General features: G+C 43.1%; 1 protein-coding gene across 2 annotated transcripts; it reads left to right on the top strand.

Moving 5' to 3' along the window:
• Window positions 1-9,252: 9,252 nt before the first annotated feature.
• On the top strand, window positions 9,253-196,830 carry LOC118387883 (contactin-associated protein-like 4). 2 transcript variants are annotated; one of them, XM_035776693.2, is made up of 24 exons: window positions 9,253-9,513; window positions 41,028-41,138; window positions 65,304-65,497; window positions 68,636-68,783; window positions 96,055-96,264; window positions 111,910-112,091; window positions 113,117-113,257; window positions 117,442-117,742; window positions 117,977-118,126; window positions 119,295-119,466; window positions 138,044-138,150; window positions 142,695-142,814; window positions 148,948-149,145; window positions 150,137-150,293; window positions 152,827-152,954; window positions 153,914-154,084; window positions 157,270-157,491; window positions 175,843-176,082; window positions 177,188-177,418; window positions 182,929-183,062; window positions 186,782-186,869; window positions 191,781-191,999; window positions 192,487-192,558; window positions 194,851-196,830. In XM_035776693.2, the coding sequence occupies exons 1-24, from the start codon at window positions 9,429-9,431 to the stop codon at window positions 195,048-195,050; spliced, it is 3,981 nt and encodes a 1,326-aa protein (XP_035632586.1). In that variant the 5' UTR covers window positions 9,253-9,428; the 3' UTR covers window positions 195,051-196,830. The 2 variants fall into 2 exon arrangements, with proteins under 2 accessions (XP_035632586.1, XP_035632587.1); XM_035776694.2 differs by lacking the exon at window positions 192,487-192,558.
• The last annotated feature ends 51,531 nt before the right edge of the window (window positions 196,831-248,361 follow it).

Raw genomic sequence — 248,361 nt, 5'->3', positions numbered from 1 at the left:
TGTGATCCATGTTTATTTACACAACGTAACACAAATCCAAAACACAAACTCTACAAAACAATAAACGTAGTGAAAACCGAAACAGCCTTAACTGGTGCAAACTAACACAGACTAAGGACATCAAGACACTCAGGACAATCACCCACAATAAAACCAAAGAATATGGCTGCCTAAATATGGCTCCCAATCAGAGACAACGATAAACACCTGCCTCTGATTGAGAACCACTTCAGACAGCCATAGACTCTCCTAGAACACCCCACTAAGCTACAATCCCACTAAGCAACACACCACATACAAAAACCCATGTCACACCCTGGCCTGACCAAATACATAAAGAAAAACACAAAATACTTCGACCAGGGTGTGACAAGCTGTGCAACAACTACTTCAAACTCTCTCACTCTGACTCCGCAGGTCAAGGTCATGACCTTGGGAGAAACACATATTTAATGGGTTATAAAAGGTTAAGTAACTGTTGTGATTCTGTTTGAGGACTTCAGTAAGTCCTCTTGACTACCCAGGTTCACAATAAAATTGTATATTTTCATACACAGTAACGTACACAGAAATGCACTCGTGGCTAAAAGCTTTGAGAATGACACAAATATTAATTTTCACAACGTTTGCTGCTTCAGCGTCTTTAGATATTTCTGTCAGATGTTACAATGGAATAATGAAGTATAATTACAAGTATTTCATAAGTGTCAAAGGCTTTTATTGACAATTACATGAAGTTGATGAAAAGAGTCAATATTTTCAGTGTTGACCCTTCTTTTTCAAGACCTCTGCAATCTGCCCTGGCATGCTGTCAATTAACTTCTGGGCCACATCCTGACTGATGGCAGCCCATTCGTGCATAATCAATGCTTGGAGTTTGTCAGAATGTGTGAGTTTTTGTTTGTCCACCAGCCTCTTGAGGATTGACCACAAGTTTTTCAATGGGATTAAGGTCTGGGGAGTTTCCTGGCCATGGACCCAAAGTGCCAATGTTTTGTTCCCCAAGCCACTTAGTTATCACGTTTGCCTTATTGCAAGGTACTCCATCATGCTGGAAAAGGCATTGTTCATCACCAAACTGTTCCTGGATGGTTGGGAGAAGATGCTCTCGGAGGATGTGTTGGTACCATTCTTTATTCATGGCTGTGTTCTTACGCAAAATTGTGAGTGAGCCCACTCCCTTGTCTGAGAAGCAACCCAACACATGAATGGTCTCAGGATGCTTTACTGTTGGCAGGACACAGGACTGATAGTATGACACAGGACTAATGGTAGCGCTCACCTTGTCTTCTCCGGACATGCTTTTTTCCAGATGCCCCAAACAATTGGAAAGGGGATTCATCAGAGAAAATGACTTTACCCCAGTCCTCAGCAGTCCAATCCCTGTACCTATTGTAGAATATCTGTCTGTCCCTGATGTTTTTCCTGGAGAGAAGTGGCTTCTTTGCTGCCCTTCTTGACACCAGGCCATCCTCCAAAAGTCTTCACCTCACTGTAGGAGCAGATGCACTCACACCTGCCTGCTGTCATTCCTGAGCAAGCTCAGTACTGCTGGTGCCCTGATCCCACAGCTGAATCAACTTTAGGAGACGGCCCTGGTGCTTGCTGGACTTTCTTGGTTGCCCTGAAGCCTTCTTCACAACAATTGAACCGCTCTCCTTGAAGCTCTTGATGATCCGATAAATGGTTGATTTAGGTGCAATCTCCTTGCCTGTGAAGGCCTTTTGGTGCAACGCAATGATGACGGTACATGTTTCCTTGCAGGTAACCAAAGGTTGACAGAGGAAGAACAATGATTCACCACCCTCATTTTGAAGATTCCAGTCTGTTATTCGAACTCAATCAGCATGACAGAGTGATCTCCAGCCTTGTCCTTGTCAACACTCACACCTGTGTTAACGAGAGAATCACTGACATGATGTCAGCTAGTCCTTTTGTGGCAGGGCTGAAAAGCAGTGGAAATATTTGTGGGGGATTCAGTTAATTTGCATGGCAAAGAGGGACTTTTCTATTCATATTATTATATATTATCTGATCACTCTTCATAACGTTCTGGAGTATATGCAAATTGCCATCATACAAACTGAGGCAGCAGACTTTGTGAAAATGAATATTTGTGTCATTCTCAAAACGTTTGGCCACGACTGTAGAACCTAAAAGGGTTATTCAGTTGTCCCCATAGAAGAACCCTTTGAAGAACCATTTTTGGTTCTAGGTAGAACCTTTTTGTGTTACATGTAGATCCTTTTCCACGGAGAGATCTACATGGAACCAAAAAGGGTACTTTAGGAACTATTTTTTTCTAAGTGTACTGTATACTGTAACCATAGCTATTGAACTTCACTATAAACCATTTAGCCCACCATTTAGGTCGATCTTAGATAAGGAAAGTATATGAAAGTGAGTACATTTGAATATACAGCCTCATTTAGAGTGAGCCTTCTATAGAGTTTGAGGGGGAAGTTTGTCAGGGCTCGTTGCTGTAAACCGACTGGACCCCACTGCTCTAGCTAAGCATCAGCTGCTCAACTACCTAATCTCACACCACCCTCTCCTTGAACAGCAAAGTAGCGTCATAAATTACTGTACTAGATTCCTCTGGCTTTATTTCCTTTCCTTGTGTTCGCTGAATTGTGGTCCCATGAATTTATTAAGCCTGTAAAAGGCCACATTCAGTTAGTCTACAAATTGCAGACAGTCTCCTTCTCGCCATACATTTAGTGGTTCTCTGCCCCTGACTGTCTCTTATCAGGTCACATCACAATGACCTCCCCTGTTGAAATAAAGCAGTTAATTTACAGTACGTTCGGTAAAAACACAAGGACCTTCGCTTCCAAACCCATGATTTACTCCTTATTGTTTCTGAGTTCCGACATACCGAGTAGAGGTGCTAGAAACGCCTTGATCTCTGAAACGCTACGCTCTTACAGAAATGGATACTTTTCAGCTAACTGGCTAAGCACATTCTTCTATGTCAGTTCATAAATATACAACACAGTAACAACACAGGACAACTGCAAGTCTTTGCCAGGGTGATACAACAAAAACACAACACTACACAGCACAGCACAGACCAGCTGGTACAGAAAGGGGATGTGAAGCAGAATAAGTGTGCATCGATCGCCATCGATCATAGAGTGGTTCAATTTAGTATGCAAACAAAGACAAGGTTGAAACCAGTGGACTGCTTTAGAACAGCTGCCAAGCCAAATGACTCATTCACTAAAGGAAACAACTAACTAATGGCAAAACTAGCGTCTCTACACTCCCTTGAGCCTAATTTCCGCTTAATTATTCCATAACAAAGAACTCCTTCAAATTATTGTGCTGGAAAATGCTACAGCAGCACACTGGACAAGTTGTACCTTTGTTGATTTTCTTTCATATGTGAAAAGACCTTAGATCCGAAACATTTGAATTCATAACTTAAACCCGAATCCTAACATATTTAGACTTCTGATAGCACACGACATGAGGAAGGTGCCGATAGAAAGTTTTGCACTGAGGAAACGTCTGATTTGCATTATTGCACTCTGAGCAAGATGAGTATTTTTATGGTTATTCGCAAAAAAACTACCAGCATAATCAAGCAGGCGGGATTACTTCTAAATTTGTAAAGATTTGCAAGTACTGTATGCTATATTTGTTTGAGTTTGAAGGCATTTTGTCCAAATGGCTTAGCTGAAGAGCTTCTTTAACAATGTTCTATTGAAGAAGATTTTGAGGCACAAAACTACCAACAAATCCCGAGTAAATGTTTTCTGAATGAATATTGCATATTTCATCTGCAAACTGTTCCCAAGTTTACATTTATTCAACTTGTGTGAAATGTAAATGAGTAGAGATGATTGTAGGCATACCAAATGTAGATCAAAGACAACATTTGGATGTATACATATGCATTAGCTACAGTATGTTTTCTCAGAGATATCTCCAATGCAATTTTAGAGATATTTTCTGTCTTTGTTGTCTAACTTGTTTTACAGAGCAAAGCCGTTTCGTATAGCAACCAGTTTTCCTTCCATTCCACCGAGTTTAAACAACACTGCTCCCATACTCCTTGTTACGAAACCATTTAGCCTCAATTACTAACACTCCTAAAACTAAAGGTGTGTGTATATTGTCCACTATAACACTCCATCTTGCCCACTCTTAGGCAGAAAGCCCTTTACTAATTCACATTCTACTCGCATCTCTCTTTTTTTTAGGACCCTTTTCACCATCTCTGTTCTATGGGATGGGGAGTTACCATGTTAAATGGACATCTGAAGCTGAAAAAACAACAACCTTGATGCCAAAACAATGATAGGCAGCCCAGTAGGTATGCATTGTTATAGGACTCACTTATTTTAAATTCCACCAGTAACTCTGACTGTTTGAGTAGGAAACTCCTCCATTAACGCTTGTATGAGTGTGCATTGCAATTATACTCGGTGATACATTCACAGTTTGGCTTAAGGCATGCAAATAGATATCAATAAAGAGATTAGATACTGCCGTGTGTACAAATGAGCCTTGTTGTTCTCCCGAATCACCTTAGCATTTGTTGTAGTGATTCATTTATTACTAAATCAACTACAGGCAAACGATTAGGAAGTCAATGTAAATATCAAAATCAATGCAACAACACAATACCCAACAGGCTGAGACACAATATTTTAGAAATGTCCTGGATATTGTCGACACAGGAGGCTGGAATAGGTTTGGATTTAATCTTGTTGAAAAATAGAAAATTAAATGTGTATTGAGCTGTATATAAATATGTTATACATTCTACACATGAGTAGAGAGGCTTTCCCAAGCCAGCTACAATATCTTGCTGGAAAATCGAACCCTTTGGGCTTCCCAGTCTTAGATTAGAAATAGTGGGTGTGTCCAAAATGGCACCCTCTACCCTAAGAAGTGCACTACATTTGACCAGAGCCAATAGGGATGCATCCAGTGACTTGTACTCACACCCACAAACATATAGTCTACACAGATTCCTCGTACTAACCTATATTGCACATACGGCCAATGAGGTGCTGCTAGTCACATACAAGGTAATATGAAACGAGAAAAGGGAATATCCTCTACTTCCAAAGCTGATTTTATATCTCCCCAACATTCTTTCCCAGGTCATATAAAGGAAATCCTACATTGGGGAAACAAGATTTACACGGGGTTGAATCAAGAGAGTGGAATTTTTAAACATTTACGAGGCGTATTTATCCAAAGATGGACGTACTAGTACCAAATAGATAGACAGAGCTGCATCATGAAACAAGAGACACAAACATGAATCGTCAAGTGATTTCCCACACCATGGTCATAAAAGGAGAGTTCTGTCTTTGAATTGACAAAAGCTGGTCAGTATAAAGGCGTTTTGGTATTGTGGAGGCACGTCACTCAAACACAGTGATGCGTTTCCATTGACAGAATTCAGTCTTTAGTAAGTACAGCAAATGGCTGGAAGCTCAGGTTCTCCCTGTCCGTCAGTCAGAATCCCATGTATTGTACAAAAGCCTTTTACCTGCCAGGACATCCGATACGGCAATTAAATAGCCCAGTGATTCCTGTATGTAAGTGTAGTCTGTCAGCGGTGCAATGGGGTGTGATGATTAGGGCTGGTGCGTGCGTGTGTGTTTGAAACCCATCCCTCCTAGGCAGCGGCCTCAATACAAAAGGTACATCATTCCGTGTGGTCTTTGTCTCAGTGAGCTCTCAACATAACGGTTTATTGGCCTGTATTATAATTAGTTAGTCTATAAATACGTTATGAGTCTGTGTAACTCCTTTGTGTGTGACGAATTCTAATGTTTTGGATGCAAGCCCTTTCTGTCTTTTACCCTTTTAACATGAAATCATGTGAAGGAAACCTGGGGGAAGAAATGGTTCAATGGGGGAAGCAACAGGCTTGACCTTAAAGTACAATACTACAAATTGTCTTCATTCCAACAATAGTGTGATCTCTTTTATGTCTGTGGGTGTAAGGCGTATACCGTTTTGTAGGCTACTGTCTGTCTGTATGTGTCCATGTTGGGTTGGCTCGAAGGCACATTCGCACAGCTATATTCCATACGTCGTCTTTCAGTATATCATCTCCAAAACAATGTGCTGGAGGTCTTTCTCAGATGATGGATGAACTATGTGGCAGCAAAGCAGTGTCTTTACCATTATTACCATAGAAATGCTACATGATAGCATCTCTCCCACCAGTGGAATTGTTGTTTTTATGTTAGATGTAATATGACAGGGGTGGAGTTGTTGCTTTACGAAGAGATGGAATATATATTATAATCAAAGGCCGACATAAGTGCTATTGCTGTGTGTGTGTGTGTGTGTGTGTGTGTGTGTGTGTGTGTGTGTGTGTGTGTGTGTGTGTGTGTGTGTGTGTGTGTGTGTGTGTGTGTGTGTGTGTGTGTGTGTGTGTGTGTGTGTGTGTGTGTGTGTGTGTGTGCGTGTGTGCGTGTGCCTGTGTCAAGTTTTGGTGCAGGTGGCCAAAAAACGCATTAAAAGGTATTATGGATGACCCAGCTAGGACATTGTATTTTTGAGCTGGCTGCAGACAATGCATTATGTCACTGAACCACTGTCCATGTCCTACAAATTAACAGTAAAATTAAACAAAATAAATATAAATACTTACTTTGTTTGTCCTTACAGTTTTGGAAGTGTTCATGTTTCCTGGTTTAGTTGGAGAGTGAGGGGATTGGATTAAGCCGCTGGGTTATATTGTGTACAATGCAGCAGGGTGCATCGTTCAGAAACATACAACACATTTCCTTAAAACACACTGAACAAAATATACACTCAACATGAGAAGTGTTTGTCTCATGTTCCATGAGCTGAAATAAAAGATCCCACAAATGTTCCATGCACACAAAAAGCTCATTTCTCAAAAATGTGTTTACATCCCTGTTAGTGAGCATTTTAGAGAATTTGGCAGTATGTCCAACTGGCCTCACAACCGCAGACCACGTGTATCCACGCCAGCCAAGGATGTCAATGGTGTGAACGGACTGACCCATGGTGGCGGTGGGGTTACGGTATGGGCAGGCAAAAGCTAAGGACAATGAACACAATTGCATTTTATCGATGGCAATTTAAATGTACAGAGATACCGTGACGAGATCTTGAGGCCCATTGTCGTGCCATTCATCTGCCGCCAGCCATCACCTCATGTTTCAGCATGATCAGTGGTGTAAAGAACTTAAGTATAAATACTTTGAAGTACTACTTATGTACTATTTTGGGGTATCCATACAACTTTTACTTTAATGTACTTTTTACTCCATACATTTTCCCTGACACCCAAAAGTACTCATTACATTTTGAATGGCTAGCAGGCCAAGAAAATGGTCCAATTCATGCACTTATCAAGAGAACATCCCTGGTCATCCCTATTGCCTCTGATCTGGCGGACTCACTAAACACAAATGCTTCTTTTAGAAATTATGTCTGAGTGTTGGAGTGTGCCCCTGGTTATCTGTAAATAAATAAAAACTATAAAATGGTGCCATCTGGTTTGTTTAATTTAGGGAATTTGAAGTGATTTATACTTTTACTTTTACTTTCAATACTTAAGTATATTTTAGCAATCACAGTTACTTTTGATACTTAATTATATTTAAATCCAAATACTTTTAGATTTTTACTGAAGTAGTATTTTACTGGGTGACTTTCACTTTTACTTGAATAATTTTCTATTACGGTATCTTTACTTTTACTCAAGTATGACAATTGAATACTTTTTCCACCACTGAGGATGATAATGCATGGCCCCATGTCACAAAGATCTCTACACAGTTACTGGAAGCTGAACATATCCAGTTCTTCCATTAGCCTGCTTACTCACCAGACATGTCACCCATTGAGCATGTTTGGAATGCTCTGGATCGACATGTATGACACTGTGTTCCAGTTCCCGCCAATATCCAGCAACTTCGCACAACCATTGAAGAGGAGAGGGACAACATTCCACGGGCCACAATCAACAGCCTGATCAACTCTATGCCAAGGAGATGTTTTGCACTGCATGATACAAATGGTGATCACACCAGATACTGATCCACAAATACTGTTTTGATTTTAAGGTGTCTCTGACCAACAGATGCATATCTGTATGTCTAATCATATGAAATCCATAGATTACGACCTAAAGAATTAATTTCAGATTCAATCGACTGATTTCCATATATGAACTGTAACTCAGTAAAATCTTTGAAATTGCTGCATGTTGCGTTTATATTTTATTTTGTGTATATGTTTGAATTTTCTAACTAATTGTCATTGGGAAGGCAGATAAAGGGGTTTTATGAAAAGCAATCACTTTTGCATGTGAAAACACGGAATCTTACGTTACTCCACGCGCTTAACCCAACGTCGCCTTCCACCAGAACTGGGCACCCGGCTCACCCCCAGGAGGTAGCTTGAATGCATAATTTGTTTTAATGCCCGAGCTAAATAAGGCAATATCGGACCGCTAATACAGGACTAGTAAAGGCCCAATGCACTACTTTTGTTATAATATTTGTATTTATTTATTTTGATTTATTTTTTATTCTTACCAAGACAACATTGAATTTTCCTGAGTGGTCTAGTTACATTTTTGTCTTAAATCGGTTTGAGAAAAATCTATGGCAAGACTTGAAAATGGCTGGCTAGCGACGATCAACAACTAACTTGACAGAGGTTGAAGAATGTTTTGAAGGATGTGCAGATATTGTATAATCCAGGTGTGCAGAGCACTTTGAGACTTACCCAGAAAGACACACAGCAGTAATCGCTGACAAAGGTGATTCTACTGTAGCAGTATTGACTCAGGGGGGTGAATGCTTATCTAACAAAGATAGATTAGTGTGTTATTTTTCATATTTTTTTTCTGAGTATTTTGTGTGTTGTTGACAACAAAAAAAACCACAATTAAATCCATGCTAATCCCAATTTGTAACACAACAAAATTTGGAAAGAAGTAAAGGGGTGGGAAATGTATACAAAATGTATCCTCACAGCCACCTCCCACCTCTCATTAAAATAACAACTCATACAGTAGTTCAGGCTAAATGTTTGGCTAAATGATGTCACCATACCTGTAACTGAGACGCAGAAGTTAGTTAAATAGAAGACAAAATTCAGCCTAGGAATTTTTGGTCTTAAAGGCATTGCTTAGTGGACACTTTAAAAGCTGCTGACTTAACGCCAACAGAGACTGGGGCTGTAGAGGTGTGTCTCAGCCTGCTCTCTCACTCTCTCTGAGCACTCCACAAGGAATGCATTCAACTGTTCCTCCTCGAGTCGGACTCGGCAGCAGTTGGATGGCGTGAGCAGCAGAGCACTGCACAGGACAGAGCAGACGCACAGGCAGCACACAGAGGCGCGCGATTAATTGACGAATCTAGAGGACAGGACAGGGCTCTGTCCTCCAGTAGCATCCTTTCGTTTCGAACATGGATTTGGAGACCAGAAGACACACTGAAATGCTTTTACAGCTAGCAGTCATTTTCTGCTGTTCATATGGGGCAATTGGAAAAGGTGAGCACCGTGTGTTTTCTCCACACACGCACACACCGTTGCCGACCTGCTGCTTGAGTGCATGGAGAGGGATGGAGTGGAATTTGCAGTATTGACATTTTAAAGACTATACGTTTTTTTTCTCAGCTTTGTGTAGCCTACTTTGCTTGTATGTAGTCCGTGTGATTTAATATAGTGGCTTATGTTTTACTTTCATTGTGTCTACCTTGACGAGGGATATTCGCCAAGACTACTTTTTTTTGACAGATTGCCACTGTCAGCAGTGACATTATTGCTATTTATTCGTTTGGACACCCACAATCCTCTGTAGTTAATGTGTTAAACCTCTTTTGCTGAGTGCTTAAATATGTTTTCCAGAATCCTTTATTGCCCATCCTGTCATTGATTAAACTGAGCTTTCCCCTTAGCCATGTGTGTGGGATACCGGCGGTTGATGATGATGCTGCTTTCACTTGACAGAAATGCGCAGCAAGCACATCCCGTGTGTCAAAGCGAAACATGGACTGGACTATCCGAGTTTGCAGTGCAGGTCAGAGCAGTGTACTACAATGTAGCAGCTGTTGTTATTATTATATCCCTGTGGTTAAGTGGAATTATGGTATCAGTGCTTACTCCCGCAAATTGTACTTGCTACAACAAATACGCCAATGTAAACAACGGGTAGACTACATTTAGACAGTTCAAGATATACCATTCGATAAAGACTAATTTCACAAACATGGCAAATGCACATAATAGCCTATAGTTTGAGTTAACCAACATCCAGATGGGAAATTGATGTATTATTTTCGTCCACTTTATAGGCATACTGCGTAAAATGCACCGAAGAAGGTATTTTGAACGGGTTTCCACGGAACGGTGTGTGAATAAGAACGAACTGGTCTAGTAAGCTGGTGCGTAAACGAACCCGCTCTGTACATCAGTGCCGCGCACAGCACAATGTGATTCCTGCTGATTCCCTTCAAAGGTGGATGACTTCACTGAACCAGTGTGATCCACGAAATCTCTCTCTCTCTCTCTCTCTCTCTCTCTCTCTCTCTCTCTCTCTCTCTCTCTCTCTCTCTCTCTCTCTCTCTCTCTCTCTCTCTCTCTCTCTCTCTCTCTCTGAGGGAGACATGTTCATTGCATCAATCTTAATGCAATACAGGATGTAGGCAACTACAGATGTCAAGAAAACAGAATTTCAGAGGCAATGGAAGATACAAGAAAGATTTTTGTGTGTGCGAGCATGTGTGTCTGTGTGTTTATGTGCACACACGTGTATGTATATGAGAGAGAGAGAGAGAGAGAGAGAGGTTTGGTGGTTGGAACTGTAATGAGATGCATCTGTATTGTAATTGGAGCAGATGGTTGTAAACTTTGCAAGCCCCTGGCCCTCCACTTCACTGCCTGCACTGCTCTGCTAATCAGTGCCCTCATGTCCCAATGGCACCCTATTCCCTATATAGTGCACTACTTTTTACTAGGGCTCATAGAACTCTGGTCAAAAGTTGTGCAATATGTAGGAAATAGGTTGTCGTTGGGGACACAGAGTCTGCTGCTGTTTCACAGACACTGCCTGATTCTCCCCCCCCCCCCCCCCCACACACACACACACACACACACACACACACACACACACACACACACACACACACACACACACACACACACACACACACAGGCCTATTATAAGGGGTCAAACATAAATTACAGAAATATTAGTGACATTCTAATTTAACGGAAATACACTTTATAGTGATATGCAACTTTGTTCTGCCTGACAAGTGCATATGTTAATGCTAATTGCTCAAGTTTTCCTACAGTTAGGTTGGAGTCATTAAAACTCGTTTTTGAACCACTCCACAAATTTCTTGTTAACAAACTATGACACAAGTAATTTTTCCAACAATTGTTTACAGACAAATTATTTCACTTATAATTCACTGTATCACAAATCCAGTGGGTCAGAAGTTTACATACACTAGGTTGACTGTGCCTTTAAACAGCTTGTAAAATTCCAGAAAATTATGTCATGGCTTTAGAAGCTTCTGATAGGCTAATTGACATCATTTGAGTCAATTGGAGGTATACCTGTGGATATATTTCAAGGCCTACCTTCCAACTCAGTGCCTCTTTGCTTGACATTATGGGAAACTCAAAATAAATAAGCCAAGACCTCAGAAAGAAAATTGTAGACCTCCACAAATCTGGTTCATCCTTAGGAGCAATTTACTTATTTTCCACCATAATTTGCAAATAAATTCATTAAAAATCCTACAATGTGATTTTCTGGATTTTTTTTCTCATTTTGTCTGTCATAGTTGAAGTGTACCTATGATGAAAATTACAGGCCTCTCTCATCTTTTTAAGTGGGAGAACTTGCACAATTGGTGGCTGACTAAATACTTTTTTCCCCCAATATATATAATTCTCTCTAATGTTATTCACATTCTTAAAATAAAGTGGTGATCCTAACTGACCTAAGACAGGGAAGTTTTACTCAGATTAAATATCAGGAATTGTGAAAAATTAGTTTAAATGTACACTGCTCAAAAAAATAAAGGGAACACTAAAATAACACATCCTAGATCTGAATGAATGAAATATTCTTATTAAATACTTTTTTCTTTACATAGTTGAATGTGCTGACAACAAAATCACACAAAAATTATCAATGGAAATCAAATTTATCAACCCATGGAGGTCTGGATTTGGAGTCACACTCAAAATTAAAGTGGAAAACAACACTACAGGCTGATCCAACTTTGATGTAATGTCCTTAAAACAAGTCAAAATTAGGCTCAGTAGTGTGTGTGGCCTCTACGTGCCTGTATGACCTCCCTACAATGCCTGGGCATGCTCCTGATGAGGTGGCGGATGGTCTCCTGAGGGATCTCCTCCCAGACCTGGACTAAAGCATGTGCTAACTCCTGGACAGTCTGTGGTGGATGGAGCGAGACATGATGTCCCAAATGTGCTCAATTGGATTCAGGTCTGGGGAACGGGTGGGCCAGTCCATAGCATCAATGCCTTCCTCTTGCAGGAACCGCTGACACACTCCAGCCACATGAGGTCTAGCATTGTCTTGCATTAGGAGGAACCCATGGCCAACCGCACCAGCATATGGTCTCACAAGGGGTCTGAGGATCTGATCTCGGTACCTAATGGCAGTCAGGCTACCTCTGGCGAGCACATGGAGGGCTGTGCGACCCCCCAAAGAAATGCCACCCCACACCATGACTGATCCACCGTCAAACCGGTCATGCTGGAGGATGATGCAGGCAGCAGAACGTTCTCCACAATCTTGTGTGCTTTCATCTGGCATATGCCTGGCATAAACGTCCTGCACGGTGTTGGGCTGTAAGCACAACCCCCACCTGTGGACGTCGGGCCCTCATACCACCCTCATGGAGTCTGTTTCTGACCATTTGAGCAGACACATGCACATTTGTGGCCTGCTGGAAGTAATTTTGCAGGGCTCTGGCAGTGCTCCTCCTGCTCCTTCTTGCACAAAGGCGGAGGTAGCGGTCCTGCTGCTGGGTTGTTGCCCTCCTACGGCCTCCTCCACATCTCCTGATGTACTGGCCTGTCTCCTGGTAGCGCCTCCATGCTCTGGACACATTACGTTGACAGACACAGCAAACCTTCTTGCCACAGCTCGCATTGATGTGCCATCCTGGATGAGCTGCACTACCTGAGTCACTTGTGCGGGTTGTAGACTCCATCTCATGCTACCACTAGAGTGAAAGCACCGCCAGCATTCAAAAGTGACCAAAACATCAGCCAGGAAGCATAGAAACTGAAAAGTGGTGTGTGGTCACCACCTGCAGAACCACTCCTTTATTGGGGGTGTCTTGCTAATTGCCTATAATTTCCACCTGTTGTCTATTCCATTTGCACAACAGCATGTGAAATGTATTGTCATTCAGTGTTGCTTCCTAAGTGGACAGTTTGATTTCACAGAAGTGTGATTGACTTGGAGTTACATTGTGTTGTTTAAGTGTTCCCTTTATTTTTTTGAGCATTATATTTGGCAAAGGTATATGTAAAACTTCCAACTTCAACTGTATCTTGTTAGCTGTATTCTAAACGTATCACCTGGCTGCTATCACCAGTCCATGGCCATCTGCAGATGGAGAAGACGTTTGCGTCACAAGGGCACCCTGTAGTGCACTGCCTTTGACCAAGGCCCATTGGGTTCCGGTCAAAAATAGTGCACTATGTAGGGAATATAGTGCCATTTGGGACGTAGCCCAGGACTTTGATGTTTGATGCATATTGACAGGATGTATCATCAAACAACTTGCTGGCTCATCATACACTGCCTGCACATGGCTGAGTAGTCCGTTCAGTAGTCTGTCGTTTTCATGAGAGGGCCGGCCCTCCACTGTGAATTTCAGGCCCTGTGTGGCTCAGTTGGGAAGAGTGGGTTGCTAGCAAATGCAAATGTTTTGGATTAAATTCTCGTAGCGATCACATACACATATTGCATGAGTAGCTGTTCATTTCATCAGAGGGTCTGTATACTGTACTGCCTGTTGTGTAAGGATGCATATCCCTAATATATTCTGAGGTTATTTCATGAGAGCATCTGCCCTTGCCCTCCACTGTCAGGTTAAGGTCTACTATATGCGGTTTGTGAGGTTGTCCATATTATACTGTATGCTGTAGAAGATGCGTATCTCTAAAATATTCTGAGGCTATTTCACGAGAGCATCTGCACTCGACCTCCACTATCAGGTGAAGGTCTCCCTGGCTGGTTATGCTGTTTATAGGGAAGATGGGGGGGGGACTTGAGTATCCCTAAATTATTTCTGAGGCTACCCTCTTATCTATGGGAGTATCAGGCTTAATCAGAGCTCTGAGTATTTTGATAGAAACCCCAAGACGAGAGAGAACACCACAGAAGCAGGGCTGTAGCCCCTGTAGCCAGGGGTAGAACCTCAGTAGTTCTCAGCTGGGGACCCACAGTTGACTGTTTATAGTTCACTCGTTCGAGTGACCCATTTTCACCCAGATTTTTTTTGTAATGCATCTACCCAGCGTCCTTTACAATTAAGAGCCCAAAACACAGCTATGTGAATCACTTCTATTCCATATGGGATGAATAATTAATGAAGTTGATGCACAACTCAAGTTTTTTTTTATATGACCCAATATATAATACGGTAAACATGAGACAAGTTTATATAATCACAATAATGAGTTGAGAAGGTGGACTTCTCTGCATTGCCCTGGTGATAAACCATGCAAAGAGCCTCTCGTAGAAGCATTGCTCTGTTAGCAGTGATGGTACAGTACATTAGTTTACCATCTGTGTGTGTATGTGTGAGAGACAGAGACATAGAGACAGAAAGAGAGAGATGGGGAGAGAGAGAGATGGAGAGAAAGAAAGACAGGGTGGGAGGGAGGGACAGAAAAGGAAGTAGGGAGAGAGAGAGAGAGAGAGAGAGAGAGAGAGAGAGAGAGAGAGAGACAGAGGACAATATCTCCTAATCTCTTTAACAGCTCACAGTAAACAGACAGAAAGTGATTGAGAGTTGATAATCCTGCATCTCTCAACTCTCGTTAACACAAAACTCACATGAGCACCATCATTTTTTCATGGACAGATATAAAGGCTCCATCCATCGATAGTCCGTTCGCCCCCCCCTTCCCCTCCGTGGATCTGGAGTCAGTGGAGCACTCCTCCTAATCATGGCCTAATGGCAGATTACACCATCTCACTTGCCAGACTCATGTCGCTCCAGGGTCTTTATTAAGCTTCATAACTGTTATGTCGGTAGGCTTTTTCGTCAGACTATACAGGCAACATAATGAATTACAGTGGACCAGCGAGGGCAGGAGCATACCATTCGCGGAGATGCCCACTTTGGCTGTGAGTCAGCTGAATGTTTCCCCAAGGTGTTTAGGAACAAGCAGAGAGTTTGGCTTGTGATTGAGGCTGCAGGGAACGTTTTATTCCTCTAATTTAGACTGTTAGCATCCCAAATGCTACCCTATTCCCTATATTGCATTGCTTTTTACCAGGGCCCATAGGGCTCTAGTCAAAAGTAGTGCACTATGTAGGGAATAGGGTGCCATTTGCGACACAGCCTTAGATTTCAGGCAATGACACCCTCCTCATCCACTCTACCTCGACTATTTCCCACAGACAGGGGTTATTAATCAATTAAATAAATATGCCAGGACTGGAAATTATGTATATTTGGCCAGTAAACCGACCAACCGGGTGCTTCATAGCTTCAAATGCAGCACACAGCTCCCTGCCTCATCGGAATTTATTCACTTTTCAATGAGCTGGTTGTTTGTATTGTGAAGAACATAAAGCAGTGAATAAAAGCAATTTGGTGCAAATGTCTGTGTGACGTATGCATTTCCCTGAAAAGCCCATTGTCCATTATGATTCATGAGAGAGGTGGCGTCTTATAGAGGCTGAATGACAGAAGGGGGAAGTGGATAGCGAGGAGAGAATAAATGGGCCTCATATTTCTTCTTTACTGTAATTTATGAAAATGTGTGTTGGAGAAGTCGAGGCATGAATTGGTTCTTATGAAGTCAAGGTTGCACAATGGTAGCGGCGGGTAGCGCTGGTCGTTTTTACTGTGTGAACTTGAGGCTGGCTCTGGCAGTCATGAATCTAGGTTATTAACGGCGAGAGCAGTGTTTAAGCAAGGAAATTGACATAAAACGGCAGTCCATCTATCTTTGATTCTGACCCATGCAATTCTGTATTAGCTCAAGGCATCATTCTTCAAAAAACTGGAACCCTCAAAATGAACACATTCATCACACAGCCCTCGTCATCATCGTAGATGAGTTGGTACTGGACCAAATATCTGTCATGGTGGCACTGTTAGCACATGGTGTGTCCAACTGTGCTCTCAGCTTATGTTCTACTTTGCATTCATAACTAGAATATTCAACCTTGCTTCTACAGATTAGGCTGGATTTGTTTCACATTCATACAGTCATCATTCAACACCTGATTTGCTTAGGCTTATTTTCCATTTTCACTCATGTATGTTACCGCTGTGACATTTGACAGGGTAAGCTTTCTAAATGGCACCCTATTCCCTATTTAGTGCGCTATTTTTTAACCGGGCCCACGGGAATAGGGTGCTTTTTGGGATTGGGACACTGAGACAGGGATAAAGCACGGGTGTGCTACCTCCCATTTAGCCATTTGCTATCATTCACCTACCGTTCACCCAGCAGCTATCAGTACTACACTCCTGTATTTCCAGTTGAGCTAGGTGATGTAATTTGTGAAAGCGAACCACTGTAACTATAATGAACCTGTGGCCAGAAAAATCTTTCAATCATCTTGTGTTCAACAACAACAGGGCTATTTTTACATAGCTGATATTGTTGTTGTTTGCAATGATTAAAGCATTGACCTTAAATGTCATGTCCAAGTCACCTGGCAGAAAGACATAGAATCATCAAAGTAATGATCAGATTGACAGGAAAGTTCCTGACACAGTATCTGTTCTGTCATTTCTATTCATTATTGTAGATAATTCCCACTGGCAATGGTGCTGTTCCACTGTTATCACATCTCACACCTTACTCCACACATTCCCTGACATTGGCAGAGAGACTGAGAGATCATAAATAGTGTCCCCAAACTCCCAGTGACCTCTGTGACCTGGCCACTGATAGGTTGCTAGGGTCAGGTGGTTGCTGGGAGCCGGACAAACGACAGTACTCTGACCTGCTCAGGTGACACAGCCTCCTCAGTTTCTCTTCAAGTGGTCATGTGTGATGGAGTGTGTGGAGTGGACAGAAAGTGAGTTGGTGTAACTATTGTAACTTGTGCGTCTATTGTTTACTGTTGTAACTATTATTAGTTGGTCATAGTAGTTGTGCTTTGTGTTATACAGTCCTTGCTTATGCTATAGTTTTACACACTCCTTCATTTGTCAATACCATTATTGCTCGCATTGTGCTATCATATTGTGTACAGACTATTTATTGCATTCATGTCTGTTTACACAGAACCACATCCATTCTCATATGTCCTCTGGAAATAAAGTTCCTTAATGTGTGTAACTCTCTGCGAAGTCCCCTTATTCCTCTGACCGTGAAACGTGTCAGTGAGTCACAGACCAGACCAACTGGAGAGCCGCTCTCTTTCAATGATTTAGTTTAGTCATTCGAATTAAAGGCTACAGTCAGGAAGGAGGAGCCTTATGTAGAGAACAGAGTTTGACATCCGAGGAGGTGTCGCGGAATGACAATTTTTGCAGCTCTAGGAGGACAATGGAGGATAATAGGAATGCTTCTTTATTGTTAAAAGCATTGGTTTTAACATAAAATAAGCATTTTATGAAGTTCCACTGTTGGAAGAGTTGTTGAATTTCATAATATCATATATGCCATTTGGCAGGTGCTTTGTTCCAAAGCAAAGTGGCTTAAAGGCGCTGCATAGTCAATGCGTCGGCTGCATTGACCATGCAGCATTTGCGGTGATACGGCCTCTGCAGAAGTCAGGACAGAAGTTGAGCAGAGCTGTTGTGAAGGTATTTGTCAAGGAAGTGTATTTGTGTTTATGCAGGACCTCCCATGTCAATGCGGAGCTCTACGGAGCCCTCCACATTGTTACAAAATTTGTGAGGCGCACGGCGATGCGGTACAGAGCTCCATTTGTCTTCTGTCGCGCGCAACCCTTATGGCGCCTCCGACCATGTTTTCAGATCAAGCAGTCATGCGTGCAAACATTTTACGCTCAGGTGGTCTCAGGAATCAAACCTACTATCCTTGCGTTGCAAATGCAATGCCATTTGAAGTTGATAAAAATGTGTTTTTGGTAAAACCAACACGCTGCGGGTCCAAAGTAGCCCCCTCAATGAGAGATGAGCTTCCCTAAATGTAACAAAAATCTAACTTAGGGGGTGATCTCTAAATAATGTTATTATGTACCCTGTTTGTTAAAAATTCATATGAAAATAAAAGCTTTTTCCAAACTAAACGAAAACCACCCACCTCTGTGTCATGTGTCTGCACTTGTCATCTCCGAACAGTCCCATATTTCAGCTCCTTTTCAGGTGTCCGGACTTTTCCTTCTACAAAAAAAGGTCCCTTTGTCAGCAAGACGCATCTATTAATTCAGGCTACAAGAGTGCAGACCCAATGACAACTGCCAAATGTCATTACACTTTTTGGTGTTCTGTAACCGATTTCTCTTTCCATTCATCAAATGGTGTGAGTGCAAAGTGCACTGTCTGGATGCTGGAATTATTTTGGAGTGTACGAACAGGCTAATCCCCCCCCCAAAAATTAAGTGATTTGTTTGACAATAAGATGAAAACGTCATGACTGACAGTGTGGTCCTTCTGTAGCACAGTTGGTAGAGCATGGCGCTTGTAACGCCAGGGTAGTGTGTTTGATTCCCGGGACCACCCATACGTAGAATGTATGCACACATGACTGTAAGTCGCTTTGGATAAAAGTGTCTGCTAAATGGAATATATTATTATTATATATATTCATAACTGATTAAAAGGTAATGCATTTTTTTTTACCGGTTAATTGCATGTCTTTACTATACGGCCATCACCATAAATATAGTTAATTTGCACTCTGAGAATCGGTCGGCGCATCTTGCCTTGCCTGGTGGACACCCTCCGGCTCCCAGCCCTTCACTGACACATTCTGAGCTCGTACACCCATTTCACTCCCCAGTGGTTCCCTCGGGAAGCCCAGGCAGCAAGGCGGACCCAGTGCCAAATCTAGGTCAGAACTTTACAACAGGAACCCTCTTCTTCCAGCTCTGTTCTCTTCTCTTCTCTTGAGTGCTCTACAAGCTCCTGGTGCCAAAAAGGTCAGGGGACTTCCAGATACATGGGGCCCTGGCTACCAACAGTTGGTTAGGCCTGTCGATTCCGCTCATTGCCTGAAACCGTTCAGCGTGTATTCTCGGTCTACACTGATGTGATACCTTTACTGTCTTTGTTGGACCATCTGGGTGAGAGGTTGGGGGTTGGTCATGTGGTTTAGTAGAATGAGGTTGGCTCATTAAAGAGAGAGTCAAATATCCTCTCCCTCTCCCTCCCCTACTCTCATCTGCTCAATTCTGAGCATTCTGTAAACCGTACCTGAACACACCAAGCACAGGTGTACCACTGCTCCGTGTGGAGGGCAGGCACCTAAATATTTTATGAGTTACCTCAGGCTCCCCAAAAGACTTAATTTGTAAACATGACTGGGCGGTGAGTTAGTCTGACCTTCTGATGAGATTTCCGATCAGCATCATCATAGGCTCAAAGCTAAGCAGTGATCACGGCTACAGATAGAAGCAGGGTTGTGGTTCAACAAAGACTCTGTGAACCGGTACCTTCTCGATCCCCTGAATACAAAATAACCGAAGGTAAGGAGAAGAGGGCGTTCAGTACTCAGAGAGAACTATCACCCATTGACTGACAGTCAGCCACAGTCTGTGCACCCGTGAATTCATATGTGTGTGTATTTGAGTGTAGTCTAGAATTGCCCCATATAACCAAGTGATGGATCTAGAATTGGTTTCAGATTAATTAATTGAATACAGGGCATTACTCCCTGTATTCACTCCCGGGGTCTCCCAAACCCCTTCAACACATGCACTCTCCATTCCTCATTAGCTCTGTGCTAGTATATCAGTACAGTACAGTGGAGTGGAATAGCACATCCAGGGGACCTTCTGTTTTAATGAAAGGCTTGTTCTGGATTGGCAAATAAATAATAATGTCACGTTCTGACCTTTATTTTCTGTGTTTTGTGTTTAGTTAGTATGGTCAGGGCGTGAGTTGGGTGGGCAGTCTATGTTTGTTTTGTCTAGGTTTTGGGAATTTCTATGTTTCGGCCTAGTATGGTTCTCAATCAGAGGCAGGTGTCATTAGTTGTCTCTGATTGAGAATCATACTTAGGTGGCCTGTCTGTCTCTGTGTATGCACCAGATAGGACTGTAATTTGAGTTTTCACGTTTTCTTGTTTTGTTAGTTTGTTCATGTGTACCTTATCGCATTAAAAAGTACCATGGAAAATTACCACGCCGCGTATTGGTCCTCTGATCCGTTTCGCCTCTCCTCTTCGGAAGAAGAGGAGGAAACTCGTTACAGAATCACCCACCACTCGGACCAAGCGGCGTGGTCCAGCAGCAGCAGCAGCAACAACAGAGGCCACCATCACAGGACTCCTGGACATGGGAACAGATTCTGAACGGAGAGGGACCCTGGGCACGGGCTGGGGAAAATCGCAGCCCCAAAGCAGAGCTGGAGGCAGCGAAAGCTGATCGGCGGCAATATGAGGAGCCAGCACGGCAGTGCGACAGGTGAGAGGCAGCCCCAAAATTTTTTGGGGGCACACGAGGGGTGGAGCCAGGTAGCAGACCTGAGCTCACTCCTCGTGCTTATTATGAGCAGCGCATTACTGGTCAGGCACCGTGTTATGCGGTTGAAAGTGCGTGTCCATAGCCCGGTGCGCTATAGGGCAGCCCCCGAGAGTGCCATGCGAGTGTGGGCAAATGGTGCCTGGTCTGGAGGCCGGTACGCAGTCTGGGTCCAGGTTATCCTGCGCCGGCTCTCTGCTGTGTCTCCGGGGCGCTGGGAGGGTGCATTTCGTACCGGGCAACTGTGGGAGTGGAGCCTAGGGGGAGAGGTGCATCAGTAAGCACATGCTACCCACAGCCCGGTTCAACCTGTGCCTGCACTTTTGAGGGTCCGGGCTCAGTTGTCCAGCCTGGGGAAGTGGTGCCAAGGTTGCGCACCAGAGCTCCAGTGCTCCCCACAGCCCGGTCTTTCAGGCTCCTCCTAACACCAAGCCTCCTGAAAGTCTCCCCAGCCTGGTAGTTCCTGTGGCAGCCCCACGCACCAGGCTGTCTCTCAGTCTCCTCCCTGCAGGTGCTCCCGCCTGTCCGGCGCCGCTGCCGGAGCCTCCCGCCTGTCCGGCGCGCTGCCGGAGCCTCCCGCCTGTCCGGCGCCGCTGCCGGATGCCGGAACCGGAGCCTCCCGCCTGTCCGGCGCCGCTGCCGGAGCCTCCCGCCTGTCCGCGCCACTGCCGGAGCCGGAGCCTCCCGCCTGTCCGGCGCCACTGCCGGAGCCTCCCGCCTGTCCGGCGCCGCTGCCGGAGCGTCCCGCCTGTCCGGCGCCAGTCCTGTAGCAGCTCCACGCACCACTCTGCATCGGACCCTGTTGAGCTGCCTGTCCGGCGCCACAGTCTGTCCGGCGCGTGCCGGAGCTCCCGCCTGTCCGGAGCCTCCCGCCTGTATGTCGTGTGTATCCGGCGCTGCTGCCGGAGTGTAGTCCTAGCCAGAGCGTCCCGCCTGTCCGGCGCCCCGGAGCCCCTCAGCCCAGAGGCGCCAGATCAGCCCAGAGGCGCCAGAGCCCTGAGCCCTGGATCAGCCCAGAGGCGCCAGAGCCCCTCAGCCCAGAGGCGAAGCCCTCAGCCCAGAAGCGCCAGAGCCCCTGTCCCTCTGTCCAGAGCCCCTGTCCCTCTGTCCAGATTAGCTGCCCCTCTGTCCAGTGGGGTCATTGACAGGGGTTGCCATGGTACGGAGGCGGACAAAGACAATGGTGAAGTGGGGTCACGTCCCGCGCCAGAACCGTCTCCGCCCAAGACCCTCCCCTATAGGTCAACACACCTTGGGGGGCACTGTCACGTTCTCCATTCCTCATCTAGTTTGTGCTAGGTATATCAGTACAATCAGAGGCAGGTGGAGATTGAGAATCAGCACATCCTGTGTGTTTGGGACCTGTGTATGTTTTAATGAAAGTTTTGTTAGTTTGTTCTGGATTGTACCATGGAAAATTACCACGCCGCGTATTGGTCCTCTGATCCGTTTCGCCTCTCCTCTTCGGAAGAAGAGGAGGAAACTCGTTACAAATAATAATTACCTGAAGCGTATGGGCCTAATTACTCACTCCATGTGCCAAGTGGCTCCTTCTTAGCAGTAGAATAATATAGTACCTTTAGTGCACTACTTTGACAGGATCCCACAAGTAGTGATCTATATAGGGGAACGGGGTGCTATTTGGGACACATATAACTGTTTAATGGAGTGCAGGCTGCCACTGACTATCAAAGTGTCACGCCCTGACCTTAGAGAAACGTTTTATTTCTCTATTGGGTTAGGTCAGGGTGTGATGTGGGGTGGGCATTCTATGTTTTGTTTTCTGTTTCTTTATTTCTTCTGGAAGTGTGGCTGTATCGGTTTCAGGATTGGGCAATATGTTGTTTATACTGTATACCAGGTTATTTAGAAATGTAGTAGGATTTTACGGTATGATTTTAAATACCGTTTAATATTATAGTTAGTTATAAGCAGTGGCGGGGGTGCCTCCAACCATTAAAACACACACACACACACATATATATATACACACATATATATATATATATACACACATATATACACACACACACATATATATATATATATACATATATATGATATACATAATCATAGCCTCAAGCACATTACCATAACGCAACGTTTCCTATTCATGAAAATCGCAAATGAAATGAAATAAATACATTCAAACACAAGCTTAGCCTTTTGTTAACAACACTGTCATCTCTGATTTTCAAAATATGCGTTACAGCCAACGCTAGACAAGCATAATTTGGCATAATGCTATGCTAGGCTGTGCTGGCAGCAGGCAACATTTTCACAAAAATAAGAAAAGCAACCAAATTAAATAATTTACCTTTGAAGAACTTCAGATGCTTTCACTCAGGAGACTCCCAGTGATCCAAGATGGCGTAGCAATCGGACGTGTGTTTTGTCTTGTCCCGTCCTGTCTAGTGTAAATATAGTTTTCTTCGTTTTTTTCTTCTGTATATATTTCGTACATATTTTAATCTCACTTTCAAACTAGAGCTGAATATACTCTCCTGCAACCCGCATCACCCAATGTGGTGCTTTTTCTATACTTTACTTTAGAACCGGAACCACCATCAGAAGCTAGCCAGCTAACTAGCTACTAGCTCGTACTCAGTTAGCCATTGCTAGCGGTCTTCAAAGCTAACTAGGACACCAGCGCGACATCAACCCAGAGCATATCAGACTGCTCTTTCTCTACCACATCTCCGGATTCCTACCGCAAGCTCTGAACCTTTACACCGGATCATCGCAACTAGCTAGCTGCAATCCGAGTGGCTACTCCTGGCTAACGTCTCTGTCCCAAAACAAGCTACAGTTAGCCTTGAGCTAAGCCCATCTCCCGACTAGCCGAAGAGGCCCAACAATACCTCTTTTGCCAATTTGGCCTGGACCCTTTACTGCCGACACGGAGCCCCGCCGATCCATCACGACTGGTCCGCCGACATAATCGTCCGAGGTGGTTTCAACAGGCTTTTTCGTTGCGACATCGCCAAAGATCCATCTGCTGGCCAAGGCCCGCGAGCTTTCTGAAACGCTGTGTCTCCAGCTCACCCAGCGCACTAGAGCTCCTGTAGCATACTCCTGGGCTACAATTACCCGGGCCCACGACCGGTCTGTCGATGTCACCGCAAGAAGAGGAATAAACAGACTCACCCCATCGCGACGTCCCCAAAGACGCTAACCAGCTAACTAGCTACAAGCTATTTAGTCATTGTTATTTTATTTTATTATTATTTTTTTTTTATTTTATTTTTTTTTATAAACCTGGATAACACTCGCCAGCCCAGCTTCCCTGCCCATCCACCGCTGCCCCCTGGACACCGATCTCTTGGCTACATAGCTGACGCACGCTGGACTGTCCTTTAATCACGGTACTCCATTCTGCTTGTTTGTTTTATCTGTCGGCCCAGTTGCCTAGTCAACGCCATTTTAACCTGCTGTTTGTTGTGCTAGCTGATTAGCCTCGCCTACTGTTTTTAGCTAGCTTTCCCAATTCAACACCTGTGATTACTGTATGCCTCGCTGTATGTCTCTCCCAAATGTCAATATGCCTTGTATACTGTTGTTCAGGTTAGTTATCATTGTTTTAGTTCACAATGGAGCCCCTAGATCCACTCTGCATACCCCTGTTACCTCCTTTGTCCCACCCCCCACACATGCGGTGACCTCACCCATTACAACCAGCATGTCCAGAGATACAACCTCTCTCATCATCACCCAGTGCCTGGGCTTACCTCCGCTGTACCCGCACCCCACCATACCCCTGTCTGCGCATTATGCCCTGAATATATTCTACCATGCCCAGAAACCTGCTCCTCTTATCCTCTGCCCCCAACGCTCTAGGCGACCAGTTTTGATAGCCTTTAGCCGCACCCTCATACTACTCCTTCTCTGTTCTGCGGGTGATGTGGAGGTAAACCCAGGCCCTGCATGTCCCCAGGTACCCTCATTTGTTGACTTCTGTGATCGAAAAAGTATTGGTTTTATGCATGTCAACATCAGAAGCCTCCTCCCTAAGTTTGTTTTACTCACTGCTTTAGCACACTCTGCTAACCCTGATGTCCTTGCCGTGTCTGAATCCTGGCTCAGGAAGGCCACCAAAAATTCAGAGATTTCCATACCCAACTATAACATCTTCCGTCAAGATAGAACTGCCAAAGGGGGCGGAGTCGCAGTCTACTGCAGAGATAGCCTGCAAAGTAATGTCATACTTTCCAGGTCCATACCCAAACAGTTTGAACTACTAATTTTGAAAATTACTCTCTCCAGAAACAAGTCTCTCACTGTTGCCGCCTGCTACCGACCCCCGTCAGCTCCCAGCTGTGCCCTGGACACCATTTGTGAATTGATCGCCCCCATCTAGCTTCAGAGTTTGTTCTGTTAGGTGACCTAAACTGGGATATGCTTAACACCCCGGCAGTCCTACAATCTAAGCTAGATGCCCTCAATCTCACGCAAATCATCAAGGAACCCACCAGGTACAACCCTAACTCTGTAAACAAGGGCACCCTCATAGACGTCATCCTGACCAACTGGCCCTCCAAATATACCTCCGCTGTCTTCAACCAGGATCTCAGCGATCACTGCCTCATCGCCTGTATCCGCCACGGAGCCGCAGTCAAACGACCACCCCTCATCACTGTCAAACGCTCCCTAAAACACTTCTGTGAGCAGGCCTTTCTAATCGACCTGGCCCGTGTATCCTGGAAGGACATTGACCTCATCCCGTCAGTTGAGGATGCCTGGTCATTCTTTAAAAGTAACTTCCTCACCATTTTGGATAAGCATGCTCCGTTCAAAAATGCAGAACCAAGAACAGATACAGCCCTTGGTTCACTCCAGACCTGACTGCCCTCGACCAGCACAAAAACATCCTGTGGCGGACTGCAATAGCATCGAATAGCCCCGTGATATGCAACTGTTCAGGGAAGTCAGGAACCAATACACGCAGTCAGTCAGGAAAGCTAAGGCCAGCTTCTTCAGGCAAAAGTTTGCATCCTGTAGCTCCAACTCCAAAAAGTTCTGGGACACTGTGAAGTCCATGGAGAACAAGAGCACCTCCTCCCAGCTGCCCACTGCACTGAGGCTAGGAAACACGGTCTCCACCGATAAATCCATGATTATCGAAAACTTCAATAAGCACTTCTCAACAGCTGGCCATGCCTTCCGCCTGGCTACTCCAACCTCGGCCAACAGCTCCGCCCCCCCCGTAGTTCCTCACCCAAGCCTCTCCAGGTTCTCCTTCACCCAAATCCAGATAGCAGATGTTCTGAAAGAGCTGCAAAACCTGGACCCGTACAAATCAGCTGGGCTTGACAATCTGGACCCACTATTTCTGAAACTATCTGCCGCCATTGTCGCAACCCCTATTACCAGCCTGTTCAACCTCTCTTTCATATCGTCTGAGATCCCCAAGGATTGAAAGCTGCCGCAGTCATCCCCCTCTTCAAAGGAGGAGACACCCTGGACCCAAACTGCTATAGACCTATATCCATCCTGCCCTGCCTATCTAAGGTCTTCGAAAGCCAAGTCAACAAACAGGTCACTGACCATCTCGAATCCCACCGTACCTTCTCCGCTGTGCAATCTGGTTTCCGAGCCGGTCACGGGTGCACCTCAGCCACACTCAAGGTACTAAATGATATCATAACCGCCATCGATAAAAGACAGTACTGTGCAGCCGTCTTCATCGACCTCGCCAAGGCTTTCGACTCTGTCAATCACCAAATTCTTATCGGCAGACTCAACAGCCTCGGTTTTTCGGATGACTGCCTTGCCTGGTTCACCAATTACTTTGCAGACAGAGTTCAGTGTGTCAAATCAGAGGGCATGCTGTCCGGTCCTCTGGCAGTCTCTATGGGGGTGCCACAGGGTTCAATTCTCGGGCCGACTCTTTTCTCTGTATATATCAATGATGTTGCTCTTGCTGCGGGCGATTCCCTGATCCACCTCTACGCAGACGACACCATTCTATATACTTTCGGCCCGTCATTGGACACTGTGCTATCAAACCTCCAAACGAGCTTCAATGCCATACAGCACTCCTTCCGTGGCCTCCAACTGCTCTTAAACGCGAGTAAAACCAAATGCATGCTTTTCAACCGATCGCTGCCTGCACCCGCATGCCCGACTAGCATCACCACCCTGGATGGTTCCAACCTTGAATATGTGGACATCTATAAGTACCTAGGTGTCTGGCTAGACTGCAAACTCTCCTTCCAGACTCACATCAAACATCTCCAATCAAAAATCAAATCCAGAGTCGGCTTTCTATTCCGCAACAAAGCCTCCTTCACTCACGCTGCCAAGCTTACCCTAGTAAAACTGACTATCCTACCGATCCTCGACTTCGGCGATGTCATCTACAAAATGGCTTCCAACACTCTACTCAGCAAACTGGATGCAGTCTATCACAGTGCCATCCGTTTTGTCACTAAAGCACCTTATACCACCCACCACTGCGACTTGTATGCTCTAGTCGGCTGGCCCTCACTACATATTCGTCGCCAGACCCACTGGCTCCAGGTCATTTACAAGTCCATGCTAGGTAAAGCTCCGCCTTATCTCAGTTCACTGGTCACGATGGCAACACCCATCCGTAGCACGCGCTCCAGCAGGTGTATCTCACTGATCATCCCTAAAGCCAACACCTCATTTGGCCGCCTTTCGTTCCAGTACTCTGCTGCCTATGACTGGAACGAATTGCAAAATCGCTGAAGTTGGAGACTTTTATCTCCCTCACCAACTTCAAACATCAGCTATCCGAGCAGCTAACCGATCGCTGCAGCTGTACATAGTCTATAGGTAAATAGCTCACCCTTTTTCACCTACCTCATTCCCATACTGTTTTTATACTGTTTTTATTTATTTACTTTTCTGCTCTTTTGCACACCAATATCTCTACCTGTACATGCCCATCTGATCATTTATCACTCCAGTGTTAATCTGCAAAATTGTATTATTCGCCTACCTCCTCATGCCTTTTGCACACATTGTATATAGACTGCCCATTTTTTTTCTACTGTGTTATTGACTTGCTAATTGTTTACTCCATGTGTAACTCTGTGTTGTCTGTTCACACTGCTATGCTTTATCTTGGCCAGGTCGCAGTTGCAAATGAGAACTTGTTCTCAACTAGCCTACCTGGTTAAATAAAGGTGAAATAAAAAATAAATAAAAAAGATAGCAAATGTTCCTTTTTTCCAAAAATAATATTTTTGTAGGCCAAAAACGTCACGTTTTGTTCATCCTGCTTGGCTGAGAAATCGTCAGAAAAATAAAAAAATAATCATCCTCAAGGTGTTTTTCACATATCTATTCGATGATAAATCCTTTGTGGCAGTTGGGTTTCTCCTCAGTAGCAAACGGAAAAGTACTTGCAGCTGGAGATTACGCAATAATTGCAACGGAGGACACCAAGCGACCACCTGGTAAATGTAGTCTCTTAGGGTCAATCTTCCAATGATATGCCTACAAATATGTCACAATGCTGCAGACACCTTGGGGAAAACGTGGAAAAGGTAAGCTGACTCCTAGCTCCTCCACAGCCATATAAGGAGTCATTGCCATGAGGCGGTTTCAAAAAATGCGGCACTTCCTGATTGTATTTTTATCTGGGTTTTTTCTGTAACATCAGTTCTGTGGCACTCAGACAATATCTTTGCAGTTTTGGAAATGTCAGAGTGTTTTCTTTCCAAAGCTGTCAATTATATGCATAGTCGAGCATCTTTTCATGACAAAATATCTTGTTTAAAATGGGAACGTTTTTCATCCAAAAATTAAAAGAGCGCCCCCTATATCGAAGAAGTTAACTTGGCTTTCAAAGCCGTTAGAAAGGCAGGGTAGAATAGATATAGGTCTGTAGCAGTTTGTTCTAGAGTGTCTTCCCCTTTGAAGAGGGGGATGGCTGCGGCAGCTTTCCAATCTATGGGAATCTCATACGATACGAAAGAAGTTGAACTGGCTAGTAATAGGGGCCGCAACAATTTCATCAGATAATTTTAGAAAGAGATGGTCCAGATTGTCTAGCCCGGCTGATTTGTAGGGGTACAGATTTTGCAGCTCTCTCAGAACATCAGCTATCTGGATTTAGGTGAAGGAGAAGTGGGGGAGGTTTGGGTGAGTTGCTGTGGGGAGCGCAAGGCTGTTGACCGTGGGAGGGGTAGCCAGATGGAAAGCATGGCCAGCCGTAGAAAAATGCTTCTTGAAATTCTCGATTATTGTGGATTTATCGGTGGTGTCAGTGTTTCCTAGCCTCAGTGCAGTGGGCAGCTGGGAGGAGGTGCTCTTATTCTCCATGAACATTACAGTGTCCCAAAACTTTTGGGAATTTGTGCTATAGGATGCAAATTTCTGTTTGATAAAGCTAACCTTTGCTTTCCACATTGACTGTGTATATTGGTTCCTAACTTCCCTGAAAAGTTTAATGTCGCAGAGGCTATTTGATGCTAATGCAGTACGCCACAGGATGTTTTTGTGCTGGTCAAGGGCAGTCAAGTCTGGAGTGAACCAAGGGCTATATGTGTTCTTAGTTCTACATTTTTTGAATGGGGCATGCTTATTGAAGGTGGTGTGGAAAGCACTTTTAAAGAATAACCAGGCATCCTCTACTGATAGTATGAGGTCAATATCCTTCCATTATTTCTGCCTCATGCACCAATTCATGGTGTTACTCCTATGACGAGAGAAAGTTTAATTTTCCACAATATTAAAAAAGACACAAGTCAGTAATAATAACAATGCAAGCTTAACGAAAACTGCTGTACTCAGTCATTGAAGTATGAGTGGAAGTATGAAGAAGGTGCATTTTATGGCGTATAAAAGTGTTGATCAGTGTTGACAGTGCTGAATAACAAAAACACGAACGTACTAATAAAAACAGCATCTCTTTGGTCACGTTAGTTATAATGATGATACCAAGGCCCAGCGTGGTATACGTACATTCTTGAATCTAGGGGGCACTATTGGATTTTTTGGAAAAATAACGTCCCCAAAGTAAACAGACTATTTTGTCAGGACAAGATGCTAGAATATGCATATATTTTACAGCTTAGGATAGAAAACACTCTAAAGTGTCCAAAACTGTAAAAATATTGTCTGTGAGTATAACAGAACTGATATTGCATTCGAAAGCCTGAGAAAAATCTAATCAGGATTAGAAACCTCTGCGTTCCTATGCGTCCCTATTGAGCAGTGAAAGGGATATTAACCAGATTCCTTTTTCTATGGCTTCCCTAATGTGTCTAATGTCACAATACATAGTTTCAGGCTTTTATTTTGAAAAATGTAGTATTTATGTCCGTTGCGTTATGCTAATTAGTGTCAGTTGATGACAAAGCTCCTGGACCCGGGATGGGTAGTAATCAAGAGAATGAACACTGAACAAAATAACAAAACAAACCGTGAAGGTATCCGAACGAGTGCTGACAGGCAACTACACATAGACAAGATCCCACAAACACCAAGGGGAAATGGCTACCTAAATAATATATAATAATAATAGGGTTAGGGTAACCCTACCTAAATATGATCCCCAATCAGAGATAACGATAAACAGCTGTCTCTGATTGAGAACCATATCAGGCCAACATAGAAATACAAAAACCCCTAGACCTACAACAACTCTGGACATACAAAAACCCTAGACATTACAAAAACTAGCGTACCTACCCTAGTCACACCCTGACCTAACCAAAATATAAAGAAAACAGAGATATCTAAGGTCAGGTCTTCTTCATGTCTAAGCCAGGCTAAGAAGAGAGATTGTAAAACAAAGTATAAACCGAATTTGTGCTAGCAAACATACATACAAACATACATCTTTGCTGTATTCGTTGAGTCTCTCGCCTGTTACGATTTTAAAAGTTTTGAAATCTCACAATATCAACTATGCTGTGCATTCACAGTTTCTTTTGGTTTGGTTTCTTTTTACAGTCAACGGCTTGAGGAAACTGTGCACAGCGCTAAACAGCGCTAAATAATTAAATAATAAAAAATAAATAAATAGGAATGCAAGGCTTTATCGTTGTTTTTTTCACAGAAATGCTTGGTGATCGACTAGGAATGCCTTGGATCGACTGGTTGGTGACCACGGCTATAGTGTGTCCTGTGGAATAGACCTATACCTATCACCTGCATCACGGCTAGGTGGCTATAAAGGTGTCACTTCTTTTATGCTCACTCTGGAGAAAGTACACTGTTCACCCACACACCAGACCACAGTGCTGAGGATGGACATTGGAGGCTTATGCCAAATATAAGCGCTGTAGTGGGAGAATGATTATATATCACAAGACAGGTGTATCTTCATGTCTTCTTCATGTCTAAGCCAGGCCCATCACAGAGGAGTAGAGGTTAAGGGAGGGCAGGACCCAGCTGGCTGCAATAATGGTTGAAAACATCTTAGTATGTTTCCCAAGTGGCACCCTATTCTCTTAATAGTGCACTACTTTTGACCCGGGCCTAGGGCACTAAAGGGAAAAGGGTGTCATCTGGGCCAAATCCTTAGTCTCGTTGCTGGGTTATAGAGCATCTTAGTTTCTTTTTGATTACCCATTCTTGGTAACTATTAGCAGTGGTGTTTATTCATTGATGCTAAAATATCACCCCAAAAAAATGTTGTATTTCAAAAATTTGGACCTTTATGTTTTATAATTTTCCTTGAATTCCCAAGAGGCTTAATGTATCTCACAGGAGAAAGCATCTGAGTGAGCGAAACAGCACCCCTCTGTCTCTCTATGTATAGGCCATCTATCTGATGCTGTCTGGTCCAAATGAGTATGACATTGTTGCTTCCTGTAGCATTGAAGGCAAGGGAAGCCAGTGAATATTTGGCCTCCCTTGATAAAAAAAATAATGTGCCAATCACCATTGAGCTAAACTGAGCGAGCTTAACTGTGAATGGTCCTGGCGCACCAAAGGAAGTATCAAGCCAGCTTGCATTGTTGAATTGTTGTGTCTCGTTGTGTTGTTGTCCTCCGGTGTCTAGCTAGCGAGCTAGTTAAAATTATCCCTTTCCTAAATTAGCCATGGATTGAGATAGGGATTTGGACTTGTGGTTTTACTTAATTCTTCATACTGGCTAATGATTATAACGGTGATTCTGATCCAACCATTAATTCATACATTGGTGTGTCCCTGGCCTGAGAGAATGGAGTTTCAATATGTAGCTAGAGGTAGAAGGCTAATGTTAACTAGCTAACTTTGCCCATGAATCAAAGTTAGGCTAGGGAGAAAGCATTTCAGCCAACAACAAATAACATGTTTCGTTAACATGAAAGAGAGGAGGATGGCATTGGCATTTCTCTACAAGTAGGGTCAGTCAACATATTTTTCTACTTGCACGAACACGCACGCACGCACGCACACACACAGAAATCAGAACCATGGGCAGCCAGATCATATTTAGCTTACGTTGATTGGACTCAATTGTTTTTGGTATCTTTTAGTTGTCAATGTATTACACTAAGCAGAGGTGATTTGATGATGTTGAAGTTGAAATGGTGGTGGAATAGTGGAGGCTGCTCCTGATATCTTTTCGACTGGCAGTAACTCTCTGTGGTTCTAAATCAATAGTTGCTTAGTTGTTCAAAAATGTTGGAAACATTAACTTGCTTGACCATGCTGTGTCTGTTACACACAATATGCTTTGTGGACTTCACTGGACAGAGGTTGCTATACAGGTTTTGTGATAAAACAAAGGTTTAGTTGAATTTATTCTTATTGTCTCGGCTGCAAGGTATATGAATTAACAGGTTTTGTTTTAACGGGGGGGGAGGGCTTGGCTTTCCCAGTGATTTTACCTCCACACTGCTACTGACTATTAGTATAAGTGAAGTTACCTGAAGGATTTTTGCTGTAAACCTCATTAGCATGATAGCAAGGCAAAGTATTGCAGTCAGTGAATGTTCCTTGGTGTGGCTGTTCTCTAATAATACATGTGTTTGAACCCAATCACGTGAGTGACAGCCTTGCAGCTGCTGCCTGCTTGTTTCAACTCTGTGCCTGTGTGGTATTGTAAAGAGAGTTGAGACTGGCAGACTGACAGATTCAGGATAAAGAGTTTAAAAAGAAATCCTCCTCCCTTTGATCGTAGCCCTCTCTGATTACATTTATCTTAGCTGTGGTCAACCTTGGTGCTACAGTATGTTGTTATTATAAAGTACAAATTATTGTTTTCATATCATTTCAAAGATGAAGATTGTTTGTTTGTTTGGTGAACTGAGCATGGTTTATCCATGGATGTGGATAGCTATTGTCAGCTATTGTTAACTATTGTCTTGCTGCATTGTTTAACTGGATCATTTTGGTGGAAGCTGAAGTAAGGAGGCGTCACAAGGAGGCCAGGTGTGTTTGCTGGAGGCTACAGCGATGAGGATCAAACACCTCTCTCTTTGTGTTTGTTAGCGCATCAGTACACACACACACAGTTTGTTAGCGCATCAGTACACACACACACACACACACACACACACACACACACACAGTTTGTTAGCGCAGTAGCAGAGCTTCAGCTTGCCATTTGACAGCTTCCAGAGAGGAAAGGGAGAGAGGGGGGGAGAGAGAGACAGAGAGAGAGAGAGACTGCTGGGAGAGGTATCTGACTGAGCAGCAGTAAATGAGAAGTTAGAGGAGAGCCAGCGAACATTTCTGTCTATTAGTGCCAGTAACAACAACATCAGAGAGAGAGAGAGAGAGAGAGAGAGAGAGAGAGAGAGAGAGAGAGAGAGAGAGAGAGAGAGAGAGAGAGAGAGAGAGAGAGAGAGAGAGAGAGAGAGAGAGAGAGAGAGAAAATGACCTCTGAAACATAGCAGGGTTCCACTACAGATCGGAGAATTGGGGCTTGATAATGCCCCATTACAGGCTGCAGCTATCATAACATCTCAATGATTGGATAGTTTTGCTCTGGAGAGCCAGATCTTGCTTTTGTGTAATAGCAGTCAATGACAGTTCACAGATCACACTACAAGGCAGTTTGCAGGCCCATCAGTACATTATTTAATGCTCACTCGCCACTATTTCTGCAGAGCCATCCTGTGCTCATGTAACAGTATTAATTCTGTCCCTCTCCTCGCCCCAACCTGGGCTTGAAACGGGGGACCCATTTGCACAAATTGACAACAGTCACCCTATAAGCATTGTTACTTATCGCTCTACAAAAGCCACGGTCTTTGCAAAGCAAGGGAAACAACTGCAGTACTTCAAGGTCTCAGAGTGAGTGATGTCACCGACTTAAACGCTACTAGCGCGCTCCGCTAACTAGCTAGCTAGCCGTTTCAAACTGGTCACACACATGCTGCAGAGAAAGGTACTGATCACTCAGGTTTTTTTTCTTCAAAAGACACGCACACAAATCGTCTTCAAAAGCCATAGACGGGATTAAAGTTGATTATCCATGTTTTTGACTAACATGACTTTTGTGAACTTTTTCCCTTTGGAGAGCAGAGGTCATTCACAAACTTCCTCCATCGATTCCATATTCAGATGTATTTTGTTCGAAATTAACTTCCGGCATTTTGTAATTATTGTAGATGCACCAGTAGATGTGCAGAGTATCTTTTGGGGCCAATATGAAAAACAAGGTCTAATAAGTACATTTTAATATTTTGGACATTTCTTTCCCTGTGGAGGTTGGTTATGCATGTATTTCACTCGACAGAAGCTTCTAGCTGCTCTACTTCCTGTGGCAGTCGGTGCAAATGTTATAGGATGTGTCCCGAATGGCACTCTCTTCCCTATATAGTGCACTACTTTTGACAAGAGCCTATAGGGAATAGGGTGCCATTTGAGATGCAAGTACAGCTAACCACATTGTGCTAGCTGGCCACAAGCACAATCTGGCTTTCCCTCTCTCTCAATCTGGCCAATTAATTCCCTGCCAGAGAAACAAGCTAATTTACTGAAGCACCCCTGAAAAGTCACTACATTCAGTTAACAAAGGGGTCTGCAAACATTTTTTGCCCAGGGACCCCCACCCAGGTAAATCAGCGACCCTGTATATATATATATATATATATATTTTTTTTTTAAGTACTACAAGACATCTTATTACCTGATGAATGATAATGGAAAGGAGAATTAATCAACATTTGGTAGATAGTTTTTCAGAATTTTACCTCCCTATATAATAATTGAAAGAGGAAGTGTTAACTCTAACATAGCCTATTCGCTAGAAATGTAACTCCTTACACATTTTTGTTAATAACCGCTGTTTAGCTGGATAAACAAAGGTTAGCTGTCACACCCTGATCTGTTTCACCTGTCCTTGTTATTGTCTCCACCCCCTTCAGGTGTTGCTTGTTTTCCCCAGTGTATTTATCCCCGTGTTTTCTGTCTCTCTGTGCCAGTTCGTTTTGTATGTTTCCAAGTCAACCAGTGGTTTTTCCCCATTCTCCTGCTTTTGCTATTTCTCCTTTTTCTAGTCCTCCTGGTTTTGACCCTTGCCTGTTTCTGGACTCTGTACCTGCCTGCCTGACCATTCTGCCTGCCTTGGCCTCGAGCCTGCCTGCCACTCTGTACCTCCTGGACTCTGATCTGGTTTTGACCTTTTGCCTGTCCACGACCATTCTCTTGCCTACTCCTTTGGATTAATAAACACCTAAGACTCCAACCATCTATCTGCCCCCTGTGTCTGCATCTGGGTCTCACCTTGAGTTATGATAGTTAGCCAATTGTTGGGAAAATGTATGTCCATGTCAAGAAAGCTTAACAGCATCTAGTGGCACTTGAAGCAATTGGCAAAAATATAAACTTACAGTTCATATAAGAAAATCAATCAATTGAAATAAGTTTATTAGGCCCTTATCTATAGATTTCACAAGACTGGGAATACAGATCTGCATATGTTGGTCACAGATACCTTAAAAAAAAGGTAGGGGTGTGGATCAGAAAACCAGTCAGTATCTGGTGTGACCACCATTTGCCTCATGCAATGCGACACATGTCCTTCGCATAGAGTTGATCAAGCTGTTAATTGTGGCCTGTGGAATGTTGTCCCAGTCCTATCCAATGGCTGTGCAAAGTTGCTGGATATTCGCGGGACCTGGAACACACTGTTGTACGCGTCGATCCAGAGTATCCCAAACATTATTATTATTCTCAATGAGTGACACATCTGGCGAGTATGCAGGACATGGAAGAACTGGGACATTATCAGCTTCCAGGAATTTGTCTACAGAGCCTGCGAGATGGGGCCATAAAGGTGGCGGACGAATGGCACAACAATGGGCCTCAGGATCTCGTCATGGCATCTCTGTGCATTCAAATTGCCATCGATAAAAGGCAATTGTGTTTGTTGTCCGTAGCTTATGCCTGCCCATACCATAACCCCACCACCACCACGGGGCACTCTGTTCACAACTTTGACATCAGCAAACTGCTTGCACACACACCGCCATACACGTAGAGTTCTGTTTTTAGGCCAGTTGAACATATTCTCTAAAACAATGTTGGAGGTGACTTAAGGTAGAGGAATGAACAGAAAATTATCTGGCAACAACTCTGGTGGACATTCTTGCAGTCAGCATACCAATTTCACCCTCCCTCAAAACTTGAAACATCTGTGGCATTGTGTTGTGTGACAAAACTGCACATTTTAGAGTGGACTTGTATTGTTCCCAGCACAAGGTGCACCTGTGTAATGATCATGCTGTTTAATTGGCTTCTTCATATGCCACACCTGTCAGGTGGATAGATTAAAGAAAGTTGGGGGGAAAAAAACATTTTTCGTGTTTATGGATAATTTCTGGGATATTTTATTTCAGCCCATGAAGCATGGGACTAACACTTTACATGTTGCGTTTATATTTTTGGTCAGTGTAATTCAAAATTAATTTTCTGTTGTTGCTCGCGATATTTATAAAAACAATTTTGGGAAAAATTTACTTTTAGAGAAATAAAAAATAATAATTGCGGATCCCCTGCAGTAGGGGTCAGCGGACTCCAGGTTGAATACCCGTGAGATAGCACATTAGGTTGGGTGTGTAGTTATCGTTCTGCTCTTCAATCTGTCTGGAGACTGAGACTATAGGCCCCATGGGTCGAAATAGAGTGCATCCAAGTTGTACAGAATAGAACGGAAAAACAGAGTACTGCGCTTTAGTTTGAATTGTTAGTGTTCCATGACATAATTCCATTCCACAAACAAGCATTTTATTGGCCCTCATTAGGGTATATGTCTGTCAAATGCAGCATGGTCTGAATTCTTTTACATATCCAAAAGACACACAGTGAATATGACTGAACTCTTGGAGTCGTGGAGTTCAGTCCAGTGCCTTTCCAAGGGTATGGTTTCTAATCCATACTGTTTGTATATTTGTTGCTTGTGAAGGTGATGCATCATCTTCATCAGTAGTCACTCTCCACTTCCATCATCTTGACTGTGGGCAGATTGTTATTCCAGCAAAATGTGAAATGGGACACAGTAGATGTAGAGTAGCCTGTCTCACTCTATCGGCTGGAGCTCCTGCCAAGGATCAGTCCTTTATCAATAGTGATTTAAACACTTCTGGTGGGTTCTGACGCCACTGACACTCCCCGAGAAGTACTACTTTGAACGAGGTAATGACTGCATCGCAATTGGCACTCTATTCCCTATACGACTTTTGACCAGGGCCCATAGCGCACTATATAGGGAATAGGCCATAGTGGGACACATCCATTATCTAAGGTAGTAGTGTTATGTAGCGAAGCATTATAGAGAATCCAGCTAATTATGACATATATTGTGTTTCTAAGACAAAACAAAACATTACCTTGGTATTTAAGTGTTGTTTTGGGATAGAGCTAGCTGAAGGAATGAGGTGCAGTAGCTACAGTAAAGGCCTATTTTTGCGAAGGTGGCTCTTGCACAAGGGAAGGTGAGTTTTCCATCAAGGTTCGGTCCTTCTGTAGCTCAGTTGGTAGAGCATGGCGCGTGTAACGCCAGGGTAGTGGGTTCGATTCCCGGGACCACCCATACGTAGAATGTATGCACACATGACTGTAAGTCGCTTTGGATAAAAGCGTCTGCTAAATGGCATATATTATAATGCAAACAACCAGATATTCAGCATTTACCTCCAATTTCTGCCTCGGGACAACGGACGTCTGTGCACGACTGATCACAGAGTCAGTCAGAGACGTGGGTAACGTCACTGAAATGCCAAACTCTGGACGCCGATAAATGGCTCTTGTGTTTTCAAACGCTCTCTGCTCTTTCTGTCAAGTAGTTTTCAACGAGAACTCTCATTAGTGATTATCAACTTAGCTTTTACTCCTCTGCTCTGTTCTTTGGAGTGCACTTTCCCATTTCCCACTCTAAAACACCATAATTGAAAAGCTTTTCACACTGAATACTCAACAAACAACCCGAATCTAGTCATTGAGAGACAGGGAATGTAGTTTGGTCATGAGGAGAGTATGTGTGCACTTCTGATAAGAGGTTCGGCAAGCTGGTTTTTCTGGCATTATCTAGTTGAAATGTCATCATCTAAAATGCTATTTGGAGAACAGCAAAACAAGCAAAAAAACAAGCAAAACTTTCCTCAGCCATTATCACATTGTTTGAGGTGAGTAAAGCTACAGCAACCAATCTACAAAACATACACTATTAGCTGTACAATTAGCCGCTACACATTAACTCAGCATTGGGTTTGAAAAGTATCATTTAATAAGTACGTACATTAAGGTAAACAAATACGTTTGCTGTACATAACTTTTTTTTGTTGCAGTTTTATGTCTAATTCCCTGCAATTCTACATATTTGTGACCGACCGGCTCGAATCTGTCTTATGTAACAACATTTGAAATGGTGTTTTTTACATTGGATAAAAGTAGAGACCCAGAGCTAGGAAATGGTATATCATGCACTACAGTTGAGGAACAATGGGAAAGTAATTATTCTTTGAACGTTGATAAACTGTTTTCAGAAAATGGCCCTTGAATCTTTTGGTTCACCTACTGGAGAGCCCATCTTTGTCTACACCCATTCAACATTGTTCAAACCCTCTCACATGTGAGGCCATGTGCTAAACAGAGTGAGTACGATAGTGTACCACACAACCAGTTTTCAAGACTAAAGATTGATGTATACTACGTCTATCGACATGTCTGTATAAAGTTGTTGCAGTGACATCATTGTCGTTGTGAAGAAGTATAAACACAAAAACAACAGATTGCATGATATCAGCAGCCTGACAGTCCAAAATAGCATAACTGGTGTATTTGAACACCAATAAACCGTTTTAAAAATGAATTTAGTTTACGTCAATCTAGAAAACCAGGCAACTAAAAGCAACTTTCTAAACAAAGTTGTGGTTTGTTTCTGGCTTGTTAGCTAGCTAACGTTAAGTCCAAACACACCAAGACAGTTGCGAAGAGGGCACGACAAAACCTATTCCCCCTCAAGAGACTGAAAAGATTTGGCATGGGTCCTCAAAGGTTCTACAGCTGCAACATCGAGAGCATCCTGACGAGTTGCAACACTGCCTGGTATGGCATCTGCTCGGCCTCTGACCGCAAGGCACTACAGAAGGTAGTGAGTACGGCCCAGTATATCAGTAAATAGCCGGAAGTTAAGGCTATCTTTCAAACAAATGTAACAGTATTTATTCAACCTTCATGAGAAACACATCCGTGGCCACATGCTGAGGTTACTTTAAGTATACTGTAAATGTCTTATGTAATCGTAGAAAGTGTACATGTTCGAGAGAGCATGCAAAAGTTTGCAGGTCTGTGGAGATCTTCACAATTGCTATAATAATCTGTACAGAATCTCAAACAACGTTGATCACTTGCACTATGTACTTTTAATGTAATCTCAACTGCAATCCAGGTTTTTTTGTTGTACTGTTGGATGAAGCACAATGATAACACATTAAGTTGTTGTATAAATCCAACATATCTGGCATTGTATTCCCATTGGAACTTGTGCTTTTAAATGGTTGAAAGTGCAGTGGTAGCACATTTATATGAAAACTAAGGGCTCGATTCAATCCGTATCACCAAAGTTCAGCGCTATAGCGCGATTGAAATTTAAAGGCAACGTTCCCACATTTGTGGAGACTGCATTCATTGCAAACACTCCATATGTCAGCTCAATCGGATATTACCTTTACATTTCAGGCGCGCTATATTTTGGCGAATCGAGCCCTAAATCGCGAATCAGACATTGTTTTCCCATTTGGAATTTGGTTGTGCTTTTAGGTCGTTGAAAGCATAGTGATAACACATTGAGCATTCAACAAACATCTGGCTGTCTTTTTGAGTGGGTGAATAAAGGTTGAAATCTCATTGGTCAACATTTCAAACAAATATTACCCACCTTTCCACATAGCCAGCAGCAGACCACCCTGCATACCACTGCTGGCTTGCATGTGAAGCTAAGCAGGGTTGGTCCTGGTCAGTTCCTGGATGTGAGACCAGATGCTGCTGAAATTGGTGTTGGAGGGCCAGTAGGAGACACTCTTTCCTCTGGTCTAAAAAAAAAAATAACCCAATGCCCCAGGGCAGTGATTGACACTGCCCTGTGTAGGGTGCCATCTTTCGGAAGGGATGTTAAACGGGTGTCCCGACTCTCTGAGGTCATTAAAGACCCCATGGCACTTATTGTAGAGTAGGGGTGTTAACCCTGGAGTCCTGGCTAAATTCCCATTGTGGCCCTCAAACTATCACGGTCACCTAATAATCCCCAGTTTACAATTGGCTCATTCATGCCCCTCCTCTCTCCTGTAACTATTCCCCAGGTCGTTGCTGCAAATGAGAATGTGTTCTCAGTCAACTTACCTGGTAAAATAAATAAAAAATCAATTGAAATGACGTGGTGTGACCAGAGGGACGGGACTCATGCACAAATTTGTGAAGGTGTTGGAACATAACAATGTGATCTGCACTCTAGCGATTTTAGTTATTATTAGCATCACTTCAATGGTGTCATTGGTGCGTAGTATTGCTGCTGGCAGAGAGCCGTAACAGCGTGTGAAATGGTGGTCGACATGGTGATCAAATTGTGACAAAATGGAAAATAGTGTCTCTGAAATTGCTTTAAACATGGTTCCTCCCTGATGATGTTTTAGACTACACCTCTGAATAATTTGGAAATACTGTACTAATAATAACGTTACTAATAGTTCAGAGATCACCTGTGATTGTAAAACCTAACCCTGTCCTTTGTGTTTCCCTGTTTGCTTGACAGACAGCTGTGATGGCCCACTGGTGTCCAGCCTGCCCCAGTCCTCCTTCAGAAGCTCATCACAGTTATCCAACAGCCATGGACCCGGCTTTGCCAAAGTAAACAGGAGAGATGGTGAGTACTGGACTTTTGACACATTTGCCTGATATGGACACTGTATTGATTGTAGGATTCCTTAGTATCTCCACTGTTATTTCGAGCCTGTATTCCGGCCGTACACAGTGGGCTGCTGTGTTGTGGTGCTCAGATGCTCATTGCGGAGAGGGAGAGAGAGGGTTGGATTCCCCACAGGACTGTGCATAGAGAACATCAAAGGCAGGTTTCGTTTCAGCAGCAGCAGCAGTAGCGCAGGAACCAGATCCCTTTAAAAAAAAAACTGAATTCCCTTGCTGGTGACTTCAGTTTGATAAAGGAAGGAGAGAGAGAGACAGAGAGCTGCTGTTACCTCGTCCCCAGCGGGTCGCCTACAGTAGGTAGATATCGGAATACTACATTACAAGCCCCAGTGCAAGGTCACCCTTCTTTACCTTTGCAATGCATCTGAATTCATCCAGAAAAAAAATCAAAAGGGGATTGGTTGGTTTTGTTGGTTGGTTTAGATGCTGAATGCTGATAGAATGGTATCCTTGCATTGCTTAGATGGGAAAATGCTATCACGGCGGTTCTTTGTATGAATGTTTTAAAACTGGTAGGGTTGATCTATTTTGTGGTTTATCCAACCTTGAAAGCAGAAACTCAGATGGGAATAGGAGGGATTTTTACCAGCCACATAACAAGGATCTGTGCACATGATTTTCTTCGACTGTGAGACCAAAGCAATCTAAGCTTGTTGGATGCTTCTTCCAAGCTGTCTTTGATGGCTGTAGCAGTAAGCACACTGTTGGTTTTTCACTATTCCCATCTGAGTTGAGCTGAGTGAAGTGGATCAATAGGTGTCTAAAACTGTCTATGGTATTATCAGTTTGGTATACTGTATTTCACTGTGTTTGACCATGATGAAGTCGTATCAGTCAGGTTAACTGTTTTTATTCATATCTGATAATATATGCACCAGAGCAAAGCTGGATGAAATTACTATATGTTGCTACACAATAAAACATGTGGTTCTGTGCCAAATAAGGTTCTATAAGAGCTATGCTCATACAGTTTTAAACGGAGCCTTTATGGTGCTATAAAGAACCCTTTCCTAATCCCCTTAAGGATCCGACCCTTTTTTTCAATTTTCCTCTAAAATTACATACCTAAATCTAACTGCCTGTAGCTCAGGATCTGAAGCAAGGATATGCATATTATTGATACCATTCAAAAAAGTAACACTTTGAAGGTTGTGGAAATGTGAAAGTAATGTAGGAGAATATAACACATTAGATCTGGTAAAAGATAATACAATGAAAAAAAAACATGCTTTCTTTTGTAAATAAAATTGTACTATCTTTGAAATGCAAGATGGGGGCCATAATGTATTATTCTAGGACAGGAGCAATTTAGGTTTTGGCCACTAGATGGCACAAGTGTATTTGCAAAGTTTTAGACTGATCCAATGAACAATCGTATATCTTTTCAAAAGGCACATTTAGGCAAAAGACTACACAGATGTGCCCTTTTTAAAATGTATTTAACCATAATTTAACTAGGATGGTCAGTTAAGAACAAATTCTTATTTACAATGACGGCCTACCAAAAGGCAAAAGGCCTTCTGCGAGGACAGGGGCTGGGATTAACAAAAGAGACAACACAACACTACATAAAGAGAGACCTAAGATAACAACATAGCAAGGCGGCAACACAACATGACAACAACATGGTAGCAACACATGATAGCAGCACAAAACATGGTACAAACATTATTGGGCACAGACAACAGCACAAAGGGCAAGAAAGTAGAGACAACAATACATCACGCAAAGCAGCCACAACTGTCAGTAAGAGTGTCCATGATTGAGTCTTTGAATGAAGAGATTGATATAAAACTGTCCAGTTTGAGTGTTTGTTGCAGCTCGTTCCAGTCGCTAGCTGCAGCGAACTGAAAAGACGAGCGACCCAGGGATGTGTGTGCTTTGGGGCTCTTTAACAGAATGTGACTGGCAGAACGGATGTTGTATGTGGACGATGAGGGCTGCAGTAGATACCTCAGATGGGGGGAGTGAGCTCTAAGAGGGTTTTATAAATTAGCATCAACCAGTGGGTCTTGCGATGGGTATACAGAGATGGCCAGTTTACAGAGGAGTATAGAGTGCACTGGTGTATCCTATAAGGAGCATTGGTGGAAAATCTGATGGCCGAATGGTAAAGAACATCTAGCCGCTCGAGATCACCCTTACCTGTGATCTATAAAATGTAAATGATGTCTCCGTAATCTACCATGGGTAGGATGGTCATCCGAATCAGGGTTAGTTTGGTAGCTGGGGTGAAATAGGAGCGATTACGATAGAGGAAACCAAGTCGAGATTTAACATTAGCCTGCAGCTTTGATATGTGCTGAGAGAAGGACAGTGTACTGTCTAGCCATGCATAAGTACTTGTATGAGGTGACTACCTCAAGCTCTAAACTCTCAGAGGTAGTCATCACACCTGTGGGGAGAGGGGCATTCTTCTTACCAAACCACATGACCTTTGTTTTGGAGGTGTTCAGAACAAGGATAAGGGTGGAGGCAGCTTGTTGGACAATAAGAAAGCTTTGTTGTAGATATTACATTTACATTACATTTAAGTCATTTAGCAGACGCTCTTATCCAGAGCGACTTACAAATTGGTGCATTCACCTTATGACATCCAGTGGAACAGTCACTTTACAATAGTGCATCTAAATCTTAAAAGGGGGGGGTGAGAAGCATTACTTATCCTATCCTAGGTATTCCTTAAAGAGGTGGGGTTTCAGGTGTCTCCGGAAGGTGGTGATTGACTCCGCTGTCCTGGCGTCGTGAGGGAGTTTGTTCCACCATTGGGGGGCCAGAGCAGCGAACAGTTTTGACTGGGCTGAGCGGGAGCTGTACTTCCTCAGTGGTAGGGAGGCGAGCAGGCCAGAGGTGGATGAACGCAGTGCCCTTGTTTGGGTGTAGGGCCTGATCAGAGCCTGGAGGTACTGAGGTGCCGTTCCCCTCACAGCTCCGTAGGCAAGCACCATGGTCTTGTAGCGGATGAGCTTCAACTGGAAGCCAGTGGAGAGAGCGGAGGAGCGGGGTGACGTGAGAGAACTTGGGAAGGTTGAACACCAGACGGGCTGTGGCGTTCTGGATGAGTTGTAGGGGTTTAATGGCACAGGCAGGGAGCCCAGCCAACAGCGAGTTGCAGTAGTCCAGACGGGAGATGACAAGTGCCTGGATTAGGACCTCCGCCGCTTCCTGTGTGAGGCAGGGTCGTACTCTGCGGATGTTGTAGAGCATGAACCTACAGGAACGGGCCACTGCCTTGATGTTAGTTGAGAACGACAGGGTGTTGTCCAGGATCACGCCAAGGTTCTTAGCGCTCTGGGAGGAGGACACAGTGGAGTTGTCAGATATTTAACACAGGACAGCGATCCTGTAGAGGTTTTAAGAACTATTAAAAAAAGGCTCTGCAATGGTTACAACCTGGTGCTGTTTAGAACCCTTAATGGTTATTTATATAATTTTAGTGGATAATGGTTCTATAAAGAACCTTTCACAGTCTCAAAGATTCTACAAATAACTCTCTGGGTGTATCATGTTTCAGGTAAGACACAAGTGCAGACTGTGTAGAAGTAAAAATGTTTATTGTAACAACTGGGGCAGGCAAACGACAGGTCAAGGCAGGCAGGGGTTGATAATGCAGAGTAGTGGGTCAGGGTACAGGATGGCAGACAGGCCCAGGGGTCAGGTCAGGCAGAGTTCGGCATTCCAGAGTAGGGGCAAAGGTACAGGACGGCAGGCAGAGTGGTCAGGCAGGCGGGCTCGGAGTCAGCACAGGCAAGGGTCAAAACCAGGAGGGCGAAAAAAGAGAGACTGGAAAAAGCAGGCGCTGCGACAACCCGCTGGTAGGCTTGAACAAACAAGACGAATTGGCACAGACAGACAGAAAACACAGGTATAAATACCCAGAGTATCAGTTGGGAAGATGGGCGACACCTGGAGGGGGGTGGATGACAAGCACAAGGACAGGTGAAACAGCTCAGGGCGTGACAGGTTGAACATTTCTCCCTCTCATGTAATGTTGGAGTATGTAATCGGTTGTTTACATGGCAGAGGTTACATGGTTGTTTACTCGGTTGCCTCTCAACAACCACTTCTATTTGACCAATGACCACTTTTTAAGGTCACACTCTGTTCTTTATGTGACTGGCGGAGGATCTAGCATGGCATCGCAAAGGATTGAAACAGTGATGTTAATTACAAAATGCACTAGATGACATTATCCCAGTTGTTCTAAGAAGAAATCAATGAATCAATTAATGGATGCATCTAATTTACATCTCTGTCTGGAAAATGTAACACTCAGCATCCTCTAGTGTTTCTCAGAGGATATTCACATTACTGATTCAATTTGCTGACTAAATGAACAGTGGTAACTGTCAAAAGCTTCATAATTTTGCCCTCTGTTCAGTTCTACTGGTATAATATCTTCTCACCAGGCTTGTTAATTATTAAAAATGGTCTTTTGTGATCTGACAACTAAGTTGATTGAAATATTGAATGAAATACTTCCATTCACTAATTATAGTCAGAGAACAGCTACATGAGAACAGTGGTGATAGGATTGCATACAGTATATAGTCTGTAAGGTCATTGTGTATGAACATATCAAAATGGTCCATTGCCTGATCCATGCTAATTATATTGTTTGTCCTCAGACTGTCCTCAGAGTCGATTGGTTGGTTCCCCTCTCTAGTCAATAATATAATATAAAAATTAATTTAATTTAACAGACGCTTGTATTCAAAGCGACTTCCTGTCATGCGTGCCTACATTTTACATATGGGTGGTCTAGGAATCGAACGCACTACCCTGACATTACAAGCCACATGCTCTACCATCTGAGCTTCAAATTAGAATTAGAATTCTATTCAGGCCCACCATTCTGCACTTTCACTTACAAACACACACACCAACCCACCAACTATTCTACACATGCTGTGATCAGATATGTGCCATGTCCATGCAATCCAAGGTTGTGTAGAAACATCAAAAACCCATTGAGATCCAGTCAGGATCAGATCTGGTTAAACCCCCTCCCTAGGGGGACAAGAACACATTATGGCAGGCCAGGTTTTGATCTCCCTCTGACTTCTATTTTCTCCCTGTCACGCTCTCGTTCTCTCCTCCAATAAAACATCATTTGTTTACTTAGTTCAACCCAGTTTCTCTCTCGTTTTCCTCCCCCTCTCCCTCCATCTATCCCTCCCTCCCTCTCCCTTTCTCTCATTACCTTTCCATTCCCTCCCTCCTCTTCTCTCTTTCATACCTATTATGTTCTCTCTCCCTTTCCCCCCTTCTCTCTTTCTAATAACTTCTCTCTCCTTTTCCCTTTCTCATTCCCTCCCTCTCATCATCACTGCCCTGTCCCCTTGAATGCAGCAACGGTGTGTTTAATTCTAATTATGAGTTACTCTGTCTCCAGTTTAAAAGGGAAACTTCACCACTAGACACTATTTGGGGTGTTTTTCCAGTATTCCTACATAGTTATGACTGACGAGAGGTGTTTCAGACATAATTAGGTACCATAGAGGCATTCTTTTATTTATGCGGTGGGAGACCGCAAAATGAATGGAGTCCTGTTTTGTAGCAATTATTGTGGCCTTTGTGTTTCACCGATTGCACGATCACGCTAGAAGTGAGTAGATATGGTTGTCCTTGTTCAATAGAGCCATTGGACAATAGAGCCATGGTTGTCCTTGTTAAATGGAGCCATTGGACAGTAGAGCCATGGTTGTCCTTGTTCAATGGAGCCATTGGACAGTAGAGCCATGGTTGTCCTTGTTCAATGGAGCCATTGCTATGTGCCACGACATTGCAACGTATCTAGGTTGACTCATTTTCCCAGGCCTTGTAAAGACTACACACTGACGGGAGTCCTGCTTCCTTTTCCAATTGTGTTCCCACCCTCAGAGGCAGGCTTATCAAAACGGGGTCAGTATTAGTTTCACAGGTTCACGGGGAGCTATGTTACCGTGCACCGTCTCTCCGAGATTGCTAAATAATTACAACGGCTGCTAATGATTCCTCTTTCCAAGAAGAGCTGGACAAACGAAACCGTATGTCCCCATAGGGACATACAGCCCTATTCATTTCAGCCCGGAATACACTGAAGAGGACTTGAGACAGCGAGAACAAGACTAGCGAGACCTGCAAAGCAGCGTGGGGAGCCATGGTCAGACTCTGAATAGTGCTGCCTATGCGGGTGCTGTCCAGCAATGCCGACAGATGAGAAATGTCTGTGCTACAACACATTCAATCACGAAAAGTTCTTACAAGAGGTCAGTGCCGACGCCATGGATCGTGTGTGTGTGTGTGACAGATCATCAAAGTTTTGACGCACATATGGATAGAGGGGTGCTGGAGACGTTATTCAGAACCTCCAAGAACAACTGTCAGCGGAAGCTGAGACCAGCTGGACCAGGAGGGCAAATGACAAATGAGTAAGTTATTTTGCTGGCGGTAGCTAGTTAGCATTATAAGCTCTCTTTTTACACAACGCAGTGTTGTTCAATACAGTATCATTTTGTGATTGATTCGGCCATAACGGGGCTTGCTAGTACCACTAAAGGCCAAGCTAGCTAGCTTTGTTTGCTATACCCAAAGTGTACTGTAGCCTAAAGTTATGTACTGTAGCCTGCGGTTACAGCTAGCTAGTTAGCCTCAGTGCATCTCATTACGAGCAAAACTGAAGAACTGTTTTGACGATGGTTAACGAAGACTAAAGGAATAACTTTGGGTTTATGACTCATCCCACTGGGCACACACTCGTTGAATCAAGGTTGTTTCCACGTAATCTATTAAATGACGTGGAATAGATGTTGAATTGAAGTCTGTGCCCAGTGGGATATTAGTCTTTGAGTATCAATACCTGTGTGGTGTTGGGGCCATTCAAGCAATTTGTCTCAAGAGGAGATGTGAAAGGTTCCATACCAAACATCTCCCCTTGTATCAAAGTGAATGCACCTCACTGCACTCACCAAACACACCATATGCAAGTACTGTTTTCCTTTTGTAGAACTGTAGTATTTATTATAGTCATTAGCAGTATTTTTTTTTTTAGCAATGTCAAACATTTCCATAACTGCTCCTACATACTGCTGTGTAAGCTTACCTCTGTGAGTAAGATAGCTAGGTACTTCCAAATCCATTTCATAAATACCACGATGAATTGATCCAGAAGTTGAGATCGACACTTTATTGGTTTCTGATGCAGCTGGAATCATTTAGTCACTTGTCAATACAAAGAAAAGAAGATATTATTGTTCAAACTCCATTATATACATATGTACAAGAGCTAGCAATATCTATACCACAATGCAGTTCTGAGAATACTGGGCATTTTATACTATGCTACTGTAAGGACAGACGCAGGGAGACGAGAAGCAAGTACAAGGTATGAATATTTAATAAATACCCAACATGAAACAAAACAAGGACAGCGTCTGGACAGGGGGAACAAAAATGACATTAATGCTGACACGGAGATGAAACTGAGGAATAGAGAGATATAGGGGAGGCAATCAATAAGTGATGGAGTCCAGGTGAGTCCAAAGATACGCTGATATGTGTAACAATAGTAACAGGTGTGCGTAATGATGGGACGCCTGGCGTTCTTGAGCTACAGAGAGGAGGAGTGGGAGCAGGCGTGACAGAATCCCCGCCCCCTTAGGGGCACCACCCGGCGTCCCACCTGGGTGAGCCTGACGGGCCGGCCGAGGTGTGGGAGCTCGATAAGCCGGCCGAGGCGTGGGAGCCCGACGAGCCGGCCGACGCAAGAAAACCTCTCGAGCCAGCTGCGGCATGGAAGCCTGACGAGCCAGCTGTGGCACCCCCGGTTCTTTCGGCAGTGGCACCCGGACCCAACGTCACCAACAAAAAACAAAAAAACTCCCTGATGCTTCAAATTGGGGTGTCAGCATTCTGTAAGGACAGACACTGGGAGGCGAGAAGCAAGTACAGGGAGTGAATATTTAAAAAATAACAAAACAAGAACAGCGTCTGGACAGGGTGAACAAAATGACAATGCTAACATGGGGAGGAAACTGAGGAATAGACATTTGTAGGGGAGGCAATCAACAAGTGATGGAGTCCAGGTGAGTCCAATGATACGCTGATACGTGTAACAATGGTGACAGGTGTGTGTAATGATGGCTCTTGAGCGCCAGAGAGGGGGAGCGGGAGCAGGCGTGACACCTACAACATCAGTCTAACTGAATGTGGATATTATGTTGGCAGAATGTTTTAGGCAGGGTCCTGAATGTTCTTCAGCTGGTCTGGCAGAACTTCATGAGCTCCATTGACCTTGGACTCATAGACTATACACTTTGGCTCTTGCCAGCATTGTGCAGTCAAAGGTGATTTAGACTAGTTCCTGGTGCTGCATATGTTGATGGGATTGGACTCTGTAAATAGAACACACAGGCTAGTCACTTGCAGTTGTTCGCTAGTTGACCGTTAGATACGGTCCGGCTGGCTGTAGCTAACGAAATCTAACGTAGCTATCTTTAGCTTGCAAGGTAACCAATGGAATGTTACCTCAGCAGCCTGCTCTTGCTTGAGGTTTTCACCTCCAGGTACTGAACACAATACCATGAATAAACTTTACAGTTGTTTAATAGTTCTTCGCAAGCTGATGTTCTACTAACGAGTGGCTGGTCCCGTAAGGAACATTAGCTACCTGTTGACTCTCATTCTCAACTGGAACCATCTCGACAGGGGCTGTACTACATCCTGAAATCACTATGAATTCTGGATATTGTGGTTTGCTGACAAGCAGGAAATGTAGATGGTCCATTTTCTAACGGAAATGTAGATATTAATAACATATTAATGGAGATATACAGTGTCGATGAATTTCGGACAACTTCAGTTCATGCCCTCGCCAAATATCCCCACGCCAGGTAATCACTTTCTAAAAAGATCAAATTAGATTTTAAAGTGAAATTAAAATCCATTCATTGAAATTAACTAAGAAGTATTGGCTAATCACATATTGATCTATTTCCCACTCCTGTTTCATGGTCTGATGGTCTCTCCATGTATTTGGTCTGGTGAACATTTACCTTAACTGGCAGCTCAGCCAGATGCCAGCTTGGAAAGTCCTATCAGCATTGCATTGGCCTAATTATGTTGCAATTAAACCTCCCTAATTCCGCCCGGTGTTTTCCCTCTGACGATCTGCCATGCTATTCATATTGCCATTATTGGAGGCTTTATGTCACCCAAGACCCCGCACCCTAAACGGCTCTCTATTTCTCATTAATTTGCTAGCAGGTGGAAAAACAGTACATAATTGATGAGAGAGTCGCCCGTTCATTAGACACGCATCTGTTCTTCGCTAAAAAGCTGGTACAACTTGCCAAAGTCATGTCGGCCATGATTTCCCCATCTCTTCTCTCAAAGAGAGAGAGAGAGAGCAGCACAGACCAGGCCTGAAATAGGTTCTTAACAGAGCTGTGTGCATACCAAATGGTATCCTACTCCCTATACAGTGCCCTACTCCCTATACAGAAGTGTCCGGTGCGAGAGAGGCAGGTTGAGGTTACCATGGTCAGAGTTGTACAGAAGGTGTTGTATGCTTAGGCAGTGAAGAAAGTAGAGGATGGGTCAAGGGTGAGGGATCCTAAGAGGTTCCCGGTGAGTAGTAAAAGTATTTTGCCAGTACAAAGTGATAGGCCTACGAATGAAATGTGCTTCAGTAAGATTGGCTTTTTAGCATTCAATGCCATGGTTACCAACTGTACTGTAGAAATGGAACATAATTGACAGAAAAGGTGTTGTGATGGCAGCTGCAGAGAAGTACTTTGGTTTATGAGATTATACTGCAGACGAGTTACAGGGTGTGTTGAATGGTAGTGTCCCGTCCTCCCAGGCCGTTGACCTGGTGTGAGATCAGGTAAGGTCAAAGTAGTGGAATGGGGTGGTGAGTTTTTAATGAGTGTAGGGTTAGTTGGCAGGGCACTTTTCTTCATTTTCTCTTTTTACTGTTTTGTCATTTTCCTTTTGGGTTTTGTGGGATCTTGTTTTCTGTATAGTTTATTTTTCCTTACAGAATTGTGCGCTTTCGTCTTTGTTTGTTGCTTTAGGCATGACAAGCTTTACGTTCGGTTTATGTTCATTGTTTTTTCCCTGTGTTACGTTTTCAAATAAAAAGCTAATGTACGCCTACCACGCTGCACCTTGGTCCGATCATTTATCATCCGAAGTCGAGCGTAACAGATACCTGGTACAAGTACCCTGTTTATAGTCTCGCTATTGTTGTTTTACTGCTACACTTTAATTACGTGTTACTTTTGTCTCTTGTTATTCGTTTTTTTAAACTGCACTGTTGGTTGGGGGCTCGTAAGTAAGTATTTCATTGTAAGGTCTACTACACCTGTTGTATTAGGTGCATGTGACCAATAAAAATGTATTTTGGATTTGAGATTGACATTATAGATAGAAATGTTACACTGTTTGGCTACAGCAAGTGCTGATTTCATACAAGGGTAAAATATTACACTTGTCACATTTTTTTTGCTCACTGAAAACTTATGGTTAATTAAAGTGTTGATTTTAGAGAAAATATGATTTCCTACTGATATTGTTACTAATAACAGGAATATCATGTGTTGATGTAAATGGTCGGCAGCACAGCGGTGGTTTAATGCCCACGTCCATGACACTTCATTAACCCTAATAACCATGCACAGCAGTGGTGGCCAGTGCCGTTTAAGATGAGGGAGGACGATATATTTTTTGATGAGCATGGCCTTATTTCTACTACGACTGCCATTCATATTCCATTCACCCAGCTCAATGTAACATCAATAGGTTTAGGCTACTACATGACTCAAATTCTCCTTGTACCCATCATAAGATTGCTACAACCTAGCCTATGAATGAAAGTTTATAACTTAGGTGCAAATTTGAGTAATCAAGGTGACAGACATTGACATAATCTTGCCTGCATCTAGCTGATCTATGGTGTAATCATTAGTCCAACAGTTGCAAATGAGAGTTCTATTGGACAAATTCAGGTGTGTTTATCCCTGTTTCATTCTGTTTGCTTCCATTTAAGAAACTCTTTTCAATAGAATCAGCGGAAAGAATACACCCTTGTTCACCTGCAAACACAGGTCACTTTCATAACAGACAGCATGATCCGTTTAATCGCTTGATAATTCCATATCGCATCTATGCACTCATTTTCCCTTTGCTTGTGGATTTCAGTGCAGAACACATCAGCTGCCTGACCAGTCGAAAAAACCTTTCCAAGCTATACCTTCAGATCACAACCGCTAACCCTTACATACAGCCTACATAGTTGTCACCATGTTAGCTAACGTCAAGTCAACATAGCTACGAGAACTAATGCATTAGTAAACCCACGACAATCATGCAATACAGTGTACAGTTAGCAAGCAGTTTAGCAGTTACACCGGTAGGCCCTGGTGGCAATGAATTAATAAAACCAAAAGCTTACCTTGACCTGGAAGAGTTCCAGTGTTGGATAGCCATAGCCAGCTAGGTAACATAGCATCTCTCTCTGATTTGAGCTGGGTGTTTCAGTAGGCAAAGCTGCATTCGCTAGCTAAGTACACTACCGTTCAAAAGTTTGGGGTCACTTAGTGATGTCCTTGTTTTTGAAGGAAAAGCACATTTATTGTCCATAAAATAAAATAAAATAGATCAGAAATACAGTGTACACATTGTTAATGTTGTAAATGACGATTGTACCTGGAAGTGGCTGTTTTTTTAATGGAATATCTACATAGGCGTACAGAGGCCCATTATCAGCAACCATCACTCCTGTGTTCCAATGGCACACTGTCACGCCTTGGTCTTAGTATTTTGTGTTTTCTTGAATTATTTGTTCAGGCCAGGGTGTGACATGGGTTTATTGTATTGTCGTATTGGGGTTTTTGTAGGCATTGGGATTGTGGTTGATTAGGGGTGTGTCTAGTATAGGCTTGGCTGCCTGAGGCGGTTCTCAATCAGAGTCAGGTGATTCTTGTTGTCTCTGATAGGGAACCGTATTTAGGTAGCCTGGGTTTCACTGTGTATTTCGTGGGTGATTGTTCCTGTCTCTGTGTAGTTTCACCAGATAGGCTGTAATTAGGTTTAACGTTCCGTTTGTTGTTTTTGTATTTGTATAGTTATTTCTTGTGTCACTTTTTTCATTAAAGTCATGAGTAACCACCACGCTGCATTTCGGTCCGACTCTCTTTCTACAAACGAAGAACAACGTTACAGAATCACCCACCACACACGGACCGAGTGGCGTGGTTACAGGCAGCGACAGCAGGAGCAGAAAAAGGAGGACGTTATGGACAGCAGAGGCATGGAGTATACGACGTGGGAAGAAATAGACAGGTGGGCGGCCGACCCAGAGAGATTGCCGGAGCCCGCCTGGGATTCGCTGGAGCAGTGCGAAGAGGGCTATAGGCGAATGGAGTCAAAAAGAAAGACACGGCGGCGCAACGCGAAACCCGAAAGTCACCCCCAAATATTTATTGGGGAGGGCTCAGAGGGAGAGTGGCTGAGTCAGGAGTCAGACCTGAGCCAAATCTCCCTGTTAATCGTGAAGAGCAGTTGCAGTGGGAGAGGCTGCACCACTTGGAGAATTGGACCTGGGAGGAAGAACTGGACGGAAAAGGACCCTGGGCTCAGCCTGGTGAATATCGCCGCCCCAAGGAGGAAATAGAGGCGGAAAAGCGGAGAGGCGCTGGTATGAGGAGGCAGCACAGGGACGCGGATGGAAGACCGAAAAGCAGCCCCAAAAAATTATTGGGGGACTTAAAGGGAGTATGGCTATGCCAGGTAGGAGACCTGCGCAAACTCCCTGTGCTTACCAGTGAGCTAGAGAGACCGGGCAGACACCGTGTTATACTATGGAGCGCACAGTGTTTCCAGTGCGGGTGCATAGCCCGGTGCGGTTCATACCAGCCCTTCGTATTGGCCGGGCTAGAGTGGGCATCGAGCCAGGTAAGCTTTGGCAGGCTCGGTGCTCAAGAGCTCCAGTGCGCCTGCACGGTCCGGTCGATCCAGAGCCACCTCCACACACCAGTCCTCCGGTAGCAGCTCCCCGCACCAGGCTTCCTGTGCGTGTCCTCGCTCCAGTATCACCAGTGCCAGCACCACGCATCAGGCCTACAGTGCGCCTCGCCTCTCCAGCGCTGTCGGAGCCTTTCTCCTCTCCTGCGCTACCGGAGTCTCCTGTCTGTTCAGCGCTATCAGAGCCTTCCTTCCCTCCTGCGCTGTCGGAGTCTCCCGCCTGTTCAGCGCTATCAGAGCCTTCCTCCTCTATGAAGCAGCCAGAGCTGTCAGTCTGCATGAAGCAGCCAGAGCTGTCAGTCTGCATGAAGCAGCCAGAGCTGTCAGTCTGCAAAGAGCTGCCAGTCTGCAAGGAGCTGTCAGTCTGCAAGGAGTTGTCAGTCTGCAAGGAGCTGTCAGCCTGCATGGAGCAGCCAGAGCTGTCAGTCTGCAAGGAGCTGTCAGTCTGCATAGAGCATCTAGATCCGCCAGTCAGCCATGATCTTCTAGATCTGCCAGTCAACCAGATTCTTCCAGATCTGCCAGTCAACCAGTCTCTTCCAGATCTGCCAGTCAACCAGTCTCTTCCAGATCTGCCAGTCAACCAGTGTCTTCCAGATCTGCCAGTCAACCAGTCTCTTCCAGATCTGCCAGTCAACCAGTCTCTTCCAGATCTGCTAGTCAACCAGAATCTTCCAGATCCGCCAGCCAGCCAGGATCTACCGGAGCCTACTACCTGCCTGAGCTTCATCTCAGTACTGGGCTTCCTCTCAGTACTGGGCTTCCTCTCAGTACTGGGCTTTCTCTAAATGATAAATGGGCTTTATTCTCTCAGTACCGGGCTGCCCCTCAGTTCCGGGCTGCCCCTCAGTTCCGGGCTGCCCCTCAGTCCCGGGCTGCCCCTCAGTCCCGGGCTGCCCCTCAGTCCCGAGCTGCCCCTCAGTCCCGAGCTGCCCCTCAGTCCCGAGCTGCCCCTCCGTCCCGAGCTGCCTCAGTCCCGAGCTGCCCCTCAGTCACGAGCTGCTCCTCAGTTCAGTGGGGTTCTGGATGAGGACTATTAGGCCATGGTCGTCGGCGAGGGTGGATTATCCCAGGACGCGAAGGGGAGGAACTAGGACATTAATGGAGTGGGGTCCACGTCCCGAGCCGGAACCGCCACCATGGACAGACGCCCACCCGGACCCTCCCTATGGTTTTGAGGTGTGTCCGGGAGTCCGCACCTTAGGGGAGGGGGGTTCTGTCACGCCTTGGTCTTAGTATTTTGTGTTTTCTTTAATTATTTGTTCAGGCCAGGGTGTGACATGGGTTTATTGTATTGTCGTATTGGGGTTTTTGTAGGCATTGGGATTGTGGTTGATTAGGGGTGTGTCTCGTATAGGCTTGGCTGCCTGTTCCTGTCTCTGTGTAGTTTCACCAGATAGGCTGTAATTAGGTTTCACGTTCCGTTTGTTGTTTTTGTATTTGTATAGCTATTTCTTGTGTCACTTTTTTTATTAAAGTCATGAGTAACCACTACGCTGCATTTCGGTCCGACTCTCTTTCTACAAACGAAGAACGACGTTACACACACTCTGTTAGCTAATCCAAGTTTATAATTTTAAAAGGCTAATTGATCATTAGCAAACCATTTTGCAATTATGTTAGCACAGCTGAAAACTGTTGTCTGATTAAAGAAGCAATAAAACTGGTCTTCTTTAGACTAGTTGAGTATCTGGAGCATCAGCATTTGTGGGTTTGATTACAGGTTTAAATGGCCAGAAACAAATAACTTTCTTCTGAAACTCGTCAGTCTATTCTTGTTCTGAGAAATGAAATTGCCAAGAAACTGAAGATCTCGTACAACACTGTACACTACTCCCTTCACAGAACACTGCAATCTGGCTCTAACCCTAAATTTTATCAGCATATCGATTGCGCAACCAGGGCTGGAAAACCTTGGATCATTGCTATTCCAACTTCCGCGACGCATATAAGGCCCTGCCCCGCCCTCTTTTCGGAAAAGCTGACCACGACTCCATTTTGTTGATCCCTGCCTACAGACAGAAACTAAAACAAGAAGCTCCCGCGCTGAGGTCTGTTCAACGCTGGTCCGACCAATCTGATTCCACACTCCAAGACTGCTTCCATCACGTGGACTGGGATATGTTCTGTATTGCGTCAGACGACAACATTGACGAATACGCTGATTCGGTGTGCGAGTTCATTAGAACGTGCATTGAAGATGTCGTTCACATAGCAACGATTAAAACATTCCCAAACCAGAAACCGTGGATTGATGACAGCATTTGCGTGAAACTGAAAGTGAACCACTGCTTTTAATCAGGGCAAGGTGACCGGAAACATGACCGAATACAAACAGTGTAACTATTCCCTCCGCAAGGCAATCAAACAAGCTAAGCGTCAGTATAGAGGCAAAGTAGAATCTCAATTCAACGGCTCAGACACGAGGTACAGTATGTGGCAGGGTCTACAGTCAATCACGGATTACAAAAAGAAAACCAGCACCGTCACGGACCAGGATGTCTTGCTCCCAGGCAGACTAAGTAACTTTTTTGCCCGCTTTGAGGACAATACAGTGCCACTGACACGGCCTGCAACTAAAACATGCAGACTCTCCTTCACTGCAGCCGACGTGAGGAAAACATGTCTCGCAAGGCTGCAGGCCCAGACGGCATCCCCAGCCACGCCCTCCGAGCATGCGCAGACCAGCTGGCTGGTGTGTTTACGGACATATTCAATCAATCCTTATCCCAGTCTGTTGTTCCCACATGCTTCAAGAGGGCCACCATTGTTCCTGTTCCCAAGAAAGCTAAGGTAACTGAGCTAAACGACTACCGCCCGTAGCACTCACTTCCGTCATCATGAAGTGCTTTGAGAGACTAGTCAAGGACCATATCACCTCCACCCTACCTGACACCCTAGACCCACTCCAATTTGCTGACCGCCCAAATAGGTCCACAGACGATGCAATCTCAACCACACTGCACACTGCCATTGTGCCCTCCAAGCTCGTCATCAAGCTCGAGACCCTGGGTCTCGACCCCGCCCTGTGCAACTGGGTACTGGACTTCCTGACGGGCCGCCCCCAGGTGGTGAGGGTAGGCAACAACATCTCCACCCCGCTGATCCTCAACAATGGGGCCCCACAAGGGTGCGTTCTGAGCCCTCTTCTGTACTCGTGTTCACCCACGACTGCGTGGCCACGCACGCCTCCAACTCAATCATCAAGTTTGCGGACGACACAACAGTGGTCGGCTTGATTACCAACAACGACGAGACGGCCTACAGGGAGGAGGTGAGGGCCCTCGGAGTGTGGTGTCAGGAAAATAACCTCACACTCAACGTCAACAAAACTAAGGAGATGATTGTGGACTTCAGGAAACAGCAGAGGGAACACCCCCTTATCCACATCGATGGAACAGTAGTGGAGAGGGTAGTAAGTTTTATGTTCCTCGGCGTACACATCACAGACAAACTGAATTGTTCCACCCACACAGACAGCATCGTGAAGAAGGCGCAGCAGCGCCTCTTCAACCTCAGGAGGCTGAAGAAATTCGGCTTGTCACCAAAAGCACTCACAAACTTCTACAGATGCACAATCGAGAGCATCCTGTCGGCCTGTATCACCGCCTGGTACGGCTACTGCTCCGCCCACATCCGTAAGGCTCTCCAGAGGGTAGTGAGGTCTGTACAACGCATCACCGGGGGCAAACTACCTGCCCTCCAGGACACCTACACCACCCGATGTCACAGGAAGGCCATACAGATCATCAAGGACAGCAACCACCCGAGCCACTGCCTGTTCACCCCGCTATCATCCAGAAGGCGAGGTCAGTACAGGTGCATCAAAGCTGGGACCGAGAGACTGAAAAACAGCTTCTATCTCAAGGCCATCAGACTGTTAAACAGCCACCACTAAACTTGAGTGGCTGCTGCCAACACACTGACTCAACTCCAGCCACTTTAACAATGGGAATTGATGGGAAATGATGTAAAATATATCACTAGCCACTTTAAACAATGCTACCTAATATAATGTTTACATACCCTACATTATTCATCTCATATGTATACGTATATACTGTACTCTATATCATCTAATGCATCCTTATGTAATACATGTATCACTAGCCACTTTAACTATGCCACTTTGTTTACATACTCATCTCATATGTATATACTGCACTCAATACCATCTACTGTATCTTGCCTATGCCGCTCTGTACCACCACTCATTCATATATATTCTTTATCCCCTTACACTTGTGTCTATAAGGTAGTCGTTTTGGAATTGTTAGCCAGATTACTTGTTGGTTATTACTGCATTGTCAGAACTAGAAGCACAAGCATTTCGCTACACTCGCACTAACATCTGCTAACCATGTGTATGTGACAAATAAAATTGGATTTGATTTGATTTAACCAGAATAGAAAGAGGAGTGGGATGCCCCGTGAGCATCTGAGCAAGAGGACAAGTACATTCGAGTGTCTAGTTTAAGAAACAGACGCCTCACAAGTCCTCAATTGGCAGCTTCATTAAATAGTACCCGCAAAACACCAGTCTCAATGTCAGCAGTGAAGAGGCGACTCCGGTATGCTAGCCCTCTAGGCAGAGTTCCTCTGTCCAATGTCTGTGTTCTTTTTCCCATCTTAATCTTTTCTTGTAATTGGCCAGTCTGAGATGTGGCTTTTTCTTTGCAACTCTGCCTAGAAGGCCAGCATCCCGGAGTCGCCTCTTCACGGTTGACATTGAGACTGGTGTTTTGCGGGTACTATTTAATGAAGCTGCCAATTGAGGACTTGTGAGGCGTCTGTTTCTTAAACTAGACACTAGACACACAGTAACACTTGACATCAAGTTCCTATACATGTGTAGTAATGTTGATTATGACAATAGCAACATTGTTGTTACATAGGACTTTGGAAATTGCTTTATAATTGCATAATAATGGTAAATTACATAAGTGGAATAAGGAACAGTCACTATCAGCTCATTGCTTTGCAATTAAAATGCAATGACCAAAGTATTATGTAACAACATGCTAATAAACATTTTCTCAAAGTAATTATGGTTTTATATCACAGGCACAACCACAGTTTAATGTTAAGTATTGCTGAGAATACTAACAGTTACAAAATATGTCTATTAAGTGTCGACAGAAAACCAAATATCCCAAAACTGCCTTCTTGAATCAACTACAGCCAATGTAGGCGGAAAATCATGTTAGTTTTGTAATTCTGAGTAAAACAAGAGCACTTACCCTCAGATGGAGAAGATGTTCAAAGTTGTTTTTCTAAGCATCCAACTTGCCTGTTTTGTAATGTTTGCAAATGGCTTTGATTTACTCTGCAGTATGTTCAGGTATTGTAAAATGTATTGCAGCTTTTGACCTTTTCAATGGCGTGTTGAAAGTGTCATGCAGTCGTTGAGCATCAAAACGTATTTATATACTCTACTAAAATATCCATGCAACATGTGAAGTGTTGGTCCCATTTTTCATCAGCTGAAATTAAAGATCTCAGAAAAGTTCCATATGCACAAAAATATAATTTCTCAGATTCTGTGCACAAATTTGTTAACATCCTTATTATCATCCCTATTAGTGAGCATTTCTCATTTGCCAAGATAATCCATCCACCTGTCACGCCCTGGCCTTAAACACTTTTTATTCTCTAATTTGGTTACGTCAGGGTGTGATTTGAGTGGGCATTCTAGTTAGTCTGTTTCTTTGTTGGCTGGGTATGGTTCACAATCAGAGGCAGCTGTCTATCATTGTCTCTGATTGGGAATCATACTTAGGCAGCCTTTTTCCCCACCTGTGTTTGTGGGTAATTATTTATTTTCTGTGTGTGTTTGTGTGCGCAACAGTTGCGTCACGTTCGGTTTCTGTTTACCTGTTGTTTTGTGAAGGTTTCACTTTATTATGTAATGTAATTAAAGATGTGGAACTACATGTACGCTGCGCCTAGGCTCATTTATGACAGGGAGTTTGAAGACAGTGAACGTGACACCACCTGCCATGTGGCAAATCAAGAAGCTGATTTAACAGCATGATCATTACACAGTTGCCGCTTAATGCTGGGGACAATAAAAGGCCACTTAAAATGTGCAGTTTTGTTACACAACACAATGCCACGGATGTCTCAAGTTTTGAGGGAGCGTGCAATTGGCATGCTGACTTCAGAAATTTCCAACAGAGCTGTTGCCAGATAATTGTATGTTAATTTCTCTACCATAAGCCGCCTGCAATGTTGTTTTAGAGCGTTTGGCAGTACATCCAAATGTCCATACAGCCATAGACCACGTGTAACCAGGACATCCACATATGGCTTTTTCACCTGCGGGATCGTCTGAAGAGGGGGAGGGGGTGTTCTGAGGATTATTTCTGTCTGTAATAAAGCACTTTTGTGGAAAAAACATATTCTGATTGGCTGGGCCTCACTCCCCAGTGGGTGGGACTATGCCCTCCCAAGCCCACCCATGGCTGCGCCCTGCTCAGTCATGTGAAATCCATAGATTTGGCGCTAATGAATTTGACTGATTTCCTTCTATGAACTGTAACTCAGTAAAATCTTTGAAATTGTTGCATATTGAGTTTATATTTTTGTTCAGTATACTTATCTTTACAAAATATCATTGGCTAATTAGTTTAACTTAATTTTGTACACCTGGGGCAATGGACATTAAAACCTCGCATCCATCCCATTTTTCAATTTTTGCTAAATTTTTTCCTTCAGGACCTGAAGCAAGGATATGTAACGGCGTTCGTTTGTCGAAAGAGAGTCGGACCGAAATGCAGCGTGGTGGTTACTCATGTCTATAATGAAAATAATGACGATGCATGAAATAACGTAATATACAAAAAAACAACAAAACCTAATACAGCCTGTCTGGTGAACAACTACACATAGACAGGAACAATCACCCACGAAATACACTGTGAAACCCAGGCTACCTAAATATGGTTCCCAATCAGAGACAACGAGAATCACCTGACTCTGATTGAGAACCGCCTCAGGCAGCCAAGCCTATGCTATACCCCTACTCAGCCGCAATCCCAATGCCTACAAAACCCCAATACGAAACACAACATATAAACCCATGTCACACCCTGGCCTGAACAAATAATTAAGGAAAACACAAAATACTATGACCAAGGCGTGACAGGATATGCATATTCTTGATACCATTTGAAAGGAAACACTTTGAAGTTTGTGGAAATGTGAAATGAATGTTGGAGAAAATAACACATTTGATCTGGTAGAAGATAAAAACAAAGAGAAACCATGCGTTTTTTGTACCGTCTTTGAAATGCAAGAATTGAAGCTTTCTGCACATATTAGACATGTCTATGTCCTAGGAAATGTTCATGTTACTTACAACCTCATGGTAATGACATTAGCCTACGTTAGCTTAACCGTCCCTCGGGGGGGGACAGATCCTGTAGAGGTTGTTTAAGGACAATTTATAAAATGTACGGATTGAAATGTATTGTGTAGCTCAAATATGATTGTCAGATAGATTGTAAACGTTTAGGAGATTGTGTGTGCTCTATTTATTATATTTCTATCTTCAACATGACGTTCCAGATACAGCCCTGCCATTAATTGAAGGAAGCCAATCCAATAGTTTCAGAGAAGTAGTCACTTCCTGAGATATGTATTAAAATCCTTTTTTTAGTTGTTACTTTCTGAGATCTGTCTTCCAATAGTTTTAAAAAGTAGTAGTTTTTGGGGATCTGTATTTCAAAATTTGTTGTCACCTCCAAAATAACTATTTGTTCCCCTGCAAGTTTGTTTTACTTTTCAGAAAGTACAATTAAAACTATAGTTATCCCAGTTCTGCTTCCCAGCAGCCATGAATAGACATACGAGCCCTCCTGTTAAGAATTGCCCATTTTTAAGACAGAATAAAACACACAAATGTGTTAACTGCTTGTGAGAATGAGAGGTAAAAGCTGAGAAACGTGCTTCATTACAACCCATTTTCTGTATTTGAATGCGTCCCAAATTGCACTCTGTCCCCTATAGAATGCCCTACTGTTACCCTACTGGTACCCTATACACTACTCTTGACCTGGGCCAGCGCCCATTTGGGATGAATACTCTGTCTTTGTCTTCTGTATTTGTAGGTGGATTCCTTCCTGGTATTGTGTACTCTTCTCCTCTTTGTTCCCCCCTGCATGTTGTCTATTCCATCGCCAGTATTGAGCAAAGGTCAATGTGTTTGCTCTCTGCCTCTCATCGCTGTGTCAATGGCAGCATCTGTCTGCTACTAAAGTTAAGTACTTATTCAACCTGGCCTTTCGCTGCCTCTCGTCCTAAATGCCAACACATGCGGGCAGCGTGTTGTCTTGCCCCTGAACAGACCAGACAGTATGAGTGGAACCAATAGGCGGTCATATAAACAATAAAAGTAGGATAATGAATATAAATAACTACCAACTCATTCACTTCGCATTCATATAAGGAATGAAACATAGCTTAGTGTACAACATCTAAACATTTACATGTGTATGTAGTATGTCCTAGATTATCTTTATCCTCCTTATTTAGTTTGCTGCAGGTGTGAGGTGCTGAAGGATGTGATTCAATAGAACCTTACATGTTGTCTACATAGTATGGGTATTGTGCTGGTGCACACTTTGGGAGAAGTGTGGAAAATCAGGAGAATCTGGTCCCTATGTCTCTGTGGGATTCCTACCAGTTCGTGGAGAGTTTTTGCGTCAGCTTAGTTAGATGACATCGTCTTTGCAAATGTTTAGTGGCCTTTAACCTCTGTGTTTTTGTGTTGGTTACTTCAAAGGCTCTGTGTGTCTCTCTGTATAGAGTAAAGCCCACTGCAGGTTATTGGGACATTTCTATTCCCAGCTGCGGTGTGACTAGGTTCGGTCCTCTAGCTGTGTTGTGTCTTTGGGGCGGCCCTGCTGGAAGCCTGGGTACCTCCTCTAGACTCCTCTCTGCTCCCACTCCGTCCATCTGGTGTCCGGGGCCCTGAGGTGGTGCTTTTGCCCGACTCAGCATTTTGTACTTCCCCTCTGTCACAGACATTAGCACACCTCTCATCCTGTGGTCCCTTCTTTCTCACGATGGTGTCTCCATTCTACAGTGCTATTTCATCACTCCTCCTCCTCCTCCTCCTCCTCATGTCTCTCTTTGGCTACCCCCTCTCTCTCCCTCCTCCTGGCTCCTGCAGAAGCCAAAGACCCGTTCCTGTTCCACAGCCTGTTGTGTGGTTTCATGGAACAGGACACTTTGCTGATTCGATTGCTCTATTTTTTTCTATCTACATTTACATTTGGTCGTTCAGCAGACGCTCTTATCCAGAACGTGCGTTCAACTAAGGTAGGTAAGGTAAGACAACCATATATCACAGTCATTGCAAGTAGGGGATTGCCATTACATCTAGGGGATTGACTCTAAACCCCACTGCAGTCATATCCAGAGCTCCAGTTTGAGTGGTTACTTTGTTTTGAATCTGATGATGTGACTTGAAATGTCACAGAGGACTTTTCTGCACATTTAAACCAGTCTGCTGCATCATTGGAGCTGCTCTGCTTTGTCATATGAATATAATTGTATCATGTGTTTGCTACTGGCAAATGGAGAGTGACTGCTTGCTCATATATGAGCCTTGAATACCAAATGATACCCGAGGAGAATGTATCCCATGAGCACATCACCTGATGTTGGATCATTCTTCCTCGTTTTGCTACCAGCTCTGTAATGGATGTTGATGTGTTTCGGTTCAATTTCGTTGTGCAAGGCTGCTATATTCCCAGAGATGATATACAGTGCACTGTACAGAATCTGTTAATTGAATATGTACAGTGAGTATACAAAACATTCATTGACATGGACAGACCAGGTGAATCCAGGTGAAGGCTATGTTCCCTTATGAATGTCACTTGTTACATCCACGTCAATCAGTGTAGATGAAGGGTTAATTGGAAAATCCGGTGTTTCTATGTCAAAGGTTTTTGTTATATGTCAGTCTTCTGTGATGTGTATATAAAGTGTAATATTGGGATGCAAACTCAAAATGGAATACATTTCAACTCTGTATCTGACACATGGTACAAGTCTCTTCTTTTTTTTAAGCACATAACCACGTGTGTGAGGTGTATAGTTTTGTTTTAAAGAATGTTTGTTTAAGACTACCAAGAAACACTCTATGACCCCGATTTAGCACACTGCAGTAAAAGGTTATTAAAGTAGGATTTTTGAAGCCTTGAGACAAATGAGACATGGATTGTGTACGTGTGCCATTCAGAGGGTGAATGGGCAAGGCAAAAGATGTAAGTGCCGTTGAACGGGGTATGGTAGTAGGTGCCAGGCTCACGGGTGCATTTTAATATTAGGAATGTGTTCCTAATGTTTGGTTAATTCAGTGTATGTCATATGTGCTACAATACTATAGGATACTAGACTGCTACCAAACCGGAGTATGCGCAAGCTTATCGTATGCTGTTTGTGTTGACAGGTTTGTTAATCTAAAGCCCATTTGTTTCTTAAAAAAAAAAATGAAAGTCCATCCCCTGAACTGTAAGGTCACCCATATGTTAAAAACACACTTTCCCAAACGGTTTCCCTCAAAAGTGTATGTTTCCTCTCATAGAGTTGACAATATAATGATGGGCACCATCAACGCCTATTCTCAGAGGGTCCTTGGGAAGACTCATAAGAATATACGCCTAATGATCAGTTGCACATGAGGGGGTACTTCAAGCAGAGCAAAATGTGCTTGGGGTAAAATGACCAAAAAACGGATGAGAACCATTGAGTTATGTAATAAGTCACACGGGCTGCTCAACAAACCACCGATAGACTATCACTGACAATAGGTTACATGATGTTGGATGTGTAACTATGCCTGTGCGTGTTCCTTCTGTCATAAGGCCGGTTTCCCAGACAAAGATTACGCCTAGTCTTGGATTGAAAACCATTCTCAATGGAGAATCACCATTGGAAATGCTTTTAATGTCCAAGATTAGGCTTAAACTTTGTCCGGGAAACTGCCCCTTTCTGTCTGTGTGTGTCTGTTCCTCTTGTCATTGAGTTAGTTTATAATGTAAAGAGTTACCATATCTGGGATCCCTGTGTGTTTTTCCTTCAGGTGCCGGAGGCTGGGCTCCTGTAGAGTCTAATAAGTACCAGTGGTTGGAGGTGGACCTGGGGGAGCGGACGGAGATCACAGCCGTGGCCACGCAGGGTCGCTACGGCAGTTCAGACTGGGTCTCCTCCTTCCTCCTCATGTTCAGCGACACGGGACGCAACTGGAAACAGTACCGCCAGGAGGACAGCATCGGGGTAAGTCTCCATGGGCAACCTTAACTAGTGTACATCGTAGGTAATCATACCTGGAAGACAGTGTCAGGGTCAGGGGGCAACCTTGACTGGTTGTAGTCATTTAAACCTGCAAGACAGCATTGGGGTAAGTCACTGAGCAAAGACCATATGGCTGCATCTGAAATTGCACCCTGTGGCACCCTTGTGCTACGATTGACCAGGGCTCGCCTCTGCTCCTAGGCTTCGCTCACGTTGTGGTGAGGTGAAAGCCTGTAGCAGAGGCTAGACCAGGGCCCATGGACTATGGTCAAAAGTAGTGCACTATATAGGAATAGGGTGCCATTTCAGACGCTACCAAGTACACCATGTAACCAAACTCTCAAATAGCCTCATAAGCGTCCTTTCACTGTCAATGAATAATAGATGAATCACTGGAAGGCAGGAAAAGCCCAGCTTAGCTCTATACTGTTGGCTGGGAGAATTGTTGGATATAGCTGCATTTGAGTGTTTTGCCATCCTTGTTATTTGCTTTTCGTACTAAATAGCATTCTGTTAATTTTAGCTGACATGAGGAAGAGAGAATTAGAAAGATTGTCAATAAGAAAATTCTGATTTCACAACATATGTGCATACAGTCCTCTTCTGTACTCACAGTTTGACGACGTATATTTTGAAGTACTTGGCATCAAATTTCTGCACATTCTCATCAATCCTAAGAACCTCTTAGAGGGTTTTTAAACTCTAGTTGACAGCAGGAGTCTACTATCAGTACCAGTCCTGGTACGTGTTTTTTGTTTCCTCAGAACGGGCTTAATAAGTTTGAGTTTAAGGGATGAGTGTTGTTCTCTTTCTCTTCTATGAGCGAAGGCTTGTCAGACAGGGGGCAGGCGTTGGAGGGATTTGCACCTTGACTCAGGCATATTTCAAAGGGACACCTCCTTCCCGGAGCAAATGAGACGCACTTATGGGAACACACACACACACAAATAAGATGCAGCTTACTGAGCTTTCTTAGCAGAAAACAGTGGAATTTGTTGGGCTTAACATTTTGCTTCACCAGACGCACGGCTCATCCGCTCTCTTCAAAGACGATGATGATGCTGCTTCTCAGCCCTCCAAATTATGCAACGACACTAAGAAAGTCAATTTCAGTCTGGGACAGACATCAAATGTTATATTATAAACGCAGATTTTCAACACAAAACCAAGATGGAACACTTTGGCCTGAATGTCATGTGTCACGCCTGGAGGAAACCTGGCACCATCCATAAGGTTAAGCACGGTGGTGGAAGCATCATATTGTGGAGAGGTTTTTATGCCTCGGGGACTGGGAGACTAGATAGGATCGAGGGAAAGATGAACGGAGCAAAGTATAGAGAGATGAAAACCTTCTCCAGAGTTGAAACGGCTGTTGGTGGAAGAAGGTGAGGACCAAAGCGGAGCGTGGTACAAAGCTACCGAAGTATGGTTCTCAATCAGAGACAACGATAGACAGCTGCCTCTGATTGAGAACCACACCAGGCCAAACAACAAAGAAATACAAAACATAGAAAATGAACATAGAATGCCCACCCTAGTCACACCCTGGCCTAACCAAAATAGAGAATAAAAGCCTCTATGGCCAGGGCGTGACAAGAGGGCTCAGGACCTCAGACTGCAGCAAAGGTTAACCTTCCAACAGGACAACGACACTAAGCACACAGCCAAGATACCGCAGGAGTGGCTTTGGGACAGGCCTCCGATTGTCCTGGAGTGACCCAGCCAGAACCCGGACTTGAACCCGATCGAACATCTCTGGAAAGACCTGAAAATTGCTGTGCAGCGGCGCTCCCCATACAACCTGACAGAGCTTGAGAAGATCTGCAGTGAAGAACGGGAGAAACTTGTCACACCAAATACAGGTGTGAAAAGCTTGTAGCGTCATACCCAAGAACACTTGAGGCTGTAATCACTGCCAAAGGTGCTTCAAGAAAGTACTGAGTAAAGGGTCTGAATACTTATGTAAATGTGATATTTCAGTTTTCTAAAAACCTGTTTTTGCTTTGTCATTATGGGGTGTTCTGTGTCGATTGATGAGGGAAAAAAATGATTTAATACATTTTAGAATAAGACTGTTAACGTAACAAAATGTGGAAAACTTTCTGAATGCACTTTATCGTCTCCCCTAGCCAACATGAAAGGGAGCTACTGGCCCGGCTCTTGTCTATCTCACAATAATAGTTAGGACGTTAACAGTGTTAATTGGGTATTTCACCCTTATTTTAGCGTGTGAACCACCAATTAACTGGAGTGTCAACTTCAAAGGTAGGATGGAAAACTCCTAGGGGATGAACCCATTATTTATCCATCTTAATGAGAGACAGGGGCTGTGTCCCAAATGGTACCATGTTCCGTATTTAGTGCACTACTTTTGACCAGGGCCCATACACAGCACTAGTCAAAAGTAGTACACTAAATAGGTAATAGCATTCCAATTGGGACACAGCCAGGGAACAGGAGGAGAGGACAAATAATATAACACAATACTGCTATGTAATATGTGCATGTCTTATTAGAAACATAAGTTAGGATCAGAGAGGTTAACGACGCTCATTACTCAAATAGTAGACCTAAGTATTTGCCAGCAAACATGAGACGGAAAGAGCATCAGTATTACATTTCTTATTAATCTCATCAGTAACAAAACCCTTTCAGAACCCACTTTATCAATGTGGCCACATGCTCTTCTCAATAGGTGGAGGCAAAGCTATTGGGAGCATTCATCAGTGTGGGAGTATCTATTTTTATTTCATGAAAAAAAGTGGGTTTGCCAAAGCAGTGGAGGAGGGTGGAAGGAGCTGTAGGAGGACAGGATTATTGTAATGGCTGGAATGGAATGATATCAAACACGTCAAACATATGGAAACCACATGTCTGACTCAGTTCCATGAATTCCATTCCAGCCATTACAAGTTGCCTGTCCTCCTATAGCTCTTCCTACCAGCCTCCTCTGACCCAAAGAAGAAAAACAATCATATCATACAGTGGTAAATCAGGTAGTGCATATGGTAACTCCTTATTTGGATAGTCCCAAATAGACGGTTTGTAGATGTTCAACTAACTGTCCACAACATTTCAATGAACTATCCATTAACCCTAACCCTCTTTGTGTTTCTCCAGGCATTCACTGGAAACAGCAATGCAGACAGTGTGGTGCAGTTCAAACTGCAGCAGCCAGTCTTTGCCAGGTTCCTACGGTTACTTCCTCTAGACTGGAACCCTAACGGGAGGATAGGCCTGAGGCTGGAGGCCTATGGATGCCCTTACAGTAAGTACAACCAGGGGGGGTGGACAGGACATAATTTCCTTATTGCAATGAGATTACCCTAATCTGGTTGTATTGATGTCATTGCAACCAGTTTTGCCCCCAGGGTATTTTTTCCATTATTAAACTAGGACAGAAACTATTGTAGGTTTACATGTACTAACAGCTTTTTTCTTAAGATGAGCCAACAAACAATATGCGAAAGCTGAATCTATTTTATTTTCACTGTTGTCATTTCTGTCTCGCACAGACATATGTTGTATATTCTTTCTCATACTCTGGCAGCTCGGCCTCTGTTTCTCCCTCAGTCCAACAACCTATCCCTGGATAGTTTTTTTAATCAGTCCACCATGTAGAGTGATGATTTATGAGTTGTATTACATTAATATATGAATTGTTTTTTTTGTTCTTCTTGTAGGTGGCACTAGTGGGAGGAAATGTATTATGAGATAAATGAGAGAGGACAGAGTGGATGTGTTTTGATATGTTATATTTTTGTTTTGAATGATTATACGTGAGAACAGATGGTTTCACTCTCAAAACAATTCGTGTCCAGGGTTTGTTTATACTTATTGATAGTGAATTTATCTGACTTTTGGGTATGGAATTACAATCTGGAATTTTTTGTTTTAAACATTCAGTGAGTGCTACCAGTGCTATAATTGTTCTACAGCCCAATTCAAATAAATTGTTGTATTTGGTCATTTTTCTGTAATGACCATGAAATCAGTAAGCATGTAAAGTAAATGCCAGGGAAGTAGCCTTGTAAAACAGTGTTACACGAATTACAATATATTATACACAGAGTTTACCAAACATTAGGAACACCTTCCTATTGAGTTGCAACCCCCACTTTTGCCCTCAGAACATCCTCAATTTATCGGGGCATGGATTCTACAAGGTGTCGATAGCGTTCCACAGGGATGCTGGCCCATGTTGACTCCAATGCTTCCCCCAGTTGTGTCAAGTTGGTTGGATGTCCTTTTGGTGGTGGACCATTCTTGATACACACGGAAAACTGTTGAGCGAGAAAAACCCAGCAGCGTTGCAGTTGTTGACACAAACCTGTTTTGTCTTGCCCATCCATTTATCTCAAGGCTTAAAAATCATTCTTTAAACTGCCTCATCCCCTTCATCAACACTGACTGAAGTGGATTTAACAAGTGACATCAATAAGGGATTATAGATTTCATCTGGATTTATCTGGTCAGTCAATGACATGGAAAGATCAAGTGTTCGTATTGTTTACAGCAGTATACTCAGTGTATATTAAAGTATGTACGGCAGTGATTTGAACACCCCAGCCAGAGGCCATTCTGAACCCCCCCCCCCCCACCTCAAAATAATAGGGATTTATTTATAGTAAAGACATGTCATTGAACTGTAAAGTGCCATGAACATAACCAGTCATGATGTTCTCATCTGATTGTCAAACAAATCACTTCAGATCACTTCGCACGTTCATCCAAAATAATTCCAGCATCCAAACAGGACACCGGCAAACTTTCCTTCAATTTGCAAGTGGCTGAAAATATCTCACAGTAGAAAGCAACCAAGCAAGCGACACAGCGCCCCTCTGTTTTATTAAATGTAAACCATGTATCTGATGCTGGCTGGCCAAAAAAAGTATGACATGCATCATTTTTGGCCAGGCAGCATCCGATACATGGGCTATGCCAGAGTTCCCCAAACTCGGTCCCCGGGACCCGAAGTGCTTGAAGAATTTTAAAAATAATAATGTAAAAATATTGTACAATCCAGGTATGCAAAGCTCTTAGAGATTTACCAAGAAAGACTCACATATATAGTCACTGCCAACGGTAGCATATTATATTTGAAACATTGTTTTAAAAGAACAATCCTGTATATATTTCTTAACTTGTCTTGACTCATGGGGTTGAATACTTATCTAATCAACATATATTAGTTTTATTTTTCATTTATTTTTTTACAAAGGTTGTATTTTTCCCCCACTTTGACATTACAGCGTATTGTGTAGATCGTTGACAAAAAAATTAAGTCAATTTTAATCGCACGTTGTAACACAAAAAAAATGTGGAAAAAGTCCAGGGGTGTGTCACAGAAGATTTCATGACGAATTTTAATAAGAAAAGCCTGAACACTATGAAATACAAAACAATAAACGATAACATAAAATAAACCAAACCTAAACAGTCCCGTGTGGCACAAACACCCACAAACCAACTGTGAAACCCAGGCTACCTAAGACAACTAACGACACCTGCCTCTGATTGAGAACCATACTAGGCCGAAACAGAAACCCAAACATAGAAACACAAAACATAGACTGCCCACCCCAACTCACGCCCTGACCATGGCATCGCCTGGCTGACTGACTGCTCTGGCAGCTCCTGGCTGGCTGGCGGCTCTGGCAGCTCCTGGCTGGCTGGTGGTTCTGGCAGCTCCTGGCTGGCTGGCGGCTCTGGCAGCTCCTGGCTGACTGACGGCTGGCAGGTCCTGGCTGACTGACGTCTCTGGACAGACTGGCGGCTCTGACGGCTCAGGACAGACTGGCGGCTCTAGCAGCTCAGGACAAACGGGAGACTATAGCAGCTCAGGACAGACGGGAGACTCTAGCAGCTCAGGACAGACGGGAGACTCTAGCAGCTCAGGACAGACGGGAGACTCTAGCAGCTCAGGACAGACGGGAGACTCTAGCAGCTCAGGACAGACGGGAGACTCTAGCAGTTCTGGACAGACGGGAGACTCGAGCAGATCTGGACAGACGGGAGACTCTGGCAGCACTGGAGAGGAGGAAGGCTCTGGCAGCGCTGGACAGGCTGGAGACCCTGTAGGCAGAAGACGGAGAGTCAGCCTGGTGTGGGGGGCTGCCACCGGAGGGCTGGTGTGTGGAGCTGGTACTGGATAGACCGGACCATGCAGGCATACTGGAGCTCTTGAGCACCGAGCCTGCCCAACCTTACCTGGTTGAATGCTCCCCGTAGCCCGAAGGGCCGCACTGGGCTGTGCTGGCGAACCGGGGACACCATGCGTAAGGCTGGTGCCATGTACGCCGGCCCAAGGAGATACACTGGAGACCAGATGCGTAGAGCCGGCTTCATGGCACCTGGCTCGATGCCCACTCTAGCCCGGCCGATATGAGGAGCTGGAAAGTACCGCACCGGGCTATGCACCCGCACCGGGGACACAAAGCGCTCCACAGCATAACACGGTGCCTGCCCGGTCTCTCTCGCTCTCCGGTAAGCACAGGAAGTTGGCACAGGTCTCCTACCTGGCTTCGCCACACTCCCTGTGTGCCACCCCCCAAGACATTTTGGGGGCCGCCTCTCGGGCTTCCTTGCCAGCCATGTTCCCTCGTATCGCTGGCTCATCTCTCCGGCTGCCTCTGCTCTCCTAGCTGCCTCCACCTGTTCCCATGGGAGGTGATCCCTACCAGCCAGGATCTCCTCCCATGTGTAGCAACCTTTGTCGTCCAAAACGTCCTCCCATGTCCAGGAGTCCTGACATCGCTGTTGCTGCTGCCCATTACCACGCTGCTTGGTGCTCTGTTGGTGGGTTTTTCTGTAACGGCAGATTTCCTCCTCTTCGTCTGAAGAGGAGTAAGGATCGGACCAAGATGCGGCGTGGTAAGTGTTCATGACAAATCTTAATAAGAAAAGCCTGAACACTATGAAATACAAAACAATAAACGATAACATGAAATAAACCAAACCAAAACAGTCCTGTGTGGCACAAACACTGACACGGGAAACAAACACCCACATACCAACAGTGAAACCCAGGCGACCTAAGTATGATTCTCAGAGACAACTAACGACACCTGCCTCTGATTGAGAACCATACTAGGCCGAAACAGAAACCCAAACATAAAAACCCAAAACATAGACTGCCTACCCCAACTCACGCCCTGACCACACTAAATTAAGACAAAACAAAGGAAAATAAAGGTCAGAACGTGACGGGGTGTGAATACTTTCTGAAGTCACTTTGTCCTTTGCCTGTGCCTTGACAACGATGTCAGTATTATCAGCAGCACCTGTCTTTTTACTGAAGAAATGCGTATTCTATCCCCCTAAAGTCTAAGGGCCAAGGGCTGGGTTTCTAGTAAAACTAGCATAAGGAATTGTTTTAATATACTAAGGATCATTTAGCTATTGAATTTTGAATGTTGGACCCTGTAGGGTGAAGTGAAAAAAAGAACAGTGAATGTTACACTCACAAAAGTTCCAAAAGAATAAAGACATTTTAAATGTCATATTATGTCTATATACAGTTCTGTAAGGATGTACAAATAGTTAAAGTACAAAAGGGAAAATAAATACACATAAATATAGGATGTATTTACAATGGTGTTTGTTCTTCACTGGTCGCCCTTTTCTTGTGGCAACAGGTCACAAGTCTTGCTGCTGTGATTGCACAGTGTGGTATTTCACCCAGTAGATATGTCAGTTCATCAAAATTGGATTTGTTTTCAAATTCTTTTGTGGGTCTGTGTAATCTGAGGGAAATATGTGACCAACCTTGATTCGGTCTTATGAAAGTAACATTTGAAGTGGTGTTTTTGTTTTTACATTGGACGAAAGCAGAGACACAGAGCTACACAATGGTATATCATACACTGCATTTGAGGAACAGTGGGAAAGTAATTCTACTTTGAAAGTTGATAAACTTGTAACCTCACCTTTTGAGAAATTTGCCCTATAATGTTTTGAGAAATTTGCCTTATACTGGAGAGCTCTTCTTTGTCTACACCCATTCAGCATCATTCACACCCTCTTAAGCTTTAGCCCCCACCCAAACTTTGACCATTTTACTTGCCCTAGCAGAGCTGTTTAGGCTATTTTTATATTATCCAGAGCGTTGGTGACTGTAACTGTGCTGCTGGCAACAATTTAATTACGCTTTTTAGCCGACATTTACCGGCCACATTCAATGGGTGTTTAGCATTCATAAATGTATCAGTTAATCTGCACTCTGGCACACAGATGAGAGTGCTCTGAAATCGGAGTAGGTGAATTTACAACGCACCCAAAATGGTTACTTGCATAGTGGAGTCTTTTGTTAAGACATGTAGCTAGCTAGCTAGCTAAACAATGAACCATAACTCCAACTCATGACGTTACTACCCTGCATGAACTCTCAAGTAGCTAACCAACCAGTTTTAATGTTAGCTAGCTAACATTAGGCTATAATTAGCCAATCAAATGGCTCTGAGATACAAATAATAAGATCATACACGTAACGTTAGCTAGTGAGCCAGCCAGCTAGCTAACAGTCCACTTTAATGCAATCCGGAGATTAGTGTTTTCTCCATATTCTTAGCTATCATACTCAAATTCCACTTATTTCCACTTCCAGAAAGTGGAGAGCAACACAGCGATTCATAAAAAAAGCTGCGTTTTTACAGGATTACCAACACATACTGACCAGCTCAAATAGACAGAAGTGTGCTATATGGCCGACCAATCCAAACTCATCTCTCGGAATGTCCAGCCCACTCATTACCTCAGCCAATCATAGCTAGCGGGAAGGTTTCTGTCTTTTTCTGTGGCTAAACCAACTAGGCTCGTAATTTAACAATTTTATTTTTATTTACAGATGGCATACAAGTTTGTTATTAAGGCACATTAAGGCCCATGAAAGTTCACATGTTCGAGAAGGCATTTCTGCCAAAAAACGCATTTGTCACGTTCGTCGTAACAAGGAGACCAAGGCGCAGCGGGATTGGAATACATTCTCCTTTTATTAAAACGAAACACTTAAACAAACTAACAAAACAACAAAACGAACATGACACTATAAACAACTAGTGCTGACATGCAACTACACAGAGACAATAACCCATAAAACCAAAATGGAAAAAGGCAACCTAAATAGGATCCCCAATCAGAGACAAAGATAAACAGCTGTCTCTGATTGGGAACCAATTCAGGCCACCACAGACCTACATATACCTAGACATAACAAAACCCCATAGATATACAAAAAACCCTAGACAAGACTAAAACACACATACCACCCTCGTCATACCCTGACCTAACCAAAATAATAAAGAAAACAAAGATAACTAAGGTCAGGGCGTGACAGCATTTGGATTTTTAATAAATCTCCAGGTTCTTTTCTCTGTAGGTGATGGCTTTTGGGAATCGCTTCCTTTTAGGTACTTGTAGAATTATAAAGTCTATTTTCTGGATTTGTATCATTACCGGATATCGGCCTAATTCTACTCTGCATGAATTATTTTGTGTTTTACGTTGTACATGGAGGATATTTTTGCAGTCTCAATTTGGTGTTTGTCTCATTTTGTGAAATCTTGGTTGGTGAGTGGACCCCAGACCTCTCAACCATAAAGGGCAATGTGTTCTATAACTGATTCAAATATTTTTTTGTTTTGCCAGAATCCTAATTGGTATGTCAATTTTTTTTGATGGTATAGAAGGCCCTTCTTGTCTCTCAGATCGTTCACATCTGTGCGGAAGTTACCTGTGGCACTGATTTTTAGGCCGAGATAGGTATAGTTTTTTTGTGTGTTCTAGGGCAACTGTGTCTAGATGGAATTTGTATTCGTGGTCCTGGCAACTGGACCTTTTTTGGAACACCATTATTTTTGTCTTAATGAGATTTACTGTCAGGGCCCAGGTCTGACAGAATCTGTGGCGAAGATGCTGCTGTAGGCCCTTTTTGGTTGGGGACAGAAGCAACAGATCATCAGCAAACAGAAGACATTTGACTTTAGATTCTAGTAGGGTGAGGCTGGGTGCTGCAGACTGTTCTAGTGCCCTCGCCAATTATTTGATTTAAATGTTGAAGAGGTTGGAGCTTAAGCTGCATCCCTGTGTCACCCCCCAGCCCCGTGGAAAAAAATGTGTTTTTTGGTCATTTTAACTGCACACTTGTTTGTGTACATGTTTTCCCCCAATACCACTTTCCATCTATTTGTATAGCAGATCCTCATGCCAAATTGAGTTGAAAGCTTTTTTGAAATCAACAAAGCATGAGAAGACTTTGCCTTTGTTTTGGTTTGTTTGTTTGTCAATTCTAGTGTGCAAGGTGAAAATGTGGTCTGTCGTACAGTAATTTGTTAAAAAGCCAATTTGTCTCCACTTTTATGGATTGGGGTGATCAGTCCTTGGTCCCAAATAAGATGAAGAGGATGATGTTAAAGATAAAGTATAGCCAATTGGAATTTGTGGTCTATTTTTTTATAACTTCATTTAGGATACCATCAACCCCAAAGGCCTTTTTGGGTTGGAGGGTTTATATTTTGTCCTGCTGTTCATTCAATGAAATTGGAGAATCCACTGGGCTCTGGTAGTTTTTAATAGTTGATTCTAAGACTTGTATTTGCGAGTATTTGTATTTAGAGTTTTCAAATAAGTTGTTAGATTCTATGGATTCTTGAATTACATTGACCTGATTTCTGACGTGCTGTTCCTTCTTTTTCCATGGTGTATTTCTGTATTGTTTTAGTAGTTCACAATAGTGAAGGCATAGGCTCAGGTTTTCTGGGTCTCTATGTCAAATCATATCAAATTGTATTGGTCACATGCAGATGTTATTGCGAGTGTAGCGAAATGCTTGTGCTTCTAGTGCCGACAGTTCAGCAATATCTAACATGTAATCTAACAATTCCACAACAACTACCTAGTACACACAAATCTAAGTAAAATAATGGAATAAGAATATATACAAATGAATATATGGATAAGCAATGACAGAGCGGCATAGGCAAGATGCAATAGATGGTATATAAAATACATGGTATATAAAATACAGTACATACACTTCCACTCAAAAGTTGGGGGTGACTTAAAAATATCCTTGTTTTTGTAAAATAATGACATCAAATTAAACTGCATTCGCTAGCTAAGTGCACTACCGTTCAAAAGTTTGGGGTCACTTAGAGATGTCCTTGTTTTTGAAGGAAAAGCATTTATTGTCCATTAAATAACATCAAATTGGTCAGAAATAAGGTGTAGACATTGTTAATGTTGTAAATGACTATTGTAGCTGGAAATGGCAGATATTTTATGGAATGTCTACATAGGCGTAGATCAACATCACTCCTGTGTTCTAATGGCACGTTGTGTTAGCTAATCCAAGTTTTTAATGTTAAAAGGCTAATTGATCAATAGAAAACCCTGTTTGTAATTATGTTAGCACAGCTGGAAACTGTTGTCCTGCTTAAAGAAGCAATAAAACTGGCCTTTAGACTAGTTGTGTATCTGGAGCATCAGCATTTGTGGGTTCGATTACAGGCTCAAAATGGCTAGAAACAAAGTTATTTCTTCTGAAACTCGTCAGTCTATTCTTGTTCTGAGAAATGAAGGCTATTCCATGTGAGAAATTTCCAAGAAACGGAATATCTCGTACAACGCTGTGTACTATTCCCTCCACGGAACAGTGCAAACTGGCTCAAACCAGAATAGAAAGAGGAGTGGGATGCCCCGGTGCACAACTGAGCAAGAGAACAAGTACATTAGAGTATCTAGTTTGAGAAACAGATGCCTCACAAGTCCTCAACTGACAGCTTCATTAAATAGTACCCACAAAACACCAGTCTCAATGTCAACAGTGAAGAGGTGACTCCGGGATGGTGGCCTTCGAGGCGGAGTTCCTATACCCAGTGTTTGTGTTATTTTTCCCATCTTAATCTTTTTTTTGGCCAATCTGAGACATGGCTTTTTCTTTGCATCTCTGCCTAGAAAGTTGTCCTTGATGATCTTTTTGGCCTTTCTGTGACATTGGTGCTGTAGGTGTACTGGAGGCCAGATAGTTTGCCCCCGATGATGCGTTGTGCAGACCGCACCACCCTCTGGAGAGCCTTGCGGTTGTGGCCGGTGCAGTTGCCGTACCAGGCGGCGATATAGCCCGACAGGATGCTCTCAATTGTGAATCTGTAAAAGTTTGTGAGGGTATAGGTGACAAGCCAAATTTATTCAGCCTCCTGAGGTTCTCCACACTGTCTGTGTGGGTGGACCACTTAAGGACCACTTAATTTTCCCATGATGTGTACACTGAGAAACTTAACTTTCCACCTTCTCCACTGCTGTCCTGTTGTGGATAGGGGGGTGCTCCCTCTACTGTTTCCTGAAGTCCACAATCATCTCCTTTGTGTTGTTGACATTGAGTGAAAGGTTGTTTTCCTGACACCACACTCCGAGTGCCCTCACCTCCTCTCTGTAGGCTGTCTCGTCGTTGTTTGTAATCAAGCCTACTACTGTTGTGTTGTCTGCAAACTTGATGATTGAGTTGGAGGCGTGCATGGCCATGCAGTTACCCTTGTGGGCCCCCAGTGTTGAATATCAGGGAAGTGGAGATGTTGTTTCCTACCTTTACCACCTTGGGGCGGCCCTTCAGGAAGTCCAGGACCCAATTGCACTGGGTGGGGTCGAGTACCCAGGGCCTCAAGCTTAATGATGAGTTTGGAGGGTACTATGGTGTTGAATGCTAAGCTAAAGTCAAGGAACAGCGTTCTTAATAGGTATTCCTCTTGTCCAGATGGGATAGGGCAGTGTGCAGTGTGATGGTGATTGCATCGTCTTTGGGGGGGTAAGCAAATTGAAGTGGGTCTAGGGTGAAATGTAAGTTGGAGGTGATATGATCCTTTGCTAGTCTCTCAAAACACTTCATGATGACAGAAGTGAGTGCTATGTGGCGATAGTCATTTAGTTGTTGCCTTTTCCTTCTTGGGTACAGGAACAATGGTGGTCATCTTGAAGCATGTGGGAACAGCAGACTGGTATAGGGAGAGATTGAATATGGCCATAAACATACCAGCCAGCTGGTCTGCGCTTGCTTTGAGGACACGGCTAGGGATGCCGTCTGGGCAGCGGCCTTTTAAATATCTGCCACGGAGAAGGAGAGCCTACAGACCTTGGTAACCAGCCGCGCCTGTGGCACTGCATTATCCTCAAAATGGGAAAAGAAGGTGTTTAGTTTGTCTGGACGCAAGACGTCGGTGTCCGTGATGTGGCTGGTTTTCCTTTTTGTAGTCCGTGATTGTCTGTAGAACATGCCACATACGTTTCATGTCTGAGCCATTGAATTGCTACTCCACTTGGTTTATATACTGACATTTCACTTGTTTGTTTGCCTTGCGGAGGGAATAACTACACTGTTTGTATTCAGCCATATTCCCAATCACCTTTCCATTTTTAAATGCGATGGTTTGCTCTTGCAGTTTTGCATGAAGTCCGCCATCTATTCACGGTTTCTGGTTAGGGTATGTTTTAAAAGTCAGGGTAGGTACAACATTTCAAATACACTTCCTTATAAACTCACTCACCAAATCAGCGTATGCTTCAATATTATTCTCTGAGGCTTCCCGGAACATGTCCCAGTCCGTTTGATGAAAACAATCTTGAAGTGTGGATTCCGATTGGTCAGACCAGTGTTGAATTGTCCTTAGCATCCAGTTTGAGTTTCTGCCTATAGGAAGGGAGAAGCAAAGTGAAGTCATGGTTAGATTTTCCAAAAGGAGGGCGGGAGAAGGCCTTGTGTGCATCGCGGAAGTTAGAGTAGCAGTGATCCAGTGTTTTACCAGCACGAGTGTTAAAGACAATATGCTGACAGAATTTAGGTAGCCTTGTTTTCCTATTTGCTTTGTTAAAATCCCCAACTACAATAAATGCAGCTTCAGGATATATGGTTTCCAGTTTGCATAAGTCCAGTGAAGTTCCTTGAGGGCATGGTATCGGCTTGAGGGGGGATATACACGGCTGTGACAATAACCGAGGAGAATTCCCTTGGGAGATAATATGGTCGGCATTTGATTGTGAGGAATTCTATGTCAGGTGAACAAAAGGACTTGAGTTCCCGTATGTTGTTACAATTACACCATGAGACGTTAATCATGAAACATACACCCCCCATCCTTCTTCCCGAGAGATGATTATTCCTGTCGGCGTGTCGCACAAAGAATCCAGGTGGCTGTACCGACTCCGACAGAATATTCCGAGAGAGCCATGTTTCCGTGAAACAGAGTATGTTACAATCTATGATGTCTCTCTGGAATGCAACCTTTGTCCTAATTTCGTCTACCTTGTTATCTAGAGACTGAACAGCAACGAGTAATATACTCGTAAGAGGTGGGTGGTGTTCGGCGCATCTGAAGTCTGACCAGAAGACCGCTGCATCTACTTCTTCTCTGGCGGCGTTGTTTTGGGTCAGGTTCTGGAATCAGTTCAAATGTCCTAGGTGGTTCGGACAAAGGATCTTCTTCGGGAAAGTCGAATTCCTGGTTGTAGTGCTGGTAAGTTGACGTCACGATGATATCCAATAGTTCTTCCCGGCTGAATGCAATAACACTTAATATTTTCTGGGCTTAACAATGTAAGAAATAATACATTTAAAAAAACTAAATAGTGCAAAGTTTCCTAAAGGCTAGAAGTGAGGCAGCGCTCTCTGTTGGTGCCATCTTTTTGGTTGGATAGGTTTCTCAATTTCTTTCTCAGGTTTTTGCATTCTTCATCAAACCATTTGTCATTGTTGTTGATTTGCTCAGGTTGTCTGCTTGAACTTATGGGATTTGATAGGGAATCTGAGAGGTCAAATATGCTGTTTAGGTTTTCTACTGCCAAGTTTACAACTTCACTATTACTGTTAAAACCTTTGTCCAGGAAATTGTCAATTTGTTGCCTATTTGCCTATTTGTTTTTTGGTAGATTTCCACACTATTTTCCTTCCATCTATAGTCTGACAATTTTTAGGGCTTTCCTCTGACACCGCCTGGTATAGAGATCCTGGATGGCAGGAAGCTTGGTCCCAGGGATATACTGGGCCGTATGCTCTACCCTCTGTTGTGCCTTGCGGTTGGAGGCCGAGCAGTTGCCATACCAAGCAGTGATGCAACCCGTAAGGATGCTCTTGATGGTGCAGCTGTAAAACCTTTTGAGGATCTGAGGACCCATGCCAAATCTTTTCAGTCTATTGAGGGGGAATAGGTTTTGTCATGCCCTCTTTAGGACTGTCTTGGTGTGCTTGGACTATGTTAGTTTGTTGGTGATGTGAACACCAAGGAACTTGAAGTTCTCAACCTGCTCCACTACAGCCTTGCCGATGAGAATGGGGGCATGCTCGGTCCTCCTTTTCCTGTAGTCCACAATCATCTCCTTTGTCTTGATGACGTTGAGGGAGAAGTTGTTGTCCATGCACCACTTGATCAGGTCTCTGACCTCCTCCCTATAGACTGTCTCTGTTCTTGGGAACAGGTACTATGGTGGTCTGCTTGAAACATGTTGGTATTACAGACTCAGACAGGGAGAGGTTGAAAATGTCAGTGAAGACACTTGCCAGTTGGTCAGCGAATTGTGAATGCGGCTTGTGAATGTTGACCTGTTTAAAGGTCTTACTCACATCTGCTGCAGAGAGCGTGATCACACAGTCAATGCTCTCATGTATGTTTCAGTGTTACTTGCCTCAAAGCGAACAGTGACTGTGGGGATGACGTCCTCGATGCACTTATTGGTAAAACAAGTGACTGATGTGTTGTACTCCTCAATGCCATCAGAAGAATCCCGGGAACATATTCTAGTCTGTGCTAGAAAAACAGTCCCGTAGTTTAGCATTTGCTTCATCTGACCACTTTTTTATAGACTGGTCACTGGTGCTTCCTGCTTTAATATTTGCTTGTAAGCAGGAATCAGGAGGATAGAATTATGGGGGGAGAGGGAGAGCTCTCTGTGTGCGGAGTAATGGTGGTTGTCACGGTTTTCATATGGTGAAGGAGAGTCGGACCAAACTGCAGCATGTCGATTGTGATCCATGTTTATTTAAACAACGTAACACGAATCAATACATGCACTACAAAACAAATAAACGAAACGAAAACCGAAAACAGCCTATACTTGTGTCAACTAACATCGAACAAGGACATCAAGACACTCAGGACAATCACCCACAATTACAACCAAAGAATATGGCCGCCTAAATATGGTTCCCAATCAGAGACAACGATAAACACCTGCCTCTGATTGAGAACCACTTCAGACAGCCATAGACTCTCCTAGAACACCCCACTAAGCTACAATCCCACTTAGCTACACACCACATACAAAAACCCATGTCACACCCTGGCCTGACCAAATTCATAAAGAAAAACACAAAATACTTCGACCAGGGCGTGACAGTGGTCAAGAATTGTTTTCCCTCTGGATGCACATTTAACATGCTGTTTCTCTGCATTAAAGTCCCCGGCCACTAGGAGTGACGCCTCTGGATGAGTGTTTTCCTGTTTGCTTATGGCGGTATACATCTCATTGACTGTGGTTTTAGTGCCAGCATCAGTCTGTGGTGGTATGTAGACAGCTACGAAAAATACAGATGAAAACTCTCTAGGTAGATAGTGTGGTCTACAGCTTATCATGAGATACTCTACCTCAGGCGAACAAAACCTCAAGACTTCCTTAGGTATCATGCACCAGCTGTTGTTTACATAAATGCCTAGGCCCCCGCCCCGTGTCATACCAGAGGCTGCTGTTCTGTCCTACCGATAGAGTGTATAACCCGCCAGCTGTATGTTCTTAATGTCGTCGATCAACCATGACACAGTGAAACATAAGATATTACCGTTTTTAATGCACCATTGGTAGGATAAACGTGCTTTCAGTTCATCCCATTTATTTCCAGCGATTGAACGTTAGCTAGCAGGATGGAAGGCATGGGCAGATTAGCCACTCGTCGCCTGATCCTCACAAGGCACCCCGATCTCTTTCAGTGAAATTTCTGTTTCCTTCTCCAGTGAATAACAGGGATCTGGGCCTGGTCGGGTGTCTGTATTATATCCCTCCTGTCCGACTCATTGAAGAAGAACTCTTCGTCCAGTTTGAGGTGAGCAATCGTAGTTCTGTTGTCCAGAAGCTCTTTTCGGTCATAAGAGATGGTAACAGCAACATTATGTACAAAACAAGTTATGAACAACGCAAGAAAAAAAACTAAATAGCATGTTTGGTTAAGAGCCCCCTCCTGTACTCCCAGTACAACCACGACTGCGTGGCCATGCACGCCTCCAACTCAAACATCAAGTTTGCAGACAACACAACAGTAGTAGGCTTGATTACCAATAATGACGAGACAGCATACAGGGAGGATGTGAGGGCTCTCGGAGTGTGGTGTCAGGAAAATAACCTCTCACTCAACGTCAATAAAACAAAGGAGATGATCGTGGACTTCAGGAAACAGCTGAGGGAGCACCCCCCTATCCACATCGACGGGACAGCAGTGGAGAAGGTGGAAAGTTTTAAGTTCCTCGGCTCGTAATCATCCAGAAGGCGAGGTCAGTACAGGTGCATCAAAGCTGGGACCGAGAGACTGAAAAACAGCTTATATCTAAAGGCCATCAGACTGTTAACAGCCATCACTAGCACAGAGAGGCTGCTGCCTATATACAGACTTGAAATCATTGGTCACTTTAATAAATGGAACACTAGTCACTTTAATAATGACACTTTAACAATATTTACATATCTTGCATTACTCATCTCATGTGTATATACCGTATTCTATACTATATATTGCATCTTAGCCTATGCCACTCTGACATTGCTCATCCATATATTTATATATTATTTTTCCATTCCTTTACTTAGATGTGTGTGTATTAGGTTTTTGTTGTGGAACTGTTAAATATTACTTGATAGATATTGCTGCACTGTCTGAATTATCATCACAAACATTTAGCTACACTCGCAATAACATCTGCTAACCATGTTTATGTGACCAATCAAATTTGATTGGATATAGGTAGCATACATGAGGAATTTTTTCTCTGTTGAGATAATTTCCTTATTCATTTCTAGCCTGATGTAAAATGTTTTGCTCTATTCCAAATTAGCATACCCTCTGAGTCTCCTCTGTTTAACACCTGGTAGTTTGGTGGATGGGACTTCCAGCTCTCTGTAACTTAGAGGGCAACCAGTGGGTTTGTCTCCTTTAAACCATGTTTCTTGTAAGATAACAATGTCTGTATTTCAAATGTATTTGAGGAAGTCAGGGTTCCTGCTCTTTAGGCCAAAGGAAGATGACCTTGTATATTCCAGGACGAGATTGAAACACAAAGCTTTTACTTAGTGTCTGGTATTGCTTTTGGGTGGTTAGGCCTGGACCATCATAGTAGGTGTAAGCAGATTGTGTTGAGCATCTTAGGTCACAGGATGGGGCTTTGGCGGGAGTAATAGTGGGGGTTGGGCCTGTTGCTCTGCTTACGGCCTGGGCATATGTTCTGCTGTCATATTGAGGTCCTTGCTGCAGGGGCGGGGGTCATGGGGTGGGCAGAAGGGGCATTGGTCTGATATGGGTGCTTAGGGTTTGCTTGGGGTGGTCGTAGCTCGTTTTGGATGTGGCTGGTGATGCTGTGGTCTGGGTGTAGGTCCTCTTGGCGTGGGTTCTCTCGGTGCAGGTCCTTCAGGAGGGGGTCTGGCAGGTCTGGGGGGTGTCTCGCTGGTCTGAGCGGGGTGTCAGTTGCTCTGTTGCTCCAGCGTGTGGTGCTGGGGCTAGGGTTGAGGGTGACTTCCTTCAGGGTCCTGGCAAAAGTTGAGATTGCTGCTTTGCAGAGGTGGATTGGTCGTAAAGGCTGTTCAAGTCAAGGGTGGAGTGTTGGGCCAGGTAAGATTAGGTTTTGAGGCAGTCTCACAAAATGCTTGCATTCACTCGCTGTATGGCGGCAGGGTGAAAGTCTTTTTGTGGTAGCAGGGTGGAGATAACCACTTGTGCATTGGGGAAAGTGGAAGAAACCTTTTCAATCACTCCCTTGAGTGCTTTTGCCTCAATTTCCTGCTGGGCCCTCAAGTTATTTGTGCCCATGTGAATTATGATGTGGCTGGGGGATCCTAGTCTGTCCTCTGACAACAGCTCCAGGCCATGTCTAATGTTTGGGCACCAGAGTTTAGCCACTTTGTGTTTGGGAAAAAGAGTATCCTCTTGAATATATTTGCCTTTTGAATCCATAAGGAACACAATCTCTGGCTTTTGTGTGTCGTCAGTGGATTACATTTTTTAAATTTTTATTGAACCTTTATTTGACTAGACAAGTTAGTTAAGAACAAACCTTAACCCAGGTGATGCTGTACCAATTGTGCGCCGCCCTATGGGACTCCCAATCACATCCAGTTGTGATACAGCCTCGAATCAATCCAGGGTCTGTAGTGAAATCTCTAGCACTGAGAGGCAGTGTCTTAGACCGCTGCGCCATTCGGGAGCCCTATCAGGATGCGGGGGGTTGTCAGGAGGGCTATCGGGGGAGCTGACAGGAGGGCTGTTAGGAGGGGGTTCGGTCTGTTGGGTTGGTGGGTCCTATGTTGTCTGGTGTTGAGGCTGTGGTCCAGGTCTGAGGTGGGCTGTTCTGCTGGCTTGTCTGGGGGAAGTGTCCTGCTCTCTGTCATACCTCAGCTTTCTGATCTTGCCCTTCAGTGCCATTTGTCGCTCTTCAAGTTCTCTCACCTCAGTCCGTAGAGCAGCCATCTCTCTCAGACAGTCATCCATCTCCACCTTCTGCCCTCCTGGTCTTGTTGGGGGGTGTTGTTGTGCTGGTCTGTTTTGTGGGCTTGTCCTGTTTGTATTGTGTGGACTAGCTCTCTGAGCTCCACCATGTCTCTATCCAGCTCTGTGAATTTATCTCCTCAATGATGGAGGAGCAGTGCAGTTATGGGGCCTGGGTGTGTTCAGTGCTGGGAGGATGACAATCCTCGTCAGCAGGACAGTTTGAAGAGGTGTGATCAGACTCACTCAGGATGGAGGAGTCATCACAGAGAGAAAGCTTTTCCTGCTGTGCTCTCTCTTTAATCCCATAAAAGTTCTGCTGGAACTGCATGAGGATGCCCTGCACCATTAGTGTACCAGACTTGTACACGTGTCTGGATTGTCCTTGAAGAGCTTTTTTTTGCAGGGATATTTTTAATTTCCATGAGGTACTGCATTGTAATGACCTCTGGACATGGATAAGCCATTGGGGCTTCATAGGCCTCTACATTTGGTGCAGGGGAGGGGCTAAGAAACTCTCCTGCCATTGTGGGGCTCAAGAGTTTACACAACGGACTTCACACTTCAGTGCTAATTGAAATTTCTGCCGGGTCTGTTCTGGCCTAGCAGCTTGGTAGCTTAGTATACATATTTACTTAGCTTTATGTAACAAAATGACCTACTTTTTGGTTTCAGAAGTAGCTTCAGACTGAATATTACTCACTCAGTTTTGTGTTGGATGGTATTTCCAGGTACCGCTGTGTTTCTTCTGCAGTTTTTGGTTTGTTAGAAGATTTTTCTTGATAGTCCTTGGTAGTAATAATCCATTTAGCACATTTTTAAAAATTAAGGTTTTAGTAATGGAATTTTAATATGGATTAAAGGTTTTAATGTTGAGGTTAGTATCCTGTATAAATCCTTCCAAAAAAGGAAAGTTTATCTACATTTATCCAACTCTAAGCTCTCTTCCTCTCTCTCAATTCAATTTGCTTTATCGTTATTGTCTTTACCGGAGAAAAATACCAAAGAATGAGCTCTCTTCCACACGCTTGGAAACACTACACCCAAAATGGGAGCCATTTAGAAAACTACAATTTCTGGCTCATTTTTCCAAAAAACAGCCTGAAACTCTTTCTAAAGACTGTTGACATCTAGTGGAAGCCCTAGGAACTGAAATCTCGGAGGACTTGGCCTTATAATAAAAGTGGTAGCCATTGAAAATTGTGGAAGGCTGAATTTTCTTTTTGGGGGGGGGGGTTGGTTTGTCCTCGGGGTTTCGCTTGCCATATCAGTTCTGTTATACCCACATACATAATTGTAACAGTTTTAGAAACGTTTGAGTGTTTTCTATCTAAATCTATCAATTATATGCATATCCTAGCTTCTGGGCTTGAGTAACAGGAGTTTACTTTGGGCTCGCTTTTCATCCGGACGTCAAAATACTGCCCCCTACCCAAGAGAGGTTAAACCCTTTACTATGAAGATCTGTGAAGTTATTTGGATTTTTACTAATTATCTTTGAAAGACAGGGTCCTTGAAAAGGGATGTTTCTTTTATTGCTGAGATTACGATTGTTCATGCGATGTTTTAGTATAAATCCAATTTGGCTTATACTCAAGACATTGTGCTTATTAAACTCTCTGGGATATGTGGAACGCTAGCGTCCCACCTGGCCAAAAGCCAGTGAAAATGCAGAGCGCCAAATTCAAATAAATGACTAAAAATCAAACTTTCATGAAATCACACATGTAGATTCCAAATTAAAGCTACACGTATTGTGAATCCAGCCAACATGTCAGATTTCAAAAGGCTTTTCAGCAAAATCAAACTATGCTATTATCTGAGGGTAGCACCTCCATAGACAAAGAGAGAACATATTTCAACCCTGCAGGCGTGACACAAAACGCAGACATAAAAATATAAATCATGCCTTACCTTTGACAAGCTTCTTTTGTTGGCACTCCAATATGTCCCATAAACATCACAAATGGTCATTTTGTTAGGTTAATTCCGTCAATATATATCCAAAATGTCCATTTATTTGGCGCGTTGGATTCAGAAAAACACTGGTACCAACTTGCGCAACGTGACTACAAAATATCTAAAAACTTACCTGTAAACTTTGCCAAAACATCTCAAACTACTTTTGTAATACATTATTATAATACTACAGAAAACCTTGCCCAGGTTACTGTTCACACAAATGCCTCTGTAATTTTTAGGTTCAAATTTGTCTCCGTTCTTAAAGATTGGGTTTATGAGTACTTGATTCCAGATGTCAGGGAAATAACCTACACTCAGGATCAAATTAAACCGTTTTAAAATAGCCAATTGACATTTTACGCTAATGAATTTGAGCATCTCATTTAGGATGCCATCAGGTCCACATGCTTTTAAAAAACTTTTTTTTTAAAGCCTGTCACATCTGTGAATGTGTTTTGTTGGTTGATTGAAAAAACAAACTTAATAAAACTTTAAATTGAAAAAAAAGAAATTGAGGGCCTGAAGTTTCTTATAGAGCTCCTGGTCAGTCAGTATTGGGGAGATTTTGATAGGCCTTTATAGCTTTCCATTCAATTTCTAATGAATTTGGCATTTTTGTATCACTTTGTTGTAGTGTTTTAAAAAGGGTTGTCCATATGTCACTATTTTGTATCGCTAGTTCTTCTAGTTTTGATTTTTAGATTATTTTCAAATTTTGCCAGAAGTTGTTTGTTTATGGACTCCTCGGCTACTTGTACTGTGCTTTTTTTTTGTTATGAGTGTACATTTCTAGAGTTTTAAAGTCTCACAGTAATGAAGGCGTACTTCACCATTATTTGGGTCTCTGTACTTTTGGTTTGATAGTGTCCTAAATTCTTTCCTTATAGTTCAAACCAGTTGTCATCTGTGGTCTTTTTTGTTATCAATTTCAGTTGTGCTTCTTTTGCCTTTTGCCTGAATATATAGTTGATGTTTTCTACTGCTAGCCTTCTTTACTGTGAGTGGATGTGGTATCCAGAATGTTATCTAAGAGAGAGTTATCTCGTCTGAGTAATATGGGGATTCTGAGTGGGGATATATATTGCGCAAAGGAACACGTTTTTTTTCTGTCAGTACAAATTATTTTTTCAGTTTGATCCAGTTATGATATTTACCAATTTTGAGGGGATCAAATTAGATTTTGTAGTCAGATTTGTACCAAATGATCAATCCTCCAGAGTCTCTGCCTCTGTTGACAGAGCTGTGTTTCTATGACGACTAATTTACCTTTTATCCTGTGGGATAGTGAGTGACAACGTCTGTTTTACAGCATGTCTCCTGCAGAACGATGACGTCAACATCTTAAACATATTTTTGGAACTCCAATGCTAAACTCTTCAGTCCAAAGGTTGATGAGTTTAGGCCCTGAATGTTCCACATGCTAACTGATAGCGATTTCATGTTGCAAAAAGAAAGAATAGCACAGTCAGAAATACAGTATCTACTAAGTTGTTAAGAGTGTGATGAACAGGATAACAGCAAACAGTTCTGTTATATATATATATATATATATATATATATATATATATACAGTGGGGCAAAAAAGTATTTAGTCAGCCACCAATTGTGCAAGTTCTCCCACTTAAAAAGATGAGAGAGGCCTGTCATTTTCATCATAGGTACACTTCAACTATGACAGACAAAATGAGAAAAAAAATCCTGAAAATCACATTGTAGGATTTTTTTATGAATTTATTTGCAAATTATGGTGGAAAATAAGTATTCTGCCACACCCTCTGACGTCAGAGTTACGTTTCTGAATGGTATGGGAATTAAAGTCTTTGCGGGGTGGCAGAGTGTTGATGGTGATGTGGGAGTTGGGGTACCACTCAAAGGCCCTCTCTGTTACTCTGTTGACCAGGCTGCCTACTCTCTCCTGCTCCTCTCTCAGGTTGTTGGTGCCGGTGTGAATAATAATGTGGCCTGGTGTGCCAAAGTCAGGCTGGGTCCGGATGTGGAGTGCATCCTGTGCTTTTGGGCACCATATTTTGGACACCTTATGGTGCGGGAAGAGTTTGGCCACCTCAGTGGGTTTTACCAGAGTAGTGGGTTTACGGTGTGGGGCCAACCACCCTTTACTCACACCCCCAGTCAACAAGGAAGCGGGGACACCAACTACAGAGAAAAGCTTTCTCCTGTGTACGGGGGGGGCAGAAAGCTTCTCTCTGTAGTTGGTGTCCCCGCTTCCTAGTTGACTGGGGGTGTGAGTAAAGGGTGGTGTGTGGATGAGAGTGGGTCAGTGGGGGTGTTAGGGGTGGTGAAGGGCTGTAGCTTCTCTCTGCGTGTCATGGCCGTCAAAAGAAGTGGACCAAAGTACAGCGTTGTGAGCGTACAGTTTATTCTATTTTAAAAAGTCGCCAACAAAAACACTAACAAAAGAAATAACCGTGAAGCTTACAGGGCTAAGTGCCACAAACAAAGATAACTACCCACCCTGAAAGGAGGGAAAAAGGGCTACCTAAGTATGATTCCCAATCAGAGACAACGATAGACAGCTGTCCCTGATTGAGAACCATACCCGGCCAAAACATAGAAATAAAGAAACCTAGAAAACAAAAAATAGAATGTCCACCCCACATCACACCCTGACCTAACCAAATAGAGAAATAAAACGGCTCTCTAAGGTCAGGGCGTGACACTGGGAAGCCGTACAGTATGTTCTCTATGCTCTAAATCAAATCAAATTGATTTAAATAGCCCTTCGTACATCAGCTGATATCTCAAAGTGCTGTACAGAAACCCAGCCTAAAACCCCAAACAGCAAGCAATGCAGGTGTAGAAGCACGGTGGCTAGGAAAAACTCCCTAGAAAGGCCAAAACCTAGGAAGAAACCTAGAGAGTAACCAGGCTATGAGGGGTGGCCAGTCCTCTTCTGACTGTGCCGGGTGGAGATTATAACAGAACATGGCCAAGATGTCCAAATGTTCATAAATGACCAGCATGGTCAAATAATAATAATCACAGTAGTTGTCGAGGGTGCAGCAAGTCAGCACCTCAGGAGTAAATGTCAGTTGGCTTTTCATAGCCGATCATTAAGAGTATCTCTACCAATCCTGCTGTCTCTAGAGAGTTGAAAACATCAGGTCTGGGACAGGTAGTATGTCCGGTGAACAGGTCAGGATTCCATAGCCGCAGGCAGAACAGTTGAAACTGGAGCAGCAGCACGGCCAGGTGGACTGGGGACAGCAACGAGTCATCATGCCAGGTAGTCCTGAGGCATGGTCCTAGGGCTCGGGTCCTCCGAGAGAAAGAGAGAGAGAAAGAGAGAATTAGAGAGAGCATACTTAAATTCACATAGGACACCGGATAAGACAGGAGAAGTACTCCAGATATAACAAACTGACCCTAGCCCCCCGACACATAAACTACTGCAGCATAAATACTGGAGGCTGAGACAGGAGGGGTCAGGAGACACTGTGGCCTCCTTTGCCATCTCCTCCTTTACCTGCACTGGTTCTCTCCTCATGGTCTGTGGTAAGGCGCTTTCTCAGCTCCTGGACAGAGTTCTTCAGGTGGGTCCTGCACTGATTGATCTGGCCCTGAAGAAGCTCTGTGTCTGGGCTGGAGGTGGTGTAGCTGGGGGCCGCTCCTTCAGCACAGTAACCCACACCTCTAACAGAGCCAACCTGTCTCTCAGCAGGCTGATGGTGGTGTGATCTTGGCTCTGGTGGTCGTAGGCAGGCAGGGGGGAGGATAGACCTGTTGTGTGGGTCTGGGCTCCTGCTGCTGGAGAGCTTGAGGTGAGGGGAGAGGTCGTGGGTCATTTTTGGTTTCCGCTATCTTCCTTAGTGTGGAGAAGTCCTGCACAAAATAGCTAAGTGCAGCCTCACTGCCCTGGACCATGACAGTTCCGTTCTGGTACATGTTTACCATCAAACCTGTTTTCCCTGTCCTTCTTGCTGTCCTCAAAAATGTGGATTTGTCTTCTCTTGCAGATGCCTTTCTTTGTCTTGCAGCTGAAATGCCTGGTTACAGCTGTATGCCAGGCAGTAGGGTGGTCTGTGTAAAATAACAGGTTTGTAACAGTCCTGTAAAAGACAACATCCATGTTATGACAAGCTCAAATAAATATAGAGAAACGACAGTCCATCATTACTTTAAGACATGAAGGTCAGTCAATGGACTGCCCATTCCATGATCTCGCCATCACGGTTGACAACTCCATTGTGTCCTCCTCCCAGAGCGCTAAGAACCTTGGCGTGATCCTGGACAACACCCTGTCGTTCTCAACTAACATCAAGGCGGTGGCCCGTTCCTGTAGGTTCATGCTCTACAACATCCGCAGAGTACGACCCTGCCTCACACAGGAAGCGGCGCAGGTCCTAATCCAGGCACTTGTCATCTCCCGTCTGGATTACTGCAACTCGCTGTTGGCTGGGCTCCCTGCCTGTGCCATTAAACCCCTACAACTCATCCAGAACGCCGCAGCCCGTCTGGTGTTCAACCTTCCCAAGTTCTCTCACGTCACCCCGCTCCTCCGCTCTCTCCACTGGCTTCCAGTTGAAGCTCGCATCCGCTACAAGACCATGGTGTTTGCCTACGGAGCTGTGAGGGGAACGGCACCTCAGTACCTCCAGGCTCTGATCAGGCCCTACACCCAAACAAGGGCACTGCGTTCATCCACCTCTGGCCTGCTCGCCTCCCTACCACTGAGGAAGTACAGTTCCCGCTCAGCCCAGTCAAAACTGTTCGCTGCTCTGGCCCCCAATGGTGGAACAAACTCCCTCACGACGCCAGGACAGCGGAGTCAATCACCACCTTCCGGAGACACCTGAAACCCCACCTCTTTAAGGAATACCTAGGATAGGATAAAGTAATCCTTCTCACCCCCCTTAAAAGATTTAGATGCACTATTGTATGTATATATTTAGATGCACTATTGTATGTATACATATATATATATATATATATATATATATATATATATATATATATATATATATATATATATACATGTATCACTATCACTACATACACTGTCACTATCACTACATGTATCATCACATGGGGTCACTTAGAAATGTCCTTGTTTTTGAAAGAAAAGCATGGTGACGAGGCGACTCTGGGATGCTAGCCTTATAGGCAGAGTTGCAAAGAAAAAGCAATATCTCAGACTGGCCAAATGGGCAAAATAACACAGACACTGGACAGAGGAACTCTGCCTAGAAGGCCAGGATCCCGGAGTCGCCTCTTCTCTGTTGACGTTGAGACTGGTGTTTTGTGGGTACTATTTAGAGAAGCTGTCAGTTGAGGACTTGTGAGGCATCTCTTTCTCAAACTAGATACTCTAATGTACTTGTCCTCTTTCTCAGTTGTGCACCGGGGCATCCCACTCCTCTTTCTATTCTGGTTAGAGCCAGTTTAGGCTGTTCTGTGAAGGGAGTAGTACACAGCATTGTATGAGATCTTCAGTTTCTTGGAAATTTCTCGCATGGGAATAGCCTTCATTTCTCAGAACAAGAATAGACTGACGGGTTTCAGAAGAAAGTTATTTGTTGAGCCTGTAACCCACAAATGGTGATGCTCCAGATACTCAACTAGTCTAAATAAGGCCAACTTTATTGCTTCTTTAATTAGGACAACAGTTTTCAGCTGACATAATTGCAAAATGATTTTCTAACACAACGTTCCATTGGAACACATTGGTTGCTGATAATGGGCCTCTCTACGCCTACATAACTATTCCATCAAATATCTGCAGTTTCCAGCTACAATAGGCATTTACAACATTAACAATGTCTACACTGTATTTCTGATCAATTTGATGCTATGGACAAAGAAAATCGCTTTTCTTTCACAAGCAAGAACATTTCTTAGTGATCTTAAACTTTTGAACGGTAGTGTACATCTGATTAAACATTGAATTTGTCCTTAATCGTATTAGCCCACAGAAACACATTGAATAACAGATTCAAACATGAACAAATTGTCAAAGATGAAATTAAAAGGAAGTATGTTTTGATAATAAAAAAATTTAAAAGGAATTTATCGAGGAATTACCCGTATACCTCTTGATGTGGAAACGCCCAACTCATCATCGGTTTGTTTGCAGTGGTCGGCTGAGGCGGACAGGGCTTTTGTTCACCTGAGGGCTCTGTTTACCTCGGCTCCCGTGCTGGCCCATCTGGATCCCTATTTGGCATTCATAGTGGAGGTGGACGCATCCGAGGCTGGGATAGGAGCTGTGCTCTCTCAGGGCTCCGGTACGCCACTGAAGCTCCACCCCTGTGCCTTCTTCTCGAAGAAGCTCAGCCCGGTGGAGCGAAACTATTACGTGGGGGATCGGGAGCTGTTGGCTGTTGTCAAGGCAAAATTATTTTCGAAAATGAGTTTCTAACACAACGTTCCACTGTCCCAACGGTATGATATAGAGGAGCGGCCCATGGATCCCACTCCCATACTCCCGGCCTCCTGCCTGATGGTGGCGGTAGTGTGGGAGCTGGACATTGAGCAGGCGTTACCTGCAGAGCCCGATCCCCTCCAGTATCCTGCTGGTCGTCTGTACGTTCCGTCTACTGTCCGTGACTGGTTGATCTATTGGGCCCACATGTCAACCTCCTCTGGTCATCCTGCGATCGGTCGGACGGTGCACTGTTTGGTTGGGAAGCACTAGTGGCCTACCTTGGCCAAGGACGTGGGTTTATGTTTCCTCCTGCTCGGTGTGCGCCCAGTGTAAGGCTCCTAGGCACCTGCGCAGAGGGAAACTACCTTGGTCGGTGGACCCCCCTCCGCCCCACAGGGAAACACCACGATCCTGGTCATTGTGGATTGGTTCTCTAAGTCCTGCTGTCTCCTCCCTCTGAGTAATGGGCAGGTGGGGAAAGTGAACCAGGATGTGGGCAGGTTCCTGCAGTCGTATTGCCAGGATCGGCCAGGGGAGTGGGCAGCGTTCGTGGCCTGGGCCGAGATGGCTCAGAACTCGCTCCGCCACTCATCCACTAACCTCTCCCCCTTCCAGTGCGTACTGGGATACCAGCCGGTTCTGGTGCAGTGGCATCAGAGTCAGACCGAGGCTCCTGCGGTGGACGTCTGGTTCAGGCGTGTGGAGGAGAGATGGGACGCCGCCCATGTTCACCTCCAGCTGGCCGTGCTGCGCCAGAAAACCAGTGCAGACCGTCACCACAGTGAGGCCCCGGTGTTCGCACCGGGGGACCGGGTCTGGCTCTCGACCCGAAACCTGCCCCTCCACCTGCCCTGCCGGAAGCTGGGTCCGCGGTTTGTGGGGCCATTTAAAGTACTGAGGAGAGTGAACGAGGTTTGTTATAGGTTACAGCTCCCCCTGATTACTGTATTAAACCCTCGTTCCATGTGTCTCTCCTCAGGCCGGTGGTGGTTGGCCCGCTCCAGCAGTCTGAGGTGCGGGATGGGGCCCCGGCGTACTCTGTTCGCTCTATACTGGATTCAAGGCGTCGGGCGAGGGGCCTTCAGTACCTCGTGGAGTGGGAGGGGTACAGTCCTTAGGAGAGGTGCTGGGTTCCGGTGGAGGACGTGTTGAACCCTTCAATGCTGCGGGAGTTCCACCGTCTCTGTCTGGATCGCCCTGCGCCTCGCCTTCCGGGTCGTCCCCAAGGCCGACGTCGGTGCGCTGCTGGAACCGCGTGTCAAGGGGGGGTACTGTCACGACTTCCGCCGAAGTCAGGTCCTCTCCTTGTTCGGGCGGCGCTCGGCGGTCGGCCTTCTAGCCATCATCGATCCATTTTCCATGTGTTTTGTCTTTCTTTTCCTCACACCTGGTTTCAATTCCCTCAATTACTTGTTGTATATTTAACCCTCTGTTCCCCCCCATGTCTTTGTGTGGGATTGTTTATTGTAGTGCTTGTGCACGTACCCCATGAGCTCACGACGGGTTATTTTTGTGCCTATTTATCTTCTTGTTCTGGATGCCGGTTGCTTTTGCATTATAAATCTCCGGTTATCACCCAGTTCTGCTCTCCTGCCCCTGACTTCTCTGTCGCCAATTACGCACCCGCTGCAGTCATATTAGTGTGTAGCCCAAACCGCTATTATGCTACAGACATTTTTTGTATGTGTTCTTGTCTGACAAACACCACCGTAGCTCAGCCACCTTCTATCACAGATATGGAAGACCAACATTGGCGTATGCGTTGGATTTAGACGCAGCCTATACAAAAACAGATATCTCTAGCTTAAACAGACGTATTTCATTTTATGTTATTATGCCTCAAACGGAGAAATGATTTTTTTATACAAAAATATATATAATAATGAATTTGCCCAGCTCATGAGGCCCATTGATGATGTGAGGCCTCTTTTGCCTAATGGTATATCCCCCACTGTACCAACAATATAAATAAGATCAAATATAAGATAAATGATCAAATGTGTCAGTACCCTCATATTAAAGTGTTCTTAATCACAGGTCTTCAATCATTGAAGTGGTTTGATGTGTGAGGGACAAAGGCTACCCCGCTTCATTAGAAGCAGTTAAGTATGGAGAAATTAGCTTCTTATCTGAATCTCACTCAACCAGCACACACTGGAGTCTATAATGTCTAGCTAATAGCTAATGAAAATACTGAACACTCTGAATGACCACCACTTTGAGACTGAATCACCTCCTCATGCCTCACCTATTCTCTTAAGTGGTTTAAATTCAGTTATTCCAGTTGGTTTACAACTAGAACTGAAAATAATGTATGCGTTTGTCTTTCTGATGAATATATGTGGGTTGTGATATGCATTTCTACTCTCCTAGTGCAGAATCTTGCTGTAATGTAATTTCTTGTTTGCAGAGTCTGATTGTACTACATCCTACTGTAGAATCTTTACTTATGAATATGTTTTTTTTTTGCAGAGTCTGTTGTGGCAAGTTTTGACGGCAGCGGCTGCTTGCTCTACAGGTTCAGCCCCAACCCAACACCAATTCGAACAGCCAAAGACAGTATCTCTCTGAAGTTCAAAACCCTGCAGAACTCTGGGACACTGATACACACAGAGGGACAACACGATCGCAGCCTCACGCTGGAGTTGCACAAGGGAACACTTTTACTCCACCTCAGAAAAGGTACAGTACTAACCACACGACCATCCCATAATATCCTACAGCGTCTACTCTACTTTTTATGCGATGGATGGTTTTCACAGTTAGGCACGTGTTTAGTGCCGACTCAGCGGTTTCAGGAGATTAGCGTACTGTAGTAAAAAAGATACATTGACTACTTAGTACGTACAGTACAGCAGAGCCGGAAAAGAAAGTTTGAAGTGGGGCTGAACTTCAAGTGGGTACTGTGTTGTCTGGGAGCCAGCTTGTCGAAGACATCGACATATGCTACACCTCTTAGCAGGACCATCTGTCTATTGCATACTACACCTCCCAGCTTGCCCTCCTCCTGGCCCTCCTCCCAGCCTTGCTCAGTCTAGCGCTCCACTAGGATAGAAGGAGGGCAGGAGAGACACCTCTCTCTCTGTCTCTACAGGGAGGTTAGTGCTTAGTGCAGATCTACTTTACTAAGATTTTACGGAGCGTACAAGACACACACACACACACGCACACACAGAGCACATGGAGCACACAGAGCACATGCATGCGAGCACGCACACTGTAGTGCAGATGTACTGTCAGCACATTAAGCATGTCTAATACTCTGTTGGCCTACATAGGATTGTTGAGACAGTTAAGATAATTTAGGGGCATAACAATATACTTACTGAATTATTTAGGTCAGGATACTTTGTTGCTGGATATGGTAGTTTGCTGTATACTGTAGTTGGTTAGGATATCTAATCCCCAAACCCAATAAAGGGTCTTTACAATGATGCTCTGTTATTCATTAGTAGCGGTAGACCTAAAAATTGAACTGGACAATCTTTTTCTGGAAAGACATGATTTTCAAAATAGAAGGATGGGGAAAAGAGAGAGCAAGTGGATCTGTGCCAAAAAACAGAATAAAAGGTAAAAACCAATCATCGTATATCAAACTACTTGAGATTATCAAATTGCCTGCTGGACTAAATCAATCAAAATGGCCATAGGCTACAGTGTCTATCATCGTGATTTATTTTTTTCAAATTTCATGTTACAGTGCATTGATGACTGAGGCCTAACTGAAGACAGTTGTGAGACCACAATCTATTTGAGTGACAAAGATGTTTGAGCATTTCATTTCTGGTGGAAGTAGATACTTACACACCTGGATAGGCAGGCACTCTTGTCTGAGCATAGTGTGGACATTTCAAAAGTCTGTTTGTAGGAGTTTATACCCATTTGTGATTTAACATTTATTTGACCAGGTTTTCCCATTGAGGTCAAAATACCTCCTCCATATATCTCTTCCAACAATAGCTTATAGGCACTCCTTCTAGGCAGTTCTAGGTTAGGTTCACTCTCTAGAGCAGGGCAAAGGCCGGCGTCCTGATTCAAAAAGAATTTGCGATTAGTCAAGTTTTGAAAAATGTATTTTGTCATTCAAATGAAAAAGCTTTGATTTAACTCCCACCGCTTGTGGGACATTGATTTTGAAGGCCCGTAGAAATAACAACTGCACAAGGACAGACAGTGACTGACAGGCTGACGCACACGTCAACGTTACAAATGGCGGCTAGCTAGAACTTGTGCAAAGGATTTGAAAGAAAAGGAAAGTAGACAATGAATGTAGGGCGTCCCAGAAAGAGTGGACATCAAAATATTTATTCATTGAGGTATCAGGGAAAGCTGTGTGCCTAGTGTACAAAGAGAGCATTGCTGTCTTGAAAGACTACAACTTGTCAAGACACTTCCAGACGAAGCGTGCAGAGAGATATAGGAATATGTCTTCTAAGCAGGTGGATCGAAAGAGTTGCTTTCTCAGTTGCAAAAGCAGCAAGGACTTTTCAAAACTTCATTCAGCAAACAACGGAATTGCGAGAGCTCGCTATGTACCACAAATTTGCTAAACATAGCAAGCCATTCGATGAGGGTGAATTTATTAAAGAATGTTTAATTGACTCCGGAGCAATACTTTGCCCTGACATGAAAGAGCTGTTTGAAAATGTTTCCCTGTCAAGACTAACATTGAGGACATCGCAGAGAATATGGAACAACAGTTGAAAGACAAGATAAAGGATTTCACCTATTTCTCCTGGGCCCTGGATGAGAGCAGTGATGCACGTGACACGGTGCAGTTGTTGATATTATTACGAGGCATAACCCCAGACTTTGAAATTACAGAGGAGCTTTGTTGGAGGAGGTTAATAAGTGTGTGGCAAAGCTGGAACTGAGTTTTGAAAAATTATCCAGTGTGACCACTGATAGGTGCCTAACCTTGACAGGAAAAAACATTGGCTTTTTGAAAAGGATACAAGATCAAGTAGCTGAGTTGAACCCAGATCAGAAAATTATTTTCCTGCCATGCATTATTCATCAGGAGGTGCTCTGTAAATGTGTTCTGAAAATAAGCCATGTTGTGGATACAGTCACTAAAGTGATACACTTCATAAGAGCAAAATCTTTAAACCACATGCAGTTTGTCTCACTGTATGAAGAGACAGAGTCGGGTGATGCAGATCTCCCCTACCCCACAAACACGAGATGGCTGAGTTTGGGGAAGGTGCTTAAAAGGGTGTGGGACCTGAAGTCTGTGTTTTTGCAAATGAAAGGAAAATATGTGGATTTCCCTCAACTGTAAGATAAAGAATGGTTGGCTGATTTTGCCTTCTCCGTGGACATCATGGCCCTCATGAATGAACAGAATTCCAAACTACAAGTGAAGGGCCTTTTTGCACATCAGATGTACAGCCTTGTGAAAGCCTTCAAGGGAAATGGACCTGCAACTTGAGCTTATCGATCTTCAGTCTCATACAGCGATTGGAGAACTATTCAAAACAATGTCACTGACGAGGTTCTATGCGTCTCTCGATGACTTTCCAAAGATTAGGAGTCATGCTCAGAAGATGTTTGTACTGTTTGGGTCAACCTACGTATGTGAACAGACATGTTCAGTGATGAAATCTAACAAGTCAAGGCACAGATCATCTCTTACTGACTCTCACCTCTCAGCAATCCTGCGCATAGCGACGTCAGAAACTATACCTGACTTCACGGCTCTCGTCAATGCCCATCAGAGACTTCACTCCTCACACTGATTGAGAAGTTTAAATGTAATGTTGAGCTCTCTCTCTCTCTCTTGTGTTTTTGTGCATACCCGTTAACAAGGGTTCTGTCCGTGGTGCTGAATGCTTTTCCCTCCGTGTAGTTCATTGCATGTTTAATAATGAAAATACCTACCAAAAGGAGAACACCGATGTGGTTTATTTCTGTGCTTGTTAAAAAAAGTAAAATAAGTAGCCATCTGGATGTGATTTCCAGTAGATATATCTGTCAACACAGTCATACACATGATGTATACTCCTGTAATATGATTCTGGCCCGCGATGGGGAAAAAAAACATATTCTAATGTGGTCCTCCATGGAAAATAATTGCCCAGGCCTGCTCTAGAGCCTAGAGTCTACGTATCTTGCCTTTTCTGTTCTATCTTAGAGCCCTGCCACCTGCTCGCCCCCCCGACACCTCTCCAACAAACTGAATTCAAACGGAATTCCCTCAACAGCAGTTTCATTTCCCCTGCAATCGCTGTTTTCCTCTCCACCCTGTGATTGAATCGAGCTGATTGTCAACGTGCTGACAGTAAAACCGCAGTTCAGCTCTGTCATTTGAAAGGAAAGCTCAGAGGGAGAAAATTAAAACCATCCGTCGTTTATGACGGGACGAGAGATTACATGTTATTCTGCTTATCCTGACATGGACCGGCGCTGACAAAAGCAATGCGTCTCCAACTCAATCAAAGTGCTTGTCTGAAACGCACTCCATCTCCGTATTTGACGTCACTTCACTGTTTTCCCCTTTCCCTCTTGTCATTCATCAGGCTTTTTTTTTCACATTTTTATCCCAATCCTCACCCCTCTCTCCCTCCCCCTCTCTCTATTTTTCCAATTTGCTTCTCATGCAGTAATTTGACATTTGCAGTTGTATCCTCGCTGTCTGCTCTGTCTGTCTCTGCTACTCTTCCTCTCCGTGCCACCCCACCCCTGACATGAATGTAACGTTGCGTCTATTTCGTCCGTGTGCTGCTTCCTCTGCTTGATATCAATGCTGGGTCAAATTGGCACGATCTCTTGAAATACAGCATGATTTCATTTGACACAGGTGCTCTCTTCTGTTCTCTGTCTGTATCTCTGTCTCTGTCTGTCTGTCTGTCTGTCTGCCTGTCTCTCTCTGGGCCTTGCAGTTTGTAGACTGTGTAATTTAGGTCAGTACCTCTGACTGTGTGTTAGCCCTGAAGCTATGGTGCAAACAGCCATTTTACACGTGTTAAATCCTGAAATGAAACAGACCCAATACCGGAAAGCATTGAGATTGAGTCCTCTATACAGGATGGTAAAAGTGCCTTGAAAGCATCAGACATCCAATATGCCATTAGTAACTGGAGCATACTGTACCTCTCGTACCCACAACGTTGATGTATGTCACAATATTACAATAACAATGTAGAGGAGACGGAGATGGTTATCTGGGGGATTGTCCTCTCCTCTCTCTCTACTACTATAACGGGTGTCATTCCCCTGTCAAGACGCTTTCTCTGCACAGTTTCTGAAATCGTGATGGCTAGCTTGAAGTGAAACGCTATAGTCGCCTTGTGGTGTCCCCCAAATGGCACCCTATTCCCTATAGTGCACACTGCCCAAATGGGCGCTGGTCAAAAGTAGTGCACTATATAAGGGATAGGGTGCCATTTGAGACGCGCTGCCCCGTGTTCTTTCTCTTTGAGGTAATCAGCGAGTGCCGTTTGTCAGAGTAGTTTTCACCACAAAGGGCCTTGTCATGGCTGTGTGAGGTAGTGTGAGGAGGGATGGCAGGCCATTCTTTCTCCATCCACTCCTCAGTGGATTGAGAAAGGAGAGATTTACAGTGCTGTAGGGGCACACTGCACTTTAAAGCTGTTACTAAACTGGCTCTGGTAGAAACCCGCATAGAGGACTTGTAGAAAACATTTGCTACTACTATAGCACCAACTTCATCTGCTCTGTGAGTTACATTCAAACGCACGCTCAAACAAACACACATGTTCATACTGTACAGCTTCATTGTGAAATTCCATAAACCCCTACATACCAGTTGTTGAGGAAAACAACCAAACCACTCTCACGCCTTACATCATGCCCATACAGACATCAAAACACTCAAATACAGTATCCATGTACGAGCGCACACATACACACAGTGTCAACGAAGCTCTGGAAAAGGCTTTTCATGAGTCAACACTGTGCAGCCAACATGAACCAAGGCTGCAGTGCTCACATTGAAAAACATAGGCAGTTCCACGACCAAGGCACAGGCAGACAGTCACAGGCTGTTTGCAGCCACTTCGCAGCCCGTGCGTGAAAATGAATGAAACGAATGGGCTTGCCAAGATTTATGTCCAGTATCCAAAACCATTCCATTTCCTTTGTAGTTTACATTCATCAAAATGTCGGTTTATATTGTGCCCCACTGGCTCATATTTCATCCCAAAATCTTAACTGTCATCTGTAATATTTATTGGATGCAAATATACGAGGGTCATTGTGACCTGCTCCAGTGCATTCTGGATGTGGGGTGGTGATTGTATCCAACAGAGTTACAAATATGTCAGCCGTAAATATTGTAAGGGTACTGTAAATGCGTAGAGGTATATTAAGGGTTGTTTTGTGAACTAGAATCTAAAAGTGTTTTTGCTCTGGCCAATTTAAGGAGTCTTTGGTACATTATTGGACTAGCCTATACTCCAAAATGAAACACATTTGAGTAATCAATCAAATTTTATTTATATAGCCCTTCGTACATCAGCTGATATCTCAAAGTGCTGTACAGAAACCCAGCCTAAAACCCCAAACAGCAAGCAATGCAGGTGTAGAAGGTGTAGAATCCCCTTTGAGTGTGGACTGCCTTATTATGCATACTGGATAGATTGGTTACCTTATGTTATCTAAAAAAATTGTCTATCCACCAGTCTGGGACAGAATGTACAGCTCTAGGTCACGTGTCAAACTCATTCCACCGAGGGCCGGCAGGTTTTTGCTCCACACTTGATTGATTAATTAAGGTCACTAATTAGTGAGGAACTCCCCTCGCCAAGTTGTCTAGGTCTTAATTGAAAGGAAAAAGCAAAAACCTGCAGAAACTCAGCCCTCTGCGGAATGAGTTTGAGATTTCATGTATCCCAAATGAAGCACTGGGTAGCAGCAGGAACAGGGTTGGAGAGCCCATGGCACATGGAGTTTGAGCGGGAATATCACCTGTCGCTTAGCGAGAGCATGCTCCTCAAACAGTGGTTGATGCATGGAGTGAAATAAGTGTTTTTATATTCATTTCTCAGCTGCTCATATATCAAGCACATGCTCCGCTATAAAACCGAAGTAGCCTACCCGGCATCATTGAAAAACGGACAAATGACATGTCATTTTGTTCCCCCCTGCCTCTGTTCTTGCTCATTTGATAGTGAGACTTTCTAAATTTAAAATAATTTGACATATTACTAAAGACAATATTACTTTGAGAATAGTCTGAAGGATGAAAATATGTTCACTTGACGAGAGAACAGCCGTGCAGCCTGAGGCAAGGGACACAGTGCAAGCTTTTAAAAAAAAAAGTTTTTTGATTTTCTCAAATTATCAATAGCCTATAGTCGGATGATGCAGCCCATATATGTTTGGAATTCTAATGTTTGTATCAACTAAAGCTGCTAAATACCTCTAACTCTAGTATATATGACCTGTTTCAAATGATCACTTTTATGTTCAACATAGCCACTATATATGCAAACTCGCTCTGGAATGGGGAAAAATATCCTTTTTATTTTATTCAGCTATGTTAAATTATATTCTTCTTACTATAAAATCATATAATATAAAATAATGGCATGAGACTTATAAGCATATCTTGTCAGCTAAATTAACAAGCCTACATCCTATGGAACATAGCCAGATAACATACAGTAGGCCAACTCATATTTTGTTCATCTGAACAGGGGTGCAACTTTCACTGGGGATGGGGGGACATGTCCCCCCCACATTCTGAAATTGCATTTTTGTCCCCCCCAGTTTTATCATTGGAATCTGATACAAAACGAGGCAACTGTGTGCTTTAGGACCATGCGGATGCCTCTGAGTGGTCGGGTAGGCTGTCTGGAGTGTTTATCCTTCAACATTTTTTTTATATATCAATGTAATTGTCGGCATAATTTCCAATCCCACATATATGTCACGCCCTGATCTGTTTCACCTGTCCTTGTGATTGTCTCCACCCTCTCCAGGTGTTGCTTATTTTCCCCAGTGTATTTATCCCTGTGTTTCCTGTCTCTCTGTGCCAGTTCGTCTTGTATGTTTCCAAGTCAACCAGCATTTTTGCCGTTCTCTTGCTTTTGCATTCTCCTTTTCTAGTCCTCCCGGTTTTGACCCTTGCCTGTTTCTGGACATTGTACCCACCTGCCTGGGCATTCTGCCTGCCTTGACCACGAGCCTGACTGCCACTATGTATCTCCTGGACTCTGATCTGGTTTTGACCTTTTTGTCTGTCTACGACCATTCTCCTGCCTACGCCTTTGGATTAATAAACATTGTAAGACTCCAACCATCTGTCTTCTGTGCCTGCATTTGGGTCGCCCTTTTGTAAATCTATATATTATTTAAAATATATTTTCCTTAGTTATCTTCCCTAATCCTAGCTCAGTGTCTGCTGTAATGTAAATATATTTTAGTTTATTTCCCCTAACTCTACCACCCCTCCCTAACCCTACTACCCCTCCCCTCATTGGAGTAAATGAATGGATAAACAATTCTTAGTCTTCTACATCCAGCTTATACATAATCTATACATTTTACAGACAGGATATTTTATTTACTTTGTTTGTTTTTAGTCCCAGCCTTCATCTGGTTTAAACATCTCTAGAGACTATCTCTCTCATTACTCAATGCCTAGGTTTACCTCCAATGTACTCACATCCTACCTTACCTTTGTCTATACACTATGCCTTGAATCTATGCTATCATGCTCAGAAACCTGCTCCTTTTACACTCTGTTCGAACGTGCTAGACAGCCAGTTTGTATAGCCTTTAGCCGTACCCTTATCCTACTTCTCCTCTGTTCCTCTGTTGATGTAGAGGTTAATCCAGGTCCTGCAGTGCCTAACTCCACTCCCACCCCCAGGTGCTCTCATTTGTTGACTTCTGTAACCGTAAAAGCCTTGGTTTCATGCATGTTAACATTAGAAGCCTACTCCCTAAGTTTGTTTTACTCACTGCTTTAGCACACTCTGCCAACCCGGATGTCTTAGCCGTGTCTGAATCCTGTCTTCGGAAAACCACCAAAAACCCTGAAATCTTCACCGCCAAGATAGAACTGCCAAAGGGGGCGGTGTTGCAATCTACTGCAAAGATAGTAATACAGAACTCTGCAGGCTATCTAAGTCTGTACCCAAAAAATATGAGCTTCTACTTCTAAAAATGCACCTTTCCAGAACAAGTCTCTCACTGTTGCCGCTTGCTATAGACCTTCCTCTTCCCCCAGCTGTGCCCTCGATACCATATGTTTACCTTTCACTCCTACCTGGCACGCAGGCCTCCCATCTAGAGATCTGGAAATGCAAATGCACTACGCTAAATGCTAATAGTATTAGTTAAAACTCAAACGTTCATTAAAATACACATGCAGGGTATTGAATTAAAGCTACAATCGTTGTGAATCCAGGCAACAAGTCAGATTTTTAAAATGCTTTTCGGCGAAAGCATGAGAAGCTATTATCTGATAGCATGTAACACCCCAAAAGACAAACAACAAAATAATTAGCATAGTCGGCGCTACACAAACCGCACAATAAAATATAAAACATTCATTACCTTTGACCATCTTCTTTGTTGGCACTCCTAGATGTCCCATAATCATTATTGGGTCTTTTTTTCTTTCGATTAAATCGGTCCATATATAGCCTAGATATCGATCTATGAAGACTGTGTGATAAACGAAAAAAATAGCGTTTCATAACGTAACGTCATTTTTTAAAATTAAAAAAGTCGACGATAAACTTTCACAAAACACTTCTAAACTTTTGTAATGCAGATTTAGGTATTAGTACACGTTAATAAGCGATAAAATTCATCAGGAGGCGATGTAAATTCTATAGGTGTCCGTCTGGAAAAAATGTCAGGAGAAATCTCAACCAAAACATCCGGTCGGAGACCGGAGGGAATCGGTTCCCTTGATTCGGTTTGACCAAGAATCAAAGCCGAAGCAAATGACAAGACTCTAGACATCGTGTGGAAGCTGTAGGTACTGCAACCTCGGCCTCATTTAATTCGGTTCACCTTTAACAATTCCTGGAAGTGGTGCATGGATATTTATTTCCATTTTCAGTGATCAGATTTTCCTGCACTTTTCGATGAAACACACGTTCTGTTATAGTCACAGCAGTGATTTAACCAGTTTTATAAACGTCTGAGTGTTTTCTATTCACACATACTAATCATATGCATATACTATATTCCTGGCATGAGTAGCAGGGCGCTAAATGTTGCGCAATTTTTAACAGAATGTTCGAAAAAGTAGGGGGTAGGAGTAACAAGTTAATTGATTGCCCCCATCTATCTTCTGAGCTCGTGCTACTAGGTGACCTAAACTTGGACATGCTTAACATCCTACAATCTAAGCTTGATGCCCTCAATCTCACACAAATTATCAATGAACCTAACAGGTACAACCCCAAATCAGTAAACACGGGCACCCTCATAGATGTCATCCTAACTAACTCGCCCTCCAAATACACCTCTGCTGTTTTCATTCAAGATCTCAGTGATCACTGCCTCATTGCCTGCATCCGTAATGGGTCTGCAACTAAACTACCACCCCTCATCACTGTCAAATGCTCCCTGAAACACTTCTGCGAGCAGGCCTTTCTAATCGACCTGGCCGGGGTATCCTGGAATGACATTGACCTCATCCCGTCAGTAGATGATGCCTGGCTATTCTTTAAAAGTGCCTTCCTCACGATCTTAAATAAGCATGCCCCTCTCAATAAGCATGCCCCTCTCACTCCAGACCTGTCTGCCCTCATCGAATAGCCCCCGTGATGTGCAACTTTTCAGAGAAGTTAGGAACAAATATACACAGGCAGTTAGAAAAGCTAAGGCAAGCTTTTTCAAACAGAAATTTGCATCCTGTAGTACAAACTCAAAAAAATTCTGGGACAATGTAAAGTCCATGGAGAATATGAGCACCTCCTCCCAGCTGCCCACTGCTCTAAGGCTAGGAAACACTGTTACCACTGATAAATCCACTATAATTGAGAATTTCAATAAGCATTTCTCTATGGTTGGCCATGCTTTCCACATGGCTACCCCTACCCTGGTCAACTGCCCGGCACCCTCCACAGCAACTCGCCAAAGCCCCCACCATTTCTCCTTTACCCAAATCCAGATAGCTGATGTTCTGAAAGAGCTGCAAAATCAGAACCCCTACAAATCAGCCGGGCTAGACAATCTGGACCCTCTCTTTCTAAACTTATCTGCCGAAATTGTTGCAACCCCTATTACTAGCCTGTTCTACTCTCTTTCGTATCGTCTGAGATTCCCCAAAATTGCAAAGCTGCCACGGTCATCCCCCTCTTCAAAAGGGGTGACACTCTAGACCCAAACTGCTACAGACTTATATCTATCCTACCCTATCTTTCTAAGGTCTACAAAAGCCAAGTTAACAAACAGATTACTGACCATTTCGAATCCCACCATACCTTCTCCGCTATGCAATCTGGTTTCAGAGCTGGTCATGGGGACACCTCAGCCACGCTCAAGGTTCTAAACGACATCATAACCGCCATCGATAAGAGATATTACTGTGCAGCCGTAATCATCGACCTGGCCAAGGCTTTCGACTCTGTCAATCACAACATTCTTATTGGCAGACTCGAAAGCCTTGGTTTCTCAAATTATTTTCTCGCCTGGTTTACCAACTACTTCTCTGATAGAGTTCAGTGTGTCAAATCGGAGGGCCTGTTTGGACCTCTGACAGTGTCTATGGTTGTGCCACAGGGTTCAATTCTCGGGCCGACTCTCTTTCCTGTATACATCAATGATGTTGCTCTTGCTGCTGGTGATTCTCTGATCCACCTCTACGCAGACGACACCATTCTGTATCCTTCTGGCCCCTTCTTGGACACTGTGTTAACTAACCTCCAGACGAGCTTCAATGCCATACAACTCTCCTTCCGTGGCGTCCAACTGCTCTTAAACACAAGTAAAACTAAATGCATGCTATTCAATCGTTCACTGCCCGCACCTGCTCGCCCGTCCAGCATCACTACTCTGGACGGCTCTGATTTAGAATACGTGGACAACTACAAATAGCTGGGTGTCTGGTTAGACTGTAAACTCTCCTTCCAGACTCTCCAATACAAAATTAAATCTAGAATTGGCTTCCTATATCGCAACAAAGCATCCTTCACTCATGCTGCCAAACATACCCTCATAAAACTGACCATCCTACTGATAATAATAATAATCCTCGACTCTGGTGATGTCGTCTATAAAATAGCCTCCAACACTCTACTCAATAAACTGGATGCAGTCTATCACAGTGCCATCCGTTTTGACACAAAAGCCCCATACACTACCCACCATTGCAACCTGTACACTCTCGTTTGTTGGTCCTCGCTTCATACTCGTCGCCAAACCCACTGGTTACAGGTTATCTACAAGTCTCTGCTAGGTAAAGCCCCGCCTTATCTCAGCTCACTGGTCACCATAGCAGCACCCACTCGTAGCACGCGCTGCAGCAGGTATATCTCACTGGTCACCCCAAAAGCAAATTTCTCCTTTGGTCGCCTTTCCTCCCAGTTCTCTGCTGCCCAGGACTGGAACGAATTGCAAAAATCTCTGAAGCTGGAGACTCACATCTCTCTCACTAGCTTTAAGCACCAGCTGTCAGAGCAGCTTACAGATCACTGCACCTGTACATAGCCCATCTGTAAACAGCCCATCTATCTACCTACCTCATCCCCATACTGGTATCTATTTATTTATTTTGCTCCTTTGCACCCCAGTATCTCTACTTGCACATTCATCTTCTGCCGATCTACCATTCCAGTGTTTAATTGCTATATTGTAATGACTTCGCCACCATGGCCTATTTATTTCCTTAACTTACCTCATTTGCACTCACTGTATATATACTTTTTGTTTTCTTTTGTTCTGCTGTATTATTGACTGTATGTTTTGTTTTTTCCATGTGTAACTCTGTTGTTGTATGTGTCGAATTGCTACGCTTTATCTTGGGCAGGTCGCAGTTGCAAATGACAACTTGTTCTCAACTAGCCTACCTGGTATAATAAAGCTGAAATTAAAAAATACCCTCAACCCCTACCATCTATCTCTGAAGACCATCCAGTTTTGATTTCTATCTGCCATATATTTTTCCACTGTGTTGTGACGTGTCACAAAACTTCTGCACCTTTCTATTCTCATAGTTTCTACTGATTGTAAATTAAAGAGACAACATTTTGCTAAGAGTATTAAATTATTGATCGATTGACTTTGACTTTTCAAATCACCCAGCAGTGCCATTTGCTAAATTAGCTCCAAGTAAATGTTGCAGTTTTTCAGCCATTCCTGAACCTGCGACCAAAACCAAGTTTCATATGGGAAGTACCAAAAAAAGTGATCTAATGATTCTGCAGAGCTGCGATGGTTGTATCCTTCATGTATTCTATTGGTTGCAAGAATTTGCATAATTAAAGTGAAACATTCTAAGTTATGAATCCGGCGTGGTTTTGTGGTACATCGAAAATCTATTCCCAAACTATTTTGCAACCTGTATGGTGCAGCTGTCAATGTTTTGGTCCTTAGATAAAACTGGTATACTTTTTTATTTTTCACAATTTTCTATAGCCAATTTTTGTATTTAATACAGGGCTGACAGACAATTTCCTTACCTTTTTCCCCTTTCCACTTGCCTCCTCCATTTTTGTGGTAATGCTGCCATCGGTTGGTTGTAATTTTGAGACCCGGCAGTCTATAAACCTAAGTCAGAGCAATTATATGGCAACAAGCCTTGCCCTCATCATTCCTAATGACCTTAATGACCTTTAACCTTTCTGTCAATGATACATGTAGACCAGAGGAGGCTGGTGGGAGGAGCCCATCCTCCTATAGCTCCTTCCACCAGCATCTGATGTAGACCTGCAGGATTATTTTCCTGCTGTAGCAAACTGTATCTAATTAAGATCCTACATCTGAATTTGAGCCAATTTGCTACAGCAGGAACATAATCATGCAGCAACAGGAAATTTGAATTATTATGTGGATTATAATTAATGGACATTTATGTAGGTGTTGATACATTTTTAGTTGGGGCAAATCAAGTCTGACATTTCTAAGTGGAAATTACAAACTTTAGAAGCCTTTTTGAAACACAAACACACTACAAGTTTGCATTTCCTGCTTTGCAGGACCATTCTCAGCAACAAAATATCAAATTAAGATCCTACATCTCTAGATATGATTATTTATTGCCCTAATTGGTAATCTGATTTAAAGTTGCAGCAAACGACAGTAACATAATTGCATAAATACAATTACATGATGCTCTTTTCAGGCTGTCCCCCTGAGTATTCCAGTTTATTCTCCAGCAAATATAATGACATTAAATAAACCAGATCTTTCAGACACAAAGCATTCGCTACCCCATCAACGGAGAGTTATGGCTTTTATGGTTGCCTCTTTATATATGAGCTCTGCATTTCCTTGGTCAACAGCAGACATATACAGGTAACTGATAAAACAATGGAAACTATTGAGTAAATGAGGGATACAAAGTATATTGAATGCCTGTGCTTCCACACAGGTGTGGTTCCTGAGTTGATTAAGCAATTAACATCCCATTATGCTTAGGGTTATTATTTTGGCCATTATTTTGGCTACCATGGCTATGCCCCCATAGGATGTCAATGCCCCCATCCACAGGACACGAGTGGTACCAGAATGATTTGATGAGCCAGAAAACGATGTTAACCAATAAAACAAATGAACCCTTACGGGACATTCTGGAGCAGTGCCGGAGCAAGCGTTTTCCCATCAACAAAATGAATTCTGGAATTTCTCTTCGAAAAATGGTTTCTCATCCCCACAATAGAGTTCTAGGCACTTGTAGAATGTATGCCAAGGTGCATTTAAGCTTTTCTGGCTTGTGGGGGCCCAACACCCTATTAAGACACTTTATGTTTCCTTTATTTTGGCACCTGCCTGAACATAAAAAAAGGCTGTTTTCAGATGGCCGTCTCAACAAATGACTTTGTGTAGAATATATAATATGTAGAAAGATGCTGTACCTTGCTGTGTGCTCGTTGTCATCTATTTTTCTATTTCTATCCCCAAAATGTCTTCTTTAACATCACTGTACCCGAGCAGATGTTCACCAGCATGGTTTATTTAAATGTTGTGTCTCAAATGGGTCTTGGTCAAAAGGGTACCATTTGGGATGTATCCCGGGTTTTGGAAGCCCTGTTTATAACAGCACTGCTCTTAATTACAAAGTTATCCGTGCTTAGATCTTGACACAGTGAGATAGCGACAACCTCGTCCAATCTTACCCTCTGAAAGATTGATCACGAGGCGAGTTGTTAAAGTTTGACACCAGAGCAAAATAATGTGTTTTTAAGACTCTAAGTCTGCCACGAGACTCCTCCCTCACATCTGCTCATGGGGATTAGTTGTGGGCCTTAGAGCACCCTACTCCCTATGTACAGTAGTGTACTACTTTTGACCAGAGCTCTATTGGCCCTGGTCAAAAGTAATGCTCTAAATAGTGAATAGGGCTATTTGGGAGGCACCCTAGGTATAGGCCACACTGCCTTGGTGACGGAAGTTTGCAGCTCAGTTAATCAATACCAATAAACTGATATTTATTTGTTTGTGAGGCTCGCCCTCAAAACCTCTTCATCGTGCCCCATCCCCATCTCTTCTCAACTAATCTGACATCATACAAATAACATCTACATAATTAATGTGTTAAAGTGACACACATTCGTAATTTCCAGAGGTCCGTGCAGCATCCAATCTCTGTTAATGATGTTGTTGCCTCTGTTTGATTCTCAAATGCACCCTATTCCTTATGCAGAGCACGTGTTTTATGGGCTCTGGTCAAAATTAGTGCACTGTGTAGGGACTAGGGCGCACACAAATCTCCTGTCTGAGGTTCAATTAACTGTCTATTGTAGTTTAAAACATTGGAACAACTGAGCAGTCAAGATCTTTGCACTATTCAACTGTTTTTCCCTGAGTCACTTCGGTTGACTGCTTGGAAGTCATGTTGCTTGATAGATTGAGTAGTTGACTGGCGCCTCTCTTACTGCTATTTGTATCTCTTGAATATTTCAGTATGTGGTGACCTAAACACTGAAAACCAGTTGTTGCTTGTGGCACTTTACCTGGGAGGGCGAGCTCATATTAATAGCTGGAATGGTATCAAACACATCAAAAACATGGGTTCCATGTATACGATACCATTCTGTTTGTTGTTCCATTCCAGTCATAACTATGAACCATCCTCCCCTCACCAGCCTCCACTGCTGGAAACATTCCTTCTTCTATAGCATTGCTTGTCCTAGAAAGGAGAACACTTTCACTTCTACCAGACTCTGTGTTGTATTCTAGGTAAAGGTGCCTCTCCTGGTCCTGAGAGCCACACGGTCGTGTCACTGGGTAGTCTTCTAGATGACCTGCACTGGCACCATGTAGCCATCGAGCGTGTTAGCGGCCATGTCAACTTCACTGTGGATAAAAGCACTCAGCAGATCCAGGTCCCTGCAGAACTCAGTCCTTTTGAGATAAACGAGGTGTGTTGTATGTGACCTGTTCCTCAAACCATTACACACACACACACACACACACACACACACACACACACACACACACACATCCATTCCTGCATTCTCTCATGCTCTCCCAAATAACATGCTCCATTTGTCTCCAACAGATGTTCTCACAGATACTGTGCAACGTACACACAGGGGAGACACACACAAACAATAAAACCTATATGTTTTAGTAATAGAGTTATAGCTTTCTATAACGGATGTCTAATAGCCACTGAATTCCCTACAAGAGTGATTCATCCAAGGCTGTACAAAATAATATTCTAATCAATAACAGTCAAATTACCAAATTGCCCTCAGGTGGCCTCATGGGAGAAATGTTAAGATTTTTCATAATTTCATTAATACATTTGTATTTTATCTTTATGCCCAACATCCACTATTTCTATGTCAAACAGTTTTGTTATATTTGTCTTCTGTGATGTATATAAAGTGTAATATTGGGATTCAAACTCAAAGTTGAGTACATTTCAGCTCTATCTGACATGGTGCAGGTATCTTCCTTCTTTAAGCCCATAACCATGGGTGTGAGGTGTAGATTTTTGTTTCAAAGTAGATTGCCCCTGATTTAGTAGTGCCCCTGATTTAGCCCATTTCAGTTAAAGGTTAACCCGACCTCCATGTAATATTTCTAGACTGTTTTCAATAAATGGGAGTTAGAAATCATTTTCTATTGAAATTGAAACACAATTCACTTCTGGTCATAGTCTATGTAAGACCTACTGAGACAGTTATGTGTACAGTGCCATTGTTGACCCTACCTAAATACACAACATCTGATCATTACTTCACTTTACTTAAATGTGATAGTGACTTACTTTACTTAGCCTTTTATTACTTCCTAAATATCGGTCATTGATGAACCACCTCCAATCCTATTCTATCACCACTAGTTCAAGCATGTTCCTATGTCATAGTCGCTTGTCATGATAATGTAGGTAAGAACCTTTTAGAATGTTAACATTGGCTGGATGTTCTTTCACAAGATAAGCTTTGGTGGCGTCCAGTGCCATGGAACACAGATGGTTCTGTCCAGGAGGAACTTCCATGGGTGTCTTGAGAACCTTCTCTGGAATGAGGTGAACGTCAATGATCTGGCCAAGCAGCGCCAAAAGGTCTCCATCACGGTATGTTACCTCAGCCTTGGTCGTATAGTGCATTGTTTCCCAACTCCAGTCCTCCAGTACCCCCAACAGCACACATTTTTGTTATAGCCCCGGAGAAGCACACCTGATTCAATTTGTCAACTAATCATCAAGCTCTCATTGAGTTTGTCTGGGGCTACAATAACAATGTGTGCTGTTGGAGGTTCTGGTATAGTGCACATCGGAAAAAGTTTTCAGGTGTGCACTAGTTCAGATAGTTTAGAGAATACGACCCTGGGGAACTTTGGATGGTTTGTACGGTGCGTATCCTCTGACCTGGTTTCAAGTAGTATTTGTTTTCTTTCAAATACAGTAGTTGACCTTGATTGAGTTTGACTGGCTGTGACAATAGAACAAGTGGAATAGTCCAAAACTGCAAATGTATTTAAAAAAGAACAGATATTTGAACCCAGGTCAGTTTCTGTGTGGTGATGTGTATATTGAGCTGTATTTTTTGGAGTTGCATTGGAAACTAACAAACATCCTCAACTGTTTGAGGTTTGGAAGGTGTTTGCACCCTGCTTTATCCTGACAAAGAATTGTGTATATACGGGACAGCTGTTGTAGTCAACACTAGGGCTGGCACCCCCCAAGAAAGCTAACAGCTGACTGAAGACGGGACGGTCAGGCATTTTTGCGGTTGAGTCTATCTCTGCCATAACATGGACTCTTAACAACATGAAGAAACTTTGTTACTTACTTTCTGAAACAAGCAAACAAGTCTTTGGTTTCTCCCACAATGCAGTAGCGCACAGAAATAGAATTATTAAAACTGGCTTGGAACCTCTAACCCTGATAATTTGACTGGTAAACTCATGGGTAGTGCAATGGCTGCCTGGTATTGTGATGTAAAGATTGCCATGGTCATGTAGAATGTTTTTTTTCAAATGATGTTAACTGATGCTTTGAATTAGGATTTAGAATACTTACATTTTATTTCACCTTTATTTGATCTCATACTGAGACCAATGTTTATTTTAACAGGTGAGCCCTGAATGACATAAATGACCGAAATTAAACACATCACAAATCGCCCTAGAGGCACCAGAACATCAAGTTTAAGAACAGTTTGAAGATTGTTCCACAAATAAGGTGCAAAAAAAAAAAAGCTGATTTACCTAACTCAGTAGAGACAAAAGTAATTTCCAGAGTTAGCCGTCCATGAGACAGGGTGTGGTAACTTGTATGTCTAAAGTTTAGTAATGATATTATGGGACTATTTGTAAAAGGGCATTATTAAAAACGATAGTGTATCAAGCTACGTGACATCAAAGAGGGCTTTTTCTGATGTAGAATGCAGTGATGAGTACTACAAATGTTGGCGGTAATAAAGCGCTTTGATAAACGCCATCTAACGGCTTTCACGACGTGGCAGCTGCGTTCATATAGATGTGGCCACAGTCTAGGACCATCGATTGAATAATCTGCTTTCTGCTATTTAACAAGATTTCTATAAAAGCCCATTTTTATTCTCAGCTTCTTAACTAACTCGTCAAAATGCTTTTTAAAAGACAGCTTTTCATCTATCCAGACGCTCAGATATTTGTAAACAGGGACACACAATCAATATGTACACCATCCAAACTACATATGCTTAAATCATCTGACTTGTTTTTTATGTGCTCCTAGAGAATAACATATACTTTGTTTTACCGGCATCCAGTACTAATTTCAGGTCAATAAAGTTTTTCTGTAATACTATGAAGGCAGACTGATAGAGCCTAGTCAACCGTGGGGGCAATAGCATTCAAAACAGTATCATCGGCATACAACGCAGGTTACAATTTTTTTAGAGACAAGTCGATATTGTTAATGTAAATATTAAAAACTACAGGACTCGATCCCTACGGGACACCTTTCGTAATATTGAGGAAACCTGATTTAACACCTTCTGTAGATATACACTGAGTTCCTTCTGTCAAGTCATTTTTAAACCATTTATGTGCAGGCTGGTCGAGGCCAATTGAGGAAAGCCTCTGAATTAGCAGTGAGTGATCAACAGTATCGAAAGCCTTTGACAGGTCAATGAAGAGGGCAAAATGTTGCCTTTTATCCATACAGTTAACCACATCATTTGTAACTATGGATGCAGCAGTGATAGTGCTATGACCTGGTCTAAAACCCGACTGATATTCATTTTAGAATAGATTTCAAAGACATGAAAGTTCTTAGCTGAGAATTAATCAAGGATTCTAATAATTTAGCGAGGCAATAATGTTTAGAAATAGGCCAATAATTATTTAGTACCAGATATATTATAAAAAAATATGGGTTAATGATTCAGCAATCAGGGATGGATGGCAAAAATGGATCAAGCATATCCGCCCCAGCGGATTTTTCTTATTACCTCAATCTTAAGCACGGCATCTAACACATCACTGTAGTAAATTGTTGAAATTAAAATAAAGATTAACTATGAAGTTGACAGGTTAACCGTTGAGTCAGCTAGAGGCTGATTGACTGACCAGGGTCAATTAAACCACCGTTTAAAAAGCCTGCCGAGATAAAAATGATGATTAATAGCCCCACTTATCCCATTCTTCTCAGTTATGATACCAGAGTAAGACAGACTTTGCTTATGCAGGGACGAAGAGGAATTTGTAAACTTCAGTTAATTTGCTGAAATTTAGAACGATCACCAGCAGAGTGATTCAGAGATCATTCAGAGATGGAGCTGAAAAACCAGAGATGCCAAGAGTGTGCAAAGCTGTCATCAAGGCAAAGGATGGCTACTTTGAAGAATCTCAAATATAAAATATATTATATTATATATATAAAATATAATAGAACGCTTTTTTGGTTAATACATGATTCCATATGTTATTTAATAGTTTTGATCTCTTCCCTATTATTCTACAATTCTACAAAGCAGTAAAAATAAAGAAAAACAATTGAATGAGTTTGTGTGTCCAAACGTTTTCTTAAACGAGATCGTACATCTGTTTCTCAATTGTCTGAAAGATTGCCAGCACATGCAGTCAAGAGCGGAGTAAAGATTAAGTCATTAAAAATGAAAGAATGCTATTCAAAAAGTTATTACGGTGACATTGATAATTTGCTGGCCAAATACCGTCATCTAAAATGCTATGATCGTCACAGCCCTACTCAATACAAAAATGGGTTATTTTCATGTTGATTGGTCCATTAATTAATTCAACAAATCCATGATGAGAAGGGTATAGGGAGGGAGCAGAGAGTCTTCTTTTGTGGAGCTAAATCCCTCTAGATTCCATATCATTTGTAAATGATTACCTTAACCACTCCAACATGAAGTAGGGAGAAATGAGAAATCATCCGCATGGAAAAGATTTTTAGGTTTTGCACTGAAATCTAAAAAAAGAGATTATCAGTAGCCAGAGATGAGACATTACAACTTGTTTAAATGTAATAAGGATGTTAATGAGGGTAATGATTTCATTTTTTTAAAAACTAAAGAAAGACAGCCAGCCAAAGGATTAAACTTTAAGGACGTAGCATTTTCTTTGTCATTTTTCTGGGCCTGAAGTTTCTGTTCAGTACTGTAGCACACTGTAAGCACTTTACACTACATGTGTTGCTGCATATCACTTTGACTGCTACTGTTTCCCTCTTGCAGTTACTGAACAGCAAAGCCAAACTGCTATAAAGATACGTCCCTGATATCCCTTTGGGCAAGGCAGTACTGTAATACATCACTTTTGCTGCCTCAGCAAGGGACCATGAAACCTTCATTTCTACCAGTATCCAACAACAATGGCCAACACACTAGATGTCCAAACCGTACTCTCAGACACACAGACAGCCTGCAGTCATTACTTCAGAAATCTGCATTCAACTAACCTGTTTAAATCCTACCTGTGAACGCTGTGCTCACCGTTGTTTTAGCTGAGGCAAAACAATGGTTGAGCGCAGCGCTCAGTATGGTTTAGCCAGTTTAGCTTTTGACACCAGTCCTCTTTGTTTGCTCTGCTAATGTCCTGAGACCATGTCACTATAAGTTTGAGGACTCTCATTATGATAGTATGTATTATGAATGTCCTCCTTCAGGAAATGTAGCTGATTAGCTCGATCTCTTCTATTGCTATTCCCGATTTACTCAGGTCAGATGTCCCTTAGCTTTATTTCACCTTCTTGCTGAGGTCTAATTAATATTTCAATATTATTATCCTTTTTTTTTTCTTCTTTAGGGCAATGTGACCTTTACTTGTGCTGAGCCGGTCTCCGTCCCAGTGACGTTCACTGGCGCCCAGAGTTTCCTCCAGTTGCCGGGTGCAGCTCTACAGCAGAGAGACGCCGGTGGCGGCGGGGTTGCCTTGGTGGCGGTTGGTGTGGCGATCAGCCTGCAGTTCCGGACCTGGAACAGAGCGGGCCTTCTGTTAACCTTTGACCTCCAGCAGCAGGTGGGGAGCCTGTGGCTCTACCTGAGTGAGACCAGAGTCAGGCTGCAGATACACAAGGCTGGCAGGATCCTACTGGACGTTGTCACAGGTCAGATCAATAGTAACATCTGGTTGACGTTTTATTTTTTGTGTTCCATGTGCTGTTTTTATTTCAGGAAATAACACAGTCTTATTACCCTACATAGCTAATCACTGTAAAAGTAAAACGTCCTTGTTGCGCCCTAAGACTTTGTTATGCGGGAATATTGAGTTATCTGAGAGCAGCTTACTGTTGTGAAACGCTGACTCTTGCACATTGTTGTTGTGTATGTTCTGCCTATAGGGTTTGGTCTGAACGACGGCCAGTGGCATTCAGTAGACCTGACTGCAAGAAGAGGTCGTCTGACCATCACTGTGGATAAAGAGGAAAGCTCCACAGCTCATGCCAGCCCATCTTTCCCTGTGGTGTCAGGAAACAACCTCTTCTTTGGAGGTAAGAGAGAGCAACACACTTACATCAGACATTGGACCCCAAGTTTTTCCTGACTGTGTCACATGACCAGGAAAAACTCTGGGCCCTAAGTGTAAATTCTGTTTGGATTTCCAAGGACTAACCCTAATTGTAGTTAGAAAGGCAAATGTGACTTTGACTACTGTTGGTGCATAAATGTATCAAGATTTGAATTGGACCAGTAGCGTTTGATCTCAGGGCTTAGTGCAAAGAAGCATATAACTGCAGGATCTGTCCTCCTCCAATTTAGCTTCCTTTAGAGCAGTGTTTGTTCTGCTTCTGAGCTGCTCTCTCTGTCCCCCTCTTCTCTCTCCTCTCCTCCTCCTAATCCTCCTCTTCCATCTCTTTAGCTCTTCTCAGTTCTCTCTGTTCTGCTTCTGAGCTGCTCTCTCTGTCCCCCTCTCCTCTCTCCTCTCCTCCTCCTAATCCTCCTGTTCCATCTCTTTAGCTCTTCTCAGTTCTCTCTGTTCTGCTTCTGAGCTGCTCTCTCTGTCCCCCTCTCCTCTCTCCTCTCCTCCTCCTAATCCTCCTCTTCCATCTCTTTAGCTCTTCTCAGTTCTCTCTGTTCTGCTTCTGAGCTGCTCTCTCTGTCCCCCTCTCCTCTCTCCTCTCCTCCTCCCAATCCTCCTGTTCCATCTCTTTAGCTCTTCTCAGTTCTCTCCGTTCTGCTTCTGAGCTGCTCTCTCTGTCCTCCTCTCCTCCTCCTAATCCTCCTCTTCCATCTCTTTAGCTCTTCTCATTTCTCCATCAGTTCAGCTTCTGAGCTGGTCTTTCTGTCCCTCTCCTCGCCTCCTCTCAGCAAAGGCTCTTCAGCAGGCTTGTCATGCCATTTAATTACCTTTAGCCAGCAGTGTAACCAGAGAGCCAAGCAGGCAGGCGGCACCAGCTCAGTGTCCACGGTTTAAACACACTCGAAACTAGGCAGAATAACACTTATGTTCAACACTTGGCCTTGAGCTCGAGTTGCGCTATCTATATATGTTATTTTTTTCTAGACGATCATGAATATACTCTGCTTCGCTACTGTAAGAACAATGTACATTCATATTTGATAGCGCATATCTACGCAATTCTTTATCATGGGGTAATGGCCTTAATTGCCACCTGTCTACTAGGGAATGGCTATTGATTGATGTTTGGTCTAACACAGGTTGCCCGGAGAGCAAGAATAACCAGGAATGCAGAAACCCTTTCAACGTGTTCCAGGGTTGTATGAGACACATCCGTGTGGATAACAATGCTGTGGATCTGATCAAGGTGCAACAGATGCTGATAGGAAACTACAGCGACCTGCAGATTGACATGTGTGGAATCATCGACAGGTCAGTACAATAAACCACTCCCTGGTTGGATTGTTACTAGGGTTTCAAAACTTTCCCAGAAGTCCAGGTTTTCCTGAAAGTCTGGTGGAAGGATTCATAGATTTCCTGTTTATTCCCTGCTGATTGCAGGAATCTTCTAACCGAGATTCTGGAAAACCTAGGCATTTTGGGAAAAGTATCGGCATTTTGTAACCTTAAAAATACTTTTACCAATGCTTTATCTTCCTGGGTTCACACACATACACCCAAACTTGATACAACTTGTACAAGGTACACTGACAAACTGAGTGTGTGGACTATTTGTAGATACTGTATTTGCTAGATGTAGTTCTGTGTTGATTTGAAGATTTTTTTTTTCTTCAATTAAATGTTTAGGTTACAGGTTTGATTTTGCTAGACAGAGAACTCTGTGTGCATTGTGTGCTTGTCACTCGAACTCTTACCTATTAAATCCTAAGATCTTCTCCTCTGCTTCTTTTGATTGTTTTCTCACCTAACTTTAGAAGAAGTGGAACCTTTTTTGAGATGAGATGTGCTATTTTTGACAATACAATTTATTTACAATACAACAGTGGAAAGTGAAAGGGAGAGATTACACCACCATGTTGTGTCACACAGATGAGGAATCAGCAGAAGGTACAGGATGGGTCCCATATGAAATATGGAAATATGGAAATATAGACTTATTGTTCAGTGGAGGCCAGAGTTTGGAAATAAGCACTGTTACGTTCCCTGCAGAATACGATTTGTTACAATTATGTCATTGCTTCGGCTGCCCAGTCAACTTTAAGCTGTAGTTTAGTTTAGAGCGATTGGTTTGTTTCTTATTCCCGTCTCTTCGCTTGTCTTTCTTTGGCTTTACGTTGCTATCCGTTTGTTCAGTATCTCCCATCGCCTTCCTCTTATATTGTCATTGCCGTTATGGCCATTATCATCAAAGTCATCATCATCAATGTCATCATCATTTTTATCCCCCATTATCATTCTTATCATCACCAACCACCCTCATACAAGTCGTCACCATCACTGCAATCACCCCTCCACTATCACCATCTATCCGTATTGTTATTGTGTGCATCCCAAATGGCACCCTTTTCACTATATAGTGCACTACTTCTGACCATAGGCCCTGGCCTGGCCGCATAATAGGGAATAGGGTGGGTGCCATTTGGGATGCAGACATTGTTATCTTCATCTTTGCCAATAGTTCTTCCCGTTATCCACCATCTATTCCAGATCGCATTTGATATGAAAGAGACAGCGAGTCAAAGCCACCAAAGAGCAGAGCTAATGGATTACTGTCGGCTTCCTCCACGCCCAGATAGGAAAACAATTAATGGGACAATTATCTACTCTCCTTGTGGCCATACATACTCTCACACACAAACACACACACACACACAGTTTTAGCTATGTCTGTATGTACTGCTTCTACATAGTCATCAAATAGAGAGAGAAATATCTCCTGCTTCACTGATTTTAATTGAATATCTGCACGTTTGCAAATGTATCCTATTATTTCATTGTCCCCCACAATGAAATCAGGGAGGGGACTGTAAACTAGGGTGAATGATGTATCTTGCCATGGAGATCTGGCATTTACAAAATTTATCTGATCGGCCCAAAGTGTGTGTGTGTGTGTGGGGGGGGGCTGCACTTTTAAGGAATTTACTGTGCATTCAGAAAGTGTTCACACCCCTTGAATTTTTCCACATTTTGTTGTGTTACAGCCTGAATTTAAAATGGAGTAAATTAAGATTATCTCAGTTGCCTAGACACAATACTCGCTTATAAAACAATATACAGTATATTATAGGGATGTGGTAGCCTAGCCTACTGGTGATGTTAAACAGTTGAGATCTGATATGCTGCGTAACGCAAGACGAGACGTAGGCCAATGTCATAGGCCAGGGATGGGCAACTTTGATAGGGGTAGGGGCCACAACAAATCACAACTCATCAGGAGGGGCAGCAGTTGCTTACGTACTGCATACCCAACCAAGTATTCTAAGATTTTCATAAAACAGCCTCACGTATGTGATCTCTCATTTCTGCACCAGGCAAAAGAGTAGGTTTAGGTGTGCTTCAATTACTCATTCAGGGCAGCAGACTGCAGGCGTGTAGAGCTGCCTGAGCGCACCGGAGCTTCGCTCTGCCACTTCTCACCGCGGTGCTTGTTTACTAAAGTTAGATCAAAGCTGAATCAATGTCGTGGAAGATCACGTAACCAAATATACAGTGTTTTTGGAAAGTATTCAGACCCCTTGACTTTTTTCCACATTTTATGTTACAACCTTATTCTAAAATTTTAAGGATTAAAATTTAATTTAAAATGGATTAAACAATTTTCCCCCTCATCAATCTACACACAATAAATACCCCATAATGACAAAGCAAAAACAGGTTTTTAGAAATGTCAGCAAATGTTTAAAAAATATTGCATTTACATAGGTAATCAGACCCTTTACTCAGTACTTTGTTGAAGCACCTTTGTCAGCGATTACAGCCTCGAGTCTTCTTGGATACAGCTTGGCACACCTGTAGTTGGGGAGTTTCTCCCATTCTTCTCTGCAGATCCTCTCAAGCTCTCTCAGGTTGGATGGGGAGCATCACTGCACAGCTATTTTCAGGTCTCTCCAGAGATGTTAGATCGGGTTCAAGTCCGGGCTCTGTCTGGGCCACTCAAGGACATTCAGAGACTTATCCCGAAGCCACTCCTGCGTTGTCTTGCCTGTGTGCCAGTTTTCCTCCAGACCTCATGCTTGACATCCAGGCCAAAGAGCTCAATCTTGGTTTCATCCGACCAGATAATCTTATTTCTCATGTCTGAGAATCCTTTAGGTACCTTTTGGTAAACTCCAAGAGGCTTCCGTCTGGACACTCTACCATAAAGGCCTGATTGGTTGAGTGCTGCAGAGATGGTTGTCCTTCTGGAAGGTTCTCCCATTTCCATAGACAAACTTTGGAGCTCTGTCAGAGTGACCGTCGGGTTCTTGGTCATGTCCCTGACTAAGGCCCTTCTCCCCCGATTGCTCAGTGTGGCCGTGCGGCCAGCTCTAGGAAGAGTCTTGGTGTTTCCAAACTTCTTCCATTTAGAATGATGGAGTCAGTGTGTTCTTGGAGACCTTCAATGCTGCAGAAATCTTTTGGTACCGTTCCCCAGATCTGTGCCTCAACATAATCCTGTCTCGGAGCTCTACAGACAATTCCTTCGTCCTCATGGCTTGGTTTTTCCTCTGACAAGCACTGTAAACTGTGGGACCTTATATAGGCAGGTGTGAGCCTTTCCAAATCATATCCAATCAGTTGAATTTACCATAGGTGGACTCCAATCAAGTTGTAGAAACATCTCAAGGATGATCGATGGAAACAGGAGGCACCTGAGCTCAATTTCGAGTCACATAGCAAAGGGTCTGAATACTTATGTAAATGTAATATATCAGTGGGTTTTTTAAATACATTTGTAACATTTTCTAAAAACCTACTTTGATGTGGAAAATCATTTAACTCTGCAACGTAACGGGTTTAAATACTTTCTGAATGCACTGACAGTCCTTCAGATGATTGTTTACGGCTATTTCAGCCACACCCGTTGCTGACAGGTGTATACAATCGAGCACATAGCCTTGCAATCTCCACAGACAGACAATGGCAGTAGAATGGCCAGTACTGAAGAGCTCAGTGACTGTCAATGTGGCACCGTCATAGGATGCCACCATTCCAGCAAGTCAGTTTGTTAAATTTCTGCCCTGCAAGAGTTTCCCCGGTCAACTGTAAGTGCTGTTATTGTGAGGGGGAAATGTCTAGAAGCAACAACAGCTCAGCTGCGAAGTGGTAGGCCACACAAGCTCACAGAATGCTACCACCGAGTGGTGTAAAGCTCACCACCATTGGAATCTGGAGCAGTGGAAAAGCCTTCTCTGGAGTGATGAATCACGCTTCACCGTCTGGCAGTCTGACAGACGAATCTGAGTTTGAGGATATTAGGAGAGCGCTACCTGCCCCAATGCATAGTGCTAACTGTACAGTTTGGTGGAGGAAGATTACTGGTCTGGGGATGTTTTTCATGGTTCGGGCTAGGCCCCTTAATTCCAGGGAAGGGAAATCTTAACGCTACAACATAAAATGACATTTTAAATGATTCTGTGATTCCAACTTTGTGGCAATAGTTTGGGAAAGGCCCTTTCCTGTTTCAGCATGACAATGCCCCTGTTTACAAAGCGAGGTCCATATAGAAATGGTTTGTTGAGATTGGTGTACTTGACTGGCCTGCACAGAGCCCTGATCTCAATCCCATCGAACACCTTTGGGATGAATTGGAACGCCGACTGCGAGTCAGGCCTAATCGCCCAACATCAGTGCCCGGCCTAACGTATGCTCTTGTGGCTGAATGCAAGCAAGTCCCCGCAGCAATGTTCTTACATTTAGTGGAAAGGTTTCCCAGAGGAGTGGAGGCTGTTATAGCAGCAAAGGGGATACCAACTCCATATTAATGCCCATGATTTTGGAATGAGATGTTTGACGAGCAGGTGTTCACATACAATGGCAACCATGCACAACATACTTGTGTGACTGTGTCTTTTCATATACCACTCAGTGAAATACCTGTACGATAATTATAGTAAGTTGTACTTGGAGAAAATCGGAACTCACTAAAATGAAAAATGGATGGCCCTCCTTTCAGTAAAATATATTTTATCCGACCGTCCCCCAACACTTGAAAAAAAAACAAGTGACCCTCCCCTATACCCAAAGTAATAATTAAACCATAAAGTGGATTCCAGAGAACATGCCTACCATTAACCCTCACTTATAGGACAGACCAGAGCAATTTATATGCTGTTTTATAAATTACATGACAACGTGCAAACATTACATGGCAAAGTGACAATTTGTATAGGGCTTAGAGCCGCTGGCCAGATGGTTGTGGGTTTGCCGACCACCATGGATAAGGGTAGGGGTAAAAAATATCTCCTTTCAAAAAAGCATTGCATGAATCTATCATTGCATTTGTGGGTCTGAGAAGAAGTAGCCTTTTATAAACGCATTATATATCTCCTTGACTATAAAAGGTTGTAACTCAATCTCTGAATGTCATAGAGATGGCCCAAATATATCCCCATATGCATCAGAGTCACGTCTTTCTCGGGTACTTTGTTTACAGCTAAAAGCATTGCGGACTACAGCGCTGTTATAGTTTGCTTTGTATAATCTGCTCCTTTTTTATTCTCTTAAATGGTATACTTACAAGGGGTGCCATTTTGGCATTTTTTTTTTTTAAAAGGTATGGCGTACCCGCACATACCCCCTTCAATTTGAGCCCTGGCTTTAACTTGACACACCAAGCCCTTCACTGACACATAGATATTTAAAGAGTCCATGGGGGGGGTGGAGGAATTGGCTGACATATCTATGGATAGCAGCCTATACTTTTGTCTGTCAAACGGGTAGGCCTACCTCTTATTTCTTAAATAGGAAGAAATCGTCCTCTTGTTGTTAGCAGAGCCTAATTAAAATGAACACTCTTCAAATTAATTACGCCTCCTCTAATTAGCGTCCACGTTCTGTAAACTTCAAACCGTCCCTTATGTGTTAGTAAACAGGCAGTCAGAGAGGGGTTTGGGATTTTCTTTTTTCACTGGACAGAATCACATAGTAAAAACGTTTCCAGCCAGCAGAAATAAAGTTGTCATCTTCTAACTCCATTTAACAGACAATACTGTGGTGTAATGTTAGGGGGGGGGGGTGAAATCATTTATTGATATCCCCAACTTTCTTCTCATTTCAGTGGGACTTATTACATCTGCAGGCGCGTATGTGTGCGTGTTGGCACGTGCGAATGTGCGCATGTTTGTGTGTCAGCTGTAGAGAGACACCGACAACAGTCTAACAGATAGGTAGAAGAAAATGACAAAATGTAATGGTACCGTGCATATCCATCAAATTATATTCAACCATATCTAAATGAGTGCCACACATTTCAGTACTTTATATTAAACATTGTTAGATTCAAACACCAAGGACCGCTTTCCCAGACACAGACTACACTGACAGTGTTGCCTTAAAAGCATTTTCAATGGACCTTCTCAGCTGAGCATGCCTATCAGTCCAGGAAGAAAGCTTAGGCCTGGATTTAATCAGATCGAGCATTAACCAGCGTTGGCTGACATCCGCATAGCAGATGTTTGGCGGTGTTGGAGGTGCAACTGCTGTATGCACGAACATATCGGTGAGCGGCTGCTCTCCTGTGTCACAAACCGCTCCCTTTACTTATTATCCCTACTGCGTTAAAAAAAATATAATGTTTGACAAGCCTGCTGACTAGGTTATATTCTAGAAGTGAATTTCAGGGTGGTGGAAGGGGCAAATTCTGCATAGTCCACACTTTTTTTCTTTAAATCTTGATACATGTGTTCTTGGATCGCTCTACCCCAGTGGTGTCAAAAATACGTCATGCGAAGGGTTCCAATTTGGCCCGCAGGTGGTTTGAGTATTGTTGGGGGGAGGACAAACTCAATATGCTTTAAAATTACTAAAACCAAATCGAAAAAGTATCGAAATGATAATGGACCAGTGGAGGCTCCTCAGAGGAGGAAGGGGAGGACCATCCTCCTCAGTGAATTTCATAAAAATAAAAATAGTGAAACAATAAAAAAGGTAGCCTTTTTACATACAGTTATACTAAATATATTCACGTCACCAAATAATTGATTGATAATCCCCATCAAAAGCCATCATTTTAAGCTGGAGATGTCTGCATTGGATGTGTCTTCCGTCCATTGCATCCGCCGATGTCGCACTTCCGCATCTGCGGTGAAAGGTGACAGAGCTAGAGCAGTGTTTGTCAGAACATGAGATTCCCTGATCCACCTCTACGCAAACGACACCATTTTGTATACTTCTGGCCCTTCCTTGGACACTGTGCTAACTAACCTCCAATCCAAAATCAAATCTAGAATCGGCTTTCTATTTTGCAACAAAGCCTCCTTCACTCACGCCGCCAAACTTACCCTAGTAAAACTGACTATCCTACCGATCCTCGACTTTGGCGATGTCATCTACAAAATAGCTTCCAACACTCTACTCAGCAAACTGGATGCAGTCTATCACAGTGCCATCCGTTTTGTTACCAAATCACCTTATACCACTCACCATTGCGTCCTGTATGCTTTAGTCAGCTGGCCCTTGCTACATATTCGTCGCCAGACCCACTGGCTCCAGGGCATCTATAAGTCTATGCTAGGTAAAGCTCCACCTTATCTCAGTTCACTGGTCACGATAACAACACCCACCCGTAGTGCACGTTACAGCAGGTATATCTCACTGATCATCCCCAAAGCCAACACCCCATTTGGCCACCTTTCCTTCCAGTTCTCTGCTGCCAGTGACTGGAACGAATTGCAAAAATCTCTGAAGTTGGAGACTTTTATTTCCCTCACCAACTTTAAACATCAACTATCTGAGCAGCTAACCGATCACTGCAGCTGTACATAGTCCATCTGTAAATAGCCCACCAAATCTACCTTCCTCATCCCCATACTGTTTTTATTTTATTTACTTTTCTGCTTTTTTGCACACCAGTATCTCTACTTGCACATCATCATCTGCTCATTTATCACACCAGTTTTAATCTGCTAAATTGTAATTATTCGCTCCTATGGACTATTTATTGCCTACCTCCTCATGCCTTTTGCACACATTGTATTTAGACTTTCTTTTCTCTACTGTATCATTGACTTGTTTGTGTTATTGGCTTGTTTATTGTTTACTCCATGTGTAACTCTGTGTTGTTGTCTGTATCACACTGCTTTGCTATGTCTTGGCCAGGTTGCAGTTGCAAATGAGAACTTGTTCTAAACTAGCCTACCTGGTTAATTAAAGGTCAAATAAAATAAAATAAATAACGAAAATGTCTGTACTGTCCAAGCGGTTTGACCTACAAACTTATGACCGCTCTATGGAAAGGGGAGGCTCTCACGAACACGACGGTGGTCTCCATTTTGCTCTACGGCCCCCCACAAGTGTCAGAGGACTCGTCTGATGTCGGTATTGTTGATGTGCCAACTTCTGTTTTATAGCTCACAAACCATTGGGGCTACACGCTAATGTGACCCCACTATGAAAAGGGGATATTCTCACAAAAACGATCTTTTCACTTTTGCTCTATGACCCCCACAGAGAGGACTGATCTGAAGGAAACCAGTACCGGTTTAAAAAAATGAATGGATGTATGAAGGTAGTTTTGTGCCTAGCCATTAAAGGCGTTAAATATGTGTAAAGAAAAAATGTATACAGTACCAGTCAAAAGTTTGGACATACCTACTCATTCAAGGGTTTTTATTTCAATTATTTTATACATTGTAGATTAATTGTGAAGACATCAACACTACAAAATAACACATATGGAATCATGTTAAACAAATCAAAATATATTTGACATTTTTCAAAGTTGCCCCTTTGCCTTGATGACAGCTTTGCACACTCTTGTCATCTCTTAACCAGCTTCATGAGGAATGCTTTTCCAACAGTCTTAAAGGAGTTCCCACATATGCTGAGCACTTGTTGGTTGCTTTTCCTTCACTCTGCGGTCCAACTCATCCCAAACGATCTCAATTGGGTTGAGTTTGGGTGATTATGGAGGGCATCACTCTCCTTGGTCAAATAGCCCTTACACAGCCTGGAGGTCTGTTTTGAGTCCTTTTCCTGCTGAAAAACAAATGATACTCCCACTAAGTGCAAACCAGATGGGATGGCGTATCGTTTCAGAATGCTGTGGTAGCCATGCTGGTTAAGTGTGCCTTGAATTCTAAATAAATAACTGACAGTGTCACCAAAAAAGCACCATCACACCACCTCCATGCTTCACAGTGGGAACCACCCATGCAGAGATCATCCGTTCACCTACTCTGCGTCTCACAATGACAGAGGTTGCAACCAAAAATCTCAAATTTGGACTCATCAGACCAAAGGACAGACTTCCACCGGTCTAATGTCCAATGCTTGTGTTTCTTGGCCCAAGCAAGTCTCTTCTTGTTATTGGTGTCCTTTAGTAGTGATTTCTATACAGCAATTTTACCATGAAGGCCTGATTCACGTAGTCTCCTCTGAACAGTTGATGTTGAAATATGTCTGTTGTTTGAACTCTCTGAAGTATTTATTTGGGCTGCAATCTGAGGGGCAGTTAACCCTAACCTTAATAAACTTATCCTCTGCAGCAGAGGCAACTCTGGGTCTTCTTTTCCTGTGGCGGTCCTCATGAGAACCGGTTTCCCCATAGCTCTTGATGGTTTTTGCGACTGCACTTGAAGAAACTTTCAAAGTTCTTGACATTTTCCGGATTGACTGTAATTTCTCTTTGCTTATTTGAGCTGTTCTTGCCATAATATGGACTTGGTCTTTTACCAAATGTATATCACCGCTAGCTTGTCACAGCACAACTGATTGGCTCAAACGCATTAAGAAGGAAAGAAATTCCACAAATGGACTCTTAAGGAAGGAATTATACAATGATCAAATGGATCATGCTGTTTGTATGTGGCTGCTTTGAAAGTGAACTCTGTTTGCGTGTGATCAGGGGTGTATTCATTCTGCTGATTCTGTTGAAAAACGTTTCTTAAACGGAACGAAACAGGGATAAACATTCCCGAATTTGCCCAATAGAAACTCTCGCTTGCAACTTTTGGACTAATGATTACACCCTAGATCAGCTAGATGCAGGCAAGAGTGTGCATGACGGTAATGAATGTGTCACTGTCTGTCACCTTGATTACTCAAATTTTCTTATCGAACTGTGTCCCTACGTTGTTAACTTTCATTTGTAGGCTACGTTGAAGCAACCTCATCATGGGTATAGGGAAAATTTGAGTATCATGTAGTAGCCTAAACCTATCGAGGTTATATTGACCTTGGTAATTGAAATTTGAATGACAGCCACCCAATATGCTGTAATGGAAATAAGGCCATGCTCATCTTAAACAGCCCCGACCGCCACTGTAATGGGCCTATATTTATACCGTTTCTTGACTGTCCAGTTATCTAATAATCACTGGACAGTCAGGGAGCATAGAAAATTCCAAAGACAAGGAATAGAGGACACTTCTTTGCAAGGAAATATAAGCAATTGTCAGTTCGGCCCTCCCGGGACCTTATTGAAGACCGAATGCTGCTCCCAGGGCAAAATGAGTATGACACTCCTGCTCTACCCCCTACCGCTGTTACGTAATTTCAGTCTCTCCACAATGTAAATATGAATGCCTGTGTGATGCTGTTGCTCTGCTGCTTGTCAGGAAGGATGAAGAAATGAATACGAGAAAAGGGGAGTAGCGATAGTGTGTGTGTGTGTGTTTGTGTGAGAGAGGGGAAGGGGGAGAGGGAGAGGGAGTTAATTTGTGTGTGTGTGTGTGTGTGTGTGTGTGTGTGTGTGTGTGTGTGTGTGTGTGTGTGTGTGTGTGTGTGTGTGTGTGTGTGTGTGTGTGTGTGTGTGTGTGTGTGTGTGTGTGTGTGTGTGTGTGTGTGTGTGTGTGTGTCTGCAATTTATGCCTGCATGTGGAAGCTAGAGGGGGAGCGCTGTTTTTAGCTGACTCCATGTCCCTTTGGTCTGTGTGACACCTTTGCGTGTTGAAAGTGCTCCTTCGATAAATTAACAGGCATAAACAGAGCATAGAGTATATACTGAAATAATGGAGTCAATGTTGACATGTCAGGCAGGCATGCGGCACACACCATTACTTTAAGACACAGAGCGTGCGTGTGTGAGTGTGTGCGTGCGTGTGTGTGTGTGCATGACAAAGGGAATAAGGCAGTAGCACAAAGCTGGTAGCTAAGCCTGATGAGTGGATAGGGGAATTGAATAATTTATAATGCACAGATTTTAGTCTGCGCTCTCTCTAGGTTTGCAAGCTACCTAAATCTATAAAAAGATCCAGTTTCTCAGGAACAGAGAACAGGCACGATCGGGTCCATAGCCACCTCGCCTTATGCAGTAAGAATTGGAGATGTGTTGATGTCACTAATATACACTGCAAACATATATTTATCTGAAGATCTTAATCACCATAATGATTACCATTCTGGTAAATTTTCCAGATTTCCACCCCATCATTGTCTCACTTAATTGTATTTATTATGTAGTGAAAATTACTTCCACTCTTACCGATTACTAGTTAATTGCCTATAATTCCCCATAGCATTCGCTCGTATTGCCATTCATGTATATTACTTCACCCCCTGCAGAGCTGCTTTTGTTTTGTTTTCCCATTGGCTCCGCAGCAGAGGTTACTGCATTGTATAACCAGGTTATCTATGGCTGCTGTGGGTTTTGGATGAAATTTGCTGTATCCACACAGTGGTGGAAAAAGTTCCCAATTTTCATGCTTGAGTAAAAGTAAAGATAACTGAATAGAAAATGACTAAAGTAAAAGTGAAAGTCACCCAGTGAAATATTTATTGAGTAAAAGTCTAAAAGTAGTTGGTTTTAAATATACTTTAAGTATCAAAAGTAAATGTAATTGCTCAAATATAATATCAAAGTAAAAGTAAAAGTATAAATCACTCCACATTCCTTATATTAAACAAACCAGACGGGATAATTAAAAAATATATATTATTTAAGGATAGCCAGGGGCACACTCATACACTCAGACATAATTTACAAGCAAAGCATTTGTGTTTAGTCCGTCAGATCAGAGGCATTAGGGATGACTAGGGATATTCTCTTCAGAAGTGTGTGAATTTGACAATTTTCCTGTCCTGCTAAGCATTCGAAATGTAACGAGTACTTATGGGTGTCAGGGAAAATGTATGGAGTATAAAGTACATCATTTTCTTTTTGAATGTAGTGAAGTAAAAGTTGTCATAGATGTAAAGAACGGATACCCCAAAAACGATTTAAGTCTTTTTACTTAGGTGCTTTACACCACTGTCCTTACAACAAAAAGACATGAAAGAATCACATGAAAAAAACCACATGATTTTCGGACACAGCACAGATTGATGGGTACATTTCCTGTTTTGGTCCTATGAGAACACTCGCAATGGCCACAAGTCCACCCATTACCCCATCATTGACTTGAATAGGGACACCTGTTCTATTCATTCTATTTCTATGGCAGCACATGCAGTCAGGAACGAAAGAAAGGAAAAAATATTTGTCAAAACATAGATATCTTTTATTACGGAGACCGCAGCCATTTGGCTGTCAAATTATCGTCACCCCAATTTGAACTCAGGTCTGGCTGTATTTTGCCGCATCGAGGAGTGTTGGACCAGTGAGTTTGGCCTGTCAGCTTCCAGAGATCACACCCCAGGTTGCACCACGATCTCACCCTTAATATGCATTTACATTTTCTTGAATTAGCAAATTAGAGCAGATGGCGCTAACAAACTATATAGACTTCCTGTATTTTGTTTCAATCAAAGCACATTCTGCCTTGTGGTGCATGCTGTTTAGTTTTGGATGCATTATATAAAAATATTTGTTTACTTTTCAGCTAACCATCCTTAAATCTCATTAAATAAATGTTTTGGTGTAACAGTAACGTTATACTATCCTATTACAATGCATTCGGAAAGTATTCAAACCCCTTGACTTCTTCCACATTTTGTTACATTACCTTATTCTAAAATGTATTAAATAGTTTTGTTCCCCTCATGAATCTGCACACAATACCCCATAATGACGAAGCAAAAACAGGTTTGCAAAAACAAGCGTCACGTCTGGAGGAAACCTGGCACCATCCCAACGGTGAAGCATGGTGGTGGCAGCATCATGCTGTGGGGATGTTTTTCAGCGGCAGGGACTGGCAGACTACTCAGGATCTATAGAAAGATGAATGGAGCAAAGTACAGAGAGATACTTGATGAAAACCTGCTCCATAGCGCTCAGGACCTCAGACTAGAGTTCACCTTCCAACAGGACAATGACACTAAGCACACAGCCAAGACAATGCAGGATTGGCTTCGGGATAAGTCTCTGAATGTCCTTGAGTGGCCCTGCCAGAGCCCGGACTTGAACCCGATCAAACATCTCTGGAGAGACCTGAAAATAGCTGTGCAACGACGCTCCCCTTCCAATCTGACAGAGCTTCAGAGGATCTGCAGAGAAGAATGGGAGAAACTCCCCAAATACAGGTGTGCCAAGATTGTAGTGTCATACCCAAAAAGACTTGAGGCTGTAATCGCTGACGAAAACCTGTTTTTGCTCCTGTCATTATGGGGTATTTATTGTGTGTAGATTGATACATGGGGAAAAAATGGTTTCATCCATTTTAGATTAAGGCTGTAGCGGTACAAAATGTGGACAAAAGTCAACGCGTCTGAATACTTTCCGAAAGCACTGTATATTTGGTTATGTGATGTAGAATGCTAATTCATCCTTATTTGATCTTCCAAGACATTGATTCAGCTTTGATCTAACTTTCGTAAACAAGCACCATTGTGAGAAGTGGCAGAGCGAAGCTCCGGTGCGCTCAGGCAGCACTACACGCCTGCAGTTTGCTGCCCTTTAGGAGCAATTGAAACACATCTAGCCTACTCTTTTGCCTCATGCAAAATTTGGTGATGCAGAAATGAGAGACCACATACATCTGTGGATCTTTATGAAAATCTTGGAGTTTTGGGGTGGTTATGCAGACCCGGAAGCAACTGCTGCCCCTCATAATGAGTTCTGATTTATTTATTTATTTTCTATCAAAGTTGCCCATCCCTGGCCTATGACATTGGCCTACGTCTCATCTTGCGCTGCGCAGAATATCAGATCGCAACAACGATTGGAGTGTTTAACATCACCAGCAGGCTAGGGTGTCACAGTCATTAGCGCAAAATACAGGTCGGAATGTCTGACTTTAATACTGGGCAAATTAAATCAACCTTTTTTTTCTTATTTAGTGGTGTTTGAATGTGTTGATAAAGTGCTGGACATGATTGTTTGACTGGGACAAAGGGCCAATTTCGGGACTATCCCGCATAATCCTTGACATGGGCTCACTCTACCTGTCTCCTTCAGGGCCCTTGACAGGCTCAGCAGCCTCTTGAAGACAAACTACAGTTCAGACACCAGTGAATGATGACTAGGAAAACAACACGGTAGCCTACACTGTTGTTTCTCCCGGCCTGCTGTGCCTGTCTCTCAGCTGGTGACTTTTCCGCCCTGTGACACAACTCTATTTGTGACCTCTCTGTGATTGGGGTCACGATGCAAGAGGCTTAGCCTGCCGAGGGCTGGGCTGGAGGTGGCATCAGAGCCAGGGAGAGAGGGGGTTATAAGTAGCAGAGGGTGCCTAGCTGTGCCAACCTCCTGTCACCCTGTCTGTGAGCTACTGTGGCATACTGTCCTGGAGCAGGTTCTCTCTCTCTCCCACTTCCCAGAAGGGGATACAAATATATACTTTCTCGGTTCCCATCACACTGTTTAGGGGAATGAGGTTATTTACTTTGTAGCTCGTTGAAGTCCTTTGTAGGACATTCTAGCTAACTTTTCTCTTTAAGGTTCTTTACCATGGGGTTCAGTGACATGGCTGTGAACTGTAATGACTTGGAGTCACGTTGAGTACAGTTGGATGGACACAGCGCGTGATGATATACATTGCAACGATATACACCAGCCAAGTGTCTCTTTGTATTGGATAAATCAGCCAGACCCCGTTCTTTCAGCATCAGACCCCGCTCTTGTCTTGCAGATGAAGACAGACACCCCTAACCCCATTCCCACTTTCCAAATACATTTCAACAAACTCCTCAACCCCTGGCACCGTTCTATCATAGGGTGTTTTATCTGCTGTACCCATCACTCTTCACATTCCATACACGTTTAATTGCAACATTTAACAACACAACAGCGCCTCTTCAACCTCAGGAGGCTGAAGAAATTTGGCTTGGCCCCCTGAGCAACGGCCTGTTCACCCCGCTACCATCTAGAAGGCGGAGACAGTACAGGTGCATCATAGCTGGGACCAAGAGACTGATAAACAGGTTGTATCCCCAGGCAACAGCTGGCCTCCACCTGGTACCCTGCCCTGATCCTTACACACTGTCCCTAGCCGGTCACCACCCGGTACTCTACCCTGCACCTTAGAGATTGTTCGCCTAAGTTCATAGAGTCATTGAACACTTGTCATTTTAATAATGTTTACATACTGTTCTACCCTCTTCATATGTATAGTATATACTGTATTCTAACCATGGCTCATCCTACTACTACTATATACAGTATATATATTCCGGACTCTTTCTATTACGGCTCACTGATATTGCTTCATTTCTTGTATTTTTTTCTTCTTTTAACTTTTCGGATTATACTATATGTGTTTTGTTATTTTTAGGTATTACTGCACTGGTGGAGCATAAGCATCTGCAAATTGGTGTATGTGTAAGTCTATGTAAACTTTGATTTGAGTTTGATTTGTTTGTGAACCGGGCATTGTCAGCCCTGTGTTGTGACACCATTCCTTCATATGATTCTGACTTGACAGCTATCATTCAGTCAGTGATGGTTGGGACAGACAGGTGTATGCGCGTGTCTGTGTGTCTGACTGTCTCCAAGTCTCAGAGCTCCGAGCAGTTGACCACCTGAACCCACAATGTCATAAAGGGACTGTTATTAGCAAGAGAATGTTACCTGCCTGCAGGCATTTACATGTGTGCCTGAGAAGAAAGCTTGCCATGTGAACAGCAGGCTGCGGTGAGAGATAGTGTGTGTGTGTGTGTGTGTGTGTGTGTGTGTGTGTGTGTGTGTGTGTGTGTGTGTGTGTGTGTGTGTGTGTGTGTGTGTGTGTGTGTGTGTGTGTGTGTGTGTGTGTGTGTGTGTGTGTGTGCACGTTTGAGTGAGAGAAAGATAATGTGTGCATGAGGCAGCAGGCAGCAGTGAGAGCGTGAGGCAGCCTGTGAAATCCTGTGATTCAGCTCAGTGGCTGTCCTGGAATCAATTCCAGGCAGGCCAGGCAGACGAATGTGTCTCAGGCTGTGCTGCAGGGTTGAGGATGATGGGGATGGCTGGCAGGATGTCCTCCCTCCTTCACATGCCATTTTAAATCTTTATCTGAGAGAGAACAGTGTTAGAAGGCAACCGTTTCATTCTCAGGCTGAAATATGTTCTCTCATTCCGTTTTTGTCGGGAAGGGCTCAAAATCCGTACCCATGTGGCATTTAGAGCCTACAGCTACAAAATGCACACACATACGTTACTGTTCAAAAGTTTGGGGTCACTTAGAAATGTCCTTGTTTTCCATGAAAACATACATGAAATAATTTGCAAAATGTATAGGAAATATAATCAAGACGTTGACAATAAATAATGATTTTTAATTAAAATAATAATTGTGTCCTTCAAGCTTCGCTTTCGTCAAAGTATCCTCCATTTGCAGCAATTACAGCCTTGCAGACCTTTAGCATTCTAGTTGTAAATTTGTTGAGGTAATCTGAAGATATTTCACCCCCTGCTTCTTGAAGCACCTTCCACAAGTTGTTTTGGCTTGATGGGCAGTTCTTATGTACCATACGGTCAAGCAGCTCCCACTACAGCTCCAATAGGGTTGAGATCCGGTGACTGTGCTGGCCACTCCATTATAGACAGAATACCAGCTGACTGCTTCTTCCCTAAATAGTTGTTGCATAGTTTGGAGCTGTGCTTTGGGTCATTGTCCTGTTGTAGGATGAATTTGGCTCCAATTAAGCGTCATCCACAGTGTATGGCATTGCAAAATGAAGTGATAGCCTTCCTTCTTTAAAATCCCTTTTATCCTGTAAAAATCTCCCACTTTACCACCACCAAACCTCCCCCAGACCATCACATTGCCTCCACTATGATTGACAGATGGCGTCAAGCACTCCTCCAGCATCTTTTCATTTTTTTCTGCGTCTCACGAATGTTCTTATATGATCCGAACACCTCAAACTTAGATTCGTCTGTCCATAACACTTTTTTCCAATCTCCGTCTGTCCAGTGTCTGTGTTCTTTTGCACATCTTAATCTTTTATTTTTCTTGGCCAATCTGAGATATGGCTTTTTCTTTGCATCTCTGCCTAGAAGGCCAGCATCCCGGAGTCGCGCCTTCACCGTTGACGTTGAGACTGGTGTTTTGCGGGTACTATTTAATGAAGCTGCCAGTTGAGGATTTGTGAGGTGTCTGTTTCTCAAACTAGATACTCTAAAGTACTTGTCTTCATGCTCAGTTGTGTACCGGGGCACAACTGGTTAGGGCAAACTGGTTAGAGCTGTTTTGTGAAGGGAGTAGTACACAGCGTTGCATGAGATCTTCAGTTCCTTGGCAATTTCTTGCATGGAATAACCTTCCTTTCTCAGAACAAGAATAGACTGATGAGTTTCAGAAGAAATTACTTTGTTTCCGGCATTTTGAGCCTGTAATTGAACCCATAAATGCTGATGCTCCAGATATTCAACTAGTCTAAAGAATGCCAGTTTTATTGCTTCTTTAATTAGCACAGCAGTTTTCAGCTGTGCTAACATAATTGCAAAAGGGTTTTCTAATTATCAATTAGGCTTTTAAAATGATTAAATCGGATTGGCTAATGTGCCATTGGAACACAGGAGAGATGGTTGCTGACAATGGGCCTCTGTACGCCTATGTTAATATTCCATTAAAAAAATCTGCCGTTTCTAGCTACAATTGTCATTTACAACATTAACAATGTCTACACTGCATTTCTGATCAATTTGATGTTATTTGAATGGACAAAAAAAAAGTGCTTTTCTTTCAAAAACAAGGACATTTCTAAGTGACCCCAAACTTTTGAACGGCAGTGTACATGATAACGTAGGCTACGAAAAGGTATGCATCATGAAACACGTACATCTCCGCACGCGTGACTTTTTTTTATACTGTTTTCAGAGAATGGGAATGCAATTATAATGGTGCCCATTATTCATTTTCAGAACTGACCATTTGAAAGGAGAACATTCCCTTCATGTCAGGAATGGACATTATAATGTCCACCTGTGCTGAACAGTTCTTGAGGATACTTGAGGATAGAGAGGTGTAGATCAGCTCAAGTAAAAGGACACTGAACCAAAAGCTGAGGCACTTATCTTAAAGCACGGTATCATAAAGGACATAAAGACATATTTATTCCGGGACATTCACAGGACATTCACAGCACGTCAAACAACGGTTGTATCTAGTCAGATATGCCTTTCTGAGAAAGTAGTTTGCGGTGATCGTACAGCATTTCCTGTGATACGGCCTCTGCAGAAGTCAGGGCATTCATACTTCTTGCACTTTGCGGAGCAGAGCAGAGCTGTCATGAAGGAAGATGCCGAGGAAGTGAGTTTGTGTTTACTACAGGCCCTCCAGCCCCCACCTACCGTCAACCAATCATGTCAATACGGAGCAACACGGAGCCCTCCGCATTGTTACAAAATTTGGGAGGCACATGGCGATGCAGTACGGAGCTCGATTTGGCCTCTGCAAGCCTCCAGAGGCTCCGCAATTGCATCCACACCCTCCATAGCAAGCATAAATTGTCTTTAACTCTTGAAAGGGTACTTGAATCCTTCAAAATATACATGCAGATTTTTGACCTTTTGGAAATCTGTGGTGAATAAATATCTCTCTTCTCTTTTCAGATGCTCTCCAAGCCATTGTGAACACGGGGGAAGATGCACTCAGTCTTGGAGTACCTTCCATTGCAATTGCACTAACACAGGCTACAGTGGAGCAACATGTCACAGCTGTAAGAGGCCTTTTCTGTATCTTCTGTGTTGGTTTTTGTATCTGAAGAATATATGCAGTACATGCCTGTATGTGTCTGTATGACTGGACTGGACTAAGCAGAAACACTGTCAAGAGGATAATGTGTTTGTTCAGCATGTAACGTCGTTCTTCGTTTGTCGAAAGAGAGTCGGACCGAAATGCAGCGTGGTGGTTACTCATGTCTTTAATGAAGAAAGCGATACATGAAATAACTATGACAAAATACGAAACAACAAACGGAACGTGAAATCTAATTACAGCCTATCTGGTGAAACTACACAGAGACAGAAACAATCACCCACGAAATACACAGTGAAACCCAGGCTACCTAAATACGGTTCCCCATCAGAGACAACAAGAATCACCTGACTCTGATTGAGAACCGCCTCAGGCAGCCAAGCCTATACTAGACACACCCCTAATCAACCACAATCCCAATGCCTACAAAAAACCCAATAAGACATGCCCCATGTCACACCCTGGCCTGAACAAATAATGAAAGAAAACACAAAATACTAAGACCAAGGCGTGACACAGCATACATGCACAGTGAAACAGTCCGTTGAATTCAAGGTCAAATGCCTTATCTGTGATGCAGCAATAGCACGCAGCAACACCAGAACCTCTTGGCAAAGCCACACCATAGATAAGGAATAGGACAAAGCCTTTAATGATGCTTCTCTCTCTCTCTCGCTGCAACACGGGTCATCATAAATTGTGTGGAAGAAGATGAAAACTTGAAATGAAGCCATGTTGTCAGTCAAACACAATCACCTCACCGTTTAACACGTTCGCACTAGAGTTGCGCTGAAAGTGAGGTGGTGGTGGAGACAAATAAAGGACTAGCAACGATTGCCTCTGTATGTATAATTAGATTGGAGCAGAGACTCAGATCAAATCACAGGAAGTGTTTCAGGTGAGGAGGAAATAAGACATTTACGAGATTGGAGGTGTCATGTGTGACTGAACTGTTAAAAGGATGTTATTCAACAAATCACCTTGATTATCAAGCCCTTGATTAGCTGCAAGTGTGTGTGCTGGGCAAGAACAAAGGATCAACTAAGGAACCCAGCTGGTTAGTGTAACAGTGAAAGAGGGGGGGAATAGCAAATTCTTTAGTGAAGGGGAACACTCACCTGGATGCATCCTCCGGTTAACATTGTTATTATTATTATAGCCTTGTATTCATTATTTATCAGTCAGCCAGGCCCACTAGCCATTATCCAGGAGCTATTCAGAATTGTATGGATTGGGATACACAGTGTGTGTGTGTCTGAAATGGCATCCTATTCCCTATATAGTGCACTTCTTTTGAGCAGGATCCATAGGACTCTGTAACAAAAATAGTGCACTATACAGGAAAAAGGGTACCATTATGGACGCAATCAAGAGAAACAGCAACATCTGCAGTGATGGGGCCTGCGTTCCTTTGGGACACCAGCTAGCACCCTTTATTCTGGCATGCAATGGTTTTCTGTGCGTTTCCTTTCAAATAATGACGGTGAGCACATCAATAATGTAACAACATCCGCAACAACAGAACAGACAGCTGGCACACAAAGCTACTGTAGAGGGTAAAGCAGAGTGGAAAGAGAGATGGCCCAAGATAAAGAGCGCCTTTTTGCGGTTCTGTGTCTTTGGCAGCATTGTTGTTTGGCAAACACCAACATGCCTCAGCACAGTAGTGTCTTGGAATATAAAAGTTTGTCTTTGTGTATAAGTGTGTTGTGTTGGCACGCCCAACATGCCTAGGTGTCTTAGATTAGAATATGAAGAAAAATATATATAATAATGATTTGTGTACTATATGTGCCTGTTATGTATTCTGTGAGTTAGTTGTTCATTCACAAATGTGAATGCGTTATGGACCATCACTGGACAGTCCTTGCCACCCGAAAGCCTCAGCTGAAAACTGTGTCGAGGTTTTGATGTATGGTATGGTCCTATTTTCCTTTTCATGCCAAACCATGTCCAAATCACACTGAAGTATAAAAAAAATGACTAACTCAATTAAGTTACTTGAAAATGATTTGTACAGCATTCTCATATACAGTTGAAGTCGGAAGTTCACATACACTTAGGTTGGAGTCATTAAAACTTGTTTTTCAACCACTCCACAAATGTCCAAACTATAGTTTTGGCAAGTCGGTTAGGACATCTACTTTGTGCAGTACACAAGTAATTTTTTCCAACAATTGTTTACAGAAAGGTTATTTCACTTATAATTCACTGTTTCGCAAATTCAGTGCGTCAGAAGTTTACATACACTAAGTTGACTGTGCCTTTAAACAGCTCGGAAAATTCCAGAAAATTATGTCATGGCTTTAGAAGCTTCTGATAGGGTAATTGACATAATTTGAGTCAATTGGAGTTGTACCTGTGGATGTATTTCAAGGCCTACCTTCAAACTCAGTGCATCTTTGCTTGACATCATGGGAAAATCAAAAGAAATCAGCCAAGACCTCAGAAACAAATTGTAGACCTCCACAAGTCTGGTTCATCCTTGTGAGCAATTTCCAAACACCTGAAGGTACCACGTTCATCTGTACAAACAATAGTACGCAAGTATAAACACCATGGGACCACACAGTCGTCATACCGCTCAGGAAGGAGACGCATTCTGTCTCATAGAGATGAATGTACGTTGGTGCAAAAAGTGAAAATCAATCCCAGAACAATGGCAAATGACCTTGTGAAGATGCTGGAGGAAACAGGTACAAAACTATCTATTTCCACAGTAAAACAAGTCCTATAATGACAACCTGAAAGGCTGCTCAGCAAGGAAGAAGCCACTGCTCTAAAACTGCCATAAAAAAGACAGTCTATTGTTTGCAACTGTACATGGGAACAAAGATCCTACTTTTTGGAGAAATGTCTTCTGGTCTGATGAAACAAAAATAGAACTGTTTGGCTATAATGACCCTCGTTGTGTTTGGAGGAAAAAGGGGGAGGCCTGCAAGCCGAAGACACCATCCCAACCTTAAAGCAAGGGGGTGGCAGGATCATGTTGTGGGGGTGTTTTGGTCTGGAAGTTAAAGCTTGGTCGCAAATGGGACTTCCAAATGAACAGTGACCCCAAGCATACTTCCAAAGTTGCGGCAAAATGGCGCAACAAAGTTGCGGCAAAAAGGACAACAAAGTCAAGGTATTGGAGTGGCCATCACAAAGCCCTGACCTCAATCCTGTAGACGATTGTGGGCATAACTGAAAAAGCATGTGTGAGCAAGGAGGAATGGGCCAAAATTCACCCAACTTATTGTGGAATGCTTGTGCAAGGTGCCCTAAATGTTTGACCCAAGTTAAACAATTTAAAGGCAATGCTACCAAATACTAATTGAGTGTATGTAAACTTCTGACCCACTGAAATCAATCATTCTCTCTACTATTATTCTGACATTTTTTAAATAAAGTGGTGATCCTAACTGAACTAAGACAGGAAATTTGTACTCGGATTAAATGTCAGGAATTGTGAAAAAGTGAGCTGAAATGTATGTGTAAACTATGTAAACTTCTGACTTCAACTGTAGGTATTCCTCTTATCTAGGTGGGTGAGGGCAGTGTGGAGTGCAATTGAGATTGCGTTGTCTAAGAATATGTTGGGGCGGTATGCAAATTGAAGTGGGTCTTGAGTGTCTGGGAGGATAGAGTTGTGTGCCATAACCAGCCTTTCAAAGCACTTAATGATTACAGATGTGAGTGCTACAGGGCAGTAGACATTGTGGCATGAAGCATTGGAGATCTTGGGAACAGGAATAATGGTATTCATCTTAAGACGTGGGGATTAAAGACTGGGACAAGGAGAGGGTGAAAATAACCGTGAATGTGCCTTCCAGTTGATCTGCACATGCTCTGAGAATGCGCCCTGGAATACCGTCCAGCCCTGCTGCCGTGCAAGTAGCACCAGTCCTCTGGGTCGGTAGGTTCCCTCACGTACCTTACGGTGTTGTATTGTTGAAGTGTGCATAAAATATATGGAGTCTGGAAGAGAGGCATCGTTGGGCTGATTGTGGCTGGGTCTTCCTTTGTATTCCGTAATGGACTGTAGCCCCTGCCACACATGGCGGGCGTCAGGGCCTGTGTAGTATGATCCCGCCTTGCTCCTATATTGTCCTTTTGTTCGTTGGATGACTCTGAGGTTGTTGTCAGACTTATTGTTGCTGTCCTCTATTGGAGCCTCAGGTTTGTCTGCGATAACCCTGTGCGCGGTTGCCCTGTCTTTTAGTTTAGCGCCAACATCTGTGTTAACCCGGGGATTTTGATTGGGGAAGCAGCGAACTTTCACTGTGGGGGCAATGCTTTGAGCTTCTCCTTGTATACAGTAAGCAGGAGTACCAAGTCGTGATCTGATTTGCCAAATAGCGGACAAGGGAGGGCCTTGTATGCTTGCTGTGGGTAGTGTGTGTGTGTGTGTGTGTGTGTGTGTGTGTGTGTGTGTGTGTGTGTACACATTTTTGTTAATCATTTCAGTCAGTACTCATTTCAGTTAGCAGTAAGTAACCTGAGTATTTGTTTTCTCCTCCTCAGCCGTCTATGAGCAGTCATGTGAAGTGTACAAACAGAAGGGCAATACAACAGGGCTGTATTACATAGACGTGGATGGAAGCGGCATGATCAAGCCACAGCTGATTTACTGCAACATGACAGGTAAGCCACACACACACACATCAAACATTCCCACAAGGTGTGGGGGCCCATGGGCTATATCAACGCAGCAAAAAAATAAGCGTCTGTGTAAATAAACTGTGCTTATTTTCAGCGAACTTAACATGTGTAAGTATTTGTATGAACATAAGATTCAACAACTGAGACATAAACTGAACAAGTTCCAGACATGTGACTAACAGAAATGGAATAATGTGTCCCTAAAAAATGGGGGGTCCAAATCAAAAGTAACAGTCAGTATCTGGTGTGGCCACCAGCTGCATTAAGTACTGCAGTGCATCTCCTCCTCATGGACTGCACCAGATTTGCCAGTTCTTGCTGTGAGATGTTACCCCACTCTTCCACCAAGGCACCTGCAAGTTCCCGGACATTTCTGGGGGGAATAGCCCTAGCCCTCACTCTCCGATCCAACAGATTCCAAACGTGCTCAATGGGATTGAGATCCGGAGTCTTCGCTGGCCATGGCAGCACTGATATTCCTGTCTTGCAGGAAATCATGCAGAGAATGAGCAGTATGGCTGGGGGCATTGTCATGCTGGAGGGTCATGCCAGGATGAGCCTGCAGGAAGGGTATCACATGAGGGAGGAGGATGTCTTCCCTGTAATGCACAGCGTTGAGATAGGCTGCAATGACAACAAGCTCAGTCCGATGATGCTGTGACACACCACCCTAGACCATGACGGACCCTCCACCTCCAAATCGATCCCGCTGTAGAGTACAGGCCTCAGTGTATCTGTCATTCCTTTGACAATAAACGCGAATCCAACCATCACCCCTGGTGAGACAAAACTGCAACTCGTCAATGAAGAGCACTTTTTTTCAGTACTGTCTGGTCCAGCGACGGTGGGTTTGTGCCCATAGGCGACGTTGTTGTCGGTGATGTCTGGTGAGGACCTGCCTTGCAACAGGCCTACACGTCCTCAGTCCAGCCTCTCTCAGCCTATTGCGGACAGTCTGAGCACTGATGGAGGAATTGTGCGTTCCTGGTGTAACTCGGGCAGTTGTTGTTGCCATCCTTTGTTGCCATCCTGTCTCGCAGGTGTGATGTTCGGATGTACCGACCCTGTGCAGGTGTTGTTACACGTGGTCTGTCACTACGAGGACGATCAGCTGTCGGTCCTGTCTCCCTGTAGCGCTGTCTTAGGCGTCTCACAGTATGAACATTGTAAATTATTGCCCTGGCAACATCTGCAGTCCTCATGCCTCTTTGCAGCATTCCTAGGGCACATTCACATAGATGAGCAGGGACCCTGGTCATCTTTCTTTTGTGGTTTTCCTGAGTTAGCAGAAAAGCCTCTTTTAGTGTCCTAAGTTTTCATAACTCTGACCTTAATTGCCTACCGTCTGTAAGCTGTTAGTGTCTTAACGACCGTTCCACAAGTGCATGTTCTTTAATTGTTTATGGTTCATTGAACAAGCATGGGAAACAGTGTTTAAACCCAATAGAATGAAGATCTGTGAAGTTATTTGGATTTTTACAAATTATCTTTGATAGACAGCGTCCTGAAAAAGGGAAGTTTCTTTCTTTGCTGAGTGTATATACTATATATATATATATATACACACACACACACACACACACACACACACACACACACACACACACACACACACACACACACACACACACACACACACACAGTGGGGCAAAAAAGTATATTATTTTGGTTTCAGAGATTTGGGGTCCCCCTCGAGGCCCCCCTGCTCCAAATAGCATAAGACATGTTGTAGTTATGTGACTATCATTAATTAATGTGATGACTGCTATTTATCAAATATTACCTACTATGTTTAATTGATACTCAATTAAATGAATCATGTAACAATTAACTCATTAGGAATTTGGAGCACTACGGGAAAAGTTCTTTAACGAGTTACTATCTCCCAATTTAAACTCTGAAAATACAAAAATACCTCTTACGTCAATAACAGTACATTTTTTATTATTACCTCATCAGTCTCATTCTGAACATCGCGCAATTCTTGGATATCTGCACGAACCCTAACCTAAGTGATGAATCAGCAATACACAAATTGGCTTAATTATTTATTTACTAACTAAATCGTCACACAGAATACATAAACACTCACAGCATAGGTTATTGATTACATACATAATACAATGAAACCATTTCCCTGGTGGAATAAACAAAGCATGACTGTTTGGTTACACAATGGAAAGGGAGGGGTATGTAAGAAGACGGGGAGACAGAGTCTCAACTTATCATACATACACTTAGAAGCTATGCTCATGGGAATATGAATTCTTTGCACATGAACGACCACTCATTCAGAAAATAAATGCAATGTATATCAATGTATATATTTACACATGGATGTCTTCATCATCTCTCTGTTGATCTCGATGGTTCTATTGGAAGTGGTTTGATGTAAGTCTCTGGTTGTCCACCAAAAGTCACAATTTCCTTCTTAGTTGTAGGCTTCTTTTGTTCTTGAGTGTTCGTTAGAATAGATACTTCAGATGTACCACACGTTGGTGAGAGGGATCTGTCTTCCCTCTCGTCTTTGGTCAAATGTCCGAGACTACTTTACATGCACAGCTGCAGACTGTGAATGTTTGGTCTAGTCTTTTTAACCATTTCAACTTCTCTGGTCTCAATGGTTGATTAGTCAGGGTACAGCTAGGACCACTTTACACGCCGGCAGCAATCCGGCATGTATTGGTCTAATGTTAATTTCATTAGCGAGTCCTTTTAAGCACTCTGGTCTTAGGGGCGTTCCATCATGCCGACACAATGTCTGTGCTCACGTGGGCGTGGTTAATGACTGATTTATATGAAAAGCCATTATCCCATTTAGAAGGCTAAAATCACATTGTTATTAAGTATGACAAAAGTATTGTCATACTTAATCATATATTTTATAAAACATTTAGATGCAATCCTGACAACAAGAATGTGTACACCCTCAGAGATACAGTTATTTAGTTATACCATCCTTAATGATATCACAAAATAATAAACACTTTGACAGGATTGTTCTTTATCCCCACTGACCATTTCCCACATTCTTTATGTTAGAAATATTGTTTCATTATCGATTTTTGGATGTTGGAGTTTTGGTGGCAGTCTCAATTGGATTCAGGTCTGGGGAACGGGCGGGCCAGCCCATAGCATCAATGCCTTCCTCTTGCAGGAAATGCTGACACACTCCAGCCACATGAGGCCTAGCATTGTCTTGCATTAGGAGGAACCCAGGGCCAACCGCACCAGCATATGGTCTCACAAGGGGTCTGAGGATCTCATCTCGGTACCTAATGGCAGTCCGGCTACCTCTGGCGATCACATGGAGGGCTGTGAGGCCCCCCAAAGAAATGCCACCCCACACCATGACTGACCCACTGCCAAACCGGTCATGCTGGAGGATGTTGCAGACAGCAGAACATTCCCCAAGGCGTCTCCAGACTCTGTCACGTCTGTCACATGTGCTCAGTGTGAACAAGTTCTCTCACGTCACCCCGCTCCTCCGCTCTCTCCACTGGCTTCCAGTTGAAGCTCGCATCCGCTACAAGACCATGGTGCTTGCCTACGGAGCTGTGAGGGGAACGGCACCTCAGTACCTCCAGGCTCTGATCAGGCCCTACACCCAAACAAGGGCACTGCGTTCATCCACCTCTGGCCTGCTCGCCTCCCTACCACTGAGGAAGTACAGTTCCCGCTCAGCCCAGTCAAAACTGTTCGCTGCTCTGGCCCCCCAATGGTGGAACAAACTCCCTCACGACGCCAGGACAGCGGAGTCAATCACCACCTTCCGGAGACACCTGAAACCCCACCTCTTTAAGGAATACCTAGGATAGGATAAAGTAATCCTTCTCACCCCCCCCCCCTTAAAAGATTTAGATGCACTATTGTAAAGTAGCTGTTCCACTGGATGTCATAAGGTGAATGCACCAATTTGTAAGTCGCTCTGGATAAGATCGTCTGCTAAATGACTTAAATGTAAATGTAAATGTAACATGCTTTCATCTGTGAAGAGCACAGGCCGCCAGTGGCGAATTTGCCAATCTTGGTGTTCTCTGGAAAATGCCAAACGTCCTGCACAGTGTTGGGCTGTAAGCACAACCCCCACCTGTGGACGTTGGGCCCTCATACCACCCTCATGGAGTCTATTTCTGACCGTTTGAGCAGACACATGCACATTTGTGGCCTGCTGGAGGTAATTTTGCAGGGCTCTGACAGTGCTCTTCCTGCTCCTCCTTGCACAAAGGCGGAGGTAGCGGTCCTGCTGCTAGGTTGTTGCCCTCCTACGGCCTCCTCCACATCTCCTGATGTACTGGCCTGTCTCCTGGTAGAGCCTCCATGCTCTGGACACTATGCTGACAGACACAGCAAACCTTCTTGCCACAGCTCGCATTGATGTTCCATCCTGGATGAGCTGCACTACCTGAGCCACTTGTGTGGGTTGTAGACTCCGTCTCATGCTACCACTCGAGTGAAAGCACCGCCAGCATTCAAAAGTGACCAAAACATCAGCCAGGAAGCATAGGAACTGAGAAGTGGTCTGTGGTCACCACCTGCAGAACCACTCCTTTATTGGGGGTGTCTTGCTAATTGCCAATAATTTCCACCTGTCTATTCCATTTGCACAACAGCATGTGAAATGTATTGTCAATCAGTGTTGCTTCCTAAGTGGGCAGTTTGATTTCACAGAAGTTTGATTGACTTGGAGTTACATTGTGTTGTTTAAATGTTCTCTTATTTTTTTGAGCAGTGTACAAAACTATGTGGACACCCCTTCAAATCAGTGGTTTTGGCTATTTCAGTCACACCCATTGCTGACAGGTGTATACATTGGAGCACACGGCCACGCAATCTTCATAGACAAACATTGGCAGTAGAATAGCCTTACTGAAGAGAAGAATTTGACTTCACAGTGCCCAAACCTCAACCCCATCGAACACCTTTGGGGTGAATTGGAACGCCGACTGCTAGACTGGCCTAATTGGCCAACATCAGTTCCCGACCACAGTACTGCTAGTGGCTGAATAGAAGCAAGTCCCCGCAGCAATGTTCCAACATCTAGTACAACGCCTTCCCAGAAGAGTGTAGGCTGTTATAGCAGCAAAGTGGGGTACAACTAAATGGCCACCTACACTGGCGTATGGTACTGGCTTATTGCCCCCCAGTGGCACTTTAGCTATCTCTCTCACTGACGGAAAGAGATCGACATGTTTAGGGTGCAGTTGATGGCTCTCAGTAAGTAACTGAGCTGTGAGCTGTAGCTTCAGAGGGTGCGTGCCTGCCTTCCCTACAGGACACCTACACCAGGATGGCCAAAAAGATCATCAGGGACCCCAGTCACCCAATTCATGCTCTGTTCTCCTCGTTTCAATCACTGAGACGTGGGCAGTACAGGAGCATCATGGCAAAAACTTGAAGACCGACCAATAGTTTCTACCCTCAGACCATCAGGTTGCTGAATCCCACGCTACTACCCCGAGTTAAAACGTTTGGGAACCCCTGACTTACCTTACCTGCTGCTCCTCCTACGGACATCCTTCACCCCCCCACAGACTTTTACTGCCCCCACCCCAATTACATTAATCACTGATGAAGGTGTCAATATGTATAGTTTAGATTTATTTTTTTAAATTGTTATTGTTTTTATTTCACTTGGTCCCCACACCCCCTCAATGGTCATGCTGCTACCCCTATGGTAATTCCCCCCACACCCCTCAACAGTCTTTAATCTGCCTCCACCCCAATGGACATTTATTCATTCATCCCTGCTACAGTTGTTATGATGTATGTATATAGGGCTATTTCTATTATTGTTTTTTTTATGACTATATTCATTATTTTATTTCACTTAGTCCTGCATGTTGTACCCTGCAATCACACCTACAACCACTTCCATGTGACTATTAAACACTCTGAAACGGAATCTGAATCTTTGGGTGGGATCCCAGATCATCTGACAGAATTCCAATCCTTCAGGGCTGGCACCAGCAGCTATCGGAATGATCTCATCTTCCCACCCACCCCATCCCTATTTTTCAGAGTGTCTTTGTTATCATTAATATTTGCATAATGATGTAAAATGATCTTAGGGGTTCCCCTCCATTTCTCTCTCTCTCTCTCTATTCTCCTCCAGATGAAACGTGGATGGTGATCCAACACAATAACACGGAGCTAACCAAATTAAAGGCCACCTCTGGGATAAATCAGCATTTAGCCTATTTTAACTATTCGGCCGATGCGGAACAGCTCCAAGCCATAATTACTCAGGCGGAGCACTGCGAGCAGGAAGTCTTCTACCACTGTAGAAAGTCACGCCTCTTAAACACACCAGGTAAGCCCTTTTATTAACAGCATTGATCCCAGCCAGCCATAAAGGTCAGAATGATTAAAAAGCTGCTCACTCGGTCGGCTGTGAGTCGGCGCATGACTCCCTGTTCCTTATTTCCCTATCAGGGCCCATAGGTCTCTGGGCAAAAGTACTGCACTATATAGGAAACGGGGTGCCATTTGGGAGACACTCTGTGAAAGGGAGTGCTGCACGCCACACGCAGAGCTTAAGCAGACGTCACAATTGGATTATTATGCTCTTTGTTGCAAACTAATTTGGGGTTGGAGGGGAGATGTGTTTTCTTTGAGTAATGTATGTAGGCCTAACGCCATTGTGTTGTGATAGAATATTCACCATTTCTGGAAATGCTACATGTTCATGCACTGAGTGAGTTAGCTTTTAGCCTATTTTTTTTTTGTGTGTTTTTTGTTGGTGTGTCATTGGTGTTTGCCATGTGGTATTCATTTGTAGTTTTGTCAACCTTGTAATTACTATTTTAGACCTGCAAATGAACATGAAACGAGGCAACGCACAGCTTCACAGAGTAATTGCTGTCCATTAGCTGTCTCGTTACTGTAGAGGCTGACTGAGAGAAGAGGAAAACGATGTCAAAGCTAAATAAATCATGCTGAAAAATGTCAAATGAAGAATAATGAGGGGAGCGTGATCAGACAAGTTTTGGGAGCCCTTTGGAGTCTATACTGCTTTTTTTGTGGAGGTCCGAAACTGGTGACTTAACAATTCTCTATCAAACACTCTCGCTCTCCTCTTGTTCCAGTCTTTTTGTGGAAAGTGCATCTGTTATATATCATCAGGGTTGTCATTGCAAATAGCACTTATTGGTCTCTAGGTAAAACACACCTTGTTCGATCTGTTTAGAAGACATTTGTAATACCTTGAGCTTAATGTTTTTACATTAGAGCCCAACGAGTTTTGGAGTCTGTACGGTTTTTGAATAAGTGTGTGTGTGTGTGTGTGTGTGTGTGTGCCTCAGATGGATCTCCGTTCACTTGGTGGGTGGGACGTACAGACGAGCCCCAGACGTACTGGGGCGGGGCAGTACCAGGGAGCCAGCAGTGTGGCTGCGGTCTTCAGGGTAACTGCATCGACTCAGACCACTACTGCAATTGTGACGCTGACCGCAAAGAATGGTACAATACCATCACCAATTACGACTCTCATTCTGTATATTTTTCCATTGTTCCTTCGATCTCTCTTTTTTGCCCTCATTCTTTCCCCTATCTTCTTCTCTCTCGCACACTTTGTTTATTTCTTCTTCTGAATGGCAATCACCACTACTCTTCAGCTCCTTTACCTCATCCTATGTATTTTCCTCCCTTACCCTCTTTCCTATATACTGTTTTTGGTTCCTTATATATGTTTGGTACTCTATATGAACTCAACTGACTGAGATTCTCCATTCAATATTTAATCTTATTCAGAAAGGGCCTTGTTCTCTCGCCGGCGTTTATATTTTTAGATATAATTATAGTGTTATAAGCCTGCAAGAACTCAAACAGCATCTGAAAATAAAGATGAACATAATCTGGATGATGTTTGTTAGTATTTGCACAATTTCCTTTTCTATTTCCTATTCTAAAGTTGTTATGGACTGTAGACATGGGTTCAAATCAGTGGAGGCTGGTGAGGGGAGGACGGCTCATAATAATGGCTGGAACGAAGCAAATGGAATGGCATCAAACACGTGGTTTCCATGTGTAGCTTAGTATTTGATACCATTTGACTCTTTCCGCTCCAGCCATAACCACAAGCCCGCCCTCCCCAGTTCAGGTTCCACCAACCTCTTGTGGTTCAAATAATATTAGTTTTCTTTCAAATACTTTTGAGTGCTTGATTGAGCCTGCCTGGTGGTGCTAGATGTGCTAGGTTTGCACTTTTGGGACTATTTCATTGGTTCCCATAAACCAGGTTAATCAGTTGCATCTAAAGTATACTAAGAAGAATATAAACGCAACATGTAAAGTCTTGTTCTCGTGCTTCATGACGTGAAATAAACGATCCCAGAAATGTTCCATACACACAAAAAGCTTATTTCTCTCAAATATTGTGCATATTTGCTAGGCATATCAAGAAGCTGATTAAACAGCATGATCATTACAAAGGTGCGCCTTGTGTTGGGGACAATAAAAGGCCACTCTAAAATGTGCAGTTTTGTCACACAACACAATGCCACATGTGTCTGCAGTTTTGAGTGAGCATGCAATTGGCATGCTGACTACAGGAATGTTTACCAGAGCTGTTGCCCAAGAATTGAATGTTCATTTCTCTGCCATAAGCCGCTTCTAATGTCATTTTAGAGAATTTGTCAGTGTAACCACGCCAGCCCAGGACCTCCCTATCCGGCTTCTTCACCGGCGGGATGGTCTGAGACAAGGCACTCGGACAGCTGATTACACTGTAGGTTTGCACAACCGAAATATTTCTGCGCAAACTGTCAGAAACCGTCTCAGGGAAGCTCATCTGCATTCTCGTCATCCTCACCAGGGTCTTGACCTGACTGCAGTTTGGCGTCGTAACCGATTTAAGAAGACAAATGCCCAACTTTGATGGCCACTGGCACACTGGAGAAGTGTGCTCTTCATGAATGAATCCCGGTTTCAACTGTACCATGTAGATGGTAGACAACGTGTATGGCGTCGTGTGGGCGAGCGGTTTGCTGATGTCAACGTTGTGAACAGAGTGCCCCATGGTGGCGGTGGGATTATGGTAAAGTACAGACAAAGAACATAAATTGAATTTTATCGATGGCAATTTGAATGCACAGAGATACCGTGACAAGATCCTGAGGACCATTGTTGTGCCATCACCTCATGTTTCAGAATGATTATGCACAGCCCTATGTCACAAGGCTCTGCACACAATTCCTGGAAGCTGAACATTTCAGCATGCTCACCAGACGTCACCCATTGAGCATGTTTGGGATGCTCTGAATCGACATATACGACAGCGTGTTCCAGTTCCAGCCAATATCCAGCAACTTCGCACAGCTATTGAAGATGAGGCACAGGCAACAGTCAACAGGCTGATCAACTCTATGCAAAGGAGATGTGTCGCACTGCATGAGGCAAATCGTGGTCACACCAGATATTGACTGGTATTCTGATCCACGCCCCTACTTAAAAAAAAAAAAAAGGTATCTGTGACCAACAGATGCATATCTGTATTCCCAGTCATGTGAAATACATAGATTACGGCCTAATTTATTCATTTCAATTGACTGATTTCTTTATATGAACTGTAAAATCTTTGAAATTGTTGCATTTTGTGTTTATATTTTTGTTCAGTGTATTTAAAAGATACAAGATACAAGTACTATTTGAACACAGGTCTGATGGACTAAACTGTTTTTTTTTTTACGTTGTACGTTGTTACTATGTTGTTGTAACACCTACCACCTCTCTTATTTCGCAAGTTTACGTTTATTGTGCTGGAGGGTGAACTAAGCGATTTCCCCTTAGATAGGCCAGCTGCAAAGTCGAAATTGCCTATATTGTAAAAATGAAGGAAAACAAAAATGTGGTTAGTATTAGGGTTAGCAATGTGGGTATGGTTAGGTTTAAAATCAGATTTTACGACTTTGTGGTTGTGTCAGCTTAGTGACCACTCTACCTGCAGAACGAAGATTCATGATGAAAAACGCTAACCTGCCCTGATTTCCAACAGGGCTGCTGACTCTGGCCTGCTCATCCATAAGGAGAATCTACCAGTCAGATGGGTGGTGGTGGGGGATATACAGAGGCCTGAATCAGAGGCAGCCTATAGAGTCAGCCCACTTAGATGTCATGGCGACAGTAAGTACCAAATGATAAAATAGTAAAGATAGCCACACACTCGATCTATACTCCCAATGATTTATTGGACAGCACTAACAGTTTGGCACACAGTGCCTTCCTGTGTGTGGGTTAGATAGTAAATATTATATCAATCAGTCATTTTACTGTATCAGTCTATTATTTACTCCATTACTGACCCTCCCCAGATACATTGACTGGGTCATACTGAATACTGTATGCTTGCTTTTGATATGTCAGTTATCAGTTAATCTATCCGTCCATTATGTCCTATATGGAAATGGAGTATGTGCAGTACACACAGGCTGTGATTCAAACAAATGCAGAGAAACGACCTGCGCATAGCAATAGACTACCAGCTGCTTTACTCTGAGTTCTCAGCTCAGTCATTCGTTCCACACCTGTTTGATGGTAGTGCGACATTCTCTTCCTCTCGCACTCTGGTTATGCACGTCGTCTAATTATGTGTAGGGAAATACCACATTAGCAGAATTGTAACAAAAACAATAATGTTCTCTCTTCTATGTTGTTATGCTGATGGCAGTAGGTAGTCGTTGTTGTTAATCACGCAATAATGAAATAATCCCCATCTCTTTGTTATTCCTAATTGCAGCCTTGGTTACCTACAAATATTACTCTTAGTAAATTAGACGTAAATGGGGGAAACGATGGTGGAATATTATTAAGACTAATTAGTAGAAACGGTTGGCTTGTTTATGTGCCTGACAGTCTCAATGGCTCATTGTAATGGACTGAGTTGGGGACAGTATACTCTTATTTAATTCTCAGTCTATTTAGACCCTTTTTGCAATTAGCAACCTTTTTTGCTCAATGATTGGTGCATACAATATGTACAACAGCATAGAAGACAACAACAAAAAACATAACTGTATAAAAGTATAAACAGTATACATTTTAATTAATATATATTATTTGCCTCGTTTATTTTTTATTTTTAGAGAACTTCTGGAACGCAGCGTTCTTCAACAAAGAGACATCGTACCTGCACTTCCCCACGTTCCACGGAGAGCTCAGTGCAGACATCTCCTTCCTGTTCAAAACCACTGCCTCTTCAGGGGTCTTCCTGGAAAACCTGGGCATTAAAGACTTCATACGGGTTGAACTCAGCTGTAAGTAAAGTGAATGATACCACCGTGGAGAGAATGCTGGACTCTATGGTTCATGATCAAGTGTTTCGGTGCAGGGTTCAAAAAGGCATATAGACTGGGAAAGGAGAAGCTGCACTCACTAAAATTCACTGAACTTCTGCGGAGAGACCACGGCATTCATCTTGAATGTAATAGGTCCTGAATTTGGCTTACAATTGCTTGAGTGCAATACACATCTTCCAAAGGTGTTAGGCACAAGTTAGCTTGAATGCAATAAGGCCTTAACATCTTTGAATGGTGTTAGCTTGATTTAGTTTGAATGCAATGCACATCCTCTTCGACCATGATGTTAGAAAATGATTCAGCTCGAATGCAATACACATCTCCGAATAGTCTTATAACATTATTTGGCTTGAATGCATCACATCATCTTTCTTCGTGGCATTGAACATGATTTGGCTTATTAGGTCAGCTCATTGTCAGAGATATTTGCAGTTGCAGAGATTGTAAAGCTCTAATAACTCTGAGCGGTGCTTTCTATTGGTCTATTTGTGAAGCAGCGGTAAAGCGTGAAACTCCTTTTCTGAGACGACACATGATAGAGAGAGTCTGCGGCGCTACACAGACATCATGAGCATACTCTCCTTGGGGAAATTATGGGACTGCCATTGTTAAAGCGAAGCACAGACTTTGGAGCTGATATACTTCATTTATGTTGACTCTTGTTTAGATAGAACTGCATTATTATGGGTCCGGAGTAAGAAGTTTTGTCTCTAAATGATGGTCTGGCGCTGTGACTGTTATTGTTTCATATGCCTTCTCCTGGTCCCATGACAACTAATCCCCACTCTGGTAGAATCCCCATGAGCCTTTGCAATTGGAGGATGCTGATTTAGGAGGGAAGAAGCCTTTTCTATTCTGTATTGTCAGGACAGATTTTTTTGGGACATCTGTAGCGGAATGTTAACACTGTTGTCGCGGTGCTAGATGTTATTGTCTATAGAGACAATAGCCAGGGGTGATGGATGGGAGTCCTGCATAGAGAGACCTTCCAGGGTGCAGGGGTATGTTCCTGCTGTAATGACCCATTCTACAGATGTAGGATCTTAATTTGAGCCAGTTTTCTACAGCAGAATAATTATCCCGCAGAAGATGTTAATTATTATGTGGATTATAATTCATGTGGATTATTGATACATTCTTCGTAAGTGAAAATCAAGCCTGAAATTTCAATATGGCACTTAAACTTCAGAAGCCTTTTTAAACCTCAAATACACTACAAGTTTTACATGTCCTGCATTGCATGATTGTTTTCCTGCGACAGGGTGATCAAATTACGATCCAAATTACACATCACTGACATCACAGAGCTTGATTAAAGCCCCTGAATCGCACCATACTGAATTACTGGGGACACGGCATGACATGTACCTATTGTACAGAGAGACGTGTCTATTGTTGTGAGGTCACAGCCATACGATGTTATCGATTGAGCATCCATGTAGACTAGTAACGGTTGCACAGCTGACTCTTCAGGCTTAATCAAAGTATATCCTATGGAAATAGAACAATTTACATTCACCCCCTAATTTATTGAACTGTGAATGTGGTTGCTATTTTTTAACCTTACCATTGGCGTCACATTCCCTCAGACAAGGTGTGTGCTTGTGGGTGCGTTGGCATTGGTGTGTATGTGTGTGTGTGTCTTCTTAAGAGGCAGAAGGGGAAGCTAGCTGTGCAGTGAATACTAAAGAGATCAGCATAGATGATTAGCTTTTTCACTGAGTTTTTGTCGCCGCCATGCAGACCAGAGAAGTGTTTGATGACAAACTCTGGCCCTGGCCTCAGCTTCCTATGCACAGTGGTGTGTGTGTGTGTGTGTGTGTGTGTGTGTGTGTGTGTGTGTGTGTGTGTGTGTGTGTGTGTGTGTGTGTGTGTGTGTGTGTGTGTGTGTGTGTGTGTGTGTGTGTGTGTGTGTGTGTGTGTGTGTGTGTGTGTGTGTGTGTGTGCATGCGCGTTTGTGTGCTGCCCTGAGCTCTTCCAAAATCCTATTCATTAACATGATCCATTCAGATAAGATCCCATCATCCTACAGATGGGCAGGCAGGAGGAGCATCAATTACACAGCCCTGTATGAACATATGCGCTGAATGAATGAAAAATGCCTGACAAATGTTTTCAAGGGGGGAAAAAGACAGATAGCTACTGCATAGTGGAGCCAACTGCCAGGTCAGCAATGGATGTTTTTGTTGTAAATGATGATATGGATGTGCGTGTTGTACACAACATCAGGAACACCTGCTCTTTCCATGACTGACCAGGTGAATCCAGGTGAAAGCTATGATCCCTTATTGATGTCACGTGAAATCCACTTCAATCAGTGTAGATGAAGGGGAAGGAGATTGACACATGGATTGTGTATGTGTGCCATTCAGAGGGTGAATGGGCAAGACAAAAGATTTGTGTGGCTTTGAACGGGGTATGATAGTAGGTGCCAGACGCACCGGTTTAAGTGTGTCAAGAACTGTAGCGCTGCTGGGTATTTTACGCTCAATAGTTTTAGGTGTGTATCAAGAATGGTCCACTACCCAAAGAACATCCAACCATCTTGAGACAACTGTGGGAATTATCGGAGTCAACATGGGTCATCATCCCTGTGGAATGCTTTCGACACCTTGTAGTCCATGCTCCGATAAATTGAGGATGTTCTGAGGACATGTCCCTAATGTTTTGTACACTCAGTGTATACATGTGGTGATAGATCTCGGGGAGAATAGAACTGGAACACAATGTCGTAAGGCCACTTTGTACTGGTATTGGCATGACAACACCTAATATTTCTTTATTCTGTTGATACTCAAGGTCAAAGCAACCACCACATTCAATCAACAATGCTTCACAGAAAAGTGAAATAAAAGAAAGTCATATGATTTTGTCTGAGCAGTGAAAGTTATTATGTTGTCAGGTTTCGCTCGCAGGGGCCAGATGAGGATTTTTATAGACATCGGAAATAAAATGTCCGGAAAATATTGAGATGTCCAGGGGGTTTCATTCTGGTGTCATTTGATAGTTATTTGGCTGTAAAAAGCTCTGCTACTACTCTCTGCTAGTGGGTTATTTAACCACCCATCCAAATGCTACTCATCTGGTGTGTCTGACCATCTCTCCTTCTCTCCCCCATCCTCCTCTCTCCATCCCTCCCACAGCTCCGATGGAGGTCGTCTTCTCGTTTGACGTGGGCAATGGCCCCTTTGAGGTGCGTGTGGAGACGGGCGGCATGGCGCTAAACGACGACAGGTGGCACCGCGTTCGAGCGGAGCGGAACGTGAAAGAGGCTTCACTGTGTGTGGACTCTTTCCCGGGCACCACACAGAAGGCCCCCGCCGACGGTCACATCCATCTGCAACTCAACAGCCAATTATTTGTAGGTAGGAAAATCCAGCTGCTTCAGGCTGCTACATCTCCCTCATTGGAGGAACGGAAAAACACCAGACCTGGGTTCAAATGCTAGTCAAAATGTTTAAAATACTTTGAGTGTTTGCTCTCGCCTAATCTCTCGTGGACAGACTATGTAAACATAAATGTTACTGTGTATTTGTCATGATACAATGGAATGCGTGAGATAACGAGCAGCATTAGTTCCAGTGCTTTGGACAAATCACGATTTCGCAGATGTTAGTATCTTTGAATTCCAGAAGAGGAAGGGACATTTGGCTCATAGACTTACCCGTAACTTGAAAAAAATACTGAGGGTGGAGCTCTTCGTCCCGGTTCAGATCCTCCTTCTCTCTCTTCTCTTAACATGTATGGATCCAGAACTTAACCGAGATTATCTTTAGCCTGCCCTGGGAGTGCCAGATAGGTGGGGTTTACAGTTTTGAGGCTATTCAATTGGTCCATTAAATTGCAAGCTAAATCAAGCACATACAGTTCGGAAAGTATTCAGACCCCCTCACTTTTTCCACATTTTGTTACAGCTTTATTCAAAAATGAAATTGTTTTTTCCCCTCATCAATCTACACACAATACCCCAAAAACTGTTTCTTTTTTATTTTTACAATTTAATCAAAATAATTCAGACCCAGTATTTTGTTGAAGCACCTTTGCGATTACAGCCTTGAGTCTTCTTGAGTATGACGCTAACAAGCTTGGCACACCTGTATTTGTGGAGTTTCTCCCATTCTTCTCTGCAGATCCTCTCAAGCTCTCTCAGGTTGGATGGGGAGTGTCGCTGCACAGCTATTGTCAGGTCTTTCCAGAGATGTTCGATCAGGTTCAAGTCCAGGCTCTGGCTGACATTCAGAGACATGTCCTGAAGCCACTCCTGTGTTGTCTTGGCTGTGTGCTTAGGGTCGTTGTCCTTTTGGAAGTTGAGGTGAGTCTGAGGTCTTGAGCGCTCTGGAGCACGTTTTCATCAAGGATCTCTCTGTACTTTGCTCCGTTAATCTTTTCCTTGATCCTGACTAGTCTCCCAGTCCCTGCAGCTGAAAAACATCCCCACAGCATAATGCTGCCACCATCATGCTTCACCGTAGTGATGGTGCCAGGTTTACTCCAGATGTGACACTTGGCATTCAGGCCAAGGTGTTCAGTCTTGTTTTCATCATACCAGAGAACCAGAGAATCTTGTTTCTCATGGTCTGAGAGTCCTTTAGGTGCCTTTTGGCAAACTCCAAGCGGGCTATCATGTGGTTTTTACTGAGGAGTGGCTTCTGTCTGGCCACTGTACCATAAAGGCCTGATTTGTGGAGTGCTGGGATCTGCTCCCATCTCCACAGAGGAACTCTGGAATTGTGTCAGAGACCATCGGTTCTTGGTCACCTCCCTGTTTTGGTGGTTCCAAACTTCTTCCATTTAAGAATGATAGAAGCCACTGAGTTCTTGGGCACCTTCAATGCTTCAGACATTTGTTGGTATCCTTCCCCAGATCTGTGCCTCAACACAATCCTCTCGGAGCTGTACGGACAATTCCTTCCACCTCATGGTTTTTGCTCTGACATGCACTGTCAACAGTGGGACCTTATATAGACATGTGTGTGTCTTTCCAAAAGATTGTTCAATCAATTGAATTTACCACAAGTGGACTCCAATCAACTTGTAGAAACATTTCAAGGATGATCAATGGAAACTATATTTTGAGTCTCGTAGCAAAAGGTCTGAATATTTATGTAAACAAGGAATTTCAGTTTTATATTTAATAAATTAGCTAGTTTTTCTAAACTTGTTTTTGCTTTGCCATTATGCGGTATTGTGTGTAGATTGTAGAAGAATCAATAATCAATTGTTGAGTAAGGCTGTAACGTATCAAAATGTAACGTATCAAAATGTGGAATAAGTGTGGAAAAAAGTCAAAGGGTCTGAATACTTTCTGAATGCACTGTATAAAAGTATTTGAAATTATTTCAAATATAATTTGAATCCTGGTTCTACCAGAGAAAAATAACACCTTCCTAATATTGAGTATGTCGGGGCATGGACTCTACAAGGTGTTGAAAGCATTCCACAGAGATGCTGGCCCATGTTTACTCCAATGCTTCCCACAGTTGGCTGGATGTCCTTTGGATGGTGGACCATTCTTGATACACACAGAGCATGAGAAACCCAGCAGTGTTGCAGTTCTTTAAAACCAACCGATTCGCCTGGCACCTTCTACCATACCCTATTCAAAGGCACTTAAATCTTTGGTCTTGCCCATTCACCCTCTGAATGGCACACATACACAATACCTGTCTCAATTGTCTCAAGGTTTAAAAATCCTTCTCTAACGTGTCTCCTCTCCTCCCCTTCATCTACACTGATTGAAGTGTATTTAACAAGATACTCAATAAGAGATCATTGCTTTCACCTGGATTCACCTGGTCTGTCTATGCAATGGAGAGTGCAGGTGTTCACAATGTTTTCTACACTCTGTGTTAATGCCTCAGTCAGAGCTTACTAGCCTTTCCACATCCACCAGCCTTACCCACACTTACAATCAAAGGGAGGGGACGTCTGTCATTTGTAAGCCAATGGATTAACTTCTACTTTAGCGTTCTCCCAAATGGCACCCTATTCCCTAGTGTACCCACTGGCCTTGGTCAAAATAAGTGCACTACATAGGGAATAGGGTGTCATTTGGGACACAAACTTTGAGTTGGGGCACAATGTGATTTGGTTTGCTCTGCCAATGGTGAAAAAAAACTCTGAATCCATGGCTTCCAAATACAAGTAATGGTAATTACTTATTCCAGATTAAATTGGTGTGTGAAATATTGCGCAATTTCTCTTCCTTTTTCAAGTACTGTACAGCATAGTTCATATGTGAAGTAAGTACTTAGGAGAAGAAGGCCAAGCTTCTAACAGTAAGTTGCAGTGGATTTTTTAAATTTATTTAACCTTTATTTAACTAGGCAAGTCAGTTAAGAACAAATTCTTATTTACAATGATGGCCTAGGAACAGTGGGTTAACTGCTTTTTCCAGGGCAGAACGACAGATTTTTACCTTGTCAGCTCAGGGATTCGAACTAGAACACTTTCAGTTACTGGCCCAATGCTCTAACCACTAAGCTACCTGCCACCTATCGAGCAGCCTCCATCACATTATTGGCAAAATGCCATTCCTCTGTGGTTTCCTATTTGATGTGCAGGTGCTGAGCTGACTGTTTCCTGAACAATAATGACATTCAATAAATAACCATGAATCACGCTGCTGATGGGCTTTGGATCATGCGGTTCTACAGTAGGTGTGTGTGTGTGTGTGTGTGTGTGTGTGTGTGTGTGTGTGTGTGTGTGTGTGTGTGTGTGTGTGTGTGTGTGTGTGTGTGTGTGTGTGTGTGTGTGTGTGTGTGTGTGTGTGTGTGTGTGTGTGTGTGTGTGTGTGTGTGTGTGTGTGTGTGTGTGTGTGTGTGTGTGTGTGTGTGTGTGTGTGTGTGTGTGTGTGTGTGTGTGTGTGTGCAAGCCCTCCAATTATTTTTGCATATTTTTTTACACTAAACGTTATCAGATCTTCAACCAAAACCTAATATTAAATAAAGGGAACCTGAGTGAACAAATAACACAAATGTGGTACTTATTTCATTTATTTAATGAACAAAGTTATTCAATGCCCCTGTGTAAAAAGGTCCCCCTTACACTCGATAACTGGTTGTGCCATCTTTAGCTGTTATGACTACAACCAAATGCTTCCTGTAGTTGGCAGTGCCAGAGAAATGTCCTAAAAATTATCAAAGACTTCGGCCACCCAAGTCATAGACCGTTCTTGGCAAAAGGACACTTGACTAACCTCAACTAGAAACAATAATGTGTAGACTATCACATCAGAAGCTCTATTTTCCCAAAATGCTCCTGAATAACTTCTGCCCCTTCAAAGGCTGTTGAACAGTTTACCAAATGTCTAGCTGGACTATTTTCGTTGACCCACTTAATTTTTTTTTACACAGGCTCTGCACACTCACTGGACTCTACCCACACACATACTACACTGACTCTCCAACACACACACACACACACACACACACACACACACACACACACACACACACACACACACACACACACACACACACACACACACACACACACACACACACACACACACACACACACACACACCAGTCAAAAGTTTGGAAACACCTACTCATTCAAGGGATTTTCTTGATTTTCTTTTACTATTTTCTGGTAGAGTAATAGTGAAGCCATCAAAACTATAAAATAACACATATGTAATCATGTAGTAACCAACAAAAATGTTAAACAAATCCAAATATATGTGAGATTCTTGAAAGTAGCCACCCTTTGCCTTGATGACAGCTTTACACTATCACGTTTCAGGTAATGACCCAGATGCAGACAGTGTCGAATAAACAAAGTGTATTTCTAATACAGGGGCAGGCAAACAACGGTTCAAAGGCAGGCAAGGGTCAGTAATCCAAAGGGGGTTCAAAGGGTCCTGAACGGCAGGCAGGATTTTCACCAGAAGTTAATGGTTATCTGTAGGAGGAATGTATACGGTGGAGGAAATTAAGCTTGGAATGTATAGAGTAGGGCAACCACATGTGGCAGGCACTGATAAGGGTGGAGAGATGTGGTTTCGTGAGGAAGGGGGCCGAGGTCAGGTCAGGTCACATTAAGGGAGACGGAACAGTTTATTGCCCGCATCACTTAACTTCCTGCCTAGCAATAAACATGTTTAGAGAGGAGATTCCTCCCAAATTGGGGTATATAAACGTCCCTTTTTCTTTCAAAGATAATACGTAAAAATCCAAATAACTTCACAGATCGTCATTGTAAAGAGTTTAAACATTGTTTCCCATGCTTGTTAAATGAACCATAAACAATAAATGAACATGCGCCTGTGGAACGGTCATTTAGACACTAACATCTTACAGACGGTAGGCAATTAAGGTCATAGTTATGAAAACTTAGGACACTAAAGAGGCCTTTCTACTGACTCTGAAAAACACCAATATAAAGATGCCCAGGGTCCTTGCTCATCTGCGTGAATGTGCCTAAGGCATGCTGCAAGGAGGCATGAGGACTGCAGATGTGGCCAGGGCAATAAATTGCAATGTCCGTACTGTGAGATACCTAAGACAGGGCAACAGGGTGACAGGATGGACAGCTGATCATCCTCGTAGTGGCAGACCACATTTAACAACATTTGCACAGGACCAGTACATCCGAACATCACACCTGCGGAACAGGTACAGGATAGCAACAACAACTGCCCAAGATACACCAGGAACACACAATCCCTCCATCAGTGCTCAGACTGTCGGCAATAGGCTGAGAGAGGCTGGACTGAGGACTTGTAGGCCTGTTGTAAGGCTGGTCCTTACCAGACATCACCGGCAACAATGTCGCCTATGGGCACAAACCCACCGTCGCTGGACCAGACAGGACTGGCAAAAAGTGCTCTTCACTGACTAGTCGCGGTTTTGTCTCAACAGGGGTGATGGTCGGATTTGCATTTATCGTCAAAGGAATGAGCCTTATACCGAGGCCTGTACTCTGGAGTGGAATCGATTTGGAGGTGAAGGGTCCGTCATGGTCTGGGGTAGTGTGTCACAGCATCATCAGACTGAGCTTGTTGTCATTGCAGGCAATCTCAACGCTGTGTGTTACAGAGAACACATCCTACCCCCTCATGTGGTATCTTTCCTGTAGGCTCATCCTGACATGACACTCCAACATGACAATGCCACCAGCCATACTGCTCATTCTGTGTATGATTTAATGCAAGACAGGAATGTCAGCGTTTAGCCATGGCCAGTGAAGAGCCCGGATCTCAATCCCATTGAGCACGTCTGGGACCTGTTGGATCAGAGGGTGAGCGCTAGGGCCATTCCCCTCAGAAATGTCTGGGAACTTGCAGTTGCCTTGGTGGAAGAGTGGGGTGACATCTCACAGCAAGAACGGGCAAATCTGGTGCAGTCCATGAGGAGGAGATGCACTGCAGTACTCAATGCAGCTGGTGGCCACACCAGATACTGACTGTTACTTTTGATTTTGAACCCCCCCCTTTGTTCAGGGACACATTATTCCATTTATGTCAGTCACATCTCTGTGGAACTTGTTCAGTTTATGTCTCAGTTGTTGAATCTTGTTTTGTCCATACAAATATTTACACATGTTAATTAAGTTTGCTGAAAATAAACGCAGTTGACAGTGCAAGGATGTTTCTTTTTTTGCTGAGTTTGTATACTACCACTGGTGGGATACGTCTTTGCAGCATTGTGTTGTCTTCTTGGGTATGTCTGTAGCATATTGGCAGATCTGGATTTGAGGATTTCCGCCCATTTTTCCTTGCATATCTTCTCAAGCTTCTACAAAGTATTGACTTGGGAATATTTTTTTAAATTAGATGTTTTTGTATTTCATTTTCAATATATATATTTTTTAAATTCTAAAAACATATTTGCACTTTGTTATTATGGGGTATTGTGTGTAGATGGGTGAGAATCATTTTTTGTATCAATTTTGAATTCCGGCTGTAACAACGAAATGTGGAATAAGTCAAGGGGTATCAATATTTTCTGAAGTCACTGTATACGAAAGCATAACATATGTGATTTGAATATTTTGTAAAGTACATTTGACACTTCAACCTAAAACATTTGAATTGAACATGTCTTAATTACACATGACAGTAAGCCTATAAAAATGTGGTTGAACATTTGGTAAAGAACACTTGAAATCTGCGGTATACTCAAACATACAGGTAACTGCCAAAATAAAGGAAACACAAAGTGTATAAAACTGTATTGGAGGGATGCGACACCATTCTTCCACAAGAAATTGCATAATTTGCTGTTTTTTTGATGGTGGTGGAAAATGCTGTCACAGGCAACACTCCAGAATCTCCCAAAGTATTCAATTGGGTTGAGATCGAGTTACTTAAATGGCCATGGCATATGGTTTACATCGTTTTAACGTTTATAAACACATTTAGTGACCCCTCGTGCACTGTGTGTAATGTCGTTCTTCGTTTGTAGAAAGAGAGTCGGTCCGAAATGCAGCGTAGTGGTTACTCATGACTTTAATGAAAAAAGTGACATGAAATAACTATACAAAGACAAAAACAACAAACGGAACGAGAAACCAATTACAGCCTATCTGGTGAAACTACACAGAGACAGGAACAATCACCCACGAAATACAAAGCGAAACTCAGGCTACCTAAATACAGTTCCCAATCAGAGACAACGAGAATCACCTGACTCTGATTGAGAACCGCCTCAGGCAGCCAAGCCTATACAACACCCCTAATCAGCCGCGATCCCAAATACTACAAACCCCAATACGAAAATACAATAACATAAACCCATGTCACACCCTGGCCTGACCAAATATATAACGAAAACACAAAAATACAATGACCAAGGCGTGACACTGTGGATGTGGGCATGGCCATGGTAGCCAAAATCATGTGTAACTGGTTCTGCCCATAATTTTTATACATGACCCTAAGCATGATGTGATATTAATTGCTTAGAAATTGCTCAAGAACCACACCAGTGTGGAAGCACCTTCAATATATTTTGCATCTCTCATTTACTGAAGTGTTTTTGGCAATTACATGTTTTGGCAATTACATGTTTATGGTGTGTTCATAGTTATAGTGCCTTCAGAAAGTATTCATACCCCGTGACTTATTCCACATTTTGTTGTGTTACAGTCTGAATAAAAAATGTAAAAAAATCAACCATCTACACACAATACCCCATAATGACAAAACAACAGATATACATAAAGCAAATATCAAATGTCTTATCAAACACAAACTTGGTACATACGTGTCCAAAACTAGAAATAAGCTGAACTATTTACAAATGGCATTCGTGTTTTGTGCATGTCATGATAGTCTTTGAAGCAATAAATCCAAGATGGCGGAGCAGTCAGGCACCTTTTGTCTTCATCTTGTATCCTGTGTATATATCTTTTTACATATTTTTTAAATATTTTTCTTAACCCCAACGTCAACATACTCTCCTGCAACCCACCTCACCCAGTGTGGTATGGATCTGCTATTTTCTTTACTTTAGAACCAGAACCCCCAAAAGCAGCTCGCCAGCTAACTAGCTAGTAGTCAGCTAGCCACTGCTAGCGGTCATCAGCTAACATTTAGCCAGGACAACTCCTGCCAGTCTGTACAGCGTGTTTCAACCCAGAGCTTATCGGACTCTTTTTTTTCTCCATATCACCGGATTCCTACAGCAAGCTCTGAACCTCTTAATCTGGATCATCGCAGCTAGCAAGCTGCTTTCCGATTGGCTTCTCCTGGCTAACGTCTTTGTCCTGAAGCAAGCACCAATTAGCCTGGAGCTTGCCTATGCTAGGCCCATCTCCCTGCTAGCTGAAGATGTCCATCCAACTCCTTTTATTGCTGATACAGAGCCCCGCCGATCCATCACAACTAGACTACCAACGTAATCCACCCGAGGGGGGTTTTCAACAGGCTCCTTCATCGCGATATCCACTGAATGCCCAGCTGCTAGCCTGCTAACCGTGGCCCGTTAACTGTCTAGAGCATACCGGATTGTTAGTTGAAGTGGTCCATCAGTCAATTTCTTTGGCAATACTTATTTTGCCAATTGGCCTGGACCCTTTTACTTCACGGACCCCTGCTGATCCATCACAGCTGGTCTCCCAACGTAACCGCAGGAGGGAGCTACAACAACAGACTTCTTCCGTCGCGACCTCCCTCTAAGGCCCATCTGCCAGCCTGCTAGCCCCAGCCCGCTAGCTGTCTGAATCGCCGTGTCTCCAGCCCGTATAGCTACTTAGTGGACCATATGATCACTCGGCTACGCATGCCTCTCCCTAATGTCAACATGCCTTGTCCATTGCTGTTTTGGTTAATGATGATTGTCTCGTTTCACTCTACAGCCTCCAACCGTGCTCGATATGCCTCAGCTAACCCTCTTGTCCCACCTCCCACACATGCGGTGACCCTGCCTGGTTTAATTGATGTCCCTAGAGACAATACCTCTCTCATCGTCACTCAATGCCTAGGTTTACCTCAACTGTATTCACATCCTACCATACCATCGTCTGTACATTGAATCTATTCTTCCGTGCCCAGAAACCTGCTCCTTTTACTCTCTTTTCCGAATGTACTAGACGACCAGTTCTTTTAGCCTTTGGCCGTACCCTTATCCTACTCCTCCTCTGGTGATGTAGAGGTTAATCCAGGCCCAACAGTGCCTTGCTCCACTCCCATTCCCCAGGCCCTCTCATTTGTTGACTTTTGTAACTGTAAAAGCCTTGGTTTCATGCATGTTAAAATCAGAAGCCTCCTCCCTAAATTTGTTTTATTCACTGCTCTAGCACACTCTGCCAACACGGATGTCCTGGCTGGCTTAGGAAGGCCACCAAGAACCCTGAAATTTCCATCCCTAACTATAACATTTTCTGATAAGATAAAACTGCCAGAGTTGGCGGAGTTGCAATCTACTGCCGAGATAGCTTGCAGAGTTCTGTCTTAGTATCCAGGTCTGTGCCCAAACATTTTTTTAATTTTTTTTTATCTATCTTTCCTGAAACAAGTATCTTACCGTTGCTGCTTGCTATAGACGACCTTCTGCCCCCAGCTGTGCCCTGGACACCATATGTGAATCGATTGCCCCCCATCTATGTTCAGAGCTCATGCTGTTAGGTGACCTAAACTGGGATATGCTTAACAGCCATCCTACAATCCTAAACTTGATGCCCTCAATCTCACACAAATGATCAATGAACCTACCAGGTACAACCCCAAATCCGTAAACACAGGCACCCTCATAGATATCATCCTAACCAACCTGCCCTCCAAATACACCTCTGCTGTCTTCAACCAGGATCTCAGCGGTTTCTCAATCCACGGTTTCTGGTTGAGGAATGTTTTAACAGACGCTGTGGGTACAACATCACCGATGCACTTGCTAATAAACCCACTCACCGAATCAGCGTATTCATCAATGTTGTTGTTCGACGCTATGCGGAACATATCCCAGTCCACGTGATCGTTGCAATCTTGAAGCGTGTAATCCGATTGGTCGGACCAGCGTTGAACAGACCTGAGCGTGGGTGCTTTTTGTTTTAGTTTCTGTCTATAAACTGGGAGCAACAAAATGGAGCCGTGGTTAGCTTTTAAAAGAAGGGTGGGGGAGAGCCTTATATGCGTCGCGGAAGTTGTAATAACAATGATCTAGGGTTTTGCCAGCCCAGGTCACTCAATCAATATGCTGATATAATTTAGGGAGCCTTGTTTTCAATTTAGCCTTGTTAAAATCTCCAGCTACAATAAATGCAGCCTCAGGAGCCTTTCGAATCCCACCGTACCTTCTCCACTATGCAATCTGGTTTCCGAGCTGGTCATGGGTGCATCTCAGCCATGCTCAAAGTCCTAAACAATATCATAACCGCCATCGATAAGAGACAATACTGTGCAGCTGTATTCATCGACCTGGCCATGGCTTTCGACTCTGTCAATCACCACATTCTTATCTGCAGCCTTGGTTTCTTAAATGACTGCCACGCTTGGTTCACCAACTACTTCTCAGACAGAGTTTAGTGTGTCAAATCGCAAGGCCTGTTGTCCGGACGAGCTTCAATGCCATACAACTCTCTTTCCATAGGCCTCCAACTGCTCTTAAATGCAAGTAAAACTAAATGCATGCTCTTCAAGCAATCACTGCCCGCACCTGCCCGCCCGTCCAGCATCACCACTCTGGACGGTTCTGACTTAGAATATGTGGACATCTACAAATACCTAGGTTTCTGGTTAGACTGTAAACTCTCCTTCCAGACCCACATCAAACATCTCCAATCCAAAATTAAATCTAGAATCAGCTTCCTATTTCGCAACAAAGCATCCTTCACTCATGCTGCCAAACATGCCCTCGTAAAACGGACTATTCTGCCAATCCTTGACTTCGGCGATGTCATTTGCAAAATAGCCTCCAACACTCTACTCAGGAAACGGGATGCAGTCTATCACAGTGCCATCCGTTTTGTCACCAAAGCCCCATACACTACCCGCCACTGCCACCTGTATGCTCTCGTTGGCTGGCCCTTGCTACATATTCGTTGCCAAACCCACTGGCTTCAGGTCATCTATAAGTTTTTGCTAAGTAAAGCCCCACCTTATCTCAGCTCACTGGTCACCATAGCAGCACCCACCCGTAGCACGCACTGCAGCAGGTATATTTCACTGGTCACCACCAAAGCCAATTCCTACTTTGGCCACCTTTCCTTACAGTTCTCTGCTGCCAATGACTGGAACGAGTTACAAAAATCACTGAAGCTGGAGACCCATATCTCCCTCACTAACTTTAATTTCCAGCTGTCAGAGCAACTCACAGGTCACTGCACCTGTACATAGCCCATCTGTAAATAGCCCATCCAACTACCTCATCCCCATACTGTTATTTATTTATTTGCTCCTTTGCACCCAAGTGTTTCTCTACTTGCACATTCATCTTCTGCACATCTATCACTCCAGTGTTTAATTGCTAAATTGTAATTATTTCACCACTATGGCCTATTTATTGCCTTACCTCCCTAATCTTACCTCATTTACACACACTGTATATAGACTTTTTTACTCTATTGTGTTATTGACTGTATGTTTGTTTATTCCATGTGTAACTCTGTGTTGTTGTTTGTGTCGCACTGCTTTGCTTTACCTTGGCCAGGTCGCAGTTGTAAATGAGAATTTGTTCTCAACTAGCCTACCTGGTTAAATAAAGGTGAAATAATTTAATTAAATAAAAGTCCCTCTGTGCCAGGAAATAAAAAGCGACCTGGCATTTCGGACAGAAAATCTGTAATTTTTCCCTTTTTCCCCCTGTGTTTTGTGCAATGCTTACAGTTCCTCCTTTTGTCGTTTGGCATGTGTGTGTGTGTTGAGCATGGTTACTTCCCTAGTGTCATTCCATTTAACAAAAAGCAGCTTGTTAGTCCTGATCCAATGTAAGGTCCCCCTCTCCGCTGTCTTTGTCATGTCGTCTCCTTGGTCTTGGGGAAACCCAATTTTGTTTGGACGAATGGTGCCACAAGCACTATGATAAGCATGGGACACACCTACTCATTCAAGCGTTTTTTCCTTTTACTTTTTTCTACATTGTAGAATAATAATTAAGACATCAACACTATCTATTATGCACAAAGATAAAGTCACTCAGTGGGCATTCAATGTTTCCATCAAGTCATACCTCATCAAATAACATGGCAATATGCTAGATTTGTTCTTACCAACCTACGGATTCATTTGATACCACCCATGTAGCTATAGCTCAAACACAGACCAAATCGAAGTTTACCTTCTAAGATGTTTGGTGAAAACGTTGTGTAAAATAAAAATTTGGACTCTCGGGCTGGTGATCAATAACGGTAGGTCACAGCCATTTAGATAAGATTATCCTCATGATCTGCGGAGTCCCAGCTTCCGATGTGTATCAATGTATTCCGTGTTTATTTTGTTTATGCTTCACAACGTTAAACGGAATGTAGGGAGCAGACATCTTGAAATGAGATCATCGGCTCGGGCTGCCCTTATAAATGCCCATATATGGTAATAAGTCACCAAAGATTTGAAGGCACCGATCAATAGCCAACATACGCAGCGTTTAGGAAATGCCATGCTTTTACAGATAGGGGCTACCGTTCTCATACTATACTGAATTTAGAAAAAAATGTATCTAACAGAGTCCCTTAAATAGGGGAAATTTACATTTAAGATATTTTAAACTTCCTAGGAACCCCAGGAGGTTTTCTTCCCCATAGGGCATCTTGATATGGTCCCCCACTGGTAACCATTCTCTAGGATTACTGGCTAAAGACATTCCTCTCATCAATATTCATTCAAATACCCGGTCTCTGTTTCTTCCCCGAAGCCACTGTTTGTTTTTCCTCCAAAGTAGGTGTTTGCAGATATGACAAGAAAAAAGAAAACATATTTGCTTGGTGATAAAGTATTCTACTGCAGCCTGGTTTTCCTTGTTTCCTTTCTTTAATCATTAGAATATGGTCTCAGGCGAAAACAGACTGAAAGACCAGCACAATGACACTGATAGGCTCAATATGAGTTTGCGTAAAGGTTTATCAGAGCCTGTCAGAAGGCAATAGGACGTTATGAAATGAAATCATACATTTGCTTAGAAATAACAGTATGTTTATTATTTGCTCCTTTTCTGATTTTCTAAACGTTTGCATATTTTTTGACCAGGCTCTGGTACAAATCCCTTGGGCAGACATTTGATTTCCATAGGGGGCACTTTTTTTGTTTTACCTTTATTTGACAAGGCAAGTCAGATAAGAACAAATTCCTATTTACATGACGGCCTACTGGGGAACTGCCTTGTTCAGGGGCAGAATGACAGATTTTTACCTTGTCTTCTCGAGGATTCGATCCAGCAACCACTAGGCTACCTGCTGCCCCTTAAGGTACCTCCTATAGGCTATATAAAAACACAAATAATATTATTAAGTGTTTAATAAATTGTATTCGTGGAGTGCCTATGTTACAAATATGAAACAGAAAGCATTGGTGTTGGAACCTGGTAGGCTATACGCTTATTTTTATAAATAAAATACAAAATAAAACAAATAAAAATAAATACCCCAACCACTAAGATGCACGGTCAGCAAGATGCAAAGTCAAATGACGAAAACATCAGTAGCCTAAATATCATTACAAGCACCACGTGTGCTTGATAATAGTGAAAATAATCACAATATAAAGAATAGCATTATGAATATGTGTTAATATGATAGTCAAAAAGTACATTATAAGTTGGCGCATGTACATACATGTCACATAGCCTGAACAACGAAAGCCGATGAGTGCGTAGCTAATTTTATTTCTTGCTTGAGATGTAGGGACTGCTTATCAGTGATGACATTTGGTGCTGATAATAGTTCATAGAATACGATTTCATTTGGTGGTGACCTGGGCACCAACTCAGTGCGCACAGTTCTGTCTTTTTTTTTGTTGCAGTTAGGCCCCAGAGGTGTCGGTTCCGGTTGAGGCTCAGAATCAGAAGAATACTCATCAGAGATGTCATCGTGATTTATTTATTCCCCACCGTCAGAGTTGTTTTCATTCAGATTTTGTAGCAACGCTAACGAGTGCATCCATTTGTCTTGGTCTTCTTACCATTGTAAATTACGCACGCCCTCACTGTGTATTCCAATTAAGCTAGAGTAAGAGTAGACTGATTAGAATAGATGAATACTGTAGCGACCCGCACAGACAGCTGTGTGTTATGTGTTAGGCTAGGAGGTGGTTGTGTTGTACTGACCAGTACCCGGTGTTCGCGGGGTCCGACCTGTCAATCAACCTGCTATCTGCCAATCACGGGAATGCCTGGAATGTTCTGATGCCGGGCATCCTGGTGGTTGGCGGAGTGGCGTGGAGGGGGGTTGGGCAGGGGGGTGGAGCATTGGAAGTTAAGACCAGGTTCAGCCTTTGTTCTCTCTCTCTTACGTCTGGGTTTCACAAGAGAAGGTCACGATTGGCTTGTGGGTTATCTGTCATCTATTTGGCGTGTGCTACGGCCCAAACAGTAGCCTGTGTAAAGTTGGTGTAATAAACCGTCAATTCGTAAACTCAAGCCTCTGTCTGGACAATTGTTCATTTATGATCTAGTCAGGTCATTACAATACAATAGAATGGCCCGCCCTGTTCTTCATTCACAATTGGTGATTACATAATTATGAATCGTTCGCTCATCAACTCATCCCATTCTCCCCATCATACTTTAGCCTACTTCATTTATTTTATCTCTTTTTATAGGCCTATGTCTGAAATTAATCACTTTTGGTTCAACTTTGAGGCAATTATCGGAGTGATTTTCAACTGGACAGACATTTTTAACTCTCCGGAGAAAGAGGGATTTTCAACTGGACAGACATCTTTAACTCTCCGGAAAAAGAGGGAGCAGGCCCTACTTTCATGAGACAGAGGTGCAATGTGAAAAACCATGTAAAAAATGACATGCCCTCCTAAAACTGTGGATAACACCAGTTCTGTTTGTGATATTAAGATTCTAACAGAATGACAGAATTTACATAACCAGTCAAAAGTTTGGACACCTACTCCAGGGATTTTCTTTATTTTTACTATTTTCTACATTGTAGAATAATAGTGAAGACATCAAAACTATGAAATTACACATATGGAATCATGTAGTAACCAAAAACGTGTTAAACAAATCAAAATATATTTTATATTAGAGATTCTTCAAAGTAGCCACCCTTTGCCTTAAAGACAGCTTTGCACACTCTTGGCATTCTCTCAACCAGCTTCATGAGGTAGTCATCTGGAATGCATTTCAATTAAAAGGTGTGCCTTGTTGATTTGTGGAATTGATTTCCTTCTTAATGCGTTTCAGCCAAGTTGTGTTGTGACAAGGTAGGGGTGGTATACAGAAGATAACCCTATTTGCTAAAGTCTGTATTATGACAAGAACATCTCAAATAAGCAAAGAGAAATTACAGCCCATCCTTACTTTAAGACATGAAGGTCAGTCAGTCTGGGGAATTTCAAGAACTTTGAACGTTTCATCAAGTGCTATGATGAAACTGTCTCTCATGAGCACCGCCACAGGAAAGGAAGACCCAGAGTTACCTCTGCTGCAGAGGATAAGTTCATTAGAATAACTGCACCTCAGAAATTGCAGCCCAAATAAATGCATCACAGAGTTCAAGTAACAGACACATCTCAACATCAATTGTTCAGAATAGACTGCATGAATCAGGCCTTCATGTTTGATTTGCTGAAAATAAACCATTACTAAAGGACACCAATAAGAAAGAAGAGACTTGCTTTTGCTAAGAAACACGAGCAATGGACATTAGACCGGTGGAAATCTGCCCTTTGGTCTGATTAGTCCAAATTTGAGATTTTTGGTTCCAACCACCATATCTGTGCGACGTAGAGTAGGTGAACGGATCATCTCCACATGCATGGTTCCCACCGTGAAGCATGGAGGAAGAGGTGCGGGGGTGATTTGCTGGTGACACTGTCAGTGATTTATTTAGAATTCAAGGCACACTTAACCAGCATGACTACCACAACATTCTGTAACGATACGCCATCCCATCTGGTTTGTGCTTAGTGGGACTATTGTTTGTGTTTCAAAATGACAATTACCCCACACACCTCCAGGCTGTGTAAGGGCTATTTGACCAAGAAGGAGAGTTATGGAGTGCTGCATCAGATGATCTAGCCTCCACAATCAACCGACCTCAACCCAACTGGGATGAGTTGGAGTGCTCAGCATATGTGGGAACTCCTTGAAAACGGTTGGACAAGCATTCCAAGTGAAGCCGGTTGAGAGAATGCCAAGAGTGTGCAAAGCTGTCATCAAGGAAAAGTGTGGCTACTTTAAATAATCTAATTTGTTTAACACCTTTTTGGCTACTACATTATTCCATATGTGTTATGTAATAGTTTTTATGCCTTCACTATTATTCTACGATGTAGAAAATAGTAAAAATAAAGAAAATTAGGTGTCCAAATTTTTGACTGAATTTTTGATATTATAGATTTGTTTAGGAAAAGTCAAAGATTGTCTTTAGAAATGGCATAGTAATACGTTTAAAAAAATTCATGAGCAGTCCAAATGACTGCTTCAGTGGTTCTATTGTGGGTTTTATAGTAATGACATGTAGCCTAATTTAACTGTGAAAATGTATTAGCCTATCTTTTTAACACACTGACTTCCACCTGAGGTTCCTAATGTCATGTCCTTTTAAGTGTTTTTATTCTCTGACAGTTTTTATCTCCACACTTATACTCTCTCTTTCTCTTTCTTTCTCCCTCTCCGCCAGTTTCTGTCTCTCTCGCTCTCTCTTTCTTTCTCTCTCACTCATCTCCCCTCGCTCTCTCTCTCTTTCTCTCACTCGTTCTCTCTCTCAAATCAAATCTCTCTCTCTCTCTTTCTCTCACTCGTTCTCTCGTTCTCTCTCTCTCTCTCTCTCTCTCTCTCTCTCTCTCTCTCTCAATTCAATTCAATTCAAGGGCTTTATTGGCATGGGAAACATGTTAACATTGCCAAAGCAAGTGAGGTAGACAACATACAAAGTGAATATATAAAGTGAAAAACAACAAAAATTAACAGTAAACATTACACATACAGAAGTTTCAAAACAGTAAAGACATTACAAATGTCATATTATATATATATATATATATATATATATACAATGTACAAATAGTTAAAGGACACAAGATAAAATAAATAAGCTCTCTCTCTCTCAAATCAAATCTCTCTCTCTTTCTCTCTCTGTGACAGCATTTCTCTTATTTTCCTGCTCCAGTGACCCATACGCACTGGCTTCTCCTCTCCTCAGGGATTTGTCTCGGCTCACTGTTCCACTTTCCCGGAATCATGAGCTCATTCTGATGCACAATTACCCAAACATGATTAAATCCCACCGGACAGTTACCCAAAGTCTGCTCTGCGATGACCAAATGACAGTTTATTCCAACTCAACTAGCTTAAGAGTATTCAATAACATTTGATTTGACAACTACCTTAGAAACGCTTTTACATTGTAGTGTAAGTTTGTTTTACAAAATCTACATTTTCCGTTTCAGCATCAGTTAATGTTCCGTTTACAATGACCAAGTGATATTTTATTCAACAGTTTATAGAAGGAAATATTTTTTGACATTCCATTTGACCAAGGATTTGACAATACAGTACCTAAGAAATGGATTGTCGTGCTGATTTGCTTCAAAAAAGCTTTCAATCATATTTGACCACAGGGTTGACACAACCCACCTAAAAAATGTTTTAATATTGTAGTGCTGCTTAAAAAAAAAACATTATAATCAGGTTTTCAGTTTGAATCAGAATGCCAATTGTACTCGCAGAGAGCCAGAGTGCCTTGCCTTGCAGGGGGAAAGGCTCATTGATTCTTTGTTGCGAAAAGCCTTGCATGAACTCCAAGAACAATTTGAGCTGCCAGCTCTGAAGGATGGGGGGTTGCCAGAAAGAAGAGCGAGAGAAGAAAAGGAGATGGAGGTTAGCAGCCAGAGCAGTGGCAGCAGACAGACAGCTGATCAAATTCAACTCCCTGAATGCGTTTTCCACTCTCAACTTTGTTTTCATCGCCCTGTCATCGTTTAAATGACTTCTGCTCTTTAAAAAAAAGTGTTGACAAATGTGCGCTCCCGCGAGCGACGGGCGGGTGACATGTCAAATTACTCTGGTACTGTAGCCCTGCGTGCCCCATCACACTGAAGAAGATAAAAGAACAGATTTTAAAAAAAAACAGGGAACAATGCATTTTGTGCTGTTTCTTGGCAGGTGGCACTGCTTCCAGAATGAAAGGTTTCCTGGGTTGTATCCGCTCGCTGCAACTGAACGGGAGGACTCTGGACCTGGAGGAGAGGGCTAAGATTACGCCTGGGGTGAGTCCGGGCTGCCCGGGACACTGCAGCAGCTACGGGCATCTGTGCCAGAACCAGGCGAGGTGTGTGGAGAGGTACAATGGCTTCTCCTGCGACTGTGGCCTCTCCGCCTACGCAGGCCCCTTCTGCCAGAGAGGTAAATAGACTAGGAGCATCACCTCGACCTCAGCCTCTGAGCTCTGAGGTTCTTCTGATCAACTCACTTGCCTCTGGGCGATCAGCCATGTGAGAGGATGTACGTCAGTCCCAATTCACTCCATAATCCTCCTCTTTGGCCCCAACCCTTTCGATTTTTGCAGATAAGGTGGAAGCAATGTGGAGGAAGCTTCACCACTTTACTGCGTATACAGTACCTGTCTCTGACCCTTTAGATCTAGCTGCATACATCTAACAAGGGTTAGAGGGAGGAGGGGAACGATTTGGGACCAGCTGGTGGAGCTTATATTTGTGCACTCAACAAAAACACAGAGGACACTGTATTACAGTACAAGACTAATGTTAGAACTGCTGGTAGATTGTAAAGCTATATGTTTTTTGTTGATGGTTCTGCTGCTGTCTGAGGGTTTATTTAATTCCTTTATTATAAGGCTAATAGACACAGTTACATCTTTGTCACTTCCTACCAAGGAGTGGAAATACCTTCCAGAACAGCCATTTAGAAAGTGGTGCATACAGTACTAAATGAGAACCATCAAAAGGTCAAGAATTGATATTATTTTAGAGGACCCTCATATTGAGCTCGAGGTCAAACATTACTTTACAGGTTCTTACCAGCTGTGTGCATTAGCTCCATCAAGAGCTTGATACAGGAGTGTTTCTGTACATCCTTGGATGTCTCTGAGTCATCGCCATCAGCGATGGTGATGCAGGCAGGCCAATTTGTACATTTTCAAAAATTCATAAGAATGACTTGGACCACTTCCTGGTTAGAACATCAGCGGGCAGTCGCCGTGCCACAATGCCACAGTGGTAGACTGATGAGCATTAAATAGAGTATTGTTCTGTATGTAACATGCTGATTGTATGGTTTTATTTACAGTATGTCTGTTAAAAATAAATTGCAAATATGAACGAAGTTTTTAAGTTGTTAATAGTTGTTAGAGTTTACTCACGGACAGAATGTTAACAGATGTCGAACAAAGTGAAAAACTGTTCTATCACAATGTGGAATGATTGGCCTGTTCAATTCAAACCCCCCAAAATAACCACCAACTCCTCTATTCTGCTTTCCCAACCTCCAGAGGTCTCTGCTTACTTCAAACCTGGGACATCAGTCCAGTACACGTTCAAGGAGCCGTACGAGCTGACTAGAAACACCAGCACTCAGTCCCAGTCCTCCTCCATCTACTCTGACCTGACGCTACGAGGAGAGAATGTCTCGTTTAGCTTCAGAACCACACAGAGCCCTGCGTTACTTCTCTACATCTGCTCCTACTACAGAGAGTACCTGGCTGTGCTGCTCAACAGGAATGGTAAGAAGCAGAGACATTAATAAAAAAAAAAAAATACAAATACAAATAAAAAAGTATTTTCTGGCGTTTTAAAACATTTCAATGATTTATTTAGCATTTACTGTACAGAGTGAATACAAATATCTGTGTCAGCTTGTAGGGTCTATAAAGATCTGAAAAATAACGGACAAATCAAGTAACGTCAAGGTGTACATCTATAGTCATTCAGGAACAAAATATGACTACGTCTAGAAAGGTTATTAACAGCAACTGTAAGAGAGAGAGAGAGAGAGATCATTGTTAGAAAGCAGGTCCTAATCTGGCTGCTCCTTTCCTTCCAATAGCACTTTTAACAGAATTCATTTGGATTCATTTGAGTCTCCAAGTCCCCGTAGACACCAGGCCTGTCAGACACTATTGCCTCCCCAATTCATGCACAGTAAATTGTTAAGGCATTGTCTGTCTTTCTAGGAGAGCACAAGCAAGACCTCTCAGGAGCAGTGAGAGGTTGGGACAAAAATATATATATTTTTAAAGGGCCAATCAGAAGTTCCTATATTCATGTTTGTACTTGTAAATCAATGATATGTGACCATTTATTAATGAAGAATACAAATGCCTCATGAGCTTAGTTCAACTGTCGCACCCCATCAGATTTGCCACCAATGCACCTTATAGGACACATCACTGCGCTCTATTCTCCTCTGTAAACTGGTATTGTCTGTGTATCCGTCGCAATACCCACTGGTTGATGCTTATTTATAAAACCCTCTTAGGCCTCACTCCCCCCTATCTGAGATACCTACTGCGGCCCTCATCCTCCACAAACAGCACCCATTCGCATTCTGTTAAATGTCCCCAAATCAAATCAAAGTTTATTTGTCATGTGTGCCGAATACAGTGAAATGCTGACTTACAGGCTCTAACCAATGGTGTGGGGAAAAAAAGGTGTGTGTGTGTGTGTAGGTAAGTAAAGGTAAGTAAAGAAATAAAACAACAGTAAAAAGACATTTGAAAAAAGAGTAGCCTGACTACAGACCCCTGTTAGTCAGGCTTATTGAGGTAGTATGTACATGTAGGTATCGTTAAAGTGACGATGCATATATGATGAACAGAGAGTAGCAGAAGCGTAAAAGAGGGGTTGGTGGGTGGTGGGACACAATGCAGATAGTCTGATTAGCCAATGTGGGGGAGCACTGGTTGGTCGGGCCAATTTAGGTAGTATGTACATGAATGTATAGATATAGTGACTCTGCATATAAGATAAACAGAGAGTAGCAGCAGCGTAAAAGAGGGGTTGGGGGAAGCACACAATGCAAATAGTCCAGGTAAGCATTTGGTTACCTCTTCAGGAGTTTTATGGCTTGGGGGTAAAAACTGTTGAGAAGCCTTTTGGTCCTGGACTTGGCACTCTGGTACCGCTTGCCATGCGGTAGTAGAGAGAACAGTCTATGACTGGGGTGGCTGGGGTCTTTGACAATTTCTAGGGCCTTCCTCTGACACCGCCTGGTGCAGAGGTCCTGGATGGCAGGCAGCTTTGCCCCAGTGATGTACTGGGCCGTACGCACTACCTTCTGAAGTGCCTTGCGGTCGGAGGCCGAGCAATTGCCGTACCAGGCAGTGATGCAACCGGTCAGGATGCTCTCGATGTTGCAGCTGTAGAACCTTTTGAGGATCTCAGGACCCATGCCAAAGCTTTTTTGTGCCCTCTTCACGACTGTCTTGGTGTGTTTGGACCAATCTCGTTTGTTGTTGATGTGGCCAGCAAGGAATTTGAAACTCTCAACCAAAGCACATACATCATTGGGTCGCTCCTCTTTTCAGTTTGCTGCAGCTAGCAACTGGACCAAGCTGAAAAGAATACTCAAACTGGACAGTTTTATCTCCATCTCTTCATTCAAAGACTCAATCATGGACACTCTTACTGACAGTTGTGGCTGCTTCGTGTGATGCAGTGTTGTCTCTACCTTGCCGTTTGTGCTGTTGTCTGTGCCCAATAATGTTTATACCATATTTTGTGCTGCTACCATGTTTTGCTGCTGTCATGTTGTTGTCATGGTGTGTTGCTACCATGCTGGGTTGTCATGTGTTACTGTCATTCTATGTTGTCGTCATAGGTCTCTCTTTATGTAGTGTTGTGGTGTCGCTCTTGTCGTGATGTGTGTTTTGTCCTATATTTGAATTTGAATTACATTTTTAATCCCAGCCCCTGTCCCCGCAGGGGGCCCCATGGTAAGCCGTCATTGTAAATAAGAATTTGTTCTTAACTTACCTAGTTAAATTAAAAATTAAAATCTGAATGGTCCCTCTCCAGTTATATAATATAATTGTTTCTTAGTCCTATGGTACAAATCATGTCATGGCTCATACTCCTATCCTTGCAGTGCCTCAGTAATTGTGAACTATCTGATACGATTGCCCTCTGCTTAAATAAATAAAAATTGTCCTCCACACTTATTTAATAGAATTGTTTCATTTGTTCTATTGCGCAAATCGTTTGTCTATTCTAGCCCTTATAAATCATTTTTTTTACTGGATGTGTGTAAAAAATATATATATATTCAAATAACAAATACATTGTCTGCTCAAAGTGTACAATTCCACCTTCGTATGAAGTGATCATTTGTGTGCAGCAGCATCAATAAGGGTGTGTTTTCTTAAGAGGTGCAATACATTTCCAATCTCCCCATTCATTTGAATGTGAATGTTGTTGTTTTTTCTGAGATGACTGACGACACCAACACGACCGTGCATTACTCAGAGCCCCTCGGAAATACTTAATACCCTTCCAAATGACAAAAATACATTTGATTTAATATCTCTATTATTGATAGGGAATTAGAGATGAATCCTCTTAGTAGCTGAATGCTTTGTAGGCTTATGTTATGAAATCAGTCACTGCAGCCTTGAACATTGAGGAACTTTCCTTGAAATGCTACAGTATAAACAACAATTTGCCGGGTACAACGTGAACGCTCCCCACATGGTAGCGATATTGTTCAGTGGCTGTCTGCATTTCAATGACAGTGATATTGTTACATGTCTGTCACTGTCTACATTTAACCTTTTACTGCAGTGGGCGAAATCAGGGTCACAAATCTCCTTTGAAACAAAAGTATACACCTCACACACATGGTAATGGACTTTAAAAAAAGAAGACACCTGTACCATGTCGGATATAGAGTTGAAATGTATTTCAATTTTGAGTTTGCATCCCAATATTACACTTTATATACATCACAGAAGACTGAAATATACAAAAGCGCTCGACATAGAAACACTAGATTTTCAGCAGGTTTTGGAGAAAATGTTTATTAATTAATTATGACTAGGTAATTTGACAGCAGGAAAGGGCTACATGTTTTTTATTGTTACGGTATACAAGTTATATCTCTATATAATTCTGAAGGTTACCTGGATGTTATATTGAAGTGATATTAAAGGTATGTCTCTACACTGAGTGTACAAAACATTAGGAACACCTACCTAATATTGAGTTGCACTCCCTTTTGCCCCAGATCGTCTTTAATTTGTTGGGGCATGGACTCTACAAGGTGTCGAAAGTGTTCCACGGGGATGCTGGCCCAGGTTGACTCCAATGCTTCCCACAGTTGTGTCAAGTTGGCTGGATGTCCTTTGTGTGGTGGACCATTCTTGATACACACGGGAAACTCTTGAGCGTAAAAAAAACCAAGCAACGTTGCAGTTCTTGACACACTCAAACCGGTGTGCCTGGCACCTAGTACCATACATTTGCTCAAAATTGTTCAAGCTGTACATTTGGTGGGGAATCATTGATGGACAACAATATTCAAATGTTGTCTCTGATTTTTAAGGAAATGTTAAGACTAAACCACTCAGGAACATTCAAATTGTTGCTAAGAAGGCAGAAAAATTAGAAGACGTTTAGGGGTGTGTAGACTCGAAGGTTAGCTACCTGGCTGTTTTATAGACGTGATATTAAAGTTATGGATTTTGATATCTCTCTAAGGTTATCTGGATGTTATATAGAAGTGACGTTAAAGTTATAAAAAATAAATGCCCCATTTTCAGGACCCTGTCTTTCAAAAATAAGTTGTAAAAATCTAAATAACTTCACAGATCTTCATTGTAAAGAGTTTAAACACTGTTTCCCATGCTTGTTCAATGACCAATAAACAATTAATGAACATGCACCTGTGGAACGGTCGACAAGACAGTAACAGCTTCACGACGGTGGGCAATGAAAGTCACAGTTATGAAAACTTAGGACACTAAAGAGGCCTTTCTACTGACTCTGAAAACACCAAAAGAAAGATTCCCAGGGTCCCTGCTCATTTCTGCATGAACGTGTCTTAGGCATACTGCAGCAAGGAGGCATGAGGACTGCAATAAATTGCAATGTCCGTACTATGAGACTCCTAAGACAGCGCTACAGGGAGACAAGACGGACAGCTGATCATCCCCGCAGTGGCAGACCACGTGTAACACCACCTGCACATGATCTGTACATCCGAACATCACACATGTGGCACAGGTACAGGATAGGAACAACAACTGCCCGAGTTACACCAGGAACGCACAATCCCTCCATCAGTGCTCAGACTGTCCGCAATAGGCTGAGAGAGGCTGGACTGAGGGCTTGTAAGCCTTTTGTAAGGCAGGTCCTCACCAGACATCACCGGCAACAATGTCGCCTATGGGCACAAACCCACTGTCGCTGGACAAGACATAACTGGATAAAAGTGCTCTTCACTGACAAGTCGCGGTTTTGTCTCACCAGGGGTGATGGTCGGATTCGCATTTATCGTTGAAGGGATGAGCGTTACACCGAGGCCTATACTCTGGAGCCGGATCAATTTTGAGGTGGAGGGTCCGTCATGGTCTGGGGTGGTGTGTCACAGCATCATCGGACTGAGCTTGTTGTCATTGCAGGCAATCTCAATGCAGTGCGTTACAGGGAAGAAATCCTCCTCCCTCATGTGGTACCCTTCCTGCAGGCTCATCCTGACATGACCCTCCAACATGACAATGCCACCAAGCATACTGCTCGTTCTATGCGGGATTTCCTGCAAGACAGAAATGTCAGTGTTCTGCCATGGCCAGCGAAGAGCTCGGATCTCAATCCCATTGAGGACGTCTGGGACCTGTTGGATCGGAGGGTGAGGGCTAGGGCCATTCTCCCCAGATACTGACTGTTACTTTTGATTTTGACCTTTGAGCTTTGTTCAGGGACACATTATTCCATTTCTGTCAGTCACATGTCTGTGGAACTTGTTCAGTTTATGTCTAAGTTGGTGAATCTTGTTATGTTCATACAAATATTTACACATTTCTTTTTTTGCTGAGTTTATATTCATCTCTTGAAAGGTACCTGGATGTTAAGTAGAAGTGATATTAAAGTTATGTCTTCATATATCTCTCGATGGCTACCTGGACGTTAAATATAAGATGCTGTATATTACAGATATGTCTCTATATCTCCTGAAGGTTACCTGGACTTTAAATATAAGTTACTGTATACTCAAGTTTTGTCTCTATATCTCCTGAAGGTTACCTGGATGTTAAATACAAGCTGCAGAACAGTAGAGATGCTGAGGTATTCAGGACCAGCATTGAGAACTTGGCCAATGGACAACTTCACAGAGTCTCCATCAGGAGGATATCAGAGACTGTCAGTGTTCAGGTAATTTATTTTGTCACTATTAATGTAACTTATTCTCAGTCAAAGCAAAGACATACTCAGCAGTTACAGTGCAGTCGGAAAGCATTCAGACTCCTTGACTTCTTTCGCCATTTTGTTATATTACAGCCTTATTCTAAAATCTATCTACATATAATTCCCCATAATGACAAAACAAAAAGAGGTTTTTTAGAAAAACATAAAATGAATATCACATTTACATAAGACCCTTTACAAAGGTGCTTTGTTGAAGCACCTTTGGCAGTGATTACAGTCTCGAGTCTTCTTGGGTATGACGCTACAATATTGGCACACCTGTATTTGGGGAGTTTCTCCCATTCTTTTCTGCAGATCCTCTCATGCTCTGTTGGGTTGGATGGGGAGCGTTGCTGCACAGCTCTTTTCAGGTCTCTCCAGAGATGTTCGATCGGGTTCAAGTCCAGGCTCTGGCGCGGCCACTCAAGGACATTCAGAGACTTGTCCCAAAGCCACTCTTCCCCCGATTGATTAGTTTGGCCGGGCAGCCAGCTCTAGGAAGAGTCTTGGTGGTTCCAAACTTCTTCCATTTGAGAATGATGGAGGCCACTGTGTTCTTGGGGACCTTCAATGCTGCAGAAATGTTTTGGTACAGTTCCCCGGGTCTGTGTCTCGACACAATCCTGTCTCAGAGCTCTACGGACAATTCTTTAGACCTCATGGCTTGGTTTTTGATCTGAACTTATTACAACAAGTGTGTTCCTTTCCAAATAATGTCCAATCAATTGAATTTACCACATGTGGACTCCAATCAAGTTGTAGAAACATCTCAAGGATGATCAATGGAAACAGGATGCACCTGAGCTCCATTTCGAGTCTCATAGAAAAGGGTCTAAAATACTTACACTAACGTTCAAAAGTTTGGGGTCACTTAGAAATTCCCTTGTTTTTGAAAGAGAATGTAAATAATTGTCCATTAAAATAACATCAAATTGATCAGAATACAGTGTGGACATTGTTAATGTTGTAAATTACTATTGTAACTGGAAACAGCTGACTTTTTATGGAATATGCACGTTGTGTTAGCTACTCCAAGTTTAGCAGTTTAAAAGACTAGTTGATCATTAGAAAACCCTTTTGCAATTATGTCAGCATAGCTTAAAACTGTCAACAGTGATGAGGCGACTCCGGGATGCTGGCCTTCTCGGCAGAGTTCCTCTGTCTAGTGTCTGTTATTTTGCCCATTTTAATCTTTTCTTTTTATTGTCCAGTCTGAGATATGGCTTTTTGTTTGCAACTCTGCCTAGAAGGCTAGCATCCCGGAGTCGCCACTTCACTGTTGACGTTGAGACTGGTGTTTTGGGGGTAGTATTTAATTAAGCTGCCAGTTGAGGACTTGTGAGGCATCTGTTTCTCAAACTAGACACTCTAATGTACTTGTCCTGTTGCTCAGTTGTGCACCGGGGCATCTCACTCCTCTTTCTATTCTGGTTAGAGCCAGTTTTCAGTGTTCTGTGAAGGGAGTAGTGCACAGCGTTGTACGAGATCTTCAGTTTCTTGGCAATTTCTCGCATGGAATAGCCTTAATTTCTCAGAACAAGAATAGACTTGATGAGGAAAGATATTTGTTCTGGGCATTTTGAGCCTGTAATCTAACCCACAAATGCTGATGCTCCAGACACTCAACTAGTCTAAAGAAGGCGAGTTTTATTGCTTCTTTAATCAGGGCAACAGTTTTCAGCTACACTGTATTGTATTGTACTGTAACAATGTCTACACTGCATTTCTGATCAATTTGATGTTTATTTTTATGGACAATAAAATTGCTTTTCTTTCAAAAACAAGGACTTTTCTAAGTGACCCCAAACTTTTGAGCGGTAGTGTCTGTAAATAAGGTGTTCTGTTTTTTATTTGTAATACCTTTGCAAAAATGTCTAATAATCTGTTTTCACTTCATCATTATGGGAGATTGTGTGTATATTGGTGAGGGATCAAATATATTTGATTCATTTTAGAATAAGGCTGAAACGTAACAACATGTGGATAAAGGGATAGGGTCTGAATACTTTCCGAATGCACTGTACCTTAGCGCAGTGGTTCTCTCGTGGGGTGCTAGTACTCCTTGGGGTACCTGACCTATCCACAAGGGGCACTTGGGAAGATTCATAAGAACATAGTCCTGATGATTGGTTGTACATGAGGAGGTAATGCAAGCAGAGCAAAATGTAATTGAGTGTAGCATAACCTAAAAAGATTCAGAACCACTTTCTTTTTGAAAGTCAGCAAGAGGCAAGTACAGACAAGTAGGTCTATATGCACTATAGCTACACTGCTGAGCTGTAAATGTAAGTGTGTACATGTTAGCAGTGTGTGACCTGTGTCGTGGTCAGTGAAAGTAATGAAGAAATGAAAGAACATCACTCCCAGCCGATTTAGATATACAGTGAGATGTGATACAACTTGAGTGTAGTGGGATGAAGAGTGATGCAGGATTTGCGTACCATAGTTCTGCTTCTTAAGACTGCAACTATCATGAAGTCGAAGTCCTTTGTCAACATCACAGTAAGCGACAACCCTAAGCTTGTTTTGCAGAGCTGTACATATTCAGAATGCACAGACACATTCCAACTCTCAGCCATTAAGCGGGCACACTCATTCACAATTTAAAGACATTTCGGGCAACATGAATGACTCCGAAGAAGGAAGGGTGGAGAAAAGGAATAGGATAGAGAAGAGTATAAAGAAATCAATAGAGGTTTAAAATGTACAGTCGTCTTCCCAAAGGGGTTGAAATCTGTGAGGAGACTGGCAGAGTATGTTTTTCAATGTCATGAGTTGTAACACCAAAGTTGGTTGTTATTCTTCTCAGCCATTCTTCGAAAGACACATTTGGACAGCAAATTGAGTTTTTTTTCCCATATATAGTAAAACATGATTAATTAGATCATTCCACATTTCTGTTCAGCATTGCCCTGATGTGAACGGAACCTGCCACTCTAGTTAACATGTTATTAACCCCACTGCAGCACCCTTAGCTATTTTTAATTACAGTGTAATGTTCTTAACTAGGTACTCTTCATTACAAATTGAAGATCAAGGATTGCTGGGTATTTTCTGAAAGAATCCAGGTAAAGTGTTTTTAAAACCAGGGATCAACCCTGCTTTGAGGATTTGAACTACAGTACAGAAATCCAACTGTAACGGCAAGACCATACAAACACGCATATTTAGACACCCCATTTATGCACCTCGTAATGAAAGAGTGCATGTCCAATATGTGGGAATATTGTAATGCACTAAACTTCCATATTATTCTCATAGTGGAAAACACTCGTAAGTGTTTACTTCCATGCTTCTGACCACCCAACAACATGTTCGAGTCTGACTATGTCAACAACAACAAAAATCTATTTTGTTAAGCTACTGTTTGGCATTCTCAGCTAAACTGCATCAATTAGTGTACACTTCGAGTAGTAATCACATTTTCAATAATGTAAGTTCAACTCGAAAATCTGTCCAAGCTCTAGTACTACTTTCCTTTTTTAATTGAATGGCAGAGACTGAACAGCCAAGCGATGATGTGTTTAAAGTACTTTGAAGAGCAGGGTTTAATTAAAACACTCTAAATGGAAGAGTACATTCTCCATCATCTGAAACATGAAAGTGTAAATTGTCTTTTTTTTTATCCCCAATTTGACTATTCAACAAAGTGTTTACAGGTTCTATTTTGCATTTTTTTTTTTTAGATTGACCAGCACAGAAGGGAAGACTTCAATCTCACATCTGACACAGAATTCAATGCTATCAAGTCAGTTGTCCTTGGGAAAGTGCAAGGTGAGAAATATACCGATGTAGGATCTTAATTTGATTACTCTTTTGTTGCCGAGATTTTTAATTAGTTTAAAAAGGCTTCAAAAGATTGTAATTTCCACTTTAACATGAAAAAGACTTCATGGAAAATGTATCAACCCTTTCAAAAAAATGGCCATTAATTATAATCCACATAATAATTCACATTTCCTGTTGCTGCCTGATTATTTTTATGCTGTAGAAAACTGTCTCAAATTAAGACCCTACATCTGTACGACAGGATTATTAAAATGATGAAGGAGAAAGCCATTGAATAAAGAATGCTGAAAGGTGTTTGGCCGTGTCTCTCGATCACAGGACTAAAGAGCTGGTGACAATCCCACTCACCAGAAGCTTTTATATAAAATAGAAATATGAGTGGAATCATTATGTATTATTATGTGAATTTTAGTGCTGTAGGAGGATGATAAACTGATGGGGCAAATGCACATGTATTACAGTATTGTTTGCTCAGTCAGGCAATCAAAATTCGACATGACATGTTATGATTGGTGCATGTCTGTTTACTTAAAGTCTGAATAATATCGGCTTTATGCATTGTTATTGTCTATCCCCTGCTTCAGAAATAGGACACTTTATGCAGGTCTAATACCAATGTATTTGCTTCAAAATAGGATGTCTGTTTTCAATAGTAATGAGGAATGATTGAAAGGAACAGATGCAAATACAGCAGTTTCAGTCTAGTGCATTCTGAAACATTTTAACAAACAAAACAAGTAAAATAATGCTCTCATACTAGGCCAACCTACAGTGTATGTCAGATGCAAACCATTTCAATTAATCTGTGACAATGTCAAGAATGTCACAATGACAAAGTCATACAGTAGCTACTGTGACATTGTTATTGACTTCTTTATGACCTTTCAAGAAGCTCCATTAGTCTAAAATCGGAATAATCCAGTATAGCTCTGGGCTATAATGATATGTGGGGCTAAGGGGTCTGCTCTCTGGTCATGTGGGACACACACCACACACGCGCACACAGACACAGCTCAGTGTTTTAACACCATAGTGCCCACAAAGCTCATCACTAAGCTAAGGACCCTGGAACTTAACACCTCCCTCCACAACTGGATCCTGGACTTCCTGACAGGCTGCCGCCATGTGGTAAGGGTAGCCTATAACACATCTGCCACGCTGATCCTCAACACGGGAGCCCTTCAGGGGTGTGTACTTAATCCCCTCCTGTACTCCCTGTTCACCCACGACTCCAACAGCATCATTAAGTTTGCAGACGACACAGCGGTGGTAGGCCTGATCACCGACAACAATGAGACAGCCTATAGGGAGCAGGTCAGAGACCTGACATTGTGTTTCCAGGACAACAACCTCTCCCTCAATGTGGTCAAGACAAAGGAGATGATTATAGACTACAGGAAAAGGAGAGCCGAGCACTCCCCCATTCACATCGACGCGGCTGTAGTGGAGCAGGTCGAGAGCTCCAAGTTCCTTGGTGTCCAAATCAACAACAAGCTATCTATCATGGCCCAAGGACACTAAGACAGTCGTGAAGAGGGCACAACAATGCCTATTCCCACTCAGGAGACCAGAATATTTGGCAATATTTGGCATTTTGACAATTAATCAAATGGCTACTCGGACTATTTGGATTAACGCCTGCATTAGCTGCTGCTACTTGCTTTTTATTATCAATGAATAGTTACTTTACCCCTACCTACAGTACCAGTCAAAAGTTTGGACACACCTACTCATTCAAGGGTTTTCTTTATTTGTCTATTTTCTACATTGTAGCATATTAGTGAAGACATCAAAACTATGAAATAGCACACATGGAATCATGTAGTAACTAAAAATGTGTTAAACAAATCCAAATATATTTTATATTTTATATTCTTCAAAATAGCCACCCTTTGCCTTGATGACAGTTTTGCACACTATTGGCATTCTCTCAACTGGCTTCACCTGTAATGCTTTTCCAACAGTCTTGAAGGAGTTCCCACATATGCTGAGCACTTGTTGGCTGCTTATCCTTCACTTTGAGGTCCAACTCATCCCAAACCATCTCAATTGGGTCAAGGTCAGGTGATTGTGGAGGCCAGGTCATCTGATGCAGCACTCCATCACTCTCCCTCTTGGTCAAATAGCCCTTACACAGCCTGGGGGTGTGATTTGGGTCATTGTCCTGTTGAAAAACAAATGATAGTCCCACTAAGTGCAAACCAGATGGGATGGCTTATTGCTGCAGAATGCTCTGGTAGCCATGCTGGTTAAGTGTGCCTACTAAATTAATCACTAGCATTGTCACCAGCAAAGCACTCCCACACCATCATATCTCCTCCTCCATACCAGACTCACTCTGCGTCTCACAAAGACACATCGTTGGAACCAAAAATGTAACATTTTAAACACCGGTTGAATGTCCATTGTTCGTGTTTCTTGGCCCAAGCAAGTCTCTTCTTGTTATTAGTGTTATTCTTTGCAGAAATTCGACCATGAAGGCCTGATTCAAGCAGTCCCCTCTGAACAGATGATGTTGAGATGTGTCTGTTAACTTGAACTCTTTGACACATTTATTTGGGTTGCAATTTCTGAGGCTGGTAACTCTAAGGACCGTCCGTATTCTCTGCAGCAGAGGTAACTCTGGGTCTTCCTTACCTGTGGCGGTCCTCATGAGAGCCAGTTTAATCATATTGCTTGATGGTTTTTGCGACTGCACTTGAAGAATCTTTAGAAGTTTCCAGATTGACTGACCTTCATGTCTAATGATGGACTGTTGTTTCTCTTTGCTTATTTGAGCTGTTCTTGCCATAATATGGAGTTGGTCTTTTACAAAATAGAGCTATCTTCTGTATACCACCCCGACCTTGTCACAACACAACTGTTTGGCTCAAACGCATTAAAAAGGAAATCAATTCCACTATTTAACTTTAACAAGGCACACTTGTTAATTGAAATGCATTCCAATTGACTACCTCATGAAGCTGGTGGAGAGAATGCCAAGTGTGTAAAGCTGTCATCAAGGCAAAGGGTGGCTACTTTTAAGAATCTCAAAAATAAAATATTTTTTTACACTTTTTTGGTTACTACATGATTCCATACGTGTTATTTCATAGTTTTGATGTCTTCACTATTATTTTACAATGTAGAAAATAGTAACAATAAAGAAACACCCTTGAATGAGTATGTGTGTCCAAACTTTTGACTGTTACTGTACATGTACATATTACCTCAGTTAACTTGTCTTACCTGTACCCCTGCACATTGACTCGGTACTGGTACCCCCTGTATATAGCCTTGTTATTGTTATTTTATTGTGTTACTTTTTTTTTACTTTAGTTTTTTTCAAACCTGAGGCAGACAGTCCTTTAATATTTTCTGAACTCTTGTTTTTCTTAAAACTGCATTGTTGGTTAAGGGATTGTAAGTAAGAATTTCACGGTAAGGTCGACAACTGTTGTCTTCAGCGCATGTGGCAAATACAATTTCATTTGACACACACACACACACACACACACACACACACACACACACACACACACACACACACACACACACACACACACACACACACACACACACACACACACACACACACACACACCCATGCAGAGAGAGAGAGATAGAGCTCTATGGGAGTGTAGTGTATCTCAGATGACCTGAACCATGTTAACACGTGACCAGGTCCTTGCTCTTCTCTAACCCCTCCACCCTGCTGCAGTCTGTGTGTCATATCAGGACCAAAGAGCTGGCATGGAATTGGTTTCAGTGTCCTTCCCAGCAACACCTGTCATCAATCACACTAACAAATTGACCTGTAATGAATGCAGAGGGGAGGGTGAGAGGAGTAGAAGAGGGGGAATGGGGTAGAGAGAGAGAGAGAGAGAAGTGTAGTAGAGAGACAGGGAGAGTCACATAGAGACTTAGAGAGAGAGGGGAGGGGAAAGGGAGAGAGATAGGTAGAGAGGGAGCGATAAAGAGAGAGCCACTCAGAGAGTGAGTGAGCGAGAGAGGGGATAAAGGCAGAGAGAGGTAGAGTGAGTAGGAGAGAGTCAGAGAAAGAAGGAGAGAGAAAGATGAGAGTATATCGATGAGGTCTGACAGGAGAAATAGCTATCTGGCTGTTGTAAGAAGGAAGGATACCTTCAGGATACAGTAGCAGTGTGATACAACGTGATGCTGTACAATGCCATCAGCTCACTGCCTTTAAGAGCACTTATAACCATGCAAATTCCCATCTTAAAAATTCATAGTCATTGTCATTTGGAAGAGACAGTAACCCAGTTTCCCTGGCAAACATAGGGTTTCACTGGACCAAGCCAGTCAAATGGGGGCAGTGTTTCTGGGGTCTCTCATTATCTTCTTCATGTCTAGATTCAGATTAAGAGTGTTTAATAGGACAGGGTTGCAGGTGTGATTGCAGTGTCCAATGAAAATCTTAGGCTCTGAGCTCGAACATGCAGGACTAAATGAAATAAAATAATACATCATAACAACTGTGGCAGTGATGAATAAATAAACGTCCATTGGGGTGGAGGCAGATTAGACTGTTGGGGGGGGGGAGGGGGGGTGACCATAAAGGGAGCAGAATGACCATTGATGATGTGTGGGGACCAACTGAAAGAAAAATATCTATAATATACATATTAACAACTACAATAGTGTTGAATATCGTTGGGTTGGGGGGTCCCTAGGAGGAGCAGCATGTGAGGTAAGTGACCGTGACGGGTGGAAATGTCAATAGAGGGAGTAGCAGCTATTGTTAGCTGTCAATGAATTAGACTATCTGCCAAATCAATCAATAATACACTAAGAGAGAGCAGTGGATCCTACTCCTTTTACCCTAGATGATCACTATACCGGATCTCACTGACTGTTTCTGCATTTTTGTGTGTGCGTGCGTGTTTGTGCGTTAAGAGTCTGGTGAGCTGGATCCAGAGATTGCCAGGCTGAACTCCCTGGGTTTCAGTGGCTGTCTGTCGGTGGTCCAGTTTAACTCCATCACTCCACTGAAGGCAGCGCTACTCTACCCAAACACCAGCCCAGTCATAGTGACAGGACCCCTAGCTGAGTCCACCTGTGGTTCCTCATCTCCAGCCAATACCTACCCAGCCGAAACCACACACCCCCTATCAGGTAAGAGGGGAGGATTCAAGTTATCCTTAGCTATTCTGGTGGGTGGAGTCTTTGGTGAAGGGCGGGACTCTCTCTCTTTCTGTTTGAGTGCTTTTTGTTTTGCTTTAACTCCAATTGAGAATCTCCACTTTTTTACTGAACTGCTTTTCAAACTTTATCAAGGGCCCATTTAATGAGTACACCATCTTCCTTGATCATTAACTGAGAATGGAACTGATTACACTGTGGCAGATTAGTTAATTAATTTCTACGAGAGAGATTTTCTCATTTGCATCATCTTTCTTTCGTGGGCATCCTCATGCAGTTTATTACTGAGGGCGTAGTATTAAATGAACCCTGCATAGACTGATGATGACTTCTGCTACTGATTCCCTCTCTCTCTCTTTTGTCTTCCTTATCCTTCATTTTCTGCTCTATCTCTATTTCTTTTTCTGCTGTCTCTCGCTCTCTATCTCTCTGTGTCTTTCTGTGCATCTCTCTGCTGTAGACCATTCAGGTACAGTAGGTACTGGTGAGCCTATAGTTAACGCAATCAAGAGTGACTCTGCATTGATTGGAGGTAACAGGAACAGGTTTCTCATGTCACAATAAACCATAGTTGTATTTAGTGAAACAACATAATGGCAGGTATTAAATTATCCTGGTCAAAATAGAGAACGTTGGGCCTCCCGGGTGGCGCAGTGGTCTAAGGCACTGCACGGCAGTGCTAGCTGTGCCACCAGAGATTCTGGGTTCGAGTCCAGGCTCTGTTGCAGCTGGAGGCCCATGGGGCGGCGCACAATTGGCACAGAGTCGTCCGGGTTAGGGAGGGTTTGGCCGGCAGGGATATCCTTGTCTCATCGCGCACTAGCAACTCCTGTGGCGGGCCGGCCGCAGTGCACGCTGACCAGGTTGTCAGGTGCACTGGTGTTTCTTCCGACACATTGGTGCGGCTGGCTTCCGGGTTGGAGGGGCATTGTGTCAAGAAGAAGTGCGGCGATGCGACAAGACTGTAACTACTACCAATTGGATACCACGAAATTGGATACAAATAGAGAATGTTGATAATACCAGGCTCACTTGCAAAATACAGGGCACTCTGTCATTTTTGGGACACTGAAGCATTTTTTTCTTCTTTTGACTATATACTGTATTTCAAAAGTGAAATCAAACAATGACTATGAGGTTAAAGTGCAGCTTTAATTTGAGGGTATTTTCATCCAAACCGTTTAGAAATTACATAATGAGTGAGAAAGGTGCTGATGGACATAATATCATACCCCTCAAAAAATGCTAACCTACACTGTTATTGTAATGGTTCGAGGTTCTTGTTATTATTATTATATTATTATTATTATTATTATTATTCTTGGGGGTATGATATTTGTGCGACTGTAACTTTCTAACTCATCATTATTCACGATTCATTCAGGATGATCTGTGATCACGATAGCATCCACATTTAATGTAGAAGTGTTTAGAAACACGTTCTATTGTTATTTACAATAAAAGTTACTCCAAAATGACACAATACATTATTTATTATTAATTTCTATTGGGCACAAAATAATCTTAAACACAACCAAAACAAAGAGCAAATGCATCCCACAAATGTGTAGAGTCACAAGCTTGATGTAATCATTGGGTGCTATGAATATTGGAACAAATATCATTTTTTATGACTTGAATACACAAATAAGTGAATTTGTCCCAATACTTTTGCTCCCCTGAAATGGGTGCACTATGCACAAAAAGTGCTGTAATTTCTATACCCGAAATAGATGACAATACCCTCAAATTTAAGCTGACAGTCTGCACTAATCACAAATCATGTTTTGAGTTCAAATCCAAACTTTTGGAGTATAGAGCCAAAATAAGAAAAAATGCTTCACTGTCCCATTAATTACAGAGGGCACTGTATTCGTTTTTCTCAGAGACAACACTGTATAATTCCAATTTTAATTAAATAAATGAAATATTTCAGCAATTGATATGGCATATTTGCAGCATCACATCACACAAACTTTTTAGCGACCATCGCCACAGATTCAAAGTCAAGGTTGATTAATTCCCATCTGTTACAATTGCTGGAATGTAGAAAGTAGTTCAAAGTCGTCCTTTTACAGGCTGATTCAGTGCCAAATGCACAAAGGACACCAAAACTAATTAAACGTTTAAATGAATTATTTGCTGATTAAGGAACTTTTTACAGCTATCTTCAAATACTTTGTCATTTTAAAACCACTGTAATATACCATTGAATTGGGTCTGGCCGTACTCTGGCTTCCTAATAAGATATATAATTTTCTCTTGATAATGAAATGCACCATGCATAGCATAGCAGTGTACAAGGACTGTAGCTAAGGTTTATGAGATGAATGCCTGCGACATTTGCGAGAATTGAACTGGATTTCTTTGTGCCGTGCCTTGCACAGAGAGGAACCATGGCTTTCAGAAGCTTGCGTAATACCTTTTTAGAGTTTAGATTAGCAACAGAAATCAGACAGGCTGGGTAATAGCAATGATATACCCACGGGATACATTGCCACATTATTTCTGTTAAGGCTCCCATGCCATAGACAGATTTCACAGAGCAAAACGTGGAGTTGAGAAAGGCATTCATGTGGTCTCAAAGCCACTGTGCTTTCTCTGTCTTTGCTTCTGAAACCCATGCAGATGTCACAGTTACACAATGTATCATAATTGGTTGCTAGTTAGAATTCTTTAGTTGTTCTCCAAAAAAAACAGATTCTCTTGTCGAAGTGCATTTTTTTCTGTAACAACATAAGGAATAGTGAATGTGAATTCATTTTGATTCGAAATAAGTGCCCTTTTCTTGTTTCGTAACTCCATATTTTGTACTCCTCTGCAGGTGTGATTGCTGTAGTGATATTTGTGATTCTGTCTGCGTTGGCAGTAATGGTAAGGTTCCTGTATCGACGGAAAGAGACGTTCCACAGCCAAGAACCCAAAAGCATCAAACCTGAGGCAGATAGTCCTGAGTACCCTTTCCACAGCGAGCCCACCTCACAGAACGTACTAAGTGAAAACCAAAAGGAGTATTTCATATAGCTCCATCTGTCCACTCCCGGACTTTCTCAATTTTTGACTTATCCAGTGAATCTGATTAAGGAAGTACAGAAATGCCTTCCAAGCCCTAGAGACATTAATTACATTCACAGTGCATTACACACACATGCAGTAAAAGACCCTCAGCAACAGTCAAAACAAGATGGCTGACCAAAATGTGGAGAAGATTAAAAAAAATCAATTTGTTGATGTATTGTTTTTTCTTGTTTTACCGGGTGTTGTTTTTTTATATTACTACACTGAACAAAAATATAAACACAATGTGTAAAGTGTTGGTCCCATGTTTCATGAGCTGAAATAAGAGCCCATAAATGTTCCATACGCACAAAAAGCTTGTTTCTCTGAAATGTTGTGCACAAATTTGTTTACTTCCCTGTTAATGAGCATTTCTCCTTTGTCAAGATAAACCATCCACCTGACAGGTGTGGCATATCAAGAAGCTGATTAAACCGCATGATTATTACACAGGTGCACTTTGGGACAATAAAAGGCCATTAAGATGTGCAGTTTTGTCACATAACACAATGCCACAGATGTCTCAAGTTTTGAGGGAGTGTGCAATTGGCATTTAATGTTCATTTCTCAACAATAAGTTGCCTCCAACATCACTTTTGAAGAATTTACAGTATGTTCAACCAGCCTCACAACCGCAGAGCATGTGTATGGCATCGTGTGTGCAAGCAGTTTGCTGATGTCAACGTTGTGAACAGAGTGCTCCATTGTGATGGTGGGATTATGGTATAGGCTGGCATAAACTACGGACAACGAACACAATTGTATTTTATCAAGTGGCAATTTGAATGCAACAAAATACCGTGAAGAGATCCTGAGGCCCATTGTGAGGCCCATTTTTTTTTATGTATCTGTGACCAAAAGATGCATATCTGTATTCCCGGTCATGTGAAATCCATAGATTAGGGCCGAATGAATTTATTTAAATTGTCTGATTTTCTCATATGAACTGTAACTCAGTAAAATCAATGAAATTGTTGCATGTTGTGTTTATATTGTTGTTCAGTACAGGTACTGGTGATATGACACAGAAGTGTTAATGATATAGACATTGAAAGGTGTTGATACTCTCATTCATGGGACTGTAAATATTCTTAAAAATGTAAATGTTGAATTAATTAATGTCTTTATAACAATCTCTGTCTAATATTCTTCTCCGGTGATACAATACCTAAAAGATGATAATAACATACACTAGAGGGATTTATATGTACCTGCAGTATGGTTATGAAGATGAAAATAAATGTTTGGACTATTGAGTTGAAAATATTTTGCTATTATATTGATGAATGTTGGCTTCATGTAGTGTTAACATGTCTGAGCCATGCAGAATCCCTCTAAAGTACACTCCACATATAGTACTGTGTATTTACATATTTCCAATATGGCACACCAACTTTCCCTGGTACCACAGTAAAAGCATCAGATCAAACCAATCTACCAAAATACATATAACCCTTTAGAAATGGGTATGACTCAAGCAGAGGGGTGGGGGGTGGAGGGGGGAAATCCCCCCCCATCGCCCCTACAATTTGCACCCTGCATAGCAATGATAATCGAACAAATGAAAATAACGAAAACTCCACTGACAAAACTTGTATGTTAATACAGTATTATGTTCCATACAGTATGTTCATTTGGTGGGGGGGAACTTTTCTGTACTTCAGACAGTTCCTTTGCAAGCATTACCTGTAATTTTATGTGCTTTCTCTGCATTATCCTGGACAAAAATAAAGCATTACCATTTAAACACCGCTTCCTTACCTCCCGCAGGTAGAGACCCCTTTAACAGATCAAGTTCTCAGAAAATCCAGATGTCAAAACACAAGGCTTGCTCTAAAATATTCTGTCTGATTGTTACCTTCCTTCTATTGACGGCGCAGGAGAAGTATTTCATATTTTTTTAAATGCTAATCTCTATGGAAATACATGGTTTGGTTTGCCTTACAGACAGACAGTTCGGGTGGCATAGTGATCCACAGGTAACAAGGGGATAATCAGAGGAAAGTAATCTGTGAGACGCTGACAGGGAAGAAGAGAAGACATCTGATGAAATGGTAGCACTTCAGTTTACAGTGCTGAATTTGTTTATTTTTTTTATTTCACCTTTATTTAACCAGGTAGCCAAGTTGAGAACAAGTTCTCATTTACAATTGCGACCTGGCCAAGATAAAGCAAAGCAGTTCGACACATACAACGACACAGAGTTACACATTGAGTAAAACAAACATACAGTCAATAATACAGTATAAACAAGTCTATATACGATGTGAGCAAATGAGGTGAGATAAGGGAGGTAAAGGCAGAAAAAGGCCATGGTGGCAAAGTAAATACAATATAGCAAGTAAAACACTGGAATGGTAGATTTGCAATGGAAGAATTTGCAAAGTAGAAATAAAAATATTGGGGTGCAAAGGAGCAAAATAAATAAATAATTTAAATACAGTAGGGAAAGAGGCAGTTGTTTGGGCTAAATTATAGGTGGGCTATGTACAGGTTCAGTAATCTGTGAGCTGCTCTGACAGTTGGTGCTTAAAGCTAGTGAGGGAGATAAGTGTTTCCAGTTTCAGAGATTTTTGTAGTTCGTTCCAGTCATTGGCGGCAGAGAACTGGAAGGAGAGGCGGCCAAATGAAGAATTGGTTTTGGGAGTGACTAGAGAGATATACCTGCTGGAGCGTGTGTTACAGGTGGGAGATGCTATGGTGACCAGCGAGCTGAGATAAGGGGGGACTTTACCTAGCAGGGTCTTGTAGATGACATGGAGCCAGTGGGTTTGGCGACGAGTATGAAGCGAGGGCCAGCCAACGAGAGTGTACAAGTCGCAATGGTGGGTAGTATATGGGGCTTTGGTGACAAAACGGATTGCACTGTGATAGACTGCATACAATTTGTTGAGGAGGGTATTGGAGGCTATTTTGTAAATGACATCACCAAAGTCCAGGATTGGTAGGATGGTCAGTTTTACAAGGGTATGTTTGGCAGCATGAGTGAAGGATGCTTTGTTGCGAAATAGGAAGCCAATTCTAGATTTAACTTTGGATTGGAGATGTTTGATATGGGTCTGGAAGGAGAGTTTACAGTCTAACCAGACACCTAAGTATTTGTAGTTGTCCACGTATTCTAAGTCAGAGCCGTCCAGAGGAGTGATGTTGGACAGGTGGGCAGGTGCAGGTAGCGATCGGTTGAAGAGCATGCATTTAGTTTTACTTGTATTTAAGAGCAATTGGGGGCCACTGAAGGAGAGTTGTATGGCATTGAAGCTTGCCTGGAGGGTTGTTAACACAGTGTCCAAAGAAGGGCCAGAAGTATACAGAATGGTGTCGTCTGCGTAGAGGTGGATCAGAGACTCACCAGCAGCAAGAGCGACCTCATTGATGTATACAGAGAAGAGAGTCGGTTCAAGAATTGAACCCTGTGGCACCCCCATAGAGACTGCCAGAGGTCCAGACAGCAGACCCTCCGATTTGACACACTGAACTCTATCAGAGAAGTAGTTGGTGGACCAGGCGAGGCAATCGTTTGAGAAACCAAGGCTGTCGAGTCTGCCGATGAGGATGTGGTGATTGACAGAGTCGAAAGCCTTGGCCAGATCAATGAATACGGCTGCACAGTAATGTTTCTTATCGATGGCGGTTAAGATATTGTTTAGGACCTTGAGTGTGGCTGAGGTGCACCCATCACCAGCTCTGAAACCAGATTGCATAGCAGAGAGGGTATGGTGAGATTCGAAATGATGGGTAATCTGTTTGTTGACTTGGAAAACCTTAGAAAGGCAGGGTAGGATAGATATAGGTCTGTAGCAGTTTGGGTCAAGAGCCCCCCTTTGAAGAGGGGGATGACCGCAGCTGCTTTCCAGTCTTTGGGAATCTCAGACGACACGAAAGAGAGGTTGAACAAGCTGGTAATAGGGGAAGCAGCAATTTGGGCAGATAATTTTAGAAAGAAAGGGTCCAGATTGTCTAGCCCGGCTGATTTGTAGGGGTCCAGATTTTGCAGCTCTTTCAGAACATCAGCTGACTGGATTTGGGAGATGGAGAAATGGGGAAGGTTTGGGCAAGTTGCTTTGAGGGGTGCAGTGCTGTTGACCAGGGTAGGGGTAGCCAGGTGGAAAGCATGGCCAGCAGTAGAAAAATGTTCATTGAAATTCTCAATTTTAGTGGATTTATCAGTGGTGACAGTGTTTCCTATCTTCAGTGCAGTGGGCAGCTGGGAGGAGGTGTTCTTATTCTCCATGGACTTTACAGTGTCCCAGTACTTTTTTGAGTTAGTGTTGCAGGAAGCAAGTTTCTGCTTGAAAAATAACATCTCTGCTTGAAATAACGGTAATGTCTGGACAACAAGCGAATAAGACTGCAATGAACAGGTAAGAACACGTTAATAATCTGTTAGTAGTTTGTATGTAGCTGCTAAGTACTGATGTAGAGTGATATGAATTTTCCTTTTTGTTATGAAACAATTATTAATTAATGAAGAATTATCAATAATAGAGGCTAATAAGCAGAAGTTATGTAGTAAGTATTTAAGGCCATGACAAGGTGAAAAATCTGTTTATGTGCCCTTGAGCAAGGCACTGAACCCTAATTTGCTCCAGGGGTTATTGTACTTCTATGGCTGACCCTGAAAAACATCACATTTCGCTGCACCTATCCAATGTATGTGACAATAAAAACATCTTTACCTGTATTTTTTTGTAATTCAGAACTGTTTTATTCAGACTATCTAAGAATATTACTGTTACTAGTAGCTAGCTCTGGTCCACACTAGCTCTGGTCCAGGGCATAGCTAGTAACTCTGGTCAACTCTAGCTCTGGTCTAGGGCATAGCTCGTAGCTAGCTAGCTCTGGTCCGCAATAACTAGCATTATTGCCCTGACCCAGGGTGTAGCCAGTAGCTAGCTAGATAGCTCTGATCCGCACTAACTAGCTCTGGTCCAGAGTGTTGCTAGTAGATTAAGAGAGCTCGCCTGCACTAGCTCTGATCCAGGGTGTATCAAATAGCTAGCTAGCTATCTTTGGTCCAGCTCTCATCCAAAATGTAGCTTGTAGTTAGCTAGCTCCGGGCTGCACTAATTAGCTCTGGTCTAGCTCTGGTCTGCACTACATAGCCCTTGTCCAGGACGTAGCTAGTAGCTACCTATCTCTGGTCCGAACTAGCGCTGATCCTCACTAGCTCTGGTCCAGAGCGTAGCTAGCTACTTAGCTAGTAGATAGCTAGCTAGCTAGTTAGTAACTAGGTAGTAGCTACGCTAGTAGCTATCAAAAATATTACTGTTGATTACTTTTGAATATTAGTACTTAAGATAATTAAATACTTTTCATGTTTTCTAGCAACTGTATTATATGAGTCTGCTTCGATGCTTGCTGAGGAGAGGTGTGTGCAGCGTGGAAAAGCTTGCCATTTAATGTAATTGGCTTTGCACTGCAATTTATTCAATGTAGGTATTTCATCTCAGCCAGTAATAAAAGACCAGAACCACTAGCAGTGTGTCCTGGTTCCAGTCAATCTACATGCACCACAACACAACGCAGGTCCACTGCCAGAGAGCGCAGTAAGCAGTGCATTCAAACATACTGTTGGGCAGAAATTGCATGAAATTAAGTCTGATATGCCTAAAAGTAAAGTTATAAAGAAAGACAGTGAGGTACACAGAAACTATGGTGAAACTATTAAGAAAACTGTAGGCTATTACACTATTATTTATCATTAGGCATGTCAGAGGCTGGAAAAATGAGTGAATGGATTTGAAAGCGGGTGGTATAGCCCACCCTCCAAAATGCCATGTGGCTAAACGAGAACACTGACATTTTGCCAAGGCAGAGATGAATGGCCCACACCGAGACGCTCACGGACAGCAATGGATGCATAAATTCTGGCCTAATGACAATCGCCAAATGTCATTACACTTTGTGGTGTTTTGTGTAGCAGATGTCTCTTTCCATTCACCACTGTTTGGAGGCTGGAAATATGTCGTGAGTGGATGAACCTGCACGGGTAGCCTAGTAAAGGAGCCCTTTTAAGTGATTGACAATCAGATGAAAACATGACGGCTGGTTGTGTTTACGCCACAATAAAAGGTCATAAATGATAAAAGCTGAATGACAAATCTTTACGACTACACTCTTGGAAAAAAGGTGCTAAGTAAAACTGTAGAGGGTTCTTTGGTTTGTCCCCATAGGGGAACCCTTATTGGTGCTTTGTAGAACCCTTTGCAGAGAAACCTCTATGTAGGGCTCTTCAAAGAACCCCCTGTATATGGTCCTAACCAGATCCCTCTATGAAGGGATCTGCATAAAAAAACTCTATGAAGGGATCTACTAAGAACCCTTTTATCTTTGGACGGTTCTTCCTACTGCAAAAACATGCCATGCTATTGTTTGAGGAGAGCTCCAAACAACAAAACCCTTTTCTCATGTTTGATAAAGGTGAAATGTGTACTAACATTCTGAAATCTTGCTCTGATTTATCATCCAAAAGGTCCCAGAGATAACATGAAGTGTCATTTTGTTAGATAAAATCATTTTTCATATCCTAAAAATGTCCATATAGCATGCACAATCGATTTTGTATTTCCACTCATTCAATTTGCAAAGAAAGGAATCTGTGAAATTCTAACCCTAAATATTATTTCAACCAGTCAAATCAGGCCTGCAAATCAGGCCTGCAAGTCACATTATGCTGGCTGGCCACGTGATGTGTCATTCCTATTCGAATCCAGCCATAGCATATCCAACAAGTGTAATTGTTAATCCCCCACAACCTGCATTCAGAATGACTGCCAGGTTAGGGAAATCTGAACACTGAGACTACCTCAATCATCTAAACTGGAACAACCATCTAAGTAATGGGTGCAATAAAACCAACAGATTGGATTAGTTCAGAAAACGATATGTTATTTATCTTTGTGTAGCATAAAATGTATTAACCAATCAATTTAAACACAAATAAAATGTGAGAACTGGTCTGGACTTTCCACCATATTAGCACCAACGGAAACCCCTAAACACCTCCCCGAGCACTCTCGCAACCAGCCCGTGGGAGCCCTCCGTTGCCAAGAAACAGTGGGGTCATGACAAGCTAACCAGGGTACGCCTAGCTTCACGGGAAACGCAGGAGAGTCAATGAGGAAGAGACTGATACCCAGAGGAGCGGTGGCCTCCCTAATTAACCCTGACCCTAATGGTTGACTGTCTAAGGCGTGAGTGGGGAAGGGCACAGCCACGGGAACAATGGGGATCCCTAAACTAAGAGCGAACGATCTGTCTATAAAATTCCCAGCCACGCCTGAATCGACGAGCGCCCTATGCTGGGAATCGGGGGGAAACTCAGGAAAAGAAACATACAAAAACATGTCTGAAACAGAGGGCGCTGGGTGAGAAGGGTGCCGGCTCACCTGGGATGACGCCAGAGTGCCCTGCCTGCTGCCTCGAACCCCAGAGGAACCAACCCGGCACCGACCGGCAGTATAACTCCTGCGACCACAGATGGTGCACGAGCCGGAACCTCCTCCAGTCTCCCTACGCACCTCCCAGCTCCAAGGGCACCGGAGCGGTGGTGCTGGGGGATGGAACCGACAGAACCCGATCTGGACGTCCGCGGCTGGCCAGCAGGTTATCCAGCCGAATGGACAGGTCCACCAGCTGGTTGAAGGTGAGGGGGGTGTCCTGCAGGCCAACTCCCGATGGACGTCCTCGTGCAAACTGCAGCGATAGTGGTCGATCAGGGCCCTATCGTTCCCATCCCGCGCCGGCGGCCAGGTAAAAAAAAAACATGGCGAACTCATGGGCGCTCCTCGTCCCCTGCCTCAGGTGGAAGAGAAATCCTTGAAATGGTCCAGCGCCGCAACTCCTTCTCCCCAAACGGCTTTGGCCCACTTCAAGGCTTTCCCAGAGAGGCACGAGACGACACCTTCTCAGGACCTGAAGGAGCCGGGGGGACGGTTGCCAAGTAGAGATCGTCATAATCCCGGGCGATTACCATAAACCAGGGCGAGACGAATCCCACTGGGACTGGGTGAAGGGGGGACAAGTAGTGGAGGCCCTGATTGTGCTGGTGGAGGCACTGGAGGGACTCCCTGTCTCTCCCAGCGGTCCATAGTTTAGACAACACGGTCCATGGCGGAATCAAGATGGTGGAGCATCACCGCATGCTCACGGACACGCTCCTCCATCCCTTTTCCAGTGGCACCTGCTCCTGCTGTCTCCATATTCTGGTGTGGGATTCTGTAAGGGGTGCGTAACTGGTGGCAGGGAAGTCAGACGCAAGAGAGCAGAACTAGGTAATAGCCGGAGCAGTTTAATTGCAAAACCAACGGCATCAAGAATAACATGACATGGGTACAAAAACCCGACGTGCACCAGTCAACATGTGCACAAGCACTTACAATAAACATTCCCACACAAAGACATGGGGGGAGCAGAGGGTTAAATATACCACAAGTAATTGGGGGAATTGAAACCAGGTGTGAGGAAAAACAAGACAAAACACATGGAAATTTAAAAGTGGATCGATGATGGCTAGAAGACCGGCGACACCGACCGACGAGTGCCGCTTGATCAAGGAGAGGACCCAACTTCGGCAGAAGTCGTGACATTAACACTGGCGTGATAGATGTGCAGATGATGATGTGCAAGTAGAAATACAGAATGGCTCGGGAGTGAGAGAAAGCTCGGGGGTGAGAGAAAGCTCGGGAGTGAGAGAAAGCTCGGGAGTGAGAGAAAGCTCGGGAGTGAGAGAAAGCTCAGGAGTGAGAGGAAGCTCAGGAGTGAGAGGAAGCTCAGGAGTGAGAGGAAGCTCAGGCAGGTTGATGGATCTACCAGATCCTGGCTTGCTGGTGGTTCCGGCAGATCCTGGCTGACTGGCGGATCCTGGCTGACTAGCAGATCTGGCAGATCCTGGCTGACTGGCGGATCCTGGCTGACTGGCAGATCCTGGCTGACTGGCAGATCCTGGCTGACTGGCGGATCCTGGCCGACTGGCGGATCCTGGCCGACTGGCGGATCCTGGCCGATGGGCACTTCTGGCGGATCCTGGCTGACTAGCAGATCTGGCAGATCCTGGCTGACTGGCGGATCCTGGCTGACTGGCGGATCCTGGCTGACTGGCAGATCCTGGCAGATCCTGGCCGACGGGCAGATCCTGGCCGACGGGCACTTCTGGCGGATCCTGACTGACGGGCTCTGGCGCCTCTGGGCTGAGGGGCTCTGGCGCCGGACAGGCGGGAGACTCCGGCAGCGGCGCCGGACAGGCGGGAGACTCCGGCAGCGGCGCCGGACAGGCGGGAGACTCCGGCAGCGGCGCCGGACAGGCGGGAGACTCCGGCAGCGTAGGAGAGGAGAAAGGCTCCGACAGCGCAGGAGAGGCGAGGCGCACTGTAGGCCTGATGCGTGGTGCTGGCACTGGTGGTACTGGGCCGAGGACACGCACAGGGAGCCTGGTGCGGGGAGCTGCTACCGGAGGGCTGGGGTGTGGAGGTGGTACTGGATAGACCGGACCGTGCAGGCGCACTGGAGCTCTTGAGCACCGAGCCTGCCCAACCTTACCTGGTTGAATACTCTCGGTCGCCCTGCCAGTGCGGCGAGGTGGAATAGCCCGTACTGGGCTATGTAGGCGAACCGGAGACACCGAGCGCAAGGCTGGTGCCATGTAAGCCGGCCCAAGGAGACGCACTGGGGACCAGATGCGTAGAGCCGGCTTCATGGCATTTGGCTCGACGCTCAATCTAGCCCGGCTGATACGTGGAGCTGGAATATATCGCACCGGGCTATGCACCCGCACTGGGGACACCGTGCGCACCACTGCATAACACGGTGCCTGCCCGGTCTCTCTAGCCCCCCGGTAAGCACAGGGAGTTTGCGCAGGTCTCCTACCTGGCGTTGCCATACTCCCTGTAAGCCACCCCCCAATACATTTTTGGGGCTGATTCCCGGGCTTCCGTCCGCGCCGTCGTGCTTGCTTCGCCAACCTCATTCTCCTGTAACCTTCCGCGCACTGCTCCATCGAATCCCAGGCGGGCTCCGGCACTCTCCCTGGGTCGACCGCCCACCTGTCTATCTCCTCCCAAGAAGTATAGTCCATACTGTACTCCTCTTTGGGCTGCTCCTGTTTCCTCTTCTCCTGCTGCACATTTGGGCGGCTACACTCCCCTGGTTTAGCCCAGGGTCCTCTCCCGTCAAGGATTTCCTCCCATGTCCAGAAATCCTTAATACGCAGCTCCTCTTTGGGCTGCTCCTGCCTGTTGACACGCTGCTTGGTCCGTTTACGGTGGGTGATTCTGTCACGGTTTTCTAATGGTGAAGGGGAGTCGGACCAAACTGCAGCGTGTCGATTGCGATCCATGTTTATTTAAACAAACGTAAAAACGACTAAACACGAACACTACAAAACAATAAACTAAACGAAAACCGAAAACAGCCTATACATGTGTCAACTAACATCAAACAAGGACAACAAGACACTCAGGACAATCACCCACAATACAACCAAAGAATATGGCTGCCTAAATATGGCTCCCAATCAGAGACAACGATAAACACCTGCCTCTGATTGAGAACCACTTCAGACAGCCATAGACTCTCCTAGAACACCCCACTAAGCTACAATCCCACTAAGTTACACACCACATACAAAAACCCATGTCACATCCTGGCCTGACCAAATACATAAAGAAAAACACAAAATACTTTGACCAGGGCGTGACACTCTCATGGTTTAAACCATTTATTTCTATGCTGCCTTGCTATCCATTCAGTAGTACTGACTTTCTGCCTCAGTTGAGCTCCTTTACTCATAGATGTTCCTTTGTGCGTCCTCATTTTAGCCATTGGTTTGCTAAGGAGCCATAAAAAAATTGCCTTTATTCCAATGCATTAGATTTATATGTTGCATTATCATTGTTTGCTTTTGTCAGTCAGCTGTTTAGAGTGCTCATTGCTTTGTTTTCCAGGTGTGCGCTGGTACTGGTGTTCTCCGTGTCTAAAAGTAGAAGACCATTTATTTAGCTTTGTTGTTTTCAATCAATATTTGTTTTCTTTCCTGGATCAGCTGATGATGGTTGACAAAATCACTCGACAGGTAGCCTACAGCTAGACACCAATGCGCATCCAATCCATCCAACAAATACACATTAATGACAGTAGGCCTATAGTTGATTCTTTCGGTTAGAAGCATTCGATTTTGCAGTGGCATAGGCAATATTTTGGATTTTTGTGCACATGAGAACGGTTTCCACAGCAAAACATAGTAAAATGTTACACAGGCATAGTTATACATATAGTGCATTTTCCATAGTCTCCAAGATCCATACTTCGTACAGGGTTTAAATGCAATGTTCTAATCCAATTGTTAAATACTTAATAATGGCAAATAACACTATAATTAATGTAAGGAAAGAAAGTGTTTTATGTCACACGAGTGTTTTATGGCACAAGACTCCAAGCATTAACTCATGAATAATGGACAACTCGTGATCTAGGGTGATTCAACTCATGAATTATATTGAATGTATGCTACCTATTCTGCGTGTGCTCATGCGTTTAAAATTGCCTTGGCTGAGAGAGTAGTCTATCGGCAGCATCATTTTCTTCCTTTTCTTTTCTTTTTCTAACCTTTATTTAACTAGACAAGTCAGTTAAGAACAAATTTATATTTACAATGATGGCCTACACTGGCCAAACCCTAACCCGGATGACTCTGATCGGACTTCCGATCACGACCAGTTGTGATACAGCCTGGGATCGAACCATGGTCTGTAGTGACGCCTCTAGCACTATGGTGCAGTGCCTTAAACTGCTGCACCACTTGGGGGTAAACAGAAGTAAAAGCTGTTTACCAACCTTCTTCTTAAAAAGCACTGAAAGTATAGGGAGCGGGACTTTTTCACACATCGACCAACAATCAGAGTTTACCCACCAATGTTTTTGTACCACTACACATTTGCTACTGATAGGCCTATTTGAAGTTCCTGGTAATACACATTGTAACCTAGTCTAGTAAGTTAACCATGTGTGTGTTGGGGTGACCTTCTGTTTTTTCTGGGACAGTTTCGGGCACCATTTCAGGTGTCTGGAATTTTCAGGCTACAAACAAGGTACATTTGTCAGCAAGATATAATGCAGGCCTAATCAATGGCAATCACTGAATGTCAGCAGGCATACTTTTTGGTGTTTTGTAACAGATGTCTATTTCCATTCATCAAATGGTGCGAGTTGGAATGCTGGAATTATTTTTGAGTGGACAAACGTGCACAAGTAGCCTACTTTTTTAAAGTGATTTGTTTGACAATCAAATGCAAATATCACAACTGGTTGTGTTCATGCCACATTTAAAGGGAATTCATTTTTAAAGTTTAAATGCAGTCTTTATTATTATGCCAATAAAAAATGTTGTGCAAGCGCGTGTGAACTCAATACAGAGCAATGGCAAGGTAACTACCCAGCTACAAGCAAAGACCCAAAAGGTACGTTTTGAGGTTGACCCACATACTGTATGATGTAGTATGATGTAGTTTCGTAAACATTTCTTTCCACGAAAGTTCCAAGTACATTCTTAATAAGTACAGAGAAAAGGTGAAATGGCCTTAAATGCTTACTACATAACTTCTGCTTATTAGCCTCTATTATTGATAGTTCTTCAGTAATTAATAATTGTTTCTTACATAGCAACCAGGAAAATTAAATTCACTTCATACAAGTACTTAGTGGCTACATGCTAACTATTAAGAGGTTAATCCCGCGTCTTATTTCCCTGTTGTTTCCTATTACTTTCTGGACTTTACCTTGTTATTTCAGCACTTTAAACTAAAGTGCTACTCCTGGAGCACATCGTTTTTTAATTGGAAGACTTGTGAAAACATCAATGTTATTTTTCTCCACAGTGCTTCTTTCGGTCAAGTGAGATTTTCCAGAGTTTTTAACATTGTATGAATGGTCATTAATATCTAAAAGAAATGGTTGAAGAGAGGTGTCCATTAGGCGGCTGTTCTACTGCACTCACAGTCACACTCATGCTGCTGCCAGAAGACTTCTCTCTATCGCCGAATGGTCAAGTCCAATTATAAAAGATCTCCACTGCGTTATGTATTAGGGCAGAGTGTTACACAATACCACATGGCACCCTATTCTCTTTGGAGTGCATTACTTTTGATCAGGGCCTACAGGGCTATGGTCAAAAGTAATACACTATATAGGAAATATGGTGCCATATGGGAAACAAATGTCCACAGAGAGTGGATTCTAAAATACCTGTGAACAGGACAGATGGACAGACGGACAGCTAATATTGAGTCCCTGCCTAGTATCGCTTTATTCAGTATAAAGACCCTCACACTCCCATTGGTATGTTAGGGCAGTCTCTGCTAGCGTGGGAACATTACCTTTACATTTCAATCAAGCTGTAAAGCTGAACTTCCGCGATGTGGATTGAAAAGAGCCCTAAAACACCTATGTACAGAAACAGCATATTGAGTCTGCCTAATCAGTAAAACATTTTCTTTTCACATCCTTGTGGTATTTTAGCAGAAAAGCAAAGAGACAGTTTGTCACTTTGAACTTCTTACTGCAATATGCCTGTGAATAGATTAAGGCGGAGGAGTGAAGGCATCTGTTCTGATTCATTGGACTAACTGTGTATACCGTTAAAGAAACAAATATACAGTACCTGAAGTTTGAGGGGTATTAAAGGTTTACTCTTTTTTCTTTACTAGTTTAAAACTTGTTTTGCACTGTTTGGGATTGAACTGAACACTGCTCAAAGTAACTATAATGTAATTATGCTTATTGGTGAGTAACAGTTTAATGTCAGTGAGATGTCATTCTATTCAGGTTCATTTTAAATAAAAAATGTTTTTATTGAATATTAAAACATACAATATACCTGCAGTGAAGCTGCTCAACATTTACATTACATTCAGTTATCTGACAGACACCCCTCCAGAGCGAAACACAGGAGAAACTAGAGTCAAGTCCCCCCTCCCAAGAGCACATCGACAGATCTCCCACCAAGTCGAAAAGGGGGAACCAAACCAGCGACCTATCGGCCACCGGTCCAAGCTCCCAACCGCCAGTCCACCAACTATCCAAGACCCCCCACAGTTCCCTGGGAGCTGCCCTTCAACCATCCAAGACCCAGCCCCAAATAAAAAACCTCTCCCTCCATTCACCACCCCCAAACCCCCCCTCCAAGCCACCATCCCCCGATGTACCAACAACCAACAAAATGAACAAAAGAGAGAAAATAAATAAAGGAAAACAAGAACGTAAAACAACGATGCAGAAACAAAAGAGATCAAGGGAATCAAAAATTTGAGTGCATGTGTATGTCTGTCCGTGTGTGTGCACATGGGCATTTGAATGCGAGTGTGTGTATATGCATGTGTACACTCATACAAGCACCTGCGCGGCATCAGCCTCAGGCAAACAGGCATTGGATGGAACAGCGTTGCCCCTAGTGTCATTCAAACATAGTTTTTTTGTGTTTATTTTGACTTTATTTGTTACTTTTATCTTTGACCGTCATTCTATCACCCTCCCAGCAACTCCACTCCCACTAGTCTCCAGTTCCACATCTCATCCCTCAGTTTCCTACTGCCCATCCCACGTATTTCTGCTGGCCACCCTCTTCACAATTTCTACTCTTCATTTATCTTTCAACTCTGCTATGACTTTTAACATACAATTTGAATATACACTGCTCAAAACAATAAAGGGAACACTTAAACAACACAATGCAACTCCAAGTCAATCAAACTTCTGTGAAATCAAACTGTCCACTTAGGAAGCAACACTGATTGACAATAAATTTCACATGCTGACAACAGGTGGAAATGATAGGCAATTAGCAAGACACCCCCAATAAAGGAGTGGTTCTGCAGGTGGTGACCACAGACCACTTCTCAGTTCCTATGCTTCCTGGCTGATGTTTTGGTCACTTTTGAATGCTGGCGATGCTTTCACTCTAGTGGTAGCATGAGATGGAGTCTACAACCCACACAAGTGGCTCAGGTAGTGCAGCTCATACAGGATGGCATATCAATGCGAGCTGTGGCAAGAAGGTTTGCTGTGTCTGTCAGCGTAGTGTCCAGAGCATGGAGGCGCTACCAGGAGACAGGCCAGTACATCAGGAGACAAGCCAGCAGCAGGACCTCGACCTCCGCCTTTGTGCAAGGAGGAGCAGGATGAGCACTGCCAGAGCCCTGCAAAATGACCTCCAGCATGCCACAAATGTGCATGTGTCTGCTCAAACGGTCAGAAACAGACTCCATGAGGGTGGTATGAGGGCCCGACGTCCACAGGTGGGGGTTGTGCTTACAGCCCAACACCGTGCAGGACGTTTGGCATTTGCCAGTGAACACCAAGATTGGCAAATTCGCCACTGGCGCCCTGTGCTCTTCACATATGAAAGCAGGTTCACACTGAGCACATGTGACAGACGTGACAGCCTGGAGACGCCATGGAGAACGTTCTGCTGCCTGCAACATCCTCCAGCATGACCGGTTTGGCGGTGGATCAGTCATGGTGTGGGGTGGCATTTCTTTGGGGGGCCGCACAGCTCTCCATGTGCTCGCCAGAGATAGCCTGACTGCCAATAGGTACCGAGATGAGATCCTCAGAGCCCTTGTGAGACCATATGCTGGTGCGGTTGACCCTGGGTTCCTCCTAATGCAAGACAATGCTAGACCTCATGTGGCTGGAGTGTGTCAGCAGTTCCTGCAAGAGGAAGGCATTGATGCTATATACTGGCCCTTCCGTTCCCCAGGCCTGAATCCAATTGAGCACATCTGGGACATCATGTCTCGCTCCATCCACCAACACCACGTTGCACCACAGACTGTCCAGGAGTTGGCAGATGCTTTAGTCCAGGTCTGGGAGGAGATCCCTCAGGAGACCATCCACCACTTCATCAGGAGCATGCCCAGGTGTTTTAGGGAGGTCATACAGGCACGTGGAGGCCACACACACTACTGAGCCTCATTTTGACTTGTTTTAAGGACATTACATCAAAGTTGGATCAGCCTGTAGTGTGGAGGTCTGGACTCCAAATCCAGACCTCCATGGGTTGATAAATTTGATTTCCATTGATAATTTTTATGTGATTTTGTTGTCAGCACATTCAACTATGTAAAGAAAAAAGTATTTAATAAGAATATTTCATTCATCCAGATCTAGGATGTGTTATTTTAGTGTTCCCTTTATTTTTTGAGCGGTGTATCTAATAGAATAGAATCCACAGTTTGCGAGTTGAAGAGAAATAATTTTACTAAGAGTATTAGTATATTAGTAATTGACTGACCAGGTCTCTCCAGATCTCCCAACAATGCTATTTCTTGGGTACATTTTAGTCAGCTTGTTTTGATTAAAAAGTACAGTATATCCTGTTCAATAAAATGTAATATTGATTTTAAATAAAAAACGTTTTTCAAGCGGAACTTGAAGTGTTTTCAATGCACTATAGACAAAATCAAGTATTGATATATCATAATACAGGTCCAAAATGTTGTACTTTGTACTCCAGCATTTCGGATTTGAAACAATAATATGTCTAGGAGGTTAAAGTGCAGACTGACAGTTTTAATTTGAGGGTATTTCCATCCATATCGAGTGAACCGTTTTGAAATTACATCTCCTCTTGTACATACAGAGCATTCGGAAAGTATTGAGACCCCTTGACTTTTTCCACATTTTGTTACGTTACAGCCATATTCTAAAATTGAAATTTTTAAATATCCCTCATCAATCTACACACAATACCCCATAATGACAAAGTAAAAAACGCTTTCTAGAACTTTTTGCTAATTAAAAAAGAAATAATGAAATGTTACATTTACATAAGTATTCAGACCCTTTACTCAGTACTTTGTTGACACACCTTTGTCAGCGGGTATGAGACTACAAGCTTGGCACACCTGTATTTGGGGAGTTTCTCCATTCTCTGCAGATCCTGTCAAGCTCTGTCAGGTTGGATGGGGAGTGTCGCTGCACAGCTATTGTCAGGTCTCTCCAGAGACGCTAGATCAGGTTAAGTCTGGGCTCTGGCTGGGCCACTCAAGGACATTCAGAGACTTGTCCAGAAGCCACTCCTGTGTTGTCTTGGCTGTATGCTTTAGGGTCATTGTCCTGTTGGAAGTTGAACATTCACCCCAGTCTGAGGTCCCGAGCAGGTTTTCATCAAGGATCCCTCTGTACTTTGCTCCATTCATCTTTCTCCCGATCCTGACTTGTCGTCCCGTCCCTGCCACTGAAAAACATCCCCATAGCATGATGCTACCATCACCAAGCTTCACCATAGGGATGATGCCAAATTTCCTCCAGATTTGACACTTAGGGATCAGGCCAAAGAGTTCAATCTTGGTTTCATCAGATCAGAAAATTCTTGTTTCTCATGGTGTGACAGTCCTTTAGGTGCCTTTTGGCAAACTCCAAGCAGGCTTTCATGTGCCTTTTACTGAGGAGTGGCTTCCGTATGGCCACTCTACCATAAAGGCCTGATTGGTGGAGTGCTGCAAAGATGGTTGTCCTTCTGAAAGGTTCTCCCATCTCCACAGAGGACCTCTGGAGTTTTGTCAGAGTGACCAACTGCCTGACCAAGATCCTTCTCCCCAATTGCTCAGTTAGGCCTTGCGGCCAGCTTTAGGAAGAGTCTTGGTGGTTCCAAACTCCTTCCATTTAAAAATGAAGGAGGCCTTTAACTGGGCCGCCATGGAGACGGCCAATAACTTAATATTCCTTGGCGTACACATCTCAGAGAATCTGAAATGGTCAAATAACACGGACAGCGACTTTTCAAATTGACCTTGTCCCCGAGGGCCCTCACAGTGTTCTCCAGAAACATCAATGAGAACATACTGTGAGACTAGATCACAGCCTGGTATGGCAACTCCACCGCCGCGGACCGGAAGGCACTTCAGAGGGTGATACACACTGTCGAATGCACCATTGGATGCACACTGCTTGCCCTCCAGGACACCTACAACACCAGGTGTAGCAGGAAGGCCAAGAAGATCATTATCCACCTGAACCGTTCCCTGTTCTCCCCACTTCCATCACTCAGGCGCGGACAGTACAGGAGCACCATGGTGAAAACTGAACAACAACAAATAGTTTCTACCCGCAGACCATCATGCTGCTTTATAGCCACCACTAGTTCACTACCTGCTCCCCCTCCCCCTGCAACTCCCCCTATGGACATTCCCCCCCACCCCTCATCGGTCACCTACCTTACCTGCTGCTCCTCTTATGGACATTTTATCCCCACCCCCCCAACTGACTTTTACTCTGCCCCCATCCCAATGACATTCATCACTGTTGCAGTTGTTAACATGTACAGTATATTATTATTATTATTATTAGTGTTCTTTATGACCATTTTCATTGTTTTATTTCACTTCATTATGTATGTTGGAGCTCAGAGTCTAAGATTTTCATTGTACCCTGCAATCACACCTGCAACCCTGTACATGAGACTATTGAACACTCTGAACCTGATGAATGCTGGGTTATTGGCCTGCCATGGCAGACAATAACCCAGAACAGATGGCTAAATGCTTGACTGTCACCAAGTCCACATGCTGAGAGCCAGACTCAAGAAACAAACTGACGGACACTCAGAGAGGTCTCAGGATAACTGAGTTATGATAAGACTGGCGCTGGCATATGTTCCTCATGTACTGTACGTCTAAGATCTATACCAGCACAGAAATCTCAGCTTTTTTATTGATAAGCAAGCTAATTGGAAGCAGCTAATTGATTAAAACTTTGAAGAAATGTACTGCCGAATGCACGATATGTAGGCGGTTAATGAGAGTCGGAGAGTGTCTTCTCTTTGCATAGGGTAGCTGTAAGGAGAACGATAAAGCCCCTTTTTAATCTTTTGATGTATGAAGAAACCATACCATTGACCTTTCAGTACTAGTTACAGGTAACTACCAAAAAAAGGAAACACCAACATAAAGTGTCTTAAGGGCATTGGGCCACTATGAGCTGCCAGAACAGCTTCAATACACCTTGGCATAGATTCTACAAGTGACTGGGACTCTACTGGAGGCACGCAACACCATTCTTCCACAATAAATTCCATAATGTGTTGTTTTGTTGATTGCGGTGGATAACGTTGTCTTTAGGTGCCACTCCAGAATCTCCCATAAGTGTTCAGTTGTCTTGAGATATGGTGACACACCCAATCACGCGCGTGCGCACACACACACCCACCCACACTTTAAACCTATGCATATTTGAAACCCCTCTTTCAATGTCACTGAGATCTCTTCTTCAAGCCATGGTAGACATAATAATAGGCAATTGGGCATTTTTATACATGGTATCCTAAGCATGATGGTATTTTAATTGTTTAATTAAACCACTAGAGTTGATGTCTGTGCCCCTGCAGAAATATAATTAGCATTAAAAAAAAAATGTTTCGCATGGGCTGAGTCTCAATCCACCGCATCCGTCGTGTCGGTCTTTCACATCTGTGGTGGAAAGTCACAGAGCTACAGCGGTGTTTTTCAGATCAGGATACATCTGTAGTGTCTCGCAAACATGATGGTGTTCTGTTCTCTGTTTTGGTCTGCGACCCCCACGAGGGTAAGGGGATTCTGAAGTCGGCACAACGGATCTGCCAACTTCTGTCTGCAGTGTCCAAACAGTTTGGGATACACACTAGTGTGAGCCCATTGCTCTAGGACGCCCACAAGCCTCACAAGACTCGCCTGAAGGCAGCCCAGCAAAAGTAAAAAAATGAATGGAAATACTGTATGTATGGAACTACTTTAGTGCCAAATAAATAATTTTTGACTATCTGTTTTGCCATGTATGAATATGTTATTCAATGCATTTCTATGGGTTAATAGCAGTGAGGCCAAATAAAATGTTTCAGCAATTAATTGTACTAGATCCTTGCTATGACCTTTTCAAAACAATTCCATATGTAAGCTTAGTAGAAACTCAGCCTCAGCCCCAAAATCCTCTGTATTTTCAAATATTGTGGTGGCAGCATCATGTTATGGGTATGCTTGTCAACAGCAGGGACTGGGGAGTTTATCAGGATCGAAATAAATATGAAAGTATGAAAGCTAAGTCCAGGTAAAGCATTCAAGGAAAACCAGCCTCAGTCTTCTGAAAACCCTGGGATAGAGTTTTATTTTTCAGGGGGACAATTACACAAATATTAATGCCTAAGACACACCAGAATGGCTTTCCAAGAGGTGTTGAGAGGTACTTAGTGCTTGAAGAAGAGACAAGGTTCGAATATTGCTGTCCATCCGTGAGTCCCAACCAAATTTACTGAGCCTGAGCAATTTTTACAAAAACAATGTATAAATGTAAGAGTTGTGAAGAAATGTGTAGAATCTTATTGTTACCTTTATTCAACTAGACGAGTCAGTTAAGAACAAATTCTTATTTTCAGTGACAGCCTAGGAACAGTGGGTTAACTGCCTTGTTCAGGGGCAGAACAACAGATTTGTTCCAATTTGTAAGTCGCTCTGGATAAGAGCGTCTGCTAAATGACTTAAATGTAAATGTAAATGTACCATGTCACATCATGGATTCAATCTTGCAACCTTTCAGTTACAAGTCCAGTGCTCTAATCACTAGGCTACCTACCTAGCACACATGGCTGCAAAGGTGCTTCCACCAAATATTAACTCTGGGGTGTGAAGAAATATGCAATCAAGATATATTTTTTTATTTTATTAATTTGGAAAATGTTATATAATTTTTCTTTAACTTAAAGTTGTGTAGATCAGTAGGAAAATAAATATATTTATTCCCTTTTGAGATTAAATTTTGAGTCAACAAAAGGCAGTAAAATGTGAAGACTGCGCCGGGGGTTTGTAGACTTTCACTACTGATTGTATAACGGCTTTGGTAGCATTGATAGCCTGGAATGCTCAGAGCAGGACAGTAAATGGCACCCTATTCCCTATGTAGTGCACAAATTTTGACCAGGGTCCATAGGGCAGTGCAGAGTGCTATTTGGGAACCAGCCTCTATCTGTTTGCATAAACACAATACTGCTTAAAATGCACCTCACTGCAGGTTGCTTAGGTGGCCTAATTTTTGGAGCAAAATCAAGTTTCTCAGCAATTAAGCACAGACTATATTATGACCTTGAGCCAGGGGCGAGATAATACTGCTAGATTCCACATTCCAAGATGTCTATTTTCTGTTAGAGGACACAGTAACCAATCATTGATTAGAGTTGTATACATGCCTCCGATTTCTACCTGGTCACACATTCAAATCCCTTCATCAGGGTTGTGTCCCAAATTTCACCCTATTCCCTGTTTAATGCACTCCTTTTGACCAGAGCTCTATCAAAAGTAGTTCACTAAATAGGGAAAAGGGTGCCATAATTACTTTGCCTTTAGTGATCGTCCCAACCTTCGCTCTCTCTCCCCCGCTACTCTCTCCTCTTCCATCCTATCATCTCTTCCCTCTGCTCAAACCTTCTCCAACCTATCTCCTGATTCTGCCTCCTCAACCCTCCTCTCCTCCCTTTCTGCATCCTTTGACTCTCTATGTCCCCTATCTTCCAGGCAGGCTCGGTCCTCCCCTCCCGCTCCGTGGCTCGACGACTCATTGCGAGCTCACAGAACAGGGCGCCGGGCAGCCGAGCGGAAATGGAGGAAAACTCGCCTCACTGCGGACCTGGCATCCTTTCGCTCCCTCCTCTCTACATTTTCCTCCTCTGTCTCTGCTGCTAAAGCCACTTTCTACCACTCTAAATTCCAAGCATCTGCCTCTAACCCTAGGAAGCTCTTTGCCACCTTCTCCTCCCTCCTGAATCCTCCTCCCCTCCCCCCCTCCTCCCTCTCTGCAGATGACTTCGTCAACCATTTTGAAAAGAAGGTCGACGACATCCGATCCTCGTTTGCTAAGTCAAACGACACCGCTGGTTCTGCTCACACTGCCCTACCCGGTGCTCTGACCTCTTTCTCCCCTCTCTCTCCAGATGAAATCTCGCGTCTTGTGACGGCCGGCCGCCCAACAACCTGCCCGCTCGACCCTATCCCCTCCTCTCTTCTCCAGACTATTTCCGGAGACCTTCTCCCTTACCTCACCTCGCTCATCAACTCATCCCTGACCGCTGGCTACGTCCCTTCCGTCTTCAAGAGAGCGAGAGTTGCACCCCTTCTGAAAAAACCTACACTCGATCCCTCCGATGTCAACAACTACAGACCAGTATCCCTTCTTTCTTTTCTCTCCAAAACTCTTGAACGTGCCGTCCTTGGCCAGCTCTCCCGTTATCTCTCTCAGAATGACCTTCTTGATCCAAATCAGTCAGGTTTCAAGACTAGTCATTCAACTGAGACTGCTCTTCTCTGTATCACGGAGGCGCTCCGCACCGCTAAAGCTAACTCTCTCTCCTCTGCTCTCATCCTTCTAGACCTATCGGCTGCCTTCGATACTGTGAACCATCAGATCCTCCTCTCCACCCTCTCCGAGTTGGGCATCTCCGGCGCGGCCCACGCTTGATTGCGTCCTACCTGACAGGTCGCTCCTACCAGGTGGCGTGGCGAGAATCTGTCTCCTCACCACGCGCTCTCACCACTGGCGTCCCCCAGGGCTCTGTTCTAGGCCCTCTCCTATTCTCGCTATACACCAAGTCACTTGGCTCTGTCATAACCTCACATGGTCTCTCCTATCATTGCTATGCAGACGACACACAATTAATCTTCTCCTTTCCCCCTTCTGATGACCAGGTGGCGAATCGCATCTCTGCATGTCTGGCAGACATATCAGTGTGGATGACGGATCACCACCTCAAGCTGAACCTCGGCAAGACGGAGCTGCTCTTCCTCCCGGGGAAGGACTGCCCGTTCCATGATCTCGCCATCACGGTTGACAACTCCATTGTGTCCTCCTCCCAGAGCGCTAAGAACCTTGGCGTGATCCTGGACAACACCCTGTCGTTCTCAACTAACATCAAGGGGGTGGCCCGTTCCTGTAGGTTCATGCTCTACAACATCCGCAGAGTACGACCCTGCCTCACACAGGAAGCGGCGCAGGTCCTAATCCAGGCACTTGTCATCTCCCGTCTGGATTACTGCAACTCGCTGTTGGCTGGGCTCCCTGCCTGTGCCATTAAACCCCTACAACTCATCCAGAACGCCGCAGCCCGTCTGGTGTTCAACCTTCCCAAGTTCTCTCACGTCACCCCGCTCCTCCGCTCTCTCCACTGGCTTCCAGTTGAAGCTCGCATCCGCTACAAGACCATGGTGCTTGCCTACGGAGCTGTGAGGGGAACGGCACCTCAGTACCTCCAGGCTCTGATCAGGCCCTACACCCAAACAAGGGCACTGCGTTCATCCACCTCTGGCCTGCTCGCCTCCCTACCACTGAGGAAGTACAGTTCCCGCTCAGCCCAGTCAAAACTGTTCGCTGCTCTGGCTCCCCAATGGTGGAACACACTCCCTCACGACGCCAGGACAGCGGAGTCAATCACCACCTTCCGGAGACACCTGAAACCCCACCTCTTTAAGGAATACCTAGGATAGGATAAAGTAATCCTTCTCACCCCCCTTAAAAGATTTAGATGCACTATTGTAAAGTGGCTGTTCCACTGGATGTCATAAGGTGAATGCACCAATTTGTAAGTCGCTCTGGATAAGAGCGTCTGCTAAATGACTTAAATGTAAATGTAATAAATTAAGTTGTCAACTAATTCAGAAATTCCCAGGTTTCAGAATTCTGACATTTTTTGCAGGTTTTCGCTCTCAAAGTCATACTTTTTAAATAGAAAATAACCCAACTGGATGTTCTAAGTCCACAGCAATGCTTAAATCACATCAGGAGACCGACCACTTTTGATGTCTGAGAAAAATACATATTTTTTGTTCCCTTTTAATTCAAGTGTTCAGGCATCTAGCACTGTTGTTTGGTTGGTGGTGTTTCTGTAGCACATGAGAGGGTGTTTGCGAAACAAATGGCCACTGTATTGATGCAAATAATCATGATATCATTCTGCCAGGTAGGCATATGTTACTTTGTAGCTAGTTAGCATTTTATTGAGAAGATTTTTAGGAAAACCTTTCCATCTACCATAAGATGGTTAGGCCTATAATTACCTATCATTATCAGCATCTACGCCGACACATAGGGGCTCAAAGAAAATGTTATGTTTTTAAAATCCTAAATCCTAAAATCCTAACTACCTGTCTATAAATTAGGCCATCATCACTCTCAATCGTGAATGATATTCTTCACATTTTACAGCTGAAATATGCATGCTGCATCTGCATGCCAACAATTGATCCCAATCAGTTTTGTGGGAATATGCATTTCGATCTTAATGATGTAAGTAGTCTAAATACTGTTAAGTTGAATTTTAGAGCAAAAGGAGTTAAGACGCTACACTTCCACCTATATTTAGTTTAAATCAAGCCTAGTGTCCCGCTATTAAGTTCTGATCTCAACAGAAAAACATCATATGTAGCCTACTGTAATTTCGTGGTGTTTTTGGTAGAGCAGTAGCGAGACTAAAGTTATAGAGTCTAAAGTTATACTATGCTATTACAAACGGTTTGTTATGTAGAATACTAATGATTCATTAAGTGATCCTGCGAGACATATTGATTCAAATTGAATTTAAACTTTATTAAATCAGCACCATTCTGAGAAGTGACAGAGCATCGCTCTGCTGCGTATCGGCTGCACACCCTGTGAATAAAGGATAAATAAATAACTAAAGGTGACCAGACTGGACATACAGTATGCGTAGGTGGGTGAATGAGCTGTCTGAAATATGTCAAGTGTGGCTGACCTGGGAGGCAGTCAGCACCTGTTTGTCAATCTGGTGGACAGCAGACAGACATAGCAGAGAGAAAAAAGTGCTAACATCACAGCTCAGGTGTTGCAGAGCAGGGGGAACCACTACTTCAAGGTCTCAGAGCGAGTTACGTCATTGATCGAAACGCAGAAAGGTCAGAACTGGGAAGACTAAGAAAAGCAAAAACTAGAGCACAGGGAACACACTGGTAGGACTTGACGGGACAAGACTAACTGGCAACAGACAAATAGAAAACGCAGGTATAAATACAGATGAGGTAATGGGAGACACCTGGTGGGGGTTGGAGACAATCACAAGACAGGTGAAACAGATCAGGGTGTGACAGCTACCTGCTCATGATATAGCACATCAGTCAAGTTTATGAATAGAGTATGAATATAGGGCATTCTGTATAAATTTACAGCATAACCAAACATGCTGACATATAGGGTAGGGGTTCATTCCAATTGAACTTGAAATTCCAATTAAATAGTGTCAATACATTCTTACACCTCCCACATTCCATCCCACTTCTTATTGGGTTTAATTTCCATTTGACTTCTGTCCTGTCACGATGCTTTGATAACTAAGGGATGAAGGAGATGTCGCTAAATATGGATACACATTTGTTACAATTACTAAATGACATTGACAGAATTTGAAAGCTACAGCAAGGCCTTGGTGAGAAAAATGTATAAAAAATGTAAAACAAGTGTTTCCCCATAGCATTACTGCCTCAAAGTTGATTATTTTTCATTGAAACAACATGGCTGGTTGTTTGCTCTGTGTGTATTTGATGGTTGGTTGGCTTTGTTAGTTAGCAAGCTGAGATATCTTTGCTTAAGTTGGCTAGCTAGCTAGCTTGCTAACACTGTTTTGAGGAGAACTGGCTAACTCCCTGTAGAATCTAGACAAGAAGGGATGGGGAAGAAGATCAGAAGTGCAGCTGCTTCCATCTGGCTGTTGCAATGCTCCAGTCAGAGATAAAAAGGTACAATTTCTCAAATGATATCTTGCACTGCTTTTCCTGAAAATGTCTATCTGATAAAGCTAGCTAGTTGTTGTTTTAATGCAATGCCAATGACATGTTACAGCCACAACATCATGATCAAGTAGTCATGCATCTATAGACCAGCGATGCAGAAAGCCTATAAATAACAACTAGCTAGTTATATCAGATAGACATTTTAAGGAAAAGCAGGGAGAGAGCAACCTAGTAGTAGTAGCATTATTATTAGAAACCAACACATGCGCATATCTGTATTATATTCCATATTCTTTTAAAATCTATTTGTACTGTATTGTTATCTGTCTCATGTACAGATCATCAGCATGAAGAAGATGACTTTAGGATGACTAATTGGTACAATAGTATGTTAATTGGTTAGATAATCCTATAATAAAACCAAGTCCAAAAGCTCATGTCTCTATCATAATCCATTCAAAAGTTATTTGAGTTTTCTTATCCGTGTGTCTCCCCCGAGCCCCTGGTCATGCTGCTGATCCCGTGCGTCTAGCCTGACTGCAGTTTGTGGACCCCTGGCCTGATTTCACTGGTCGTGCTACCTTGTCCCGAACCCCTGCTGAACGAGCTCAGCCAACTTGAGTTCCACTTCCGTCTGTTGTAGCTTGGTGAGTGGCCCAGGAGCTTTTCTCTGTGCACCATGGACCTGTATGAGCTGCTCAGATCTTTCCAGGCGGTCATATAAGTGTGAGTACCTCCCACCATGTGTTTATTCAAGCGTCATCATGAAACCATAACAATATTCATGCATTTGTAAAAATAACTGTTAGTATTGTGTTGGGGCTGTATATCTTTATTTTTGGAAATGTGAATTTATATCTGATCTGTCCTACATTTGAACTATTCTCTAGGATGACTTACATCCATCATTATCCACATGCAATCAATCAATCCACCACCACTTTTCTTTTTTTCTTTTTTCTTTTTTTAATTTACCCCTTTTTCTCCCCAATTTCATGCTATCCAATTGTTGTAGTAGCTACTATCTTGTCTCATCGCTACAACTCCTGTACGGGCTCGGGAGAGACGAAGGTTGAAAGTCATGCGTCCTCCGATACACAACCCAACCAAGCCGCACTGCTTCTTAACACAGTGCTCATCCAACCCGGAAGCCAGCCGCACCAATGCGCCGGAGGAAACACCGTGCACCTGGCCAACTTGGCTAGCGCACACTGCGCCCAGCCCGCCACAGGAGTCGCTGGTGCGCGATGAGACAAGGACACCCCTACCGACCAAGCCCTCCCTAACCCGGGCGATGCTAGGCCAATTGTGCGTCGCCCCACGGACCTCCCGGTCGCGGCCAGTTACGACAGAGCCTGGGCGCGAACCCAGGGACTGTGATGGCACAGCTGGAGCTGCAGTACAGCGCCCTTAACCACTGCGCCATCCGGGAGGCCTCACCACCACTTTCTAATGAACACTTCATATTCCCTTTTGTCATTAACAGCTTCTATACATCATGGCAACATGCTTGACTGAAACATCTTTCACCATGTCTATAGACTTTATGGGGGGGATGCTGTTGCCCATCAGATTTTAAAAATGATGCTGATATGTAAAAGTTATAAATTAGGAAGATGGTGCTTTTCAGAATTACATTTTAATGACTGTTGATGTTCACAGAACTCTCCTAATGCTATGTTGAACGAGAACCACAGATGCAGGGAGAGGAAAACAGACAGCTTCTTTCTACCACACCTTCAAATAAAATTGTGTTTGTCGCATGCGCCGAATGCAACAGGTGTAGACCTTACTGCGAAATGTTAACCGATCATGCAGTTCAAGAAATAGAGTTAAGAAAATATTTACTAAATAAACTAACAATAACAAGGCTCTCCTGACCCCTCCTGTCTCAGCCTCCAGTATTTATGCTGCAGTAGTTTATGTGTCGGGGGGCTAGGGTCAGTTTGTTATATCTGGAGTACTTCTCCTGTCCTATTCGGTGTACTGTGTGAATCTAAGTGTGCATTCTCTAATTCTCTCCTTCTCTCTTTCTTTCTCTCTCTCGGAGGACCTGAGCCCTAGGACCATGCCCCAGGACTACCTGACATGATGACTCATTGCTGTCCCCAGTCCATCTGGCCGTGCTGCTGCTCCAGTTTCAACTGTTCTGCCTGTGATTATTATTATTTAACCATGCTGGTCATTTATGAACATTTTAACATCTTGGCCATGTTCTGTTATAATCTCCACCCGGCACAGCCAGAAGAGGACTGGCCACCCCACATAGCCTGGTTCCTCTCTAGGTTTCTTCCTAGGTTTTGGCCTTTCTAGGGAGTTTTTCCTAGCCACCGTGCTTCTACACCTGCATTGCTTGCTGTTTGGGGTTTTAGGCTGGGTTTCTGTACAGTACTTTGAGATATCAGCTGATGTACGAAGGGCTATATAAATACAATTTGATTTGACTTGATAAAGGGTGTACCAGTACAGAGTCAATGTGCGGGGGTACAGGTTAGTCAACATAATTTGTACTTGTAGGTAGGGGTAAAGTGACTATGCATAGACAATAAACAGTGAGTAGCAGCAGTGTAAAATCAATGTAAATAGTCTGGGTGGCCATTTGATTCATTGTTCAGCATTCTTATGACTTAGAAGCTGTTAAGGAGCCATTTGGACCTAGACTTGCCGCCTCGTATACAGGTCCTGGATGGCAGGAAGCTTGGCCCCTGTGATGTACTGGGCTGTACGCACTACCCTCTGTAGCGCCATACGGCTGGATGCCGAGCAGCGGTCTAAGGCACTGATCAGTGCTAGAGGCATCACTACAGATTCCGGGTTCGATCCCGTACCGTGTCGCAGCCGGCCGCCACCGGGAGAACCATGGGGGGTTCGGCCGGCTGGGATGTCCTTGTTCCATCGCACTCTAGCGACTCCTTGTGGCGGCTTCAGTCGCCAGCTGCACAGTGTTTCCTCCAAAACATTAGTGCGACTCGCTTCCGGGTTAAGCGAGCAGTGTGTCAAGAAGCAGTGCGGCTTGGCGAGGTTGTGTTTTGGAGGACGCATGGCTCTCGACCTTCACCTCTCCCGACTCAGCACAGGAGTTGCAGCGATAGGACAAGACTGTAACTACAAACTGGATTAAATCGTATTTTAGAGAATACCAAAAGTGTGCAAAGCTATCATCAAGGCAAAGGGTGACTACTTTGAAGAATCTCTAATGTAAATGAGATATTTCTGTATTTCACTTTCAATAAATTGTTCAAACAATTCTAAAAACATGTTTGCACTTTGTCATTATGAGGTATTGTTTTCTCTCACCCATCTACACACAATCTATTTAATCTATTTTAAATGCAGGCTGTAATTTGACAAAATGTGGAATGAATCAAGGTGTTTGAATACTTTCTGATAGGCACTGAATCTCGGCTATCTGAACAGTGACAAGATCCCCCGAGGGCATTGAATTTGTGGAATTGTTGGGGATGATAATGATTTCTTGTAATTTACCTATCTCTGAATTCAAAGACTGATCTGGAATTTGCGTGTATTTAAATGGCATTTACAGGGAAATGGAATATAATGACATTTGCGAAATTAACCCCAACCCTACTGTATACTGCACAGTACATAGCTCCAACTGCAATGTAGGCTACTCCTGACTCGACCACAGTTGGTAACCCGTGTTGTATTTTATCCTGTTTGACATACTGCAGGGAAATAACCTGACATACCATGCAATTATCACTGAAAATACCTAATTAAGGCGTGTATGTGTCTCAATACCCTATTTGTCTGATAACCTGTCACTAGACGATGTAGCCATGGCCAACATTTTGTTGGCAATTTTGATTTACTAAGTATCAAAGTGTTTTGCCTGTAGACTCTGGCATCTGAATGGCAGAGCTGTTTTCACACGCCTGCCTCACACAAGACAACAACAAAGCAAGTCATGTGATACTCAGCATGAAATGAAATGATAGACAATGGCTGAAGGAGGACAGGGAATATTTTTTTTTATTACATTTACATTTACATTTAAGTCATTTAGCAGACGCTCTTATCCAGAGCGACTTACAAATTGGTGCATTCACCTTATGACATCCAGTGGAACAGCCACTTTACAATAGTGCATCTAAATCTTTTAAGGGGGGGGGGGTGAGAAGGATTACTTTATCCTATCCTAGGTATTCCTTAAAGAGGTGGGGTTTCAGGTGTCTCCGGAAGGTGGTGATTGACTCCGCTGTCCTGGCGTCGTGAGGGAGTTTGTTCCACCATTGGGGGCCAGAGCAGCGAACAGTTTTGACTGGGCTGAGCGGGAACTGTACTTCCTCAGTGGTAGGGAGGCGAGCAGGCCAGAGGTGGATGAACGCAGTGCCCTTGTTTGGGTGTAGGGCCTGATCAGAGCCTGGAGGTACTGAGGTGCCGTTCCCCTCACAGCTCCGTAGGCAAGCACCATGGTCTTGTAGCGGATGCGAGCTTCAACTGGAAGCCAGTGGAGAGAGCGGAGGAGCGGGGTGACGTGAGAGAACTTGGGAAGGTTGAACACCAGACGGGCTGCGGCGTTCTGGATGAGTTGTAGGGGTTTAATGGCACAGGCAGGGAGCCCAGCCAACAGCGAGTTGCAGTAATCCAGACGGGAGATGACAAGTGCCTGGATTAGGACCTGCGCCGCTTCCTGTGTGAGGCAGGGTCACTTTTATGGTGGACAAGGAGATAAATATCTACAACATGTGAACAAAAGTGCCTGCTTAGAGTACTACAAGATGGGAACAAATTCAAAGTCAGATGAGGAAGTATATAAGGAACAACAGAGTAGAGGTCGGGTAAGTGTTGCATTATGTGAAATAATAGATTGAAAAAGTCATCAAATGATTATCATAAATAAAAACCATAGGGTAATTCTGTGCACCTCAGGAAATGTGTATATATCATACTGAGTGTTAATTACTTAATTGTTAATTAATGTTATCCCTATTTCTTCCATAATGGCACTTATATTTACATTTACATTTAAGTCATTTAGCAGACGCTCTTATCCAGAGCGACTTACAAATTGGTGCATACACCTTATGACACCCAGTGGATCAGCCACTTTACAATAGTGCATCTATGTGCATATATGTCACCTCTGGAATAGTAAAGGGACCATTATAGGATAATTATGGTGGTTCAAATCGTGAATTCTGATTGGTTTAAATCGCATTCCAGCGGGTGTCTATTTCACAAGTTACCACCGGCTAAATCTATGACGTTGAAATGGCTATTTATTCTGTTGTGTCTCACTGTGCAATCCACTGTCTCATCAGCCCTGCCAGGAAATGTGTAAACTTGATCTCCACTATAACAAGTGTCTAGACGTTATCTGCCATTTCTTTAGACTAGCAATTGGTTTTCAATCTTAGAGATTTGTTTAGACATTGCTGTCTGTCTCTCCGACCTATTGAAACAATATTGAATTGCGATCTCCACCGTCCCATATGAAGTGAATGTGTCCGAACGACACTGACAGAAAATTGAGCTGGTTGTCATAGCAACACACAACTTTTTTTTCAGTTGACTGGCTAAATCGATACTTTGTTGCGAAAACTAAAACGGATGGGTGGAACATTTATTTTGATATTTTCGGCGACATGACTATGGATGAATGGGAAAAAGAGATAATTACAATAATACACAGGCATGCAGATTTGGAGGATACTGCATTGAATGACCTCGAGAAAAGCCGCAACGAAAAAAACACAGTTAAGAATAGAAACTGGGCTGTTCGTTGCTTCAAGGGCTATCTAGCAGAGAAGAAAAGTGTTGTTGACTTCAAAACTGTCACTAAGGAAGAGTTTAACATCCTTTTCCGACAGTTTTATGGAAATGTACGAAATGGGAAGGGGGAAAGCACAGCATAAGTAGCTAACTGGCACTCCGTAGTGGGCTCAACCAGTTTATAAATGCCCCACCCATCGATCACAGCTGGTACCTTATGAAGGACTCTGAATTTACCACCACAAATCATGTATTTCTTGGCAACATCAAACAGCTAAGAAGGCAAGGAAAAGATATCAAAAGCCAACCTCCCATCACCGGTAAGGACATGGACTAGCTCCAAAACACCCAGGCTCTGAATCCCAGGAACACAAAGGGCATCTGGTCCAGAAAGTTTGGTTCGACCTCCAGTTACATCGAAGAGGAAAAGACAACTGTCTGTTTCTCACTCTCAGATACGCCACTCTCGCATATAAAGAGAGGCCACAAAGAATAATCTGGACCCAAGGAAGACTTTGTCTCGGGCCTAACAACACCTGTGTCAATATGTCCTACAAACACCGGATTCTCTGGCATTATGACTTAATTAGACCACTTCTCCCTCTGCAAAACATCTTCATAAAGAATGAGAGAGAGAGAGAGAGAGAGAGAGAGAGAGAGAGAGAGAGAGAGAGGCAAACGGCAAAAGAAGCACAACTGAAATGGATAAAAAGAAAACCAAAAAAAGACTACAGATGACAACGGGTTTGATACAGACTGTAAAATTATCAGGAAAAGACTTAGAACACGAACCAACCAAAAGTACAGCAAATCAAATCAAATCAAATGTTATTTACATTTACATTTAAGTCATTTAGCAGACGCTCTTATCCAGAGCGACTTACAAATTGGTGCATTCACCTTATGACATCCAGTGGAACAGCCACTTTACAATAGTGCATCTAAATCTTTTAAGGGGGGTGAGAAGGATTACTTTATCCTATCCTAGGTATTCCTTAAAGAGGTGGGGTTTCAGGTGTCTCCGGAAGGTGGTGATTGACTCCGCTGTCCTGGCGTCGTGAGGGAGTGTGTTCCACCATTGGGGTGCCAGAGCAGCGAACAGTTTTGACTGGGCTGAGCGGGAACTGTACTTCCTCAGTGGTAGGGAGGCGAGCAGGCCAGAGGTGGATGAACGCAGTGCCCTTGTTTGGGTGTAGGGCCTGATCAAAGCCTGGAGGTACTGAGGTGCCGTTCCCCTCACAGCTCCGTAGGCAAGCACCATGGTCTTGTAGCGGATGCGAGCTTCAACTGGAAGCACATATATTTGTCACATACACATAGTTAGCAGATGTTAATGTGAGTGTAGCGAAATGCTTGTGCTTCTAGTTCCGACAATGCAGTAATAACCAACAAGTAATCTAACTAACAATTCCAAAACTACTGTCTTATACACAGTGTAAGGGGATAAAGAATATGTACATAAAGATATATGAATGAGTGATGGTACAGAGCAGCATAGGCAAGATACAGTAGATGGTATCGAGTACAGTATATACATATGAGATGAGTATGTAAACAAAGTGGCATAGTTAAAGTGGCTAGTGATACATGTATTACATAAGGATGCAGTCGATGATGTAGAGTACAGTATATACGTATGCCTATGAGATGAATAATGTAGGGTATGTAAACATTATATTAGGTAGCATTGTTTAAAGTGGCTAGTGATATATTTTACATCATTTCCCATCAATTCCCATTATTAAAGTGGCTGGAGTTGAGTCAGTGTGTTAGCAGCAGCCACTCAATGTTAGTGGTGGCTATTTAACAGTCTGATGGCCTTGAGATAGAAGCTGTTTTTCAGTCTCTCGGTCCCAGCTTTGATGCATCTGTACTGACCTCGCCTTCTGGATGATAGCGGGGTGAACAGGCAGTGGCTCGGGTGGTTGCTGTCCTTGATGATCTTTATGGCCTTCCTGTAACATCGGGTGGTGTAGGTGTCCTGGAGGGCAGGTAGTTTGCCCCCGGTGATGCGTTGTGCAGACCTCGCTACCCTCTGGAGGACTGTACTACCTCACTACCCTCTACAGGACTGTTCTACAAAGTTAGTGAAAGTGGTGTAAGGGGGGAAAACATGACATAATTAAACCATTGTATACTGGCAATATGGGCAGCATCAAAATTGGCAATAAAATAACGTAACTCTTTAACCAGGAGCTGGGCCGTCGCCAGGGTTGCAATCTGTGTCCCGTTCTTCAATATTTACATTACCGAATTGTCTACTATTCTAAAAAAAAGTCCTCAGCCCCTGGTGTTAGTCTCCACAATTCAGAGGTTAAATGCCTGGTTTTCGCAGATGGCCTGTGCCTGCTGTCAACCACGCACATGGCCTACATCAAAGCCTGGACCAGTAAAACCCCCCAAAATACAAAAAAATGATTTTCGAGAGAAGATCCAGAACTCAAAGAATTAGACCAAACTTCTCAGTTGTTACAAAATATATAGAGCACTGCACAAACTATAATTATTGAGGTTAAAAAAATAAACCCAACTGGACACCTAAATGAGTCAGTGAATGAACGAAGAGAGAAAGCACGTAAAGGCATTCTACGCCATTTAAAAAAAACATACAAATTCAAATAAAATTAGGCTAAAACCAATTGAATGTGTCATTGAACCAATTGCACTTTATGGCAGCGAGGTGTGGGGTCCGCTTGCAAGATTTCACTCAATGGGATGAACATCCCATCTCAACCCTGCATACAGAGTTCTGTAAGATTCTCCTACATGTCCAGAGGAAAACTACAAACAATGCATGCAGAGAAGAATTAGGCCAATATCCACTGGTAATAAAAACTAAAAAAAATAGCAATTAAGTTTTCGAATCGTCTAAAATAAAGTGGTTCCCTCTCATTTCATTACCAAGCCCTGCAACGCCAAGAGCTGAGCAAAGAAAATAGTCCAGCTGGTCCTGGAGCTGAATTCACATACCTGTTCTACTAACACACAAACAAGGATGCATGAGATGTATCTTATTGTGACTCCGTGCAGCCAATGGTAATGTCCGCTTTGGGTATAATGCTAGGAGTTTTCCGTGGATTTGACAGCTCTAACGTAGTTCCACCTCCGACATTGCCAAAACAAACGCTATAGAGATGTCAGCTAAAGCAGTTCTATGGCTGATGTAAGACATTACTCAACATTCAATTGTTATACATTATTTATAGGCAACAGAATGTGAAGGGAATGAATTCTGCCAGACAGTGCAAGAAATAATGGAATAAATAATAACTTGCAAAAGTTAGTTAACAATATTCCACTAGAGTATGTCTGTGCTCGTTAATAATGTCTTGCACGCAGTAGCTTGGAGTAGGTTTTTCCAACTTTTACAGCACTTGCAAGGGCAGTCTTTTCTGGGCTGAGTGTGTGAATGTCGTTTACTTTCTTTTTAAAGAACTTGACAATGTAGGTCACAGGTTAGGTTATCATATAAAACACAGACATTTTCTGAGGAAGGAAGGTCTGACTTTAAAATGTTTTACCAGCAATCAGCTACACCAATTAGCAAGGGTGTTTTGACAATTCACATTGGTTCAAATACCTATTTATTCAAATCGATACACTTTCCGTGTGAAATTAATGTAGAATTATAGTCCTCTCACAGAAGTGGTTTAATTTCTGTGTTCTCATTCTCCGGTCACGTCTTAGAACCCTACTCCACTACTGATTTCAGCACAGAAGGAGATTATTTCATGCAGTATATTGCTGTGTAATCGTTCGCATTTTCCTTTTAAACTGAATGAGATGGTGACTTCTGTCTTCAAAGGGAGCTAGTCAACCATCTCAAGTCTAGAGTCCCTGTGGCACAGAGAACTCTGCTTCACAGCATGACACTTACTTTATCATGGCATGACAGACTGCCGCATATTAAATGATTATCAAAAACGTAATTCTTCGTATGGAGAATTCTCTGATAGAGACTAAAAGTGTATAGGAATAAAACAATAACACAGGTGCAAACTAATGTTTATTCAATTTACCGTTGAGAAAACAATCTGTCCGACTATGATGTTTCGGCTCCATTTAATAGCCAGGGAAACAAAATACATATTGTGACGAGCTTTGCCATTTCCAAGCGCTTTTGTCTTCTGTTTTTATAACATTAACTACTTTTCCTCCCCAATATGTTAATGTACAGTAAGTCCCCCACGATTGAAACGTTCTGCCCTGAACAAGAACAAAAAAACAATAACATCAAAATAGATTGCTAACTTATATAATCTTAAATCACTGCTTAAAACACCAGAACACAGTGTTGACAATATGAGCGGTGCCAGTAACTCAGGATAAAGTACAGGATATTGAGAAAAAGCTATTGACATGGGTCTTTTTCCGACTCCACACTAAGTAAAACATAAACCCTTGTGTAGTCTTAACGTTCTGTTCACTCCCCTTCTCCTAAGCGTCAAAAATGACCCGCCTTCACTAAACCCCTAAAATAAAGCCCCTTAATGTAATTGTGCATGAAGAAACAACCTGTCATTCATCACAAACTTGATGAATATCTGAGTGTTCCCCCTTCACAATGCAGAAAGACTGCATTTAATCAGAGGACACTACTCATTGTTATTACAACACACCTATCATAATTGTTTTCTTTACTAAAGTAGAGGTTTATTTATTGCTAAGGGTGCTGTATAGGTGTTTTTTTTTGTAGCAAGAGATAGCACTTATATAGCCTAAGAAAGTAGCAGAAATGTACAGAAAGTAGTTTTAAATGCATTTTATTGAAGGGAAACAATAACAGTCATTAACTTTTTTGGCAACATAGTGATATGTTCCTATATACTGTACAATGAGTAATTCAACTACAAAATACTAGTCTTCGCCCATTTTTTTTAACCATTTATACACCCACAAGGTGTATAAACAACTACAACGAATAAGAATAAAATAAGATAATAGAAACAAAACAAAAATGTGAAGAACAGAAATCAATCAACTCTAATTTGCACATATAGGACAGTATGCTTCAGTATGTTTCTCACATGTACAGCACATAGTATTTGTTTTTACAGTCCTTCTTTGGGGGACAGAATTGGCATCTCCTCCACTTGCCTGTCCCAGCTGCAGCCTCAGGTTGATCAGGACCAGATTCAGCCCCCTGAACAGCTTTCACAAACGCTGCAGAGGCTGCTGTGCGGGGGAGGCGCTCCCTTCTTTGAATGTGTGGGTTTACTCGTGCCTTTCCCAGCTGCTCCAGGAACACCCTCCTCTTGTTCCGCTTATCAGGCATCCAGGTAGGGTTGATCTTGTTCCATATCACGAAGGCATTGTATGATGATGTTATGGAACATGTTAACATCAACGAAGTTATGGAAGATGACCAGGGGCCAGCGGGCAGTCATCTTCCTGCAGCTGTAAGTTCCAATCACCTTGCCCAGGTTGCCCACACCTCCTTTTTTGTGGTTGTAGTCCAGGATGATGGCTGGCTGGCTTCCTGTTCTAACGATCATTGATCTCAGCCGTTTTGTGCCGTGTGCTCAGGAGAATCACATTCTTGTTCCTCTTTGGGAGGTAAGAGACTAGAGTGGTGGTGGGGGTGAAGGCAAACTTTAATGAGAAGGCCTCTCTCCCCCTTGTTGCGAGGAGTGCAAGGGGGAGCTCAGGCTTGTTCTTTCTAACTGTGCCAACCATGGTGATCTTCCTCTTCAGGAGTTGCAGGCTGAGTTCACAAGAGGTAAAGAAATTATTGCATGTGACATTGTGCCCCCTCAGTCCATCTGTCACATCAAGCACAACCCGCATCCCCTGGTTCTTCTCTGGGCCTCCACTGGTCGGCTTCCCTGTGTAGGCTTGCATCTTCCAAGCGTAGCTGAATTGTGTGTCACAGGCCACCCATATCTCGATGCCATACTTTGCTGGCTTGCTGGGCATATACTGCCGGAAAGGACAGTAACCTTTTGACAAAAGAGATTACTATAAGTAATTAGTACCCCTAAGACTTATTCCACATTTTATTGTGTTACAGCCTGAATTTAAAAATATATATATATATATATATATATATATATATATATATATATATATATATATATATATATATATATCTCACACAATACCACATCATTTCCCCCTTTCCCCCTTCTGATGACCAGGTGGCGAATCGCATCTCTGCATGTCTGGCAGACATATCAGTGTGGATGACGGATCACCACCTCAAGCTGAACCTCGGCAAGACGGAGCTGCTCTTCCTCCCGGGGAAGGACTGCCCGTTCCATGATCTCGCCATCACGGTTGACAACTCCATTGTGTCCTCCTCCCAGAGCGCTAAGAACCTTGGCGTGATCCTGGACAACACCCTGTCGTTCTCAACTAACATCAAGGCGGTGGCCCGTTCCTGTAGGTTCATGCTCTACAACATCCGCAGAGTACGACCCTGCCTCACACAGGAAGCGGCGCAGGTCCTAATCCAGGCACTTGTCATCTCCCGTCTGGATTACTGCAACTCGCTGTTGGCTGGGCTCCCTGCCTGTGCCATAAAACCCTTACAACTCATCCAGAACGCCGCAGCCCGTCTGGTGTTCAACCTTCCCAAGTTCTCTCACGTCACCCCGCTCCTCCACTCTCTCCACTGCCAGTTGAAGCTCACATCCGCTACAAGACCATGGTGCTTGCCTACGGAGCTGTGAGGGGAACGGCACCTCAGTACCTCCAGGCTCTGATCAGGTCCTACACCCAAACAAGGGCACTGCGTTCATCCACCTCTGGCCTGCTCGCCTCCCTACCACTGAGGAAGTACAGTTCCCGCTCAGCCCAGTCAAAACTGTTCGCTGCTCTGGCCCCCCAATGGTGGAACAAACTCCCCCACGACGCCAGGACAGCGGAGTCAATCACCACCTTCCGGAGACACCTGAAACCCCACCTCTTTAAGGAATACCTAGGATAGGATAAAGTAATCCTTCTCACCCCCCTTAAAAGATTTAGATGCACTATTGTAAAGTGGCTGTTCCACTGGATGTCATAAGGTGAATGCACCAATTTGTAAGTCGCTCTGGATAAGAGCGTCTGCTAAATGACTTAAATGTAAATGTAATGTAAATGTAAATAATGACAAAACGTATTGAAAATGAAATACAGAAATATATAACTTACATAAGTATTCAAACCACTGAGTCAATACATGTTAGAATCACCTTTGGCATCGATTACAGCTGTGAGTCTTTCTGGGAGTCTCTAAGAGCTTTGCACACCTGGATTGTACAATATTTGCACATTTTTAATTTATTCTTCAAGCTCTGTCAAGTTGGTTGTTGATCATAGCTAGACAGCCATTTTCAAGTCATGCCATGGATTTTCAAGCAGATTTAAGTCAAAACTGTAACATAACCAACCAGGAATATTCAATGTCATGTTGGTATTCAACTCCTGTATACAAGTAGCCTTGTGTTTTAGGCTATTGTCCTGCTGAAAGGTGCATTTGTCTCCCATTGCCTTGTTGGAAAGCAGACTGAACCAGGTTTTCCTCTATGACTTTGCCTGTGCTTAGCTCTATTCTGTTGATTTTTATCCCCAAAACTCCCAAGTCATTGCTGATGACAAGCCTAACCAAAAACATGATGTAGCCAGCATGCTTGAAAATATGAGGAGTGGTACTGTAACAGTTTTCTTTAGGTGAAGTAGAGGCGGACCAAAACGCAGCGTGGTGGTTATTCATGTTTTTTTAATAAAGACACTAGACGTGAATAAACTAACAAAAACAATAAACGTGGAAAACCAAAAACAGCCCTATCTGGTGCAAAACACAGGGAAGACATCATCATCTGCACATCTATCACTCCGGTGTTAATTTGCTAAATTAAAATTACTCCGCTACTATGGCCTATTTATTGCCTTACCTCCTCATGCCATTCACACACACTTTATATCTGCATTCTTTTTTTCTATTGTGTTATTGTTTATTCCATGTGTAACTCTGTGTTGTTGTTTGTTCGCACTGCTTTGCTTTATCTTGGCCAGGACGCAGTTGTAAATGAGAACTTGTTCTCAACTAGCCTACCTGGTTAAATAAAGGTGAGATAAAAAAAAAATAGGCTTGCCATAACAAAGGGGTTGAATACTTATTGACTCAAGACATTTCAGCTTTTCATTTTTAATTCATTTGTACAAAAATTCTAAAAACATAATTCCACTTTGACATTATGGGGTATTGTGTGTTGGCCAGTGACACAAAACACGGGGGGTGAATACTTTTTGAAGGCACTGTAAGTGTGTAGTGCAGTAAGGAAGGGTCTTTAGTTTTGTGTACTGTAAGTCCCTGTATAGGCAGCCTATTCCCATCCCTGCACCATCTCTGCAACCTGCTGTGCTTATGCAAGTGTGTAAGGCAGCAAGGTAGGGTCTTTAGTCTTGTGTAAGTCCTTGTAATGGCAGCCTGAGTCTGTAGCATTAGCAGGCAAGGCCCATCAATCATAATGATGTGCGAGTAAGCCAGGAGACCCCTGAGACTGATCCTAGTAAGACCTAGCTGACCTCTTCCCTGCCTTGTCCATGCCGCTAACGGACTAGGAGGATGCTAAGTGTAAGTAATGTACTTTACCACACCACATAAGAGGCACAATTTTAAACTGGTTGCCTATCTGGAGGTTTGTACCCTCTCAATTCCCCTCAGCAGTCCCCACTTCTACAAATACCCATGAGGTAGTTCGCTGAAGCCCCCCAGTGACTGGGGAACTCTGGGGAAGTAATCTATTTACTGTGGAGCGTCTGTGTTTCTCCTCTCTCTATAATTCTCTACCATTCTCTCTTTCTATAGCTCTCTCTATCATTCTCTCTTTCTAACATTCTCTTTCTCTCTTTCTTTCTATTCCCCTCACGTGATATACTGCAGCTTTGTGATAACTCTCTCCAAGCTGGCATTAATAGTCAAGCAGAATACATTTACATAATGTTGGATATTATATTAAACATATTTTTGCTGTTCACACCCTGTGGATCCCATGGGTGTGTCTCAAATGACACACTATTGCTTACACCAGTGGCGAGTTTTAGCATGCCAGCAAAGACACTACACAACACAACACTAAACAATACATTAATTGCACTATAATGGTGACAAATAGTGCCCACAAACTGTTAGGGCCTATATAAAGCTGTCCCAATATCAGAGCTTTCTTTTCAGCACCATGGAGTGAATCCTTACCACGACTTACACCTGGCTATCAGCGGAGCCTTGTCTGGCAGCGAAACAGTTAATTCAGCCTCATTTACTGCCTTAAAAAAAAACAGCTGATATGGCTGACTAACTTCAACAAATGTGGTTTCAACTGACAATTGAGATGTACAAACTATGGCATAAGGGGATGACGAGCGGATAAGAGTCAATCCGTAATTTAGATTAAGACATTAATGAGCGAGCTAGGACAGACGTAATCAATATAACTATTTGTTCAGCACTTTTGAAATGAATTCAGAACATGGGCCGTTCTTACAGTATTTTCCCTGTACACCAATTCAGAACTGTAGGATAAATAAAGGGGGAATAAAAGCAGACAATGAAATGTCTTATAATATTCAATGATTACATTTCTCTAAAACAGGCTATAGACTACAGTAAATGTGCACCACCAAGTCAGAACAGTAGTTATGAGGGGGAAAGGTACACAATTATTAGGGTGAGGCACATCTACTACTAACAGCTTACTACAGAACATACACTTATACTTTCAATATTTTACAATATTACTTTCTTAGCTACAGTATACATACCTCGCTGGCATATTACATCATTTTTGCAGCAGCATACAATACATGTTTGGACTCACCTTGTTGTGTTGTGCTAACTTGAACAGGAAATTGGCATGGCGGTCCTTCTTGTTGGCAAATTTTGTCATCAAACTTTGCCATCAAAGTCTGGCATTCTCAGGATTTATGGAGCTTTTAAGACAACTGGGAAATCATGACGTCGGTTTTCTTCAGGTCAGAGCTCTAGAAAGAGGCCGGCATGGAATTCTGAGTTGGATAAAAGTTGAAAATGTATTTCCAGTTGTCTTGAACACGGCAGAAGTCATGCTGGATTGACAGCATGTCCAATGTTTTCAACCTTTTCTGGTCCATGGCATGTAAATGTTTATAATTTTAAGCTTGGAAAAGAGACCCTTAAACTCAGACTTGGACCAAACACCCACTCCACTGAATAGCAGGTTAGTGATTGCTTGCAGCGCTTGCATTTAGCTACTGATTCGTTCCAAACCACTCATTGTTGAATTTGCAATTTCCAACTTGTTGTGTAATGTTTATGTCCAATGACCAATGAGCACCGATACGTTTTATCGATAATTTATCTTCATATGATAAGGTTTGAAATGGATTTGCCAGTAGATTGTTGACGTGATTCCTGAAGATGACTGCATGTCTAGCTTGCTAGCAAAGATTTTGAAAGTATGATGTTGACCTGATCAGTCCAATCAAAGCTACCGTAGAGATAAAATGACATCAAATCAAGTTATCTGTGGCCAATGATTTTGAGCCCTCTTGGATGGGCACTTCTAATGTAATTCTATGGCAGCACCCAATGGGCTTGAATTTTCTAGCCCTCCCCATAGATTTTGTGATGACTTAGTGTCCACATGCGTGACAGAACGCTGAGCCAATCCTGGCACAACTAGAGAACATTACCAACCCCTACTCTCCTCGTATTTTCCAATGGCTACCCCATCACCACAGAAAGCACTGAGCTAGCCTGAAACACCTGCATTTTGGAGCTGCCTTACTCAAGAACACAAAAAAGAGACCAAGTTTGTATGCAGCTTTATTAACTCAGCGATGATTTTTTACATTGTTTGCAAACTGATATATGACACGTATTAATGCCCAAATGCGGGTGTGATCCACCTGCCCTGAATTACGTGTCGCCACAGTAGTGCACCACTTTTGGCCAGGGAATAGGGAACATATATGTATGTGTCTTATGACCAGGTCATATATATGGGATGCATACATTGCTCCTGCATTTTAAAGGCAGTCAGTGACCTTTCTAAAATGGATAATTTGCTGCTCTGCATAGTGCACCAGGCAATACTCTGCTGTGCCTCAAGTACCTCTTTATAATGAACCAGCAGGTAGCCTAGCGGTTAAGAGTGTTGGGCCAGTAACAACAAGGTTGCTGGCTTGAATCCCGAGCTGTACTCTTCTGTCCTTGAGCAATGCAGTTAACCCCCAATGAAAACTGCTTCCCGTGCGCTGATGATGTTGATCAAGATAGTCCCTTACACCGCTTTGATTCAGAGGTTGGGTTAAATGTGGAAGACACATTTTGGTTGAATTAATTCAGTTGTGCAACTGACGAGGTATCCCCTTTCCACTGTTATTAATGTATGTGGCAGGCAGCAATATAGGTCTGTCATGCTGCTGCTTCACAACTGCATCTGTGCTTTACACCTTTCCTTATTAATAGGAGCAATACATCCTTCTTTTACATTGTTATATCCTTTCAGAAGCAACTGTTCTGACATAACCCCTTACCTAGATAGGACATTTACATTTAAAATGCTAAATAATGAGAGGACTATGTTGAATGCGTGCTATTCATTGGTATTGTTCCCCTGTTTTAAATAACGTCACTGTAGGTCATGTTAATCTTCACATCATACTTCTAAAGATACAGTGATGACTTTCAAAACACCTGAATATTTACTTTCCAAAGGCCAGTGATGACTTTTAAAAGACCTATCCCCTTCCCCAATTTAAATGAACATGACATTGCCATGCAATATAACAATAATGAATGATGTTACAGTTATTGATATTACTCTAATAGCATTATGAATTGAGTTTACTTCCTGATTTATTTATCAAGGCTCAGGGGAAGACCCAGATGCAGACAGTTTCGAGTAACAAAAGTTTATTACAGAAACAGGGGGTCAGGCAAAGTACAGGTCAAGGACAGGCAGAGGTTAGTAATACGAGGGGGGTGACAAGCTACAGAATGGCAAGCAGGCTCAGGGTCAGGTCAGCCAGAATGGTCAAAACCGGGAAAACAGGAACTAGAGAAAGACAGGAGCACGGGAAAAACGCTGGTAGGCTTGACGGAACAAAACAAACTGGCAGCAGACAAACAGAGAACACAGGGGATAATGGGGAAGACGGGTGACACCTGGGGTGGGGCGGAGACGAGCACAAAGGCGGGGGAAGCAGATGAAGGTGTTACAATATTAATATATTCATCACGGTTAGATTTCACAGTAGCCAACTGTTGAATGGTAATTGAATGTAATATGCAGCACAGTCGAGTCAATTGTCAACCGAAATGCCCCAGAATAAATGGAGCCACGTATGATTGAGGTTAGTTGATTACAGCAGCGTCTTCCCTCCTCTCAGATAAGATGAAACGGGATGAGAGAGAGAGAGAGAGAGAGAGAGAGAGAGAGAGAGAGAGAGAGAGAGAGAGAGAGAGAGAGAGAGAGAGAGAGAGAGTGAGTGGGCTGATTCTTCAATGCCATGTTTCTCTGTATACCAAAGGTGGGCAGACATAATTACTGCTGGTCCGCTATCTGATTAGCCATCTCATGAGACACAATGGTACAGTGAAAACATCTCCACGCGCGGACCAATTACAAATGACACCACAGACCTCCGTTGTCAGTTTGTATCCATCATAATCCCCCTGCGCAATGTGCCGGGACGATCAACGTGACGTTTATTAATGCAAAAGATGCCGAATAACACGACTCTGCCGGCCCTGCCGCCGCCTCTCTGTTGAGCTTAAAGGGGAAGCTGGGATGCAGTGACAGACCGGTGGGAAAGGGGTTGTCAGGGATCCGTAGGGTCGTCCCGTAGGACATTCAAACTTGGCCCCGTTCCCCAGTAGCGATGGAATTTAGGCTTAGGAATGTTTTACTGATGCATCTTTCCGACAATGGTCGAAGATGTAACATGCGTTTCCCAGAATACCACGCAGAGGTCATCGCTAAGTGCGTCGTTGGAGCATGTGTCGATACTGACAGTAGCCTGCAAGTAGCAAAATGTAACTATATTGATTGAACATGAAATGTATTTAAATATGATTGAAATAGACCTATAGCTGTTTATATTTGAATGCAGTCATCTCGGTTTTCATTTGAAACATATTTTTATACGTTGCTTATTTGTGTCAATTGAAAAGACTTTGGTCAACTTTTGTATTTGTAGTCAACTTCGTTCAGAAGTTATCGGCACAGAGAGACAGATAAACCACGTGATTCTTTGTTTATAGCGGAGATCTTCTGTGTATAAAGTAACGTGTGAGGGCAAAAAAGCAACTAACAGCACACTTGGCTGTTCTACGAATGGTCTGAGGCAGGCGTTAGATTACGAGTGTTTTCAAGTGCAACATTAATAACGATGGTTGTGGGAAAAAGCTCGGAGATTTAACCCACACTCCTACAAAAGTTCTAATGAACTTAGCCTTAAGATGCTTTGGGAAACAGGGAGAGGCCCTGAACAGTAACTCCAACAGAGTTTACTTAATAACTTGTACTACTTCCTACTGGTGTTGAGAGGCTTCCCTATGGGAGGGAGTGACTCATCTTCGTGCTGCAGGATCTAAGACACGGTAGTATTGGAATTCCAAGTTAATAGAGCTGTAATATGGGCATGTTGTATTTGTTACTGTTTAGCGTATTTGTAGTCAGGCAGCTCACACATACTTTATTAAACTGGTTCTAAGTAGCATGCCGATAAACTGTTTAAACACAGCCTAGGGTCTTGTTCATAAAAAACATGCTGAAGTGAGGTGTGGGGGATACATTATACTGTAAGAAGAGAAATCTCCGGTTTTCTCACCTAGTATAGTCAAAACAGACTTCAGTTGACAAAAGCGGGCACTTAGAAGAGAATGTTTCTCATTCTGCCATGGGAATAGACTTGAAACACATAAAGGGAAACCAGAATGAGGGATGTTTTAGAGGAGCAGTAGCAGCTAGGAATACTTACAGGATGAAATAGTCTTGGGCTCTTGTCCGGGCCTTGGCTTAAGCTTAAGTACTGTGTGTGCACTTAGCTTTAGGGGGCCGGTTTCACAGACAGGGCTTAGATTAAGCCAGGAGTAGGCCTTAATGTGTACTTGTTGAACGAGGACATTTAAGTAGCTTTCATGAACGTGGCTTAAATTTGAGTGAATGCAGAGATCAGAAGAGAGCGATTTACTACTGGTGGTGGACCACCAAAAAAAGGGAAGACTGATGAACTGAGTGACTTGCTGTGTGGATTAATAGAGCACCAGCAACCTCTGGATGGTATACCAGACAGACAATGACTATTTGGACAGTTCAGATGAAGAACTGAGCACAAATGGTACATATACCAAATAAAGTCAATCGGTTACTTCCTATGGTAAATATATTCCACTATCTGTGTCAATCTTTATTCTTCTTTCTTCTAAGGACCATACAAGTTTATTTGTGCTTCTAAACGGTGTTCTTTTTTTCCAGAGGAAAGGAATCTGCTATAGCGTCCCTGAGGGAAGATGCTGCCACCACCTTTCAGCAGAGAACAAAAAAGATGACCATGCATGAAAAGTTAGCCTGAGAATTTCATGAGCATAAAATGAAATATCTGAAGGAAGAACAGGAAATGAAAATGAGAATTCAACAGGTTGAATTGAATATGAAGTTGTAAGATAGAGGTATGATCCAAAAAAGATACAGTAATGAGACAATTGTGATTACCAGCCATGGAGAACAATATGATATGTAAAAAATAATGTTTTGTCATTTGGATATCCACGAGTGAGAGTATTTTTATCAACACAAACTACATTTTAAACCAGCCTTGGTTTAGTCACTCATTTAATTTTGCTGCACACTATTTGAATTTTGTATAGAACAAACATTATCAAAGCAAAAACAACCCACAATGAATACATTCCGTATTTAAATGCATCTCATCTCGTTGAAGTGCTGCAATGTGAAGCAACTCTGTGTGCATTGGTCATTGCCTGCCTCAGCCATGGGCACATCTGCTTGATCCTCATCTTCTATTGGAGGAGCAATGCTGCTTCAGGTAGTTGTGCAGTACAGCTGTAGCAATGATCACCTTGCAGCATCCTCTTGGCTTGAAAAGAAGTGTATTGGGTAAACACTGGAATCGTTTTTTCCATACTCCAAACATACGCTCGACCATCCCTCTCGTGCGGATTTGAGCTCTGTTGTATCTTTGATGCTCAGCTGTTGTGGGATTTATGTATGGAGTGAATATAAACTTACTCTGACAATATCCACTGTCACCAAGTAGTAGTCCACTGTGTGTCCTCTCTGAAACTGAGCACACAATGAAGAGTTGAGACAAATCCTTGAATCGTGAGTTGCACCTTTCCAACGGGCAACAATGTTTGAAAACTGAAAAGTAGGAGTGCATACACCCTGAACATGGATGGAAAACAAGTTCTAACAGTTCCTGGACTCCTCAGCATCAGGAGTTGATGGACACTTGATGGGAACATGACATCCATCTATACAGCCAATCACTCCTGGGAAGTGCCCATATTCATATAATTGGTTTTATGAATAAAACTGCTCCGTTGATTACCCAGTTTTGCTTTCCTGCACCGGACTTCCCTGCCGCCAGTTACGCACTCCCTTGCAGAATTCCGCACCACTATGGAGTCAGCAGGAGCAGGTGCCCCTGGTATAGAGGTGGAGGAGCGAGTTCAAGAGCACGCGGCGATGCTCCACCATCTTGGCACCGCCATGGACCACGTTGTCCAAACAATAGACCGCTGGGAGAGACAGGCAGTTCTTCCAGCGTCTCCACCAGCTCAACGGTGGTCTCCACTACTCACAACGGAGGTCTCCACTACTCACAACGGGGGTCTCCACTACTCACAACGGGGGTCTCCACGCGCCCAGAAGATCGCCCTGGAGTTTCGAACCCTGGCCGCCGGCGCGGGTTGAAACGACAGGGCCCTGATCGACCATTATCGTTGCAGTCTGCGCGAAGACATCCGTCGGGAGTTGGCCTGCAGAGACACCACCCACACCTTCGACCAGCTGGTGGACCTGTCCATCCCACTGGATAGCCTACTGGCTACCCGCGGACGTCCAGATCGGTTTGTCGGTTCCATCCCCATGCACCACCTCTCCGATACCCACGGAGCTGGGAGGTGCGCAGGGAGACCGGAGGAGGTTCCAGCTTGTGCACCATCTTTGGCTGCAGAGGTCACACTGCCGGTCGGTGCCGGGTTGGTTCCTCAGGGGATCGAGGAAGCAGGCAGGTCACTCTGGCGTCATCCCAGGTAAGCCGGCACCATTCTCACCTAGAGCCCTCTGTTGCACATATGCTTAAATATGTTACCTTTTCTGAGTTTCCCCCACATTCCCAGCATAAGGCACTCGTCGATTCAGGCACAGCTGAATCGATAGGTGGTTTGCCCATAGTTTAGGAATCTCCATTGTTCCCGTGGCTGTGGCCTTCCCCGTTCACATCTTAGATAGTCAACCATTAGAGTGAAGGTTGATTAGGGAGGCCTTGAAGGCGTGAAGACATTGGCTTAAGGGGGCTAAACACCCCTTTCTCATCTGGACTGACCACTGCAATCTGGAGTACATCCGGGCAGCGAGGAGACTGAACCCTCGTCAGGCAAGGTGGGCCATGTTTTTCACCCGTTTTGTTTTCACGCATATGTAGACATTCCATAAGAAATCAGCCGTTTCCAGCTACAATAGTCATTTACAATATTAACAATGTCAATACTGTATTTCCGATCAATTTTATGTTATTTTAATGGACAAATGTACTTTTCTTTTTTGAAAGAAGTGCTTTTCTTTCAAAAACAAGGACATTTCTAAGTGACCCCAAACTTTTGAACGGTAGTGTACATATTTGACATTGTAATACTCTACCCTTACAAGCCACTGTACTATAGCATATATATATATATATTTTACATTGCAATACAGCATCCCTACATGCCATTGTGTGCTGGAGCTATGGGTTTATTTTTCCTCTGTCACTCGAACTGAATTGAATGGGGGATGCATAAGTCTTTTTCACCGAAGAAAGGAAACGAGGTACAACATGAAATTTCGATCAAAGACCTAAAATAATGCTGACAAAATCACAACGGTATCCTAATATAGTGTGGATACAGTAGTAGCCTATTCTACAACAATGTAACCATGTGCTAGTATTATTCATCTAATTGATCAATTAAATTGTAAATGGGGATGGGAAGGTTACTTCATTCAGTGAATACTGAATGTATTGTTATCTCGGGGAGTATGTTAATGACAGCTTTTCAGCTGTTGAACTATGGCAGTGTCGAACTAATTTCTAAATCTCTTTCTTTTAGTCAAGATGTTATGAGCCAGAGCAACCAATCAGCTTCACTGCAGCTGCTCAATCCACCACCCTCACTGTTCTCCCCCCACAAGTAACCACATCCTCTTCTCCTATTCAACTACTTTGCCACCACACTGAAAATGACTGTACATATACCCTTATGCCCATCACAGTGCAACATGATCCATCCAAGGCTTGTAAGCAAAATGCTATAGTAGTGTGTGTGGATGGATGGAGTTCCAAGTAAAGGCATGACAAGATGGCAAAGGAGATAGTGATGAGAGTGAGAGCATACAGTATGAAAATAAAGTCCCCTTGGGATTTAAAATGAGTATGAGGTGCCTCTTGTGTCTCATTTCTGTCCATTTGAAGATACTACAGTCACACCTGGCGGAGGTTCTTGGAACACTGCGATTTAAGTCTGAGCAGAGTTTGACGAACACCTTCAAAGGTGGTGGTGCTATGTTGCGTATTATCTTGAATACCAGGCAGATTTTTGAGTACAGAATGAAATGGTGTAAACTTAACAGGCTAAACTTGTTGAGTACACTCTTTGAGAAAGGGGTTCCAACACAGTTGGCTGTCACCAAAGGAACCAAAAAAGGGTTATCCTATAGGGGCAGCGGAAGAATCCTGTTAGTTTGTAGATAGCACCTTTTTATCTGAGTCTAGGCATATATTGCAGTGGTGTTCCATGGTTTTCTGTAAAAAAAAAAAAGAATTAATTGGTGGTGGTGAGTTAAGATAATCAGAAATACTATGAAACATCCCCACTTTTAGCACGCATTTGAAAAATTTAAGCAGGCATGTGTGATCACTCAACATTGACAGGACCAACGAAGAAGACATGCTCACATGTAGGGTTGAAAAGGGTCGGAAACTTTCCGGTAATTTTCCAGATTCTATCTGGAAATTTTCCATAGGAAACTACGCTCTGTAATTTGCTTAAATTCATCAAAAAACTGAGCTTATAAAAGTGCATTTCTTTTGTGGGATACACAAGGCAATTCTAGGTCTTTTGACATATTTTGGTTAAACTATCCCCAATTCAATGGAATTGCAACCCTCTGCATGCACAGTGCATTCTTCCATGACATGTGCAGTGCACTCTTCCATCACATGTACAGCTGATTCTCAAGATCTTTCTACACTGCCTGAGCCAATGACTCATGCTTTCTGGTAAGTTTTGATTACAATCCTAGGTGGGGTGAATATATTTTATATGACATACATGATTTTTTTGTAAACTAGTAAATAGTAACCGACAGCAGTGTGTTTTAAATAATTTCTAACATTAACAATTTCTGCTAATTAGTATTTGGTACAATGTGGGTTTTAGCTTGCTTGAGCTTGCTAACTGAGGAGTGTTAATTCACCTGTTTCCATATGTTAAATGTTTTAATAAAAACAACTTTTACCCATTTTCTCCCCAATTTCGTGGTATCCAACTGGCAGTTACAGTCTTGTCTCATCGCTGCAACTCCCGTACGGACTCGGGAGAGGCGAAGGTCAAGAGCCAAGCGTCCTCTCAAACACAACCCAACCAAGCCGCACTGCTTTATGACACAATGCCCACTTAACCCGGATGCCAGCCACACCAATGTGTCAGAAGAAACACCATACACCTGGCGACCATGTCAGCGTGCACTGCGCCCGGTCTGCCACAGGAGTCGCTAGTGCGCGATGGGACAAGGACATCCCTGCCGGCCAAAACATCCCCTAACCCGGATGACGCTGGGCCAATTGTACGCCGCCCCATGGGTCTCCCGGTCGCGGCCGGCTGTGACAGAGCCTCGACTCAAACCCAGAATCTATCACGGCACACCTACAGTGGTTCATTGCTCCAGATCACCACAAGGGGGAGATAGAGCACTCATTGTGCATTTGGGTGCCAAGGTTTTTATATGACCAATCATATTGAGTGGTTCCAATGACGAATTTGACGCGAGCCACCCGTCCCTGGGTGAAGATGGTTGACAAAACATTATGTGAGTTGTGTGAGTAGTTACATCGTCATAACAAGTCAAGCAAAATATTTACAATTAAGAGGAATATGTTAGTTAATGTAGAGACAAACGTTTGTGGATATTTTTTTGTCAAAGTTAGCAAGTTAGCTGACTAGCTAATGTTAGCTAGCTAGCTAGCTAGTGTTATGACAGGAGAATGAATTTATAATTTCTGTTGTTTAATGTTTTAGGGACTTCTGAGAAAACCTGCAAACTAGGCTGTCGTCTTGTGAAACAGTGGATGTAAAGAATCTAGCTAGCTAAAGCATTTACTGGAAATTGAATGTACAATTATGTAAGCTTGCCTTGCAGCTGAAGTAACATAGCTAGCTAACTATTTACTTGCTTATTGTGTAGTGGAGGATAAAAATAACTGTATGCCTATGGATGTGTTGCAAGCTACAGAATGTAGCCGATCTGTGTATGGACCCTAAAACGTTAGATTCTGAACTAATATTCATACCAATCTATGAACCTCAGCTATTATAGTTGTTGTATCAACTAAAGCCTATGGATAGAGTAGAATAAAATAACTTTATTGTGCCAAGGATGCATGTCCTATATACCTGTACTGTAGTTACCACCACGCATGAGATTACCACATCGTAGCCTGTACATTGAATATATTCACTGATCATGTACTCTTCCTTGGCAAATAAAGGTACGGTTCAGGTATGAATCTCTGATACATTTTTCAGTCATATCAAACTCCATTATTTGAATGATGCTGTGTCTTCATATACAGTGCCTTGCGAAAGTATTCGGCCCCCTTGAACTTTGCGACCTCTTGCCACATTTCAGGCTTCAAACATAAAGATATAAAACTGTATTTTTTTTGTGAAGAATCAACAACAAGTGGGACACAATCATGAAGTGGAACAACATTTATTGGATATTTCAAACTTTTTTAACAAATCAAAAACTGAAAAATTGGGCGTGCAAAATTATTCATAATTAAACATGTCAACAGTGTTTACCTCTACAGCTCCTGAGACATCAATGATTACACATTGTAAATATGCCATAGACTAGAAACATGATTTAAGTAAAGGCTGATTTGGAATTAATATATACAGAAAAAAACTATGCATATCTAACTTCCTTCATCTGCATGTAATTCCAGCTCCCAGATTGCTATGGCTTCCACTAGATGTCAACAGTCTTTGTTCATTGTTTCAGGTTTGTTACTTCAAAAACGAGCAAGAATTTTGAGTTTTTGAAGAGTCCCAGATGAAAAATTGTCTGTCGGCGAGCCTGCTAATTTTACTTTTCTATAGAACATACTTCTTTCCGTATGAAATATTATAGTTTATTTACATTTCAGGGTACCTGAGGATTGAATAGAAACATAGTTTGACTTGTTTGAACAAAGTTTAGCGGTAGCTTTTTGGACTCCTTTGTCTGCATGTTGAACGAGTGGATTACTGAAATCGATGGCACCAATTAATCAGGCTTTTTGAGATATAAAGAAGGATTTTATCTAACAAAACAACCATTTGTGTTGTAGCTGGGACCCTTGGGATAGCAAACAGAGGAAGATTTTCAAAAGTAAGTGATTTATTTAATCGCTATTTATGATTTTATGAAGCCTGTGCTGGTTGAAAAATATGTTGATGTGTAGCGCCGCCCTCAAACAATGGCATGGTATGCTTTGGCTGTAAAGGCTATTGTAAATCGGGTAATGCAGTTCGATTAACAAGAGTTTAAGCTTTTAAACGATATAAGATACTTGTATGTTTATAAATGTTTAATATTACGATTATTTATTTGAATTGCGCGCCCTCCAATTTCACCGGATGTTGTCGACAGGTGTCACGCTAACCAGCCTTGGGCGCCCAGTTGGCCTGATGGTTATCTTAAGAGCGGGTGAGGTGGTGATGAGGGGACTAGCTTCCTCTCTCACGTCAAACATACCTGCAGATGAGAGACAGATGGATAGAGAGAGAGCATGATTAAGCCATGTTTATTTTTTATTCTAACACGGTCAGTCATCAAAATCATCAGGAGGTGAAATGCAAAACTGACCTTGGATCATTAACTCGGGGACTACTACACCTCTGTATTTCAATGTAAAGCATCTCTTTAATAGTACTTCAAGATGACCCGACCAAGTGACCACTCACCTATGATCATGATGTGCCCTCTGTGTCAGCCAGTTCAGATGCAGGAGGGCTTCACCAAAATAGCTGGTATAACCTAGAGGATTTATGGAGAAGGGGGAGAGGGATGAAGTGAAAAAGAGAGACTGTTATATTGTGTGTGTGTGTGGTCTCACGTGGTGTCCACACTAAAGTGGCTATAGAGTACTTTATGCTGAAAAACAGACACATGAGGACAAACAATAGAGATAATAGAATATACTGTATGTGAAGCAGACACCTATCGTAGTGTACCTGAAACATTTAAATATAGAGAGCTATGTGTCTCACCACTTGGTTATTGCAAGGCTAACCCCCAGGGAAATCATGACTTGGCAGCAACAGATAGTCCAGTGAA

Source organism: Oncorhynchus keta, chromosome 9 (assembly GCF_023373465.1).
Source record: "Oncorhynchus keta strain PuntledgeMale-10-30-2019 chromosome 9, Oket_V2, whole genome shotgun sequence".
In the NCBI taxonomy this organism is placed as follows: Eukaryota; Metazoa; Chordata; class Actinopteri; order Salmoniformes; family Salmonidae; genus Oncorhynchus; species Oncorhynchus keta.
The sequence above is the reverse complement of the archived record's forward strand: the minus strand, read 5'-3'. Positions and strand labels throughout refer to the sequence as shown.

What these genes read in the sequence shown, in the direction of transcription:
- LOC118387883 (XM_035776693.2), top strand. Translation starts at nt 9,429, where the DNA reads ATGGATTTGGAGACCAGAAGACACACTGAAATGCTTTTACAGCTAGCA. An exon ending in AAACAACCTCTTCTTTGGAG is followed by an intron (nt 118,127 to 119,294) that starts GTAAGAGAGAGC and finishes GGTCTAACACAG; the next exon opens with GTTGCCCGGAGAGCAAGAAT. An exon ending in AACCACACACCCCCTATCAG is followed by an intron (nt 192,000 to 192,486) that starts GTAAGAGGGGAG and finishes TCTCTGCTGTAG; the next exon opens with ACCATTCAGGTACAGTAGGT.